The 288358-nt window shown below is 40.3% G+C and overlaps 4 protein-coding genes and 1 long non-coding RNA gene across 5 annotated transcripts; 1 reads left to right on the forward strand and 4 right to left on the reverse strand.

Moving 5' to 3' along the window:
• Positions 1-30211: 30211 nt before the first annotated feature.
• LOC134200282 (uncharacterized) lies at positions 30212-32449 on the reverse strand. The gene is made up of 3 exons (XR_009975107.1): positions 32292-32449; positions 32003-32113; positions 30212-30391 (listed from the first exon to the last, which is right to left on the reverse strand). It is a non-coding gene; the product is annotated as an uncharacterized LOC134200282 (long non-coding RNA).
• A 2442-nt stretch (positions 32450-34891) lies between these two features.
• Positions 34892-151287, reverse strand: LOC101738471 (neuroligin-4, X-linked). Its single transcript, XM_012688920.4, has 11 exons — positions 151031-151287; positions 67007-67480; positions 63320-63537; positions 48182-48334; positions 46802-47002; positions 45979-46477; positions 44278-44368; positions 40907-41080; positions 40351-40502; positions 39066-39184; positions 34892-38716 (listed from the first exon to the last, which is right to left on the reverse strand). Exons 2-11 carry the CDS (start codon positions 67315-67317, stop codon positions 37710-37712), a joined length of 2925 nt encoding a protein of 974 aa, XP_012544374.1. The 5' UTR covers positions 67318-67480; positions 151031-151287; the 3' UTR covers positions 34892-37709.
• On the reverse strand, positions 135917-141643 carry LOC134200249 (uncharacterized). The gene is made up of 2 exons (XM_062672784.1): positions 138827-141643; positions 135917-138481 (listed from the first exon to the last, which is right to left on the reverse strand). The coding sequence occupies exons 1-2, from the start codon at positions 141267-141269 to the stop codon at positions 136083-136085; spliced, it is 4842 nt and encodes a 1613-aa protein (XP_062528768.1). The 5' UTR covers positions 141270-141643; the 3' UTR covers positions 135917-136082.
• A 31457-nt stretch (positions 151288-182744) lies between the features above and the next one.
• Positions 182745-185594, forward strand: LOC119629623 (uncharacterized). Its single transcript, XM_038016122.2, has 2 exons — positions 182745-183512; positions 185110-185594. The coding sequence occupies exons 1-2, from the start codon at positions 183121-183123 to the stop codon at positions 185249-185251; spliced, it is 534 nt and encodes a 177-aa protein (XP_037872050.1). The 5' UTR covers positions 182745-183120; the 3' UTR covers positions 185252-185594.
• Positions 185595-275075: 89481 nt separating this feature from the next.
• Positions 275076-283278, reverse strand: LOC100134929 (carboxypeptidase inhibitor). Its single transcript, NM_001113274.1, has 3 exons — positions 283194-283278; positions 281841-281990; positions 275076-275226 (listed from the first exon to the last, which is right to left on the reverse strand). The coding sequence occupies exons 1-3, from the start codon at positions 283252-283254 to the stop codon at positions 275096-275098; spliced, it is 342 nt and encodes a 113-aa protein (NP_001106745.1). The 5' UTR covers positions 283255-283278; the 3' UTR covers positions 275076-275095.
• Between the last annotated feature and the right edge of the window lie 5080 nt (positions 283279-288358).

Consider the following 288358-nt stretch of genomic DNA (forward strand, 5'->3'; position numbering starts at 1 on the left):
TGGACGAGCTCACAGCACACCTGTTGCTAAGTAGTTACTGGAGCCCATAGACATCTACAACGTAAATGGGCCACCTACCTTGAGATATAAGTTCTAAGGTCTTAGTATAGTTACAACGGCTGCCCCACCCTTCAAACCGAAACGCATTACTGCTTCACGGCTGAAATAGGCAGGGTGGTGGTACCTATCCGCGCGAACTCACAAGAGGTCCTACCACCAGTAAGAAATTTATAAGTAAGTATTTCCAACGGAACATACCTTAATCTCTGTGAAATGTAACTCAGTAAATGCTGCATGCAAAAGCTTTTAATAATTAATACGTCAGAAAACTGAAACAATTAAAACGATAAATGCCCCATTAAATAAACATGAATCAGCCTGTATATAGATTAAAAGCTGGCCCTTGGGAGCTTTGTGTGAAGACGCCTTGACTCAAAATAATGAGTTCCATTGTTTAGGACTCACCCTTTATTACTTGATATCTCAACGAAGCTTTACTATCAAATATTCATAAAATACTTAGCTTTTGTATTTCACATAATTTAGAAATTAATTTCGAAACATAATTGAAAACAATTTAAATCTAAGATGAATTTAAACTACAAACATTTCCAATCAATCACCTTTGAAGATTTGTTTGGTATTGGTTACTGGAAACTAAAAATATTACAAAGTTAATACCTACCTTGAAAGATGGAGTTGAAGTCGAATGTAATGTATTATTATAGAACATAAAGCATCTCACTTGTTATGGAAGTAGCTTATTTTCAAAGTAAAACGCATCAAATACCTACTTCTTGTTACAATTGTATGTACACTTATGTTAGATTTATAAAAATACGGAAGTTTTTTTTTTTTATTGCTTAGGTGGGTGGACGAGCTCACAGCCCACCTGATGTTAAGTGTTTACTGGAGCCCATAGACATCCACAACGTAAATGCGCCACCCACCTTGAGATATAAGCTCTAAGGTCTCAAGTTTAGTTACTTACTTTAGAAGTATTTAGAAGATGAATCATTATAAAGGACTGCGAGTCAAATTTGCTAATTCGTAAAAGAAAATTCATTATTTTCATTATGGAAGCTTCATAAGCAGCTTAGGAAGTGATGTAGAGGTAGGTATCAAATAATGCATATAAAATTACTGTAATGAAACTCTATAGTTTTAAAATATTTTTATTCACGCTGAGCGACAAATAAATAGTGTTGTGATAAATATAGGTTTTTATCACGACATCGTCTTACTTTTATTTATAACGACACGTTGTTGTATCCACGAGCACCACTAGGTACTTAATATTAGGCCAAAAGCTTTAAGCTCTTTCTCCTTTGTGCGTCGTGCTCCTCAGTGCTGAGGATCGTGACCTTTATGGAGTACATACTTAAAGGTTTTCTTGGGAAAATTACTAAATTAATTAAAGCTCTTTCTACATATCTAAAACTGTAACCTAGAGCCCGCCTGATCGTGAACTTATTTAAGCATTACATAAAGTTAAATAAGTTATTCTGAGAAATACAAGGTCGTCACAAAAAGCAAATCCACGCAGGCCCTCTGAGATAAATTTCAAGTTGACTAAGCATTTTAAGCCCTAAACGTCTTGAGTTGTGTTAACAGCAGTTTAAGATTAGCACAATTCAGCAGTTTCAATTTTAAACCGCTAACTACGAAGGTAATGTAGAAAGTGTCATTTAATGAAAAATGAGCCCTATTTTAATTGAACCTTTTGAAGCTGAGCTTTGGATATTTGAGGAGTCAAGCCCCAAAAAACACCAGCGTTACACTTTAGTTCACTACCATTTGCACATGACCTTGCCACTATCTTATACTTTTGTGTACATGTGAAATACGCATACACAAAACATTATATTATATTATTAGCTTTTGCCCGCGACTTCGTCCGCGTGGAATAGTTCACAAATAATGCTTTATTTTAGAACAAATTTGGTTAGCATAAAAAACGTTATAGTGAGCCAACCTTAACATATAGATATATGCTGTCACGGACTTTTTGTAGATCTTTTAATTATTTTTTTTTTTCTTCCGACCTATGCTGATAGCCTTGAGGGGCTATTTCAGCTTCGCCCTAACGTTAGTAGGTGAGCTCGCGGGGCTCAACCGGAGAGTTGCTAACACTGACCCTAGCAAGAGCAGTGCTTCGCAGAATCTACCACCGGATCGGAAACGCGACCCACTGAGAAGATCCGGCGAGAAACTCAGTGGGCTGTGTCTATGGGTTAGTTCACTCGTCGAGCCCTTCGTCGCAAGCGACGGGTTCGACGAGGACGGTGACCGGTGCTTGTGGTGCCTAAAAGCACCGTTAATGGATCAGGAGGATCCGTAATGACGTGCTTTGGGCGACGTCGACGGTTTACCATTCGGTCTACTGGGTCGGGTATGTAATTTCCAGCGGCTACGATGAGAGAGTTCTCATGTCGTGCCGCCTTCTCAAAATGGCGCAGCGATGCCGACTGCAGATACTTACTAACTGAATCGAGCTCCAGGTCATCGTGGAGATCCACGTTCCTAAGGAACCAAGGCGCTCCGACGGCTATCCTGCAGAATCGGGATTGAATAACCTGAAGGGATTTCATGTGGGTGCGGGCTGCGTGAGCGAACACTACGCTTGCATACGTCATGACGGGGCGCATACAAGTTTTGTAGAGAGTTACCTTATTGCGGAGGGACAGTTTGCTTCGACTACAAAGCATTGGATAGAGTCGTCCTAGGATAAACGCGGCGCGGTCGCGTACCGTTTTTATGTGGGGATGGAATGTCATCCTCTGTCGAGGGTGACGCCTAGATATTTCACCTTCGAGACCCATGGTATGGGCTGGCCAAAGAGAGTGATGGGACTAACGGCGGAGGTGTTTGCGCGTCTACTACGGAGTGGGATGCTCGAAGTGATGTTCGGAGGGCGACCCCTTTTGAAGAGCACCGCTGCGCTTTTCGTGGGGTTGATGTCGATTCGCCACTTCCGGAACCACTGTCCCATGGTGGCTACTGCGATCTGGAGTCGCCGATGAAGCAGCGACATCTTCCTACACGAGTAGTAGATAGCCGTGTCATCGGCGAAGAGCGCTAGATGGGTCTCCGGAGACCGGGGTATATCATTGATATACAAACTAAATAATAACGGGGAGAGCGCGGAGCCTTGCGGGACTCCGGCAGTCAGTTGACGGGGACGAGAACGAGTTCCCTCTACTCGATATCGAAACGAACGGTTCGACAAGAAGTCTCGTATGATGAGCACGAGTTTGTCTGGCACTCCCATGTTGTACAGTTTAAAAATTAAACCGTTGTGCCAGACTTTGTCGAACGCCTTCGCGATGTCGAAGAAGAGGGTGCCGGTCGGGATTTGTTTACGCCTATTTAGTCCTATCAGGATGTGCTCCGTGAGGCGGTGCACTTGTTGTACGCACGAGTGTTTAGAGCGGAATCCGAACTGTTCGTCTATGAGAATTTTGTTTGCGGTAACAAAATCCCAGAGGCGTTTCCTAAGGAGACGTTCGTAAATTTTTCCTATCGTCGGGAGAAGACTAATCGGTCGGTAACTAGAAGTTTCGTTAGACGGTTTGCCCGGCTTATGTATACCGATAACGTCCGCTTCTTTCCACACCGCGGGAAAGATGCAGTGCGTCATAGCGGCATTTAAAATTGTAGCCAACATTGCTATCAGTTGGACTGGCAAAAGTTTTAGCGCGCGGTTGCGGATGCCGTCGGAGCCGGGTGCCTTCCTAGGTTGGATATTGTGGATCGCGTCTCTAACTTCGTCAGTGGTAATGGGGGGTAACGCGTCCGAGGGCGGCAGGGAAGCTCTGCGCTCGACCTCCCTGTCGACTAACTCGGTGTGTTCGGGGTCCGCGTGTTGAGTGCTGGTGGTGCACTGCTCTTGCAGTGCATCAGCCATCAGCTCAGCCTTGTCATCGTCATCGAATGCCGGTGGTTGGCCTGAAGGGCGTACGAGGGGAGGCATAGTAGCGGTAGTTTCGGATTTGAGAGTCCTAGCTAGTCGCCAGTATGCTTGATGGGATCTTTTAAAGGGGAACAATTCTGTCATATATTATTTTAGCGAAACTTTAACCATTTCTGCAGCGCACGCAGCAGAAGCTCTCAAAAGGAAAAAAAAAACCCGATTTTGAAACATTCTTAATTGGTCCTCCGCTTGTATTGGTCTTAGCATTATGTTATATAGCCTATAGCCTTCCTCAATAAATGGGCTATTTAACACTGAAATAATTTTTCAAATCGGACCAGTAGTTCTTGAGATTAACGCGTTCAAACAAACAAACTCTTCAGCTTTATAATATTAGTATATATCTATTATTATATAGAAAATAAAATACTTGAGTAAAACAACACCACTACCTTGCACAATTGGGACAAAGAAAATCAAGAGTAATTTGTAATTTCTGAGTTCTTGTTTCTGCACCGAATTTAAATTTTCGTATCTCTTATTAATAAATCCAAAATCGCTTAAAAAATTCCACCCGAAAATGAATCGTGCAAATCAATAAAAACGTGACATTCTTGAGAGAGATTCCTTGAGCGATTTAACACACTAAACTCACTCGAAGGAGTATTTCGACTGAATCAGATAAAACCGCATAAATTCAAAAAGCAATAGCACCGTAAAAAATAGTTTGGACATACGCCAAAACAGAATGAACGTTCGTACCACAATCATAGCAAATCGCACGGCTATACTTCAGACATTTCTATGGAGTCCGGCCTAGGATGAGTGCTCTAGAATACGTTTATTGCAGAGGGTACATTCGGTTGAGAAAATATCCGCGGGGAATCTACCATTTACTAAATAGATGTTGTTACCTTCTTCATATTTTCATACATTACATACAAACTTACTGGTGGTAGGACATCTTGTGAGTCCGCCCGGGTGGGTACCATCACCCTGCCTATTTCTGCCGTGAAGCAGTAATGCGTTTCGGTTGGAAAGGTGGGGCAGCCGTTGTAACTATACTGAGATCTTAGAACTTATATCTCAAGGTGGGTAGTGCATTTATGTTGTGGATGTCTATGGGCTCCACCAACCACTTAACACCAGGTGGACTGTGAGATCGTCCACCCTTCTAAGCAACAATTAAAAAAAAAAAACTTTTGGAATTGATAAGATTTCTTGACCACTTCTGCTACTGTAATACAGCGATTTTTATATCGATTTAGATATAATTGTGAAATAAAATGTAACTCATAAAGTTTTTAAGTTTTATTTGACTAATATAGTACGGGGTCACATGAGCCCCTACCGCCATCCAGCCTATTTCTGCCCCGAAGCATTCCAATATTCCAACATTAGAATAGCTGTATTTACAGTTAATTAATGAAAGCTTCGATTCCAACGGCGTCCTTACCTTAACCCAATTTTTTTCCTACTTATGCTGATAGCCTTGAGAGGCTTTATCAGCTTTACCGTAGCGTGTAGGTGAGATCTCGGGACTCAAGCCAGAGGTATTGCTAACATTGGCCCTAGCAACAGCAGTGCTTCGCAGAATCTACCACCGGATCGGAAACGCGACCCACTGAGAAGATCCGGCGAGAAATTCAGTGGGCTGTGTCTATGGATTAGTTTTTCCGCCGAACCCTTCGTTGAAAGCGATGGGTTCGACGAGAACGGTGACCGGTGCTTGAGGTACCTAAAAGCAATAGATCGGGAGGATCCGCAATAACGTGTTTAGGGCTTAACCCGATACTGACTCTTCGCTATACACCAGGGAACACAACAACAACAAAAAATGTGTGTGTGTGCAAGTCACACACGGTAGAAGTGAAACTTATAACAAATAAAAATAATCGCAAGGGTCAACCACTCTACAGTGCAATGGAGCAGTCTCACCCTGAGGGAACCGCCTGCATGATCACGGTATCCCTACGCCAGGTAAGAATGTTTTAGCAAGAGAAATAATACGAGAACGTCTATCAACTGTGTAACATCTCGTCACTGCGATTCAGGAATTATTGAATTTATGTGCAGCGACATCTGTTGTTAACAAATTAAATTGAAATAAAAGTATCTTAGGGCGCTCCGAGAGCCACGACAGCGTGCACGGACGTCAAAAACACACTGAACTAGTCGGGGACGCGAGACCGTGTGGAGCGCTTCGTGATTTGTCGGCGCCGTTCGGAGCCACTTGGGCAAGCCAATCGCGGCACACTTATTTTTTCGTTTCGTTTCATTTCGTTTCATCGAGTTTGAAATCACAACAATTCTAAAGAAGTTTCACTTCAAAAATCCACATGTTCCAATTGGTGTATCTATACAAAACTTACTCTATGACAATTCCAACTGAATATGGATACGAGGAGCGCGGTTACTGCGGAACAAGATCACGTATGCAACTACATAAACTACGATTGTTTTACGATCCTATTTACCATACCCTTTACGGCCGGTGAGGATCGTTTTGTGCTATTGAATCGCAAATTTATCACTTTCGCACAGATATCGGTGGTAGGCGAGAGTCGAAGTAAGATAGCGTGAGAGCTTCATACAATAATTGATTGGTACGGATTCACGTGTACATTTATCGACTTTGGACGTGCTCTAAGGGTTAGGTTAAACTCATGAAGTGACAGCTCTAAATATCACAGTAGAACTGTAGCTGTAAGCAACGTGCTTGGTAGTGAAGGCGCCGCAGTAAAGCTATGCAATAGTTCTCTTCCTAATATACGTCACTTTTTATTTATTGCATAGGTGGTTGGACGAACTCACGGTCCACCTGATGTTAAGTGGTTACTAGAGCCCATAGACATCTACAACGTAAATGCTGCCACCTATTTTGAGATATAAGTTCTAAGATCTCAGTATAGTTACAACCACCCTTCAAATCGCATCACTCCTTCACGGCAGAAATAGGCAGGGTGGTGGTACCTACTCGCGCGGACTCACAAGAGGTCCTACCACTAGTAGTTATGCAAATTATAATTTTGCGTGTTTGATTTTACTTTTTTTTTTTTTTTTTGGAAGTTAATCGTGAACATTTCGGCTGTCCAATTTCAAAACCTAGTATCTGACAAATTTAAAAAAAGTGTGTTTTTGCATTTTTCGACCTTGTAGACCATTCTCCACATATTAGGATAGCAAAAACCCCCAAAAATTTGTAAAAAACGAAGTTACACAAAGTCGGAAACCTAGTATCTACAGTAAAGGTTTTCAAAATGCAAAAATTACAAGATTAGAACATAGTATATAACATCAACCATTTTAAAAACCTAATAAGTGCTTGTAGTTACTTGGATTTAAAATGGTTCATGCAGATACTAAGTCAATGAAATTGTTGAAATAAACGTCAAAACTCTCGCGAAACTTTAGTAAGTGAGAAAATCGTTGCACGTCGTTCGTGTTTTTGTCTATAAAATGAGTAAAAATCAGTTTTGTAGGTCGAAATTGATCTTGAATGCTTTAAAAGAACAAAATGGTAAAATGTAAGTACGCTTCAGTGTGATTTATTATTGTCAAGGTTTTTTGTTTTCCAAAATTGCAACCTACTACGACACATAAAGCAAATGAAGGTGCAAATATTCCAGAGGATGTTAAAACTGCATACGGGGATCACAAAGCTAAAGCAAGTAAAGCAATACAAAAGTATCAAGAAGATGCCTCCTTAGAAAATACTTCCTCTGTGAGATACTATTCGATGGATTTACAAAAAGTTATGTTGTTACCCGACATGCCTAAAGTCAAGGAATCGTTTTTCTTGAGTAGAATGATAACTTTCAACTTGACATTTGCACCAATCAGAAAGAAAACTAATGTTAATAATATTTGTATTCTATGGCATGAAGCCTATTCTGGACGAGATGCTCATGACATTGTTAATGCAATTGCAGCAATGATCGAAAAAGAAAGAGATTTGAATCATTTGACATTGTGATGTGATAATTGCACAGCTCAAAATAAAAATTGGATCCTCTTTACATCACTTGTTACTATAGTAATATCTACTATAGTAATAATCTCTGAGTTTTTCAATTTAGAAAGTTTGACTTTGTAATACCTACCTAACTAAAGATCACACACGTATGTTAGCTGATGGAGTTCATGGCAATATGGAGAGGCAGATTAAAAACAAAAGATGCTGTGTACGATTTTGAAGACTATAAGAATGTAATTTTGGGTTGCAGATCGCATATTGAAGTTATCGAATTCCAAAAATCGTATGAGTGGGTAAAAAAGAAACGCATACTGCGACGCAATGATGACCTTGTTCCCATTAATAATTTGTTGCTTAGTTCTTTGGTTGAAGTAATATTTGTAAATGGGTGCCGTAATATGTTTTATAGGAATGATTTTGAATCTCCGTATTCCGAGTTGGATTTTCTTATTAAAAAACACTATCCCTTGATCATGCCAACCTTAAAAAATATTCCAAGAGGCATTAACGAAAATAAAAAGGAAGGCATAGTAACAACTTTATTTAGCTTATGCCAATGAACAGAAGTTTTGGAGAAGAAGTTTTGGCTAAGTGTACCGATTAATAATAATCCAGTTAATTTAGTTTCTAGTGGACAATTATTAATAACCGAATAATTTATTTTTATTTGATTGTTTTCAAATATTTTGAGTGATTATTTTTTGATTTTTTACTGTAAACAAATAGTGTTTGGTTTCCGATTATGTGTTTTTTTTTTTCTTTTTCATTAAAACTGCTTATTTCTGCCCATATTTATGTTGTTTTATTCTGTTTTTTCTTACTATGTTTATAAAATTGCATTTAGTTCCTACTCAGTAAATTCAGACCTAAATGAAAACAAAGCAAGTGATCTTACTAAGTCTATTAATTTGCGTTTATCCCCACTCATTATATTTTAGAACTAGATGAAAACAAAGCAAGTGATCTTACTAGGTTTTGAAATTGTCACACTCAAAAAGTTTGATCTAAGAGAACAATCTTTTTATTAGTAACTGCTCCTCTACGCACATCTTTTGTGATAGACGCATGAAATCTACTTTTTTATAAAGCCTGTTATGTACCTCAAATTTTGCAATCACTCTCAAGAAGGTACGACTAATATTATTGAAACGGCACGCTGTCAAAGATATGAAATTGTTTTTCGGCTCTCCTGTAAAATTTAGTTTTATGCAGATACTGGGTTTTGATATTTCACAGCCGATTTGTTAAGTACATATTTCATTAGAAAAATTGGTACCTGCCTGCGGGATTCGAACACCGGTGCATCGCTAGATACGAATGCACCGGACGTCTTATCCTTTAGGCCACGACGACTTTACACTTGATATCTTAGTTTTACGTGACGGATTACGATGCATGTTTCGGTAAATATGACTTTTGTATTGTTTCAATTCCCTAGACTGTTCTGACTGGATGGTGCATTAGTTAGCGGCCCTGAGTTTTGCGCAGAGGGTCGTAAGTTCGATTCCCACATCGGGCAAACATTTTCCGATGAACATGTTTGTTTGCTCTCTGTCTATGTGTTTTATTATCTATATCTGTATATATTGAAAAATGTATTAGTATGATTATTAGTCTCTAGTACCCATAACACAGGAAATCCTAAATGGAGGCTGGATGACCGTGCGTGATTTGTTCAGAGTTATTTATTTATTTACAGATATATAAGTGAATTGATAAGAAATCTTCAATTTAATTGTTTTTATCAATGAATTGAGTGACTAGCTCGATGATTTATAGCAGCCATACTGGTGAAAATTGGTTTTTGTGAATTTTATATCGATATTGGAAACGATTGTCGCGAATTTCAATGTTTCGATCCTAAAAAGCTCGTAAATATTTGATGACAACTTGTTAAATATGAAGGGATCTGTACACTACCGCGAATACTCGCGAATGCGTGCGAACAGTTCTTTGGAAATAAGAACGTTTTGTAAGAGAGAGAAAGAGAATCATTCTGTCACATTACAAACATAGTCTTTCAGTTTGCATTGTGAAACATTTAGACTTAACAAAATATGGATTTCATTATAATATAATAGTCATATTATTATATTATTTAACAAATCCAAAGCGGCAAGTAGAGATTGTAATTTAAAAATAAATTGGAATTAAGTTGAAGTCTTGCCACAGTAACGGTAGTCATAATAATAGTGAAAAATTTTAAAACCTAAATTTTTATTATTTACTAATTAAAAAAAAAGCTTACAAAATGTTTATAATTTCATCATCATGCTTTCCTATTACCCTCTGCTGGGGTGTAGGGCTCGAATCAAATTTTTCCATTTGTATCGGTCTTGGGCAGTCTGTTCTAGCTCCTCCCACGTCATGCCCAAGACCCCTAGCTCCTGCTCTACTGAGCGACGCCAAGTTGTTCTGGGGCGGCATCTCTTCCTTTTACCAGACACTTTCCAGGTCAGTGCTCTCTTTGATAGGTGTGTATCGGGCTTTCTCAGAGTGTGACCAATCCAATGCCACTTCCGCGTAAGGATCTCCTTCTCCATTGGTGTCTGCTTAGTGATCCTCCACAGCACTTTGTTAGTGATCTTCTCAGGCCAAAAGATTTTCAAAATCTGACGCAGGCACTTATTCACAAACACTTGAAGTTTTTTGATCAAGTCCTTGCGAACAAACCAACTTTCGCAAACTTGGTTTGTTCGCAACAAAATGTTTTTAATTTATTTTATAAAATTTTAATTTATAACATTTTTAACAATTCAAGTATATGAACCAAAGATTTTCAACTGGCACCACCCACTGAGTTTCTCGCTGGATATTCTCAGTGGGTCGCGATTCCGATCCGACGGTAGATTCTGCGAAGCACTGCTTTTGCTAGGGCTAATGTAAGCCAATTCTCTCAGGTTGAGCCCATGAGCTCACCTATCCGTAATGAAAAGTTAGGGAATATTATAATTCTTGAATCGAAAGCGCGTAAGTTCAAATTACGAGACCAAAACTATGAAAACGAATCGACTACCTAGCACGTGTACACACGTACCTAGCCTTCATTCCAGCAAAGAACCAAAGGGAAGCGGGGGTGACTGAAAATCAGCGCTATTCGATTTATCGACCTTAAACAGCATTAGCTGAGCCACCTCCTTTTGCCTTTTTCTATTTTTTCCTATTCTTTTATTTTATTTAATGTGAAAGGCAATAAATGATTTTATTATTATTTACTAGTTGACCCGGCAGATTTCGTAGTGCCTCAATCGATAAATAAAATACCTAAACTTTTGTAAACTTTTGTCCAACGGGAGACACAAACCAAAGGAAAAACAAAATTGTTTGTTTTTATATAATTCCGAGCTTTTTTTATATTTTCTCACCTTTTAAACCTTCCCTGGACTTCCACGAATAATTCAAGACCAAAATTAGCCAAATCGGTCCAGCCGTTCTCGAGTTTAAGCGAGACTAACGAACAGCAATTCATTTTTATATATATAGATAGATTATTATTACTTTATATTAAACGCATACACGAGCGCGGATATTTTGATATTCGATTTCAGTGCGAATGTACATTCGCCTTCACATTCAATAATTTTACGATATTTTTACGAGTAGTTCCGCTGTATATGTATCAAAAATTATTGTTGTTTATAGAAACATATGAAATAGTAAAACATTTTATTTTTAGCGTAAGCTATGTGTCAACAGATATTTTATTAAAAGTTTAATGATTGCGTTTATTTATTATCGAGCATTAATGAAGTTGGTAGGCAGCGGCTTGGTTGTGCCTCTGTCATTGCTGACGTCCATGGGCGACGTTAACCACTCATCCTCAGGTGAGCCGTATGCTCGTCTAACTACTAGAGCAATGAGTGTTAATAAGTGTATTGTCCAAAAACGTTTAAAGCATATCTGATAGTAAGTGATTACAGTTAAACTTTGTGGTGCATTCCCACATTGCGATTTGACTTGATTTTTATTGTTTCCCTGTTGATAATCCTGGTAGCCCTGAGCAGGATATCAAGACAAGGCAAGGTCATCGGTCCTTGTTGTGTGTGGAAATTTTCAAGTTATTCGATAGTCTTTTTTTTTTTTATTGCCCTTGTAGGCAGACGAGCATACGGCCCACCTGATGGTGAGTGGTTACCGTCGCCCATGGACTTCAGCAATGCCAGGGGCAGAGCCAAGCCGCTGCCTATCGCTTAATACTGTCCACAAGCCTCTTTTAAAGAAGGACATGTCATAGCGCTCGGGAAACACCGTGGAGGGGAGCTCATTCCATAGCCGGATGGTACGTGGCAGAAAAGACCTCTGGAAACGCACTGTCGATGCCCGCAGTGGCTCCAGGTAGTATGGATGAACTCTACTCCGGTGGCGGGCGGTGCGATGGTAAAAACGAGATGCCGGTATCATCTCGAACAATTCCTCAGAGCACTCCCCATGGAACATTCGGTACAAAATACAGAGGGAACCGAAGTCCCTCCGCAGACCCAAAGGTTCCAAACGATCCGCGAGAATGGGATTATCGACGATTCGAACGGCCCTCCTCTGTATGGAGTCAAATGGAAGAAGCTGGTATTTGGGAGCCCCGGCCCAGAGATGGGAGCAGTACTCCACGCGAGGCCGGACTTGTGCTTTATAAAGCAAAAGTCTTTGTCCAGGCGTGAAATACCGCTTCGCTCTGTTGAGGACTCCCAGCATTTTGGACGCCAACTTGGCTTTGCCTTCCAAATGACTCCGAAATTGGACATCACTCGAAATGTCGACCCCAAGTATCCCGATGCTCGCGGAAGGTTGCAGGGATACTCCTTGGAATTGCGGCGCCATGACAAAGGGGTCCTTCTTCGCAGTGAACGCGCAAACTTGTGTCTTCAACGGGTTGAATTGAACTAAGTTCGATTCACCCCACTCGGAGACTCGCCCCAGAGAGTTCTCCACTTCAGACACAAGTTTTGATCGTCTCTCTTGCACCACGCTCCGAGAAAGACTCTGATGGCCGATATATCGCGCATCCCCCGTGCTGTCATCCGCATAGCAATGCATGCCATCAATAGACAGCATGTCATTGATATACAGGATGAAAAGCGTGGGGGAGACCACCGAACCTTGTGGAACGCCAGCATTAATGGTCATGGTATCAGAACAATCACCGTCTACAACGACCGTGATGCTCCGCCCATCCAGAAAGCTAGCGATCCACTTGCAGAGACCCTCGGGGATTCCGTAAGATGGTAGCTTCGACAGAAGCGCCCTATGCCAGACCCTGTCGAAGGCCTTCGCGATATCAAGGCTCACAGCAAGAGCCTCGCCCTTGCTCTCCAAGGCTTCAGCCCACCTGTGAGTAAGGTATACAAGAAGATCGCCAGCTGAACGACCGTGACGGAAACCGTACTGTCGGTCACTGATCAGCTGGCGATCTTCAAGATACTTCAGGAGTTGTGTGTTTATTATTCGCTCCATCACCTTGGAAAGCAAGGAAGTTATCGCGATAGGCCTATAGCTCGATGGGTCCGACCGGTCACCCTTCTTGGGGATAGGGTGGACGTGGGCGGTCTTCCATGAAGACGGAACCCTGTTAGTGCAATAAGAGAGGCGATACAAACGCGTTAGCGCAGGCGTCAGCTCAGGGGCGCACTTTTTCAGAACCACTGCGGGGATGCCGTCTGGCCCACTCGACTTATGGACGTCCAGGAGTCGGAGCTCCCGCCTGACTGCACACTGTGTGAAGCAGATTTCCGGCAGGGAGCTATCACACCGGGGGATGTTCGGTGGTGTGGCACCCCTGTCGTCCACAGTCGAGTTCGAGGCGAAGAGTTTGACCAGAAGGTCAGCCTTCTCTTTCGCACTGTGGGCCAGAGTGTCATCGGACTTGCGCAGTGGTGGGAGACTAGACCTGCAAAAGTTTCCTTCTGCAGCTTTGGCGAGCGACCAAAAAGCACGGCTCCCAGAGGGATAGCTCTTTAGTCGCTCGCCAACTCTAGCAACGTGCTCCGACTTCGCCTTGGCAATTACCTTCTTGTAGGACCTGGAGGCGGCGTTATATTTCCGCCTTTCCTCTGAGATGTTAGGATCCCGACGCCTCCTGGCATCATCCCATGCCACGTATGCGGACCGCTTGAGGTGTGCAGCATCCCTGCTGGCATTGTTATACCAGGGTCTGCTGCGACCCCCAACGGGCACTTCAGAAGAGGGAACAAACAATTCCATCCCCTGGAGCACCACGTCTTTAAGACGGTCCGATCAGACGTCAGGATCAGCAGAGGAAAAGCAGAACCGCCCCCATGGGTAGGATGCGTAAAATTCACGCAATCCATCCCAATCTGCTGACATATACCGCCAAACTCTTCGATACACGGTCGTCGTTCGACGACCAGGACGAGAGAGTGGTACGGCAGCACGGATAAGGCAGTGATCGGATGATCCAAGCGGAGCGTCGACCACCACACTGTATCCGGCCGGATCCGTGGTCAGCAGAAGGTCCAACAGAGAAGGCTCGTGCCCCTCGATATCTGGGACACGGGTGGGCTGTGTCACCAGCTGGGAGAAGCCGTAGGCCAAGGCGAAATCGTAGGCAGTCCGACCCGGGAGGTCAGTGGTTCTGGACCCCAACCACTCTTGGTGGTGAGCGTTAAAATCTCCAAGAACCACCACCTCCGCAGATGGGTACTGCTCAAGCACGCGGTTAGTCCCCTCTTGCACATGCTCTATCAGAGCTGCACCTGCATCACTGCTGTGGGACCTGTACAGGCACGCGTAGATTCGGCTACGGCCCACGTGATCTACGCGCAGCCACAAGAGGGACAGGTCCCGTTGTTCGAGGCCTCGTAGACGGCGACAACAAACATCAGCCCGGACGAATACACACACCCCGGCTTTACGCAGGAAGTTGTGCTCCAATACGTAGCCGGGGTATTCAAGGTAAGAGGTATCATCCGGAGCAGATATCTGTGTCTCCGTCAGAAACAGTAGGGCAGGCTGCGCCGTCTCAAGGTGGTGGTGTACGGCGTCAAGGTTGCTATGTAGGCCCCTGACATTGCTGAAATCCACATTAAATGTGGAATAGGGGATCGCCGATATAGCCCTTTTTCTTTTTCTTATTTTCATTTTGTTTTTTGGAGAGTGGGATAAGGTGAGGTAGGATGTTCGGAGTGAAAACATGACAACACCTGAATAAAGCGCGGAACATAGTGTGCGGTCGATTACGGGTTCCGTGAGAGTCCGACGCAGGGCATGGAAGGGCCCCCAGTCCACCCTGCGTACGATCGCCGGGATCCACTCCGGTCTCCGAGTCCGGCACGACGACCGCACGACAGGATTTTGCACCGGTTGGCGGGACAGCTTCCCGGGGCGGAGTTTAGTAGTGACACCCGGGTTCAGGTCCCCTACTGACCGGCGGGCGGCGGCGAACACCGTTTCACTGGGTCTCCCTATACCCCTGTCAAACAATCACGTCCCGCAAGCTCGCGCGCACGTCTGATCCGCATGTTCCAGGTGTCATCAAGATTCACCCCCAACAAGGAAGAGGAAAGGAAAGGAATAAAACTGGCTCTCCAACCCACACACCGGAACACAGCTAGGCTATTTGGCGGCGGACTCTAGTTGGAGGGTGGTCGCCAGCCAGTCGGACTAGTCCTACCACCGATTATGTTTTCGGCTCCCGTTTAGCACCACCCAGGGGTCACTTGTAGGGAATCGCGGGTTAAACCTACGGAAGCGGGAAGCGATCGACCCCCAAGAGTTCAAAGAGTTCAAAATTACGTTGAAAGATTCCGTCATAGTTCCTTACTGGTGGTAGGAACTCTAGGGAGTCCGCACGGGTAGGTACCACCACCCTGCCTATTTCTGCCGTGAAGCAGTAATGCGTTTCGGTTTGAAGGGTGGGGTAGCCGTTGTAACTATACTTGAGACCTTAGAACTTATATCTCAAGGTGGGTGGCGCATTTACGTCGTAGATGTCTATGGGCTCCAGTAACCACCTAACACCAGGTGGGCTGTGAGCTCGTCCACCCATCTAAGCAATAAAAAACAAAGTTAAATAGATATTGTATTTGAAAATTTAAAAAAAAATACATTTCGTCAACAGCAAATTACTGTAACAACAGACAGCACTGATTGTTAATTTGTTTTATACTCGGAATTGCTTTCATTTAATAAACACTTCGGAGCTATTTACGACCGGCCTAAATCCAACAACGAACTTATCCATTACGTGATTAGGGTTCCTTTAAAATTGAGATCAAAGTAATGTCAAGAAAATTGATTTAGGCGTTCTTTGATAGATGGCGTTGTACATATTTTTTAATTACGCTTCGAAATGTAAAAAAATGTGAATCACATCATTTACCTGCCTGGCTACAATCTATATATTAATACGTGAAGCAAAAACTTTGTATCCCTTTTTACGAAAATTGCGCGGACGGAGGAGTATGAAATTTTCCATACTTATAGAGAATATAGAGAAGAAGTGCACAATGCTAATATTTTTTTTAAATAATGCATAAAATATACATTAAATCAATAAAGAAAACATTACACACACTACATACTATGTATTTGACGCACACACGCATGCATACTATTTATTGTCAAACTTTTGTTCTTGGCGTCTGTGGTCAAATTGAGAATAGATTAAATATTGTTTGCCTTTGTTAATATTTTTTATAGTGTAGTCTTGGCGAAATTTGTGATTATAGAAGTATAAAATACAATCATAATAGTGTACAAACTTACAATTAATTATAGTCGAATTTCGACTACTGCGGGACCTCTAGTAACATCAATTCAGCACGTAATAGCAAATTAATTTAGTTAATTTACACTTAATTACGTCATATAATTGACTGTGAATATCATGGTTCGGCCTGATGTTTTATTTCCCTTTTGTTTATTTATCTATTTACCTATTATAGTAACTTCAAGAGATTACAAATTTCACCGGCCTAGTAGGTGTGCTCACGGATCTCTAACCTGACGAATTTGCTATCACTAGTCCTAGCAAGAGTAGTGCTTCGCTGAATCTAACACCGGATCGGAAACGGGACCCACTGAGAAAATCCGGTAAGAAACTCAGTGGGGTTCATTTCCGTCGAAATTTGCGAAGCTTTAAGGCATTTTGAGTGACCCAGTCTTTAAATCTCAATAGTGTTGTCAACATAGTTATAAGTCATTAAATTAACCAATTGTATTGGATTGATTCCGATAGATAAGGAGTGATGTTATCTCAATACAACTGAGTTTCGTGTCCTAAGGCGTTATTAACTTGCAGCGTCTGTTACTGTTTATCCGGGATCCGGTAGTGACTAAGTGCCAGGTGCCTCGTGAGCTCGCTTGTCATTATACTAGAGGATTTCAAAACTGAACTGAATACAGACACTACTGATATGTTATGATGAATACTTTTTTTTTTTTTTTTTTTTTTTATGATTGAGATATTACTGGTGGCCCGGAGGCCTTTCCAGCTTCACCAGGACAGGTGGGCGAGCAAAGGCTCAGCCAAGACGGGTGGGATTTGCTAACAACTGCCCGAGCGCCTCCGAAGGAGACCTAACAACTCAAGAGCAGTTGCTTCGCGAATGAATCTACTACCGGATCGGAATCGCGACCCACTGAGAAGATCCGGCGAGAAACTCAGCGGGCTGATGCATGGGTTAGGCTGCACGTCGACCTCTTTGTCGAGTTCGACGAGTACGGTTACCGGGGCTCCTCAGCCTGCTCCTAGTGTTAGAGCTGAAGGTATCTAATGCAAGAGTTATTGGATCTGATGGATCCGTAAGGACGTGTCTAGGGCGACGACGGTGACTTGCTCCTGCGTGATCAGGATTCGGGGAGTAGTCAGCGGCGGCAACGATAAGGCGATTATCATGACGCATAGCCTTATCGAAGTAACGTTCCGACACTGACTTCATGTGTTTGCGGATCGATTCGAGGCCCAGGTCGTCGTGTAGGTCGACGTTCCTCACGAACCACGGAGCCCCGACGGCTAACCTGCAAAAGCGGGATTGTAGGGATTGGAGGGTGTCTATGTGTGTGCGGGCCGCGTGAGCGAACACCACACTCGCGTAAGTCATGACGGGCCTTATGCAAGTTTTGTAAAGTGTCACCTTGTTCCGAAGGGACATTTTACTCCGCTTACAGATCATGGGATAGAGTCTGCCGAGAATAAATGCGGCACGATCGCGGACTGTTTTTATATGCGGGCGGAATGTCATGGATGCATCCAGGGTGACTCCCAGGTACTTGACCTTCCTAGCCCAAGGTATAGGTAGGCCGAAGAGGGTGATCGGGGGTGTGATATTTCTCCTCCTAATGCGGGAGGAAATAAGCGGTGAGTTTCCCCTTTGAAATAACACTGCTGTGCTTTTCGCTGGGTTGATGTCTATGCGCCATTTTCGGAACCACTGTCCGAGGGTTAACGCTGCATTCTGGAGCTTACTCGCGATTAGGGACTTGTTTCTACTTGAGTAGTAAACGGTTGTGTCGTCAGCGAATAAGGCTAGCTGGGTCGGCGGCGACCGGGGAATATCGTTAATAAATAAACTAAATAGGAGCGGAGAGAGAACGGAGCCTTGCGGGACTCCAGCCGTGAGTGGTCGCGGGGAGGAGCGGGTTCCCTCTACTCGATATCGAAAAGAGCGGTTAGACAAGAAGTCTCGTATGATGAGCACGAGACTGTCCGGTACGCCCATGTTGAAAAGTTTGAAAATCAAACCGTTGTGCCAGACTTTGTCGAACGCTTTTGCGACGTCGAAGAAGAGGGCTCCCGTGTAGATCGGTTTTGGTCGGTTAAGTCCTACAAGAATGTGCTCCGTGAGGCGGTGCACCTGTTGTACGCATGAGTGATTTGCACGGAATCCGAATTGTTCATCGATGAGAATGCCCTTTGCTGAGACGAAGTCTTTGAGGCGTTTGTAGAGCAGACGCTCATACAGTTTGCCCAGAGACATGAGGAGGCTAATCGGGCGGTAACTCGTCGGATTATTTTTTGGTTTACCGGGTTTATGTATGCCGATAACGTCCGCTTCTTTCCACACCGCGGGAAAGATACAGTTCGCCATAGCGGCATTGAAAATAGATGCCAACATCACGATGAGTTGGATGGGTAGAAGTTTAATAACGCGGTTAGATATACCGTCGGAACCGGGAGCCTTGCGAGGACGTAGGTCTTTGATCAGGTCTTTAACTTCCATTGGGGTGACGGGTGGTAACGCATCCGAGGGTGGCAAGGAGGCTCTGCGTTCTACCTCACTGTCTACTAATTCTACATGAACAGGGTCCACGGATTGAGTGCTGGGCGTGCACTGGGTTTGCAATGTATCGGCCAGCAGCTCTGCTTTTTCGTCATCATCGAACGCCGCGAGTCGGCCTGAGGGGCCTACGAGGGGGGGCATAGTTACTACCGTATCCGATTTGAGAGTACGAGCTAAGCGGTAGTAAGACCTTTGGGAGGGCGCGAGTCCTTCTAAGAAATCAGACCATCTGGCATCTCGGACTTCGGCGATGCGAGACTTTACGTCGCGTTGTAGGGCACGCATTCGAATACGATTTTCCGCGGTAGGATACCTGTCGTAGGCGCGTATCGAGGCGTTCTTAGCTCTAAGGAGTTCCCTAATATCGTCGGACAATTTGAAGCGGTGAAGGAAGTCCTCCGCTACAACTTGTTTCGATGACCTATCTAATGTCGAGGTGATGTGTGACGTTAAGATGTCTATGGCTTCAGCGGTATCCTGAGGAGACGGGGTAGAGTCCGGGCTAAACGGGAGCGATGGTGGATCAGATTCAGCCAGGCTGATGTCCAGCGTGTGCCAATCCACCACAGTCCTCGTGACGGGAACGGAATCGGGAGAGCGACCGAGCTTCATAACGACGGGACGGTGGTCTGAATCTAACTCTGAAACTACTTCGATCGAGTGTAAGCGCAGAGTTACGTTTTTTAATAACGCTATGTCGAGTATATCCGGCCGATGCGCGATATTTAGCGGGTAGTGAGTCGGGGTTAGCGGAGCGATGATATCGAAGGCGAGATCATCGACTAACGCGTCGAGCCGCCTGCCATTAGGGGTTGTGGTGTGAGAGTTCCACCTGATGTGTTTACAATTTAGGTCGCCCGCCAGAATGACAGAGCTTCCCATGCTGAGCAGCGCCTCGATATCACTGCTTAGAACAATCTTATCCGGTGGAAGATAAACGGACGCGATAACGATCGGCGCGTGTCCCGTCAGTGAGATTCGGCACACTGATGCTTCGATGTTAACGAGCGCGGGGGGATCGAGCGGGATGCAGTGCAAGGCTCTTCTGTAGTAGATGACGGTACCACCACCACGAGCAGTGAGCCTGTCGTTCCTAACCATGTTATAGTTCGCGATTTTAGGGTCGCGGCGCGCGGGCTTAAGTAGAGTCTCCTGTACTAAAAATATGTCAATTTGATGGTCACGCAAAAAATCACAAACCTGATCACGTTGATTTGCGAGACCGTATGCGTTAAAAAATCCTATCGTTACGGATAGGGGTTTCAACCTACTTTTGTACGCCATTGATTACCGGCGGAGTGAGGGGAGGACGTACGTATTTAACGACGCGTATACGTCGGCGTATTCTTGCACAACGGCGATGAAGTGCTGTGCAGTGGAGGCGGCGCGGATGGCGTCACCTAAAGCGTTAACGCGCTCAAAGTTAATCGATTGAAAGAAGTCGATCGCTAGAGCGAGATTGTCGGACGCTGTCGGAGGGCAATTCGCGGGGGAGGGGCGTATCGCGGGGGCGGGACGAGTCGCGGGGGCGGGACGAATCGCGGAGGAGGGAGTTGTAGCCGTGTTCGTGTACGGCAGCGGTTTCACCCAGGCCGAACCACTGGGCACCGGCGCCGGAACGAACGCTGGCTTAGCCTGCGACACAGAGGGTGCCGAGGCTTTGATGTCTGGGTGAGAAGCTCGGAGGCGGTTTTGGCGGGCGACGCGGCGATTTATTTTCGGGGCTCGGGGGCATCCGCGGTAATTTGCGGGGTGACCCTGTGTTCGACACAGGACGCAGCTAGGCGGTTCCGTCGCGGTTTTTTGATCGCGAGTGCATAGGGCCGTAGCGTGATCGCCTAAACACTTGACGCATCGGGGGCGCGCGTGACAGTTACGGGAAGAGTGCCCGTACAGTTGACAGTTATGGCACTGGCTAGGAGTGCCTTTTTTATGGGGGGCTTCGACGGCGATACCGGAGAGCCTACAGACGGTCCGTATGTTAAAAATTTGCTTACCCTCGGGGGTAGGCTGGAGGGCGACTAGAACCATATTATATGGCTCCCTACCGCGGCCGGTGTGCATGCGGTGCACTGAATTTACTGGTAGGCCTTGTTCCAGAAGGTCGGCCTTGACGAGTTCGGCATCCAACTCTTTAGGGATGCCACGTATGACGGCACGAAGTTCGCGCTCCTCCTGGAGCGTATACGTATGGAAACTTATACGCTCCTTACGGAGGTAATAAGAGAGGGCCCTATGGTCGTCGGGTGTTTGAACCTTAATTTGAATGCCGTTCGCGAGGTTACGGGCATTCGTGAAATTAATATTTTTGGCCTTAAGGGCCAGGGAAACTCGTTCCCAGGCTGCCTTCTCTTGAAGGATTACCGGGGGAGGGGTTTGGATTTTCTTTTGTACTACCGGACGCGGCGACGGTGTAGCACGGGCAGGGGGAGCAACGGGGGTCGGTGGACGGAGGCGCGACGCGTTCGTGGCTCTGCTTACTTTGGCGGCCGCGGGAGCTCGGGCTTCCGCAGCGCGCCTCTTACCTTTTTGGACTACTGTGAATCCATCAGTCGAGGGGGCGGGGGAAGGATCGACCTCCATGTCCGACTCCGAGTCGGATGAAGAGGAGGACGCGGGCGACTCGCAGGCGGGCGTTTTAGAGGGCGCGGGGTTGACGGTCGCGACGGAGGCCACGGACAATCGCTCGGGGGCAGAGGACGGCGCGGGCGCGACGGAGGCCGCGGATGAACGCGTGGACGCGACGTGTGCTGCGGATGAGTGCAGGGCTGGAACCGAGACCGCAGCGATCGACGCGGGAGCTTTGCTCGCGAGTATTGGAGACACGGGAGCGGCGGGCGCGACGGAGACCGCTTCTGAGTTCGCGGCGTGATTGGCCTTAAATTCAAAAAATTCGGCCGATAATGTCGGGTACCTCAGACGGAGGAATTCCGCGAACAGATCGATCGTGGAGTCCATTGTAACTATCACGTGCCCAGGGGGGGCTACCCCGGGACTTTAAACACACTCGCCTTACGGCGAGGCCCCAATATTGTAATAATCACGATTAATTACGGCACACAACCGTCCGCTTACAAACGGGCCACTAAGTTGCCGAACGAATTCCAGGAATTTAGGGGTCCGCCCGTTCACAAACGGCGGTGCGACGCAATTAGCACAGGTAGTAACTTCCGAGAAAACACTTGGACGCCAGATGTGCCACGAACCGAGGTCGGGCGATCGAACGAACAATGAGCACGTCAGCACGCGGCGAGTGCTTGGATCGGAATCGATGATGAATACTAACCTTATTGTAGCACTATTTATTATAGAACACAAGAAATCTGGTAAAAATTTCAATGCCGCAAGCTTTCACTGAAACTTTAACTTTTTTTATGAAATTCAATACTCGTTTTTTAACCTACTTCAAAAAAGGAGGAATTTTCTCAATTCGACTGTATTCTTTTATGTTTGTTACCTCATAGCTTTTGACTGGGTGAATCGATTTTGATGATTCTTTTCTTTTTTATTAGAAAACTGACGCTTCCCGGATGATCTCATTTCAATTTAGTCCAGTTCTGATAATGGTATCCATGAGAAAACCATATTATAAGTCTTAAATTTGTATTAAGTACATGTGCGACAAATACATGAATAACTCAATAACTCAATATCACGCCAACCGATTTCGATGATTGTTTTTAGTGTATATTCATTCTTTTGATTTCTATTTGAAGTCAATTTTTGTTAAAGCAAGTCTATTTACAATTATTACACTTGTAGTCGTTTTATATATAACCAGAGGTCCCGCAGTAGTCGAAATTCGACTATAATTAATTGGAATTGTAAGTTTCTACACTATTATGATTGTATTTTGTACTTCTATAATCACAAATTTCGCCAAGGCTACAACACTATAAAATATATTAATAAAGACAAACAATATTTAATCTATTCTCAATTTGACAACAGACTTCAAGAACAAAAGTTTGACAATAAATAGTATGCATGCGTGTGTGCGTCAAATACATGGTATGTAGTGTGTGTAATGTATTCTTTATTGATTTAATGTATCTTTTATGCATTATTTTAAAAAAATATTAGCATTGTGCACTTCTTCTCTATATTCTGTATAAGTGTAGAAAATTTCATACTCCCTCGTCCGCGCAATTTTCGTAAAAAGGGATACAAAGTTTTTCCTTCACGTATTAATATAATATAGATAAACAGTGAGAATTCACAAAATAGGTGAACAAATTCGTTGCGAAATATTCTCACGGGGTGCTGATACGAAGAATTAATTAGCATACGGAATTCTTATTACAATACACGAGTGTTACGCTTCACTGAATTTCAGACTAACTTCTGCTTTTAGGAACTTCTTTGTATTAAATTATCAGCTTCATACACATTGAATTTGAATTGAATTGCTTGCTGTTCAAAACTTTGTACATTCAAGGAATCATAATTATATATTTCTATTTCAAGTACATGGAAAATAATTTCGACTTGGGCTAAGAAAAACATAGACTTCTCTGTCGTACGTAGGTCGTAACTTTAATTTGTTTTAGTGTAGGAAAGAGAGGAATTGATTGAAAGATTTCATATTAAATTGGAAAGCCCGCTGTGAACGTGTTAACGTACTTGCTGAACTTAAAAATGCCAAATGGTGCTTACACCCTTACAGCACAAATAGGATAAAAAATTCTTGTAATTATAATAATTAGTAGCAATAATATAAATGATATAATATAATAAAAATATATAATAATATAAATTATAATGTTGTTTTATAGTAAAGGATGAAGAAATTTATGGAGAACGTTGATTACCTATTAAATTAAATTGAAATAAATGTTGTAAAGTTTTTATGAGTTATTTAAAATCCGTTGCATCTTACTAGCTACTATATTAAAACTTATGGTTCAATCAAACATTAAGGTTGGCCAAATTTTGTTCTAGAACATTATATCCCTTCATTTCTAATTCTCAATTCCTAGTATGTGTCTATTTTAATTTTTAGAACTAAATATTAGATAGTACCTATATGTGCATATAACATGTTTATTCAGTAAATTTGGTACGTAGCAATTTATTTTGGCTTTTTCTTCGCGTAAGTTGAAAGCATGTCGCTGTAAAAAGTTAATAAAGCTCAGTTTAGAAGTGGGTGGTCAAGCTCCTTTGCTTAAAAGCTTTCGATGGGACGCTACTGTCCATTAGCTAGGACTGTACTAATAAAAGAAGTTCTGCGAAATTTTTATAAGGCCTAATGGACCAGAAGGTTATTTAACTACACATTATTGTAGATAAATGGAAAACATGTTTTAATTTTTTTTTTATATCCTTTTGTGTGATTGGGTACAATTGTCCAATCTAGTAGGTACGAGTAATTATTGTTTAAAATTTCTTGGACGGTAAAACATCGATTTGGACTTGTATTCACAAGTTTTTTTTTTTATTGCTAGATTGGTGGACGAGCTCACAGCCCACCTGGTGTTAAGTGGTTACTGGAGCCCATAGACATTTACGACGTAAATGTGCCACCCACCTTGAGATATAAGTTCTAAGGTCTCAAGTATACGACCACAGCCTCTTCGAACTACTACTGCCAATGCCCTATCACCAAACATGTCGTAACAAACACATGAGCCAAACCTGGGTCTTTGGTACAGCAGTCAACAGCCCTAGACACAAGACCAACGTGGAGATCAATAAAGCTTAAAAGATCTACACGGCTGGCTATCAATAAATAATAATAAATAAATATTTACTAACAATCACGCCACGTTAACTGGTTCCGTGATAAGTTCGTAAAGAACTTGTGTTACAGGTACCAGATAACGGATATAAAGGTAAGATTTTTATTATACAAATACATATATTTAATATACATTCATAACAATGGAAAAGACATTTATATTTATCATGCAAATATCTTCCCTTGGCGGGATTCGAATCCGCGACCCCCTTGTGTAGTGACCATGTCACTTACCACTACACCAGACGGCCTATCAATATCTGACTTATACCAAAAATCAGCCAAGAGTAAGTACATAATCCAGAATCATAGATTTCAAAATGGGCAACGACCTTTATGTTGTCGTAGCATCTTATCTGCCAATCTTAGCTAATAAAATTTCTAGCCAGCCAGTCGTACACAATTGGGCATGGCTAATGGCCGCTCTAATGTTACGTCCTATCTGTCCTTTGGCTAATGCTATCGAAGTAACTGTACCGGAAATTACAGGCGCTCCAAATGAAGCGTGCGTTGATACGAAATATAATTTTTGTATAAAAGATTTCGATGTTATAAACGAAATATTTTCGTTCCCTTTCCAAAACTTCTTTGGGTTTTGTTTAGCTTTATGTCGATTATATGATCTCATCTTGTATATATTAGTATTTATGAGTGTGGTACGTTCGAAAAACATTTAATCCGACCACGAATCGAGCTTAAGTCGTTGCTGTACCAAACATGGTAATGGGGTATTTGCTTTGAAATACGTAATGTTTTTGGAATAACTTTAAAAATAGTTTATTCGTTAATTGAGATGCCCGTATTGAGAAAATTAATCGTCGGGATACCACTATTTACGAGTATATGAAGATTAGTATTAAGTGTCTCTTTAATGCTATTGTGATTAACTAGATTGACAACCCTACTTGACAAGTCAGTACTCCATGGATATAGCAACTATGCATCAGGTATTTTGTCTTTACGATGGCTATAGATGTTTGGGTTGAGATGATTAGAAGATGCTATCCCAACACTGTTGGCCATGCAAACGATGTTTGGGGAATACGCTTAGATTGAAGGGCTCGGAAGCGATGACTTTTATATCCCCTTTTCCCTACGATATTTTATGGCCTCAGGTGTTGGAGCTGTATTATTGACTATGGGTTTTGTTTTTATATTTTTTTTATTGCTTAGATGAGTGGACGAGCTCACAGCCCACCTGGTGTTAAGTGGTTACTGGAGCCCATAGACATCTACAACGTAAATGCGCCACCCACCTTGAGATATAAGTTCTAAGGTCTCAGTATAGTTACAACGGCTACCCCACCCTTCAAACCGAAACGCATTACTGCTTCACGGCAGAAATAGGCAGGGCGGTGGTACCTACCCGTGCGAACTCACAAGAGGTCCTACCACCAGTGATAAACAATGATTTGAACCTATTAAATGGCATACAAAATACCTCAAAGAGTTGAAGTATCGAAATGCTCATTCACCCTGTTTTCAAGTACGAAGGTAGGATAAGATGACCCGTAATGGCTGGTAACTGCGTTTCGTGTCTATTAATATTAATATTAATTCTCTGGCTGGTTAAAATATTGCCAATAGCAATATGCCAATACATGTTATCTATCTGCCACTATCTATCAAATAATCTTTAATAGGGACGTCGCTTACGACACATTAAAATAACATCATGCCACCCTCATATAGTTCTTAATATAGAACTTAATATAGAAGCATTATATATATTTAAAATAGAAACAGAAGCCTAATTATTAGTGCAGATTATGTGAAATAGTAATACTTAAACAAGTTAAAAACAATTACATTATGTGCTTTAAGGAATGCAGGCCACGTTAGACACATGTTGAGTACTCAAATGAGTCGTTGGTGCAGCAGTTTCACCGCTGCAATAGGGCTGCCACTACGTTCAATGAAACATTTTAAAGTTACCACGAAACACAAGGCAAAAGACAAGCACTAAAATCAACAGACAAAAACAAGATTTATTAAAATCTATTTGAAAAATTCGTTATACAGGGAAGGGCAGATGGTACAAGACCGCGTGGGCGGTCACAAATGCGGAGGTCCGACCAAATTTTATACTGCAGTGAGAAGTCCCCTAAATGAGTGCAGTAGAATGGTCTCGAGCAAGGAGCAATGGTGGGACATCGTGAGACGCACCAAGTCTGCCCTCTCCAACACTACAAGACGATAACGACCACTCTGTCAAAATTGACAAGAAAAAAAGAGAGAAAAAAAGGGAATTTTTGTGGTTTAGTCTCACGGTTTTTATTGTCACTATATAACATATTTTTGAAGTCGTCGTGGCCCAAAGGATAAGACGTCCGGTGCATTCGTATCTAGCGATGCACCGATGCTCGAATCCCGCAGGCGGGCACCAATTTTTCTAATGAAATACGTACTTATCAAATGTTCACGGTTGACTTCCACGATGAAGGAATAACATCGTGTAATAAAAATCAAACCCGGAAAATTATAATTTGCGTAATTATTGATGGCAGGACCTCTTGTGAGTCCACGCGGGTAGGTACCACCACCCTACCTATTTTTGCCGTGAAGTAGTAATGCATTTCGGTTTGAAGGGGGGGGCAGCCGTTGTAACTATACCGAGACCTTAGAACTTATATCTCAAGGTAGGTGGCGGCATTTACGTTGTAGATATCTATGGGCTCCAGTAACCGCTTAACACCAGGTGGGCCGTGAGCTCGAAGAAAATAATTTATACTATAAAAAAATATTATGTTCGAACAAGCAATATTTCTCTTAAATCATTTGACGATGTCCTCCCAGCAAACACGAGCTTCGCACGGAATAATTATTTATAATGACTCCTCGATGATTTATTGTTACGGAGGAATACAAGCAACGCTGTTCTAAATTTTGCACGTATATTTTATTATTCTTGCGGAGCTTTGTAAGTATTAAGTCTTTTTTTTTAATATATTTCTTCTGTCGTTCTTGTCATTTAGGGTTAGCATACAGTGCCTTAGAAATGCATTTTATTTTTTGTTTTTAGGCGCTTTTGATACTTCCAATTTCGAACAAACAGGCTATTCACAAAAAGTTACCGGAGATTCATAAGCTCGTCTTTTTTTTTTATTGCCCTTGTAGGCAGACGAGCACACGGCCGGCCACCTGATGGTGAGTGGTCACCGTCGCCCATGGACTTCAGCAATGCCAGGGACAGAACCAAGCCGCTGCCTACCGCTTAATTTTTTTTTTATTTTTTTTTATTGCCTTTGTAGGCAGACGAGCTCACGGCCCACCTGATGGTAAGTGGTTACCGTCGCCCATGGACTTCAGCAATGCCAGGAGCAGAGCCAAGCCGCTGACTACTGAAAATACTCTCCACAAGCCTCGTTTGAAGAAGGACATGTCATAGCGCTCGGGAAACACCGTGGAGGGGAGCTCATTCCATAGCCCGATGGTACGTGGCAAAAAAGACCTCTGGAAACGCACTGTGGATGACCGCAGTGGCTCCAGGTAGTATGGATGAACTCTACTCCGGTGGCGGGCGGTGCGATGGTAAAAACGAGATGTCGGTATCATAACAATCCTCTGAGCACCATATGAAGACCGAAGCTTATTTTAGATTACCGAATATTTAATAAAATTCTTAGTTCATAGTGGTTTACTAACGCTTATATGGTGAGTAACTAAACCATAGTTATAATAAGCAATGTTATATTGTAGAAAATAAATCTTGGTCATCAAAATCGAGGCTTTAAGAATTTTATCGACGCGATGCTATGGCCCAAATTACATTTTAACCAATAACAGTTAATACCTTCGATAAATCTCTTGTTATGAGTGACATAGAATTAATTACATTTTATGATTGCACTTAGATTGAATTTGGAAATGGACAATAGCCGTATCGTACGTATCACGAAATCGTAAAAAAAAATCAAACTCAAACTGAATCGCCCTAACGACATGTACAAGAGAAACTTGCTTATTATTTATTATAAACAAATTCCAAGCAAGACCATTCGGATCGTTGGCCAATTGAGGAACAAAACCAGCTCATAAGAGAATCTCATAGAAGATTGTTCCTTTGACACTGCTAACTTGTAGCGTGTTAACAATAATGTCAGCAAATCTGACATTACCCTGTACTTCGATATAAGATCTTACCTTCCCTATCCTTAACTTGAAGGTACATTTATTTATTTATTTATTTATGTATTTTTTAAAGATATTCAATAATTATAATGTAAACAAAAAAAAACCTCTTTTTCCAGTCTATCTTAAAGTACATTAGTATACGTAGTGAACTCAGTTGACCTTTGGCTTCGGACATCAGAGTTCTGCATCCATTGCCTTGCCATACTAATGTTAGGAGGAGTGTTTGCATTGACGGTCTCGCAACAAACTTTAAAATGAAGGAATATTTTCCCATTTAGTACCAAACACAATCACTGCCTTGCCACACTAATGTTAGGAGGAGTGTTTGCACTGACGGTTTCGCAACAGACTTTAAATAGAAGGAATAATTTCCCATTTAGTACCAAACACAATCACTTTTTTACAAATTTCCTAAATTCAACCTTTGCTTAGATCTTCGATCATAATGCGTTCAAAATTTTCCCGCGACACTTCTTGAGATTGACAGTTTTGGTATATCAGAATATCTTTCCGAAATTTTGTTCCTATTAGTGTTATTAGTCCTATTAGCTTAGTGTTCGAACTTTCGAATATTTTTTATTTATTTATTGCTTAGATGGGTGGACGAGCTCACAGCCCACCTGGGGTTAAGTGGTTAGTGGAGCCCATAGACATCCACAACGTAAATGCGCCACTCACCTTGAGATATAAGTTCTAAGGTCTCACGTATAGTTACAACGTCTGCCCCACCCTTCAAACCGAAACGCATTACTGCTTCACGGCAAAAATAGGCAGGGTGGTGGTACCCATCCGCGCGGACTCACAAGAGGTCCTACCACCAGTAAAAGAGGTCCTACCACCAGTAATAATAAAAATAATAACGAAATAAAAAAAAATAACGGAGTATTAATCTAGTTCAGCCCTAAGCAATGTTGCGCACGTTGCCGATGGTGGAGGGTCCTCGAAATGCCCGGAGCCCAAGTAATTTAGGTCGGCAGGTCACTTAAGCTTGTATCTTGTAATTTTAATTTGATTAGACTTCAATTTTTCTTCATTTTCAGCTTCCGAAGGCTCCTTATTTGTGAATAAAAATATATTGTAAAACGTTACGTATCACAAGTGTAAATAAAAAAAAATACAATTGACATCATAAAAATGTAACAGTAATTTTTTTTTTTTAAATATTAACTGTTACTTCAGATAAAACTTATTTAATAGAGCAATCAAACCAAAGGTAGTTTTTGTCAATTATTTTATTGATATCGATAATCCCATTGTCAGCTTCAAAAGTTTTGAAGAATGTACTCAAATAGTACTAATACCAAAAGTACACACGTTTTTTTAGAAGAAGTAATATTAATATTTTTTTTGTTGTTATATTAGTGAGTATGCTAAGCTGAGTATTTCATAAGCTGCATCTGTTGAAATAATTTGTATTATTATATAATAATATGACATTCTATATATTTTTATTATAATATATTAGTAGCAGTATCATAATTAATGTATAGAGATAAATGCTGTTATTGATCAGTAAAAATCCTTGCACATGCATAGATTTTAGTCGATAGAAATATGGATTTAGATATATGTATGTATATAATAATGTTATGGGATCGTAAGGCCAAAACTAGTGGATTTTAACGCTAAAACCTTTATTGCTGAAAACCACTCGTAACATCGCAATGATAACGGATAGCTGACATTTTCACCCTTTTTTTCAAAACAATTCTAGTGTGGCCCGTGTGAACAGAGTCAAAAAACTGTACAAATAACAATGAAAATTATACCTAAAAAATACCGATCTTCCCACATAAATATATATCCCATTCATTGAAGCTCAGGATAAATTGCGTCGGAGAAGTAATTTCTACCTCTTCCTAGTGCCATAGAAATAATAAGCGTGAATCAGCCGTTTTGTAATATTGGCCACTTAATAAGTACCTAATTTATGTACTGGCTGGCAAGAAAATTCAAATGATTTTTATTTAAAAAAATGGAACTCTATTTTCATATTTAGTTCTTTGTTTATTGCTAGCGGACAGTTAGTGTGTGATGCGTAGAGAGAAGATGCATGTGACTAGGAGATATATGGAAATGGTAGTGCAAGGTAGACGAGGAAGAGGTCGATCGAAGAAGATATGGATGGAGTGTGTGAATGACGATATGAGAGAGAGAGTAGTGAGTGTGGAGATGACGGCTGATAGAAGAGAATGGAAGAGAAAAATTAGCTGTGCCGACCCCACCTAGTGAGATAAGGTGGAGAAAAAAAAAAGAAAGGCCTTTGTTTATTGATTAGTGTTTTGCTTTTACTACATCTGTATCTTTTTCATTCACATGAACACGACAAAATTTACTATCAATCATGGAACACGAGTCTGTCGCGGTAGCAATGCCTCACAAACGGCTTGGAACATTAATGACGTGTACCGAGTGAGCGCTATAAATGAACGCACGACTGGTTTGAACGCTTCGAGCATGCAATTTTGATCTAAAACCGTAGAGAGTGGCTTGGCTCTGCCCCTGGCATTCCTGAAGTCCATGGGCAACAGTAACCACTCACTATTAGGTGGACCGTAAGTTATTTGCCTACAATGGGCAAAAAAAAGAAAAGAAAAAAAAAGCCAACCCCATAGTACAGTTGCTCGAAAATAAAGTTAACAACGTCTAATTAAAAACGATAAAAATGAATAATTAATCGCTGAGTTAGAAGTACCTTTCAATGTTTGCAACAGAACAATAATGGTCCGTTTGCATCAAATTGGCCAGGTTAAAAAACTTGATAAATCGGTGCCAAACGAACTGAATGATAGTCAGCGCAACGAACGCGTTAGGCTATGCAAAGGATTTTAAACCGTATTATCACTTGCGATGAAAAAATGATTTTCTTCCTAAATCATAAGTAGTCATCATATTCGTTAGACCCTGTTTCAGGATCTAAGCAATGCTCCAAACGAAAACTTACCGTAAAAAAGTCGTGGTTACTGTTCAGTAGTCTAGTGCCGGTATAATTCACTACAGCTTCTTACCTAAATGGTACCAGCATTACTGCGGATGTGTATTGTGAGGGACTAAGCACAATAATGGAGAGGCTCGGTAATCTCCGATCAGCTTTGGAAAATCGGTTGTCCTCGCCGCTCCTGTACGACAACGCCCGATCTCATACGGCACAATAGACAGTAACGAAGGTTAATATTAAAGATCGAAATCTCATTATTGCATGAAAGGCCTCCGAGCCACCAGTAATACTTCAATCATTAAAAAAAACAATAGACAATATCTAAGCTACTCGAAAGATGAAAAGAAAAAAATCATTACCAGAGTCGCAGTACAAATTGTTGGCTTTAGTATAATTGACTGTTTCAAGAAAGGCATTTAAAACTTTCCATTACGCTGGCAGAAATAGACTGATACCATAGGTGCATATTTTGATTGATATAAATATATTTTTTCATAAATAAATGACTCAAACTTCAGTGGTCGTTTTGTCAGTAAAAACCTAAATATCAAAAATCCTAAAATTAATTCGGTTCAAAAAAGGTCCAAGAATTAAGGTTGATTCTTTATGTTAAAAATGCTTTCTTGGAATATTTAAACGAGGTCATACTTCCACTCAGAACTTATACCGTATAATCCATCTACAAAAACGAGTATTTTTCAAAAACAAAAAACAATTTTCTTCGCGTAAAATTTCCTTGAAAACTCCCCGCTACATCTGATGTGTTATGAAAGAAGCCATATTTCAGTAACAACGAGTGCTCCGACCGCTTATTACGCAAAAACTGTTCGAGAGTAATGCAGGCGCCATATTTTACGGGTCTTAAAAACTTCATCGTCGCTAACACCTGTAAACTGTTAGCGATTAGTCGAAGGCCGGGTTCTGTATATGGTATCTTTTTATAGTACTCGAATCGTAATTTATTAGTAATTTTGTATAGTAAATTACTAGTCATCTATTTGTATTAAAATCAGAATTTATAACAAGCAAACACAAATTGCACTACTTAATAAATGATTAGTAGAAGACACAAATACTAAATACGCTAATACAAATAAGGATCAGTTATGATCAATTGCTTGGAAAATATTTAGAGACGTTTGCATTGTTAGACGTTATAAACAATACTAAACTAACACAGATAAATCCAGGAATAAGAGATTATTAGTTTTTACAAAAGTTACAGGTCTTCAAGAATTTCGAATTTTGGCATCTTGGCTTCTAAGAACTACTGCTATTGCTTCCGTGCTTATTTTACCATCTGACCAGAAAACTAAAACTTTAATTTTCAAAGTATGCAATAGCATTTCTGAGATCTATGAGCCCCAGGTTATGTATTCTTGGGTTCTCAATAGTTTTCCAAATAAAATGATCACCAAGATTTCAAGATGAATTGAATAGAATACCTACATAAAAATTTGTTTAAAACATATCAAAACACATTTTCAAGTCTCCTAAAGTGTCTGGGATGTAAACCATGAAAAAGATGTTGCAGATAACTTTGTCAAAGGTGTCTCGTTTTATAGTGTGAACACTGTAGTCCTTTTGAACTTAAAAGCTTTGGAGTGCCTTTCAAAAGGAAATGGCAGGTCTTTCAGATATTTTTATATTTTATGGTAGCTATGCTATGATGTGAGCCTAATGGAAATAGCTGTTAATTTTACAGAAGCACCTTCTCAGAACTTCTTCAACAGAGCGATTATAAAATAGTCAACTCCTTTTTATCCTGCATCCTGCAGTGTCTAAATGTTAATATCCCTGTTGGTGGTGGTTTTTGTGGATGCTGTTTTAACTAATATTAAGTTATTATTCTACTAATTCGTTATTGGATGTAAGATTTCATGACATATCCAAAGCTAGGACAGAGCACGTTATTCGCCTATTTCTAATCCGAGGTATGGTGCTTTTCAGTTTTCATGATAGAATATCTGTCCGACTTAAAATATACATCGAAAGTACAGTTTAAGGTCCATGTACAGGCTATTAAGCCTAGTATTAACTAGGTACGCCCAGAGTCATTTGTCACAGACAGCAATGTATAAATCTATTAGCTATTATAACACGTTTTTATCCTTTCGTTACTCAGCCAACAGTATTCCCTACTTTGTTAAAGAGTTTTTATTCGGACATTTGAGACTGTGTAAGACCACTATATTTTTGTCTGAGATAGAAATGGAATGTGAAGTGATTTTGCGTTTGATTTAAACATTCTTCTTTTAAAGTACATTCTCATTATTACAATTAAACGGATTGTTTGTTCAGACAAATCTGTCAATCCGTTTATCCATAATAAGTTTTACTAGATTGATTATTGTTATTAAATAAAATTACAGGCTGAACGTACTTGTATATGTACACGCAAATGCTGCTTAAAAATTGAAGCTGGCGAAGAGAACTATTTGCGTCTATATTAATAATCGGTACATACTTCTTTCTATTCGTACACTCTTGACAAAGTGGTCGTAGTCATGCACCAGTCGGATATACGACCTGCTCATGACTCTCGTGGGAAATTAGTGCAGTGGTTTCCCGTTGCTTTCTGCACCAGCATTTTAGGGGGTATTTGATCCCTAAGGTTTCTGACGCCTCTTCCATACAGGTTGCCCTGACAGGTGTGTATGGTTATACCGCCATTGCTCGGTTGCCATTGCCCCGTTGGTTTTCTAGCAGGGAGCACCACGGCAACCTGTTGTTCGCCGCCGCCATCCGGCGCATGCAACTGGGGTTGACAATAGGGCCGGTGAAGGTAGCATTCCGATCTCCCCTTAAGAAAGAAACAAAATCGGTACATACTAGGGCACTCAGTATGACAGCACTGAATCTGTCAATTCGAAATATCTGTAATAAATATGCAGTTGTGCATTTTTTATCTTCATGACTGTTTAAGGTATATCTTACGTTCCGAAAGAACACAAATAAATAAATCAAAACAATGTATTTAAGGAGTTTATTTCGTCTTTACCAAATCTCGATAATTGTCATAAGATTCCTTAATAACGCTTACTATAAACATATATAATTTTATTTAACTAAAGATAATAAAGTTACAAGAATGATAAAATAATATACGTTGTAATGGTAATATACGAGGAAATAAATAGTGGTGTGAGAGGCAGAAGTATTTTTATGTTGACATGTTTATTCGTGCTGTTTTAATTGTATGGTTAGTTTAATAGTGGTTTTGAAACGTTAAATCCCGTACAGTAAAACAGCTTTTATTAACATTAATAATTAACCAGTTTCTTCTTTATCATTATTTTTCTTTTGAACAAAGTTACGGTACTATTATGTTCGCATGTCAAGAGTTTGTCTTGGTCTATAGTATTTTCAGTTGGAGTGAAAATTTTTCATGAGTGCTCATAGTCGATAATGTACATATTTACATTATATATATATAGACTGAGTTGTTTGCTCATCTCTCGGTATCATAGTGTTGGCATAGTGACATTTAAAGTAAGCTTTCGAACCTTGACTTTAACTGTTAACGAAAACACCATCTGAAGCGTAGAGCTCAAAATCCCACCCAACCAGCAATCGAGTAAAAAAAGAGGTGAGAGATGGAATCGCGATCACGTAGATCGTAAAATTGTAACACGCTGTTATCAAGGCTGACGTTTGTTCTCGATTATTCCATTTTTTTCATTTCCTTTCTATACGCCCTTCTAAAGCCGCACGTGGAAGCAAAATCGAATATTCTGCGAAGTAAGGGAACGTTAAATATTTTATTCATTTTCCACAAGTAATTAGGACGTGATTGAATTGGCATTCTAGTGAACTTGAAGAGGAAAATTTTGTGTCAGACGTTGAAAAGGTTGACTTTGAGAATTTATTCCTTCGACCAATGTCAGAAGAGTCGATAGATCATTAATTCAGTTCAAAGAATGTTATTAATTTTTCTCTCTCTGCTAAATATTACGTAAGAAGTTTGATTTTAATTTTTTTTTAATACTTCTGCCTATCACGTTAAATACCGAAACAGGATAATTAACCTTAGCGTTCATTACACAGTCTTCGTTACACTAATTAGTTTTATTTACACTTATAAGGGCCAAATAGACCATCAATCAGACCGTAAATTGTTTGGGAATTCATTATTAGACTCGAAACCTGATTTATCTGGCTCATTTTTCAAAGTACAAGAGCCTGCTTCCTATCATAGAAATTCAATACAAACTTGAGAAAAAATATCGAATTCACTAATTTATATGGAAAGGTAATTTATAGGTTGTGACTCAATTGGCCAAAAATGACTTAACGAACTCAAATGAAAATTTGCCCATTGATACTTTATTATCTGAATAAACACAATATAAGATAATGCTTTTTATCGTGACAAATTACGTGACCCACGCTGCGCTTGTTCACGATTTTACGTACCCATGGATCCTCAAACCCACTGGTAGTTTATGTACCAGTGAAACAAGTAGCTGTATATCCCAATAAATCCAATGTGTTTCACTTGAATTAAATGTCCAAAGTATAAAAATGTTGATGCATCTTTTTCCTGGATGATACACATACATATTTTATAGTTTAGCTTCTTGATTTTTAAAATTCTCCTTTTGAATAATTATGCCAAAAATAAGAGATCTATAAGGGGTACCTTAGTTAAAAATAGAATAAGATATTTGGAAGTAATTGATACTTCAACACGTGTTCACGATGTGGCGTCTTCAAACGTAGTATCTATTAAATTAGTTGGTGCTTTTGGTAGCACTAGGATGAGTGAGTGAGTGTTACTGTGAGTTTACCAGATATATATTTGTTTCGGTTACTTTGTATTCGGCTTATGTCGTTAGTGGCCACAAAAATTGTAAAATTCGTGGATTTAAATAAATAAATGTATGCTTTAAAATGCTTTCAGTGCCGTGTATGTTTGTATGTTTTGGTAAAAATTTCATCGTAGATCAGACCCACAAGTTAAAGATTGGCATCAAAACCTACGACTAAGCAAAGTATTATACAAAATTTTCATGTTTTTTTTGTTTTTATTTTAAGGGGAAAAACAGATTGAGGGAATACGTTTGCGATATTTTAGCCAAAATAAACCTATGCTTATTATTGATTTTAAGGTTTGCCTTTGTTCGAGAACTTTTCTGTTATTTCAACAAACGTTTTATTATTAAATAATCATTTACATAAAATATATTTAATTTCACAATTTCATTACGATGCTTTTTCTACCTAAATATTAAATGCAATGTAGATTTCCTATTTAATAATTATGTCATCCATTTTGAACGGATATAACATTACTATGAATTAATCGATTACTATTTACATTATTCATGAAACAATTTACATTACAAGTCATGCAATTTATTACACTTCTCAGAGAATGTTTGTGAGTTTTATATTTCAATATATTTTTGCTATTAAGAAAGTAAAGATTCGCTATTGTTCTTTCTATTAATTATATACGTTTATTATTTTAAATTCATATTTGAATTTATGTGTCGTTTCCAGGTACGCCCAACTATGTACACACTGATTGCAGAGGACCCGCTTAGAAATACGACACAAATATTTAACATCATAATATTGAATTAAAATATTACAAACCTGACATTTCGATCAAATTTAATTACATTAAAGATAATACAAATAATTAAGACTTTACACGTATATATCCACAGTTCACTTTACACATTTGTCAAATTGATATTTACAACCATGCTTTGTCCGTAATCAGCGCACTCAAGTGTCCTTTACACATAATTGTAAATATCTTCCATATCTCATACGTTCATTTCTGACATCGCTGCCTGAGGTACTCTTGGCTTTTGGGAGAAGTGCTGGGCTTGGGGCGAGGATGGAGGTACACCGTTCCCAGCACTCTGTGACTGTCCAGTCTGTGCTTGAACATCGGGTAAATTATTAGCACTAAATGTGGCATTCTTAGGTAGCGTCATGCAGTTTGACGCGTTACAAATCTGATTAGGTTGTTGGTAACTGAACCCCACTTTCCTGGGTAATGTCGTGCATTGACCTCGATTCGATGGAGGACTCGATTTTTGCGTCAGATTGGACATTTGTATTCCCGTGTGACAAACGTTCGGGCAATTTGTGCCCGTAAAATGGGGCACCCTATTCGTCATGGCTATGATAGCGTTTTTGTCCTGATGGTCGATGTCCACGATCGTACTCGAGCTCTGAGAATGTCCCACAAAATAATGAGGGTGCTTTGAAGATACACTATCGAAAGTCGAATTATGATTCCTCTTTTGCTGTTGTTGCAACGCCTTGACCTGCAATCTCGTTTTATCTCTTTGGTAATAAACTCCAGCGAATATTAAAACGTTCAGGATGAGTAGGGAACAACCGATCGCTATCGTAACACTTAACGCTGTGGAGTAGGCCGTGTAACCAGCTACTTCCAAGTTCGAGACGTCCTGAGTGTGCGTGTTGTTCGGAACTTGGCTCTGTGTGACCGCCGAGCCCGGACGAGCGGACATAACGCTGATACATGTAGTGACGTAAGTGTCCATTGTAGTGGACGGAACGTCCAATGTTACGTTGTAAATCGGTTTGCGGTAGAGCTCGAGCGTCGGATCGAAGTAGTTTGCCCGGGTGAGGGGATCGGGCCGCACTAAACCGTCGTACAGCTCGGGGTCGTTGTGGTTCCTGAAAAGGTTGTGTTTGGCGACCACGTCCTTCATCCCCGCTCTGTGGATTTCCGGGATTAGACGCAGCCAAACCGACAGCTGGTGGGCACGGTAATGGTTTTTCATCCGAGGCTTCATTCCTGCAACGGAATTTATCGTGAAAAGGGTTTACCCGTTGTGGAATGTGACCAAATTGTGTTGTTGGCATGGAGAATGAAAAAGGCCGCAGTAATTAACTTTAAAATTGATATTACTTTGGGACGCGAGTTGAATGAGATTAAATTTTGTCTTTTGTTGATTACGTATGGGCATGATGACAAAATTTACAGTAGCTTTTTACGAGATAATCCAATCTACATGGAGGATCTTCTGCCTTTAATGGATGCTACATTAACTGTGTAAATATCTGACAGAGCGTTTTTTGTTGGGTTAAACATTATTATGCTTATAATAATATTTTATCTACGAGTAACTTATGCAAACACTTACCGATTTCCAAGTATTTTTGATGTAAGGTATCGTATTCGTCCCAAACTATACTTTTATATTTGTTCCTTTCTCTTGATATTGGAAGTATAGATTCCATGCGTTGGGCTTCATTGGGATTGCTAAAAGTATTCATTACAGTTATACTGAGACCTTAGAACTTATATATCAAGGTGGGTGGCGCATTTACATTGTAAATGTCAATGGGCTCCGGTAACCACTTAACACCAGGTGGGCTGTGAGCTCGTCCACACATCTAAGCAATACAAAATAAATAAGTAAAAACACGGCTTTAAGACCAAATAGGTACCTATTTATGAGATTCGGGCATGTAGTGCTACCGCATATCTCTATAGGAATGTACTTGGTGACTTATCGTTTAAGTCACGACCGTCTCATGTCCACAGTGTTACAGACCAGTGATTACGCAAATTTATACTTTGTGTCATAGTTTATTTGTTTATTACATAGAAATTCGACATGCATAGCAAATATGTAATAGAAGACATTTGTGAATTATTGTTTGGTAATTGTAATGTACTATGGAACTGATAGGCGTATTGTAGATTATTCAAGATTTACTTTGTGAAGTTTATGGACTTGGGTAAATAATGAAAGGAAGCGCATGAACTGAGCTAGGTTATCTAAATAATCTTAAAGTAATGGGTCATAAACTATGAAAACACACAGCATCTTTGTAAACAGTCTCATGGGCAATCGTGTCATAATGGTGCCAGTACAGAGAATAAAAGCGAAATCAAATCACAAAAGTGTTTTTAATCTATTATAGAACTGGTGCTAAAGCGGAAGCATTTGTTGCTTTCTGTTTGGAGAATCAGGAAAGGGCAGCTGTGCATATTGAAGACAACATTAACGGTTAATAATGAATTCACATTGTAGTAGTATCTATAGGATTTTCCGATTGAGTTCTTTTTTTTTTTGCTTAGATGGGTGGACGAACTCACAGCCCACCTGGTGTTAAGTGGTTACTGGAGCCCATAGAAATCTACAACGTACATGCGCCACCCACCTTGAGATATACGTTCTAAGATCTCAGTATAGTTACAACGGCTGCCCCACCCTTCAAACCGAAACGCATTACTGCTTCACGGCAGAAATAGGCAGGGCGGTGGTACCTACCCGCGCGGACTCACAAGAGGTCCTACCACTAGTTTATCGGTTTTGTTTATACAAAAGACTATATACTACAAATTAAGTATTAAAATTTAGTTTTCCAAGCACGTTGGGTTCTCTCGGTACCCTTCTAACTATATCATAAATTTCTTACCCACTCCGTCCGAAGTTAGCAATATATTGTATAAAGGACTCCGATAGTGCAACTTCGGACTTCGTATAGTTCTTTGGAAAGTGTCCAAGGCCTTCAACCAGTGGAGCTCCGAAGAGATACGGCAGTTCTTCTCCATGGACTGATCCCATTCTCTAAAGAAAGGTTTTGGTTACAAGTTGAGAATTTGATTAATCAATTAGTCGTGCCACGTTCACTAGTGAACAAAGAAGCCCCATAGACATAATCATCTCATAGACATGTAATCACTTGAAAATATTTTAATAAACAAATTAGTATGATCTACGCCGACAAATAGAAACGATATGTGTCGATTGTCGATAGCTATATTAACTACATGTGATATACCTTTTGCAAAAATCGTTTTTAGATGGATTTGGATGGATCAGTGTAAACTCTTGGTCCTTTTCATAAAATGGTTAAATACTTTAAAAGTAATTATATTTTGAGGTGTTTTATTTGAAAGTGCTTTTCTAAAAACCTTTATTGTGTCCAAAACCTGGTCCACCTCATCTTTTGTTTTCAGTTTATTTCTTACCTGTGGATAATCTCCGTCTTTAGTTTGATAGTCGAAGACGTAAAAGAATGTGTTCGGTCCAGAGTCAGGGGAGCTCTTGGCTACACTAAGGAAATCACCAGTTTGGACCAGCGGAGCCACATACTGGGCGTCTGATATCGCCAAAACAGCTGCATCTCTTGTATTGATTGGGTGCTGAGGGCAAATAATATTATATGAATATTTTGATTACTGTAGATGGACAAAATTTAACCTCATTGAAGTGAAAACTTCTTTAGAATCGTTGTGATTTCAAACCGGATGCAACGGAAAAAACGACAGGTAAGAGACACAAATACAAAGAATGAGACAGAAATATACATACTATTTAATGCAGCGCCATCTGTGAGATTTTTTTAATACTAACGTGTGTATGAAAGCTCTTGTAGTGAATTTTAATTTAGGATTATACGTGAAATTAAAATATCAATTCACAGAGGGCGCTACCTTACAATTATTTACTAATGACAAAATTTTACATATACTTAAGACGTTTAGGATAATTGTATTTTAATTTTGGAAGGTTTCACTTCTACCACGTGTGAATTGCACACATTTTGTTTTTTGGTATTTTACTATAGCGAGAGGCCGTAAGCCTTTAAACCCAAGGGCATGAACTTCTTGCCATAAAAACAGGTTAGATTGTGGTACCCATCCGTGCGAATACCTTACCATACCTTGCATATAGACAAAGTAATCGAAACGACAGTCTAACTAAAGGTCAGGTCATGCTACGTGGGCTTAGATCTACGAGCACTAGAAATGTACTGCTCATAAAAGTTTGTTTGTATGTGGGGATTTTTAGAACGACTGGACTGATTCCAAAAACTGTTTTCACAAACAAAAGACTGTCTTCTCCCTACGTAACAAACTAGACCACTTAATTTTGATAAAGTTTTCTTTTGGTATAATAAAATAAAAATTTGCATTTAAAAGTATGTCAGGATTTTTAACGAATATATTAGGTATAATATGTTAGTATGTTTTTAAAGGTAATATTTCTTTCAATATAAAAAAATAGTTTAAGACATAACTGAATTCAGAATGTTAGTTTCGTGCATACTTTTATGGGTAATTGAAGAAAATGTTAAAGTTTATACTTATACCACTACAAAAAAAATATTACTTACTATATTTTATATTAAGTGGTTATCGGAGTCCATAGACATCTACAACGTAAATGCCGCGACCTACCTCAAGATATAGGTTCTAAGGTCTTTTTTTTGTATCAAAAGAAAGATATATTTAAATTATTAATGGGCAATATGGACTTCGTATGGTCTATAAAAAAAAAAAAAACAGTTAATAATAGGTACACGTTTAATTCTTTGATGAAATTCACGATTGTAATAGACCACGAAGACGAAATGATAGCTGCTTATCCATCTATGAACAGATTGGTAAAGGGCTCTAGTCCTGTGATAGGTCCTGAGTTATTCTTATTGAGGATGCGCCTAGTTTAGCTCATAAAAGATTACAACGATACAGGAATTGCATAGTATCATAAATTTAAATTCATGAAATTCAACCAGTTCATTTTAAAAACAGGGAGAAGTACAGGTATTCTGTCTATTTCTGGTGCGATAACCATGATTTGATCTCATGGAAATTTCCATCTTATGCCTCATGGTGAGTATCCGAGTTTGAGCCCTAGTTTTGATATTCATACACAAACATATCTATAATAATGATATAATATTTAAAATTATTATTATTAAGTATTCAACTAAAAATATATTAATGAAATAATATCAAAATTTATTATTATTAAATATTAATTTTTTTAGGTGTTAAGTAAAAAACGTCCAAGATGAGCTATTGTCAGACACAGATAAGTGCATAGTATATCCAAAGAAAGTTCTTGTATGCCGAATAATACCAGATGCCGAATTCTAAAATTCTTCAAACTAGTGAACTTCAACCGAAAACTTGTCCCATAAATTATTCTCTAGACCCCCTCTGTTCCTGGTTGGAACTCCAAAACAATAGGAATTTGGCACGATTTAGTTCGTAAAGGCCAAAAGCCAAGCGGCGTCCGCCAACTGCCAACTCATCATGAGCGTATTTCGTTCAAGATCTCAGGGCAGTACCGTTTTATATCAGAAATGGGTCGACGCGGACTTTATTAAATCCTTCTGCCTTTTGTTTGGGAATTCTTGTCTCGAGTTTTCAGCTGTGTTCGAGGTGACAATTTTCCAGTGAGCACTCAATGGTTTTAAGGATTAACCTCTTATAGTTCATTAGGTGTTCTTTATTACATGTTTAATACTGTATTTTAATACTGTACACATATAGATATACTTTTTGTGAAGGTAAGATGCTACAATTCACCTTAAGACACGGGATTAAGCTCTTAACAGTATTGTAAACCGCAGTTCCATCCTTCATACCGAAAGATATAATAGCTTCGTAGAATATACCTTACAACCAATTGGCCAACGCGGTATGCTAGTATAATACTCATGTTACGACGCTGCGCATTATCCGCTGATTCCCTTAAAATAATTTGGGGTCCTCACGGGAATAGAGACGGTGGTGCTATTGACTACGCTGGCAATAGATTACGTTGCACATGGATTATATCATTTTTATCACTTCAGCTATGAAATTGGAATTGATACGACTCGATTCATTGGTTAACCACCTTTACCACGTAATGGTTATAACTATAAGAGGAATGTGTTCTAGTCTATCTATTAATGTATCTTTGAACCCACAGACGTCTACTCTTGGATTTATACCGCCTTTGATTGGTCCTGCGTTGCGTATCCCCAGAGGATTCAATACTTATCTGTCTATCTATCTATTATCTAAAATAAATAATCTACTGCAATTTAATCTTCAATAATATATAAATTTGACATTTAATTTAACTCTGAAATTCAGGACAAGACAAGCGAGATATGTCGGAGTGAGCTAAATCATTTTGATTGTGCGGGGAACGGTTTAAGACATTTGATAATCTGCTTCATTAACGCCGACATTTCAAAAGCTAAGCCTTCATAGTATACTCATAGTTAACGTAGATAACATTTTTATAGCGATTTTTGCGAAGTTGGTATTTCCAAATTAGATTAATAGATATTTTTGACAAATAATTACTTACTTACTAGTGGTAGGACCTCTTGTGAGTCCGTGCGGGTAGGTACCACCGCCTCGCCTATTTCTGCCGTGAAGCAGACAGAACTGATATCTCAAGGTAGGTGGCGCATTTACGTTGTAGATGTCTATGGGCCCCAGTAACCACTTAACACAAGGTGAGCTGTGAGCTCGTCCACCCATCTAAGCAATAAATAAAAAAAACCTACCTACATTAAAAATATTTAATAAATAAATATAACTTTTCTACTCACCTGTACTGTTCTCTCCCAATCAGTATATTCGTTTACAATCGTGAAAAATATTTCACTCAAATGATATGTATAAGCGTTTCTTACGTAAGTCCTGCAACAAAAGGACATTTAAAAATAATATTAACATTAATTCTTACTTTTTTAAGTGGAGAATTAAGGATTATTTAATATAATATAAATATATAATCTATCTCTATATATAAAAATGAATTGCTGTTCGTTAGTCTGACTAAAACTCGAGAACGGCTGGACCGATTTGGCTAATTTTGGTCTTGAATTATTTGTGGAAGTCCAGAGAAGGTTTAAAAGGTAGATAAATATGAAAATGCTCGGAATTAAATTAAAATAAAAAAAATGTTTTTCCTTTGATGTGTCCCCCGTCAGACCGACTCCTTTTGTTTGTTTTAAGTTTTATTTTATACAAAGCTTTAGGTTTTTTATTTATCGATTGAGGCACTACGAAGTCTGCCGGGTCAGCTAGTAATATAATATAAGTATAAATCAACGTTCCACACTTAACGACCCCGAGCTTGTTTTTTTTTTTCATAACCTGTGCGCTTTTCTATACATCTGTAAGAATAGAACTACCAGTAGAGATACGACATGCTCATCTGATACAATGGGATACGGGAAGAAGGGTTTTGGACTATACAGCCTAGGACAATATTCGTTACAAGAAACGCGTTCGCGATTGACTGCGATTTTAATTTGAAATTTATAAACATAGATACACTATCAAATAGAAATAGTGTCTTCAAATAACAACAGTGAAATACTTTATAGCCAACAAAATAGGCCATTACGTTTATCTATAGAGATTTCAGTGGGAGCTCCTCTTGAATTTCCAGCTGTAGCCAATGAATTTTATCTTTTGTTAAGAAAAAAATTTCTCTACTAAAAATGTTTTAGCCTCATGAACACGAACTTGTTTGCGAAGGGAAAAATATGTTTTTCCTTTTCTTTACATGTTTTTATGTGTCTTTATATGTTATTTTCTTTATATGTTTTTCCTTTTAATAAAGATATCTAATTGGTACTTGTGATGACGTAGCATTTTGACAATTTTGAAAGACGACAATTAAATCTTCCCGAACATATTATAATATTGTTTATTAATAGATTTACATAGAAATTGAGGCTAAAATTACATCTTTATTACATAATTACACATATAATCTGATTAATGAATTACTGTTTACGAAGAAAGAAATATTTGTACATACTTGTCGACTTTTCTGAACTCTGTAAATGTCGGTGAAGTGAAGCGTTTGTAAATATTTAGTGCAGCACAATTGGAAAAATAATATTTTACAAGTATATTAACATACATAATAATATGTATAGACGCGCGAATATGACAGAAACGGACAGAGATTGCTTTTTCAAAAAAGTTACTGTTGTCTGAAAAAATAACCTCAGATATTCTGTAAACTGGTATTAACATTACACATTTTTAATATTTCTAAAACTAATAAATGTTGAGCTATCTTTCATGATAAATAAGATCACTAGAAAAATAAATTTAAAAATGGATTTCTAGTTATGCAGTGAACTCATTACATAGGGTAATCCTTTATTCGTGGCGGTATTGTGCCATCCAATATATCCGAATGGCGATCTACCTTTCATTACGTACCATTCGTATGAGGTCCTGGCCCCATTTCGTTCGAACATCAATTTGCTGAATAAACATCTACCCACCTTATTATTCTGTCCCGCCTTTCACCCTCGAAGCCGTTTTGAATGTCCTGAGCGGAGAATTTCCACAGTGCCTCACTGGTCACAACGCCGAATAGAAGATCGTATTTATTTTGGCCACCTCTGATTCCAAATATCCTATCGCCACTCCGTTTGTCAGCTTTGAAATTATTCACTCCTGACACGCTGGTGAACCCTTGAAGGTCGTTTGGTATGAAATAAGTTAAGAGTTCTTTAGCGTAATCTGTTTTGACGACCACACCGTCAACTGATGGCCCAAAGGCAGTTAAATAGCTCGGTGTATTGATTGCTTCTGACATCAACTCTTCTAGTGGAACTTCTCTTAGACAGTCCACTATTAGCTCATGATCTTTGACTATGTCTTCAGGTAGAGTGCAGTTGGATTGCTTCGCTAATTGGACGGCATAGCTGACTGGGTCTTCTACTAACGCCCATGAGCTCAACGCTGACCCCGACAGAAGGATCGCTCGATGAAACAAACCTGCCAAATATTAAATATTAGTTTCACCGATCTGTATTAGTTGTTTCGAATAGTCTATCACGGCCAAAGGTTATTCCATTTTCAATTATAACTTGAGATTGAAATTTCGAACATTTCCAAAAGGAATCGGCAAGAAAAGCAATTGACTTGTGTTTTTCAATTACCCAAAATGTAAAGCAAACTAAAAACTTTGCAATAATTTAGGTTTCGTGGAATTTTCCGCTTAAACGTCAAAAGTTTACGAAGACTTAAATTATTAGTCGATCTTTTATTTTATTGGAGAATCTCAGTTCTTTCTTTATTTTGTTACAAATTTCATGTTACCTTGCATGACAGTTGGAGATATCATCAAGAAATTGATACAAGCCGCTCCTGAGCCATGTCCAAGCATGGTTACATTGCCAGCATCCCCTCCAAAAAGCGCGATGTTCTGTTGAACCCAGTGCAAGGCTGCTATTTGGTCCATTAGTCCGTAGTTTGCCACTCTGGCTTTAAGGTGTGGTATAGGATTGGCGTTCAGAAATCCTATATGAAAAAATAAAAATGTGTGCGTGTACTAGTGTACACACGTAAGAAGTGAAACTTGTTTATGGCCTTATTTTTCGAAAAATGATCTACATGCAACTTTCTAGAAATTGGTTAAATAAAGTTAAATTAGATAAAGTTTAAACAAAAGGATTTTATTATCATAGACATGAATACAAAAAAGTTAAATTAGATAAAGTTTAAACAAAAGGATTTTATTATCATAGACATGAATACAAAACAGATGGCGCGTAACGGAAAAATGTGACGCGTAACCGAAAAATGTGACGGTAAATTTTTTTCCAACGCCGATAAGGAAGTTTCACTTCAATAAGTAATTATAATAATTCGGATAGTGTCTTCAATAGTCAGCTCAATAATCAGTTCTTCAGAGTAATTTTCGTAAATTATACAGTACAAAACACACAAAGAACCGAAGTGCCTCTGTAACCTCAGAGGCTTCAAACGATCCAAGAGATCGGGTCTACCGACTATTTGAACGACCCGCTTCTTCCTATGTCATTTTACTGTAGGGTAATGCTGCAGATGTTCAATCGATTTTTATTCTGCAGAAGAGGGTTATTGAGGTGATTTATGACATGAACCTGAATGAAACCTTGAGAGGTGAGCGTAAGGAAATTAAAATCGAAACTTTAAGTGTCACACAAAAAAATTGATATTTTAATGTAAGAAAAAATATTCAGGTTTTTTTTTTTAAATATTGTGATGTGATTTTAGAAGACAATTTGTAACTACACTGAGAGTTTAGAACTTGTCTCTCAAGGTGGGTGGCGCGTCTACGTTGTAGATGTCTATGGGCTCCAGTAACCACTTAACACCAGGTGGGCTGTGAGCTCGTCCACCTATCTAAGCAAAAAAAAAAGACATAATACAAAATGAGTATTTATTATAAATAAAAAACTCAATTGCTTAATTTGGTTCTCAGAGCTATTTTGTCGAAGAAATGAGGGGTCTATCTTGTGAATATTGATGTAATCGACAATTTGATTATAATTTGAATGAAATGCGGATACTAACAGAAGAAGAAAGAAAACAATAATGTTTAAGTAAAGAAAAAATCTATGACTCATATGATTCGTTTTGTAAAAAAACGCTACTTCATAAATGTATTTTTGAGAAAAATATTACTAAATTATCCAAAAGTATTATTATACTTACCAAGGATACCGAGCCTGTAATTGATGGTGATAACAACTAATCCAGCGTAGCTAGCCAACACGGAGCCATCGTAAACATTACCGGAATTCCATTCGAAAGACTCCCCGTGAATGAAAACGATTACTGGGTACTTGGCTTGGAGCGTTGGCCCAACTAAAACAAAATCAATAATGTAATTTTACGTTGTTGGTCCAACGTTAACGAACACTTGACCTTATCGTTGGAAGTGATAATATTTGGTTAATCTTGAGAGCTTAAAGGACACCAAAAGTTATTATTAGCTGTTTTCATGGACAAGCATACCGCCAAGATAATTGTTTGGTAATTGGTAATTGATCGGCATTGAAATGTAAAATTTCAAGCCAAGGCAATATATATTACTGGTAGAACCTCTTATGAGTCCTAAGCAATAACAAAAATAATTTTATTAGTTTGTAGGGGGATCCGTGCGATGATCTTGCCGGTTAATTCTAACTGCGATTTCTCATAACATTAAATCTGACGTCATAGTGTAATTATGTTCATATTAGGTGTTGGCTTCGTTAAAAAGCAAATGGAACTTAAACCGTCTCCTCATCTAGGCCTCTCAAATATTAACGTTAAAAATTAAAATGTTTAAAATAAATGTACCTAAATATCAGTCACCTTAGTTCATATACAAGTGACACGTATATTGCGAGATAAAGGCAAACTTTGGATCGAGTCCAGCGGAAATGAAATATGTTTTTCTCATTGAATAAACAAACTGCAAATATTGTTCCGCGAATTTGCTTTGTAACTTTCAAATAAATACGTAGTTGTGTTGACAAACGATTAAGGTTTTGTTGTGGATCCAAAATAAGTTTTCCCGAACTGTTGACCGATTTATTTAGCAGTTATATTTGTAGGCAAAGGATGGCAATTTTTTTTTGATAATAATGAATATTAAACAAACAATACTTGAATCCAAATTCATATAAATTTAATTTATAATAATAGGTAATTTTTGCGAGTACTAGTCAAGATATATTCATCATCATCATCACCATCATCAGCCTTTATCTGCCCACTGCTGAACATAGGTCTTCCCTAATGCCTTCTACATAATCCGGTCCTCCGCCTTCCGCATCCAACGACTTCCTGCCGTGCGCACTAAGTCGTCGGTACACCTGGTTGAAGGACGCCCCACGCTCCTGGTACCCATCCGTGGCCTCCATTCGAGGACTTTCCTCCCCCACCTGGCGTCGCTGGCTCGACAGATGTGACCGGCCCATTGCCACTTTAGCCTGCTAACTTTGAGAGCTATGTCGTCGGCTTTGGTTCTCCGTCGAATTTATTCGTTCCGGATTTTGTCCCTTAGGGAGATACCGAGCATAGCTCTCTCCATCGCCCGCTGTGCGACTCTTAACTTATGGGCCAGCCAAGATATATTACGTATACCATTTTTGACCAGTTTTGCGTAGGAAGTACTTTACGGTAGGCTCTAGAATTATATGTAGGACTTTTCATATATTTTACTGTTGCCCTGCCGCGTATTTTAGGTTTAGGTCGTCTTTTTACATTAAAATTAACCATCATATTGGTTTAATTTAATAAAAATTAAACATAAAATAGAGAAGTAGTCGTTTACATGTCTATATGTATATATAAGAACGCTGATATTCAGTAACCTCTGTTTCCTTCTGGTTATAATAATATGGGATTTATATCGGGGTATATACTGTATATCTGCTGTGTATAAAAGTAAATATAACAAGAGAAAAAAACCGAAACAGAATTCAAAGAAATTTTGAATTTGAATAATAACAAAATAACATTTGAAAAAAAATGGACAAAAACAAATGAAGTCAGTCCAATTTTTCCCTTTCTTTCAAGCACACACTCTCAATCTAATCCTAAAGGGAATAAACAAAATAAACCAACAAATGAAATACGAAAATCTGGAACAAATCTCAGCGAAGACGTAGTACAAATATTTGCTGTACATATTACTCTTGGCGCAGAGGTGCATGACACTGTCGTGGTCTCGGATGATTTGTCGTTTGAATTTTGCAGATTTTCGTACGAAATTCCCGCTGTTAGAATCCAATGTAGGTGTGGAATTGAAAGGTGGATTATCTGGGTTTCCCATTTGCGAATATTTCTTCTTTGGCAGCCGATTTTGAGTTGGCAGCTTAAATTCAGTTCGAAAAAATAGCGTTAGATTTCAAATATAATTTTAGGATTTCAATTATGTGAGATATCAAACCAATTCCTAAACGCATTCGATAGCTGTAATTCTAAAATGTAGCTATCTCGCTCTTTACTCAACTTCCGTCTTGTCTTTTTCCTAAGTGTTCGGTTAAGTGTGCGCTCATATATTAAATAATACTTACTCAAAGGATCATAAAATGTATATATATTACAAGTCCTAAGTGTTGAATCAGAATGTGTATCAGCTGTAAATGAGATTTAGTGTGGGACTCATTTAAATGTTTTGGTATTATAATTTTCTTATGTTAGTTACTAGTGGAATGTGATCAAGAGTATTTTTCCAGATTTAAGAGTAATGTTTTCGTTCGTACTGAAGCCCATAGCCATCTGCAACGTAAATGCGCCACCCGCCTTGAAATATAAGTTCTACGGTCTCAGTATAGTTACAACGGCTACCCCACCCTTCAAAACGAAACGCATTGCTGCTTCACGGCAGAAATATGCGGGGTGGTGGTAGCTACCCGTGCGGACTCACAAGAGGTCCTGCCACCAGTATGCAAAATTGTAATCTTAAACCGTAATCTTACATTCTGAGAACTAAGAGATCAAGTATCCACACGTTTAAGTTTTTTTCATTATCTCCTTAAAGCGAAAGTCAAGGCTTATCAAACAGGATAGAATTAAAATAGTTCTATACTAAAGTTAGCTGCTACAAAAAATTCGCGTGTCCCCTGTACGTTATATCAGCGAATGTTCTGGAATCATTTTTGAATTTTTTAAACTTATCGTGCCGTTTCATATTATAATTACTTGTATTATGAAAATTTTAAACCTTAACTAACAACAGTCACGGAGGTATGGAGCACCGTCTAAGGTTTTCTATGGTTAAAATTTTTGTTTTCGTTTTTACTTGTACAAGAATAGACTCAAAGCCCAGAAGCGTGTTTAATTGGTTTGAAACTGGACTAAATCTAATATAGTTTATAATCATAAAATAATAATTCTTCTTCTTCTTCTTAGTCGTACACTCTTGATAGAGTCGTCGTGGTCATTCATCAGTCAAATCCTGCGATGCCGATGCTCTCGCGATGCGACGCCATGTAGTACGATGTTTCGCAGAGTGAGAGGAATCTTTTTTATTGGAGTGACTCACAGATTTTATGAGTTCGGTCCATCGTGTTGGGAGATCGTCTACGAGATCTTTTGTCCTCGACTTTCTTTTGCACCACCGACCACTCAATGAAGTACTCATTACGAGGGCTAAAATAGTAATAACTGGGAACAAATCACGCACCGTCATCCAGTCCCATTTTAAGATTATGGGTATCAGAGACTGATAAACATACTTATATACGTTTAAATATAGATAATATACATATATAGATAATAAACATCAAAGACAAAGAGCAAACAAACCTGTTTATCACACAATGTTTGCCCGATGTGGGAATCGAACCCACGACCCTCGTCACAGCAGTCAGGGGCGTTACCTACTACACCACCGAGTCAGCCAGTTTGATCTGTCAGTTTGACATATTAAATAACATAATCACGTAAATACCTACTATTGGTATGAGCAATCTAAAATTTGGACCTTTTGTATACTTCTGATAATATTACAATAATATCACGATATAGTGTTGATATCACGATGAAGATAGAAGATCTGGGTTTCAGAACTTTTAAATAAGGCGATTACTAAGCTCACCAATTATTAGATATTTATAAAGTGCATTGCTTTAACAATTTATTTACCTATATAAAGACATTCATGGAGCATACACCTATGTCAACTATATTGTGGTTGATACTTTAAATGAAACTAAGCAATTGCGTTAGTATTTTAAATAGTACAATTGTCTCATCATTTACATGTTGCTAGTCTGTTTAACGGTTGGCTGTTAGTTTTCAAAGATAAGAGCGCCTATTATTGTTTGTTGATCTATGATTAAGGTAATGCATTAATTAACGGTTTCTATCACAATGAAATAGCATCGTAAGATCACACTTTACAAAATCATAAATTAGCGTTATTAGTGCGATTAAGAATTGTTTGAGATAAAAACCCACCCCCGTTTAGGGTTGGAGATGAGGCGGTAGCCATCATACAATGCAAGATATTGGACAGATGCCTGAATCTCGCTTACGACATTTTCAAGATAGGCTTGCATATATACAAGTTCCGAACAACAACATTCGGACCGTCGGTCTACCGAGCAATATCACCCGCTCGATGGAAGATCTTTCCCTCTGTCCTATATCTCTACAGGAGATGAGTCAATCCCTACTGTTGCGTTGATTACCAGTACATTTTAAGATTTGATTTTTTCAAAACCCCTTCACGGTGTACTCCAAGTGCTATCAAATGTAAAGGTTAAGATATCTGAACCATGAGCAGTGGTTAAATGGTGTCTTTAGAATTATTAGTATCTATGAGCATCAGTCACGATAACACATCAGGTGGGTCGCAGGTCGACGACCAGACATAACAAAAAGTATGGAAATCTGTGGCCATCATAAGATACCCTTTGGTATGTAGCCCCTGGTGTAGATACCACCATCCCAACTATTCCTGCCACGAAGTAATATGAAACTTAGGTAACAATTCCTGCTATCTTAACTTTTTTAAAACGAAGGAAAAAACACATCTCTGTATTATTGTACAAGTTGAGAATGACGTTGTAAATAGTGGTTTATCGCCACACTTCGGAGCTTTTATAGAAAGTCGTTTCGAGATAACGATTTTTATAGCCTCGTCGAGTTTATTAAAAACATTGCCAGCTTCTAAATGCGTATAATAAAGTAATTGAAATTGAAGTTTTAATTTTAATTGGATTGCTCTGCAAAATTTTACTTTTCATGAATGTATCAGATAAAATGAAAATAATCAAGATTATTGCGCAGAGAGCAATATGCTTAAAAGGTAAAAATTGGGTAATAGGTAAAAAAAACAGAGAAATTCATAGAGTCTATCGTGCTATTGTAACTCAGACAAGAAGATACAGTTGTGCAATTCTCTACTTTCAAATAATTCATTGAAGGCTTATTTTTGATTATATAGGAATAAAACCACATAGCAGTTCGCCCGATCCTGCGGACAGAATGGAAAGCAGTCGACGTCGCCCAAAACACATCATTTCGGATCCTCCAGATCCATTAACGGTGTTTTTAGGTACCGGTCACCGTTTTCGTCGAACCCGTCGCTTTCGACGAGTAAATTACTCCACAAACACAGCCCACTGAGTTTCTCGCCGGATCTTCTCAGTGGGTCGCGTTTCCGATCCGGTGGTGGATTCTGCGAAGCACGGCTCTTCCTAGTGTTCGTGTTAGCAACGTCGTCAGGTTGAGCTCAAGGCTCAAGCTTAGGTAGGAAAAAAATTCAGGTTTTTTTCAATGAGGTTTGTAGGTTACTTTACGATTGGAAATCCATAGATATTTACCTCATCATCATTTGAACTCATCAATCTATTGATAAAAATGTCAATTTAATAGCCAAAATGATGGCACAACTAAGAGTCTTACTATTGTTCTATGTTTTATTACTATTCATGAATAAATACATCAGAACAGACGAGATTCCACCGTAAAACATTTTTTATTGAGTCTGCGAGTCTGCAAAAGGCACAACAAAATAAGGTTGACTCGGTGTTATTTATCTATTTCCTAGTTGGATGCGCGAACTCACACCTCGCCGTCCGACAAAGGCTTTGAAATGGCTCCGAACCGGTAACAGTGTCGATCTATTCAAAGAATGAATGCGTCTGATACTGCCTTTGTCGGGATAAGCACTGAAATGTTTGAATTAGCCATTTCATTTCATTTGTTTGTCTGTGTTTTTGTCGTTTTCTCTTGTTCCACTATTATAGCTTTAGGGTGTTTTAAGCACTTTAAGTTCTGAAGTCCATATTATTTAAACGTTTCTCATTCAAATTAACAGTTTCAGGAAATATTCATATACTAGACACTTAGATTCTTAGCAGTATCTAAAGTCATTAGACTCTAATCAGGACTTGAACCTGAAAGTCGTTATAAATATTGAAATATAAGACGTGAGTTAATTATTATTTTTGGATAATGCCATCCCGCTCTTTAAGCCGGAACGCGAGACTGTTTTGCGGCAGAAATAAGCAGGACTGTGGAATCTAAAAGTGGAGGCAGAATTCAAAACTAAAAAAATCGGGTTTCATCACACCTTATTTTGACTGAGTCGGTAGTACAGTAGCTATTGCTCCTGACTGTTGCAACTATAGTAGAATTATTTTGTCCGTGCAGTTTGGGTTATAAAAAATCGGAGCGGTGAAGCGAGTATTTCGCTCTCTCTTCCACTCACGAGCCTTATGGACGGGCATAGTGATGCGCATTATTGTTGTCGATAAGCGTTATCGTTAGTGTATTTAGTTTTGTAATTTTTTGGGTTAGTGATAAAAATGAAAGAAAAAATGACTAATCGAACACTAACACCACATATCGCCACAGCAAGTTAACGAGAACGGCAGAAATTAACACTTTGTAACTTTTCGGTATCTATTCTTATTTCAGTGAAAACTGTAACACATTGTTGATAACAACACGTGCAAATATTATTTTTAATAAAATCTGCTGTTTTGGTACAAAACAAAGGAGTAGCCATTGTGTCACTAAAGAAATTCAGAGAACGAATGCATAAAAACACATTTCTCTTCGACATAATGTATTATAGTTTGCAGGTAAGTACAAATGACTCATAATATAACAATGTGTCACCACCCTTAGTATACCGCCCTGCCGCTGTGTACCTACCTGCCTTTGATGACTCTTTTGTTTTTTATCGATAAAGGCGTTGCGCCCGCGCAACATGCTCACCGCCCTAGCCGGGCTATGTTTTATGACCCAAACTGCACGGACAAAATAATTCTACTATAGGGTCGTGGGTTCAATTCCCACATCGCGAAAACATTCGTGTGATGAAAATGTTTTTTGGCTCTTTGACTGAGTGTTTATTATCTATGTATGTATATATTTAAATGTATATAACTATTACTGTCAGTCTCTGTGACCCACAACACAGGAAATTCTAATTTGGGACCGGAAAACCGTGCGTAATATGTTCCCAGTTAAATTATGTATACATATTATCATTATTATGTTTGTCATGTTCATCAAGTTTTACTGGGTACGTATTTACTTACAGAATTATACCATGCTAGAAGTGTTGAAAACTGACATAGTCACATCAGTAGATACGAGTATATCGGGCTACTTTCTCATTAGGCCCCAAACACCGTGTAACGACTCCTAGACTAAGCCATGATTTTTATTAAATTCCTATAAGAAAGGAGAAAAGAATTTTCCTCTATAAACATCCAAAGATTTTAAAGATATTACATTGAAATTGTCGTCATTCAGAAGATCTCCATTGACGGGAAATATTAAAATGTAACCAAGCGTTGTGCCAGAATGAAGGCCCTTTGTATGATCGTGATAAAAATCTAACGCCTCCTGGCTTCTGGGGCAGTGGAATCAGTCCTTACAAAACCGAGTGAATTTCATTGTCGCATTTAATTTTGTGGCTCCTTTTATTTATTTTTAATATCAACCAGTTTTAAGGTACAATAATACGTTTATATTTTCATTACCTAGGAGAACATTCGTGATTTAAGATCGGTTTCTTGGAACACGGCTATCATAACATACAAGTATAAATTTATTGAAACCTGTGTGAAACAGTACTACTATATTATTCATTATGCCCTATTACCACTAATAATTAATTGAAAATAATATCATACGATAGAAATTATAATTAGTTACTATTAATATCATAGTAACTATACTGAGACCTTAGAACTGATATCTCAAGGTAGGTGGCGCATTTACGTCGTAGATACCTATGGGCTCCAGTAACCACTTAACACCAGGTGAGCTGTGAGCTCGTCTACCCATCTTAGCATTAAAAAATAAAAATAAAACATATATTACTAAGTAGATAATACAGAAATGGGTGTAAAAAGGGAAGACTAAAAATAGCGCTAGTGACGGAGAAAATTACGAGTGAAAGGTCATATGGTATAAGCATGCTATGCGGAGAGAGGATGATCATGTGGCCAAAAAGAATGGGTATGAAAGTAAACAGTAACGTCAGAAGGGCGTCTCCTAATAAGATCTTATATAGATTATGTTACAGAGGATATGCGAGAAAAGGGAGTGAGTGCAGAGATGACGTTTGATAAATGGAAAATTAGGACATGTTGAGCTGACCTCACATAGTGGAACCAGGGCAAAAACAACAAGCAATATTAGAAAGTATAATAATATTGTATATAACATCATGTGTATGTATGTTAAGTTGGAGTTCGACCTTTCCATCGTAAAACAGTCAATGCCGAATATCTGGCGACAGTTCATTAACCGGACCCAAATAAGGCTTCAGCAGCCTTGAAGAACTAATCCCTTCCAAAAGTTCTGCCGTGGAAGGACACGTGACCCCACCATGTATATTTTCCCAAAAAAGCCTCATGAGGCCACGACCCTCAGCATTGAGAATTATTGACGCAAAGAGGAGATCAGAGACTAAAAATGATTTTTATTGCCGTTGATAAGATAATGAGATCACAAGTTACGGAGTGTTAATTGATTCTTAGACCCTATTGATATCACGACAAGAATATGCACAACCACATTAAAAAAATAAAATACTAACAATCACGCCACGTTAACTGGTCCCGTGATAAGTTCGTAAAGAACTTGTGTTACAGGTACCAGATAACGGATATAAATGTAAGATTTTTATTATACACATACATATATTTAATAAACATCCATAACCCTGGAAAAGACATTTTTTATATTTATCATACAAATATCTTCCCTTGGCGGGATTCGAAACCGCGACCCCCTTGTGTAGTGACCATGTCACTTACCACTACACCAGACGCCCGTTAAATTAAGTTTCGTTGATACTGTGATAAGTAACTGTATTTCCATTATCATCCGAGACTATATTATTACTTTACGGCACCAAAATGCAAGATAATAGAACTTTTGGAAATTGTTTCGCAATACGCCGAAACTATAATTATAGAAATTATACGTCTCGCAAGTTTGAATTTTATTACATGATTGTCTATTTATGCTTTGATAGTTGAACGTGCTCACGTGGGAACGTGCTTACCTGATGTTAAGCGTTTTAGTCCATAAATAGTTTTTTGTAATCTTCAAATTAGAACTGTTTCGCAGCAAAATAGGCAGGAAGTCGGTATTCAAAATGCAATACGCCCTAATAACTTCAGTGGTTTTGATTTTTATATTACGTTCGCGGAAGTCGCTCGGAAGCTACGTATCTATTTTCAAGTAAATTTGCTAATAGCGGGATTTGAATGGCGGAATAGTCACGACATTGGATACGAGTAATGAGCATTGTAAAATAATTATATATTACTAGTGGTCCCGGAGCAGTCGAAATTCGACTATAATTAATTGAAATGATAAGTTTGAATTACATCATTAAGGTTCTATTATCAAAGACTATTATAGTTCTTTATTTACAGATTTCGTCAAAACCACACCATAGACAAATAATATTAAAGATAAACAATATTACATTTTCTCAATTTGACCACAGACTTAATGTAATAACTAAAGTTTGACAATAAACGAAGAGTATCTATTATAAGTTTGTGTGTCAAATACATGGTAGTGTGTGTAATTTTTTTTTAATTGATACTGTATTATTAATGAATAATTAAAAAAAAATGTATTTGTAAAAAGGGATACAAAGTTTTTGCTTCACGTATTAATATATAGATTAAATAATCCAGTTGTCATAACCGTTAGATAAGGACAACTTAAAAAGTTATTGATGTTATGACGTTATTATGGTATTTTAAAAAGAAATATCATGAAAAATAGTTAGATACCTATTTATGTTAAACAAAAACTATTACTAAGATTTCAAACGGTATGGTACATGGTATCATCGAATTTTAACCTATAGGATACGGACGCTTGAAATAATTCAAAGAGGTCTGTCTGTACGTACTGTACGTTCTATGACATTGTATGAGAAAAAGTTTATTATTAAAATTTTACTAATGCAAAAAATTCCAATGAATACCTTACATACTGCCAATCTCCTCATACATACTCAATCGCGCCTCATTGGACTGCCTGTGACGTAATCGCTAAGTAATTGTCTTCGTATTGAATCTTGCGACTTACCTCCAGTTTACACAAGGGGAATATACAAATTTTCCTAAATAAATACTGTGCTCACAGATAGCCTTAATGAAAAAAACACTGCAGGTTCAATATACCAAACGGAATGGACACTAAAAACCAATCCAAAACCAATTTCGCGAAATTGCGACTCTGCGGAGTACTGAAAAAACCTGTCAAAAGCAGTTGCTGTCGCTTCATATATTGCCGACAATGAACTATTAATATAGTAGGATTGATCGGGTAAGCAATTGTGGTTTTTTTCTACATAATCTGATGGTCTAGAGAGACCATATCAGCGTCACCGAGCTAGTAGGTGAGCTCACGGGGCTCAAACCTGATGACGTTGCTAACATGAACCCTAGCAAGAGCCTTGCTTCCCAGAATCTACCACTGGATCAGAAAGCGACCCACTGAGCAGATCCGGCGAGAAACTCAGTAGGCTAACCCTTATTTTCGCTGTTGATGACGAGAAGCAGAGTTTCGGTTTGAAAGGTAAGGCAGCCGTTGTACTGCAAAAATTGAGACTTAGAACTCATGTCCCAATAGATCAGGTTATTGTGGTCATTAATTTTCATTTTTGGTAGGACGTAATGTATTCTCGAATGGGTACTATCCTAGGGTATTTGTGCAGTGAAACAGTGATGGGTTCCAGTTTGAACAGGGATCTTCGGGTCTCAAACGAACAGCTGTTTTACAAAATATTTAGTTTTTGACCTGGTCTATGGACTCTGGTAACCACTTAATACTATATTTATCTCGATCACAGCCTATTTACAATAAAAGGTCAGTTCTAAAAAAGGTTTGGTACAAAATCGGTATTCAATTATTTAACACTTTCAGCTTACACTAACAGAACCGGTTCCGTGAAACTATTTCGAAAAAAAACAAAAAAAAGACGTGAAAATGTCACCAATATTTTTTCACAAAACAATAACCTCGACATTCGACGCTTGAATTCGAATGTATTGGATCACGCGAGTTCAATGACCCCTTACACGTTGTCAGGGGTGGAGTACGAATCAAGGTTATGTCTAGTATATTTCAGCTTTTTAGAATTTTCTTTATGTTTGATTTGTAATTGTAAGTTTTAAGTCGAATTCAGTTATGTCGGTGGCAGGCACGATTGTATCTTTTTTTTTAAACTTTCTGTTAGACCTTAATGTGTTGATTTAAATCTTTACGGAAACGGTATGTAGCTCATGCAGCTGAGATATTTTAAAGTAAATGCCATGTACAGAATGTCCCTAGTATATGAGGCCGTCAGCGTAAAAGTGGCCTAACCCACAATTTTTCATATTCGTGCTTATAAATTGCAATTTATTTAAAACATAATAAATTTCCATGCAAAAACGGCTTATCCCTAGTTTCACACATAGATAACAGATGGCTTTGTAAACATTATTTATGCGCGAATTGTTTTTTGCTACGAAGCCATGTAAAAGAAAATTCATACCTCATTATCTACATCTAACTATGGTAAGCCTAGGTCACTTTTACGGTTGGCAGTCTCATATATAGTACAGTGGAGGATTACTTTTTGGGTGATATAGTCTATCACACCATGCCGTTTTTAGTTTCACTTCAACGACGAACCTCCTGTGCACACAAAACTTATCTCTCTCTATTGCTGCTCTATGAATTAATCTACAAGATAGCTCTTCATATAGTACGTTTTGGTCATTTTAACTGTGTTCTTTTAATAATACATATTTCCTGATATACAATGATGTATTATCTTATTGTGTCTTACTCTAAGGATAGTGTTTCCAAGTAGAAATAAATAAATGTGTTGACCCGAACTTAAAGCAAAGTTTTTCAACCCTTACTTACCCTACCAGTCCAATCTTCTTTAAATTGCGCAATTGTTCTAAAAGACAAAACATCACAAATTGAACAAGAGAGAGAGAAAAAGGTTTTTGTCAACAACATTACATAAGGAAAAGTCGAAATGGGTCAGAACCCCTACCACAATAACAAACTTGAAACGACAAACGATTTATTTATTTGTAAACTATCTAAAAATAATAAAAGTTTGACTACGTCCTTTTGATGGGATATTTGTACTTTTATTGAGGCATTAGCTCTGGGGCATATTCAAAGAAAACAATATTGAGTGATTATACTACTGTTTTGTTGTCTCCTACAAATTCCTAAAAGCTTGTTATTCTTTCTAAATATATTTTTTCTGATATAACAGAGCTATTATCACTTCTGGCAAAGCAAAAGGACGTTAAAGTTTTTCTTTTTATCTTAATATATATCTTATTATTTTACCTTCGTCTCTACCAAGCTATTATTTGAAATTTCATGCCCCTTGATGTCCCAATGCCCTTTATTTCCCAATATTTAGAGTTTAACTTTGAAAATTATCACCTATTGTTTTGTAATATGACATAAAATCATAGGAATCGGGATAATGCCAACCAAATCTATATAAATTACTGTTACTTCTTCTTTATCATAGATTCCTGAGAGCAGTACTGTCCATAAATGAGTTTCTTTCTAAATTTATATTTCTCAACCACCCAATTCCTATCTTAAGTATTGGTTAACCCGTTCGCTGGGTATTATCATTGTCCATTTTCTTTCCGCAAAGCCAACCTACACTCCAATATGAATTAAAGTCGTTGTGTTAATGCAACGGAGACCTGGTATTTCAAAGTATACAGCGTCATTCAAGCAGTAACTTTCATGTTTTTTGGTTATAGGTTAATTAGTACTTAGTACATGCATGGTACTCTTTGACAATTCTTGAAACTCGGTCTACTTTCTGTTCTTATTCTTCTGTTGAAATGTTCTTAATAAGTTAAAATAGAAACAGTTATTATATCTTTGTATGCGCTACAATAACGTGAAAAACAAATATACAAATAAAAAAAACCCGTTTTTTTTTTTAAATAAACTTATGAAATTCAAATATTTTTATCATTACTATTCAGAAACGATGTTCCGCATGCCAAAAGTAGGGGATACGTTTTCGTACGTGACATACATCCAACGCTCAGCATTTGGTCTCCATTCGGGTTGGGTATTAAGATGACATAACGAATACATATGGACGCTAAATAAGTGAAATAGGAAATAACACGATTAATTAAGATTATATTTTATTAGAATGTACATAATCACGAAAAATACAAAATAACGAGGAAAATTATATTATTTCAGTATGAAATAGAAGAATTAACTTTTGTCATTTTAGTCCATTTGTTTTGAATAAAGCGGGTTACAAGTTTAGATGGTTATCAAAATTACAATGCCAACAAAACTATTCCTACTAGACTTTGGGGTACTCCCCGTACAATAAATACATTCAAAGAGAGACAAGTATATTTTCAAGTTCCAATATATCGATAAAATGATAAAGTCACGTAATAGAGAACAATATCCAGGAAAATAGTGCTGCTATTTCTTTTCAGTAACATAAAACGCAGTTAAACATTAGTTTCTCGCTGTTTTGTCTCAAAGAGTCGCGTTATTGATCTGGTGGTAGATTCTGCAAAGCACTGTTCTGTTAGGGCTAGTGTTAGTGAATTCGCTAGGCTGAGCCTCGTGAGGCTAGCCTAAAAGACTAAGGTATTGGAAGGCCTTCATTCCAGTAGGAGTCAAACATTCAAAATCTCTGCGTAGGTAGGCAGCTATCTATATATTAATACGTGAAGCAAAAACTTTGTATCCCTTTTTACGAAAATTGCGCGGACGGAGGATTATGAAATTTTCCACACTTATAGAGAATATAGAGAAGAAGTGCATAATTATATATTTATATATAATTATATATAATTTTTTTTTTTAAATAATGCATAAAAGATACATTAAATCAATAAAGATAACATTACACACACTACAGACCATGTATTTGACGCACACATGCATGCATACTATTTATTGTCAAACTTTTGTTCTTGACGTCTGTTGTCAAATTGAGAATAGATTAAATATTGTTTGTCTTTGTTAATATTTTATATAGTGTTGTCTTGGCGAAATTTGTGATTATAGAAGTATAAAATACAATCATAATAGTGTACAAATTTACAATTCCAATTAATTATAGTCGAATTTCGACTACTGCGGGACCTCTAGCAATAATATAATGTGCTTTTGGTACAAGATCGTTTTCTATTAAAAGAAGAAGAAAAAAAAACAACACAAAAACACACCTACCAAATTATGTCAAAAAAAATATACGTAGGCGAATATTCGAAGGGATCTATGAAAACGTGTGTTAGAATGTTTCTACACACAGCCCACACTTCGATCGCTGCAATATGAGTATACGATCGTGTCCCGTCATCCCGAACACTTTGTTTGAAACCGCGCCAGAAATAATATGAACCCGAAGACATTCTTAGGGGATCGTGACTTGAATTTAAATCCCACTAAGAACATGTATGCTTAGAGATGAATATAAAAAGTATCGTCATGCTACGAAGATATTTCATTTGCTGGGGGTTATTTTACTGGCGTAAACGGATAGAGGTGTTTCTGTTTTCCCGTTTACAGGACCCTAAAGATACCAAAATGTTAGCATCTTTATCCACTTTAAAAATAGCTTTGCTGACCGAAACCTATAAATTTCTCACCGAAAATGATAATATCGGTATTGCTAATGTACACGAGCGCATAACATGCAGTACCAACGTCACTCACACATGAATAGCTCACATTTTGATAAATAACTTGCCCAATATTATCACGTAAGATCTTCAGGTGTGCTGGTTTAAGAGTAAGGGGGGGTTGCACGTTTGTGTCACTGTTGTAATTACTTACCTTGAACTGGTGTATAGATGTTCATATATAGACAGTCTTCACTCTGATTCTTAAGCCGAGGAAGCAATCTCCTTAAGTATTCCAGACGTCCCTTAGGCATTCTCTCTAAAGCTAAGGTCTCGTTCGAAATATCCGGCAGTCTCTGTGGGCAGACTGGTCCCATTTGGTCCACCATTTTCACCTCATCCCATGGTGCTGGAGCTCGTGTTGGCGCAAATCTTTAAGCAAACGAGTCAATTAGTCACAACAAAACCTACCAGAGGATTTTTTAAGAGAATAGTCTGGATCGCATTGGTCAGAAGGTAGGCATATCCAACACTGATCTTGAAAAGCTATATAGATTAGATATGTCCGTTATGTTTTCATTGTCCTAAATGAGTAGACAAACTCGCGACTAACCGGGTGTTGAGTTGCGTAAGAACGTCAGTGCTGCCACAAGCTTTGGAACATGAAAATTGCACAGCGGCTGTCATACCGAAAAAGGCAAGAAGGCGGTATTTCATAGCGTAGACTCCTATTAGCTCAACAATATACATACACATTTTTAAAATATATGTAGAATCGTCTTATTTCTACTCTTTACAAACCCTCTAATTTATGTCTAGTGTGAAGTGAGGTCATGAGTCCTCAACCTTAAGTTCCACTAATATCTACTGCAGATAACTTTTTTTTTTGCATAGACGATTGAACATGCTTATGGCCTGCAAGCGTTAAGAAGTTACAGGAGCACCATAGAAATCAAAACGTGAATACCGTCATCTAGATTGAGATGGGATGTCTATGTATCAGTATTACAGCTTAGTGGTTGTCTAGAAGAGATTGGTTAGCAAGATGGCTCTTTATATCCGCCATTGCTTGCTTATTCTAGAATATGTAATATAATAATATGTATTATTGTTTAGTATTTTCGGGCTCAATTAATATTTAGGGAAATTTCCGCAAAACAACATTTTGTTAATTACACTCCCGTTTCGTCTGTACCAAAAACGTCCTGCCGGGCATCAATTAAAAAAAATCCTTAATTGGATTTCGCCGTAACCAATAAAATTTTAAAAGCCACTAATTAAATCACCCTCCCGAAAAAATGGTTTATGTGGTTAAATTAACAGACAGCCTTCTCTCAAATAAATTTGTGGCCTATAAATAATACAAATAACATATTCGTGCACTACACAGCTCAAATAGTTTATTTTCCTTTGAGAAAATATATCATCAACCCATAATATACATTTAGCCAATTTAGCATGTGTTGCTTTAAGTAAATTTGGCTAAGATAACTATAGTGTTGTTAAAAGCCAGAGGCACATACGTCAATATAGTCTGTTCTGCTATTAATCCGAAGATACGGGTATGCAATATCGGTTTCTTCCACCTATACCTATTTTCTATATCTCACTCTCTCACTCTCTTCATTTGTTCTCCTATATCAAACAAATAAAAAAATCAAACCTCCCACATTCAATAGGCCCATGCTAAAATTATTGCCTGCGTTATGAGTATTAACAATTCGAACTCTAAATACAAAATATAAAATAAACTGATTTCGACTCGGCAATTAACCTGATTCCTGTAGCATAGGGGTCAGGAACACTAATCACTGTATAAATGGAGCTAGTTGTATTTTACAACTTTGCTCTAAAAGTGAAGTCAACTTGATTGGGCTCATCTGTAAAACTTTAAAAAAAACTGGCTAATTCAATTAAAATAACAAATAGCTTTTCGCTTCGAATATCCAAAAAGCTAACGACTCATTAATGGCACTACATTACTCATAATTATTTTATCATCTTCAACGGTCGACTGCTTTTAATGCCTGACCGAAAATTGAAAGAAAACAGTGGCTGAAATTCTAAAAAAAGTATCCAACCGCCTTCAATTAATTACGTCACAATTTATATAAATTGTGAGCTGGTTAATTGAGCGAATTTTGATCTTCAACTGCCCACAGTTATACAGTAGATAGTAGTGGTTTGTAACACGGAATAGATAAATAAGGTTGGAATGGTAATGTAGGCGGGGCAAGCGTGCCGCTGTTATGATAGAACAAACATAACTCGACCGATTCTTTCATTCACCGCATTTAGTGCGCTTCGGACTACTTGGCGAACAGATCTCCGCTTTATAGTGCCGTGTTGTGCAATTATAACTTGTAAAACAAAAAATCAGACCTCAAGTATAGAGCGAGGAGGTATATCTTTCGATCGGCAAGTCCAAATTACCATTTAATTACAATATTATTTGTCTAAAACATAAAAATATACTGAGCATTATGAAATTCCAAACATTAACAATATTATTGCAGCAAGTTATAAATAGCATACATTGCGCGATGTGTACTCGCCCAATGAACGCAATGACCAAGTCAGCTTCCAATGTACTACATGCATTGCGTTCTCTACACTTCAATCTTTGAAATTTCGGCCTTTGCCCTGATTGGCCGTGCAGTTTGTCGATAGTGAGGTGACCATGTGGTAAAATCATCGACAGAATTCTCGACTATATTTACATTTGACATGGATAATTTTTGCATTATTTTATATTTAATTAATGATACCTAGTATATTCTTAGTGAGACGTATTTTGAGTAAAATAAATATGTATGATTATTATTATTATTATTGAATTATTATCTTTGAATTAAAGTGAAGGTATAATATAAAGGGACATGTAGACCTCTAATTTACGGGTATTTACTATATTGTCTAAGACGTATTAAAATCTAAGTAAAATGCTATTTGACTTATGCAGTAAATTAAAAATTTTAGGTTTCCTAAAGAACCTAACGCCAGGGAACAATGGATTGACGTGACAGGTAGAGGAAACTGGAGACAAAGACGAGTACTATTTGCTCTAAACATTTTTCTGAAAATGATTTTATCATAAAAAAAATCAGAATACACTTAGTTTTGAAAAATTCATTCGCAATTAATAGCAAGCGCCAACTGCTTAACAAATACGTTTTATTCCAGCGACAGTGACTATTTGTAATTAATAAAAGTAAAATAGTTTTTTTTTCAATATTTATTTCATGTTTCATTTTCTCCATTCATTCATCAGATAATTTATCGATAAAGAATATCGATTTTATCAAGCACTAGCGTGTATGAACATTTTTATTGCCTTTTTGCGTGTGTGAGTGTGTATGCCTACGGGTGTTTTGTGCTAGTTTGCGAACGAATATCTGTCCTAAGATTTATGTGTGGGTGCTTTTGTTGTGTGCGAAATACTTGTAATCACAGTGTGTGTATGTGTAGAAATTAAAATAGTGGGGATGAAGCGGCGACACTGGTTCTAATACAAAATTAGAGCAAAGGCCTTTCCAACCTTATTTATCTATTCCGTGGTTTGTAATAACATAAGAAAAGTGATAATGTTTATGTCATGGAGTCTTTGTTTTTTGGGTGGCCATAGCGTGGCCATAGTATCTATGGATTGAGGCCAGTATAAAGTAAGTTCACATATAAATAAATAAAACTCCTTGGGATCAGGATAATTGGTATTTAGAAGAGCTTGTGAAGGACAAGCTGATAGGGGAGGAAGTCGAGATATACTACCAGCAGATAGAAGTTGCCGGAGTCATAAACCCTCTCCTTTGGTATTGAGCCTTACAGCCTTATCAGTGCAGAATCCTTTGGTCCTGATGTTTAGGTATGTAGTTAATTATAGCAGCAAATTCTCATCACATACCTGTTAGAACCCGTGGGTGGTGTGGCATATGGCACCCCGAGGTACGCCTCGACAGGTTTCAAGTACTTGTGCTGATCCATAGGTAAAATTACCCCTTGGAGTTTTCCGTAGCGAGTGCCGATTACTCTGGTCCTCAGCATCGAATTACGGCTGTTAAATCCGTTGCACATACTATTTTGGGTTAAGAGCAATACCAGCAATATCAGCAGATTGACTTTATCTTGGATTGATAATTGTTTAGTTATTCTGATTTGAGTAACGTATTGTTTAATTGAATTACAAATGTGCAATGGCAGTCTTTCGTTGGCCATTTTCTATAATTATCACCTTTGAAGACCCATTATTTTATTTGGTCTGCTGTCGGATGCGGTTTCGTTGCCATGAGTTTTATTTACAGTATTATAATATGTGTTGGCTTCATTTTGTAGTCTCTATGATGTTTTTGGCACTGTTTTCTTCAATGGCATCGTGAGTCTGAAACAAAAAAATTGTTTGGGTAAATACTTATTTATACAAAAAAATTTATAACGTTCACAAAAGTAGCCTTATCATATCAGCAAATCAGCAAGTTGTTTTAGTAGCACATTGCAGTTCAAGACTTAAAAAAATTGAAACGACTCCCTACAGCAGTGTAGTGTTGAAACCATATTTAAAGAAGCATATGTTAAACTGCTTAAGAAATACCATGGGATTCAATACTTGAGCTTATGGAAGCTTATGGCAGAAAAAATATTGGGAAATACACTATAAATGAACACCACGGTATCTAGCAGTAGGCTTGAAATCTCCTATATTCAATTCCATTTCAAATGTTTCTTTTTTTTATTATTGCTTAGATGGGTGGACGAGCTCACAGCCCACCTGATGTTCAGTGGTTACTGGAGCCCATAGACATCTACAACGTAAATGCGCCACCTACCTTGAGACATAAGTTCTAAGGTCTCAGTATAGTTACAACGGCATAGTTTCTAGAGTGGCTTCGTCTTCAGGAATCAAATGCTTCGTGACAGTTATATTTATCCTAACTGACAAAACCCCTACCACAAGCCTCTCCCTAGATACGTATTTAATCATGAATATGTAAGTAGTATTTAGTAAAAAAAGCATTACAAAATCAAAAGAATAAAAAAGAGCATCCCAATTCTACAGCAATCTCATCAATACCTAAGAGCACTCAAGTATCCACTCCAAAGAAAATATTTTCCCTAACTTCGTTCGAAAAACAATTACGCGACGTTCTGTTTCCTTACAATTAGACTGACGATAGCACTTTTGTAGTAAAATCAATTAGCCTAATTGTATTTAGACGAATTTTGGACAATTGCTGATAAACGTAAGTGAATGAATAAGTTTGAGTGGTAATCTTTTTTAGTGTCAGTGGGAAACAAACAAATGAGAATTTGGCGGTATAATGCTTTTTATTTATACGGTGTATTGAGAGCCCACATTCTTATATACAGTTATGCTAGACAAATAGACTCCAGTAATTCCACCCTTAATAATTCAGATTCTACCAGTTCCTAGACAACTAGAGTCCAGTAATTCCATCCTTTAGTAATTCAGGTTCTATACCAGTTCCGTGAATAGTTAAATCGGGACAAGCTAATTCTAATTTAAAGATGGTTATGCATAATTAGGTCTATTGGAATATGATAACTCATACTCTCCTCCAGTCGTGAGTATAAATTTTTGTATTATTACGGTAGCGAAAATTAGGTGAATAATTATGATTATAAACTAAATAATAGGTTGGGGAAAAGTCTTTAAAATAAAAGCGGCCGGAATTAATCAACAGAATGGGTGTGGTTTTTTATCATGATAACGTTAGATCTCACACATCTTTAACCACTCAGCAAAAATTGAAAGAGCTTGGCTGGAAGGTGTTAATGCATCAGCCATATAGTTCTGAACTTGCACCTTCAAATTTCTACCTGTTTCGGTCTCTTCAGAATTCTTTAGGTAGTGTTAAGTTAACATCACGAGAGGATTTATTTCTAATTGTCTCTACGATTCGCCAAAATCGGTAGAAGAAAAACGAAGAAAAGAAAGAAGAAGAAAAAGAAAATTGTATTTTATAATATATTCATATATCTGTGTAATAATATTATAAAAAAAAAAAAAAATGTGTGCGTGTACTAGTGTACACACGTAAGAAGTGAAACTTATTTATGGCCTTATTTTTCGAAAAATGATCTACATGCAACTTTCTAGAAATTGGTTAAATAAAGTTAAATTAGATAAAGTTTAAACAAAAGGATTTTATTATCATAGACATGAATACAAAAAAGTTAAATTAGATAAAGTTTAAACAAAAGGATTTTATTATCATAGACATGAATACAAAACAGATGGCGCGTAACGGAAAAATGTGACGCGTAACCGAAAAACGTGACGGTAAATTTTTTTCCAACGCCGATAAGGAAGTTTCACTTCAAAATTATTTCCAAAGAAAAAACAATTATACAACAATGGTTAAAGACCATTAACTCTTTCTTAATTTATTCAGTCCTGTAATACAAATACCTGACGGTTTTCATGACGACGGACCACGCGAACGAATTCTGACTCGGGATAATATTTTACTACGAGAAACATGAAACTTTCGCTTGAACTCGTAAAAAAAAAAAAAACGAAGAACAATTCATTATATTTTATTCACGGGGCCTTGATTAAATCATCCCGAACGGGCTTCGGACTAAATATTGACTTACGCGCAATATGAAACGTAATCTTTACGGCTCACGACTTCCACGATTATTATTTTGAACCTGGAGATTTTATAATCGTACTAAAAACCGGATAACCTTTACTGTGTGGAAGTCGTTTACGCGAATTTGTAATAAGGCTGTGGAAATAAAAAGGTTTTATTAGCTTACACTGGCCGACGCAAAAGCGGTTTCATACCAATCAGTTCCCTTTCCATTAACAATGTAAATCCATTGCTCTCGGTTGGGCCAAACCTGGAAGCCACTTCTGAACCCATTTTACGTTACATAACTTAAGTATTACGTGCGTATATCGACTTAGAAAGTTTGAAACAGCAATTTATAACATTGCGAGCGTACAAAAAAAGTTTAATAACATTTTATTAACTTCTTAGATTAAACACATTCTCTTATCTGTTTGATATGTTTTATGTCCTTTTTATTATTTCTTAGGTGGGTGGACGAGCTCACTGTCCACCTAGTGTTAAGTGTGAGTGTAAGTGTTAAGCAGTCACCGGGACCCATAGACATCTACAACGTAAATGCCGCCACTTACCTTGAGATATAACTTCTAACGTCTCAAGTATATTTACAATGGCTGCCCCACCCTTCAAACCGAAATGCATTACTGCTTCACGGCAGAAATAGGCGGCGTGGTGGTACCTACCCGCGCGGTCTCACAAGAGGTCCTACCACCAGTAATCACGCAAATTATAATTTTGCGTCAATCGTGATAATTTGTTGAGTACGTATTTAATTAGAAAAATTGGTATCCGCCTGCAGGATTCGAACACCGGTGCATCGCTCAACACGAATGCACCGGATGTCTTATCCCTTAGGCCACGACGACTCTATTGAATTGCATAGATACGACGAGAGCTTATAACATGATTGTTAAGCGAAAGACACATATATCGGTACCAATCCATACTAAAAAAATTATACAAGGTTACGAAATACAGTCTTCTAAAATTCTGTCTTCTAGTTCCTTTGACCAGAAAATTAACCTTGAAAATGATTGAAAACCAAAGTGCAAAATTAATTCACAACATTCGCATTGTGTGTGTTTCAGAATTAAAAACCAGCTCGTATAAAGGATTAGCTTGCCTGCGTAACATGAAAAGGGTTTAGATCTAAACTCGCTCCCGGTCATGTTGTACACGGAGTTAAACTAAGATTACCACAAAAAATTCATTGTTTTTCGTTTCGCCCGACAAGAATAGCCAGGTCATTTCCTTTTGGGTCGGCATGTTTCATAATTTAATATGAATAAATACAGCCTTGCTGTTTTTATGTAGATTTTTTGTTGTTGTACAAAATAATACATTTGTTTTGCGTTGCGCAACGTAGATAATGAAAGTGGTTTTTGTTTTAAGCGTATTAAAGAAGTGATTGTGGAAGTAATTTGTCGCTTACTATTGGTAGGGCATGTTGTGAGACTGTATGAGTAGGTACCACTATTACGCCTACTTCTGCCGCGATGCAGTCATTCCGATTTGAATGGCGAGACAGACATTATAAAAAACATTGAGTCCTCATATCTCCAGATGAGTGACGGCATTCACAATGTGATGCATATGTTTCCCTTCAATAAAATGGAATGTGAGCTTGTTCATATAATAAGACTAATAAAAACCACATCCTTCGATCACACCCTTCTTCAAACAAGGCTTGCAGAGAGTACTTAACGGTAAGCGACGGCTTAGCCCTGCCCCTGGCGTTGCGGATGTCCATGGGCGACGGTAACCACTCACCATCAGATAGGCCATATGCTTGTCTGCCTATAAGAGCAATAAAAATAATAATTCAATAACCAAGTATGACGACTACTTTAAACATAGCGTAATACATAGCGGAGTACTTAATGGTAGGCAGCAGCTTGGCTCTGCCCCTGGCATTACTGACGTTCATGAGCGACGGTGACCACTTTTCATCAGGTGGGCCGTATGCTCGTTTGCCTACAAAGCCAAAAAAAAAGAAAAAAGAATACACACTCAAGCGCACAATAATATTTATGTATTATACTATTCTATTTTTCTACTTTTTACCGTCGCACAATCTCCAAGACCGACTCCAATATAGAGAAACTCCTAAGCACAAACTTTTTGCGATCCATATCGATATCTCGGAGATATTAAATTACATCTGCAACGATGCAAAAAAAGAACTCGAAAAAGGGGATCGCTTTGATTCTCAAGAGGCGTTAGAAACATGACAGATGGCTCATTCAATATTCGTTCCCGGCTGCTAGTAATAAATCGATAAAATCTACATTGCGTTCGACGGGGCAGACGATCATGCCTGAATAATGGTGTCTAATCAGACACGTTTGTGTATTAGAGGATCGATGGTGAAGTATGGGGTTCCTGTGAAAGGCGTGGGGCGGCGTGGTAGGCCGCGTTCTGCGTAAACCCTATCCCGCCGCCTCAATAGCTCCGACTGGGTTCCCGCCCGGTCCGGGATAGGGCGTCGGCTGTGAGCGGCAGTTTTTAGTAAGGTTCGACTGCCACATACCCCCCTGCCGTGCGGGTGGGGATCCGGCGATTTTCTCCTGTGGGAAAAAAAATGGGGTCCCTGTGGGGTCCGGGCACGGTTTGGGCTTCGGGACAACTCCCTCTACCCAGATTTGAGCTCCCGATCCAGTCTAGGTGCTTTTAGACCCTTCAATAACTGATTACAGTTCTAGTCCAAAGATACAACCCACTGAGTTTCTCACCAGATTTTCTCAGTGGGTCGTGGGTCGCTGTTTCGATCCGGTGGTAGATTCTGCGAAGCACTGCTCTTGCTAGGGCCAGTGTTAGCAAATTCACCAGATTAGAGCTTCGTGACTAAGCATGGCGCTACCAGTTCATGCATAGTTGGAATAGCCCCTTAGACTACGAACGGGTAGGTAGGAAAAATAATTATATCTATCTATCTATATATATAAAAATGAATTACTGGTCGTTAGTCTCGCTAAAACTCGAGAACCGCTGGACCGATTTGGCTAATTTTGGTCTTGAATATGAAAATGCTCGGAATCAAATAAAAATAACAATTTTGTTTTTCCTTTGAGGTGTCCCCCCCCCCCCGTCCCCCGTCGGATGGATTCTTTTTGTTTGTTTTAAGTTTATTTTATACAAAAGTTTAGATCTTTTATTTATCGATTGAGACACTAAGAAGTCTGCCGGGTCAGCTAGTTAACAATATAACTATATCAAACAATGCACTAGTTCAAAGCTCTCTGCCACCAATTATGCTTTTATTTACCAATGTGAACTTATATGCAGTTTTTAACGTTGACAACATTCTAAATTAAATGTTTCCAAGACATCTTTTACACGTATGTTTTGATATCTGAAACATTTAAAAGACAGGGATAACTTAAATCTAAGCCAGTTTGTAAAAAATATATTTTAAGTATTGTTTCGATTGGGAATTCAACTAAATATCGAGTCGATATCAACCCTGCCCAACCCCATAATATGTATATATCGATGCTTGAAAGGCAAAAGTGACTAAGCGACAATAACTGCTTTGTACATAAATGATAGGCAATAACCTCGATGCGCAAAAAACATATATTTCTGGGTCTATTAAAATCATTTCAATCCTACAGCTAGATTCGTTAAAATATAATTTTTTTCAAGTATTTCAACTTTAAATTAGTCTACTGTATAGTTCTCGCATTGTCGCTTAGACACGTTTGCTTTTCAAGCGTCGATATATATATATAGCCTTTTATGCAAGCAAATATTTCTGATTGTCAATATTTTGAAGGTACATTGAAGAACATCTCAAAACAAAACACATTATTTTTGTAATAACATACGGTAAGTTTACAAGGGAACGCGGAAGGCGCTTACCATATCCGTTTTCCATAAATTATTCATAGTGCCGTGTAGATTGCACGTTTTTTATTGTCAATAGGTTTTTTTTCTGTTGGGACTTAATTCTACATATTATTATGATCGACTCGGCTTTTTTGTTGATCATTTTAAATTATTGACCGAAGGTAGATGTTGCGAGGTCACACTTCTATATTTTTCAGTTTTTTTTTTTATTGCCTATATGTGTGGACGATCTCACAGCCCACCTGGCTTTAAGTGGTTACTGGAGCCCATAGACATCTACAGCGGAAATGCGCCACACACTTTGAGATATAAGTTCTAAGATCTCAGTATAGTTACAACGGCTGCCCCACCCTTCAAACCGAAACGCATTGCTGCTTTACGGCAGAAATAGGCAGGGTGGTGGTACCTACCCGTGCGGACTCTCAAGAGGTCCTACCACCAGTGGAGTCAGTCAGTTGGTTCAGTTAAGCATGATTACATTATATTTACCGTTGCTGAATTTCAATTTTAAGCTGAGTACTGAGTAGTAACACTGATAACTAAAACGGAAGTACCGGTGTTACGGTAAATGTACACTCTTGGGAAATGTACACTTTTACCGTAAATGTGCACATTTGCCAAAAAGTTAGGTATATGTGAACTGAATATAATGTGTACATTTCCCGGCAAATGTGTACTCTTGGCTTCACGTTTTGGTAAATGTATCCCTTACCTTCGTGTTTTAAGAAAAGTTGGAATACAAATAGATTAAAAATGTTGTAGCAGTAAAAAAAGTATTTATTTAAATAAACATAATACAAAAGGCTTTAATAAAGAAAATTATTTTAATTAAAAACGTAAATGACAAACAAAACATACTTTTTTTTGCATATTATGTAATATGCCGCAATATTTACTTTTACCGTAACATAGGTATTATTCCTATAAGTCTTCTTTTTTTGTCTCAAAGTGAAAGACTTCTCATTTCGTAGATCGGAGAATATGCTTACGGCCCAGCTGGTGTATGGTAATTACACATGTAAGATTTGTTGGAAAATAATTAAAATGAAATTTATCATGTTAATATTTAAGACAATTTTCGAATTGCCAAATAGCAACACTGTTGGTGGGAGCAATGGCAGTAGTGGGGACGGGACATAATAAAAAGGCGGTAGTCTGAAAAACCGACAGAAAAAGCGGTATATTCTGTAGTGAGCAGATATCTAAAGATTGTACTAGTGGAGTTACAAATAAAGCAATACAGAATCAAGTGAGCTATTGCAATATGTGTATTTATTTCATAGTTGTTGGAAGCTAAGTCAACATCTCCGAAGTGGGATTCGAACCCCCCCCCCCATTAATAATCCATAGATACCACAATCTGAATGCTGTCAATGACCTTGAGATCGTCATCATAATTATCCTGCCCTTCTCCCTGGGGTCGGCGCAACATGTTTTCTCCTTCCATACTCTTCTATCATATACCATTTCTTCGCTCACTCCCCTCTTACCCATATCGTCTTTCACGCAATCCATCCATTTCACTGACCTTGAGATATAAGTTCGAAATCTTGCTTAGCGACTGTTCCATCAATCCGGTACGAATGACATCTTCACGACCAGATAGTATAATGGCATCTCATCGTACAGCCATGCCTAACCAGTAAACACGAGAGGAGACCAGATCAACTTTATACATAAAATGATCAATCGGGTGTGCCTTTGAACAATAATTTTAAGACCATGTAGTTACTGGTCACACACACAGATGGTGTTGATTTTTTTAAGGGATTTTATGACCTGGTAACTAAGACCTTTAGGTCAAGTCTTATTTTAATTTGAATGATAACTTTTTTATATGAAACATGATATTATTAAATGAAATGAAGTTGATTATTATGAAACATGGCATGAAATGAAATTGAAACGAAATAAAATGAGATAAGATGATATGGGCTGAAGTATAATCTCAGTAAAATGGTGGTTATTTATTGAGACTTTTTCAGTGGACTTTTTGCAGGACCCGAGAAGTTAAGTTCAGCGGCTTTGTTTCATTTTCCCACATTCGTGCACTTCCACAATCATTAGTTAATAAAACGTAACAGTTAATAAGCCATCGCTATTACACATTTAAACCTGAAGAAACCCAAAAAGACAAAATAAAACAAATCACACAACTTCACTCCTCGCGTTTCCGCCAAAAAGTCGATGGTGTTAACACAGATTATAATTGGTAATGCTCAATCAATTTAATTAGGCGTGTAAAAGCCACGGATATCAGAGTCGGTGCTTTTAATATCGTGACATTTACTAAGCAAAAACACATAACAATTTTTGTACCTTACAAAGTTTTGAAAAAAGCTAAAAAAAAAGAAACTGATGCTCAAAGCATTACTCTTTCACAAAAAGCTCAGTTTTACACAAAATAATTCGTTCTGTTCCCGTTTTCTTTGATGTTAGAATTTTTTGTGGAAACAAATTTTGTTTGATAGAAAGTAAAAAAAATAGGTCTCCGTACAATTTATGCCTTCGTGATTTCAGTAGTTATCACGGTATAAGACTGGTAAACTATTCGGAACGTCAAAAAATATTCAGTTTTGATTGTCTCGTTATTCTTCTATTATAGTTGGGTATTACTATGATGGGGCCATGATCGGTTTTCTTTAAGATTTTAGTTTAGGATATTCGGTATTTGGTGCTAGTTCTTATCTCATAAATAACCATTAAGTAAGTCATCGTGGCCTAAAAAGGCTTTTTTTTATTGCTTAGATAGTTGGACGAGCTCACAGCCCACCTGGTGTTAAGTGGTTACTGGAGTTCATAAATATGTACAACGTAAATGCGCCACCCACCTTGAGATATAAGTTCTAAGGTCTCAGTATAGTTACAACCGCTGCCCCACCCTTCAAACCGAAACGCATTACTGCTTCACGGACGTGCGGACTCACAAGTGCTCCTACCACCAATAAATGATGAGTAAGTGATGAGATTTAGATAACACTCATCATTATGTGAAACTGTGAACTGTGAACTCACTGAAACCCACCACCTACTCAATGGAGTTTCCCTCATATATTTCTAAAGTTAACAGTTCGGTTTGTGTATATATAGACATCATTGGAGCGCTATTTCACGTCTGCGGCATGACATGAAGACCCCCCACCATTCACACCCTCGATCCAGTTCACGCATTAGTCAACTACGGCCGAAGCCTTAAACACGTCCTCGTAAAATCTTTAGATTCGCTGTCAGTGACCTTGTGACGCTAGCTCCAGTAACCACCTAATAAGGTGGGCTGTGAGCTCGTCCACTCAACTAAGCAATAAAAAAAATCATCAGTTAAAAGATATAAAATACTTAAAAGTTTTCGGAGGACATTGACAATGAAAGACCAAATCTCTGAGGCACGTCTGAATTCAATGAGCTTCAGCCTTTTGTAAGCGCAAAAATTCGACTGCAACTAATTTCTCGAATGGAACCAACCGTAATAAAACTGAAATTAAATTTGTTAAAATGGCTGTGGTTCCAAAGTTTGCTGTTTGAAATCAAAGAACCATTAGTTGCCGAGGCGTAGCGAGTGCTGAAAATTTTAAAATGAAAAGTAATATGATCGTGCGACTCGACACAAAAGCAAACGTACAAGGCGCTGTCGTAAAATTTAATTCCAGTTTTATTGAAGGAGAGATTCTGTAATAAACTTAATATTGCCCCGGAGGTGGCTCCGAAGGGAAAGCTGTGAAATTCACCAATCAATTGTCGGGAATCGCTCGTTTCACGCCATAATTTCCAAGGCACTCTCTGGTAAGTAGACTTTATTAGATGACATTGTTCATATTATACGGACTGGAAGGGAACCGTTCTCGGATACGCGGGCAATGTAGTGCTGATAATTCATGACGTGATAGCGTTCAAAAATTACAATGGATAAATTACATTCTGCCTCTATAGCAAATTGCAAAACGCAAGATATTGCAAATGAAGATCTCAATATTTTCTGGTCTCGCATGGCGTTTGCTAGCTGCCTTGCGATTTGCATTGCTGGTCATGGAAAATGAAAAATAGAACAATTTATGTTGTAGGTATGTCTACGACGTTTCCCACGTAGCCGAAGATAAATAGAGCTGGTGCAGGGTAGTCCAGGAGAAAGCTATTCATAAAGACCTCGACCCTCAGCATTGAGGATTATAGACGCAAGGAGAAGGAGGAGTTTGTTGAGTTGTATCTAATAAATATCACTGTAAGCTTTTGTTAATGTTAGATTTTGGCTTCGGGAACAACCAAACTAACATTTTATGAATCCATCCTAGAAACTTTCAATATACTATATTTCTTTAGTAAGCAGTACTTGGATAATACTATATGTAGCGATATTAGCGCTTCGTAATACTGAAATAATTTCTTCGAATGTTCATCTTTTGTTCCACATGTTATGATGGTCAGTGATTAATGAAGCTCGTAGAGATCACATCGTGACCCACATTGAGATATTGGGTCAAAGACTCAAAGAGTAAATATCCTAAATTTAACCCTCAGCGCATAATTTCTAGATGCCTATACCTCGGAGTGTGAAGTGAAGGTATGTTTGAAATAACAAGCCTTTTATTTGGTTCTGAGCCGAACTCCTGTTAGATCCTTTGGGGCTGAATTAGTTTGACCATTACATTGAGCATTGTGCAACGGAATAAGATCACCTTGTGTTTTTTATTAATTTTCTTATTGCGTAAACGAGGGAAAGAACACGATATAAAGTGGTTACTAAGTCTAAGTCCATAGGAATCACAATGTGAAAACTGTTTTGGGATATGACATCACAATCTCTATTGTATAGTTCAACGGATGACCCAATCAGGGTGTTAGTTACCTACCCTGGCACTCGTACCCTACCGGCCATGCCCTACCACCAGTAACATTGCTGTCAAAGATGTTTGGCGTCTGAAGTCTGGATGTACTGGGATTCGTCTCTTCTTCTAGCTTAGGATCCGTGAACACGGATCACATATTTATTAATACTAGTTGTCGCCCGGTAGTCGAAATTCGGCTATAATTAATTTAAATTATAAGTTTGAACATTATTAAGGGTCTATTGTCAAACACACAAATATACCTCTATAATAACAAATTTTGCCAAGGCTACAGTACAGGTAAATAATATTGAAGACAAACAATATCAACCTATTCTGAATTTGACAACAGACTTGAACAATACACAAAAGAGTTTATATGAGAGTGTGTATCAAATACATGGTAGTGTGTGTAATGTCTTTTTTATTGATTTTATGTATTTTTATATATAATTTAAAAAATATTAGCATTCTGCACTCCTTCTCTATATTCTCTATAAGTTTGGGAAATTTCATACTCCTTCGTCCACGCAATTCTCGTAAAAAGGAGTACAAAGTTTTTCTTTACGTATTAATATCTCAATATATAGAAGTTACGTGTCACGATGTTTGTCCGCGATGGATGTCTAAACTACTAAACCGATTTTCACTTTTTTTTAAAATATAATGTGTTTTGTTTCAACTTAGGAAATAAGATGGTTTTTATTTCGATTAATGGTCGCAATATTTATTAATTAACAATAAAATGATTTCATATGTTGATTGTTGTTATTAATTGTAAGTTTCATGAGTATAAAACAGATGGCGCCTTAAATCTGTTTTTACAGACATTAAATTTGTAATACTGTCTGACATTAATATCTCATAGATGGCGCTGTGTTAAAAATACCAAAGTTTCACATAAGCTACAATTTAATGAGATAAACACCAAGTGTTGCTGAGGCTAAAGTATAAGTGAAATTTATTTCGTAGTAAACGCAATACAGTGAAATCCAATTGTTCTTGCTTTGTAAATTTTTGGTATAAGCATAACCGACCACGTGTTATTTGGAAATAAAAACCTTATCCACAGCAACGTGTGGCCGGGTCTGCTAGTATAAATATATAATTTATAACGTATTAAAAAGGACACAACAGGAAAATTTTGGTACTAAATTTCGTTAACAATAACACGTATAATTTTTTTTTATCTTGTATCGAAAAATCATAAAACGTTGAACGCGGGGAGGCCATATCTAACCCTTTGTTCGAGCGATTCGCATATACGTCGCGGGTTACGGAGATATACGGGTAATTGGGCAGAAGTACAGTCGCTCGCAAAAGTGTTTATTAAATTTTTTGTTAACCATCATTTTATTTGTAAAATTTATGTAATCGATGTAATTAGGTCGGATTTAAAGATGATTTGTGTTGGAAACTGGTATCACGTTCGGCTAATAGAGATATAGATGGATGAACAAAGTCAGGACCCCTCTTGTGCTTAGTGTTATCGAAGCCAATAGACTCCCTCCACTTACCTTGAGACATGAGGCCCAATTCGCAGTTGCGGATTATAAGGGCTATCTTATTCTCCAAAGCGGAATGCATTGCTGTTTCGCGGCAGTAAGAGGCAGGTTTATATCTACCTTCTATCTTTCAGGTCATAGATGTCCATTCTTGGACATAGGCCACCCCCAAGCTACGCTATAATATCCGGTCCTACATATTCATCCAGCGGATCGCTGTCAATAGGACATCGGTCCACCTTGTGCGAAGACATTGTGGTGATGATACCTCTCCGTGCTTAATTTATATAGTAATAGTAATACTTCACGTAGATAAATAGACAGTTAATTTTTCGACATTGAAGAAACTAAAAAGTTTTTGCTAAAGAATGACCACACGAGATCCCCTCGTACGTCACTCGTAGAGGCCCCGATAACTTAGAGAAGCTGATGATAGTTGATCAGGTTGACTGGAAGAAGATCACGCGGACGCTCACCTACCCGCTGGTCTGATCTGGTAAAGACGCTCACAGGCCTGTCAATAACCGAGGCTGTAAAGACCGCCGTGGACAGGAAGACGTGGGGAAGCATTGTGCATCGGGTGGTCAACGTTTCAAATTAGACACGATCTTCAGCAATAAAGAGACCGATTCAGAAGAAGTAGTTTTCTCTCGGACTGTATCTAAAATAAACCGAGATGGGTATGATGTATGAAAATAGGTTATTTAAATATTATTCGTGAGACGTAGTCCTTCTGAATGAAGTACATACATTTATTTATTTTCAAAAACAATAACCAAATAATCAAATATACTTTCAATTTTAGTATTATTTCACTATGTATACTTTAAATCAACATGCTTTTTGGAAAATTTACAGGTAATGTAAATGTATTATATGTTAATAATATAACCTAATATATAATAGGGCTTAAAGTATGAAATTGCCGTTCTATTGTAATAGGTACTTCGAATTGACATAGACCTTCATGGTTTGAGATTTTTGAGTGAAACTTTTTTCAGATTGTACCTATGAGGTTCTTCTTTTAAAAAATGTGCAAAATTTGATTATCGACTTTCATTTTTTTTTATTCAGCTTAGACAAGAAATATGGATACTTCAAATATTCGAGTGATTTTTTTATACAAGTTCCGACGCGGAACTAATGCTGCAGAAACAGCTCGCAATATGAATCGATCTTCACCATTATTGCTCCATGATAACGCGAGACCTCATACAGCACGAGAAACCATTTTAACTCTACAGGAACTGCAATTAGAAACCATTCGTCACCATCCGTATTCGCCAGACCTTGCTTCAACGGACTACCATTTTTTTTGTGATTTGGACAATTTTCTACGTGATAAAAAGTTTTCTTCCCAGGAGGCAGTACAAAATGCTTTCACAAAGTTTGTAGAATCTAGATTATCAGAGTTCTATCGCAAAGTGATAAATGACCTTCCTATTAGATGTCAGCAATGTATAGATAATAATGATAGATATTTTGAATAAATAATTATGTTAAATGAAAAAAAAAACGAATTTAAATTTTTCAGTACAAATCGGCAATTTCATACTTTAACTCTTAATAATATAATATAGTCAACGGTGGTTCTGTGATCACTTACGATTTTCCAAAAATGATCCGAAGATTAAGCATAAACCACGAGATAGTATTAAATGTTTTACACCGGACAATTGTGTATCAGTAAAAAGCAATCAATTTAGAAATAATATTCACGAACTGACTCGGTAAGCCCATCGGGTAAACGTTCATTGAATGAACAGGTTTTTCACTTTTTGCTGGGTGTTTATTATCTATATCAATACTAATATATAAATCTACAGTGGTTTGTACGGATGTTCCGTTATAACTACTGAACCATACAACCGATTGATTTAAAACTTGGTATCCTTGTAGCAAATACATGTACTTAATGGATAGGCTAATATTTATATGAGTGTTGGACTCCCTACACCAGTTGCGGGGGCGGTAATCATGAGAATGTTTGTGGGGGTGAGAAATAATAATGTTAATTTTAAATTCCCAGCGAAGCGGGCGGGTACAGCTAGTATGTAATATTTATTAATTATTCATGAGAAATCGTGACCGATTACCACACACAAAGACTAAAAAATAATAATGAAAAGCTTAGACTACCATCGGCATAGTGCTCTTCAAGCAGCATAAGAAAAAGCATATTTCCCTATAAATATTCAAAAGCACAAATTCCAAATTATTAAAGGCTAATTTTAACATTACGCGAACATGTTTATACCCTGTTTCAAATATTCAAAAGCCGACGAAATTGTGAATTACCGCCCCCGGGGAGAAGGCCTTTAATTCGGCTTCAACTAGTGTCAAAAGCGGTCAAGCTAGCGTTACGGCTCCATTAATGTGAAATTACGCATGAAATGTGATGGGCTCCCGAAAAATGACGTCACGCGTCTAGTTTACACACCCAGGGATCTGTTTTAGTTTTGAGGTAGTTAGATATTTAAGAGACTCTGTTAAATCGTAGGTAATTTTGTAATATTACGAAAATTTGTTAATGTGTGTGTCATTTTCAGGGTTGCTTTGTTTACTATCTTTATTTTTTTATTACCTTGATAGGTGGACGACGAGCTCACAGCCTACCTGGTGTTAAGTGGTTACTGGAGTCGATAGACGTCTACAACGTAAACGCGCCACCCACCTTGAGATGTAAGTTCCAAGGTCTCAAGTACAGTTACAACGGCTGCCCTACCCTTCAAAACCCTTAAAAAAATACTAACTGTATAAAAATAGGCAAAGGGAAAACAACACACTATCTTTTTTCTTCTTTTTGTTATTTTGACAATATTATTGTGCATACATATATATGAGAACAGTCTTTTCATCTTTTTTTTACAAGAGAAATATCGATAGAACAAATTTAAACCTTGAGCTGTCAGTAGCTAAGGTCGAATTTCAATTATTAGGCCAATGTTAGTTGCTAATACTGTGTTGTAGTAATCAAACTGATACAAAAGATGTACTGACCGCAGCCAGTTTTTTCCAGTGTTTTTGCAAAAAAAGGCAATGTAACACAACGCAAATCAGCTTAGTGAGGTCAATGTTTTTATATTCCGGGGAGGAGTGCATTCTGATTAAATTTTCATAAAAATATTTTTAGTTCCTCATGAAATATCATAATATATCATCAAACTCATAGTTTATACCCTTTTAACACTGATAAAATAGTGAAAAGTATTAATGAATATAGATTTAATTTTATATTGGAAAAAATAGTTTAGTTCATTTTTATAGAGTGAACAAATTAAAGTTAGTTCAAAAGCATCATACAGATGCGCTTTCATATAAAACTACAAGGACTTTTACTGGTGGTAGGACCTGTTGTGAGTCCGCGCGGGTGGGTACCACCACCCTGCCTATTTCTGCCGCGAAGCAGTAATGCGTTTCGGTTTGAAGGGTGCGGCAGCCGTTGTAACTTACTTGAGACCTTAGAACTTATATCTCAAGGTGGGTGGCGCATTTACGTTGTGGATGTCTATGGGCTCCAGTAACCACTTAACACCAGGTGGGCTGTGAGCTCGTCCACCCACCTAAGTAATAAAAAAAAAAAGGACGAAAAGTCCGTTTAACTCAAAAGCTCAATTCGCTAGATGCACGCGAAAGTAAATTAAATATTATTTTGGTTAATTTAAAATTCATTACGATTCGCATAATAAGGCCGAAGGGCCATTAGTACGGGCTCGTTAAGGTCGAAGGTTTAATTACTAAGCGCCATTGTAATCGGAATCGCTTTGGGAAACGATGTAAATGATATCACGAAATGTGATTTTCAATTCGATTGTAAGGTAAATTAGATTAGAGTAATTCCAATTGAAATAATTTGAATAATCGATAACGATAAGCACGCTATTCAGTTGTTATTAATTTGACTAGCCAACGCGTAAAGACTTTGGCAGATTGAATAATTTTATGTAAAAATCATAAGATTTATGAAACTCACTCGATACTGCAGTAGGTAGCCTGACTGTTGCGCCGCCATTCGTAGGTTCGATTCTCACATCGGGCAAACAATCGTGGGATGAACAGGTCTTTTGGCCGTGTAATTATTTAAAACCTATATACCACAAGTATGTCCGTATATTCGTCAGGTCAGGTGACCATGCATGACTTGCTCCGGGTATTTATTAATTCAACAAATAATAAATTAAAAACTAAATTGAAACGGAGCAGATCATCGAGACTGATCTCATTTCTTAAGATATGTCTACCAAATATCTTAAATTTTGTCTACCACATATCTTAAATTTTGTCTATAGTCTCTGATGAGTGTTTGAGGACTAACAAAATCGTGGGACTATACTTCGTTCGCTCGTACTTTGGCTAAAGTATTTCGTTCAGTTACTAAAATCTTTCGAAGTATTCGTCCTTACTTGAGTGTACAGTGTAAATATATTTCTAATTTTGTAAATCATTAGGCAGGATGTCTGTGCACGATTTGTAAACAAAAATAGGTTTTGCCGCTAGTAAAAATCCAAATTACTGTTTTAAATATTGAAACTTGAATAATGACAATTATCGTAGCTGCGTCATCTTAAAATAGCTTTTTGCCTTAAATATAATGTTAATGTTTATGAGATGCTGATGATAATATATTTACTAATAACTATTTACAGTCTAATGAAAAGCATGCAATTGACAAAATACCGCTTCAAACATTATAAGTGATTTCAGTTAAAAAAATAAAAATAGCACTCTGATTTACTTCGGTAATGGTTGTAATCATTGCTAACCTGAGGTAACTTAAGGCTTTTTAATAAAATCGATCATTATCGTTGAAATATTCAAAGAAATTGCGATGGCTATTTTGATATATTTTTCTAATCAAACCTCGCTTACGACGCTACGAAACATTGTACCGGATTCGTTTTTGACAAATGTGTTTCTTTCTGTATTTGCATTTTTACAAGACGATTAAGATCGTGAAATATGTGCTTATTTTATTAATTGTTTTGCGTTTAGTAATTTAAATTGAAACAATTATTTTCGAAAAAAAAAAAAGAAATACATTGTATTTCTCTTTTCTCTGACATTTCTAAATTCAAACCTCAAGATCACCAATAAAAAGCTGATTTGGAATTCATACTTTATTATGAACGCAAAGGGAATTTACAAATAAATATATAATGTATATAAAGAACGCAAATACATATATATGTATGACATATCATATCTATCATAACATATGTATTTTTACATATATTAACACTGAAATTTATGATTTAGAAAAAAAAGGTAATCAAATAGGAATTGCTCCTATAAAATTCGTTGAAAAAACAGTATGTTTTATAGTCACTTAGTCTTGTAGTGAGTGTATTCCAAGCATTGCAAACGAATGCTTTGGACTGTATACAATAATTTTAAAAGCTTCTTGTATGCACAATTATCCTTAATTCTAGATTCTCTGATGACCCTAAGGACTATAAATCATCCTTAATATTGTTACAAAAGATGAATATGAAAATCATACTACCTTATATTACTACAGCGAATCAAACAGAAATTTTCTCTTAATGCTACACATACATGTAAATAAATCTAATCATAAATTTATTCACAACAGAATGTATACTTCAGAAAATTTCATAACGAACTTTCAGAAGCTCCGAAAGCTGCTTTCAATTGTACAAAATTTTCAATGAAAAGGAAAATCGAAACGCATTGTAAGCGTAACTACGTAACTTTACAATTGAGTTTAGGTACGTACTTTCAACACAAAAGACGCGAATATTGTTTTGACGCGTCAATAATAATGTGACTCGAGATCTTCTCACAAGTTATACTCTAAAGAATAACTTATTTACTGTACTAGAGAGAAGAGTTTGAATATATAATCCATGTGTTGTTGTTTTTACTTTCAAAGACAAATGATGATCTTATGGCACATCATCCCATAGACACAGCCCACTGAGTTTCTCGCCGGATCTTCTCAGTGAGTCGCGTTTCCGATCCGGTGGTAGATTCTGCGTAGCACCGCTCTTGCTAAGGGCAGTGTTAGCATCACTCCCCGTTTCAGCCCCGTGAGCTCATCTTCACGTCAAAGAGATGAAATAGCCTCTCAAGACTATCAGCATAGGCAGGAAAAATAAAATAGCACATCTGATGAAGTAAGTTTAGGCTTGTTCTTCAGTAATACTGGCATCATAGCACAGACACTGCTTACCGCTGAGGACTTCTTAGGAGGGTGTGCTATTTAAAGATTATTGCCCTTACACATCCTGAAAGATGATACTGAAGATTAAATTTCCAATAACTATAACGCCGTTTTTCTTATAGGAACATATGAATGCTTTCCGATAGGAATATATAAAGATTCCACACATGAAAATCCAAAAAAATTTCTACTAGTGCAATAGGCGGGAATCAAAAAGTTAAGAAATATATCTAGAGAATAATCTAGAGAACTAGAGGACGAATGCAAGAATCTCGAGCCCACTGATTTTCTCGCCGGGTTTTTTCAGTGGGTCGCGATTCCGATCCGGTGGTAGTGCGGAGATGCTTAACGACGAAGGGAAGATCTTCCACCGAGCGCGTGGCATTGCTCGGTAGACCGACGGTCCGAATGTTGGTGTTTGGAACTTGTATTTATGCAAGCTTATCTTGAAAATGTCGTAAGTGACATTCAGGCATCTGTCAAATATCTTGTGTCGTATGATGGGTACCGCCACAGTAGATTCTGCGAATCACTGCTTTTGCTACTGTTGGCAAATACTCACAGGTTGAGCCCGTGAGCTCACCTACCCATCCGGGCGTAACTAGAATAGCCTCTTAGACCAGCGAATACGTAGGGGGGAAAAAGCAATAATGTTTCCTTTGTAAGAACAGCTCGTGAGTCGAGATCGCGCATCCTTATCATTTCTACCAGGTATATAAAATTTTAAACAAAAACGAAAAAGGCAATAAAGAGAAGTTACTAAAATTTTACAACAACCACTCATCAGACAGACGACTGAAGCAAATGACTGGCATAATTTAAAAATAAAAGGGACGCTGTGGGTGTTCCCGGAAACCCGGATTGTTCAAGTCTTAGGTAATATCCGGGGCAAAAAACTCCTTTGGCCGTTCGTTGTCAAGCGAGAGAAATCTGCAAAGTAATGCCCCCTCAATGGCAGAAACGGGTCAAGATGTACAAACAATATAGGGTTGCTACTTAAAACAAACATAAATACGTTTTAAACGATTTTTTATTTATTTTTACTGTTATCGCATCACTATCTGCCTGACTTTAGAAATATGAAAGATCTACTCGTTAGGGGTAATAATACACCTTTTAATCTTTGTCCTTAAAATTACAAAAAAAATGCATTCGATGTTTAATACACGATGTTCTTTTAACGTGAAAGTCATTTTTTAACATATGTGTTTGGTATTTCAATAAAAAAATACCGGTCTGCGATATTTGAACCCTGGTATACCGTCCCGGTACCACCAGCGTCTTATCCTTTAGGCCACTATGAGTACACAATTTCAGGCAGCGACTTAGCTATCCCTGGTATTGAGTGCCTCTTAGGTTCTCAATCAACGCTGATCACTTATTATAGGTATTCCGTGTCATTGTTGCCTTACAAGATCGATGAAGATCATAAGGCCGAAGTCTCAAACGAGTACTCAATGGCTTCAAATCGAAATTCATGATAAAGCACAGTTTGCCCGGTCGCTAATAAAATTTGTATTAAAATTAACCATAAGATTTCGTTACTGTCTTAAAAATTAATTTTCTCTAGTATAATATATCTAATAAAACTATTAAAAGTGAGAACCTAAAGCGTCCTATTTTTTCCGCAAATCCGTCGTGCGATTCAATTTGAAAGGTTTGGCATCTATCATGCAATTGAGACTTCGATTTTATATCTCGATGTAAATGTTAGTATTGACCACGTGATGTCTATGAACTCAACTCATCCACGTGAATGAAGAACATTACTCGTCATATATATATATATATATATATATTTTATATTAGTACCAATGCAGACTCACCATACCATCATGATGTTAAAACTACTCATATTACGGAAAAAAATAATTAAAACTAGTCAAACTCCTAAATAATTGTTTCAAATGAGGTCTACCTAAATAACTGAAGCTCTATAATTACTTAAAAAAATGTTAGAGATACAACACCAGATCCCACATAATATACTAAATATATTTTGAACAGCGCCCAACCACTCATTCGCAATACTCCAATTCATGCTTCAATTAATTTACTCTTGTCTGGAAAAATGTGATGGCCTTCGGAAAAAGCCAGAAGATCATAATAATATGTACTTTCAATATTATTTACGAAAGACAACTCGCAAGGATCGTGTAGTCACCGATGCCGTTGCCAAATATCCATTTCGTATATTTTATTGGAATATAAATGGTGTGATAGACAGCCCGACGTTTTATGAGAATCGTGAGCTGTAAATATCAATGAAGATTTTGTTGTTTGTGTTCAATACTCACTCACAGTGCTAGAAAAATATAGACAAGAACATTTATTTGCGAGAAAAAGTTACATATTGAAGTCGTCGTGGCCTAAAGGTTAAGACGTTCGGTGCATTCGTATCTAGCGATGCACCGGTGTTCGAATCCTGAAGGGGGGAACCAATTTTTCGAATGAAATACGTACTTAACAAATGTTCACGATTGACTTCCACGGTGAAGGAATAACATCGTGTAATAGAAATCAAACCCGCAAAATTATAATTTGCGTAATTACTGGTGGTAGGACCTCTTGTGAGTCCGCACGGGTAGGTACCACCGCCCGGCCTATTTCTGCCGTGAAGCAGTAATGCGTTTCAGTTTGAAGGGTAGGGCAGCCGTTGTTACTACACTGAGACCTTAGAACTTATATCTCAAGGTGGGTGGCGCATTTACGTTGTAAATGTCTATGGGCTCCAGTAACCACTTAACACCAGGTGGGCTGTGAGCTCGTCCACCCAGATAAGCAATAAAAAAAAACATATACCACATATTAGAAAATTCTTCTTTCTAGTCGTACACTCTTGACAGAGTGGTCGTGGTCATGCATCAGTCGAATCCTGCGATACCGATGCTCTCACGATACGACGCCATGTAGCACGCTGTTTCGCTGAGTGAGAGCAATCATTTATGTTGTAGTGAGTCACAGATTTTATGAGATTGGTCCATCGTGTTGGAGATCGTCCGCGAGATCTTTTGCCCTCGACTTTCCCTTGCACCACCGAACGCTCAATGGAGTCCTCATTACGAGTGATGTGGTCGAAGAACTTGAGGATTCGTATTGGAACTGTTAACGATAGTCTCGCCAATAGAAAATAAAGTGATTGGTTTGAATTGACCAGTAAATTTACAATACAGTAATACAATTATCAAACTTTTTTTTTGTGGATGGTCGAATTATACTATTGATACCACGATGCGTATTCCTTCACACATCCAATAGGCATAAACAGTATTAGTGACTGTGCATACCCAAATAAAAAATAAAAGCATTTGTTTTAAATAATTTCATACAAATACATGGCTATTAACCGTGTCAATAGGACGACTTTTGTCTTATTTTGAGAAAATATAGAAATATTTTTATTACTTGGGCTGTGGTTTGGCTGTGCCTCTGACATAGTTTATCTTCATGAGTCATGGTAAACAGTCAATATTGAGAGCAATAAAGCATATTCATTTCTATATATTACCATACATTTGAGGCGGCTAACACATTTATTTTACACACTGAACTTGAATAGGCTGCAAAAAAGAACTTAAAACTTTATGTTCAAAGGTATCAAATAAATTCTTAAGCACTATAAAAAAAGGTTTTACAAAAAGAAGAGTATTTTTTTTCTAATAAAATTCTACACAACAGGAAACTACCTATTAAATCTCAACAGACAACCGAGTTGTAGACAATTAAAGCTAATAAACTCGTTTATATATCTGGCAACCCTATTAAAGAAGAACTTTTATGGCTACGGCCCCATTTTAAGCTGGGCGCTTTTTGTCGAATGAAAATTTTTATAATCCCTTTTCCTTAACGGTCTGGCACTAAAATGCTTAGCGTAATTGAGCGATGCTTAGGATCAAATGACACCAAGTAAGTCGTTTGAATTCAATGGCGTTCTTAAGAATCGGTGAAAAAATTGTCAGTAAACGAAAACTGGAAATTACATGACAACCAAATGCTTGGTTTAGACCAGCGATCGGGGAAGCGGGGTAAATTACCCCAAATGGGGTAAAATTAAATTTTGGGGGGTAAAAATGAAACTTTTGTGAGTAAAAAGTATATAAGTATATTGAAGTGAAACTTCTTTAGAATCGTTGTGATTTTCAAACTTGATGAATCTCACTCCCGAAAAAAATCATTTAAATTAAAAAAGCTTTTTTATGGGGGCTATATTATATAAAATTTAAACTAGTTTTTTCGTCTAATAATACAAGAAAAATATCATATGAATTATAAAATAACAAGAAATTATCATTTACTTATATTTTCTGTGGGGGTGATTTTTTTCCTCAACTGTATATTACATATTATTATATTATTATTACCATTATGTATTACTAGGTATTACATCGATAAATTGAATAAATGATGTTTAAATTAAATTTTTAGTTATTATTTATTTATTTATTTATTCAACTTAATGCACATAAGTACAATGGCGGACTTAATGCCTGAGGCATTCTCTACCAGTCAACCAAGGGTGGTGTAGAGAATCCTGTGGTAGGTGCATAACTTAATGTGAAACAACCAAACTACATTATACAATATACAAACACATACAGGATATATATATATATATTTATCCTCCAAACAATTAGACGTCCTCTGAAGAAAAAAATGCATTTAAACTGGCGTCCACCTGCTTTTGGCGTCCGCATACTGGACGCCACTTTGATGGCCAGTGGGGTTTACGTCCCATTGGTCCTGGCTAGCCGTAGGACAAATATCGATAGAAGCCAAATTATCTCTTAAATGGCTGCAATAATATATTAAGCAGTTCGCGACGAAATCGTAACGCAGGTGTGGCACTGCTGTCGCGCGTATATTGACAGCCGCATATCTCGGGGAGATCCTGACTATGGATCCGCGTATTTGGCGTCCACAACTGCGACGTTGCCAGCTCGTTTGCAACATTGGATCACAATTTATCACACGATATTTAATCAAAACAATATATTCGCCGTAGGTGGTGTACGCGTTGCGTATCATTAGGAGCCCGAGTTTATTTAAACTTTTAAAAAGTCAGAACAAAGAAAAACGCTCAAAGGAGTCTCAAGGCCGATTTTGATGAAAAATGAAACTGCATAATTGGATTTGAAAAATATCTATATTTCTAGCCAGGAACCGAAATCGGTGATTCTGAAAAAAAAAGACACGTCCTGTATTTTTCTTCCTTGTTACCGACACTATCGAATGGTGTAATAATACAAGTGTATCTTTTATTTCAAAATAACGAAGTTCGATTCCTGGCTAGGAATATTGATATTTCGAAAATCCAATGATGTTATAGTAGTTTTCTTCAAAATCGGGCTCGAGACTCGTTTTGTGCTCATAATTTCGGATTTGGCCATCCACTTCCACTTGAAAAATACACCTGTATAAAGTTATTTTATTTTAAACATATAGGCACTACTCGGCTCCCGAGTCGTGCCTATGTGTAGCCAGATCAGCACCCGCTTACCGAGTGTAAATTAAAACACGATGATAAAGCTGCTAAATATGTTCAGTAAATTATTTAAATAAATGAGAAATCGAACACCCAGTAGCTTTATACGGACGACCAATAGCTATATACGGATGCTCAATTGGTATATACGGATGTCCAATTCAAATCTAGTGGGATAGCCAAGAGAAGTCGATTAAAAATATTTCTTTCAACTGCCAATAATTCCCATTTGTCCCGGGAAAATCTGTGTGGACAAATGGGAATAATCCAATATGGTGCAACACGATTGGCAACAGTATTTCCATCATACAGTAGCTTGTAGCCAAACAGTACTGCCTCACATACTGCCGTATTTTTATAATTAAAGTAGCCAGGTTATTGGGCGTCCATATATAGCTATTAGGCGTCCGTATATAGCTATTAGGCGTCCGTATATAGCTATTAGGCGTCCGTATATACCTATTAGGCGTCCGTATATACTTAGTCTAGCCGTAAATACTGTTACAATTAAAAATAATAAAAAATATTACATTTGAATTTGGAATCTGTCATTTTTATATGATTGCTCATTGAGTTTTCTCATTTTGGCGCCAATACATTGTACAATATTTTGCGATATTAAAATGGAGTGGGATGATAAAGAGAACCGAATCGCTGTGATTGCATTACACAAAGTACGTATGGAGCCAAATGCAATTTTTAAAACTCTCTATACGCTTGGTATTAGTAAAATGTTTGTGTACCGGGCTATGAATAGATGCAATGAGACCTCCTCTGCTTGTGACAGAAAAAGATTTGACTGTCCACGTAGTGCTCGTACGAAAAAGGTGGTCAAAGCAGTAAGGGAAAGAATTCGAAAAAATCCTGTCCGAAAGCAAAATATTTTATCTCGGGAGACGAAGACAGCACCTAAAACCATGTCGCGTATTTTAAAAGATGACTTAGGACTTGCAGCCTATAAGAGACGTACTAGTCATTTCTTAACTGATAATTTAAAAGAGAATAGGGTAGTAAAATCGAAACAACTACTGAAGCGGTACGCAAAGGGAGGTCATATAAAAATTTTGTTTACGGATGAGAAAACTTTTTACAATTGAGCAACATTTTAACAAACAAAATGACCGTATTTATGCTCAAAGCTCTAAGGAAGCTTCCCAATTAGTCGAGTGCAACGTAGGCACTATCCGACTTCAGTGATGGCTTGGTGGGATATTAGCTATGAAGGAGTGACTGAGCCATACTTTTGTGAAAAAGGTATCAAAACATTGGCACAAGTGTATCAAGATACCATTCTTGAGAAGGTAGTGAAGCCCCTTAACAACACCATGTTCAATAGTCAAGAATGGTCCTTCCAGCAAGACTCGGAGCCAGGTCATAAAGCTCAGTCTACGCAGTCTTGGTTGGAAACGAACGTTTCGGACTTCATCAGAGCTGAAGACTAGCCGTCGTCTAGACCCGATCTTAATCCGCTGGATTATGATTTATGGTCAGTTTTAGAGAGTACAGCTTGCTCTAAACGCCTTGATAATTTGGAGTCCCTAAAACAATCCGTAGGATTGGCAGTGCAAAATGTTCCCATGGAAAGAGTGCGTGCTTTTATTGATAACTGGCCTCAATGTTTAAAGGACTGTATTGCAGCCAATGGAGACTACTTCGAATAAGCTTTTTATACTTTAAATTGTTTTATATTTATGTATTAAACTAACACACTGTCAAAGTAATAAATGTTATTTGCCATAGATTTTTTTTTGTTTTCCTTTGTAACAGTATTTATGGCCAGACTATTTTTTTTTATTTTTTTTTTATTGCTTTGATGTGTGGACGAGCTCACAGCCCACCTGGTGTTAAGTGGTTACTGAAGCCCATAGACATCTACAACGTAAATGCGCCACACACCTTGAGATATAGTTCTAAGGTCTCAGTATAGTCACAACGGCTGCCCCACCCTTCAAACCGAAACGCATTACTGCTTCACGGCAGAAATAGGCGGGGCGGTGGTACCTACCCGTGCGGACTCACAAGAGGTCCTACCACCAGTAATTACGCAAATTATAATTTTGCGTGTTTGATTTTTATTGCACGATGTTATTCCTTCACCGTGGAAGTCAATCGTGAACATTTGTTGAGTACGTATTTCAAACTAAACTACAAGACTAAGTATACCTAATATTGGTTCAGGCCATAGTAGGATACAATGCCAATTTTACCATACTTATATTTATATTAAACCCACAAATGAAGTTATTACATACCTACTTGTTTTAAATTTATGAAAAAATAGACTAGACAAACATGTACATAATTATTATATGCTTGTTATTCTAGCTACTACATGCGATTTTTCATGTAAAAATCTCAGAGACAGGAGCTTAATTTTCTTTATCTTATTATAAACTATTTGTGTACTTAGCTTCCTCAAAATCCATTGTTACTAATACGTGTAGATAGATAAATTATATAAAATTATCGGGCATCCGTATATGTATAGATTTGACGAAATTGGTATAAATGTACAGACAAGCGATTGTCAAAGAAAGAGAAAGTAAACATAAAACTGGCAACGCCGCACTTACAAATGTCGTCCATCCTATGAGGACGCTAAATAGTCGATTCCATAGGTAAATCACGATCAATATATCCAGGACGCCTATAATTTATGACCATGGTTCGGGGTTCAAAAATGTTGCGGCACGAACGCAAGAAGAATATCGCGAAAAATAAAATTATCGGAAAATGACGTATCTCACGGAGCTGGAAATCGAAAAACTAAGCAATATTCATTAAGACATGTTAAAAAAAGCAATGGGAACTGGAGGACGTCGTAATGATGCACGACGTGCAGACGCCAAAAAGATTGTAGGATGTAAATATATATATATATATATAATCACACAAACAACGTACACAATTTTATATCATGATAATAATATAAAATTTACACATATATCTATATATAATCTCTATCATATACTCACATACATATTCATATACACACTTAAACAAAAATATAACAAAGAAATAGAACCACACATACATACATATATCGTACAAGAAAATAGTATATTGCACAGAACACAAATTGCAGGTCAAATTGTTAAGTTTTTAAGTTTTTAAGTTTCTCCAGAAAAAGTTGGCGTACCTTTATTTTGAAAGTTAGGCGATCAGTGATCATCCTAACATTAAGAGGAAGTGAATTCCAAAGTTGAACAGATTGAACTACGAAAGACGAACGGACCAAACTAGAGTGGTGCGTGGGACAGTGAAGGAGTAAATTATTAGAGGAACGCAAGTCCTTATCGTGCGAAGAATGTAAATATTTAAAGTACTGAGTCAGATAGGAGGGAGGAGTTGGGCATGTTAGTATAGAATGAAGCGCAGTAAGAGCATGTAGATTGCGGCGCTCGCGTATAGGAAGTAAATTTATTTCGGAGCGGTAAGTAGACACGTGGTCATACTTGCGAAGATTAAAAATGAAACGAATGCAGTTGTTGAGAAGGCGGTCGAGTTTGTTCAAAAGGTCTGCATTCAGGTCAAGATAGCATACATCGCCATAGTCAATTATGGGCAGGATTAAAGCTTGAACAAGCATCAACTTTATCTTGAAAGGGAGAAAGTTCTTGAAGCGATAAAGGGCACGCAGAGATCCAGTAACCTTTCGACTAACATTCAACACCTGTACCGCCCAGTCAAGTCTAGAATCCATATACAGTCCAAGGTTTTTGACTGATGGGCTCAGAGGTATAATTGCTCCATTATAAGTTACGGGTGGGAGTGAGCTAAAATCTAATCGTCCCAACAAACGGGGACTACCAATAATAATCGCCTGACATTTGGTTGGATTGACCGTCAAACCAAACCTACCAGACCAATCGCATATAGCCTCTAGATCCCCATTCACTCTGCGAACCGCTTCAGACACACAGTCCACAGTAGCCTGCGAGTACAGCTGTAGGTCGTCAGCGTACAGGTGATACGAACACTGAAGGGACTGAGTTATGAGATTGATAAAGAGAGAGAAAAGCAAAGGGGAAAGAATTCCGCCTTGAGGGACACCAGTATCTAGATCACGCCATGAAGACGAAGACTCATCAATGCGGACCGATTGCTGGCGCCCTCGAAGATATGATGTAAACCATTTCAGCACCTCAGGCGAAATCATAAGATAGGACAGGATAGATAAAAGGATTTCGTGACTGACGGTATTAAAGGCATTAGAGAAGTCGACCAAAGCCAACAATGTGACTTTAGTATCCTCCATTCCAGCCCTAATATCGCCTGTCACTTTGAGGAGAGCGGAGACGGTGCTGTGGCCCGGTCTGAAGCCAGACTGTAGGGAGTTTATTAAACCATTCTTATGAACAAACTGGGACAGTTGGTTATGTACACAGGCCTCCAACACCTTGGACAGAAAAGGGAGAATCGATATGGGACGGAAATGAGTAGGAAGAGTCGGATTAGAGACTTTGGGTAAGGGAATCACAAATGCTTTGCGCCACTGTACGGGAAAAGTACCAGAGGACAAAGATGAATTGATTAAATGTTGTAACGATGGAAGAAGACAATCGAGAATCAGAACTATCATCTGGCGGCTCACTCCGTCGTGACCCACAGCATTGGATCTTATAGAGAGGATTATCTTTTTGATCTCACCCATAGATACCGTGGAAAATTTAAAGGGGTCGATATTTGGAGGGGATAGTCCTTCCAGAAACTCCACAGTACGGCGCGTTGACTGGTAATCCAACGGGATACTTGTAGTAAAGTGCGCATTGATATCATCCAGTCCAATTGCCGACTGAAAGCTGTATTGACGTTGTTTGCCAATACCTAGATACCTAGTTATAGATAATACCTAGTTATTGTTTTCTTTTCAAAATTATCATGGGGGCTATAATATGAAAGATGGTAAAAAGGAGCGATTTAGTTTTTTTTTTGTTCTTCGCCATGGGGTAATATCAACTCACACAAAACTATTTTGGGGCAATAATTAAAAAAAATTCCCCGACCGCTGGTTTAGACAAAAGTGGTTAAGTGAATGCGTGGAAATAATAAAATTCACTTAGTTGTTATTTGTTTTGTGTAGGCTATTCTCCGTAAAGACTGGACAGCTTCGTAATTATTTTTTTTATTGCCTTTGTAGGCAGACGAGCGTACGGCTTACCTGATGGTAAGTGGTTATCGTCGCCCATGGACTAGCAATGCCAGGAGCAGAGCCAAGTCGCTGCTTACTGCTTAATACTCTCCACAAGCCTCGTTTGAAGAAGGACATGTCATAGCGCTCGGGAAACACCGTGGAGGGGAGCTCATTCCATTGCCGGATGGTACGTGGCAAAAAAGACCTTTGGAAACGCACTGTGGATGACCGCAGTGGCTCCAGGTAGTATGGATGAACTCTACTCCGGTGGCGGGCGGTGCGATGGTAAAAACGAGACGTTGGTATCATCTCGAACAATTCCTCAGAGCACTCCCCATGGAAAATGCGGTACAAAATACAGAGGGAACCGAAGTCCCTCCGCAGACCCAGAGGCTCCAAGCGATCCGTGAGAATGGGATGAGAATGTATTTAGCTTCCAGACATTGATTCACATGAGTTGAAGCGAATATAAAAATTCAGTAAGCAATTTTTTACTGGTGGTAGCACATCTTGGGAGTCTGCACGGGTAGGTACCAGCGTCCACCACCCTACCTATTTCTGCCGTGAAGAAGTAACATTTTTCGACTTGAAGGGTGGGGCAGCCCTTGTACTGTAAAAATTGAGACCTTAGAACTTATATCCCAAGGTGGGTGGCGCATTTACGTTGCAGATGTCTAGGAGCTCCAGCTACAACTTAACATCCGTTGGGACGTGAGCTCGTCCACCCACCTATGCAATAAAAAAAAATAAAATAAAAAAAATCACCTACACATTCTTGGTACATTTTGGGCATGTAGTCTATGTATAAATGTATCTTACTAAAGGGACACTTTCGTTGTGATGAAAGCATTGAAGTTTAGATCTTGAGATCTTTCTTAGATTTAAGTGTTAAAAGCGTGATTTATATAGCAAGGTATGCTGACTGAGCAAAACTAGATAAATAGTAAACCTGACCAGCAGTACCAAATCGAGGACGTCCCGTTTTTTCCGAAGTCAATTGAAACAAAGCCAACATTTAATTACTTAGTTACTCGAAGCTAATATCATATCCAAACATTCACAAACATTTGTAAAACATAACCATTAACATTAAGCCGAACAGCTGGAGCCTGAACCCACACGTGTCTTATTTAAATAATAATGTCGCTCTAATTAAATCAGATTTCCGGATATTCCTTATAAAATCACTTAATACGAATTACATGAAGTCCCAACATTCACAATTACCGATTCAAACTTGAGCATTTCTGGAAGACTTAATTGAAATTTAACACACGTACACGTACCTAATGTTACACTTGTAACTTATTACGGATAATGGTACAGTAGGAAGTTACGAAGCATACTGTTGCTAGCACGCGCTGTAGGAAAATTTCCCACAAAATTTTACGAGTTCTAGAGACAAAGTTCGTTAAAGATATTCTCATACGATTCTGTTAGATGCTTAATTATTTGCCTGTCGTATATCGGAATTTTTGATTTGAGCATCAACGTCAAATATCGATAAATATAGATTTTTTTTGGGAAATAAAATGTACATTGAAAGAAGAGTAAGCTAAACATTCGAAATGAAAAAATCGGTACCACTAAAGTAGGGTACATAGTAAAATATAATCTATATATATAAAACTGAATTGCTGTTCGTTAGTCTCGCTAAAACTCGAGAACGGCTGGAGCGATTTGGCTAATTTTGGTCTTGAATTATTCGTGGAAGTCCAGAGAAGGTTTAAAAGGTGAATAAATATGAAAATGCTCGGAATTAAATAAAAATAACAATTTTATGTTCCCTTTGAAGTGTCCCTCTTCAGACGGATTCCTTTTGTTTGTTTTAAGTTTATTTCATACAAAAGTTTAGATCTTTTATTTCTCGATTAAGGAACTACGAAGTCTGCCGGATCAGCTAGTATTATATAAAGATCATGGTGTCTAAAATCTAACCTGTCTAAAATCTATTTTCTATAGTAAAGCACACGATAGCCAAGTTTCTTCTACTTTTCGTGGTAATTAAGTCAAAATAATATTAAAGGCTACAAAAAGCAATGATATGTGAAAAACTCTGTTTATTGCTAGTGCTGATTCCAATCTAGAAAATAAAGCAATATCTTCTACATTTAAATATTAATTTCAAATGTACAGGGTTAATTAAACCGCTAAAAGCAATATCCGGTATAGTTTTTGGTCGGATATATTACGGTTGGTTGTTAGCTGGTGTCTCTTCATTCATAATAAATTCCGGAGGGTGATAAGACTTAAATTGTAAATGTTGCGTACATTAATTCAAGCAAATTTCCGGCCAATTAATGAATTCGTCTCTATTGAATTTAGGTATTTGGTAACTAAGGGTGTCTACGGTCTGGTTTTTAATATAAATTCTGTTTTTTGCTTTAGGTACCGATATGCATCCACCCTAGTCCAAACTTGGCATAAGATTGGATCGAGCGTTTGTAAATTTCTCTACAATTCGTGGATTGTAGGTCCTATTTCCTTTAACGGACGTCTGTGGTCTGATGACGACGATGACATGGCGACTTACTGTATTTTGATATATCTATGCCTCAAATGAAAGTTTATTAAATTGATTAGGTTAGATTATCTTTCATTGACTATGGATCTGTAAGAGCTTTTAATTAGCTTAATTTTCTTCTAGTGTCAATTGAATCGAAACACTGCCTCGTGGCAGAAGTCGGCGCAATGGTGATGATACTTACTTACTTACCCGTACGAACTAACAATGTGGTCTACAACCAGTGATCACATAAATCTATAAAATTTGCGGGTTTTGTCATACCTCTCAAAAAATCGCCTAATAATGTTCGGATATAAATATACAACTCTAAAACTAACTGAAACATGAAATATTTGAGAATCAGTAATTTGGATACCCCACAAATCATGTCGCTTCAGTTATATCTATATATATAAAAATGAAACCCGTTTTCCGTTGTCACGACATAACATGAAAACGGCTTGACCGATTTGGCTAATTTTGATCTTGAATTATTTGTGGAAGTCCAGAGAAGGTTTAAGAGGTATAAAAATATGAAAATTCTCGGAATTAAATAAAAATAACAATTTTGTTTTCCCTTTGACGTGTCCCCGTCGGACGGATTCCTTTTGTTTGTTTTAAGTTTATTCTATATAAAAGTTTAGGTCTTTTATTTATCGATTGAGGCACTGCGAAGTCTGCCGGGTCAGCTAGTTATATCAAATAAATACACGCCCTGAATAAATTTTAGTAACTCAGTACACATCGGAGACCTACGAATATCCGAAAACAGATGGAACGGTGGCGTGACTGAGAAAAACCCAATAAAAATACACATAAAACGTTACGTGTTGTCTCGTATCAATCACAATTTTTGTCACGAAACTCCCGCGGAGCTCTCCGATTCGAACAAAAGTCTCCCTTCCTTAATTTCAAGCTATTTCAGTAGACGGCCTTGCTCGTAAAAACTTGAACTTCGAGATGTGTGGACGGATTCAGGCGGGTGTCGAGATCGTATATAAAAAAAAAAACTTGCATTTAAAGTTTTGATAACATTAATTTCATTGCATAATCAGACAAGATCTTGACTACAATTGTGTAAAATTGCCTGAGTCCGCAGCTGATGCGATTACGTTGTACAACTTTCAAGACCTCACATATATATTTTATGGGAGCTGAAGAGCTAACAACCCACCTGATTTTATGTGCTTACCGGAGCCCTTAGACGTCTACAACGGACCCACCTTGATTAATGGGTTCCAAGTCTCAGTTTTACAGTACAACGACTGTCCCACCTTTCAAACCCAATGCATTACTGCTACTTTATTACTGGTGGTAGGAACTCTTGTGAGTTCGCACGGGTAGGTACCCTGCCTATTTCTGCCGTGAAGCAGTAATGCATTTCGGTTTGAAGGGTGAGGCAGCCGTTGTAACTATCCTGGAGACCTTAGAACTTATATCTCAAGGTGAGTGGCGCATTTACATTGTAGATGTCTATGGGCTTCAGTAACCACTTAACACCAGGTGGGGTGTAAGTTCGTCCACCCATCTAAGCAATAAAAATTTAAAAAAAACACGGGGTAAACGTATAGAATAGAAAATATAAAACGGATATTTTAACATTTACTGATGTTAGGGCGTCTAATAAGACTGTACAAATAGGTACCACATTATTTCTAATTCAGCCGTGTAGTAATCATGCATTTCGGTTTAAAAGTCTCTATTAAATACAGTGGAGGCTTCAAAATCTTGTGTCGTCTTTTGTCGAAGGTAACCCTGGACGCCAATTCCACGTAAGTTGGTTTACCACTCACAATTAAGAAACAGGTAACTCATTTATCAGACTTGCCAATTTGGTTATTTCCCACGCAATAAAAACCGTAATACGTCCCAGATTGAACATTTTGTGTTTCCGTCTAGGACAGTAAAATTCTTCGTTCGCATAAAAACAGTCTTAGATCCATATCGGACGGCGCTGTGTTTACGGTACTGCTAAACTTTATTGGGACTATTTTAACTTTTCGGGGCCAATTTTCGTGAACTACCCGCCTTCAGGATGGTAGCTACCTAGCTTTTAAGAAAGTTCTTTTGTCCGCTAGTTTATCTTCTAATTTTCTTTTTGTTTGATAGCACGATATCGTTGGTGAATTCTGATTGAGTTTTATGAAAGTTTCTAAATGGTGAACCAGTTTTTTTTTTTTGGATTCGGCCAACCCTCGTTTTTGACAGCTATGGTAGTGAATGGCCTTAGAACTAGAATATGGGCCAAAAAATTCAAGGCAAGGTCAAATGTTTAACGAAATACTTATAGTATAAGCACGAATGACCTGTGCATACGGAATAAAATCATGTAATAAAAATGTACCTCGCAAATTTTATAAATTTTCGTAATCACTGGTAGTGGCGTCGTTATATTATAAGTTCGAACTTATTCGTACCTCTGTTCTGCCTATTTGAAGAGCTAGACAACCATACAATACAACATAGACTTGGACCTCTCACTTGCCTCGTGCTCAACCTTGGTGAGTAGTGACATATATCTGGAGATAGCTATGAGCCCTGGTTATAGCTTACTGGAGACGTGTTGTGAGCTTTCTCACCAATCTACGCAAATATGGTGATTAGAAAACTTGAATATCACAAAAATAAAACGGACTCATAACAACATCATTCATCCGCGGCGTCTTTTCTAAGCACTCTTTTTATTCCAACAAATTTTATTTTCCGTATAACTGTCAGAGATTTAGTCATTTTTTCCCAGGTCAAAACCTTCGGGTAGGTATTGCGCCTTGTCCTCGCTCTCTCGAGAAGCCCACAAGAATTCTTGCTCAAAATACCTTTATCTAACACATCATTTTTCAACGCGAAAACCTCGACGTAAATGTCCCGTTTATATTTTACCACTACCCACAATCGGGTACTAAGGCGCACTTTCTCATCTCGACTAGAACTCGATTCGAACGTTTCATCCTGCTCCTATAGCTTCAAAAAAAACTATTTTTGTAGACCGATCTCCCTTTTGTATGCTCATTTTAGAAGTCTTGATCTTAACAAATAACGCGGTTAAAACGTCCATAAGTGCTTTTTTAATAGGTACTCTGGTCTAACATCTCAAAGATAAGGTAATTAAACTACCAGATGAAAGCAGTTGTATTTTATTAATAACCAACTGTCCCTTTCAACGTAAAATCATAGCATAAGTTATGGATCCAAAAAAAAAACACAATCCTGTAAGTCGAGACCATGTAGTACAAGACCATTACAAGGCCCATTTTCCGTTGCCGAACCTGAACCGCCGCAATTTTGAATGAAAAACCGCCCGAGGCCTTTACATTGGCTAATTTATAGCTTAATTTATCAAAACAACGACTGAAAGTATGAACAACAAACAGATTTCTAAGCAATTCCTTCGGAAAGGGTTTTTTCGACGTGTTTTTATCGTCATGCTGCTGTACACTCGATTTGGGGTATAGCTACTGAGATTGATTTAATGGTGAAGGCCTTTGTTGTGAAAGCGAGACCTTAGAGCTATTTTCTACCACTTTCTGCGTTATTGGTATAAATTGGTATTTTGAAGTGTCGTCGTGGCGTAACGGATAAGACGTCCGATGCATTCGTGTTGAGTGATGCACCAGTGTTCGAATGTCAGGCGGGTACCAATTTTTCTAATGAAATACGTACTCAACAAATGTTCACGATTGATTTCCACGGTGAAGGAATAACATCGTGTAATAAAAATGAAACCCGCAAAATTATAATTTGCGTAATTACTGGTGGTAGGACCTCTTGTGAGTCCGCGCGGGTGGGTACCATCACCCTGTCTATTTCTGCGTTTCGGTTTGAAGGGTGGGGCAGCCGTTGTAACTATACTAAGACCTTAGAACTTATATCTCAAGGTGGGTGGCGCGTTTACGTTGTGGATGTCTATGGGCTCCAGTAACCACTTAAAACCAGTGGGCTGTGAGCTCGTCCATCCATCTAAGCAATAGAAAAAAATAATACTAATTATTATTACTAGTTCGGTCGACCCCTATAATATTGACTCGCTTGATGCAAATGTAAAGTGTCTAAGATTCGATCATGAACAGCCTGGTGAAAAACATCTCGTGACACTTAATTCAATAAAACTCATTCGCAAGACGTCACCTAATCGTGATTTGAAATGAGTTTTACAGCCCCTCATCAGTTTTGACATAGAGTTGAAAATAGCATAACAAAATCACTTTTTTTTTTTATTTTTTTTTTATTGCTCTTGTAGGCAGACGAGCATACGGCCCACCTGATGGTGAGTGGTTACCGTCGCCCATGGACTTCAGCAATGCCAGGGGCAGAGCCAAGCCGCTGCCTACCGCTTAATACTCTCCACAAGCCTCGTTTGAAGAAGGACATGTCATAGCGCTCGGGAAACACCGTGGAGGGGAGCTCATTCCATAGCCGGATGGTACGTGGCAAAAAAGACCTCTGGAAACGCACTGTGGATGACCGCAGTGGCTCCAGGTAGTATGGATGAACTCTACTCCGGTGGCGGGCGGTGCGATGGTAAAAACGAGATGCCGGTATCATCTCGAACAATTCCTCAGAGCACTCCCCATGGAACATACGGTACAGAATACAGAGGGAACCGAAGTCCCTCCGCAGACCCAGAGGCTCCAAACGATCACGATTTGACGGTGCATTTGTGGCTGTATCTATTTTGCGGTTATTAATTGAGCTAGTTAATAATAGAAATCCAATTAAAGGATTTCTGGCCTAAAATCTTGAGATATAAATGTAACAATTCTATCTGGAAGATTATTTTTTTAACTATTAATACATTGGGTATTTTAGGCCGAAGTCTTTGAAAACATTAAAATATGTTAATTTGGTATAATAGATGTATCCGAATAAGCTTATGTATGTAAGCTTCCTTGCTCAAGTCAGTAACGATTGTGAAGAAAAGTTCCAATTAGTTTTATAAATAGAATAAGGAAATATATAACTGGGAACAAATCGCCCACGGTTATCCGGTCCCAAATTAGGATTCCCTGTGTTGTGAGTAATAATGGCTAAAACAGCTATGACGCAGTTGAGCAAAGTTTGGAAAGATCGTAGTATTTCGAATAGGACCAAAATACATCTTGTGCACTCACTGGTCTTTCCAATCGCTCTCTATGGAGCAGAAACATGGACAATAAAAGCAGCTGACCGAAACAGAGTTGATGCTTTTGTAATGTGGTGTTGGCGCCGCCTATTAAGGATTCCATGGACAGCCCACCGCACGAACATCTCGGTCCTACAACAGCTTAAAATGGAGAATGCTCAACGCCTGTCTTCCACCTGTCTGCAACGCATAATGCGCTACTTTGGCCACGTTGCCCGCAGAGGTGTAGATAGCTTGGAACGTCTGATGGTCCCTGGAAAAGTAGAAGGAAAACGTCCAAGAGGCCGGAGCCCCAAACGTTGGTCCGACCAGATCTCCGAGCAAACCAGCGGACCACTTAGCGCTGCACTACACCAGGCAACTGACCGGAACCGATGGAGGCAGGCAGTCGACCAGCTGAAACGGAGACACGATCCTCAGTAATGAGGAAGCGATAGAGAAGAAGTATTGTGGGTACCAGTGACTTACATAAATATATACGTTTATATACTTAGTCTGGTCATAAATACTATTACAATTAAAAATAAACAGAATATTACATTTGAATTTGGAATCTGTTATTTTTATATGATTGCTCATTGAGTTCTCATTTTGGCGCCAATCCATTGTACAATATTTTGCGATATTAAAATGGAGCGGGGTGATAAAGAGAACCGAATCGCTGTGATTGCATTACATAAAGTAGGTATGGAGCCAAATGCAATTTTTAAATCTTTCCATACGCTTGGTATTAGTAAAATGTTTGTGTACCGGACTATTAATAGGTGCAATGAGACCTCCTCCGTTTGTGACAGAAAAAGATCTGGCCGTCCACGTAGTGTTCGTACGAAAAAGGTGGTCAAAGCAGTAAGGGAAAGAATTCGAAGAAATCCTGTCCCAAAGCAAAAGATTTTATCTCGGGAGATGAAGATAGCACCTAGAACCATGTCGCGTGTTTTAAAAGATGACTTAGGACTTGCAGCCTATAAAAGACGTACTGGTCATTTCTTAACTGATAATTTAAAAGAGAATAGGGTAGTAAAATCGAAACAACTACTGAAGCGGTACGCAAAGGGAGGTCATAGAAAATTTTTGTTTACGGATGAGAATTTTTTTACAATTGAGCAACATTTTAACAAACAAAATGACCGTATTTATGCTCAAAGCTCTAAGGAAGCTTTCCAATTAGTCGACAGAGTGCAACGTGGGCAGTGTCTGACTTCAGTAATGGTTTGGTGGGGTATTAGCTATGAAGGAGTGACTGAGCCATACTTTTGTAAAAAAGGTATCAAAACATCGGCACAAGTGTATCAAGATACCGTTCTTGAGAAGGCAGTGAAACCCCTTAACAACACCATGTTCAATAATCAAGAATGGTCCTTCCAGCAAGACTCGGCGCCAGGTCATAAAGCTCGGTCTACGCAGTCTTGGTTGGAAACGAACATTTCGAACTTCATCAGAGCTGAAGACTGGCCGTCGTCTAGTCCCGATCTTAATCCGCTGAATTATGATTTATGGTCAGTTTTAGAGAGTACGGCCATGATAATTTGGAGTCCTTAAAACAATCCGTACGATTGGCAGTGAAAAAATTTCCCATGGAAAGAGTGCGTGCTTCTATTGATAATTGGCCTCAACGTTTAAAGGACTGTATTGCAGCCAATGGAGACCACTTCGAATAAGCTTTTTATACTTTAAATTGTTTTATATTTATGTATTAAACTATCACACTGTAAAAGTAATAAATGTTATTTGCAATAGATTTTTTTTGTTTTTCCTTTTTCTCAGTATTTATGGCAAGACTAGGTATACACATATAATATATATGTCGGAGAAGCCACAATTATTAACACCATCGTCAAACATCGTAGGGGCAAATAGGGTGATCGAGCTAAGAGAAATATTGAGTACAACAATCACGTTTGTTGTCTTAAAACAATTTACAATTAATCTTCTCTTGACGTTCGCAAACGAAAACGAATGACAGTTCTTAGGACGGAGGCACCGCTCTTCAAGAAGGCTGGTTGGTAAGTGTGATGGCGTCTACGCGCTAGCGCTCCATGGGCTAGGCTCTGTCGTAGCATGAAGTTAGCCAAGCTCCGACGATACCGCAATCGTGCTGCCATCTCTCGGGAATCGTGTTGCGTTTCGTTTACCTACCAAACTAATGACCGTCTCCGACATGTAGATAATAAATACGCAGACAAAGAGCGAATAAGCCTGTTCATCACACGAATGTTTGTCAAATATGGTAATCGAAACCACCAGCCTTGGTGCAACAGTCAGGGGCGTTAATTATTCCACTACCGAGTTAGTCAAGTTTATTATTGCCTTTGTCGGCAGTCGACCATGCTGCTAACCTGATAGTGGTTACCGTTATGAACCAATTTAACAGCCCATTTTGTGTATGTTAATACTTTGCTCGATTATTTGATTATTTAAAAGAGCATTCGATCTCTTACATATATTTTAGAATACACAGATATACAAATATGTATAGCTCTAAATGTATATTTATGGACAAACGACCTCACCGCCCACCTAATGCATATTTATTGGATACGGAAACCATAAACATAATAACGTGAACGTCATCACTTATCTTCATGGGATTAAATTCTCAAATATATTCTTCAACAGCTATCCCACCTCTCAATACAAATATACATATAATATAACGGAGCATGACTTTTTAAACAATGAAAATTTGACAATTTTGAGTGTATTAATTTGTTTTGGTATTTTATAATTGTTGGTAATTTATTTTGTAATTTTGATAACGATTAATCGTCTTGCATTCGAGTAAATGGTAGTTTTAATTTAGATCGGGTAACACTGAATTTAATGGCGTCTGTCATGGCGACCGAATGTCAAGTCATTCCATTCTCCTATTCTCGGCAGCAGCACGTAGTATTAGTCCCGTTTGCTCTAAATCTATACTAACTATTGTAATCCCTGATTGCTTAAGAAATTTAACAGTTTGTATATTAAAAATAGTGAAAAGGATACACTACAGTGTACATATTTCTTGAAGTTCAACGCCCACCAAACATTCCTGTTCTGACGAGCGAAGAACCATATGCGACGGGCAGTTTTCCCGATACCCCAATATTTACATAGTAGATAGTTGATAGTCAGTTGTGGCTTTTCCAAGCACGTACAGTTTATTTACGTAACCTTTAGAATGACGTCACTCCCGATAATCCTCTCCGATAGTGCTGAGAGCCAAACTAAGTAGACTAAATCCTCGTTAGTAGCTTGAGAGTGATCTTAGGTCGATGCCCCAGGGTCCCGTATTGACGTGGTTTAATATTGTTACCAGATATTTCGATATCTGAAACAGGATTGTTCTTTTTTTTGGATCCGAGATATGTTTTTCTTTTTGGCAAGGTTTTTGTTGTATTAACACAGATACTTAAAAAAATTTGGAGTACAACCTTATAAATGCTACCCACCAGTGTTACCACAAACTGTTACAATATTACCACCAACAATACTACAGAGTTTTGAGACTCATGATTTGAAATTAGGTATGAAATTGTAACGTACTTTTAATGTATTTAATTTTGATGGGATCGTTTTAAAAATCAAGTCTCTTTGAATTTGTAAAAGCTATACCTGAATTTATCCAAACTACTTTAATATCCAGGACCTTATCATAATCATGCTCTTGCCCTTCTCCCAGTCACCTAGGGTCGGCGCAACATGCTTTCTCCTTCCATTCACCTCTATCATATATAATTTCTACGCTCACTCGATTCTTACACATATCGTCTTTCACGCATTCGTCTTTCTAGGGCCTTACACTGTTGTATATTATTCATTTATCTAACATCATCGATAAAATTAGGTTAATAAATTATTGTATTTGTTCGACAAAATTCTTCGATTTTGCTTTGTCAACGTTTCACAAATCCATCTGGGTTTTTCGGATCTCCAGTCAAAAAACAAAAGACAAAATCGACCGCAAAAACATTCCGTTTTGATTGGTATTGACAGATCACGATTCTTTCCCTCAAATAAAATGCCGCTTCAACTTTATCGGGAAAATAAAAGGTTTATTTGGAAGCCATCAAGGCAAGGAGTTCGCTGGAAAGCTTTCTCAAAAAATCGCGTGTTTTTTTTTCTTTCGAATTCAATATAATTGGTAAATATTTGAAATGAAACACCGGTAATATCCGTTAATTTTTGGATTACGTTCTGTTGCGTCATCTTCTTGACCGTGTAAATCAAATATGAACACAACACGTTTGACTGACGTGCCTGATGCTAAATGGTTATCAGAGCCTGTAGATACGTGAGTACCGCGCATTTAGATTGAGATTTAAATTTATTTAATACATCAGAAACTCACGTCTGCTTCGGGTTAAAAGTAAATGTTTTTTATAATTTTTATTGCTTACGTTGTTAGACGAAGCTCACGTTCACTAGCTGAGTGCTTAACAAAGCCTATAGACGTCATTATTATTGACTACCTAGAACCACTGCGTCCGTCCACAGTGCGAGTCCAGAGATTTTATTTGCCACGTACCATCCGGCTTTGGAATGGGCGCTACGGTGTTTTCCGAGCGCTTTGCCATGTCCTTCTTCAAACGAGGCTTTAGGAAAGTACTTAACGCTAGGCAGCGGCCTAGCTCTGCCCTTGGCATTGCTGACGTCCATCGGCAACGGTAACCACTCACCATTAGGTGGGTCATATGCTCGACTGCCTATAAAAGCAATAAAAAAATATTAAATTCTACCACCTACCCACCTTGAGAGTCCTGAGACACGTGTTAGAACACATTTATTTAAGACGCTTGTAATTTCCCGCACAGACAAAACACGCGAACGCTATGTAGAATATAATCTAGTCCCTATCAGAAGTAAAATGAACCTGATCCACGCAGTCCTGGAGTCCTGCCAATGAGCCCAAATTAATTCCCGTTTAACATAAAGTTTTTGTCCGCTCGCATTAGGTAAAGGTACTTTTTTTGTATGTATTCGTAACCTAATATAAATTTCATTGCACCTACCACTATTTACTCTGCACTACCTTTGGTTGAGTGGTAGAGAATGCCTTAGGCATTAAGTCCGCCAATGTAAATTTTACATGAAGTGTAATAAATAAATAAATAAAGGTACTAAATGAAATCGTTACCGGTAGCTATACAGGGTGTTGAGAAACCGTCGTTGATGCCGAAATGGGAATAGTCTATTAGCCTTCAGTGGTTAGAAGAAATTATTCATTTAGTAAATAAACCAATGCTTTTAAGTAGCATCGTGTTTTATGAACGCTGACTGTTTATATAGGTAGGTAGGATAGCTCTGTGGGATTTACCAGAGTATAGACAGAAACGTTCTCCGAGGAATATACTGTAATGCCATTGCCACTAGCTTTTGCTGATGTTAGGGCAGTTAGCCATCTTTTATTTTTTCCACCTCTCCTCCTCTTCGTTGAGGAGGGGGCTGAACGACATGCTGGCCCCCCAGCCCGGTGGTCGGCCTGCCGCTTCGCCGCATCACAAAGTACACAGTGCGGAACGGCGGTGCAGGTGGCAGCCTTGTGCCCGGACTGACCGCAACGGAAACACAATCCGCTGCGGTCGACAGTCGACGGGCATTTAGCGAGGCCATGCCCAGTACCGAAGCACCGGAGGCATCGCCAAGGTCTTGCCTCCTGTAGTTGCACCTGAGCCATGATCCAGCCTACGCGCAGCCTTCCAGGCGTGTTGGCAGGCTTCCCACTTGGAGGTGTGGCTAGGAGAATGGCCGCCTGCACGGGGCACCGCGCCCATGCGGTGCGGGCTCCGGAGTAAGTGCTCCGGAGTTCCCCCACCTTAACGTGGGCCAGGGCACAGTTCCCCTGTGATGCAATGGCGGCGGCCACTTCGTCCTGGGTCGCGCATTCATCGAGGCCCGTCAATTTGACTTCCGCCATTTTGACGGGGCGTTCGATGCGCACTATCTCTGGGTCCGGCAAAATCTCCCGGAGCCGCGCCACCAGTCTGTCCGCGGCTGCGCCAGATTGGGCGCCTGGACATTCCAGTAGCCGGGCCCCGTTAGCGGTGTGCTGAACCTTGAGCCCGCCCTCCACGCCTATGGCGTCGACATCAACGGCACCACGCGCTCGGCTCATTACCTCCATATAGGTAATGCCCTTTTCCTTTGCAGCCGGCAGTAGCTCCAAGACCACTGCCGCTGACCGCGGAGCGCGCGGTTTGCCGTTTCGACGCCTCTTGTTTTTTCCTTGAGCTGCCGCTCGACCCTCTTGATGGGGAGCAGCAGCCGCTGGGGCGGGCTGGGGGCGTGCCGCAGCCGGCACCCTTTTTTTATTCTTATTGCCCCGCTTCACCACCTCAGTCCAGGCCACATCCATACTGGATGGAGCTGGAGGCAGCGGGTGGGGCTGGGGTGGCGGTACCGGCTTAGCAGCATTCACGTTCCCCTTTTTTTTCGTGCGGCTCCTACCGGGCCTCACCTTAACGGCCTGGCGCGTGTTAGCGGCCGTAGGCTGTGGTCTTGCGGGCTGGACAGGCGTTTGCCATCCAGCGGGTCCATGCACAGTGGCCCTTGATAATTGGGCCCTTTCAAGCTTAGCGAGCCCAGCGGACTGGGGCTTCGCTTGGGCGGCGGCTTTTCGCTCATGGGCGAGCGGCGGTCTTGCACGCTCCACCGCTGAGCTGCGTGCCTCCAAGATGGCGAACCGCCGCTTCAGCTCCGCCACCTCCGCGCCATCGGGTGGAGTCAGGTTATGGAGCTCCGCAATAAGCTCATCCACCCGCATGTGCAGCGCGGTGACTTCGGCACGCAGCTCCAAATTTTCGGCAAGCAGCCCTGCGTTCTGTGCCTGCAGCTGCTCAACCGTGTTTTTTGCCCTGCGGCAAGCGGCTCTGGTCTGCACCGATCCGGTCGCGACCAGTCCGTTTCGGGTTGACTTGCTATTGGCGAGCGACGCCGTAGCATTTGCCGGCCCTTCCTCGATCGCCAAGAACTTCGCGGCCATGGGCTCTCCTTCGGAGGAGTCGAGCGGGGCGGGACTCGTCGGCCGCTTGACCGTCTTCCGCTTCCGTTGAATCCTCCCTGCTTCTTTCTCCCCTTTTCCGGCGCTGCCTAAATTTAACAGCCGCGGCGAATCTCGACCACTCGACACGCAACCCCTCGCGGAGCTTCGTGTCGAGCGCAGTGAGACCGCGCTGTCGCAGCGCTCCAAGAGCACGATCGGGACCCTCTCCCTTACGCGGCTCGTGCTACCGCCTTCCTCGTCGTGGCAGTTGGTGCCCCCCCCCCCAGAATACGAAGGGCAGCGTGCATCCGATTGCTCGGATGCACGGAGGGATTCTCCTCCCGCAGAGCGGGAGGTACCCTCCTGGGGTAATATCTTTTTACAACTGTCCATTACATTTGATTTTTTCTTTTTTTATTTAACCAGGGGTGAAGTCCCCTGGGATCGGGTGATGCCCTCGGGACTGGACTCCCTCCAGCCATTCATCCCCTCACCGGGCATCAAGGCTTGGGATTGGGGTATTTTTTATAGAGGTTTGCGTCCTCGCAGCCCCATGCCTTGCGGCAGCGGCCCCCGTCCCCCACCCAGTGGGGATTACGGGATGGCCGGCAGCCCACCGAGTGCACAGAGCAACTCGGCAGACCACCGCCCGACGCTCGAAACGAGCAACCACGAAGCCACGCCGGTGAACCGGTACCCCCCATATCTGGGGGGCGTTCCCCTGTAGCCGAAGCCGGGGACATGGCAACCAGCGGCCAGCAGTTGCTGGCTGACTTCCACGACAACGGGGCACAGAGTGCCACCGCTCACGGCAGGCCGGCGAACCAGTGCCTTCGAAAGCTGCGCCCTCCAGAAGGAGCACTCTTCACTTAATGAAGAGTGTGGAGGGCGCAGTCCTTCCGCTCCTCCTAGTGCTGGTTTGGTCCGCGTCATCCGATCTCTTTCGTTGCAAAGCCTAACTACATTATCCTAACTTAAGCCTTAACCTAATCCTAAACCTAGGACCTTAGCCTACATCTAAACCTAACCCTATACCTAGGACCTAAAACCTAAGAATCCTTGCAACGAAAAAGATCGGACGATACCTCTGGGAATGTCGCCCAGAGGATCCCGTTATCCGCCACCTACGGACGCGCAGAAAAAAAGGTGCAGAGGCGCTGACCGCGACGAGGATGACACAGCGGAACACACATTGGCGCGTTGCTCTGGTTTCGACGAGCAACGCGCCGCCCTCGTCGCGGTCATAGGAGAGGACCTCTCGCTGCCGCGCGTCGTGGCTACGATGCTCGGCAGCGACGCGTCCTGGAAGGCGATGCTCGACTTCTGCGAGTCCACCATCTCGCAGAAGGAGGCGGCGGAGCGAGAGAGGGAGAGCTCTTCCCTTTCCGCACCGATCCGTCGCCGTCGAGCCGGGGGCCGGAGGCGGGAATACGCCCGTACGTCCCGGCCCCTGTAGGTGGCGGCCTCCCCCCGGTGAAGGTCAAGGGGCGACCTGAGGGGGTGAGGCCGCGCGGCGCGCTACCAGCACTCTAGCGCGCTGCCGTGGAGTGAATAGAGCGACCGGTCGACGGTGTATCGCGTCCCGACCCGGCAGGCTGGTTCTGGTCCAGCGGGGTATTCCGGGACACCAGCGGCACCGTCTGGGCGGCCCGACGGGCTGCCGTACCGAGACGGCCGACGTTTCAGAGCCTTCGATTCGCCTCGAAGGCTCCGTCGGCTGGGCGTCCTTGGGTTGAGCCGCGCCGTCTGGTTGTAGTGTTGACCGCGGTAGCCCCCCTACCTCATCCGGGTTCTGACCTCGGCGGGGATCGGACGTCGGGTGTAAGAGTGCAGGGGAGTCGTTTAGTGGGTGGGTCCTAAAATCCTTGGGCCCGCGGTCTGCTCACAACACCATGCAGATCGTTGAGTCTCACATACTCCGCGCGCCCCTTTTGCGCGGGGACCTCGTAGGAGGTTCGGCCCTATACCCGAAAAAAAAAAAAAAAAAAAGGTGCCAGCTGCAAATGGAGTAGCAGGCGAGCTAGTTCCCGCCGCGGCTGTCGAGCCGGAGGGCGGGACGGACGAAGGAGCGATGGACGTAACCCCTCAATAATGGGGCACGTCCATCGCTTCCTCCAGGCCAATCTGAACCACTCCGCCAGGGCGCAGGATCTCCTCGTCCACACCATGGCGGAGTGGTCAATTGATGTCGCTGTCGCCGCGGAGCCGTACTTCGTCCCTGCTGATCAGGATTCCTGGATCGGGGACATCGACGGCTCCGTGGCAATCATAATCAGACAGGCTGCGGCGTTACCCCCCCTGGTGATGGTGGCCAGGGGATCCGGTTACGTCGCGGCCAGGGTCGATGAAACCGTCGTGATCGGGGTGTACTTCTCTCCGAACAGACATCTCGCTGAGTTCGAGCGGTTCTTGGGCGGGCTCGAGGCGTTGGTTAATCGCCTCGGGTCTCGCCCGGTGATTTTAGCGGGAGACCTCAATGCCAAATGGGTAGCTTGGGGTTCCCCCCGCCCGAACTCGCGCGGCAGGATGCTCTCGGAGTGGGCGATCGCGGCCGGTCTCTGTCTCTTGAACAGGGGTTCGGTCGCGACTTGCGTGCGATGGATCGGCGAATCTCACGTGGATGTGACTTTCGCATCTCCTTCCATCGCACGCCGCACCCGTGGCTGGCGTGTCCTTGAGGGGGCGGAGACGCTCTCGGATCATCGATACGTCCGATTTGAGCTCTCTGCCTCTTCTCGCTCTGCGTCAGCTATGGTCGCCCGTGGTGAGGAGGAGCTCCCGCGTAGTACGCCTCGATCATTCCCCAGGTGGGCACTGAAGCGCCTGAATAAGGAGCTCCTGGTGGAGGCGGCTGCAGTGGCTGCGTGGGCACCCGTGCCCGCGAGCCCTGTGGATGTGGAGTCGGAGGCTGACTGGTTCCGGGGAACGATGTGTCGGACTTGCGATGCAGCGATGCCCCGGGTAGGTGGCCACGCTCCGCGTGGTCACCCAATATCGCGCAACTCCGTGAGGAGTGCGTGCGGGCGCGCCGCCGGAGCGCTCGCCACCGCCGCCGCCGTCTTCGCGATGACGACTTTGCGGAGGCGGCGGACCGGCTGCACGCCGACTGCCGTCAAAAGCAAGAGGCGTTGCGGCTGGCCATCGGTGAGGCCAAATCTCAGGGCATGCAGACGCTCCTGGAGACGCTCGATCAGGATCCCTGGGGGCGCCCATACAAAACTGTCCGCAAGAAATTGCGGCCGTGGGCTCCCCCGATGACCGAGCGACTCCAGCCTCGGCAGCTGCGGGAAATAGTTTCTGCGCTGTTCCCGCAGGGAGAGGGGACTTTTCGGCCCCCTTTCATGGGCACGCTACCACGTCACGATGGTGGTGATGCCCCTGCCGACGTGCCCCCTCCGAAGATTTCGGGGGCAGAGATCCGTGCGGCCGTGTCAAAGATGAGGAGGAAGGACGCGGCCCCCGGCCCTGATGGTATTCACGGCCGGGTCTGGGTTTTGGTCTTCGGTGCTCTGGGGGACCGGCTTGTGCGACTTTTCGAAGCTTGCCTTGAGTCGGGACGGTTTTCGACCCAGTGGAAGACGGGCAGACTCGTCCTTTTGAGGAAGGAGGGGCGCCCGGCGGACTCACCCGCGGGGTACCGCCCCATTGTGTTGCTGGACGAGGCGGGAAAATTGTTGGAGCGAGTTGTCGCCGCCCGCATCGTCCGGCACCTGACTGGGACGGGTCCCGATCTATCGGCGGAGCAGTACGGCTTCAGAGAGGGCCGCTCTACCATCGACGCGATTATGCGCGTGCGTGCCCTCTCTGATGAAGCTGTCGCCCGGGGTGGGGTGGCTCTGGCAGTGTCCCTGGACATTGCCAATGCTTTCAACACCTTACCCTGGTCAGTGATCGCGGGGGCGCTTGAATATCACTGCGTCCCTGCGTACCTCCGCCGGCTGATCGGATCCTATCTTGAGGACAGGTCGGTCGTATGCACCGGACACGGGGGTGCGGTGCTCCGCTTTCCGGTCGAGCGCGGTGTTCCACAGGGGTCGGTCCTTGGCCCTCTTCTGTGGAATATCGGCTACGACTGGGTCCTGCGGGGTGCCCTTCACAGCCCTCTCCCGGGCCTACGCGTTGTGTGTTACGCGGATGACACGTTAGTCATGGCTCGGGGGAAAGACTACCATGAGTCAGCCCGTCTTGCCTGCGCAGGGGTGGCATTCGTCGTCGGTAATATTCGGAGGTTGGGCCTCGAGGTGGCGCTCGAAAAATCCCAGGCCCTGCTGTTTCACAGGGCTGGAAGAGAGCCGCCGCCCGGGGCCCACCTGGTGATTGGAGGCGTCCGCGTCGAGGTTGGGGTAACCGGGTTGCGGTACCTCGGCCTCGAATTGGACGGTCGTTGGAACTTCCGCGCTCACTTCGAGAAGTTAGGCCCTCGGCTGATGGCGACGGCTGGCTCGCTGAGCCGGCTCTTGCCAAAAGTTGGGGGGCCCGACGTAGTAGTACGTCGTCTCTACGTGGGGGTGGTGCGGTCCATGGCACTATATGGGGCCCCCGTGTGGTGCCGCGCCCTGACTCGCAGGAACATCGCGGCCCTTTTTTTTTTTTTTTTTTTTTTTTTCGGGTAGAGGGCCGAACCTCCTACGAGGTCCCCGCGCAAAAGGGGCGCGCGGGGTATGTGAGACTCAACGATCTGCATGGTGTTGTGAGCAGACCGCGGGCCCAAGGATTTTAGGACCCACCCACTAAACGACTCCCCTGCACTCTTACACCCGACGTCCGATCCCCTCCGAGGTCAGAACCCGGATGAGGTAGGGGGGCTACCGCGGTCAACACTACAACCAGACGGCGCGGCTCACCCCAAGGACGCCCAGCCGACGGAGCCTTCGAGGCGAATCGAAGGCTCTGAAACGTCGGCCGTCTCGGTACGGCAGCCCGTCGGGCCGCCCAGACGGTGCCGCTGGTGTCCCGGAATACCCCGCTGGACCAGAACCAGCCTGCCGGGTCGGGACGCGATACACCGTCGACCGGTCGCTCTATTCATTCCACGGCAGCGCGCTAGAGTGCTGGTAGCGCGCCGCGCGGCCTCACCCCCTCAGGTCGCCCCTTGACCTTCACCGGGGGGAGGCCGCCACCTACAGGGGCCGGGACGTACGGGCGTATTCCCGCCTCCGGCCCCCGGCTCGACGGCGACGGATCGGTGCGGAAAGGGAAGAGCTCTCCCTCTCTCGCTCCGCCGCCTCCTTCTGCGAGATGGTGGACTCGCAGAAGTCGAGCATCGCCTTCCAGGACGCGTCACTGCCGAGCATCGTAGCCACGACGCGCGGCAGCGAGAGGTCCTCTCCTATGACCGCAACGAGGGCGGCGCGTTGCTCGTCAAATCCAGAGCAACGCGCCAGCGTGTGTTCCGCTGTGTCTTCCTCGTCGCGGTCCGCGCAGTGGTGGCACTGTGCCGTCGGTTCCCTTCCGGCTATCTTATGCAAGTACCGGCCGAAACATCCGTGGCCGGTAAGCATTTGCGTCAGCCGGAAGGTGAGGCATCCGCGGTCGCGGCCCACCCAGTCCGCGAGAACCGGGCGGACCGCCTCGACGGTACGGAGGCCGGCCGACGGGTCCGCCAAGCGGCGAGACCACGCCTCCAGCACGGACCGCCGAGATTGGAGCCTCCGCGCTCGAACTACTCCTTCGCCGGGGCGCCCTTCCCCCCTAGAGCGAAGGTCGCTACGCCACCGGTAATCGGCAGCGAGCGCCTCCGCCTCCAGGTCCCAGGGTGGCGCCCCGGCGAGCAAGCACGCCGCCTCGAAGGAGACGGTGCGGTATCCTCGGATCGCCCTGACCGCGATCGCGCGCTGCGGACGTCGCAGCGCCGCGACGTTCTTGCGGATCAGGGCGTGGCACCATACGGGAGCCCCGTACAGTGCCATCGACCGCACCACCCCCACGTATAGGCAGCGCGCCGCCTCATCGGGACCCCCGACGTTAGGAAGAAGCCGGCTCAAAGAGCCGGCCGTCGCGATCAGCCGAGGGCCCAATTTCTTAAAGTGAGCGCGGAAGCTCCAACGACCATCCAGTTCGAGGCCGAGGTACCTGAGACCGGTCACCCCGACCCCGATGCGAACGCCTCCGATCACGAGGTGGGCATCCGCAGGCGGCGCGCGTCCCGGCCCGTGAAATAAGAGGGCCTGGGTTTTTTCGAGCGCCACCTCGAGCCCCAACCGTCGGATCCTTGCGACGACGCTTGCCACACCTGCGCAAGCCAGACGGGCAGACTCCCGGTAGTCCCCTCCCGGGGCTACGACCAGCGTGTCGTCAGCATAGCAGACGACACTTAGCCCGGGGAGGGAACCCCATAGGGCGCCCCGCAGGACCCAGTCGTAGCCGATGTTCCATAGCAAGGGGCCCAGGACAGACCCCTGCGGAACACCGCGCTCGACGGGGAAGCGGTAGACCGCCCCACCGTGTCCGACGCATACGATCGACCTGTCCTCGAGATAGGAGCTGATCAGCCGGCGGAGGTACGCGGGGACGCCGTGATACTCCAGCGCCCCCGCGATCACCGACCAGGGCAGGGTGTTGAATGCGTTCCTTATGTCCAAGGACACCGCCATTGCCACCCCGCCCCGGGTGACGGCCTCATCAGAGAGGGCACGCACGCGCAAAATCGCGTCGATCGTTGAGCGGCCCTCTCTGAAGCCGTACTGCTCCGTCGAAAGATCGGGACCCGTCTCGGTCAGGTGCCGGACGATGCGGGCCGAACATCGCGGCCCTGCGACGCCCGCAGCGTGCAATCGCGGTCAGGGCGATCCGTGGATACCGCACCGTCTCCTTCGAGGCGGCGTGCGTTCTCGCCGGGACGCCTCCCTGGGACCTGGAGGCGGAGGCGCTCGCCGCCGATTATGCGTGGCGATGTGACCTTCGCGACAGGGGGGAACCACGTTCCGGAGAAGGAGCGATTAGAGCGCGGAGGCTCCAATCTCGGCGGTCTGTGCTGGAGGCGTGGTCTCGCCGCTTGGCGAACCCGTCGGCCGGTCTCCGGACCGTCGAGGCGGTGCGCCCGGTCCTCGCGGAATGGGCGAACCGTGACCAAGGGCGTCTCACCTTCCGGTTGACGCAGATGCTTACCGGCCATGGGTGTTTTGGCCGGTGCCTGCATCGCATCGCCCGGAGGGAACCGACGATGGAGTGTCACCACTGTGACTGCGACGAGGACACGGTCGAGCATACGCTCGCATATTGCCCCGCATGGCTGGAGCAACGCCGTGTCCTTGTCTCGCAAATAGGACCGGACTTATCGCTGCCGACCGTCGTGGCCACGATGCTCGGCAGCGATGAGTCCTGGAAGGCGATGCTCGACTTCTGCGAGTACACCATCTCGCAGAAGGAGGCGGCGGAACGAGAGAGGGAGAGCTCATCCCTCTCCGCACCTATCCGTCGCCGCCGAGCCGGGGGCCGGAGAAGGGCCTTTGCCCGACTCCGGCCCCTGTATATGGCGGCTTCCCCCCGGTGAAGGTCAAGGGGCGACCTGAGGGGGAGAGGCCGCGCGGCGCGCTACCAGCACTCTAGCGCGCTGCCAAGGAGTTACGAAAGAGCGACCGGTTGGCGGTGTATCGCGTCCCGACCCGGCAGGCTGGTTCTGGTCCAGCGGGGTATTCCGGGACACCAGCGGCACTGTCTGGGCGGCCTGACGGGCTGCCGTACCGAGACGGCCGACGTTTCAGAGCCTTCGATTCGCCTCGAAGGCTCCGTCGGCTGGGCGTCCTTGGGGTGAGCCGCGCCGTCTGGTTGTAGTGTTGACCGCGGTAACCCCCCTACCTCATCTGGGTTCTGACCTCGGAGAGGATCGGACGTCGGGTGTAAGAGTGCAGGGGAGTCGTTTAGTGGGTGGGTCCTAAAATCCTTGGGCCCGCGATCTGCAGATCGTTGAGTCTCACATACCCCGCGCGCCCCGTATGCGCGGGGACCTCGTAGGAGGTTCGGCCCCCGGCCCGGAAAAAAAAAAAAAAAAAAAAAAGGGCAGTTAGCCATTATTAAAGAAAAGTTTAGACTTTGACTACATATCTCAAAATAGATGTGTGTGTCTTAGACGTGACAAAGTTAATACCGCCTCTAAAAACCCTTAATTCTGAGTTTATTCACCTATTAACGCAGTAAGAACAGATTTTCATAAGGAAACAATGACGCAATAATAAGGTGAATGTAATAATTTTTCCGCATTTCTATATTCGTTAAGGTTCATGACCTAAGGCGGTGCCTCCGGTTCCGACAACGACATATATTTCACATATTTGTATACAACATGACATATTTCATTAAAAGCGGACACAGTTCAAGTAATTATAGATAGACCATGTTTGGCACGCCGGAATGGGTCGTGGTCAAGCCATTATTTGTTAAACCACACCTCTTGTTTACAGTTTTCAGCACGATTTTATTACGTTAATTAGCCTTTTTCGATCAACAGTAGTTAAATATTATAATTGCTATGGATGGGCGGGGAAATTCATGACCCATAATAAACATAACTTTGAGTTACGAATTTGAAGTTTCAATTGTGTTCTTTAGTGTTATAAAAAGTAGTTCGCCTGTGGACGCTTGGCAAGCTATTTGGATAGCAGTGGGTCTCTCCATTTATTTTATTTTTTATTGCTTAAATGGTTGCACGAGCTCACAGCTCACCTGGTGTTAAGTGGTTATTAGAACCTATAGACATCTATAACGTAAATGCCACCACCCACCTTGAGATATAAGTTCTAAGGTCTCAGTATAGTTACAACGGTTGCCTCACCCTTCAAACCGAAACGCATTACTGCTACACAGCAGAAATAGACAGGGTAGTGGTGCCTACCCGTGCAGATTTACAAGAGGTCCTACCACCAGTAAATACGCAAATTATAATTTTGCGGGTTTGATTTTTACTACACGATATTATTCCTTCACCGTGGAAGTCAATCGTGAACATTTGTTAGATACGTATTTCGTTATAAAAATTGGTACCCGCCTGCGGGATTCGAACACCGGTGCATCGATAAATAAGAATGCACTGGATGTCTTATCCTTTGGGCCACAACGACTTAAAGACAAGTAAATCTAACATTACAATGAATCGAAACTTGTAGCCACTTCACGTAGTCATTACAAATTTTGGGATCGCATTAGATCTTGACGAATACAGACTCCGATTGCATAGTCCACTAGCTCGTTTGTTTTTAGATTATAAAAATATTACCAGGTCCTAACCAGACCTAGCCAGGTCCTAACTTGATCGTGGTATCCAAGTCGCGGTCCTAAAATTGGCTCAAGCAGTTTCCTTGCTTTATTTTGTGTCTTTTTCCCTCAATGGTTCGGTCTTGAATTCATCGGTCCGTGTTACACCATATCGGTAGAAGGACGAAGAAATCTTAACTTAAATGAAACCACCAACATAAAACTTACTGGTGGTAGGACCACTTGTGAGTCCGCGCGGATAGGTACCACCGCCCTGCTTATTTCTGCCGTGAAGCAGTAATGCGTTTCGGTTTGAAGGGTGGGGTAGCCGTTGTAACTATACTGAGACTTTAGAACTTGTATCTCAAGGTGGGTGGCGCGTCTACGTTGTAGATGTATATGGGCTCCAGTAACCACTTAACATCAGGTGGGCTGTAAGCTCATCCAGCCATCTAAGCAATAAAAAAAAAAAAAACACTACGAGGTAACATGTAGGGACACAACTTTTAGGACGACTATGAGAAGAACAAGTTAATAAACTGTATGTCCCAACAAAACAGATTTTCAAAGCAACAAAGGAAAACGACAATTCAGCGACAGAACTTAACGACTGTGTCATTAACAGGGGCCGTGTTTTTCGTCAATTTTCCGTGTGTGCTGCCACGCACAATGGCGGTTATTAAAAATCGTGAGGCACGTAACTTTGTTGTTGTCACGTGGGCTAAGTGGAATCCATTAGCGACGAAATGTGGCCCGGCCAATGTCGACTTAAGTTATAAATAGTGGGCGTTTTTTTTTTTTTTTTTAATTAAAAAGAAAACCTTCATAGAAATACAATTCCATTTGAACGAGAAACAAGAATAGTATGTACAGGATTATGTTGCGTTGATATTTTACTGAGACTAGATAGGCTATGACAACAGATACACTAAGCGATGTGTTTACATATTTTATATAATTTTCCTAACGAGGGCTTAAAATAAAATAGGTTCTTAAGAAGAAAACTCGCCAAATACATAGATATCATACGTGCTAGCTTGCTAGAGCAGATTCGAAATTATCTACTTAAAACTAGATGCTTTTGAAAAAACTGATGGTAAGACATTTTCTGAGCCCACATGAGTGGATATCACTACCCTGCCTATTTCTGCTGTGAAGCAGTAATGGGTTTCTGTTTGAAGGGTGGGACAGCTATTATACTTTATTAACTAAGACTCAGAATATATGCCTCAAAACGAGCTGCAGTGTTGCCGTAGCTGATGTCCACTCCGGTAGTTGATGTCCCGTAATCACTTAACATCAAATAGGCCATGATCTCCTCGACCCATAGTACAAAAAAAAAAAAAAATTAATTGTCTGGTACGGAGTGTGCCACGTGGGGGTGCGTTCTGGTGGTCGCCCGAGATCGCAAGACTCCGCGAGGAGTGCGTGAGGGCGCGCCGCCGGAGCGCACGTCACCGCCGCCGCCGTCGTCGCGACGCTACGTTCGCGGAGACGGCGGCCCGGCTGCACGCTGACTGTCGTCAAAAGCAGACGGCGTTGCAGCTGGCCATCGGCAAGGCCAAGAAGCAGAGCATGAAGACTCTCCTGGAGTCGCTCGACGAAGATCCCTGGGGGCGCCCATACAAGATGGTTCGCAGGAAACTGCAGCCGTGGGCGCTCCCGGTGACCGAGCGGCTCCAGCCTCGGCAGCTGCGGGAAATAGTTTCCGCGTTTTTCCCGCCGGCAGCGGGGGGGGACTTTGAGCCCCCCCAGATGGACGCCACGTGGGGCATGCCGCCGCGTCGCCCGAGCGTTCCCGCTGCCGAGGAGCCCCCTCCCCCTATCACGGGGGCGGAGATCCATGCGGCCGTGTCGAGAATGAGAGCGAAGGACGCGGCCCCCGGCCCTGACGGCGTTCACGGCCGGGTCTGGAGCTTGGCCTTCGAGGCCCTAGGGGACCGGCTCGGGGGGCTTTTCGAAGCGTGCCTCGAGTCGGGACGGTTCCCGTCGAAATGGAAGACGGGGCGCCACCCTGGGACCTGGAGGCGGAGGCGCTCGCTGCCGATTACCGGTGGCGTAGCGACCTTCGCTCTAGGGGGGAAGGGCGCCCCGGCGAAGGAGTAGTTCGAGCGCGGAGGCTCCAATCTCGGCGGTCCGTGCTGGAGGCGTGGTCTCGCCGCTTGGCGGACCCGTCGGCCGGCCTCCGTACCGTCGAGGCGGTCCGCCCGGTTCTCGCGGACTGGGTAGGCCGCGACCGCGGATGCCTCACCTTCCGGCTGACGCAAATGTTGACCGGCCATGGTTGTTTTGGCCGGTACTTGCACAAGATAGCCGGAAGGGAACCGACGGCGCAGTGCCACCACTGCGCGGACCGCGACGAGGATGACACAGCGGAACACACATTGGCGCGTTGCTCTGGTTTCGACGAGCAACGCGCCGCCCTCGTCGCGGTCATAGGAGAGGACCTCTCGCTGCCGCGCGTCGTGGCTACGATGCTCGGCAGCGACGCGTCCTGGAAGGCGATGCTCGACTTCTGCGAGTCCACCATCTCGCAGAAGGAGGCGGCGGAGCGAGAGGGAGAGCTCTTCCCTTTCCGCACCGATCCGTCGCCGTCGAGCCGGGGGCCGGAGGCAGGAATACGCCCGTACGTCCCGGCCCCTGTAGGTAGCGGCCTCCCCCCGGTGAAGGTCAAGGGGCGACCTGAGGGGGTGAGGCCGCGCGGCGCGCTACCAGCACTCTAGCGCGCTGCCGTGGAGTGAAGAGAGCGACCGGTCGACGGTGTATCGCGTCCCGACCCGGCAGGCTGGTTCTGGTCCAGCGGGGTATTCCGGGACACCAGCGGCACCGTCTGGGCGGCCCGAAGGGCTGCCGTACCGAGACGGCCGACGTTTCAGAGCCTTCGATTCGCCTCGAAGGCTCCGTCGGCTGGGCGTCCTTGGGGTGAGCCGCGCCGTCTGGTTGTAGTGTTGACCGCGGTAGCCCCCCTACCTCATCCGGGTTCTGACCTCGGAGGGGATCGGACGTCGGGTGTAAGAGTGCAGGGGAGTCGTTTAGTGGGTGGGTCCTAAAATCCTTGGGCCCGCGGTCTGCTCACAACACCATGCAGACCGTTGAGTCTCACATACCCCGCGCGCCCCTTTTGCGCGGGGACCTCGCAGAAGGTTCGGCTCTCTATCCGAAAAAAAAAAAAAAAAAAAAAAATGGTACGGAGTGTGTCCAACAACAGTGAACAACAGTGATGTTGTACATAAGTAGATTTTTCGTATTTGAAGCTCAATAGTCAGCACTTTTTCTATAAATATTTCTATTATTCCTCGAAATTAATTTAAACGGTCCATCGAATCAAAATAATACATTGCTCTCAATCACACTATAAGTCTAACTTGTTATCTATTAAAGTTTGAGGAGCTAAAGAGCTTAGCTAGTCTCCTAAAGAACCCTAAACTTGACTCCGAGACGCGTGCAACTTAATGCATTGGTAATATTATATCACGAATCAAAACTGATATTGTAAATTCAATAGACAGCTCTATCTCATTGCTTTTTTTCAATATTTTCCAATAAGCGACAAACAAATTTGAGTAGTCCAAGTGATGACATTGTGTAAACGTGCCCATATAAGATAAGACAAGAACATTGGATCGTCTTATCGTGAAAATTAAAATACAGTAAAACAAACCACCAGACTTCAAGATACCACAAGTTCGTTCTGTATGAAGCGATGTAAAGTCTAGATAGATATATTGTTTATAGAAAAATACACGGTTGTTAGCACAATATGCAAATGTCCACGAATAACATTTTTTTTTTTTTTTTTTTTTTTTTTTTTTTTTTTTTTTTTTTTTTTTTTTATGATTGAAAGTTTACTGGTGGCCCGAAGGCCTTTCCAGTTTCACCAGGACAGGTGGGCAAGCAAAGGCTCAGCCAAGAGGGGTGGGATTTGCTAACAACTGCCCGAGCGCCTCCGAAGGAGACCTAACAACTCAAGAGCAATTGTTTCGCGAATGAATCTACTACCGGATCGGAATCGCGACCCGCTGAGAAGATCCGGCGAGAAACTCAGCGGGCTGATGCATGGGTTAGGTTGCACGTCGACCTCTTTGTCGAGTTCGACGAGTACGGTTACCGGGGTCCCTAAGCCTGCCCCTAGTATTAGAGCTGAAGGCATCTAATGCAAAGGTTATTGGATCTGATGGATCCGTAAGGACGTGTCTAGGGCGTCGACGGTGACTGGCTCCTGCATGATCAGGATTCGGGGAGTAGTCAGCGGCGGCAACGATAAGGCGATTATCATGACGCATAGCCTTATCGAAGTATCGTTCCGCCGCTGACTTCATGTATTTCCGAATTGATTCGAGGCCCAGGTCGTCGTGTAGGTCAACGTTCCTCACGAACCACGGAGCCCCGACAGCTAACCTGCAAAAGCGGGATTGTAGGGATTGGAGGGTGTCTATGTGTGTGCGGGCCGCGTGAGCGAACACCACACTCGCGTAAGTCATGACGGGCCTTATGCAAGTTTTGTAAAGTGTCACCTTGTTCCGAAGGGACATTTTACTCCGCTTACAGATCATGGGGTAGAGTCTACCGAGAATAAACGCGGCACGGTCACGGACTGATTTTATATGCGGGCGGAATGTCATCGATGCATCCAGGGTAACGCCCAGGTACTTGACCTTCCTGGCCCAGGGTATGGGTTGTCTAAAGAGAGTAATCGGGGGTGTGAGATTCCTCCTCCTAATCCGGGAGGAAATCCGTGTGGAGCTTCCCCTCTGAAATAGCACCGCAGTACTTTTCGCTGGGTTGATGTCTATGCGCCATTTTCGGAACCACTGTCCTAGGGCTAGGGCTGCGCTCTGAAGCTTCTTCGCGATTAGGGACTTATTTCTACTAGAATAGTAAACAGTCGTGTCGTCGGCGAATAAAGCTAAATGGGTCGGCGGCGACCGGGGAATATCGTTGACGAATAAGCTAAATAGGAGGGGTGAGAGGACAGAGCCTTGCGGGACTCCAGCTGTGAGAGGTCGTGGGGAGGAGCGGGTTCCCTCGACTCGATATCGAAAAGAGCGGTTCGACAAGAAGTCCCGTATGATGAGCACGAGACTATCCGGCACGCCCATGTTGAATAGTTTGAAAATCAAACCATTGTGCCAGACTTTGTCGAACGCTTTTGCGACGTCGAAGAAGAGAGCTCCCGTGTATAACGGTTTTGGTCGATTAAGCCCCACAAGAATGTGCTCCGTGAGGCGGTGCACCTGTTGAACGCATGAGTGATTTGTACGGAATCCGAATTGTTCATCGATAAGAATGCCCTTGGATGAGACGAAGTCTCTGAGGCGTTTGTAGAGCAGACGCTCATACAGTTTGCCTAGAGACATGAGGAGGCTAATCGGGCGGTAGCTCGTCGGATGATTTTTTGGTTTACCGGGTTTATGTATGCCGATAACGTCCGCTTCTTTCCACACCGCGGGAAAGATACAGTTCGCCATAGCGGCATTGAAAATAGATGCCAACATCACGATGAGTTGGACGGGTAGAAGTTTAATAACGCGGTTAGATATACAGTCGGAACCGGGAGCCTTGCGAGGACGTAGGTCTTTGATCAAGTCTTTAACTTCTATCGGGGTGACGGGTGGTAACGCATCCGATGGTGGCAAGGAGGCTCTGCGTTCTACCTCACTGTCTACTAATTCTACATGAACAGGGTCCACGGATTGAGTGCTGGGCGTGCACTGGGTTTGCAATGTATCGGCCAGCAGCTCTGCTTTTTCGTCATCATCGAACGCCGCGAGTCGGCCTGAGGGGCCTACGAGGGGGGGCATAGTTACTACCGTATCCGATTTGAGAGTACGAGCTAAGCGGTAGTAAGACCTTTGGGAGGGCGCGAGTCCTTCTAAGAAATCAGACCATCTGGCATCTCGGACTTCGGCGATGCGAGACTTTACGTCGCGTTGTAGGGCACGCATTCGAATACGATTTTCCGCGGTAGGATACCTGTCATAGGCGCGTATCGAGGCGTTCTTAGCTCTAAGGAGTTCCCTAATATCGTCGGACAATTTGAAGCGGTGAAGGAAGTCCTCCGCTACAACTTGTTTCGATGACCTATCTAATGTCGAGGTGATGTGTGACGTTAAGATGTCTATGGCTTCAGCGGTATCCTGAGGAGACGGGATAGAGTCCGGGTTAAACGGGAGCGATGGTGGATCAGATTCAGCCAGGCTGATGCCCAGCGTGTGCCAATCCACCACAGTCCTCGTGACGGGAACGGAATCGGGAGCGCGACCGAGCTTCATAACGACGGGACGGTGGTCTGAATCTAACTCTGAAACTACTTCGATCGAGTGTAAGCGCAGAGTTACGTTTTTTAATAACGCTATGTCGAGTATATCCGGGCGATGCGCGATATTTAGCGGGTAGTGAGTCGGGGTTAGCGGAGCGACGATATCGAAGGCGAGATCATCGACTAACGCGTCAAGCCGCCTGCCATTCGGGGTTGTGGTGTGTGAGTTCCACCTGATGTGTTTACAATTTAGGTCGCCCGCCAGAATGACAGAGCTCCCCATACCGAGCAGCGCCTCGATATCACTGCTTAGAACGATCTTATCCGGTGGAAGATAAACGGACGCGATAACGATCGGCGCGTGTCCCGTCAGTGAGATTCGGCACACTGATGCTTCGATATTAGCGAGCGCGGGAGGATCGAGCGGGACGCAATGCAAGGCTCTTCTATAGTAAATGACGGTACCACCACCACGGGCAGAGAGCCTGTCGTTCCTGACCATGTTATAGTTCGCGATTTTAGGGTCACGGCGCGCGGGCTTAAGTAGGGTCTCCTGCACTAAAAAGATATCAATTTGGTGGTCACGCAAAAAGTCAGAAACCTGATCACGTTGATTTGCGAGACCGTAAGCGTTAAAAAATCCTATCGTTACGGATAGGGGCTTTATTCTACTTATATACGCCATTGATTACCGGCGGAGTGAGGGGAGGACGTACGTATTTAATGACGCGTATACGTCGGCGTATTCCTGCACAACGGCGATAAAGTGTTGTGCAGTGGAGGCAGCGCGAATGGCGTCGCCCAAAGCGTTAACGCGCTCAAAGTTGATCGACTGAAAGAAGTCGATCGCTAAAGCGAGATTGTCGGACGCGGTCGGAGGGCAAGTCGCGGGAGAGGGACGAGTCGCGGGGGCGGGACGAATCGCGGAGGAGGGAGTTGTAGCCGTGTTCGTGTACGGCAGCGGTTTTGCCCAGGCCGAGACACTGGGCACCGCCGCCGGAACGAACGCTGGCTTAGCCTGCGACGCAGAGGGTGCCGAGGCTTTGATGTCTGGGCCGGAAGCTCGGAGGCGGTTTTGGCGGGCGACGCGGCGATTTATTTTAGGGGCTCGGGGGCAACCACGGTAATTCGCGGGGTGACCCTGTGTTCGACACAGGACGCAGCTAGGCGGTTCCGTCGCGGTTTTTTGGTCGCGAGCGCAGAGGGCCGTGGCGTGATCGCCCAAACACTTAACACATCGGGGGCGCGCGTGACAGTTACGGGAAGAGTGCCCGTACAATTGACAGTTATGGCACTGGCTAGGAGTGCCTTTTTTATGGGGGGCTTCGACAGCGATACCAGAGAGCCTACAGACGGTCTGTGTGTTAAAGATTTTCTTACCCTCGGGGGTAGGCTGGAGAGCGACTAGAACCATATTATATGGCTCCCTACCGCGACCGGTGTGCATACGGTGCACAGAATTCACTGGTAGGCCTTGTTCTAACAGGTCGGCTTTTACGAGCTCTACATCTAACTCTTTAGGGATTCCGCGTATTACAACGCGGAGTTCGCGCTCCTCCTGGAGCGTATACGTATGGAAACTTATACGCTCCTTACGGAGGTAAGAAGAGAGGGCCCTATGGTCGTCGGGTGTTTGAACCTTAATTTGAATGCCGTTCGCGAGGTTACGGGCATTCGTGAAATTTATATTTTTGGCCTTAAGGGCCAGGCAAACTCGATCCCAAGCTGCCTTCTCCTGAAGGATAACCGGGGGAGGGGTCTGGGTTTTATTTTGTGCCACCGGACGCGGCGACGGAGTGGCACGGGCTGGGGGCGCAACGGGAGTCTGAGGGCGGGGGCGCGACGCGTTCACGGCTTTGCTAATTTTAGCGGCCGCGGGAGCTCGAGACTCCGCGGCACGCTTCTTACCCTTCTGTACCAGGGTGAATCCATCCGTCGATGAGGCGGGGGCGAGGTCGACCTCCATGTCCGAGTCAGAGTCGGAGCACGAGGAGGCGGGTGCAGGCGACCTACGAGCAAGTGTAGGTGTTTTAGAGGGCGCGACGGAGGCCGCGGATGATCGCTCAGCTGAAACGATGGTCACGGCGGACGACGCAGCAGCTTTTCTCGCCAGTATAGGCGACACGGGAGCGGCAGGCACGACAGAGGCTGCGGTGCTCAATGCAGAAGCTCTGCACGCAGGTACAGGCGACGCAGGAGCAGCGAGCGCGGCGGAGCCCTCGAGAGGGCTCGCAGTGTGATTGGCTTTGAAGGCCAAAAACTCCGAGGCGAGCTGTGGGTGGCGAAGTCGGAGGAATTCCGCGAATACAGCGTCCATGATCGCTGAGTACCCAGGTGGGGCGGCCCCGGGTCTTGAAAACACTCGCCTTGCGGCGAGGCCCCAACTTCTCGGACCTGAGCGGTTCTATTGAACACAGGTGGCAATGCGGCGCGATTACTACAGGACAAAGAAAAAGCACAACAAAACAGAAATTACGAAAAGAAACAAAACAAATAAATACTTGCAGGAAACCACTTTGTCGGCAGATGTACCACGAGCACAGAAACAACAAAAGGAAACAAAACAAATAAAAACTTCCAGAAAGAGCACTTAGTCGGCAGATGTACCACGAACACAGGCCGCGCGAACAATGGCCGGGCTAACAAAAGCCGGGCGAACAAAGACCGGGCGATCGAGTGGACGATGAGCACGTCCGCACGTGACGGGTGCCTCTATCGGAATGACGAATAACATCTCAATGGTCCGTGACTATCAAAATTGTGAAGTATTCAAAACGTTGAAAATAATATTATAATGATAATAAAAATCGCGAAATTCAAACGCAAAAGTAGCCTTAATTATGTTTGTGAAGCCGAAGAAAGTACAATACAACACACATAATGTATAGCTAAGATCAAAGATTTCGATTTGTCATCTAAGATTTGTTTTTCTTCTTCTCCATCGTTCCCTCACTGCTGAGGATTGCGACCACATGTGACTTTCCTCCACATTTTTCTATTATGGGTGTCATGGACCGCATGGTCTAGACTATCAATCACTAACCGCTTCTTTAACCAGATCTGACCATCTGACTAGTGTTCTGTCCACGACGCGCTTGCCTTCTATGCGACCCAAAATTATGAGCTTCTCTAATTCATATCTGAGAGACCGCATGATGTGTCTGAAAAAGCTCATAACACGTTCCCGGCAGATGGCAGAGAACCTTTTTCGGATGTTTAACTCCATTTGTTGTTTGTTTGATTTGTTTTGTTTTGTCCATATTTTTTTTAGCGTGTTTAAATTAAATTTTTTTTTTATTTTATTTTTTTATTGCTTTGATGTGTGGACGAGCTCACAGCCCACCTGGTGTTAAGTGGTTACTGGAGCCCATAGACACCTACAACGTAAATGCGCCACACACCTTGAGATATAGTTCTAAGGTCTCAGTATAGTCACAACGGCTGCCCCACCCTTCAAACCGAAACGCATTACTGCTTCACGGCAGAAATAGGCGGGGCGGTGGTACCTACCCGTGCGGACTCACAAGAGGTCCTACCACTCAAAACCGGAGCTGTCTCTTGTGACTTAAACATAAGTATCAAAAGGTTTAGCTAGTAAAATAAATCGCGCGGGGAGCCGGCGTCACGTCACGTACCTACAAACTAGTAACAGCCAATTCAATGTGGATCTCCAGAACCTACAAAACTGTTATATTTTTAGAGTTAACCATTGGTTTTAGAAAAAACTTATAAATGATATTATTATTGAAATTTAAATAAATGTATTGCTTTGAACAGCTCAGAAATGGTAGAGATTTGAAGCGTATCTAGTCTAGTGGATATTATTTCTCCGTGCTTGTTTTGATTAAGACAACTAACTGGGGTGGGCTTAAAATTTCCTCGTAATGAAATTTCGATTCCAAACTTCAGTGGATGAAAATATTTACGTTGTGCGCTCTGCTGATCACTAATTGTAGATAGATACGAATTAAACAAATAGTATAACAGACGAACGAGCCCATGGCTCATCTCGTTGTTAAGCGGATACCGCAAATAACAAAACGATAAGGCCACACCAGACCGACGCTCTTCATAGGATATTGAACGTTAACTGTACTAAAATAAGATTGGAAATAAATACAATCCCGATACCTTGGGCTCAAAATCAATTAACAATCGTTACATAACTATTCAGTAGACTTATATGATAGATTAGATTGGAAATGTGAAGTGCTTTATCGTACCAACGATCAATCCACAGCATGATAATATATGTTAAAACTAGGTCTTCTTTTTCTCCACCTTATCCCACTGGGTGAAGTCGGCACAGTTAATTTTTCTCTTCCATTCTCTTCTGTCATCCGTTATCTCAACACTTACTCCTATCTTTCTCATATCGTCATTCACACACTCCATCCATGTTTTCTTCGGTCGACCTCTTCCCCCTCTACCTTGCACTACCGATATGTTAATGTTAGGTAGTAGAATTTTAACCATTGAATGAGCACTTGCTTCAAAATCTCTTGGCCTACCTAGTATGGGTGATTACGGCTACCTCTGAGTATTTACTATGTATGAACTAGTGGTCAACTATCTACTTTAAGAAAAGCCGAAACTCTCTATAAGCTTGTGCAACTGCTTCAACTTTGGACCTAAAAAGTTCCATTCGTATCTCACTTTGATAAACAAACAAAATGGCTGCCTTCATGGTTATGTAACAATAGTACATTTAGGATTTCTATAGTATGGAGCACATTCATTTGCACTATTGAAGGTTAAGAAAATAAAAGGGAACGAACACAATTATAAAATAAAAGTAAAATGGATGGTGCTATCACTAAAGCCGAGCTCTTCCAGATAAATGTCTAATAGCTGTTTGTTAAACTTATAAAAACTTAGATATAGAGAAAACAAATTCAACTCAAACTGTTTTTCATAGAAGGTCTCAGAAAATCTCAGAATTTATTTGAAGAATGTAATTGAATTTTTTAAATGTAAATAACAGAAATAGTTTCACAGATGCTCAACGAAAACTTCGCACAAGAGTTTTCGTTGCTTTAAATGAATATACTTTTGTACTAAGGAAAAAAATATATGATATTGATAACAAGCTCGTCAGCAATGACAGAAATTTAATTTTTTGGTGTATTTTTGATGTAATTCTACAGAATTCATAACGTACTCATTTTTCAGTTGTAAGAAATCATGCAGACTTAAATCTGTTGAAACTTCGCCTTTAGTCAGTATTCAGAACTGTAGACCTGTTTCTAGATACTAGTGGTCCCGTAGCAGTCAAAATTGGACTATAATTAATTGAAATTATAGGTTTGAACATTATAATACTTCTATAATCACAGTTTTGGCCAAGACTACACTATAGACAAATATTATTAAACATAAACAATATTAACCTTTTCTCAATTTGACCACAGACTTTAAGCAATAGCAAAAGTTTGACAGTAAACAAAGAGCGTATATTTTATATGTATGTGTGTCAAATACATGGTAGTGTGTGTAATGTTTTTTTTATTGATTTAGTGTATTATTAATGCATAATTTAAAAAAAAACATTAGCTAGCTCCTTCTCTATATTTTTATAAGCATGGGAAGCTTCATATTCCTCCATCGGCGCAATTATCGTAAAAAGGGCTACAAAGTTTTTGCTTCACGTATTAATATACAGATACTCATTACATATACATACATGGCGATTTGAGAAATTCAGTAGTGTGTGCAATGTAGGTACATGGAGAAGAGCAAGCCTTAAATTTCTTGCCGATTCTCATCAGCGGTGAAACTACATTCCGGATCTTAAATGAAAAATTTAAATACTTCGAACAGACTTTGAATATAAACATCATTATGAGAAGAGACAAGGAAAGTCCCTAAAAAACTGAACTGAATAGAAAACCACTGAACCGTTTTTAATGCGAGTTCTCCCCGTGCTTCCTGGGATTTAGTGTCATCAAACATCACGCTACATTGGGCTCGATTCGACCAGAAATTAATTTATCGGCTCGAAAAATATGCTTCCTTATTTCCTTCGAAGTAATAATTAAGATTCCGTTTCAATTTTATCGCCTCAGAAGCTGTATTTAATGAATGCAGTGTATTTATCACATATAACTTGAATTATTCCTACTTCTAAAAATCAGTATTTTTGAACGTAGCCTGGTTTGTATTTGATGGCAATTATAAGCAACCTTTTAAAAATAATTTAGTTTTTCATTTTTTAATTGCTTTGATAAGTGGATGAGCTCACCGCCCACCTAATCTTAAGTGGTTACTGCAGCCAAGTTACAACGGCTGCCCCACCCTTCAAACCGAAACGCATTACTGCTTCACGGCAGAAACAGGCAGGGCGGTGGTACCTACCCGTGCGGACTCAAGAGGTCCTACCATCAGTAATTACGCAAATTATAATTTTGCGGCTTTCATTTTTATTACACGATTCCTTAAGCGTGGAAGTCAATCGTGAACATTAATTTGTCAAGTGCGTATTTCATTAGAAAAATTAGTACCCGCCTGCGGGATTCGAACATCGTTGCATTGCTACCTACGAATGCACCGGACGTCTTATCCTTTAGGCCACGACGACTTAATAAAATTTTATTGTTAAATGTATACAAGCTTACTGTCTCCAGTACCCTGTGACTGTGTCACTAGAGCTGTCGGTGTCAGTGGACCTATGATGCATGCCGAACAGTTGTTACGGTTACAAATAATATTTTAAATTTTGAAAATTTTTTGAATCGATATCAGATATAATGGATGTGGATTTTTTTCTAATGCTATAGAACGTATCAATGGTTTGGTAAGTCTATCGTGAGCTTGTATGAGTATCAATCAACCACACCACCACCATTATACAATATGCAAGTGTAGAAATATTTCGACTGGATATTTAATCTGAAGAACAGTAGCAGAAATTGAAGCTTTAATAATTATAAAAAAGGATTGAATACCTTCTATTCTGATACAGACATCGGGTCCAGCCTTTTTGTTTGGCTAATGACCGCAATGTGCGTTTAAAGGTTTTTTTTTAAATGTTATGCCGCTAATGAACCAAGCGCCGCAAGTTTTTTGCGTGGTCGACCTTTTGGGAACATTATTTCGGCTTTTTGCGGTAAATTGGGGGTGAAGCAATTTGATATGCGGGCGTGATGTTGATTGGGGTCGCAAATGTTGTGTTGCAGTAGTCGAGCGTGTTAGGGGATGTGCAGCGCTCATAATAATGAAGCTTTAACGAACGTACATAATTTATATTTAATCTTTGCGGCTTTTGTAAGTTTTTTAGTTTGATGAGATAAGATTTATCTTGGAGGCTGCAGAATTGAGATGAGATGAAGATTCCTGAATTGGGTCCAAAACCCATTCATCACCATCATCCTATAGACGTCCACTGCTGAACTTGGCCCCTCCATGACGAAGCTACCGACAAGTGTGCTATAATTCTCGAAGAAGGCTGCTGCCCATTGTCGCTAGAATCCCTTACTCGTCTTTTACGATACACAACCGAGGAGCTATTACCTCTCGAGGCCAAAACTACAGGGTCAAATCAATATCGGGAATTAAATCAATATGAAAATAGTAAAACTTGATTGAATATCCTAAAAGACAGTCACTTATATAGCGCCAAGAATTAAAAAAACTAGTAACTTTTTATCAATATAGTACACTTTCTAGCTTAAGTCAGCTGCATAATATCGACGAATAGTCTATGTTTCTGTTTCAAGATGAACTATACGATCATAATTTCCCTATGAGGTCTAAGTATAATTTAATGGAAAGTTGAAGTACAACTCATCTGCCGTAAATAATCAAATTCAATTAGTAATAATTAAGCAATGAATCTATTAAGAAAAACAATTACAATTGCAATTAAATTTACCGTTCTTTCTCATCTCACATCTCAGTTTATTCCTTGTCCAAATAATACGACTGAAACTAAATAAGTAAGTGAAAGAAACATAAATATTCATTTGTACATAACGTTAATTCGGTGTTAAATAGATTGAATCGACTTCCCTCTGGAACTTCGCCAGGGGCTTTTAACGGCGAATGAATTCCTAAGAATAATTTGGAATGACGGAGCAGTCGCTCTCAAGACAATATTCTGATTAAACGTAATTGATAAGTGGAAGCTATTGTTTTTGTAGACAGGAGTAAATGTATTGGTTTATGGGAAAATTTTCGAAGTCGTCGTGGCCTAAAGGATAAGACGTCTGGAGCATTCGTATGTAGCGATGCACCGGTGTTCGAATCCCGCAGGCGGGTACCAATTTTGCTGATGAAATACGTACTTGACAAATGTTCACGATTGACTTCCACGGTGAAGGAATAACATCGGGTAATAAAAATCAAACCCGCAAAATTATAAATTGCGTACTTACTGGTGGTAAGACCTCTTGTGAGTCCGTACGGGTAGGTACCATCACCCTGCCTATTTCTGCCGTGAAGCAGTAATGCGTTTCGGTTTGAAGGGCGGGGCGGCCGTTGTAACTATACTGAGAACTTAGAACTTATATCTCAAGGTGGGTGGCACATTTACGTTGTAAGTGTCTATGGGCTCCAATAACCACTTAACTTAAGGTAGGTTCTGAGGTCGTCCACCCATCTAAGCAATAAAAAAAAAGTTAAAATTGTTAAAACTATCATCTCATTATTGCAGAAATAAATATTTGTTTTCGAAGCTAAGCACATCTAACATGAAGGTCACGACCTTCAGGATCGAGGAGAATGGTGCAAGCCGGAGAAGAAAGAAGAAGTTCAGCATAAATTATTGTCGCTTTAGCGGAAAAGTGTTACATAAATACCGCGCGGCGATTCTTGAAATCACTCTTTTTTAATACGCTTTTATTAGCTTCAGACGTATGTATGTTAGTATGTAACGGAATCTTTGAACATGATTTTGATCCCCTTCAAAACGTCGGGTTAACTCGAACTTTTGCAAACTTATTAAGGACCGATGACAATTCAATATTTAAAAAAATAGATTGAAATAATTGAAATTCAACTAAAAAATGAGAAATATATAATAGTTTAAAACCTAAAAAAATACGCTTTTATAGAAAATCTAACTAAAAAATAGAAAATAAATTTTAATAAATTTGAATTAAAAATAGTGTAAGAAAAAAATATTTTATTGTAAAAAAGCGTGGGGTGCATGGTATCAGTAGTTGTAAATATAATGTATAGTGAGGGGTAGATCTCAGGGGTATTTAAAACTATGGGTTAGTCACCAATATCGAATTTCGAATTTTAATCTTCCTTTATCACAAACAATTTTCAATTTTAAACAATAATTACATTTAGACGCGGGCGCACGCTATTCACACTCAAAACGGAAGCGCCCGGAACATAGATTATACACTGTTGAAAAGATTGACATAGATGCTAACTATGTATAGCGAGCGGGCATACGGCCGCGAGAGTGACGTACCGGTCGGTTTGCTACATACTCCCCCTCTAGTCCTGGAGGACGCCCTCGCTCCTGGACTAGCATCTCATTACTACTGGGCTGAGGGACAGGCGCAAGACCAACCATACCACCAGCTGCGGGAGAAAGACGTGGAGCTTCAGCACATGGTTCAGCATGCCGTGTCGTCATATGCCCTGGAACTCGAGAATCTGTTTTAACATTATTTGGGGGACGACCACGTTTCTTTTTAGGCATCACCGGCCGCGGAAGAGCATCACTCTGATTCTCACGGTATAGAGTGAGATCGTTCACATGATATTTCCCTAAAACTTCATCAGGTTTGTCAACATGCGCGACGTGGTAAGTAGTAGGGCTGACCTTTTTAACGATGCGATACGGACCATCGCGTTTTGGAACAAACTTAGAAGTAAGGCCATTAGCGCTCTTACTGAGGACATGTGATTTGATGAGAACCATGTCACCTTCGTTGAATGTTTCAATGGGCCGTCTCGAACGATCAGCATACCCTTTAGCTTTATCTTGAAGTGTCTCTACACGTTCGCGCACCGCTGAAAAGGAGTTAACAAATTTCCTGAGATAGGGAGTTATTTGGGGAACAAAGTTATCTTTGTCTAGAACAGCACGAAGGTCATGGGTGACTTCTGTGGGGGACCTCATCTCTCTGCCAAATGACAAGTAAGCAGGTGACATACCTGTGGTGCGACATTTAGCGTTATTAAGAGCGAATCGAATCACTGGTAACATGTTTGGCCAGGAAGTGTGGTCACATTCCACGAGTTGTGCTAATAAAGTCTTAAGATCTCTGTTTTTACGTTCGGCGGGGTTTGCTTCTGGGTGATAGAGAGGGATAAGGTTTTGCTTTATCCCCAGGATGGACATGCATTGACGCATGACTGCCGAAATAAATTGTACGCCATTATCAGAAACTAGTCGGCGTGGAAGACCGAACCTCATAAAATACTCCTCTATGAGGACATGTGCACACGCCTCAGCAGTAGCTTCCTTCAATGGGAAAAGTTCTGTCCACCTCGTAGCAGTATCTTCTATTAGCAAGATCCAACGCTCCCCCTGTTTTCCAGGTGGTAACGGGCCGAAAAGATCAACTGCCAAGACTTCGTTGCGCTGGTTCATCACCGGCGTCTGCAATAGACCTGGAGGCTTGGTATTAGCAGCCTTATAGCGTTGACAATGGATACATGCCTTTACATAGTCGGTTATGATTCTTCTCATTCCTGTGAAGTAGAACAGACGTGAGACTTGTTGGTAAGTCCGGTCAATTCCTGCATGTCCAGCGGTAGGGGCATCGTGAAGCTCTTTGAGAACGTCGGTCACTTGATGGGCAGGAATGACTAATTGTGGGGCCTCGGCATCAGAATCCGGATTAAGTCGATATAAAACACCTTGTTCCATTAGAAATCCTCTTTCTGACCATCTTTTAGCAGCAAGTTCATCCACTCCTTCCAGTTCTGTGACGATCTTCTGTATTTCCGGATCAGTCAACTGGTCTTGACGTAACTGGGTAGGTGACTTGGTGGGCAGGTCGCAAATGACAGAACAGATGCCGCAGTTATTTTGTGTTTCGTTGGAACAGATCGGTCTACTTAACGTGTCAGCGACAACGTTAGCTTTTCCTGGGGTGTACTCGAATCTGATGTCAAATTCTTGGAGTTTAAGCGCCCAACGGACCAACCTACCAGCAGGAGACTTTAAAGAAAGCAACCAACGCAAGGGTTGGTGGTCACTGCCTATAATAATTGGTTGGCCGTCGAGGTATGGCCTGAAACGCTCCACGGCCCAGACTACAGCAAGCGCTTCCCGTTCTGTAGTAGAGTAGTTGCGCTCCGCTGCGGTGAGTAGACGGCTAGCATACTCGATAGGTCTTTCGTCCTTGCCTTCCCCTTGAGCTAAAACTGCGCCAAGTGCATAGTTGCTCGCATCGGTACGCAGTACTAAGGGTTGTTTAAAATTCGCTTGAACAAGTACGGGCGCCGTGGTCAGCAGACGCTTCAATTCTTTGAATGCCTGTGTTTGTTCAGGTCCCCAGCTCCATGTGTAATTCTTCTTGGTTAGTCGAGTAAGCGGTTCTGCTATCTTTGAAAAGTTTGGAATAAACTTCCTGAACCAAGAGCATGTTTGGAGAAAAGTTCTTAAATGTTTTAGGTTAGATGGTTCCAGCATATTAAGGACAGCACTGACCTTCTCAGGGTCAGGAGACACACCGTCTGGAGTGATGACGTGGCCCAGATAACGGACCCTTTCTTTGGCAAAAGTGCACTTCTCTCTGTTTACGTGAAGTTTAAATTCAGACAGACGTCTAAAAACAGCTTCCAGGTCTTGTAGGTGTTGCTGGAATCCTTCTGAAATAATTAACAAATCGTCTAGATAAGCAAGTACTGTAACATCCTTCAAAGCAGCACAGGAGCGTAGACGATCAATAAGCCTTTGGAAAGTCGCCGGCGCATTCTTCAAGCCGAACGGCATTCTTTTAAAACGGTAAGTGCCTAGGGGGCAGACAAAAGCTGTTTTGTCTCTGTCTGCTTCTCGGACCATAACTTGCCAATATGAAGAACGAAGGTCTATTGTGGTCATGTAACAATTCTTCTTCGTACTCTGGAGAAGATCATCAATGCGTGGGAGTGGGTAAGTATCCGATTTGGTTACTTCATTTAAGCGCCTGTAATCCACGCAAAATCTTACATTACCATTGGACTTCGGTATCATCAATGCAGGAGAGCACCAGGCGGATTCGCACTCTTCAATGATGTCATCTGCCAGCATCTTCTCTATTTCATTCTTCATCGTCTCCTTCTTGGAAGGGTTAAGGCGATAGGGCGGCACAGCTATCGGGGGGTGATCTCCAGTGTCTATGCAATGTTCTATGAATGGTGTCGGACCTCCCCCTGCTGTAAAAATACTTTCATGCCGAATAAGGAACTCAGATAATGCTTGGCGCTCAGCTGATTGCAAGTGCATACCTTCATCATCCCGAAGCATGTTAGTAGAAGCTATGCACACACCACGAGACATAGGTTCAAAAAGTAATTTATAATGCACCTTAGCATCAGTACTAAAATACCATTCATGACGATGAAAATCAATGATAACTTTGGCAGCATTAATAAAATCAATACCCAGTAAAGTTTCATTATCATTAGAATCAGGGAAGATTATAAATGGAATATCAATCACTATGTGTTCTAACCTCACTGGTAATATGGTTGTCAATACATCCATATTCCGAACATGCCCATCAGCAAGTTTGACTCGCCTAGTGGAGGGAGTAAGAGGGTGACCTTTATGCAGAAGGAGAGCATACAGCGTGTGACCAGCAATACAATGCTTAGCTGTTGTATCTATAAGTGCAGTACCCTGTTTACCGAGAACTTGAATTTTGAAAATAGGCCGTAAATGCAAATACCTATCATCACTCTCACGGTCGTACACGGACGCTATAACACTTCCCTCACATGTACAATAATTAAAATTCAAACAATTATCAATTTCCACACATTCGTTAATTTTTCCAAAATTACACTTACTGCCTTTTGTGTCACAGTCATGGTTAGTTGAAAATTTTAAATTATTACAATTTGGTTCAATTATTTGATTATAAGGTAAAATTGAGTTCTTACATTTAGGTCTAGTTCCCTGGTTATAACAAATATTTAAATTTTTACACTTTGTCCGAACATCCTGATTATATAAAACATGAGGATCACAAAAGGTTGGCACCTCATTATTACTAGTGCAATTACAGTTAATATTCTTTGACACAGAATCATTACAGGCATGAAAATAAGATTTTCTGGAAGTAGGGCCTCTGTTAATGGTAGCATAATTAATATTTGCATCCCGGTTACAAAAATTTTGACATTCAAAATTACTCAGAAAATTATTTTTGTCATGCTGCTTAACATCATACATTGCATTCTGAACAGGTAAATTAGAACTAATTGTGTTAGTATTATTAACATTACACTGAACACTATAAACCGCATTATTGTCATTTTGCACACCCTCGGAAAAGTTAGATTGACTTTGCTCACCTCGGTTGTTTAACTTACGGCACTGTTCCCGTGCATGTCCAAACCGTTTGCAGTAGGAGCACACTGGACGCTGTTTCTTCGTGGTCACGAATTGCTCTGCAGAACCTGGCACAGCAGCGGCAGGCGTGGCAACGGTAGGCTGGGCGACAGCGACAGGCACAGCGGTGGCGGGCACGACGGCCGCGGCGGAGTTTGGAAAGCGCGCGCGCGGCGCCGGGGCACTCACACGAGCGGCGCACGGTTCAGGCCGACTCGCAGCCTGGGCCGGCTGGGCACGGATCGAACGCACACCACTAGTGGACGACACTGGTCTCGATTGAGTCTCCTCTATCGAATCTTCTATATTCCGAGCATGGTTTAATAATGAATTGAAAGATGTGATTTCTTCACGGCGCAATCTTGTGCGTATTCTATTATGAAGCAACCCGTATATCATATCAAGTTGTACTTTTTCAGTAATATCATCCCGCGGTAGCTTTGCCATAAGCGCACGAATACGAGCAACAAACTTGTCTGTGTTTTCTTTATCCTGCGGGGAAGCAAATATTTCCAAATATATTCTATGTGGTGGAAGGCGGGTGCCATATGCATATATTAAATTTTCTTTGGCTTCGTTCCAAGTGGAGATGTGATGCTTTAATCCTAGCCACCACGTAGCTGCGTCAGCAGACAAAAGCATGGCTAGGCCTCGTATGATGTTAGCGTCAGATACTTGAACGCATTCTGTATAACTTTCAATTGCATCTATAAAGGCCTCAACAGATTCACCAGGTGCACCGCTGAAAGAAGCTCTGCAACGCGCCAAGGTACCATCTACGTTCACTGGGGGCATCGGCGGAGGTGCCGGAGTCGACGATCTTTGTTCCATCACGTACGACATAATGTTCTTAAATGTTTCGGCCTGCGAACGTTGCAGCGAGGCCATCAACGCTGAAACATCATCCAGGTTGAACGTAGAATTGTTGCTACGTGATTCGGCGTGGGGGCGATCATGGGGGCTATCATGCTCCTCGTGATTTTCGTTGGCATTTGCATCTGCAGCAGGAATAGCGTCGTCTTCGCGACGTTGCTGGCGATCTTGATTTCTAGTTAAAGGCATTCTTTACAATTAAGCACCAACAGCATACAATAGTTAGCAAATTTTTCACAAAAGCGTGCGCGCCATTTTGTTAGTCCAAGCAAGAAAAAAATTAGGAAACGTTGGGCAGCCAGATATAGTGAGGGGTAGATCTCAGGGGTATTTAAAACTATGGGTTAGTCACCAATATCGAATTTCGAATTTTAATCTTCCTTTATCACAAACAATTTTCAATTTTAAACAATAATTACATTTAGACGCGGGCGCACGCTATTCACACTCAAAACGGAAGCGCCCGGAACATAGATTATACACTGTTGAAAAGATTGACATAGATGCTAACTATGTATAGCGAGCGGGCATACGGCCGCGAGAGTGACGTACCGGTCGGTTTGCTACAAATGTTTTTTTAAACTATTATTTATTAGTAATGTTTTCGAATTACGTGTTACATGACAATTATCTGTCTTTGATTTAGCAGTTTTTGTATATCCAGTATGACATGGAGCCTTGATTTACCAAAAAACACCTGATTACATTTGGCTTTTTTATCTTTTCGAAACCCTTCAAATTGTGAGCAATTTCGCTCCAAAAACGACCACAACATGCCAAATGTAGGCGCTGTTCATTGAAATCAATAGCAGAATGTTGTGTCGGTCTGGTCTCGAGCGAATTGAAATATTAGTCAGCTTTTAACTAGAACGGCCAATTGCATTGTGGTACAATTACGTTGGACGCTGATGACAAGCATTGAAACCTAAATAGTCGTTACTAAATTTAATGCAGCTTAAAATTAAACGGCTGGTGACATATTCGGTATAAGGATGGGCGAGGAAGGGTTTTTATTAACAAACACTTTTTACAGTCTAGTGTTAATGTGTTGTAAGAAAAAAATGTCACTGACACTAATAAATCGAAAACATAAATGAGTTCGTTTTGTTAAAGCAATTTAAGATAGAAAAGAAGAATTCGAGAAAAGTTCACAAACAGCAATTATTCTTGATAGCCAAGCTGTGACACCTTCAGCAAACCTAAATCAAAGATTACATGACATTTGATCGAGGAACTGTCCTATCAGGGAAAAACTAGTCGGTAAATCTTAATCTTGGCAATCGAACTAAATCTCGCTCTATTTAAAAAAGTTTTATCAGCTGTACTCCTTCCGTTTGAGGGAGTGTTCAGGGTAACTTAGATATTGGATTTGTATTTCAAAATGGAGGGCAAAAATTATGAGCATTATCATTACTTTATGACCATAAAGGCAAATATTTGAATTGTTTCAGCAAGACGTTAAATTAGTCACGAGGTCGTATTATTGGCACAATCAGCCATTCATTCATTCTGCCTATTTCTGCCGTGAATCAGTAATGCATTACCCTTGCTACGAGATCAGTAATTACGCAAATTAAAATTTTTGCTGGTTTGATTTTTTTATTACACGGTGCTATTCTTCTTCGTGGAAGGCATTCATTTATATTTTTTATGTATATGTTTCATTAAAAAAAATGGTACCTGCCTGCGTGATTCAAACACCGACACAGTCACATGGCTTGATAAGAATACACGGGTGTTTTAATCTTTAGGGCATAGCGCCTTCAAAATGGACATTAGAAAATTAAATACAGAATATCAAGTTTCTTATGCATGAAGTAATTTATGCATGAAGAAATTAGTTATAATTATATCGAAAGTCTACAAATTTCAAAAACATAATCCATAAAACCCGAATAACAAATACAACGGAAACCTGAACAATTATAAAGTCCTCGAATATAGCCAGAAAATATCGTTTACAAGGGCGGAATCGGGCCAAAGTCAATCGTGAATAATTGAAAGTCGATCGTCCATAGCTCGGACCCGTTTAAAATTACTTAAGCTTTGACTGCCTATTGTCCCGGGTACTGCCCAGATGAGGACCCAACAAAGGGTCTTTCTGACCCAATTAGACACTTCTCCCATTACAAGGACACTGGTTCTGGGTTAGTTTGTGATATTTTCAGCCCTAAATTAGTTTGCTGACTGAAATTATAAACGTTAATGTATTTTGTAAGAGCCCATGGTATAGTAGGACAAATGTTTAGTTATGTAGCTTTTGTAGGTCAGCGTAGGTATATTTCTTTTAAAAATTAGCGGGTTCTTCATTTCTAGTACTATCATAAATTAATTTTCAGAAAATATCACTTTATTAAGGATGTGATGAAACTTGTTTTCTTGGAAATTTTACTTTGTATTTCAGATCAAATACCAAAAATTACCAAAATGGTATGAAATTTAATTCAATTCTCCTTAACCAGGTGTAACAGAAAATATCCGTCCTATTATTAAGAAATCCATCCTGTTTATAATTTATTTAGCTATTAGGAGATAAGTGAATGCGATCTGATCATCTATATTTCCACAATCCAAACATAGTATAGTAATATTTTTATTTACTTAAACAATTCTTTCCCTAATAACGACTACATGTAAAACACTACTTCTATTCAAAGTTCCGACAGTGATTTTAGGCAAAGTATCATAAGTTATAAGCCAAGATGGAGTTTTTCTTTTATGTTACATCATAACAGTAAAACGATATTTACATTGAGGAAAATATTGATGTATACATATCCAATATAAGTATTAGGCGTGCTTTTAAGAGAGTGTTTAATTTGTAAAATATAATATATGTTGAAATTAAGGCCATGCTAAACATTGGAAACCTAATAAACCCACCTAAAAAAAATAAGAAACATTGATATATTTTATGACTGATTCAGAATAGTACAGAATATCGCCTTTTAGATTATCAATAATTTTGGTATCTTTAACCGTAAGCTTTAGGTCTACTGAGTGATTTTGATTCTCTCTGAATTTAAGCCATAGAATCCGTTTATCACCTGCTCCAAAATTATCTCTATCGGTGTTTTTGAACGCCTTAGTGAATTTCTCATACCAGGTTTGAAATAGCCAGTGCTAGAGGTTTCACTGTACCCCAATTGCCAAATCTATGCGCTCGTCAACATTTTCTATCACATGCTAGAATCAAATTGGTACAGCACATTAATAGCAATTTAATTTAATTCACTGACCAAGTTTCAGTCCATCTAAGATTGGATTAAACAACTACACCCCGTTTGATTTATAAATTAACTCATGCTTCATTTTGTCGTTATTTAATTTTACATTACAATATCAATACCGTAATGTAGTAGAATGGTTTCCAAAATGAGCAAAGTTTACAGTAACATGAATTTACAAAACATTTGCATTTCATTACACAAATATTTGATTATTTTCAATTGAGCTGTGATGTGCGTTGCCATTAATGTTGAATTTAGATATTGAGTCTAGTTAAATGTTCTTTAGCAGATAGAATACAATTCCACTGGGAAAAATTCTATCAACGTTTTATTCATACATCTTATTTTATTCTATGTCGCATACATTGAAATCATCGTCTTGCCTAACCATTCTTTTCCGTCCGTACCAATTATACTTTTTTTAGTTTTAGGGTAAGGTAGCAATACTTACTTACTAACTATTCTAGCGCACTGACCCGAAGTTTTTGTCACCGACATTAGTAAACTGGTAGTAGGACCTCTTGTGAGTCCGCGCGGGTAGGTACCACCACCCCGCCTATTTCTGCCGTGAAGCAGTAATGCGTTTCGGTTTGAAAGGTGGGGCAGCCATTGTAACTATACTGAGACCTTAAAACTTATATCTCAAGGTGGGTGGCGCATTTACGTTCTAGATGTGTATGGGCTCCAGTAATCACTTAACACCAGATGGGGTGTGAGCTTGTCCACCCATCTCAGCAATAAAAAAATATATATGAGAGAGATTCGAAGATTCAAAACTATTACTAGTTAATTTCGAAATATGAAAGAGAAGCTTTAGTCTTAGTAAGAGAAGGAAAAAGACGCATAAGTTTTTGGGCCCGGTCCAAAAGGAAGTCGGAAGTTGCCGAAGGAGAAAATACCGGGAGATTAAAGAACTTCTCGTTCCGTTAAACATGTATAATTGGAAGACTAAAACTGAGGTACTTTGTTGAGAATGGGGTTGGTCGTGGGTTGTCTTCGTCGGTCGAGACTTCAAGCTCATTCCCTAAGACAATGGGCATTCAAATTTACGTTTTGTCCTAACCTTACAAGATGACTCTCCGTGTTTATGTTAAACGCTTATGTTAGAAGAGGACCAAATACCTGTTAATTTTCTGATAGATTTTCGTTCTAGAACAAGGTTTAGAAAAAAATTCAGACGAGCACCTTTAAACAAATGTATAACTAAATGCCGCTTTCTAAATAGGTTACAGTCTGTGTTTAAGTATTTACGTAGCCATAGGAAATGATTTGTAAGAGTCATACAATAAACGTAGACGAACTAGTGTGGCACGCGAGTTATTATAAGCACGCACGGCCTTTGAAAAAGCTAGGGAAGCTCTGAAGCTTTTATATCTAAACATATTTTCACATTTTGCCTCAAACTAAAGCGGTTGTTTTAAGGCTAAAAATATTCATGTAACATAGACAAGGTTTATGTTAAATAGAAAATATCACAGTCCATCTGGTAATTATGAGTAAAGCCTCAGGTAAAGCCTCAATAATATTATAGCGGCTATAATACCTCTCAAATTGGAATTCCATAAATTTGACTGGTTTAACTTATTTTGGATGCTAAAATTCCGTTAATCTTGAAAATCGTTTGTGAAAATTAGCTACTTACGTATTTCGTTATAAAAGTGGTACTTATCTGCTGAAATCTGGGTACAATGGCAAGGGTATAAACACATCAAACATCTCAACTGTCTATTAGGCCACAGTAAAATGATACTATGAAAATCAAGTTTAATAATACTATTGTTATTCAGGAGAAGGTTTGACGTTTCACTTATTACTTAGGTACTCGGATCTAGCCTATCATGTTACCGAGGACTTTCGCTTTGTTAAGGAATTCGCTTTTCTCGCTGACAAGGGGTATCGCGTTTCTATCCGATCCGTCTGTCTATTTGGTATGTTTCTATTAGGATAGAAATAAACTAAGTGTTCTTGGAGATAGCTTATTGGATTATGATGTTCTTTTTATTGGCAAAGTTGATCGATATTTAAAGAAGACTATTCGTTTACCACTACACTACACGTTTTGATTGTGACGGGCAAAGTAGAAAGAAAGAGACCCCACGGCCAATCAGCCGCTGGTGTGATCAAATGACCACCCTAACTGGGCTGCCAGTCGCAACCGCCATTTGAGAAACTGAGGACCGGACGAGGTAGGAACAGCTCACGAAACAGGCCTCGGTTAAGCTTTAGGGACACGACCTTCAGTAATGAAGAAAGCGACGAAGAAGAAGATTCGTTTACCAGCTTGGCCGTAGTTTTGTTTTATAAGTGTCTTTAACGATAGCTAATAAGCTGTGGTATTTAACCATTGTCATGCAAAATGTAAGGGAACGAACAGGTTACGAATTTGTCTTTGCCTACCTTCGTTTTATGGGTATCTGTAACTCAAGTTCTGGTAGTCAGTGAGCTTGACTGCCACCACAAAAATGAACAATGCTTTGAAGTAAAGCCGTTCTTTAACTAAAGCTACTGGCCTCGCCAGTATAAGCTAATGGTCATGTACTAGAGGTTGTGAGGTAATCAGGCTAAACAGAATTGGAATTATATCTATTAAAATCTACAATCTAATATATAGTTTTCAAAATAGCTATATTTGTCTCACTCAGATGACATTTATTTGTGAAATTATTTTTTATCATTTTCGTCGATGAACACTGAACGCATTTTACGAACAATATGCATCGCTGAGTAAGAGCTCACCAGTTAGCGTATAAAAACAGGCGCATAAATCTCATTTTAATTAAATCCATTTTTCCTAAACCAGTGGAAGTGAAGTCTTACTACATCTACTCGGGTTCAGCGTCCGTTAAAGACACGATTTAGCGCAATGAATATTGTCTTAAAATTTGGTTTATCTTAAGCTCTACTTTGAACTTTATTTCGTAAATGATATTACGTTTATTTTTTTAATTAAATATGGGCTTGAACTGTAGTTGATTCTTAAGTCGTCGTGGCCTAACGTATAAGACGTCCAGTGCATTCGTGTTGAGCGATGCACCGGTGTTCGAATCTCAGGCAGGTAACAATTTTTTTAATGAAATACGTACTCAACAAATGTTCACGATTGTTTTTCAAGGTGAAGGAATAACATCGTGTAATAAAAATGAAACCCGCAAAATTATAATTTGCGTAATTGCTGGTGGTAGGACCTCTTGTGAGTCCGCGTGGGTGGATACCACCACCCTGCTTATTTCGGCCATGAAGCAGTAATGCGTTTCGGCTTGAAGGATGGGGCAGCCGTTGTAACTATACTTGAGACCTTAGAACTTATATCTCAAGGTGGGTTACGCATTTACGTTGTGGATGTCTATGGGCTCCAGTAACCACTTAACACCAGGTGGGCTGTGAGCTCGTCCACCCATCTAAGCACTAAAAAAAATAATCTAAAAAAATACCGATACATAAAAGGCCAATTTGTCGGTCAAACTCTGGTCGCATGTATGGTTTGAAATACCTTGACTGGTGTTTACTCTGTTACCTACCATATTCCATTGGGATTTGAAGCAACCAAACACTTCAAACGGTTGGTCTACTAAAGTCGACGTGTGCGTGTCAGAGTTTAAATCCAGACGGCATGCTCTAACTTATCTTGGAAAATACACATGCACGTTCCAGGTATGACTTTAAAATAACGTTAAAAAGAGAAGCGTAAGTAGTTTATTTGCTTACGCAATAATATTAGTAGCTGGATAAATGCGATACGCATGAATTGTTATCTAAATTCTAATCTTCTTTTTCTCCACCTTATCCCACTAGGTGGGGTCGGCACAGCTAATTTTTCTCTTCCATTCTCTTCTATCAGCCGTCATCTCAACACTCACTCCTCTTCTCTCATATCGTCATTCACACACTCCATCCATGTCTTCTTCGGTCGACCTCTTCCCCCTCTACCTTGCACTACCATTTCCATACATCTCCTAGTCACATGCATCTTCTCTCTACGCATCACATGTCCATACCACGCTAACCGTCCGCTCCTTAATTTGTTGTTTACCGGGGCCACTTTCACACTTCCTCTGATATACTCATTCTTTATCTTATCAATTCTTGTTACTCCACACATCCATCTCAACATTCGCATCTCTACCGCATGCACTCCTCTTTCATGCTTAACTTTCGTCGCCCAACACTCAGATCCATACAGCAGCATCTAAATTCTAATGTACCGTAAAAACCTCCCATTCATCACATTTCTATCAATCGATCTAACATTGTCTCTGATTAAGACGATTTTCCTCAAAGGGCAAGTATTTTTCCTTGTACATGGCTAATTAGCTAGAAATTATTCGTTGTTTCTTTGTCTATTTTAAGTTAATATCTTTCAATTCAAAAGTTATTCATTATTAAATATGAATGCCAAATTGCTAACATACCAAAACAGCGACCAATAAATATACATAGATTATCCTAATTTTTTTTACTGTCAGTGAAAGTAACAACGTAAAGTACTATCATGCTGAAATGAACAAAATCAGAGGCGTGTTTACTCATTTGCTCAATAAATAGAAATAAAACTAAGCCGATAATTACCAATATTATTTTATGTCTCGTTTGAATCAGGATATAATAACTAACCTGTATGAACTGTTATGTTTGACAAGCAGACATACAGAGCATAGAGGAAAGCCTCCAATACCGTACAGCCTTTTCACTCGAGTGATATCTAAGACACAAAATCCGGACACTTAAGTCGATTGAGCTATAGAACAGTTTTATATTTTAGGTATTTCCGCAGATAGATATAAATATTTTATTGCCTTTGTAGGCAAACGAGCATACGGACCACCTGATGGTAAGTGGTCACCGTCGCTCATGGACGTCAGCAATGCCAGGGACAGAGCCAAGCCGCCGCCTACCATTAAGTACTCTCCGCAAGCCTCGTTTGAAGAAGGACATGTCATAGCGCTCAGGAAGCACCGTGGAATATATCGTCTTTTCGCATTAAAAGTGTACAATTTCCAAAAATGTTCGAAATTGATTTAATATTCGGAATCATTTGGTATCACCAGTATTTTTTTCATAAATACTGTCGAAAGAGCGTAGTTTAGTTTTAGTTTTTTTTTTTAGTTTACCTTTATTTTGACTATTATTAACAAAATTAATACATAATTTTATCTTACTTTAAAAGACAGATAATGTAACTGGTAAAAACTAAAAAATAAATGTTGCAAAGATGGTTAATATTAAAAATATCAGATGTTACACCCCCTAAAACACTACTGTAATATTTAGTAAGTTTTCAGATTATACAGTTTTAATTCGAGAAGACGATAATATATGGAACACATAAGGAAGTTTGTCACGGCTATTTTATAGAAATATCTTAGCTTGTACATATTTGCTGGCCCAGTGGGCAGTAGTCGAGAAGGTACGATATTAACGACCTTTGCCCTTTGGAAAGATGAAGTTAGATCTAATGGAAGGATACTAACCACTTTGAGAAATAAATTGATATTAGGTCTTGAACCTAATCATAAGTTTTGACTAATTTAGCCACCAGGAAATCACGCGTTAAGGTTGGAGATAGCTGCTATCCCTGGCATTGCTGAAGTCCATGGGCGACGGTAACCACTCACCATCAGGTGGGCGGTATGCTCGTCTGCCTACAAGGGCAATAAAAAAAAATGCGACTGATTTTGTCCAAATTCTTGTATTTGTTTGAAATTAGGCCAGTTTTTGTACAGTTCATAATTTAACTTCCTAACTAGGTGTGTACCTATGATCACGCTGTGATCTTTGCGGGTTCTGGTGATCTCTTGCTGCCAGGAACGTAAGCTGGTCTTCCTATTTAAAGCAACTTATAAAGGTAGGCTGAAATATTTCGTGAACAATTTCAACAGGAACATTTCTATCACTCCAGTCTTTGCGTAGCTAATGGTAACTGATCTTAGTTGTAAAGATAGGTACCCGAATAAATAAATACTATGACCGTCGCGATTTTTAGACGCGATCATAAATACTACAGTAAAGATTTTTTTGCTTTTTACAATTCAGTCTAAAAAGATCACAATGTGGTGGAAATGGCCTATATTTCTGCAATTAAACGGTTAATGGGCCTTTATTAGGAGGTTTATGTGTGTTAGTCCCAGTCAAGGCTCGGGAACAGTTCGTCAAGCGTTTTATTAGTTTATTGACACACAAGTTTCTACTAGGATTTGTTCGTTTAACTTTTAATTATGATCTATCTTAATTTTGTAGCGCTATTATTGCGATGAGGTACTCATTCTTCTCACTCCTATATCCTTATTGTAATTAACGTACCTTTCTAGATATTCAGACTTAATTTGTGATTTAAACACACTGTTATAATGATTTTAAACCCTTTTAAATTAATTACTTCATTTCATCATAAGTCTGTCTAATATTTATGATATGGCAATATTTAATGAATATCAGACTATTTAAACAAATTATGAATCATTATCATATACTCTACCTGTGTAATGTAGGTAATTGGGTTATTAATATTTAAAAAATATAAATTAATATTTATTTAGCAATGACTTTGAAGCGTTTTAAAACTTGGAATCGCTTATAATTTTTCTGAATTATTTTTCGATACATGAATATAAATGGATATGAAAAAAATTCATTCATTCTCCCAGTTTGAAAGTACCAGGCGACCATGAAAGGAAAGGGGTATAACTCGCTCACGTACAACGTTAACAGGGTAATGTTACTCACTTTTCGTCAACGACTCCTCCGGGGACTCGTCCTAGCTACGAGAAATATTTCACCGGCACCACACACACAGGTTTACTACAATGTTTCATGTAACAAGCACATAAAAAACTGAACGTGTGAAACACCACGCGTCAATCCGATTTATAAGGCCAGCGTCAACGTCACAAAATAAAGTCTTGCATTATCCAAAAAAAAAAAATATATATCAAGTTACGAAAATTTTGAGATTTTAACGCGTCAGTCCGAGGCTGACTGGCGTTTGGAGCACACTGAAATGAGTAAGCCCGGCCGTCTTTCCAACTATCTCCGTCTCGTTCGCACTCGCACAGTATTCTCGCTGTGTACTGTGCGTCTCGCTTTGGCGACCTGAAAGAGAGCGTGGCGAGAGTACTCGTAATACGTATAGGTCAATATGAAACCTTCTCGGGCGCTGGAGGCTGCAATTAGGGTGTCAATTTATTTCGTTGAAATACGAAGTATTTTCCCGATGACGGCATTTTATTTACAAAAAAAAAATGGCAGCTCAAGTATTTGTACGGAACATTTAAAAAAAAGGAGAAAAAACAGGTTGGAAAATAATTACGTTTGTTTTTTAATAGCAAAAAACATTCAGGTAATTTCATTGAAATCTGAACCCAATACACTTACGAGACACTACAAGCTTGTATATTTTTTTCTCTTCATACAACTACTTTGTCTACATTTTTGCGGAAATCATTGCGACCGTCCCCCGTCGGCTTCAGACCGGCGACGCCGCGCATGCGCCCCTCGCTTCGGCTCCCACATCGGCTCGACACACACCCCTGAAAATTAATTATTTCAAACTCCATACAAACGACTGGCAGATATTAATCACTTCATTGATTAAGCTTAATGAATAATTGATCAGAAAAAGAATACGTTATTTTTGTGTTCGCCATTCATTTGCATCTTGGCGAAGAGTAGAACTGATTATTTCAAAATTTGTTTTAAAAATAGTCAACCCTTTCGTATAGAACAAGTATCCGAGGTAAAAGAACGAAGTTCCTTATGGGACGATGCGGAGGGGTACGCTAACCGGGAAAAAACGTAAGATTTTTATTATTTATGTGTAGTCTTAGTATGGCTATACAGTGTGTAATGTATAGTCTACGTGATGACCGTTATTATTATTATTATTATTCATATAAATAGCTGTTTCTTTGTATATTATTATTATATATTTTTTATAAATCATTGCGAATAAAATAAAGTTGATAACTTTGTGAAGTGGTTTTTATTTTATTTTTATCAATAAAAAAATCATTATAAAAATGTATACCCGAATAATTATTTTCTTTATACCTCGAATAGAACTTAAAATTAATATTTTTATAATAAGAAACTTCGTTCCTATCAGGTATCCCACCACACCACACATCTTTTTTAATTATGAAGATGAGTTAGGTCCTAAGGTTTAGTGGTAAGGCATATTTTCAATTCGCACAGGTAAAAACAATTTTATTTGGGAGGATTTAGCGGGAAAGTCCGTCCTGTGCCGAAGAGTATGAAGGTTTGCAATTGAGATTTCAACTTCATATCTTAAGGTGAACAGTGTTGATTATTATAGTATCTCTTAGTTACGCTTATAAACATTAAGTTTTTCTTTGTAAACGACATTAATGAGTTTTAAATATACTTGTACGATAATAAAAAGTATCTTCTTCTGCTACCGTGAGCTATAGCAAAATCAATTCTAGCTTATTCCCGTTAAAATTGACATCTAATTGACTCCTATTTATCAATTACTAGAACATCACAATGTTGAAACAAAACAATTAGATTAACGTAGCATCATAACAATCATTCGATTGTTTCAATTTAATTTTATGATAATGAAAACCTTTTTGTTGATTGCCGAAGTGGATAACACGACGCTGTGTTTAAGTGAATTGATAATTATGTTTGTATTAATCAGTTTCGCGGCGTAGGCATTTAATTTGTTTAAATCTCGTTAAAATGATTGAATCGCGATGACAGAGTCGCTGGTTTGAATTTGAACCTGAGATATTTGTGTGATTTTTGATTATGATCTCAAATGAAGCGTAGCGATCTTGCATAATACAGTCCAAGCACTTCAGATGAGGAGACATGGTCTCAGGGTCCTTTATCAGAACGACTATAGGTGGTTATCTATATATATATAAAAATGACACGCTAAAACTCGAGAACGGCTGGACCGATTTGGCTAATTTTGGTATTGAATTATTTGTGGAAGTTCAGAGAAGGTTTATTTAGGTAAATAAATATGAAAATACTCTGAATTATTATAAATAAAAATAATAGTTTTGTTTTTACTTTGATGTGTCCCGTCGGATGGATTCCTTTTGTTTGTTTTAAGTTTATTTTATACAAAAGTTTATCGATTGAGCCACTACGAAGTCTGCCGGGTCAGCTAGTTAGTTATAAAAAATTAAATTCGATTTTAAAAACCTGAGCTATAATTATTTGAGAATCCGTAGCGCGATCCAATGAAGGTCCTAAGAGGATTTTATCTTTAAGATCTTTGCTTCCGAGTGCGAACCCTAATTTATCAATGTACACCTTAATTTACTTTTGACTAAGCAAAATAGGGTGTGCAGTAATTTCTGGGTTCTTTCGTTCGTGATAAAAAGGTGTTTTTAATCAGGCCCCGACGTTCGGATGTTTTCCCGATCTAAATGCGTCGTCCTCCAAAGTATTTAGGGAAAATCGTTTGAATTACGAGCAAATTGGGAAAAGTTCCGTTTATTTAAGGTGTTTTGAACGGACTTGGTACATGATTTAGGAATTCAAGGCCACGAAGCATTCTACTTATAATTTAACAATGGGTCAGTTCAATCTTAAATATACATTTTTTTTGGCTTAGATGGGTGCACGATCTCACAGGCCAACTGGTGTTATGTGGTTACTGGAGCCCATAGACATCTACGACGTAAATGCGCCTCCCACCTTGAGATGTAAGTTCTAAGATCTCAAGTATAGTCACAACGGCTGCCCCTCCCTTCAAACCGAAACGCATTACTGCTTCACGGCAGAAATAGGCAGAGTGGTGGTACCTACCCGCGCGGACACACAAGAGGCCCTACTACCAGTAATTATGCAAATCATAATTTTACGAGTTCCATTTTTATTACACGATGTTATTCCTTCACCGTGGAAGTCAATCATGAGCATTTATAACTAGTCAGGTCATAAATTCTGTCACATGTTTAATGTAAAGTAATTGAAACAAGTTTATTCATTATGTAACCATTCATATACCAAAATGAACTTAACAAAACATAGATTCTTATGACACTAAAGTTTATTCAAAATGACCTCCGTGATTTTGAATACAGGCCTTCAATCTGCGCGGCCAGTCGTCTATCGCAGCACGAACGAGGTCCATGTCAATATCGGCGGCTGCCTTAATCAAGGATGTCTTGAGTGACTCCAAATTGGGATGAGGCTTTGAGCACGCCTTTTCCTCCAAGTGTTGCCATATCTTGTAATCTAACGGATTAAAATCTGGACTGGAGGAGGGCCAGTCTTCGGCCGGATGAAGTCGATTTCACACGCCGCCAGCCAGTCTTGTGTGCTCTTCGCTCTATGAGCTGGCGCCGAATCTTGTTGGAATACCCAGTGCCTGTTATTGAACATGGTATGAGAAACAGGTTCCACAAGGTTTGTCAGGACTGTATTTTGGTACACAACTGCATTCGTTTTTACACCTTTCTCACAAAAATGTACCTCTGTTAAGCCCCAATAAGAAACTTCCAACCATACCATTAGCGAGGATGGAAAATGACCTCGTTGGACACGCGGAATACGGTTGCTCGCTTCTTCACTACTGTGTGCGTAACCTTATCATTTTGTTTATTGTAGCTCTCTTTTACGGTAAAAATTTTTTCATCCGAAAAAAGAATTTCCCGATATTTTTTTCCCGCGTACCGCTTCAACAAAGCGCGGCATCTCTTCAGTCTCAGGTCCATTAGACGAGCATTCAAACGATGTCCTGTTTTTCTTCGATATGCCCGAAGCCCTAAGTCTTCATTTAACACCCTTTTCACCGTGGTTCTGCTTAACCCCATCTGAAGGGCCAACAGTTTCTGCTTACGTTTGGGATTTCTTCGAATTCGCGCCTTCACAGCTTTTATCACTGCTGGAGTCCTAACAGACCGAGGGCGACCACTTCTTGACCTGTCATCTACACTAGAGTCTTCATTGTATCGTTTGATGGTACGATAAACGAATCTTTTGGTTATATTCAAAATTTTCAGTATGTTAAAAATTTGAATTGACGCGTAACCGCAACGATGCAACGCAATAACTGCAACACGGTCTTATTTAAGCGTCCACTCCATATTTAAAAATGAGTAAAATTCTAAAAGTATACATTTTTATTTTCATGAACAATTCGAAATTCGAATTCAAGAAACTTTTTTGTGGCCAGCATTCTAAAAGAAAAGTTTTTACTGTGTGACAATACTTATGACCTGACTAGTTATATAACTACTTTTCATTTTAGCGTTCGGTGGTTAAGTAAAAGTTTTCGTACTCAAAGATATATTATATACAAATAATCAGACTAAAAACAATCATCAATTATTTTCAAATAAACCTTTCGCAGTCCATCAAAATTCAACCGGAATAAAATTGGATTCATTAATGAGGACGTCTTGTGTTATATAGGTATTAAAAAGTATTGTGTTGATTTGTTATTTGTTTGATGTACAAATTCCGTTCTTTTATAATAAAAATGCCTGAATTTCCAACGTTTAAAATTTATCTTTGAACATTACCCGTCATCTCGATTATGCAAACAAATCGATCAACGTCAACCATGTGTGTAATTAAAACAAAATCTTTTGTCGTGATTGAGTGATTACTCCGCGATTATGTCGTGTGCGCTTCATCTATCATGTTAGGACTGTTCCCTTTCGAAGGGATGATTGATTCGGTCCTTTTGATGTTTTCCAAACGTTTAAGGGATCGACGGGGCAGTTTTGAAACGTTTTCATAATTTTGCATAATTTTTTTTGTGTTCATTCAAATTTGACTAGTACATTCTGATAGCTTCCTCTTGGTACTCTGCATTTTTTTTTATTGCCCGTGTTGGCCGAGCATACGGCACACCTGATGGTGAGTGGTTACCGTCGCTCATGGACATCAGCAATGCCAGGGGCAGAGCCAAGCCACGGCCAACTGTTTTATACTCTCCTTCAGTTTTTATTACATTAATGAGTGAAAGGACTCACAGCCGACCTGGTTAAGTAGACACTGAGGTCTATAAGGACTATAACGTAAATGACACCACGCGGCTTGAAATAGTACTCTCAATTGTATTTTATAATAGCTATTCCAATCTTCAAAGCGAAACGAGTGACCACTTTTGAACAGGATCGCAGTTGTTTTTTGTTTTTTGTTTTCCTACCTAAGCTGATAGCCCTAGCGGCTATTTCAGCGTAACCCTAACTTTAGTAGGTGAGCTCACGGGGCTCAAACCTGACGATGTTGCTAACACGAACCCTAGCAAGAGTCGTGCTTCGCAGAATCTACCACCGGATCGGAAACGCGACCCACTGAGAAGATCCGGCGAGAAACTCAGTGGGCTGTGTCTGAGAGTTAATTTACTCGTCGAGCCCTTCGTCGCAAGCGACGGGTTCGACGAGAACGGTGACCGGTGCTTGAAGTACCTAAAAGCACCGTTAGTGGATCGGGAGGATCCGAGATGACGTGTTTTGGGCGACGTCGACTGCTTTCCATTCTGTCCGCAGGATCGGGAATGTAGTTACCGGCGGCCACGATGAGAGGGTTCTCGTGTCGTGCCGCTTTATCGAAGTGGCGCATGGACGCCGACTGCAGATACTTACTGATGGACTCTAAGTCCAGGTCGTCATGGAGGTCGACGTTCCTGACGAACCACGGGGCTCCGACGGCTATCCTGCAAAAACGGGATTGAATGATTTGAAAGGATTTTAAGTGTATGCGGGCCGCGTGAGCGAACACTACACTTGCATAGGTCATGACGGGGTGTATGCAAGTTTTGTAGAGTGTCACCTTATTTCTAAGGGACATTTTACTTCGCCTACATATCATCGGGTAGAGACGTCCTAGAATGAAGGCGGCACGGTCGCGTACCGTCTTAATGTGGGGGCGGAATGTCATCCTACTGTCGAGGGTGACGCCTAAGTATTTGACCTTCGGGGCCCACGGTATGGGCTGGTCGAACATCGTGATTGGGCGAACGGCGGGGGCGGGGGTGTTGACGCGCCTAGTCGGGAGAGGGATGCTCAGCGTGGTGTTCGGAGGGCGACCCCTTTTGAAGAGCACCGCTGTGCTTTTCGTGGGGTTGATGTCGATGCGCCACTTCCGGAACCACTGTCCCATGGTGGTAGCTGCGGTCTGAAGTCGTCGATGAAGCAACGCCTTCTTCCTACACGAGTAGTAGATGGCGGTGTCATCGGCGAAGAGCGCCAGATGGGTCTCCGGAGACCGGGGTATATCATTGATATACAAACTGAATAGTAACGGGGAGAGGGCGGAGCCTTGCGGGACTCCGGCTGTGACGTGACGGGGCCGGGAACGCGTTCCCTCGACTCGATATCGGAACGAACGGTTCGACAAGTAGTCTCGTATGATGAGGGATCGCAGTTCATACCTCTGTAGACCTTATAATACCGTTACGCTGATTAACGCCATCTATCGTCGAATAGCAGAAACGAATATAAAAAAAAACTAGTAAAATCGAGAACGCTCGAGAAGTGCAACGCTATCTATTATCAAATAGCAGAAACACATATCGAAACTACTCGACCTGTCAGGCATGTTCTCGATAATTCTAGGGATGTCGTATCGAGTATAAAATCATTGCAGAGATGACACGAAGTTAGTTAGTAAGCGGTTCTACTCGAAGCGAAACAGCGAACGGGTCCTCTTGTGAGTCCGCGCGGGTAGGTACCACCACCCGCCTATTTCAGCTGTGTAGCAGTACTGCGTTTCGGCTTGAAGGGTGGGGCAGCCGTTGTAACTATACTTGAGACCTTAGAACTTATATCTCAAGGTGGGTGGCGGCATTTACGTTATAGATGTCTATGGGCTTCGGTAACCACTTAACACCAGGTGGGCTTCAATGTATTATTCACAGTATTTTATACTTATTGCGTAGCAGACGATGAGTAGTGCTACAAGCTTCGTGGACTTACGAACACCATTTAAGAGTTGATCAAAAAAGTAATGTACCGCTAAAGAGAAGAGCCGAAACGTAAGCCCAGTTTTGTTGAACAAACAGGGCCGACCCACTTCGCACTGCACCTAGTTTAGTTCTGTGAATGACACCATATCTGCCTTCAAACGTGAATGCCTTAGTGTGAAATAGCAATTTTAATGTTGACGCAGTCTAGTGACGTAACGGTCTTTTAACCATTTTAGAATAGGTTCAAGAACAGTATCGCAACTATTGTTTCAAAGTAGCCCTGTGATTTAGTGTGGCCTTGATTGAATCTGAAAAATTTTGACTGATTTTAGCATTTAATTTTTTCATAGTGTTAGGAATTACAAATGGGTATGGTATGACGTACTACGCAATTGATTTTATGTTTGAAATTAGAAGGACAAAACCGATCACCAAAACAAATACACAAAATAATTCAAAAAAATACAACAAAAAAAAATTTATCAACTTACCATTATAATATTACAAAAAACCAAACAGAGGAACACAATATTTTTTCGAAACAAAAAGGAATTTCTTCGACCAGGCGCTCCCGTAGGAACTGTTACGTCACCGACGACAGAAATCGGGATAATCTTTCGTCGTAAATCCGGGGTATACACAAAAAAAAAACGCTAGACATTTTTTTCCCTCCCGCTATTTATAATATTATATTCCAAACGCCGGTCCTTCCATACTAATTTCCGAGTTAAATGGACCTATCGATTTCGTTCGGGCTATCCTCCTTCAACTGTGGTTTTTGACAATAGAATTTGTATATTGGACATTTATTTCTGCTCTTACGGGAATTCGAAAATTAGACCGTGAAGCTGGCGCCTAAGGCTGACTTTGGCGTGCATTCGCGGAGTGCTATCTATGTTTTCCAATAACCACTTGACACCACTCTTAATTGTTTCTTTAGCGTAATAAAACTTGTTGGATGTCCTAAACGACTAAAAGTTGTATTGTAAAACTGAGACTTAGAATTCGTGTCTCAAGATGGGTGGCAGTATTTACGTTGTTGATGTCTATGGGCTCCGGTAATCACTTAACACCAGGTGGGCTGTGAGTTCGTCCATCCAACTATGCAAAAAAAAATGTCTTCTATGATCGAACATTCACAATTGAACATAGTTATTGTGAGTGAAAATAAATTTCAACATCCTAAGCTGATGGTAACAAAAGTTACACAAAATGCTGACAAAGTACTATGACGTCATAATAATCCTTCGACCTCCGAAAACAATATTCATACTTCCACTATGCAAGGCGTCACTATGTACAGAGCAAATAAACGCCCTACATTTGGGCCTTTGATGTTTATTCTTAATGTTGCGAAGGAAACGAGAGCTGGAATAATCGGATTAAGATGGAACGAAGGTTTTATGTATAAATATGAAATTAATCTATATATATAAAAATGAATTGCTGTTCGTTAGTTTTTTTTATTGAAGTGAAAACTTCTTTAGAATCGTTGTGATTTCAAACCGGATGCAACGGAAAAAACGACAGGTAAGAGACACAAATACAAAAATGTGTAGGATGAAGCCAGCAAAGAATGAGACAGAAATATACATACTATTTATTTAATACAGCGCCATCTGTGAGATTTTTTAATACTAACGTGTGTATGAAAGCTCTTGTAGTGAATTTTAATTTAGGATTATATGTGAAATTAAAATATCAATTCACAGAGGGCGCTACCTTACAATTATTTACTAATGACAAAATTTTACATATACTTAAGACGTTTAGGATAATTGTATTTTAATTTTGGAAGGTTTCACTTCTACCACGTGTGAATTGCACACATTTTGTTTTTTATTTTTTATTGCTTAGGTGTGTGGACGAGCTCACAGTCCAACTGATGTTAAGTGGTTACTGGAGCCCATAGACATCTGCAACGTAAATGCGCCACCCACCTTGAGATATAAAGTTCTAAGGTCTTAAGTTTAGTTACAACGGCTGCTCCACCCTTCACACCCAAACGCTTACTGCTTCACGGCAGAAACAGGTTGGTTCGTTAGTCTAGCTAAAACTCGGGAACGGCTGGACCGATTTGACTAATTTTGGTTTTGAATTATTTGTGGAAGTCCAGAAAAGGTTTAAAAGGTAGATAAATATGAAAGTGCTCGGAATTAAATAAAAATAACAATTTTGTTTTCCCTTTGATGTGTTCCGGACAAATTCCTTTTATTTGTTTTAAGTTTATTTTATACAAAAGCTTAGGTCTTTTATTTATCGATTGAGGCACTATGAAGTCTGCCGGGTCAGCTAGTATTTTATAAAAATTCCAACATTATGACAGTTACAGAGAAAAACATTTTGAAAGATTTAAGTATAAACAAATATTAAACTTTTAAGTTATAAAACAACGTTCTTTTCTAGGTAATGCTTTTCCTTGTTGTTAGTTCAAATTGGTTTCTTTTTAATTAGCTTCTAAGGTAACTGCCGAAGTTTGTTGTTAAAGACGAAATTATATAGGTAACATTAACGTCATTATTACTTTAAAAACTTTAAATTATAGCACATGACTTTTTATGCGGAGAAATAAACGTAAAGTTGACGTAATTATCTTTTTAATAACCTTTTATTAGCTTCAGACGTATGTATGTATGTTTGTAACGGAATCTTTGAACATGATTTTGACCCCCTTCAAAGTGTCGGATTAACTCGAAATTAGGTATACTTATTAAGGACCGATGACAATTCAATATTTAAAAAAAATGAAAAAATTGAAATTCAACTACAAAATGAAACATAATTAATAGTTTAAAAAAAACTAACAAAATACGCTTTTATAGATAATCCAACTAAAAAATAGGTGGTAGGGTGCTTTTCAGGATATTATCAAAATAGCCTTTCTACTCATATCTGTTCATAAAACATTTATAACTACTTATACCATGCACCCCACGCTTTTTTACAATAAAATCATTTTTTCTTACACTATTTTTAATTCAAATTTATTAAAAAATTTTGCTATTTTTTAGTTGGATTTTCTATAAAAGCTTATTTTGTTAGTTTTTTTTAAACTATTATTTATTGTAACTGACTTCAATTCCCTTTTCTTTTCTTTCAAAGTACTTTTTTATTGCTCTTGTAAGCAGACGAGCATACAGCTTACCTGATGGTGAGTGGTTACCGTCGCCCATGGACTTCAGCAATGCCAGGGGCAGAGCCAAGCCGCTACCGCTTAATACTCTCCACAAGCCTCGTTTGTAGAAGGGCATGTCATAGCGTTCGGGAAACACTGTGTAGGGGAGCTCATTCCAAAGCCGGATGGTACGTGGTAAAAATATCTAATAGCAAAGAATTATATATTGATATTGTTTCCATAGAAATTTAATAATAATTAAAATCGTTTCACTAGTTTGTTTTTAAATAGAAAAAACTTGAAACAATATGATAGATTCTGAAATATTGTATTTTATTTTGTGATGCGGTTAATTTCTAAACCAAAGAAAGAGGTCGGTTTTCAATTTTCTAAATTATGTTATGTTACATATATGTCGGAGACGGTCATTAGTTTGGTGGCTAAACGAAACGCAGCACTATTCCCGAGAGATGGCAGCACGATTGCGGTATCTTCGAAACTCGGCTAGCTTCGTGCTACGACAGAGCCTAGTCAATGGAGGCGCGTAGACGCCATCACACTTACCAACCAGCCTTCTTGAAGAGCAGCCTCTTGCCTCCGTTCTAAGAACTGTCATTCGTTTTCGTTTGCGAACGTCAAGAGAAGATTTCTAAATTGTTCTAAGACAACAAACGTGGTGTACTCAATATTTCTCTTAGATCGATCACCCTATTCGCCCCTACGATGTCTGACGATGGTGTTAATAATTTTGGCTTCTCCGACATATACATAAACCCACAGCTTGAAGAGTACGAATTACTGTAAATACGCCCGTAGTGATTACTTATAAAATTATTTTAATACATGTTCAAATATCATACCTCGTATCTTTTATCTTATTTTAATAAAAGAAAAATCATTGTAACCCAAAATGTCTTAAGCAAAAGAAAACAATATTGCTTTATTTTTGAATAGAATAAGCCTCGTTTTTTCTTGGCTTAATCCTGTTGCGGTTGTATCGTGATTCGAAGCTTTTCTTCTAAGCTGACTGGTTCGTACTTAATACTTTTAAAATCCTACGCTATTCTGTTGTGATAATTTCTATTTTTGTGGCGATTCAACATTAAGATTTGTTAGTATACAATTTTTCCATTATTTTGCTATTTAAGCTGCTAAAGTACTATTTATCTCGACCTTAATGACTTTACAATCGCAAAATATTTCTCAAATACTTTATCATTTAATGTACGCTTTTTATATGTACAAAGAAAGCTTTATTGGTAAAATTAAAAACAGGAAATTCGTTAAAATAAGCGCGTGAATTGAACAGCGAATCGCTTAAGTGCGATGTTAGACATTATATCCAAGTGCTAGTTATATTTAGGTTGTGTTATATTTGGAACCGAAGCACATGCATATTTTTCCGCAGAAATAGACCGGATGATAGTACTTACTTCCAATTTTAATGTATGGTCAATTGTTCCATGCATCGTCTACAAAAGCTCATAGTAACAATTTTAATATAAACTATCTGACCCGGCAGACTTCGTAGTACCTCAATCGATAAATGAAAGACCTCAACTTTTATATAAAATAAACTTAAAACAAACAAAAGGAATCCGTCCGACGGATGTGTCCCCATCAAAGGAAAAATAAAATTGTTATTTTTATTTAATTCCGAGCATTTTCATATTTACCTACCTTTTAAACCTTCTCTGGACTTTCACAAATAATTCAAGACCAAAATTAGCCAAATCGGTCCAGCCGTTCTCGAGTTTTAGCGAGACTAACGAACAGCAATTCATTTTTATATAATCTAATATATAAAATTCTCGTGTCACAGTTTTCGTTTCCATACTCCTCCGAAACGGCTTGACCGATTTTGATGAAATTTTTTGTGCTTATCCGGTATCTATGAGAATCGGCCAACATCTACTTTTCATCCCCCTAAATGTTAGGGGTAGTCCACCCCTAAATTTTTTAATTTATTTTTTAGACAAAATTTTTAATTTCTATTTTTTTATGATACAACATACAAAAATACATACAATCCTCAATTTTCACCCTTCTACGATCAACCCTTATTTTTTATTTGCTAATTAAAAACTTTAAATTTTTTTGCGAGAATTTTGTTTTTATTTTGTCATGACGTAGAATAATAAAATTCATATTACTCTGAAATTTTCACCCCTCTACGATCAACCCCTATTTTTTATTTGTTTTGTTTTTGGCAAGATTTTCATTTTTATTTTTATTTTGTCATGAATTAAAATAAAAAATCTGATGTTACTCTCAATTTTTCATCCCTCTATGATCAACCCCTTTTTTATTTGTTAATTATAAACTTTAATTTTTTTGTCAAGTTTTTTATTTTGTTTTGTCATTACTAAAAATAAAAGTAAATCATATTACTGTCAATTTTCACTCTTATACGATCAACCCCTATTTTTCCATCCCGATTAATATTTTTTTTATTCTATGCACAAATCCGCAATAAGGTTGCAAGATGGCAATCAAATATTATAATTGTAGTACGATAAATTCTTATTCAGAGTTTATAATTTCAAGTTCCTTTAATTATGTTTTTTTTTAAATTGAATTTGATCTCCCGCCCTCGCTGGTCGACTACTGATCAACTATCAATCGATCAGCTATCCCCGCCAGGTGTCACCACTCATCCAGCAAACATCACGTAGTTAGTGGGGATGAGGACGAAGCCGGTCTCCTGTCTTACTATTTTTTAAGAGATTTTATGACCTGGTAATTGAGACCTTTAAGTCATGTCTTATTTTAATTGATATTAATCATATTTTTATGAAAAATGATACTATGGAGTGAAATGAAATGAAGATGATTAATTTGAGACACTAATCAACTGGGACGAAATTAAATGAAATGAATTGAGATGATATGGGATGAAATATACCTAATCTTAGTAAAATGGTGGTCATTACTAAGATTTTTTAAGTGGAATTTTTTTTTTTTATTGCTTGCATGTATGGACGAGCTCACAGCCCACCTGATGTTAAGTGGTTACTGGAGCCCATAGACATCTACGACGTAAATGCGCCACCCACCTCGAGATATAAGTTCTAATTAGGGTCTTAGTATAGTTACAACGGCTACTCCACCCTTCGAACCGAAACGCATTACTGCTTCACGGCGGAAATAGGCGAGGTGGTGGTACCTACCCATGCGGACTCCCAAGAGGTCCTACCACCAGTGATTACGCAAATTATCATTTTACGGGTTTGATTTTTATTACACGATGTTATTTCTTCACCATGGAAGTCAATCGTAAACATTTGTTGAGTACGTATTTCATTAGAAAAATTGGTACCCGCCTGAGATTCGAACACCGGTGTATCGCTTCATACGAATGCACCGAACGTCTTATCCTTTAGGCCACGACGACTTTCAAAACTTTTTTGAGGATCCCGAGAAGTTACGTCCAGCGGCTTTGTTTCATTTTCCCACATTTGTGCACTTTCACAGGTATTAAACAGTTAATAAACGACCATTATTACACATTTAAGCCCGAAGAAACACTAAATAGACAAAATAAAACAAATCACACAACTTCACTCCTCGCGTTCCCGCCAAAATGGGGACATTTTGTCTTACTTACTCACTATACATCATAGATTATACACTTAATATATTTGAGAGCTATACAATACTATACATTTTTCAACCATGTTTTTTTTGTTTTATTTGTGTAATAGTATGTTCAGTAGGTCTGAGAATCGGCTACTATCTATTTTTCATACCCCTAAGTGAAAAGGGTTGTTCACCCCAAACATTTATTTTTTATTTTCATTTTTTGGATATATTTTTTTTGTTTATAATGAGGTATTATGAGGTTAAATGAGGTTTTTTTTCTACAGTAAAATTTCCCTAGAAATCTTATTTAAGGCAACACAACGTTTGCCGGGTCAGCTAGTAATATATAGATATAGATTTTTAAATTGAAATCGGCATTCAGTCTCTGTTGAAAGCAAAGTCATGAAGCCTTTCTCAACTCAATATATCGTTCGGTATATTTCTGTTTCCTTAAATAAGTTTCGGTTTTGTTTGTTTAGGACTTCGTGTATCAGTTCTCTTCGGTACTCTAGTAATGGGACCCCTGAGACCTTTCAGGGTTGAGGTGTTTTTACGGTTTTAAAGGCAAAGATCACTCCAATCTTTTTTTGTTATGTTCACAAGTGTAATATCCAATGAATTTTATTATTACGAGTAATTTTACGAGTTGGGCTAAAAGACAAAAAGCAATGGCGGCGAATGGCCTTGCTTCTGGTAAGCCTGATGTCCATAATCTAAACGGCGGTGAATATCCATTATCAGCAGGGCTGTATGTCTCATTCGAAAACAATAAAACAAAATAACAATATCTCAATCACTTCTACACATACAAAGACCAGGCTTTCAAAGTCGAAAACGAAAAATGCATTCCAACTGGTTGCAAGCTAAGCAAACATTAACTGTGCAATAACCGTATAAATATATAATTATATTAAATGTAAATGGACTTCTTGTGAGTGCGTAAGAGTAGATACCACCAGCCCGCCTATTTCTGCCGTGAAGCAGTAATGCGTTTCGGCTTGAAGGGTGGGGCAGCCGTTGTAACTATACTGAGACCTTAGAACTTATACCTCAAGGTAGGTGGTGGCATTGAAATTGTAGATGTCTATGGGCTCCAGTAAACACTTAACACCAGGTGGGCCATGAGCTAGTCCACCCGCCTAAGCAATAAAAATAAAAATAAAAACCAACGTACAACCAAATAAATTAATTAGATTAGCATAATCAATGGTGGCATAACTGTGAGTTGAAACATCGGACACAAATACCACCTTGCATGAAGTAGGTGCATGAGGTTATAACTGCTATTTGTATTTTACCCTTCCGACTGAAACGCATGATTGCTTTGTAGTAGAAATATACAGTACATACATTGAGCTGTAGATGAAATAAATTTAATCTTTGATGCTTTTAAACAAGAAAACTGGCACTCTTTTAAGCAGCAACTAAGTGCACTTGGCCCATAGTAAGTAAATAAGATAAAAAGTATGCTGGTACGCTTTTACCACACGAACGAACTCAACGATCAAGGAATAACATCGGTTTTTTTTATTATTATTTGAGATTCAGAAGATCATGTGGTGAAGGTCGCATTGGGCATGCCAGAACAAAAGAAAGGTAGAGGCCGCCCGCCATCGACCTGGTGGTCAAACATCGAAGGAGACCTTAAGAAAGCCCAATTGCCAAAACCGACAACCCAGAGCAGATCAGCCTGGCCCCGTAGAGCCGACCCTAGATAACGGGAATAGGGACGGTTAGTAGCAGTAGTAGTAGTATTTGAAATTCTTCAGTTTATTCAATTTTAAGAGCCATGTTGGGAACCTAGAGCTGTATTTAATGTCTTGGGTACTTCGGCCAAACAAATGATTAAAGCTTTCTGGTTTGAAGATAGCAGCTGTCAGTGATCAAGACAATAACCTTATTTGAATTCATTGAATTGAGGTAATTATCTTAGTCAACGGCGCTATCGTTTTGATGTCTACAATTTCCTTTATACCAAAAGCCTTTGAAGATTCTGCAACCAACTTACCATACATGTTTTGTTTTGCATTAGAATTTATAAACTAATGTATATGTCGAAGCAGAACTAGATGGTGGCTCTTGGGTGTGGAGCGCTAAATTGCAAAAAATTCACAACAGGCCGACAGAAGGCCGGTCCAGTGGCCGCCAACAATACAGCCGTCAAATATCTAGGTAACTACTCTATATATATATATACTCATCAATATATCTATCTACGATTGGAAAAAAATATAAAAATAAAAACTTAAGTAGCACACCCATTACGTTTGGATTCTTAGCTAAGACTAATTATAACCATTTGAAGAAGAGAACACAACTTAAGAGTTAAATCTACCCTCAATACGTACGCATTAAAACCAGCACAAATCGAGAACCGGCTTGTCGCCGACAAATTCGGGAATCAAATCTTTCATTAAACTCGAAAACAAAGTTTAACAACTCGGAATAATTTGTTTGTAAATTACTTTCTACAGCAAACAGTAGGGGTGTGAACTGATGAACGAAATGATTCAAATCCTTAAATCTAACTTCGTTTTCGCAGAGTGAAACAATATCGAAATTAAATGAACTACCAGGTCAGATGTCTGCGCCGTTCTTCAAACAGAAACGCATTACCGCTTCTCTGCAGAAATAGAAAGGGTGGTGGTACCTACCCATGCGGGTCCATAAGACGCCCTACCACCAATAATTACTAATTACAATGTTTGCCGGTTTGATTTCCATTACACAATGCTATTTCTTCGTCAAGGATGTATTTAGTCAATATGGATTAGGTATCATTAGTAAAATTGGTATCGGCCTGCAGGATTCGAATACCGGCACAGTCGTATCGCTCAAAACGAATGCACCGGGCGTCTTATGCTTTAGGCCACGACGAATGCCACGATGAAAAGTATTAACCGACTATCTTGACTAACGTTGACAGAAATAGCTAAAAAGGTGGTATAGATATTGTAAGAAAAGATTTTTCTTCATAATTTTTCGGAAATGTTCGTATTTATCGTGCTCTCCAGTATCCATCTTAGAGCTGTAATACGGCGATTCAAATATTCGTTATAGTTTTAACCATATTTTCAGATTACTTACAAAAAGGTTGTATAGCCATGCCGAAACCTCGAAAACGGTTAAAAAATCCAGTCCAATTTTTTATATGGCTGGCAATACACCACAGGTAATTAAGCATTTACTCAGTTTTGTTATTCAGTGATTTTTACTATGGACCCTTTCGTAAACGCCTTTATGGAATGAAAGTGGATTAGGATAAAAAGAAGAGACCGAATATAAAAATCGCTATATAACCAATGATCTTTGGACAGATCTACTAAAATCCTTGGTCGTTTTCTTGCAGCCCTAGAAGGGACCTTTTGTATTGGTATAATATTGCAATGCCTTAGTGTTTATTACACAGTCGAGTGGTCCTCAGGGGAGTAATGCCGAGCGTAATCGGAAGGTTTCAGGAAGCAAACATAGAATCGGACCGATGGAAACTTGTTGGCTTTCATATCAGAATGGCGATTTGTTTTTTTTTTTCGATTACCGTTTTCGTTCCTGCGAAAGGGTTGAATGTGGTGATGTGATTGGATTTGTTAATCTTAAATATTATTTGGTTATCCAGTTTACCATGTGGTAACATTTCCTAAGGTTTTTATATGCAAACGAGCCAGCTATCCGCAAGAAACCATCTTGGTTTCTGTAACTTATGGACGCAATGCTAAAGGAACTTTTAAGCCTTTCAAACTTTGTTGGAAGAAGAACACATCGTAACACTCGAGCAAAACAACGCATGTTCCGTGATAAAAATGATGTTCTACGAGCAATTTACATCAAGCAGCGTCTATCCTCTATCGTTCAGGGTCGTATTCTCACTTTCTTCGGACATGTCGCGACGGGGTGACGACTCAGTGGAGTGCCTTGTGAGGGTATGATTGAGGCCAGGGTATGATCGAGGGTAAAAGACCACGCGGCAGATTACCGTTACGATGGACCGACCTAATAAAGGCAGCTCTAAATGGTCCCGTCAAGGAGTGCACAAGAAAGGCCGTGGTATGCGAGGAAGGAAAATCGTGGCCTAAAGGATAAGACGCATTCGTATCTAGCGATGCAACGGTTTTCGGATCCTGCAGGCGGCTACCAATTTTTCTAGTGAAATACGTACTTAACAAATAAATTTTCACGATTTACTTCCACGGTGAAGGAATAACATCGTGTAATAAAAATCAAACCCGCAAAATTACTTGCGTAATTACTGGTGGTAGGATGTCTTGTGAATCCGCACGGGTAGGTACTAACTACCCTTCCTATTTCTGCCGTGAAGCAGTAATGTGTTTCGCTTTGAAGGGGGGGCAGCCGTACTGTAAAAACTGAGACCTTAGAACTTATATCTCATAGTATGTGGCGGTATTTACGTTGTAGATGTTTATGGGCTCTGGTAACCACTTAACATCAGGTGGGCAGTAAGCTCGTTAGCCAACTAAGCAAAAATAATGAATGGCGACATCTTGTGAAGCGTGCCATCATCCGACCTGTTGACCACGACCACTCTGCTAAAAGTACAAATGACTAAGAAGAACATGCAATTAAAGCATTGTAATAGTCACGCATTGATTCGAAACCTGATCGATATTTGGCTAAAACAGTATGCAAAAATCAAAGTAGGTATTTTGAACAGACTAAATTATGAACGTGAATTTTAGGGGCGAAAATGATTTATTTTGGTGTATTACAAGAACCACGGTTAAATTTTTTTGTTCATTATTTGGGTATCGGAGCTCATAGGTATCATAAAGCTGATGCCGCCATCTTGAGACACTAAGCGAAAGTTTTGGTGGATATTTGATAGCCACCTGTCTGGTTTTGCCACAAATCAATCTTAATTATCAACTTTGAAGATGTGGTTATCGGTTTAGATGTTCATTCGAGCTTGATATTATTATAATTACTGTCAAGATGATTATAATTTAACATAATTTGGTACGATACAATATTCTTAGAAACGATCCGAGCGCTGTATATTGAATTACCGTATTTTTTTAATATTGATTATGATTTGTAGCTGTATATAAAGTCTAGTTACAATTTCATATTAAAGTTTTGATATTAAATGAAGAAATTATACCTTGTATTTCTACGAAAATTTCAAACCAATTTAATCCACTTATAAATACTTCAAATAACTATTGATTTTCAATTATGGTCGGACCCTTTAATTTGTTTGCTTGTAAACCAAACTGCCTCATATGAAAATGGAGTAGGAGACATTTTTTCAATAGTCTTTAGAATTTTGAATTACCAGACGAGTTCCTGGCTCATTTTATGAGGAAGGGCAACAGACCATAGGCGAAAAAATATCTGTTTCCGTCTGCCTTAAGCTGGATTATGCGCGGCAAAAGTATGGACCCGGCTTTTTACTTTCCCAGTACAAAATAGCAGTTAATCATTGTATATTTATATTTTAGTCACTTACTAGTTTTCGATTTATGACTATCATCTTTAATGTAAATACCGACGAATATCCCAATTCGGTGTAGTATTTTAAGGGTTGTTAAAATATTCATAGAAAAATATACTGACTTGATACAGTCTTGTTTAAAATATGCACTGATTGTAGCAATTATTCCTTTAAACTTGAACTTTATTAAGAGTGGAAATGTTTTTGTTACAGTATTCTTGCAAATAGCTGCGTAATCTTTAAATATAGTTACATACATGTATAATGTAGGACAAGACTGAGAGCATAGATCTTATATTTGGGCCGTGTCATCCCAAATACTTCCATTTGACTCCATACAAAGGAAGGCGGTTCGGATTTTCGATAATCTCGTTCTCACGGATCGTTTGGGGCCTTTGGGTCTACGGAATGGGGGTTGATTGCTTCCCGCTTCCGTAGGTTTAACCCGCGATTCCCTACAAGTGACCCCTGGGTGGTGCAAAACGGGAGCCGAATACATAATCGGTGGTAGGACTTGTCCGACTGGCTGGCGACCACCCTCCAACTAGAGTCCGCCGCCAAATAGCCTAGCTGTGTTCCGGCGTGTGGGTTGGAGAGCCAGTGTTATTCCTTCCCTTTCCTCTTCCTTGTTTGGGGTGAATCTTGGCGATACCTGGAACATGCGGAGCAGACGTGCGTGTGAGCTCGCGGGACGTGATTGTTTGACGGGGGTATAGGGAGACCCAGTGAAACGGTGTTCGCCGCCGCCCGCCGGTCAGTTGGGGACCTGAACCCGGGTGTCACTACTAAACTCCGCCCCGGGAAGCTGTCCCGCCAACCGGTGAAAAATCCTGTCGTGCGGTCGTCGTGCCGGAGTCGGAGACCGGAGTGGATCCCGGCGATCGCACGCAGGGTGGACTGGGGGCCCTTCCATGCCCTGCGTCAGTCGCCCACGCAACCCGTGGTCGAGCACGTACTGTGCTCCGCGCTTTATTCAGGTATTGTCACGATTTCGCCTCGAACATCCTACCCCACCCAATCCCACTCTCCAAATAAAATTAAAAAATAATAATAATGAAAGTTCGAAAAAGGAAAAGGGTTTTGTCGGCGATTCCCCATTCCACATTTAATGTGGATTTCAGCAATGTAAGGGGTCTACATAGCAACCTCGACGCCGTACACCACCATCTTGAGACGGCGCAGCCTGCCCTCCTTTTTCTGACGGAGACGCAGATATCCGCTCCGGATGATACTTCGTACCTTGAATACCCCGGCTACGTATTGGAGCACAACTTCCTGCGTAAAGCCGGGGTGTGTGTATTCGTCCGGGCAGATGTCTGTTGTCGCCGTCTACGAAGCCTCGAACAACGGGACCTGTCCCTCTTGTGGCTGCGCGTAGATCACGGGGGTTGTACCCGAGTCTACGCGTGCCTGTACAGGTCCCACAGCAGTGATGCAGGTTCAGCTCTGATAGAGCATGTGCAAGAGGGGACTAACCGCGTGCTTGAGCAGTACCCATCTGCGGAGGTGGTGGTTCTTGGAGACTTTAACGCTCACCACCAAGAGTGGTTGGGGTCCAGAACCACTGACCTCCCGGGTCGGGCTGCCTACGATTTCGCCTTGGCCTACGGCCTCTCCCAGCTGGTGACACAGCCCACCCGTGTCCCAGATATTGAGGGGCACGAGCCTTCTCTGTTGGACCTTCTGCTGACCACCGATCCAGCCGGATACAGTGTGGTGGTCGACGCTCCACTTGGATCGTCTGATCACTGCCTTATCCGTGCTGCCACACCACTCTCTCGTCCTAGTCGTCGAACGACGACCAGGTATCGAAGAGTTTGGCAGTATTTGTCAGCAGATTGGGATGGATTGCGTGAGTTTTACGCATCCTACCCATGGGGGCGGTTCTGCTTTTCCTCTGCTGATCCTGACGTCTGTGCGGACCGTCTTAAAGACGTGGTGCTCCAGGGGATGGAATTGTTTATCCCCTCCTCTGAAGTGCCCGTTGGGGGTCGCAGCAGACCCTGGTATAACAATGCCAGCAGGGATGCTGCACACCTCAAGCGGTCCGCATACGTTGCATGGGATGATGCTAGGAGACGTCGGGATCCTAACATCTCAGAGGAAAGGCGGAAATATAACGCCGCTTCCAGGTCCTACAAGAAGGTTATTGCCAGGGCGAAATCGGAGCACGTTGCTAGAATTGGCGAGCGACTGAAGAGCTATCCCTCTGGGAGCCGTGCTTTTTGGTCGCTCGCCAAAGCTGCAGAAGGTAACTTTTGCAGGTCTAGTCTCCCACCACTACGCAAGTCCGATGACAGTCTGGCCCATAGTGCGAAAGAGAAGGCTGACCTTCTGGTCAAACTCTTCGCCTCGAACTCGACTGTGGACGACGGGGGTGCCACACCACCGAACATCCTCCGGTGTGATAGTTCCCTGCCGGAGATCTGCTTTACACAGTGTGCAGTCAGGCGGGAACTCCGACTCCTGGACGTCCATAAGTCGAGCGGGCCAGACGGCATCCCTGCAGTGGTTCTGAAAACGTGCGCCCCTGAGCTGACACCTGCGCTAACGCGTTTGTATCGCCTCTCTTATTGCACTAACAGGGTTCCGTCTTCATGGAAGACTGCCCACGTCCACCCTATCCCCAAGAAGGGTGACCGGTCGGACCCATCGAGCTATAGGCCTATCGCGATAACTTCCTTGCTTTCCAAGGTGATGGAGCGAATAATTAATATACAACTCCTGAAGTATCTGGAGGATCGCCAGCTGATCAGTGACCGACAGTACGGTTTCCGTCACGGTCGCTCAGCTGGCGATCTTCTTGTATACCTTACTCACAGGTGGGCTGAAGCCTTGGAGAGCAAGGGCGAGGCTCTTGCTGTGAGCCTTGATATCGCGAAGGCCTTCGACAGGGTCTGGCATAGGGCACTTCTGTCGAAGCTACCATCTTACGGAATCCCCGAGGGTCTCTGCAAGTGGATCGCTAGCTTTTTGGATGGGCGGAGCATCACGGTCGTTGTAGACGGTGACTGTTCTGATACCATGACCATTAACGCTGGCGTTCCACAAGGTTCGGTGCTCTCCCCCACGCTTTTCATCCTGTATATCAATGACATGCTGTCTATTGATGGCATGCATTGCTATGCGGATGACAGCACGGGGGATGCGCGATATATCGGCCATCAGAGTCTCTCTCGGAGCGTGGTGCAAGAGAGACGATCAAAACTTGTGTCTGAAGTGGAGAACTCTGGGGCGAGTCTCCAAATGGGGTGAATTGAACTTGGTTCAATTCAACCCGTTAAAGACACAAGTTTGCGCGTTCACTGCGAAGAAGGACCCCTTTGTCGTGGCGCCGCAATTCCAAGGAGTATCCCTGCAACCTTCCGAGAGTATTGGGATACTTGGGGTCGATATTTCGAGCGATGTCCAGTTTCGGAGTCATTTGGAAGGCAAAGCCAAGTTGGCGTCCAAAATGCTGGGAGTCCTCAACAGAGCGAAGCGGTACTTCACGCCTGGACAAAGGCTTTTGCTTTATAAAGCACAAGTCCGGCCTCGCGTGGAGTACTGCTCCCATCTCTGGGCCGGGGCTCCCAAATACCAGCTTCTTCCATTTGACTCCATACAGAGAAGGGCCGTTCGGATTGTCGATAATCCCGGTCTCACGGATCGTTTGGAACCTCTGGGTCTGCGGAGGGACTTCGGTTCCCTCTGTATTTTGTACCGTATGTTCCATGGGGAGTGCTCTGAGGAATTGTTCGAGATGATACCGGCATCTCGTTTTTACCATCGCACCGCCCGCTACCGGAGTAGAGTTCATCCATACTACCTGGAGCCACTGCGGTCATCCACAGTGCGTTTCCAAAGGTCTTTTTTGCCACGTACCATCCGGCTATGGAATGAGCTCCCCTCCACGGTGTTTCCCGAGCGCTATGACATGTCCTTCTTCAAACGAGGCTTGTGGAGAGTATTAAGCGGTAGGCAGCGGCTTGGCTCTGCCCCTGGCATTGCTGAAGTCCATGGGCGACGGTAACCACTCACCATCAGGTGGGCCGTATGCTCGTCTGCCTACAAGGGCAATAAAAAAAAAAAAAAAAAAAAAAAACGGAAGGACTTCAGCTCTTTCTGTGTTTTGTACCGTGCGTTCCATTGGAAGTGCTTTGAGAAATTCTTCGACACGATCTCTTCACTTCGTTTTTGCCATGTACTTCCCACCATTAGAGCAGAGTTTATCCATACTACCTGAAGCCACAGCGATCATCCATAGTGCGTTTCCAGAGATATTATTTGCCATGTGGAATTTCCGCGGTGTTTCCCAAGCGCTATGAAAAGTCCTTCTTAAAACTATGTAGCAGTAACGTCGTAACTCCTCAGCAGTAGACAGGTATTTGGCTCTGCCCCTGGCATTGTTCGCGTCCACGAGCAACAGATTAATAACGATTAGTAATGATTAATAACCTATATCCCTTAGATAGGCCGTACGCTCGTCTACTGCAATGACAAAAAAATATCTAAACATATTTATGTCATTGAATTCCCTCTAAGCACCTGAGGTGTGCATTAAAATCCTAGGAGCAAATAAAATTACAATTAGATCTGAAGGTGCCGATAGGATTGTAGCTTTCTTTTTTTTGGCAAGGCCTCAGGATATTATAGCTTATATTGGATAATAATATTCATTTTGACTTTCAGTACACGACCATTTTAAATTTATTGCCTAGGTGTTAACGATCTTAAGTTCCACCTAGTGTGTGTGGTTCACCCTTTAGATCGGTAGGCACGACTGTTTCGCGGCAGACATAAGAAATGTCGTACCTTGCCTTGAATGTATAGTAATTTTACCTTACCGAAATGGTATGCTACTTAAAATTCTCAGGTGAATCCCTTGTGGGGTGTTACCTTTACACCACACAATCATGTTTCTGCCAACTTTTGGTTGTTGTACGCATAACCTAACTTAAAACCCTCACGATTACCCACTCGAGCGCGTACTTGTACTAACAAAATTCAATTCCACGCTCCCGTTATCTCAGGTGAGCTTCAAGGGATTTTGTGTACCAGAATTTCATATCACAGGTGAATAACACAACAAATGGTGCTTCAGATTGCACAGTTTATTTCATCTTAGTCGTCAGTGCTCATCATATTTACACTCGGCTGTGGTGTTGTGTGGTTTCTGTTACAGCGAGTAGTGTTGACCCAGATAATTAAATAACGTGGGCCGATATTAAAGGTTAAAAGCAGCATTCTCATTTAAAATTTAATCCGTGAATGTATCTATTATCTAGAGACATGAAATATTTTATTTGTTAGCCCAATTACTGGGCTTATAATTCCTTAATTTTGAGTATCTAATAACATTGCGAACGTTACGATGAATGTGTGGAGTAATGAGAATGGATAGAATACGGAATGAATATTTTAGAGGTAGTCTGTAAGTAGCACCTGTGACAGAGAAGTTGATAAGTGCGCGTTTGGTATGGACATGTGATGAGACGAAATGAATGAATGAATGAGGTTGGTAAGAGAGTGCTAATTAATGTGGAAGGCTATAGAGAAAGAGGTAGACCTGAGAAGAAATGGATGTATTGCGTGAACGATATGTGTAAGAGGGGAGTGAGCAAAGAAATGATATATAATAGAGGAGTATGGAAGGAGAAAACATGTCGCCCCGAACCAAGGTGACTGGGAGAAGGGCAGGAGAATGATTCATTTCATTGCGTCCATTTTTGTTGCGAAAATCATGTGTGTCACATGACGCTATGAGGTTCCGGACTACTCAGCGCTTTGCTCAAAAAAGCGGTCTTTGTTAATTAGAAACAATGGAATCCACCACACGGCCTGTAACATATCATAGCGTCATCAATGAAACTCCTATATATATTTAATTTATAAACTTATTGACATTTTGTTGTATCACGTAAATACAATGACGGGGTCGTTGATGTATGTTAGAAAGGAGTTCATCTAGTGACAAGGCGGAAATATGGGAGACTTGGTAAGTTTTGGGATTGTTATGAGGGGTATTACTAGCTTTCATGTTTCATGTAACAAATTAATGTTAAATTACATTATTCTGAATCTTTGACTTAGGTTTCGGAACTGTCAAACGTGGCAAGGTTGGATGAATCTTCATCAATTGACAATGATGTCGCATCGCTGATACGTATCTATTATAACTATTGACAGTATAAAAAATTAAGGCTTAGCACTAAGGATTCGAATAGGAAACGGCGAAGATTATAGAAAATCGCCAGAACTCGCACCGCGCGTAGCTCACCTCGTAAAGCCCGTCCGAATGCGAAAGGGCGCGAATTTCGCGTTGATAGAATTCTTTATACCACAATCGAGCTTAGTTCGTATTACTTATATTGTTATTACGTCATTCTGTATAATCGCCGGGCTATTCTTCAAGTTTTCCTTTCATTAGATTAAGAACGGCTCGTGTTCTAAATAAATGATTGAGCTTCGTGTAAAATTTGGTAAGGATTTTTGTTGTTGGGCGAACCAGTTCAATCCACCTGGTGCTAAGCTACTGGAGTACGTCATAAATGGTATCGCCTGCCTTCATCGACAGTTGACGTATGAAGTGGAATGTGGAAAATCCTGAAAGTATTAAATCACAGTACTGAAGGATATCATTTGATTAAAATGCCGTAATGGAGATTTTACGATGAAGCACAAGTGTATAGGAGGATAGTCAACATATAAAATATGCTTCGACCTTCTGTCTGGAGCTGAACATTGCTGTACATACAGACACCGGTTAGAACACCAAAATGAAGCATCATTTCTACTTAGTTAATTAAAAAGCTTAGCTATCACAAATAACAGCTGCTCAATACCAAGTATAGTCAACCTCGCTTACTTTCATCGGAGATATTTCGATAACTTTTTTTATTTATAGCTTAGTTGGTTGGACGAGCTCACAGCCTACCTGGTGTTAAGTGGTTACTGGCGACCATAGACATCTACAATTTATTTTGAAAATTTCTTACAAATCTTCTCGACGTAGCAACCATTTTAATTAAATGAATTTTATTTACAAATGTGCCTCCTGCAACCCTAGAGGGAGACATTGATTGATGTATCGAGTTGTTAGCATCGAGCTCGATCAAGATATGTTTGTCGCGTGTGAGTTTTTAACACGTTGTACGCAGAGGATGACAGATGTAAGATGCTGTTTTTGTAAACTCGTACGATTGATGTGTTTCGAATCTATTTTTCTTTTTACGTAAGAATTTTGTGTGTTAAAGCAGTTGATTTGCTCATGAGAGGTTTGTTTACGATTTAAGACTTTCTAAATATCGTGAATTTAGTTCGTTATTCTTCAAAATGAACGAATCATGTGATGGCTTTGATGTCTTGTGGAACTATATATCATACATAGTTCTATATATCATGTATATCATACATCGTTAATGGTCCAAACAAAAGTGCTCCGTAAAGGTCACGACCCTCAGAACTGAGGAACACGATGCAAGGATATATCCAGTCATATTTAAAATAATATTAAGAATATATTTATTTTTTTACTTTTTTAATTTTTTTTACTTTTATTAATTTTTACTGGTGGTAGGACCTCTTGTGAGTCCGCGTAGATAGGTACCACCACGCCTATTTCTGCCGTGAAGCAGCCGTTGTAACTATACTGAGATCTTAGAACTTATATCTCAAGGTGGGTGGCGCATTTACGTTGTAGATGTCTATGGGCTCCAGTAACCACTTTACGCCAGGTGGGCTGTGAGCTCGTCCAACCATCTAATTAATAAAAAAAAATTTTTAGCTACGATGCCCTTTTTATCATCAGTGTTTTTGACGACGTAACACACAACCAAGCTCGTCACTGGCTGTTTTACCAATGGAGGCAAAGAATCCAATTACAATATATAATGAGATATTAATATAGTTCATATACAGCACACAACACAATGAATAAAAATATTTCTCGCGTAATTTGTTACGCCGATACCTCATTAAATATACGGGTTTCAGCAATCACGGGCCATCAAACCGAAAACGCACCGAGATAAGCAAAAATAAATCTTGAATGAGTGGGAGACCTCACCTTTTTACCTTGTAGGGGAATAAATACGCAACAAGACACATAATGAGCGTCGTGATAACACGAGCTCCCATTCTCAAACGAAAATGTCGGTTAGGCCGGAACACGGTGTTGGGAAGAGCGGTTTGGAAATAATAATATAAAACTAGTACTCGAAAAGTACTGTAGAAAAATAAATAATAGTTTAAAAAAAGCGTGGGGTGCTTTTCAGGAGATTATTAAAATAACCCTTCTTCTTATATCAGTTCATAAAATATTTATAACTACTGATACCGTGCACCTCACGCTTTTTTACAATAAAATCATTTTTTCTTACACTATTTTTAATTCAAGTTTATTAAAATTTTTTTTCTATTTTTTAGTTGGATTTTCTATAAAAGCGTATTTTGTTAGTTTTTTAAACTATTATTTATTTTTAATTTTTTAGTTGAATTTCAATTTTCAATTTGTTTTTTTTTTTAAATTCATTTGTCATCGGTCCTTAATAAGTATGCCAAATTTCGAATTAACCCGACGTTTTGAAGGGGGTCAAAGTCATGTTCAAAAATTCCGTTACATACTAACATACATACGTCTGAAGCTAATAAAAGAGTATTAAGTAGAATGTATTCAGACATTACAAAACATTATCACATCAGGTCGTAGCCTCAAATCTATTTGGATAACGATTCATATTTCAATTGAATGTGAAACGTAAAAAATTCGCAGCAGAAAAAGACGTGCTTTATGTAAGGCAAAGGGGGAGACTGAAATACAGCGCTGTTCGATCCATCCACTTTGAACAGCATCAGGTGAGCTATATCCTATCGGCTTTTGTCTTTTATTTACTTCCATGTAATAACATAAATCTGTATGATAGGTTTTTTTAATTACCTACCTATTTAACACCGTCTAACAAGCCGATACTTTTAAAACGTAGTGACCATGATAGTGTCAATAAGCGTGTACCAGATGGCCAACAGTTCACAAGCCTGGTCGTTAATGAGATTATTTATGACTGCTATATTGATATTTTGGGCCAGACAATCTTAAGTTAATAATATGTCTACTATAAATGAATTGATGGGTTCACCTAACTTAAGTTGATTTCCCGAGCCACTGACATTATAAAACCATTGTGGTTGTTGAACTATCTAAATAAATATTCCACATTAATCGCTTTCGCTTATGTTAGCATGCCACGCCCTTTACCGACGTAAGACGCGGCAGCTTTTCTCCTTTTCTTTGGATATAATCGAATCCCTTTGTTGTTACAAAAAAATCTTTCCGATTTCAACCTTAGAGGCTGCGAGTTGAAAACTTTGGTTTGTTTACGTAATTTGAGTGTCGCCGTTTTGTGTTTGATAAAAATATTGCGTAAAATTTATCGGTAGGTTTTTGTAGAGCAAAGTACGCGACCAGATATCATTACATAAATAATCCTAAATAAACTATTTAATAGGAATATCAATAAATATCATTAGTGTTTTTGTGTAGTTAATGAATTAGATGTAAACTCACTAAACAAAACTTCGCAATTCGAACATTGTTCAAAACGCGAGGACAAGACGTTGGACAAGTCGTTCGTAGTTTATATTAAATGGGTACAATATTATACGTATATACTTATCATAATTATAATTTAGCAATCACCCATGAGAATACATCATCATTGTAATCGATCATCATGCTCGTCGCTTATTTTGGCCCCAAGTGACGTCATTTGTCAGGTTACGGTTAATTCCGTTTTGTAAAATTTTGCAGTGAAATAAATGAGATTTCCTGATTCATATTGCGTGGTGTAATGTGATGCATCGTATCATTTTCGTACTAAGCATAGCCAGAAGATCTTGATATATGTACCTCTGGACGTCCACGGAATTCGGAGCATATAGAGTTACTATTAAAAAGAAATGGCACAGTGATACTGAGACACCGCTGGTAGTTGATGTAGCTAGTCATCTACTTTTCTCGTTATTTCGACTCTCTAATCTCATATATCTTGAGACTCATCGTAATATTATGGCGTGCTATATCAGTCTACCCAAAATACAATTAAGATTTTTACAGAGTTCTTAACAATAAACGAGTTATGTTTTACTATATGATCTTTGACCAGCAAGGCAGAGCTGCCAAGGATTATTTCAAAACATGTTTGAAGATGGAAACATTATTAGAAAACATCCTTTAATATGTAACTATACTGAGATTTTAAAATGTAACTATACTAACTGGTAACTATACTGAGACCTTAGAACTTATATGTCAAGGTGGGTGGCGCATTTACGTTGTAGATGTCTCTGGGCTGCGGTAACCACGTAACACCAGGTGGGCTGTGAGTTCTTCAACCCATCTAAGCAATAAAAAAAAAGTCATTGCAATTATCCGGTACGTCCAATATTTTCCACTTAATACTTCCTAAATGCAATGCAAAACATTGACTAAACAACACAAAAGACACATTTACATAGCTAATCTACGTTTTACAACATCAGATTAACATTTCGGAATACGGCTTCGCGATTGCCTCTCATAAATACCTCAACTTAGACGAAGGCTTTGTAATTTAATATACTCGACTTACGATGTTAAAAGTGTCGTAATTTTAGAGGACTTTGGTGCCAAAATTTCAGAGTTAATGGTCTTTTTGGAGTGATAGCTCAGATCAAATAGTCTACAGACATAACAGGAATGCTGCTGTGAGTCTTGAAACATGACATGAGACACGCTCAAGGTATTCTTCACTATAGAACAGAAGGCAGGATTGTGGTATCTTCGACAGTCTGAAATAAACTCAACACTCCCTAACTATGTATAGTATAGTCATATCTATAAAATACGTTAATTTACTAAAACCACCCGCATGCTAGATGACATCTTTGGCGTTTAAAAGAGCTTATTTCAGAATAACATCGTGTAATAAAAATGAAACCCGCAAAATTATAATTTGCGTAATTACTGGTGGTAGGACCTCTTGTGAGTCCGCGCGGGTGAGTACCACCACCCTGCCTATTTCTGCCGTGAAGCAGTAATGCGTTTCGGTTTGAAGGGTGGGGCAGCCGTTGTAACTATACTTGAGACTTTAGAACTTATATCTCAAGGTGGGTGGCGCATTTACGTCGTAAATGTCTATGGCCTCCAGTAACTACTTAACACCAGGTGGGCTGTGAGCTCGTCCACCCATCTAGCAATAAAAAAAAAGATACATGTCCTGAAATGCTAATGTCTTTACAGAGTTCTAATGCAAGATACAAATGTCATCTCAGAGCATAATGTACTCCAATAATAACCGATTCTCGAGGCTAAGAGATCCTCTTTATAAGCAGCTTACATGATTAATTTTCGTCAAGGCCGCTCAGTCAGAAGCATCTTTGACTGCGTTAAGTGATTTTCAACCGTATACTTTGAGTTGTAAATCAACATTTAAGTGCCGATTGTTTTTAAAACTTTTCAGTTAGGTACGGGAGCATTCGCAATGTTACTGTCGCGTGCTTAGTTTAGTTCAGTCTGTGTCGAGTCGTAGAATAATAAAGAGGTTGCTAACTGTCGTATCTTTTTAATAATTATCACCCTACATAATACACATGCTTTATTTGAGGGTCATAATCTTGAACAGCTGATGGTGACAGGAAAGGTAGATGGCAAACGTCCCAGAGGACGCAGTCCTACGAGATGGTCGGACCAAATACGATCTTCTTTGGACATCAACTTCCACAATGCCCTTCACAAAGCTAAGGATCGTAGAAGATGGAGGGAAATCGTACGGGAGAAACTGAGTCACGACCCTCAGTAATGAGGAAAACGACGCGAGGAGGAGGAGGATTTGAGAGCTATACAATACTATACATTTTTCAGCCATGTTTTTTTGGTTTTATTTGTGTATCACTAGTATGTTCAGTAGGTCTGAGAATCGGCTACTATCTATTTTTCATACCCCTAAGTGATAAAGGCTGTCCACCCCAAACATTTATTTTTTATTTTTATTTTTTGGATATATATATTTTTTGTTATTATGAGGTATTATGTGGTTAAATGAGGGTTTTTTTTCTACACTAGAATTTCCCTAGAAATCTTATTTAACGCAACACAACGTTTGCCGGGTCAGCTAGTTATAATATATAAGCACAGACTCAACAAGCTACAAGCGGTAGACAAAATGAAATATGTTCTTGATCTCTCTTTTTGAAACAAAATAAATTGTGTTATCGAGCAACACTTCCGGCCTCACATAATAAATTATTTACGAACTTAGGAAATATATAGAACTTATTATTCTTATAATATAATTAGTAATTTCATAATCAAGTAAATAGTTCATTCATATTTCTTTATACTTATAATATTTTATTGGGGCCTTCCGCTTGACAGCTTCCGGCGCAATAAGTCTTAATGTTATTTGTTACATAATTCGATATTATTAAATAATAATTGTACGTAAATAATCAGCAGAATAATTAAGATGAACAATGTTTAATATTACCTACTCAGTTTGTATTAAAATAGGTCAAGATGATTGTATAAATACCGACGGTTAGCATATCTCTATTTGCATTCGTATTCTACCCACCGTAACGTGTACTAAAGAGAATATACTATTTCGTGTGGATGTAAATTGTCTCAATTGTCGCCGCCACCCTGAGGATCCGTTTATACTTCAGAAGCGGGATTATGCCAGGCCCATGCATTGACGGATTTGAGACCGCTGAGAAACACAGGCGATATAAAATGCGACGTGTCACCCAAACCGATGCGGAGGTTATTCCAACGTTCCGGCCGGATGAAAAATCTAGCAACGTCAAGGGATGGCTGCACAAGATCGACCAGTTGGATCACGTATATGGATGGGACAACAAAGACTGCCAGTTCATCATGCAGATATGTCTTCGTGGGTCGGCTAGGGATTGTGCGATACACCACCGCAACTATACTACACATCCGCGAATGGCTACCACATGGAGAAGAGAAGGTGCTGTTGCTCCAGTTGCAAGAGGGACCGACTTTCAACCAAAGAAATGTTACGCCTGCCGAAGAGAAGGTCATGAAACAAAGAACTGCAAAGAGCCGCGCTGCGAGGTGTGCCATCGCCCGGGACACACGTCGGTCAGCTGATGGTATGCGGCCAGCTCTTCACACCCAAAAGTGAGTAATATCTTATTTACAACATACAGCGTATGCATAGATTTGCAAAAAAAATAATGTTAATTAATGGCTCTAGTCTCATTGCATACATAGACATGGGCAGCAAATTAAATATTCTGTGTGGCATATGCTGATAAGTTAAAAAATTAAAGATTGTCTTCCGTGGTTACAATGAGAGGTTTTGGAGGCTCATACTCGTCGACCTCTTTAGGAACATCCCCGTGAATGTTCATATAGACAACATTATTGTGGCTTTGTGGAAATAACGAATTACGACATCGCTGATATAGATTTAATAATCGGAGAATCAATGATTAATATCAATATCACAAAATTCTGTTAAATTCGTGGGTAGTAGTGAAACTTTTAATAGTACTCTTAGTGAAATAAAATTAGACAGACTTGTCCGATGTATTTAGGACACAGCTGTATAATATCACAGTAAAGTGCTGCTTTGGTACAAGTTTACCTCAATATTAACACTAATGAAACATTTCTTATGAATTCTGTATATTTTGAGCTGGGCTGTATGTCCTATGTACTTTTGGGTGGACTTGTAAGGTCGAAAGATTGCTTTTTAAAAATAATTAATATCTGAGACAAAATCATTGAATGGAAACATAATTGATTAATAAGCACGCGTGGAAATTATTACTAATAAAAATGAGTCTACAAAGTAGTATGAACGTTATGATACTTGACCAATCTACTGACTCAGAATTGCAAGTAACTGATAAAACAAAATCAAACTATTTCAGGATAGAGGCTGCATCAGTTAACAATAAAAGCTGTGTGATGTACGAAAAATAAAAGCTGTTATATACAAAAAATAAAAGCTGTGTGATGTACAAAAAAATAAAAGCTGTGCTATATACAACAAATAAAAGCTGTGTTATATACAACAAATAAAAGCTGTGTGATATACAACAAATAAAAGCTGTGTGATATACAACAAATAAAAGCTGTGTGATATACAACAAATAAAAGCTGTGTGATATACAACAAATAAAAGCTGTGTGATATACAACAAATAAAAGCTGTGTGATATACAACAAATAAAAGCTGTGTGATATACAACAAATAAAAGCTGTGTGATATACAACAAATAAAAGCTGTGTGATATACAACAAATAAAAGCTGTGTGATGTACAACAAATAAAAGGTGTATGATGTACAACAAATAAAAGGTGTATGATTTACAACAAATAAAAGGTGTATGATTTACAACAAATAAAAGGTGTATGATGTACAACAAATAAAAGGTGTATGATGTACAACAAATAAAAGGTGTATGATGTACAACAAATAAAAGGTGTATGATGTACAACAAATAAAAGGTGTATGATGTACAACAAATAAAAGGTGTATGATGTACAACAAATAAAAGGTGTATGATGTACAACAAATAAAAGGTGTATGATGTACAACAAATAAAAGGTGTATGATGTACAACAAATAAAAGGTGTATGATGTACAACAAATAAAAGGTGTATGATGTACAACAAATAAAAGGTGTATGATGTACAACAAATAAAAGGTGTGTCGTATGAATTAGATAATACAAGATATAATTACTGCTTAAACATGTCAATTTCAGGTGCCATACACCAGCGACAAACCAGGCGCCAATAGCAGCGCTGATCGCCGTGGGACACGGCATATACAGGATGGCCGAATGTTATCGAGCAACACTTCCGGCCTCACATAATAAATTATTTACGAACTTAGGAAATATATAGAACTTATTATTCTTATAATATAATTAGTAATTTCATAATCAAGTAAATAGTTCATTCATATTTCTTTATACTTATAATATTTTATTGGCGCCTTCCGCTTGACAGCTTCCGGCGCAATAAGTCTTAATGTTATTTGTTACATAATTCGATATTATTAAATAATAATTGTACGTAAATAATCAGCAGAATAATTAAGATGAACAATGTTTAATATTACCTACTCAGTTTGTATTAAAATAGGTCAAGATGATTGTATAAATACCGACGGTTAGCATATCTCTATTTGCATTCGTATTCTACCCACCGTAACGTGTACTAAAGAGAATATACTATTTCGTGTGGATGTAAATTGTCTCAATTGTCGCCGCCACCCTGAGGATCCGTTTATAATTGGTTAAATTCAATGTATTTTTTTTGTCTTCTTATTTATCTATTATTATTGTCTATTATTATCCTTGCAATTGGTGAAATGCTTAAATAAAACTGATGTTTATTTAAATATTGTATTACTAAGATATTGTATTGATTTCATAGATCTGTGGAAAGAACAGATTCTCAATCTCGCCGAATTTATGTTTAATAGCTCCTATAAGTTTGGTTTATGTTTTTATGTCTAAATTGCAAGTACTTGTTGCATAGCATTATTGAAAAACCATCATTCGTCGTCCCGTATTAAACAATCTATCTCCTAACAAAGTTGCCTGGATGTGATTACTTTAAGCATCAGATTCATTGTGTTTGTTACTATAACCTAATATTTGGTTTATGTTTCACACGTTAATTTTCATTACTAGTGGTATAATGCTTGAATGCTTCTGTGTGGAGTTTTTTTTTAAATTTTCATTCTATTGTTAGGTTAAAAGAATTTTCACTGTTCGTCGGGACCCAAAGAAGACCTCGTAAAGTGAAAATTGCCATAGCCTTAAGAAATAAGGTCGAAGTTATTCCCATTGATTCGGAACAGATGATGGCTATGATAGACGAAATATATGTATGGAATATATATAGGTATGTGGAATATGCTGAAATGCCAATAAGTACTTATGTACTTCTCAATTTATTTAAAAACATAAACGCACGTGATGCCTTAACTAATCATTATTCGTCACTACCTCCACTTTTAAATAGCATTGACAGCTCTAATCATCGTCAGCAAGTGACATGTAATATTTGTAATACTTACAAATCTATTAAAAAAAAGTACTTTTTTGATAATATTATTCCACATATTAGGTGTACATATGAATAAACTAGTTTATTATATAAGTTACTCCATTGACGGTCAATTATTGAGTCACATTGGGCGATGTTTTTTAAGTGCTGTTAAAATAATTTATTAAAGAGACCACACTCGAGGTTTTAGAGCATAATTTGAACGTATTTGGTCGTAATACTTTTATCGGCATACACAGGCAACTTTGTGTTCCCGTAACCAAGAGCCACGAAAACGAAGAGCTTCCACGATGATGGAAGAGCTTTGTGTAAATAAAATCCGAAATCACAAAGTACATAAATTTGCGTTATTACTGATAAGAGGGCGTGTAGAGGAATACAGAATGAATAATAATATGTTAGAGGAAGTCTGAAAGGGGCACTTGTGACAGAGAAGTTGAGAAGTGCGCGCTTAGGATGATATGGACATGTGATGAGAGGAAATGACGATGAGCTTGGTAAGGGAGTGCTAACTATGAATGTGGAAGGATATAGAGGAAGAAGTAGTCGGAGAAGAAGTCGTCGTGGCCTAAAAGATAAGACGTCCGGTGCATTCGTATCTAGAGATGCAACGGTGTTCGAATCCCGCCGGCGTGTACCAATTTTTCTAATGAAATACTTGCTCAACAAATGTTCACGATTGACTTCCATGGTGAAGGAATAACATCGTGTAATAAATATCAAACCCGCAAAATTATAATTTGCGTAACTACTGGTGGTATGTCCTCTTGTGAGTCCGCGTTGGTAGGTACCACCACCCTGCTTATTTCTGCCGTGAAGCAGTAATGCGTTTCGGTTTGAAGGGTGGGGCAGCCGTTCTAAAACTACGAGTATACTTGAGACCTTAGAGCTTATATATATATATATATATATATATATATACGTTGTAGATGTCTATGGGCTCCAGTAACCACTTAACACCAGGTAGACTGTGAGCTCGGCTGATTATCTAAAGCTATAAACAGAAGAGAGATTTAAACACCGCTATAATATTAGTATTATTTAAGCGAGAATCTAAGTCATTTTTGATTAGTTTTTTTTTACACACATACCATTTAAAAACATGCCATATCTAAATTATATACTGTCTTTGAACCAAAAGACAAACTCCGACTTACGAACAAGAAAGGCAATTTATTTTTCATGCAAATGTAACTAACATTATGAGAATATAGTTGAAACTTAACGATCGTGCCATAATATTCAGCGAACATGTACAAAGCTGATTTAGAGCTTTGTTGGAGTACTGGTGGACGACAGGCTTTTATTTCAATGCATTCAGACTTGACCTGGATATCTTAGAGTGAACTTTCTTATTCACACTTTAATACCTCTGAACTTGTGCAACCGCTTCATATCAGATACCAGACAAGCTCACGATAGTCTAGTATTATGTGAATCTCCAAGCTCATTGACACCACAGCCTGAATATCGTTATCCACCTCGAGATATGGGGCCAGAGGATCATCCACGTGCCCCAATTTCATTCAAGATACTTCCTTGCTTCGGTTTCATGAAAACTGGGAGCCGTGACCAGTTCCTTGCAACAAGAGTTCGCTGTGGATCATTCGAGGCCATTTGTTCCTATGTGCCACTGAATGTAGAGCCTCCTGAATTGTGGTGTCGAGAGTAGGGCGGACCTGGTCATTCCAACGCCTCGAGTTTGTATCCCGTGATCTTTTCTATCCAGTTTGCCAGTGATCTTAACTGTGTTATCATGGAGATACTGAAATATGACATGTGTTAATTCCATTATTTTCTTTTCCACAATAGCACCTAAAATATGAATCCTAATATTTAACGTTCTTTGTTTCCGATAACGGACTGTACATGTCGTTCAATGATGGAGTATTCTCATCAATAACGACAGCACTACGTTCCGATCATGGAAATGTTCGTACACTTTTGTTACGTGAAGATATTAATTGATGCAGCAACTCATGTCTAATGTGCCAGATACCACTGTTAGGAAAACGGATCTTTATTCAAGAAGAAAATTTAATGACGTTCTGCCGTTTTTTTTAAGAATTAAATCTCCTTTCGGTGATTAAATCTTATACAAGTGTAGCCTCTATATTGTTATGATTTATGACATAAATCTTAAAAGAGGTTGTTAATCCCTGCTAATATATAAATGTGAATGTAAGTTTGTTTGTTACGCTTTCACGCGAAAACTACTCAACCGATCATCATGAAACTTTGTACACATATTTTTGGAGGTATTAGAAGTAACATAGGATACTTTTTATTAAGAAAAAAAAAAATTTACGAAAAATATTTTCTACGAAAATGAAGTGGCGGTAAAATTCTGCGTTATGCCAAAGTAACTATTCCACGCGGACGGAGTCGCGGGCAAAAGCTAGTATGTTATAAAGGTAACATAAATGGAAATAATATGAATATTGAAAGATTAGGAACATTAGAAATATTAAAACATTTTTTGATTATTGAAATATAAAAAACATAAAAACTGGTGAAGCAATAGCTTTAAATGTTTTTTTCTCTTTGTAGATCAACTCAGTTTGTGCTATAGTTTTACTGAACTAAACTTTATTTTGATGTGAATAAAATAATACATTATACATGTATATGTACGTCTCATTTTAGTGTAGTTTTTTCGTTACCTATATCAAATTTCAAATCGCAACCGAGCTAAAGAAGAAATGTTCACGATTGACTTCCACGGTGAAGGAATAACATCGTGTAATAAAAATCAAACCCGCAAAATTATAATTTGCGTAATTACTGGTGGTAGGACCTCTTGTGAGTCCGCGCGGGTGGGTACCAGCGCCCTGCCTATTTCTGCCGTGAAGCAGTAATGCGTTTCGGTTTGAAGGGTGGGGTAGCCGTTGTAACTAAAACATGAGACCTTAGAACTTATATCTCAAGGTGGGTGGCGCTTTACGTTGTAGATGTCTATGGGCTCCAGTAACCAACCACTTAACACCAGGTGGGCTGTGAGCTCCACGTCCACTCATCTAGGCAATAAAAAAAAAAAAAGCGAGCTAAGAAAATTTGACTTCGAAACCAAGAAGTTGTTTAAAATGCTGCCGGAGCGCAACTGAAATGCCTGAATCAAATTAGTCTTCTCATTTAGTTAGCTAGAGATTATTCAAATTATACGACTTCTGGTTCGTGACGTGTGCGAAGACTAGGAACAGAACACTCTTTATAAATTTCATGTAATATTTTCCCTTTTTGTTATTTACTAATTAAATGCGTTGACGAGATCACGTCCCACTTAAGTGGTCATTGGAGCCAATAGACATCAACGGAAATAATTTTTAAGGTCTCCATTTTTAAAGCACAACGGCTGCCCCACCCTTCGAACCGAAACGCATTACTGCTTCACATCAAACAAGGTAGATACTTTGCGGGCTCACAAGACGTCCTACCACCAGTAATTACGCGTATTATAATTTTTGCGCTCTTGATTTTTATTATACTGTGGAAGTCAACCGTGAGTATTTGTTAAGGACGGATTTTGATTAGCAAAATTAGTACCTGCTAACGGGATTCAAACACCGGCACGTTTGCATCGCATGATACGAATGGGCCAGGCGACTTTTAAGGCACGACGACTTAAATGTTTTTATTAATTATAATTTAACTTTTTAAAAACTACTAATACAATGAATACCAATTACACTATTAGTATATAAAAAGTCACTTGATTTTCTAAAAAAAGCTCATGTCAGCGTAAATTTCGCTTTTTGTACACATACTAATAGTACAATTGGTATTAATTTTATTAGTAGTTTTTAAAATATTTCATGGTTATATTTGGATAAAGTATAGGAAAAATATTATAATATGCATCTGCAAAAAATGTGATGACCATTTCAAAAAAATCTCGATCTCAATATCTGGTTTAAGTGTAATGAATTATCGCGTAACACACTCGTTGATTCATCTACCATTCTCGGTTTTTGAAGTTTGTAAAACTTATTACTGTAATAGTAATGGTTAAGGAAGAACCGAGCCAGTTTTCTTCAGTGGAATTTTCCAATTTCTCATTTCACCGTTCTGTCTTGTTAGACACTATAACTTCAAATCGAATGCCCATTGAATTTCAACGTGAACGATTTTGCTCTCATAAATATATATATATATATAAATAAATATAAATATTTTACTAACAATCACGCCACGTTAACTGGTCCCGTGATAAGTTCGTAAAGAACTTGTGTTACAGGTACCAGATATCGGGAATAAATGTAAGATTTTTATTATACACATACATATAATTAATATACATCCATAACCCTGGAAAAGACATTTATATTTATCATACAAATATCTTCCCTTGGCGGGATTCGAACCCGCGACCCCCTAGTGTAGTGACCATGTCACTTACCACTACACCAGACGGACGTTAACGATACGAGAACACTTTCAAGGCGGACAGACGTATCTCATGATAATCCGAACAGTCATGAATATGTGTGGTCTTAAAATATGTCTTACTATCATCAGTACCATTTGATAATCGAAAATAAGCATCAAAGCGTTTCATATCAAAGTAAGTCTTCACAGGAGCTTTCAAATTACCATGACTTTACCACTGATTCGGAATTAAATTTCACTACTTAGAATAACCTCTAATTAGCTCTTTTCTAAACCTAATACCCGAAATTTGCTAAAACATCATTAAATAAGTACATATAACTTCATAAGATCTAATTATGGTAATATAGAGCTTTTGTGTTTTTTTTTTATTGCTTATATGGATGGACGAGCTCACAGCCCACCTAGTGTTAAGTGGTTACTGGAGCCCATAGACATCTACAACGTAAATGCGCCACCCACCTCGAGATATAAGTTCTAAGGTCTCAGTATAGTTACAACGGCTGCCCCACCCTTCGAACCGAAACGCACTACTGCTTCACGGCAGAAATAGGCAGGGTGGTGGTACCTACCCGTGCGGACTCCCAAGAGGTTCTACCACCAGTGTAAATGTGCGCTAATGAAGTAAGTTCTGACGCACATTTGTCTCTTTGAAAGACATCTTAAATCGATTCATGTATTTAAGATCATATACACGATTAAGGTTTATTTGCAGTTGAATAGTACGTAATGTCATTATCCGACAGAGCTCTCGACTAATGCTATAAGCAGTTCTACGCTAATGCAACGGGGCTCGTTCCAGTAACAGTTCAATCCAGCTAATGTTGCTCATAAAGGTTTTGCGCTTATTAGTTTTTACGTAACGTTTGGTGATTAGGCTGTGAATTCTTACGTCGACTAAATTGGCAGCTTATTACTTAGCCCAGAGTCATTGAGCGAGCAAATAGAACACGTTTGATGTATAGAGCTAATTACATTTAAGAAAAATAAAATCTTTTTTGTAACATTTTGAAATTGCTCTTTGAGGAATATTCCGTAGCTTTCATGTAACAGCGTTGGAAAAATAATTACAAAGCCAGATGTGTGTGTGTGTTTAAGAAACGCTATTTTCTACTTATCTTCGGCTGCCAAGGGTACAAAGATATTACCAAAACTGCACATTTTATTGTTCTATATTTTCTTTAAAGTATCGATACGTCTAAATGTAAGTCTCTATCTACTAAACTAACAAAATCGTCAAGAATAAAAACAAGTGTGCCTCCATAAATATCTGGGACGATGTTCGACAAAACGGAACTGTGCTTTCTGAAAGCTCAACAAATCACCGCTTGAAGCGGCCAAGTGCAAATTTTAATAACTTATACCTTGGCGAAGACTTTCAAGTTTTGCCTACACTGTGTTTGCTGGTTCTTTTGATTTTTTATCATTCGCAATACCGTTGTGAATTTCAAATATGTCAAATATTCGAAAATACTTATAAGCATGTATAGTACGATAGTTAACATTCTGATGAAAAACTTTTCTGAAAATCATTCTGATCAAAAACCTAGTGACGTCACGAGATAACATCTTAAGTTTTTTGCGTGAAAGCTCCAAATGCGTAGATGTATTGTAGAACACATCGAGGTCAAGTGAAATATGTTCTTGTGAAAAATTACTCGACAAAAACGAGTGCCGACGGAAATGACAAGAGTTTAGATAGCTACTTGGTTCGGCTTTGAGTGTAAGTATGTGTCAATATCTGAACGTGACCATAATAATATTTTCAAAACCCATATACCTATATCGATACATACAAATCTGTGAATCTGTCAAGAATCGCCCATCTTCCAATCTCTTCTGTCTGATAGACTGGTGGTAGAACCTCTTGTGAGTCCGCACAGGTAGGTACCACCACCCCGCCTATTTCTGCCGTGAAGCAGTAATGCGTTTCGGCTTGAAGGGTGGGGCAGCCGTTGTAGCTATACTGAGACATTAGAACTTATATCTCAAGGTGGGTGGCGCATTTACGTAGTAGATGTCTATGGACTCCAGTAGCCACTTAACATCAGGTGGGCTGTGAGCTCGTCCACCCATCTAAGCAATAAAAAAAATCTGATGCATTGGATTTTTAAAACCAACAAAAAAGATGCCGAGCACATTAACTATATAACCCGTCTGTCACCACAAATGGAAGCTGCTTAAAGAGGTACACTCAATCAATCTAAAGGCCAGATTGGTAAAAACGATAGTAGCATGTAGTAAATTGTAATACCAAAGAGAAACCAAAAATAACTAATCTCGACAAAGCAGAAATAAATTCTCGAAATTTCTTGGATTTTTTTGTCCATTCAGTTCGTGGAGTATTCGCTTTAGCACAAAGATATTAGGACCACAAATGGAAGCTGCTTAAAGAGGTGCACCCAATCAATCTAAAGCCAAGATTTGTATAAACAATAGCAGCATGTAGTAAATTATAATACCAAAGAGAAACCAACAATAACTAATCTCGACAAAGCAGAAATAAATTCTCGAAATTTCGTTGGATTTTTTTGTCCGTTCAGTTCGTGGAGTATTCGCTTTAGCACAAAGATATTAGGTCGAACGACATTTGGCGCTCATCCAGAACGCAATCTTGTATTGTTCTCTTTTAACACTGCAAAATAGCAAAGCATTACCGATTTAGCTGTATGCCGTCGAATATGGGCCGAAGATGCATCTTGCTATTGGAAAAAGTTAAATGGAAATTTGTATTTTGATGAACCGTTCCATGACAAGGAATTTAGGTGCTCGTTTTTTATTATAAAACAATTGTAATAAAATGTAAACGTAACTTGTGAATGTTATTCAATTTTTTGTCATATATACAGACAGGGCTAACAGAATAACGTATTTAATCTTGTTTCTAAAAACTTCCTCACATAAAAAATATACCTATCATGACAATAGCAAATATTTTCTGAGAATCTATATAAGAATTAAAGTAAATAGAAAATTCAGCAATCTAGGCGGAGGTGAAGGTCCTTAATAAAAGAAATCGTTTACAGAACCACCCACGTGACTACCTTTTGAAAATCTATTACCTTTGGGCAATACGAAAATGTATTTGATCTATGAGAAATTTATAGCATTTAACGTTTTGGATAAATAAAATGGTGCCTATTTATGACTAAGAAGCAATTATGCGTTTCGTTATCAAGGACAAGATTGGCCTCCAATAACATCCACTAACAGCAGGTAGGTCATTAGTTGACTTCATTTTGACCACAAAAAATACAGAATAGCTATAAATACAGTATAGGCCTATTTTAAGTATAATTCGTAGGCGAGCGTATACGAGGAAAATGTAACATTTTCACGGTCCATGGTTAAACTTACTTGGGATAAACTATTTCCTTTGAAAGACGAATTTTATTGTAGTATTTCTGGTAGCAAAATAGTTTATGCTGGATACGCAAGAAAATCCGCTTGACTATTCAATATTTTTTGATCGTTTAGAGATTATATTTAGGATATATCTACATGGCTGCGCAATGAATCTATTGAACTTCCTAGAACTGGTAATTGTAATTATTCTTGGAGTGTAATTCTAAATTAAGTGGAAAAAAATATTTTCTAACAAATAAAATCTCAAAACATGATTATACAGAAAAAATGTTTTCTGCAACCTTCAAATATACATAAGCATAGGACTCTTTTAATCATCGCCAATAGATAGCAGTTATTGCTAGGCCTGCTATCTACCCCTGAGTTTAAGTAAGAAAGTTAAGAAGCCTCTTTTAAAGAATTATGTCGTGATAATGAAATATATTGGAGAAATGTGCTACTTTACACTTACACCACGTGAATAATGTTCTTTTTATTGCTCTATCGAACTGGGCAAGCTCACGACTGAACTTATCTTAATACGTTCCATATCGGCCGGCGAGGGTACTTTTAGCTGGCGTGGACGAAGAACGGATGAAGAAAACGATGTCCCTCTCGCTAGTGCTGACCAATTATTTCAGGCATTTGTAAGAATTCGACACTGACTACCACATAGTATAAATTGTATACAGCATGTTTTCACAAAGTTATAGAATTTTAATCTACCGTAGTGCTAGTGGGTCGAGAAAATCCTGCCATGGACTGGTGATAATCAGTGGTAACATTGTGATTGGGGGCGCATTTCGACCCGCCGCAGCACCCGATTAAGGTTTATTAGTTTACTTGCCGCAGCCAATGTGAAGTAACGGCCAGAGTATATAGACATCAGAAAGTGAATCTTACCCACCCTAAAACTTATAGTCGAAATCTCAGTTGTATTTTATAGCGACTGCTCCACCCTTCAAACCGGAAAACATAATGCGAAATTTTGGGAAAAAATCGATCGATAATTTAAAAATAATTATCCTTAGTTTGTTGAATGACCGCTATATGTTTTTTTTATTGCCCTTGTAGGCAGACGAGCATACCGTCCACCTGATGGTGAGTAGTTACCGTCGCCCATGAACTTCAACAATGCCAGGGGCAGAGCCAATCCGCTACCTACCGCTAAAATCCCAGTCTATGTCCCATTTAATTAGTTTTTAAAATTTTCTGTTTTTGGTTCCTGATGACTAATTGGGAATTCGGTGTCATCTCCCAAAGTGAGCTGCAACATTCACATTAAACTCTGGAATAATAATAAAACAATCTCTCGAATAAGTAATCGATTTACAAACGAAAGCCCAAACTCCAGCAGTAACCACAAACGGGTAGCGCAAACAAATCATCGTTCTAGCATACGTCGATCGAAGTTAATAGCAATAGTTTCCGTCGGCGATACATCAAAAGATCGGTCCAATTCTCCGCCTGATTCGAAAAGTTTCTTACACAGAACTATTCGAGCGTCGATTTCACAGTGATTCTATATCTTTCGACTTCTACCACGGGTCTGGTTATCCATTCGATTTTTGAAACTCAAAACGTGTGAAATCATAACATTGTTATTATCATTAACAAATTCTTTATATAGCAGCAAAAAGGCTAGTGCAAAAAAAATGTAATGACAGAAATTGGCTTTTTTTCGGTACTAATTTCATTAAAAAAAAATTAATATCAATATATTTCGAGAACGCATAGTAAGCGCATTCCGGGTTACAAATGGGTAAAGATGTTACAAGTTTGATTAACTCATAGTTTCTTCTTCGATTAGTGTTTCACAACAGCCTGCTCTTGACATAATCGATAATCAACTTAAACGAGTACCCTAATACTGGGGTTTTGTCATGCGAGCCTATTCGATATTTGCGGTGGTAGATTTTTTTTTTTTTTTTTTTTTTTATTGCTTAGATGGATGGACGAGTTCACAGCCCTCCTGGTGTTAAGTGGTTACTGGAGCCCATAGACATCCACAACGTAAATGCGCCACCCACCTCGAGATATAAGTTCTAAGGTCTCAGTATAGTTACAACGGCTACCCCACCCTTCGAACCGAAACGCATTACTGCTTCACGGCGGAAATAGGCGGGGTGGTGGTACCTACCCGTGCGGACTCACAAGAGGTCCTACCACCAGTGATTACGCAAATTATAATTTTGCGGGTTTGGTTTTTATTACACGATGTTATTCCTTCACCGTGGAAGTCAATCGTGAACATTTGTTGAGTACGTATTTCATTAGAAAAATTGGTACCCGCCTGCGGGATTCGAACACCGGTGCATCGCTATACGAATGCACCGGACGTCTTATCCTTTAGGCCACGACGACGATTCAGCGAAGCACTGCTCTTGCTAAAGCCAGTGTTAGCAACACTCCGGTTTGAACCCCGTGAGCTCACCTACACGTCAAGGTGAAGTTGAAATAGCCTCTCAAGGTTATCAGCATAGGTAGGAGAAAAAAAAAAATCAATATTTAGATCGCGATATGTGACGATAAAGCATATTTTAAAACAAGCTTCACTCGTTTCTTCTTTTATTGCCCGTTTAGGCAGACGAGCATACGGCTCACCCGATGGTGAGTATTACCGTCGCTTATGGACGTCAGCAATGCCAGCGGCAGAGCCAAGCCACTGCCGCTTAATACCGCTTCGTGTGTTATGTAAATAATAATATGTTCAGTTAAGTGTAAGTTATATTGTACACATAGCATTTTTCTAATTTGTTTTCTAAAGTGATTGAGGAGATAAGTAAGGGAAGTGATCTTAATACGTTATTAAGATTTTAAAACAAAAAGTTTTTTTTTTATTGCCGATGTAGGCAGGCGATGACCATAAAGCCCACCTGGTGGTGAGTGGTTATAGCGCTCGGGAAATACCTTGAAGTAAATCTCATTCCAAACCCGGATGGTGCGTGGCAAAAAATATCTCTGGAAAGGCACTGTAGATGAACGCAGTGGCTCCAGGTAGCGTGGATGATCTTTACTCTGATTGCAGGCGGTGCGGTAAAAACGAGATAATGGAATCATCGCAAATAATTCCTCAGAGCACTCCCGTGGTGTGTGAACTAGTGAAGCAAGTATGAACGCCGGGCTATTTCCTTGGCATTTTACGTCGAAACTGAGAATAGTATTCTTTAATAAGTGTAACTTGTTTCGTGTTCTGTCAATGTAGAACTTTATGTTTTATTCTATTATCATAGACAACAATGCAAAAAAACGCGACAGTACAATCGTTCGATACTCGATCTATCACGCATTTCCGACGACGATTCGAAGCCATTAGCTTTTGCAGTAGCTATTAAAATCCATTTTACTGTCACCCGTGCGGTTTTATTGGGGGGGACGTAAAGGCTCCCCCCGCCTCGTGAGGCAACGCGATTCTGAAGCAAGTTCGACGATGGAATTGCTCGTAAAACACGATGTCACGTGTGTAGGGTGACTATAGGGGAAAATAAATTAAGACTAGAGGTCCCGCAGTAGTCGAAATTCGACTATAATTAATTGGAATTGTAAGTTTGTACACTATTATGATTGTATTTTATACTTCTATAATCACAAATTTCGCCAAGACTACACTATAAAAATCATTAACAAAGACAAAAAATATTTAATCTATTCTCGATTTGACAACAGACGTCAAGAACAAAAGTTTGACAATAAATAGTATGAATGCGTGTGTGCGTCAAATACATGGTATGTAGTGTGTGTAATGTTTTCTTTATTGATTTAATGTATCTTTTATGCATTATTAAAAAAAAAAATTAGCATTGTGCACTTCTTTTCTATATTCTCTATAAGTGTGGAAAATTTCATACTCCTCCGTCCGCGCAATTTTCGTAAAAAGGGATACAAAGATTTTGCTTCACGTATTAATATATAGATAAATCAACAGTTTAGTTAGATTGATTTAAATTACTTTGTTATATTGATGAATACATATTGTTATCATTCCGATAGAGGCACCCGTCACGTGCGGACGTGCTCATCGTCCACTCGATCGCCCGGTCTTTGTTCGCCCGGCTTTTGTTAGCCCGGCCATTGTTCGCGCGGCCTGTGTTTGTGGTACATCTGCCGACTAAGTGCTCTTTCTGGAAGTTTTTATTTGTTTTGTTTCCTTTTGTTGTTTCTGTGTTCGTGGTACATCTGCCGACAAAGTGGTTTCCTGCAAGTATTTATTTGTTTTATTTCTTTTCGTAATTTCTGTTTTGTTGTGCTTTTTCTTTGTCCTGTAGTAATCGCGCCGCATTGCCACCTGTGTTCAATAGAACCGCTCAGGTCCGAGAAGTTGGGGCCTCGCCGCAAGGCGAGTGTTTTCAAGACCCGGGGCCGCCCCACCTGGGTACTCAGCGATCATGGACGCTGTATTCGCGGAATTCCTCCGACTTCGCCACCCACAGCTCGCCTCGGAGTTTTTGGCCTTCAAGGCCAATCACACTGCGAGCCCTCTCGAGGACTCCGCCGCGCTCGCTGCTCCTGCGTCGCCTGTACCTGCGTGCAGAGCTTCTGCATTGAGCACCGCAGCCTCTGTCGTGCCTGCCGCTCCCGTGTCGCCTATACTGGCGAGAAAAGCTGCTGCGTCGTCCGCCGTGACCATCGTTTCAGCTGAGCGATCATCCGCGGCCTCCGTCGCGCCCTCTAAAACACCTACACTTGCTCGTAGGTCGCCTGCACCCGCCTCCTCGTGCTCCGACTCTGACTCGGACATGGAGGTCGACCTCGCCCCCGCCTCATCGACGGATGGATTCACCCTGGTACAGAAGGGTAAGAAGCGTGCCGCGGAGTCTCGAGCTCCCGCGGCCGCTAAAATTAGCAAAGCCGTGAACGCGTCGCGCCCCCGCCCTCAGACTCCCGTTGCGCCCCCAGCCCGTGCCACTCCGTCGCCGCGTCCGGTGGCACAAAATAAAACCCAGACCCCTCCCCCGGTTATCCTTCAGAAGAAGGCAGCTTGGGATCGAGTTTGCCTGGCCCTTAAGGCCAAAAATATAAATTTCACGAATGCCCGTAACCTCGCGAACGGCATTCAAATTAAGGTTCAAACACCCGACGACCATAGGGCCCTCTCTTCTTACCTCCGTAAGGAGCGTATAAGTTTCCATACGTATACGCTCCAGGAGGAGCGCGAACTCCGCGTTGTAATACGCGGAATCCCTAAAGAGTTAGATGTAGAGCTCGTAAAAGCCGACCTGTTAGAACAAGGCCTACCAGTGAATTCTGTGCACCGTATGCACACCGGTCGCGGTAGGGAGCCATATAATATGGTTCTAGTCGCTCTCCAGCCTACCCCCGAGGGTAAGAAAATCTTTAACACACAGACCGTCTGTAGGCTCTCTGGTATCGCTGTCGAAGCCCCCCATAAAAAAGGCACTCCTAGCCAGTGCCATAACTGTCAATTGTACGGGCACTCTTCCCGTAACTGTCACGCGCGCCCCCGATGTGTTAAGTGTTTGGGCGATCACGCCACGGCCCTCTGCGCTCGCGACCAAAAAACCGCGACGGAACCGCCTAGCTGCGTCCTGTGTCGAACACAGGGTCACCCCGCGAATTACCGTGGTTGCCCCCGAGCCCCTAAAATAAATCGCCGCGTCGCCCGCCAAAACCGCCTCCGAGCTTCCGGCCCAGACATCAAAGCCTCGGCACCCTCTGCGTCGCAGGCTAAGCCAGCGTTCGTTCCGGCGGCGGTGCCCAGTGTCTCGGCCTGGGCAAAACCGCTGCCGTACACGAACACGGCTACAACTCCCTCCTCCGCGATTCGTCCCGCCCCCGCGACTCGTCCCTCTCCCGCGACTTGCCCTCCGACCGCGTCCGACAATCTCGCTTTAGCGATCGACTTCTTTCAGTCGATCAACTTTGAGCGCGTTAACGCTTTGGGCGACGCCATTCGCGCTGCCTCCACTGCACAACACTTTATCGCCGTTGTGCAGGAATACGCGGACGTATACGCGTCATTAAATACGTACGTCCTCCCCTCACTCCGCCGGTAATCAATGGCGTATATAAGTAGAATAAAGCCCCTATCCGTAACGATAGGATTTTTTAACGCTTACGGTCTCGCAAATCAACGTGATCAGGTTTCTGACTTTTTGCGTGACCACCAAATTGATATCTTTTTAGTGCAGGAGACCCTACTTAAGCCCGCGCGCCGTGACCCTAAAATCGCGAACTATAACATGGTCAGGAACGACAGGCTCTCTGCCCGTGGTGGTGGTACCGTCATTTACTATAGAAGAGCCCTGCATTGCGTCCCGCTCGATCCTCCCGCGCTCGCTAATATCGAAGCATCAGTGTGCCGAATCTCACTGACGGGACATGCGCCGATCGTTATCGCGTCCGTTTATCTTCCACCGGATAAGATCGTTCTAAGCAGTGATATCGAGGCGCTGCTCGGTATGGGGAGCTCTGTCATTCTGGCGGGCGACCTAAATTGTAAACACATCAGGTGGAACTCACACACCACAACCCCGAATGGCAGGCGGCTTGACGCGTTAGTCGATGATCTCGCCTTCGATATCGTCGCTCCGCTAACCCCGACTCACTACCCGCTAAATATCGCGCATCGCCCGGATATACTCGACATAGCGTTATTAAAAAACGTAACTCTGCGCTTACACTCGATCGAAGTAGTTTCAGAGTTAGATTCAGACCACCGTCCCGTCGTTATGAAGCTCGGTCGCGCTCCCGATTCCGTTCCCGTCACGAGGACTGTGGTGGATTGGCACACGCTGGGCATCAGCCTGGCTGAATCTGATCCACCATCGCTCCCGTTTAGCCCGGACTCTACCCCGTCTCCTCAGGATACCGCTGAAGCCATAGACATCTTAACGTCACACATCACCTCGACATTAGATAGGTCATCGAAACAAGTTGTAGCGGAGGACTTCCTTCACCGCTTCAAATTGTCCGACGATATTAGGGAACTTCTTAGAGCTAAGAATGCCTCGATACGCGCCTACGACAGGTATCCTACCGCGGAAAATCGTATTCGAATGCGTGCCCTACAACGCGACGTAAAGTCTCGCATCGCCGAAGTCCGAGATGCCAGATGGTCTGATTTCTTAGAAGGACTCGCGCCCTCCCAAAGGTCTTACTACCGCTTAGCTCGTACTCTCAAATCGGATACGGTAGTAACTATGCCCCCCCTCGTAGGCCCCTCAGGCCGACTCGCGGCGTTCGATGATGACGAAAAAGCAGAGCTGCTGGCCGATACATTGCAAACCCAGTGCACGCCCAGCACTCAATCCGTGGACCCTGTTCATGTAGAATTAGTAGACAGTGAGGTAGAACGCAGAGCCTCCTTGCCACCCTCTGATGCGTTACCACCCGTCACCCCGATGGAAGTTAAAGACTTGATCAAAGACCTACGTCCTCGCAAGGCTCCTGGTTCCGACGGTATATCCAACCGCGTTATTAAACTTCTACCCGTCCAACTCATCGTGATGTTGGCATCTATTTTCAATGCCGCTATGGCGAACTGTATCTTTCCCGCGGTGTGGAAAGAAGCGGACGTTATCGGCATACATAAACCCGGTAAACCAAAAAATGATCCGACGAGCTACCGCCCGATTAGCCTCCTCATGTCTCTAGGCAAACTGTATGAGCGTCTGCTCTACAAACGCCTCAGAGACTTCGTCTCATCCAAGGGCATTCTTATCGATGAACAATTCGGATTCCGTACAAATCACTCATGCGTTCAACAGGTGCACCGCCTCACGGAGCACATTCTTGTGGGGCTTAATCGACCAAAACCGTTATACACGGGAGCTCTCTTCTTCGACGTCGCAAAAGCGTTCGACAAAGTCTGGCACAATGGTTTGATTTTCAAACTATTCAACATGGGCGTGCCGGATAGTCTCGTGCTCATCATACGGGACTTCTTGTCGAACCGCTCTTTTCGATATCGAGTCGAGGGAACCCGCTCCTCCCCACGACCTCTCACAGCTGGAGTCCCGCAAGGCTCTGTCCTCTCACCCCTCCTATTTAGCTTATTCGTCAACGATATTCCCCGGTCGCCGCCGACCCATTTAGCTTTATTCGCCGACGACACGACTGTTTACTATTCTAGTAGAAATAAGTCCCTAATCGCGAAGAAGCTTCAGAGCGCAGCCCTAGCCCTAGGACAGTGGTTCCGAAAATGGCGCATAGACATCAACCCAGCGAAAAGTACTGCGGTGCTATTTCAGAGGGGAAGCTCCACACGGATTTCCTCCCGGATTAGGAGGAGGAATCTCACACCCCCGATTACTCTCTTTAGACAACCCATACCCTGGGCCAGGAAGGTCAAGTACCTGGGCGTTACCCTGGATGCATCGATGACATTCCGCCCGCATATAAAATCAGTCCGTGACCGTGCCGCGTTTATTCTCGGTAGACTCTACCCCATGATCTGTAAGCGGAGTAAAATGTCCCTTCGGAACAAGGTGACACTTTACAAAACTTGCATAAGGCCCGTCATGACTTACGCGAGTGTGGTGTTCGCTCACGCGGCCCGCACACACATAGACACCCTCCAATCCCTACAATCCCGCTTTTGCAGGTTAGCTGTCGGGGCTCCGTGGTTCGTGAGGAACGTTGACCTACACGACGACCTGGGCCTCGAATCAATTCGGAAATACATGAAGTCAGCGTCGGAACGATACTTCGATAAGGCTATGCGTCATGATAATCGCCTTATCGTTGCCGCCGCTGACTACTCCCCGAATCCTGATCATGCAGGAGCCAGTCACCGTCGACGCCCTAGACACGTCCTTACGGATCCATCAGATCCAATAACCTTTGCATTAGATGCCTTCAGCTCTAATACTAGGGGCAGGCTTAGGGACCCCGGTAACCGTACTCGTCGAACTCGACAAAGAGGTCGACGTGCAACCTAACCCATGCATCAGCCCGCTGAGTTTCTCGCCGGATCTTCTCAGCGGGTCGCGATTCCGATCCGGTAGTAGATTCATTCGCGAAACAATTGCTCTTGAGTTGTTAGGTCTCCTTCGGAGGCGCTCGGGCAGTTGTTAGCAAATCCCACCCCTCTTGGCTGAGCCTTTGCTCGCCCACCTGTCCTGGTGAAACTGGAAAGGCCTTCGGGCCACCAGTAAACTTTCAATCATAAAAAAAAAAAAAAAAAAAAAAAAAAAAAAAAAAAAAAAAAAAAAAACATATTGTTAGAAGAATATCTCCCTAAAATAATCTGGCTTTATAACTAAGACCCGCTGAAAAGATGTAGTGGTGCAAGAGATAATAAACAAGAGACAATGCAAAATTATAATACTAACGGCGATTTCAAAGATAGAGCAAAATGAAGGAGAAAAATAATTAAAGCTAACCCGACCACCGTGTGGAATGAATAGTTAGGGACAGCAAGAGGAAAGGAATGGAATGGAAGGAGAATAGATTTGTGTTTGATGACGGCATCTTTACAAATAATACTTTACTGGTCGTAGGATCTCTTGTGAGTCCGCGCGGGTAGGTACCACCACTGCCTATTTCTGCCGTGAAGCAGTAATGCGATTCGGTTTGAAGGGTGGGGCAGTCGTTCTAACTATACTTGAGACCTTAGAACTGATATCTCAAGGTGGGTGACGCATTTACGTCGTAGACGTCTATGGTCTCCAGTAACGACTTAACACCAGGTGGGCTGTGAGCTCGTCCACCCATCTAACTAATAAAAAATAAAAATAAAAGAGAATAAGAGACAATGCAAACTAACTAACGGTGATGTCGAAGATAAAGCGAAGCTGAGGAAAAAAATAAAGAAAACTGACCCCCCTACCATGTGGAATGAATAGTTATTAAAGGAATATAATGGAAGGAGAATGGATTTGTGTTTGATGATGGCGTCTTTACAAATAAATAGTAAAAAGTCTGTCAGTTAACGGTAGTAAAAGTGGATGTAAACTGATATCAACCCAGTCCAGAACTTGTGATAAAAGTCTTGGCACAAATAAATACCAAACTTTAATTTCAATTCTTTAAGATAGGGTGTGTGGACACTAAAAATTGTCATAAGAATCCAGTATTTATATTACTAATACCACTGTTAGAAAGTAGAATTGTAGATATGCCGGTTGCTATTGAAAGTCGTCCCGGGAAACAAACAAACCCTTGTCACCGCACTATTAAGTTCCCTTAACTCTCATTACAGCTGAAACTATTTTTATGATGCAATCTATAAAGCGATATTAGGAACGTGTAAAAAACTATCGTAAAAGCGTCACCGGATACTACCTCGTTATCTAAGAGTTTAAGTTATGGGCGCATTAAACTTGTATTAGTATGTGTGAAAAACGTTAAATTTCCAAGTATTTCTATCGGTTCAAGTTTTACCACTTAGGGTTCGCGTTTTATCTCATACGAGCTTATAATGTTTTCATTTTCGTTGTCCTCTTAGAGTGCTAAGGATTTTTATATTGATATCCTTGTTTCTTTGTATAATTAAACACCAACAAGTCGGTGTAAGGTTCGTGTATCAAAAACATCTAACCCGCAGCCTGTATAGGGTGAATTGTATTCAAATTACAAAAGGTCACATATCGCTGTTATATAATATTCTGATAGGGCATTTTGTGTCCGCACGGGTAGGTACCACCACACTGTCTATTTCTGCTGAGAAGCAGTAATGCGTTCCAATTTGAACGGTGGGGCAGCCGTTGGATCTGTGACTTAGAAGTCATGTCACAAGATGGAAGGCGAATATACGTTATTGATGAGTATGAGTTAGTAGCCACGTAACATCAGTTAGAGAGTGAGTTCATTTACCCTTCACGTTAAACGTCCGTCTGGTGTAGTGGTAAGTGACATGGTCACTACACTAGGGGGTCGCGGGTTCGAATCCCGCCAAGGGAAGATATTTGTATGATAAATATAAACGTTTTTTCCAGGGTTATGGATGTATATTAAATATATGTATGTGTATAATAAAAATCTTACATTTATATCCGTTATCTGGTACCTGTAACACAAGTTCTTTACGAACTTATCACGGGACCAGTTAACGTGGCGTGATTGTTAGTAAAATATTTATATTTATTACTTTTCATATTACTTTTTACTTTTCAAAGCAATAATAATAATAAATTGTTCTAAAAATAATTATTTTTTAGCAAATCTAACAGTAATAAAATCATTTATGAAAATAATGTTAGTACAATATTCAAGACAATTAAATGTTTAAGCAGACTTGCAAGCTAGATTAACATACTTATACCAGATAGATTAAATTTAAATTAACCTGCGACTTGGCTCTGCTCCTGTCATTGCTGTCGTCCATGAGCCTTGGTGATTACTCACCATCAGCTGAAACGTGTGCTCGTCTGCATAATAGTTAAAAAAAAAAAAAAAAAATTGGAAGTTGTAACTAAATAATTCTGGTATTGTTAAAAAGTCATGGGTAAAAAAGTATCTTCACTGAAATTAGGCTTGTCTGACAATATCACCCGAGATTATTACTCGTAACGTATTGTACCTAGTAGTCATTCATTATCAGAGTCCATAGACATCATAAGGCGAATATCGCGATCAATAAAAACTCAGGAAACAATATAAATTATATGATCTACTGTATATCCCAACCCTCAATCCGAATCATATGACTATTACGCGCGAGAATTTAGTATAACAGCCTGGCCACGGGACATTCGCCGATGCGAATATTCGCGCGGTGCGAACGGCGAAGCGTCTAGCGACTAAAACAAGCGCATAGAAATGTACCTAACAAGCCACGCGCACCGGCGACCGGCGAAGCGACCGGCGAAATGTACCGAGCGAATCGCGCGATGCGGCGGGCGAGCAAAACAAATGCATGAATACGGACGGCGCGAGCCACGGAGTCGAGCGGTAGTCGCGGCGAATAGTGCAGTGATTAAATGAGTTTAGTTGTTTTCGCCGCGAAAAATTAACGCCGAAATTTTTATATTTTTTATTTATTTTTTATTTTATATTTTTAAAGTCGTCGTGGCCTAACGGACGTCCGGTGCAATCGTGTTGAGCGATGCACCGGTGTTCGAATATCAGGCGGGTACCAATTTTTGTAATGAAATACGTACTCAACAACACTCAACGTTCACGATTGATTTCCACGGTGAAGGAATAACATCGTGTGATAAAAATGAAATCTTCAAAATAATAATTTGCGTAATTACTGGTGGTAGGACCTCTTGTGAGTCTACACGGGTGGGTACTACCACCCTGCCTATTTCTGCCTTGAAGTAGTAATGCGTTTCGGTTTGAAGGGTGAGGCAGCCATTATAACTATACTTGAGACCTTAGAACTTATATCTCAAGGTGGGTGGCGCATTTACGTTGTGGATGTCTATGGGCTCCAGTAACCACTTAACACAAGGTGGGCTGTGAGCTCGTCCACCCATCTAAGCAATAAAAAAATAAAATAGCTGAAATACTAGCTAGACCAGCTATTTGGAAGTCTAGCCACCCAAAGTATTTCTCGTACTTCTTGTGGAATTCTCCATCTATAGGTATACTCCGATTCTTATTCAAATCATGTACTTCACAATCTTTTCCAAATAATAGGTCCTGAACCAAAAAACTATTAATTTGTAAGCAATATCGAGATAATTTCGATATAGACATTTCGCTGTCGGACTTCCTTACTAGTCGCGGCGGCGAACGTGTGTACCCGTGGCCTGCAAACGGTGCTGCGCGAATGGTCGCCTCGCCCACCGCTTCGCTGTTCGCACCGCCGATCCCCGTGGCCAGGCCGTAACAGCCTGGCCACGGGACATTCGCCGATACGAATATTCGCGCGGTGCGAACGGCGAAGCGTCTAGCGACTAAAATAAGCGCATAGAAATGTACCTAACAAGCCACGCGCACCGGCGACCGGCGAAGCGACCGGCGAAATGTACCGAGCGAATCGCGCGATGCGGCGGGCGAGCAAAACAAATGCATGAATACGGACGGCGCGAGCCACGGAGTCGAGCGGTAGTCGCGGCGAATAGTACAGTGATTAAATGAGTTTAGTTGTTTTCGCCGCGAAAAATTAACGCCGAAATTTTTATATTTTTTATTTATTTTTTATTTTATATTTTTAAAGTCGTCGTGGCCTAACGGACGTCCGGTGCAATCGTGTTGAGCGATGCACCGGTGTTCGAATATCAGGCGGGTACCAATTTTTGTAATGAAATACGTACCCAACAAATGTTCACGATTGATTTCCACGGTGAAGGAATAACATCGTGTAATAAAAATGAAATCCTCAAAATTATAATTTGCGTAATTACTGGTGGTAGGACCTCTTGTGAGTCCACACGGGTGGGTACTACCACCCTGCCTATTTCTGCCGTGAAGTAGTAATGCGTTTCGGTTTGAAGGGTGAGGCAGCCATTTTAACTATACTTGAGACCTTAGAACTTATATCTCAAGGTGGGTGGCGCGTTTACGTTGTGGATGTCTATGGGCTCCAATAACCACTTAACAAGGTGGGCTGTGAGCTCGTCCACCCATGTAAGCAATAAAAAAAAATATAGCTGAAATACTAGCTAGACCAGTTATTTGGAAGTCTAGCCACCCAAAGTATTTCTCGTACTTCTTGTGGAATTCTCCATCTATAGGTATACTCCGATTCTTATTCAAATCATGTACTTTACAATCTTTTCCAAATAATAGGTCCTGAACCAAAAAACTATTAATTTGTAAGCAATATCGAGATAATTTCGATATAGACATTTCGCTGTCGGACTTCCTTACTAGTCGCGGCGGCGAACGTGAGTACCCGTGGCCTGCAAACGGTGCTGCGCGAATGGTCGCCTCGTCCACCGCTTCGCTGTTCGCACCGCCGATCCCCGTGGCCAGGCCGTAAAGTTGGTAACCATCACTGCAGATTCGCAATACGTTCTACCATTTAAGTACATAAATAAATTCGGTAAACAAAGAAAATACTACAAAAATAGCTCCTTATGCTGCCACAAAATTGTCTGTCCGTGTCAGAAGAATGCTTCAAACATGTCATTCTGTTTTCTAGTCACGTTTTTGTACACAATGAAACAAAATAGATCATAACACATACAGATAGGTGAAGCTTTACGCAAATAGTACAGACCTTTTTATTCAAGAGTTTTACAATCACGGCCTGTTCGGAATAAATTCGAATTTTAGGTAAGGGCAATATTGTTTTATGATAATTTAATTTGGAAGATAAATCATGAAGAGTGATAGAAACCAAAATATGAATACTGTATTATTATAATGTAATTAAATTTTAAAATGCTAATGTCGATCAATATACGTCTAGGTTGATAGATAATATGTGGATATTTAAAGATATTAGGTATATATTAAAATATTTAATCATAGATAAGTTTTAGGTAGAGTCCGGAATTGCTAAGTTTCTTGTGGAGTAAGCACGAGTAAGTAGTAGTAAGGAGTAAGTACTTTCCACACAAATATTACCACAATTAAAAATAAAAACGTGTGGCACTCGGGAACTGCCGCGGTAAAGCTATTGCATAGCATTTTTTATCAACTTATGCAATTATAATTAGACAATGACAATTTAATATTAAAACAATAATAAAACAAGATCACGCTATATTGAACATTAATAAAAGCAAAACGTTAACTGTCCCCTTCACACTCATAAGCTAGACCGCGCGAGAGAGAGATGTGCAGACTTTTCATGATGCGCATGCAGTGTGACGTCACGCCACGCGCTTATTCACAAACGCCACACAAGCGCAACGTGTGAATGTGTTGAACGCGAGCTACATGGTAGGCGGAGTGAGGGTGTAAGGTTTTTTTCGTTACAGAATTTCATGATTCGGTCGCCGCGCTCAAGGCCCGCGATAAAAGCTATGCAATAGCTTAAAAAAGCAAAGTTCTTGCTTCTTAGCTACTGTGCAATACAAATCAAAACAAGTCCCGAATAATAATATACAAAATAAGTTGCACGACAAATCCTTTTACATGTAAAACATAGCGATATTATTGTGTAAAATCGGATGCGTTATTCATATTGGACAATCAGCTTACCCTTTCAAAGCGTTAGATAAATTCGACCATTCTCAAATCACCACTGTAGGATTCGAAAATAAACCTCAATTTTTGAGATCTGTTAAAAACGAAAAAACATGCTTTTTTTGCTTAGATGGGTGGACGAGCTCACAGCCCACCTGGTGTTTTAAATGGTTACTGGAGCCCATAGACATCTACGACGTAAATGCGTCACTCACCTTAAGATATAAGTTCTAAGGTCACAAGTATAGTTAAAACGGCTGGCCCGCCCTTCAAACCGAAACGAATTACTGCTTCACGGCAGAAATAGGCAGGGTGGTGGTACCTACCCGCGCGGACTCACAAGAGGTCCTACCACCAGTAGACTTAAGTAAAAGCGAATAAAGTTAAATTTGCAATGTCAACACATCAGATTACGTTCATAACATATTATTCAGCGCATTGTTCGTGTGATAAGATAATATTGTAGAAACTTCTAGCTGCTGTCGACGACTGCACAATGAGGAGTTTCGTTATAAATCACGCGAGTTTAGCGGGAGGGAGTCGACTGGGCGTGGCGTCTGTTCACACCGTGATGTAATTAGATAAATAATAGTTTAAAAAAATTATCAAAATACGCTTTTATAGAAAATCCAATTAAAAAATAGAAAATAAATTTGAATTAAGAATAGTGTAAGAAAAAATGATTTCATTGTAAAAAAGCGTGGGGTGTCACCGAACCAATCTGACAGATTAAAACAAATAATAGTTTAAAAAAACTAACAAAATACGCTATTATAGAAAATCCAACTAAAAAATAGAAAATAAATTTTAATAAATTTGAATTAAGAATAGTGTAAGAAAAAAATATTTTATTGTAAAAAAACGTGAGGTGATTTTCAGGATATTATCAAAATAAGCCTTCTACTCATATCTGTTCGTAAAATATTTATAACTGCTGATACCATGCACCCCACGCTTTTTTTACAATAAAATCATTTTTTCTTACACTATTTTTAATTCAAATTTATTAAATATTATTTTCTATTTTTTAGTTGGATTTTCTATAAAAGCGTATTTTATTAGTTTTTTTAATAACTCATTTATTTTTCATTTTTTAGTTGAATTTCAATTTTTTCATATTTTTTTTATATTGAATTGTCATCGGTCCTTAATAAGTATACCAAATTTCGAGTTAATCCGACGTTTTGAAGTGGGTGAAAATCATGTTCAAAGATTCCGTTACAAACATACATACTAACATACATAAGTCTGAAGCTAATAAAAGCGTATTAAAAATGGTTTTGATCGAACGGTAATGCACGGAAAATTTTCAAAATTTGATAGTAACAGAAAAATTAGATACAAAGTCACTGCTTATTTCTCTTCTAGCCGACCCGTGAGAACGTTATCAGAAACCCAATTAGAACGAATGAATGACAATAGAAGCTTAGTTAGCTATAGAGGATTACATACCTATTATAGTAACGTAATATTATTTTTACATACCAACTGAAATAAATGAAGGCACATATATGAAGTCGTCGTGGCCTAAGGGATAAGACGTCCGGTGCATTCGTGTTGAAGCGATGCATCGGTGTTCGAATCCCGCAGGCGGGTACCAATTTTTCTAATGAAATACGTACTCAACAAATGTTCACTATTGACTTCCACGGTGAAGGAATAACATCGTGTAATAAAAATCAAACCCGCAAAATTATAATTTGCGTAATTACTGGTGGTAGGACCTCTTGTGAGTCCGCACGGGTGGGTACTACCGCCCCGCCTATTTCTGCCGTGAAGCAGTAATGCGTTTCGGTTTGAAGGGCGAGGCAGCCGTTGTAACTACACTGAGACCTTAGAACTTATATTTCAAGGTGTGTGGCGCATTTACGTTGTAGATGTCTATGGGTTCCAGTAACCACTTAACACCAGGTGGGCTGCGAGCTCGTCCACACAACTAGGCAATAAAAAAAAAAAAAAAAAGTTTAGTAATATCTAGTAGTGTAGTAATAATAATATATATATATATTTAAATATGATGTACATAATAATTAAACAAATTTAATATCAATACAATTATAATAGAGTAGAGATTAAAGGTTGGTTATAGATAAATTATCTTGACTTGACTACTATAGTAAATATACAAGTAGAATAACGCCCGCTATAGATTTTTAAGATTTCAAAATAGACTTCACAAAATAGTATTTGTTTGCATAAGAGAGACAACATCAAAAAATCCCAAATTGGGATGTTATGAATGGATAAATGTTATGGATGGGACTAAAGTACCTCTTAAATACTTTAAATGGCCAGACAATTTCACTTCATATTAAAATCGTCTAGTAATCTTTTTTTTTTTATGATTGAAGGATTACTGGTGGCCCGGAGGCCTTTCCAGTTTCACCAGGACAGGTGGGCGAGCAAAGGCTCAGCCAGGAGGGGTGGGATTTGCTAACAGCTGCCCGAGCGCCTCCGAAGGAGACCTAACAACTCAAGAGTAGCTGCTTCGCGAATGAATCTACTACCGGATCGGAATCGCGACCCGCTGAGAAGATCCGGCGAGAAACTCAGCGAGCTGATTCATGGGTTAGGTTGCACGGCGAACTCATTGTCGAGTTCGACGAGTACGGTTACCGAGGTCCCTAAGCCTGCTCCTAGAGCTGAAGGCGTCTAGTGTAAAGGTTATTGGATCTGATGGATCCGTAAGGACGTGTCTAGGGCGTCGACGGTGACTGGCTCCTGCATGATCAGGATTCGGGGAGTAGTCAGCGGCGGCTACGATAAGGCGATTATCATGACGCATAGTCTTATCGAAGTACCGTTCCGACGCTGACTTCATGTATTTCTGTATAGATTCGAGGCCCAGGTCGTCATGTAGGTCAACGTTCCTCACGAACCACGGAGCTCCGACGGCTAACCTGCAAAAGCGGGATTGTAGAGATTGAAGGGTGTCTATGTGTGTGCGGGCCGTGTGAGCGAACACCACACTCGCGTAAGTCATGACGGGCCTTATGCAAGTTTTGTAAAGTGTCACCTTGTTCCGAAGGGACATTTTACTCCGCTTACAGATCATGGGGTAGAGTCTACCGAGAATAAACGCGGCACGGTCACGGACTGATTTTATATGCGGGCGGAATGTCATCGATGCATCCAGGGTAACGCCCAGGTACTTGACCTTCCTGGCCCAGGGTATGGAACACTAGTAATCTTCTAATTAAGCCACATATACGACTAACATGTCTCCTGTAGTATTACATTACGGTGTAAATAACGTTCCGGTTTAGTCTATGATCTAACACAATCCTTTTATCCGAGAGCTCTGATCCTTGTCCGCGGATATATCCGTGATTTAACTTCGTTACAATCGTAACACAGAGGAATAGTTTAGAGTTTCATATTATATAGTTATACGTATTCGAGATGAAAATTGGAGTGTCTGTTTGTAATATTGAAATAATCGCTTTTTACTACATGCATATGAATATATATATATACTGTACATACACCAAAATAAATTTTTTTTACAATTTTTGTCTGTCTGTCTGTTTGTTCCGGCTAATCTCTGGAACGGCTGGACCAATTTTGAGGAGACTTTTACTGATAGGTAGCTGATGATATAAGTAGTAACTTAGGCAACTTACGCGGTACGACAATTGCCGCGGGTAGCATCGCGGGACTCAACTATCAATAATAAAAATTATAAAATTTAATATTTCCGAAGCGAAGCGAGGGCGTATGGCTAGTTTTAAATAAGATCATACAATATATTTTCTGTAAAATCTGTACAGAAAACTAAGCTTAGTGTAGCGAAGCTGTTTCACTTGACGACAGACATAGATAAGATCGCTTTATTTCTCGTTAACGTTCAGTAATTGAAAGAAAACTGATAAAAGATGGTTTTATTAGAAAAAAAAAAACTGAAGTATTCAATTACAGATACAATTAAATCGTCACCTGAAATTTTATGTCAGATAAATATTTTAAATTATATAAAACTTGATTTCGTGGTGTATACACTCTGATTGATAGGTATAGAATAAAATAGAAGTTTATTGAATGTCATCATTCATCATCATTATTTTGCCTTTCTCCCAGTTACCTGGGGTCGGCGCAACATGCTTTCTCCTTCCATACTCTTCTATCATATACCATTTCTTCGCTCACTCCCCTCTTACCCATATCGTCTTTCACGCAATTTATCTATTTCTTTTTAGGTCTAGCTCTTCTTCTATATCCTTTCACATTAATTAGTTAACACTCTCTTAACAACCTCATTTTTATTTCGTCTCATCACATGTCCATACCATCCCAAACGCGCACTTCTCAGCTTCTCTGTCACAGGTGCCACTTTCAGGCTTCCATTTTCAGAAGTTTATTGATTGTATCAGTTATTAAAAGTGAGATTACTATGATATTATTTTGTATGTTAATATATTATTATTATTATTATTATACTTTAAACAACAACTCGGAAATGAAATTAAAACAAATGTACATAATAACAGATAAAATAATTTATCAATTGAAAACTACGCAGCTAGAAATTTCTAAGCCGTTAATTCTTTTTAGTAAATATAATAAATTATACAATGATTTTTACAAATAACTACTTGTCCTCCGAGCATCAAAAAATTTCACTCAATGGCACATGTCAAAGAAAATATGCTTATCGCAGCATGATCCCAAATGATGTTACTCTCGAACAGACATATTTTTTCATATTTCTCCCCATTGGGCCATATTTCACGGGAAAATGGATCATCCATACAGCACCACTGGATACATCCGTGTGCTAGGACAATTTGTATCTCGATACATCGACCTAGATCGTACTGGAAATAATGTTATCAGTAATTAGTTTTCAAACGTTGATTGAAGACTAGGTAATCTTGCCTTATGCGAATCGATGATGATCGGTGCCCTATAATGACGTGATCCAAAACCACATTATCGATAATAATACTTCTTACTATCAGCGCTCAAATATAAATTTTATAGGTGAGCTATATTAAATTTAGTAACTTAGTAGTAACACATGTCCAGTTTCAAATATGAAATCTCGATTTTCATAGTCAGACCTGTGCGGATAAGCGCGCACATTATATTTCATACAGATACATTTTCAATTGGAGTCATTCATTTTTTAATCATTTCGTATACTGCCATCATCAAGGCATCGCTTACTCGCTTATGAGCATTTGTACCATATCATCTATCAGTTAGTTTAAGCGTATCAATAAATAGTCTCCCAAGTCATCAGAGTCAAAAGGGAATCCTGGACACACCGCACTAGACCTACTGATTTCACTAGGTCACAAACCTGACTGACAGTTTAAGCCCAATCTAGGAACATTACATCCCACACACATCCATTCGGTTACATACAGTGATTTATTCCGTCGGAGTTACCACAATATGTCACACGGGCCCGTCCAAATGACGAGCCTTCAGTACAGGCGGTCGTTACGACCTCGTTTCACATGAATCAGCCGATTGAGAACTAATGAACTGAGTTATAGGGATCATTTTTGAGCGTCGCTGTCTTTAATATTTTTAAGGCCATTTTAAAACCAATCTTAGACAGGTTACAGTAGCTCTTTCTGATAAATAGTGTCAATATAAAATATCTTTTGTGATCGCCTGAATAATGGTTTAAATATTTTATAGCCTTTTTTATAGTGAAGAAATATTTGAAATGCTCAGTGATTCCAATTGCTCACATTATTTCTTTAAGTTTAAGATTCTCTTGAAAATTTTATGCCTGTGATCCTGATGGAGCGTGGAAGCATGATGATGTATTAAATATTAAAACAAGATGCGGAACGTAGACGATACAAGCAAAATAAAATTTTGGTAGTGCGGTGCAATTCTAATTCAGAAGTACACAGTAAAAAGCATGCCAGTGCTTCATCTGAGATAACCAAATCCTCGAACTTCAATAAAGGGTTTTGGAGGGTTTTTTGAAATCAGAAAATTGTGAAATTTTATAATGATGTTGTATTTATGATGAAACTGATGCAGATGGATGTGAAAAATAAATAATGAAGGCGTTAAAAATGTGAATGAAAATATAAAAAAATTACAGCTCTTTGGTAGAGATTAATAGATTTAGTGAAGAATGCGTCTCAAGTATACAGACTATGTTAAATTGAGGTTAAAGCAGAGAGAAAAATGCATATCCAGCAATCTGTTCTAGCATGAACTCAGTTTGGTTTCCTACCTATGCTAGTGACCTCGAGGGGTTATTCTAGCTTCACCAGACTTAATGAACTTAGAGCCTCCCACTTCGTATACAGGAAAGATTGAGAAGATTTGCTTATAATATCAGTTTTAATCAAATAAAATAAAAATCATTCCAATATTATTGTTATGTAGGTATCAATCATATTTTGTTTTCAGTACTATTTACAAAACAATCCTTCCCAAACCAATCGCTGTAAAGTACTAACTATAAAATTTTAAACCATATCCTTTTGACAGCTTCTCAATTTGCCAGAATTGTATTTTGATTCAACTCTTCGAGTTTTCAAAACAAAGATTTCCATCAGACCATGTACTTTAACAGTGTATTTTATGTGTTTACTTTGCGATAAAAATAGATTAAGTTGAAAGCATCGTAAAAAGTGAACTCGACGACGTTTTAAGGCTTATTGGCATTTCTTATTAGTTTTTGGATCGATACTTTGTCTGGTAAATATTCTTTGGATATAGCTCTTTATATTGGAACTTTGAAGAGTAGTGAGGTCGCATTTTCTAAAACCATCTTGTCCTCTTAGTTTTCATTTCTCCAAAGAACCAATAATCGACAAAGTAATCTCTAAATATATGCCGGTATTCTTGTTGGTTTATTTATTTATTCACTGGTGGTAGGATCTCTTGGGAGTCCGCACGGGTAGGTACCACCACCCCGCCTATTTCCGCCGTGAAGCAGTAATGCGTTTCGGTTCGAAGGGTAGGGTAGCCGTTGTAACTATACTGAGACCTTAGAACTTATATCTCGAGGTGGGTGGCGCATTTACGTTGCAGATGTCTATGAGCTCCAGTAACCACTTAACATCAGGTGGGCTGTGAGCTCGTCCATCAATCTAAGCAATAAAAAAATAATTAAAAAAAATATTTATGAAACTTTTACTAGCACATTGCTAACTTACTTCTGCTGCAGCAGTGATTTCTGTGGAACAATTCAAACTAATTACAATTAAACGGTGGTGATTAAGTTTATTTGTTTTAAAATCTGCGTTCCAAATTTAAACCGGAGGTTGGAATCCACATCAAAATTTGTCATTCAGCCCCCATTTTCAACTCGAAGCAATCAATTAGTGGGGCCTAAATAATACTATCATTGCCACCCACGTCTGATTCACTGCCAAACGAATCTAGTCTTTGTTCGGACGTAATAAAATGGATCCGTTCTAAAACAAAATATTTAATATTTCTAAAGTGACAGCGCCAAAACTGGCAACATCCAAATTGTTGTGCAAAAGTTTAATTTATGCGGTAAGTTCGTGATAAAATTGTTTTTAGACACACTGCCGGTGGGTTTCGCTTGCTTTTTCGGAGTGTGAGATAGCTGTATGGTATAAATTGATTACATTGATACGCTAATAAATTTACACGACTAGTAAATGATTTCAACAAACATAGAATCAATAGCGATGTCAATTAAAATAATGGGAACAGTAGATCTTGGCATCTACCTAGTATGAACCAATTTATTCTTCAAGTTACCTTTCGGCTAGTCGGTTTAGGTATAAAACAATTCTTCTACAAAGTGTCTTTCAACAGACCTCAAATCTGAGAGGAATTGAACAGTTAATATGATTCCTAAGCCCTAATAAGATCTGTAGTCACCTTAGTTGTCCAAATGTAAAAATCGTATGTCAAAAGCGAAACAATTACATTCAGTAAACTCGCTAAAGCTACACTCTGTCAAGTTTCATTATTTATCAGGTTTATTGTTTAAAGATTATTCGTATTGTCTTCTCTTTCCGATTTCTTTATTTTCAGTCTTTCATGAGTATGACTACCCATAGGATTGAATATGTAATCATCAATATAAGCTACTGCTAATTCTATTTCGGTAATATTAGCACTGTGCTTCAGAACTAGGTTTAGGAGTTTACTTTTGGAGCAACTCCAAGATATGCGTTAAAGGAGGTGTCGCTGAAAAATTTCTGAAGGTTTTTTTTGTAAATGTGAATATGAAATCGATGTCACAGTTCATGACTGAAACTTGAGACGTTATGTCGGAGTCTTAACTATATAGTCATAACGACTTTTACCAAACAGAAACGCACGAGAGATTCTCTACAATTTCTAATTAGGGTTCTTAATAATGGTCAGGTGGACACGTGCAAACTTGCATGTTATAATCACTGATTCTTTGTTTGGTAATTCTGCAGAAATAATTTAAAAAAAATTAATGCTATTCAAGCAAGCACACATTCAGTCACGAACGCTTTAATGAATCAAAATTCCAGGTTTATGTTTTCTTAGAAGCATCTAAGTCGTTATCCATTTACTTATAAATAATTTTTGTAGTATTTGAAACCAACTAAATTCGGGAATTCAAAATGAAAATCATAAACCCAACTCACAAGTACAGTCTAGTTCTGAGAAGGCTAATTGCTTAACTTAGCAACGAGTTAGGCAGGTGCCGTGATTTGTTCGCTGTTTCCACAATAATTGGGTAATGTACACTTGAATTGTAGTTGATATTTCCCCCTGGAAATTTAAATACGAAGAGAGCTCGTTTGAATTAAATAATTGAAAATATTTCTGTATTTTACAGTTTGTTAACTCTTCTTTTAGTATCGTTATATTATTATTTTCTATATTTAAAATACTTTGTGATAGCGTGAGGTTTGGCAGACCTCAAAAATACTAGTCGTTCGTTCTGTGTGAAAGGAAACGTAAGGGAAAAATATATATTTTTTAAAGAAGGTGGCTGGAGCCATAGATGATGAACAAGGTTCCTCGATGGTAGTTGTTGAGTTTTTGATAAAAAAAAATCGTTCACGATGATGACCATGTAGAGACGCATTATTTCGATGCAAAATCCAAGAGTCTATTTCCACAAATCTGGTATATTTCGTCGAATTTACTCTCTTGAATGCTGCATAGTGCTCAAATAATTTTCTTTACTTACCGTTTGTTCTTTCGGCAAAAATTCCGCATACACAACACCGCCATAGTCAACAATAGCAGTCAGTTGCAGATGTTGATAACTATCAGAGTGAGAAAAAATTTTCATCACACCTCGACCGCTTTTGAACTCTTTGCACCACTCATAATCAAGCATTTTTGAATATATCAATTCACTATAAGCCTTCTGCAGCATTTTCAGTGAATCACAATGAAATTCTCCGAAACGAATGAAACCCCATTATGAAATTGAAATTCGAAATGAATATGAAATTCGAAATAATGGAATTCACACTAGATACGATATAACTAAAAATACATGTATTTAATCTAAATAACAGATGCAACTCAAACTCCGCGCCGAAATGAAAAACAGGCTTACCAATCTAACAGTAAAAAAAAATATAAAAAAAAGAGTTTGAAGCCATCAACAATTTTTTATTTTTTATTGCTTAATATCATACATTCCCGATATTTTTTTAGCTGAATGTATACCAATATTATATATGTGAACGCTTGTGTTTGTGAATATTTGTGGCGTATGTATACCAGTATAATAATATGTGTAATTGACAAAAGAATGGTTAATATAGACCGGAAACTCAAAACGACTTAACAACAAGTGAGCTCGCCTCCATCGTTTATACTTCGACACGCAGAATAACATTTTTTCTTTATACAAGTATAGCTTTTTGCAGCTCCAAAAACATATTTTGTTTATACCCAACAAGTATTTTTCATTTAAAATATCCATCACCATTTTAACATTGAAAGTTTAAAAAAATCTAACAGGCTTCGAACACTCATCATCATTATCCTGCCCTTCTCCCAGTTACCTGGGGTCGGCGCAACATGTTTTCTCCTTTCATACTCTTCTATCATATACCATTTCTTCGCTCACTCCCCTCTTACCCATATCGTCTTTCACGCAATCCATCCATTTCTTCTTAGGTCTACCTCTTCCTCTATATCCTTCCAAATCCATAGTTAACATTTTCTTACCAACCTCATTTTCATTTCGTCTCATCATAATATTATGTCCATACTATCCCAAACGCGTACTTCGAACCTAACACTAAACACTATTATTCCTGCTAGTCAAACGAACTCAAAGAAAAATAGAGGCCAGAGTTCCTCACGGTTTTCAAAGTTGGTAAATTTGCGGAAATTACTTCCGACGTTGAAACGCGAGTCGAACTTTTGTAATTAATGCTCGAAGGTTGAATCGCGGTGATGGATGCCTGTTAAGTATGTTACATCATCGAGCGCTCTCGTATTCGAGTAGATGTATCTTAGTATAAACATAAAAAGCGGAAAATAACCATTGTGAAAACGACGAAAAGTCGCAAACATCGCAAACTTTTTACTGGTGGTAGGACCTCTTGTGAGTCCCCATGGGTAGGTACCACCACCCCGTCTATTTCTGCCGTGAAGTAGTAATGCGTTACGGCTTGAAGGGTGGGGCAGCCGTTGTAACTATACTTGAGACCTTAGAACTTATATCTCAAGGTGGGTGACGCATTTACGTTGTAGATGTCTATGGACTCCAGTAACCACTTAACACCAAGTGGGCTGTGAGCTCGTCAACCCACCTAAGCAATTAAAAAAAAAACCATCCAATCCTCCAAGGTCTTTAACTCACGTTATTTTCATGTGTCTCCGTTGAGAGAAATACGAGTATGGGATAAAAACAAGGGAACTTCATTACTGAAAATCTGTAATTAGCATAATGGCAGTCGCGATATAACCAACCAATAAAGGGAGATGCCGAAAATTAATATATTTTAAAAGATTTGTGTTATATATGATGTGTATATAAAATATGATTTAACGACTACTTTAAGCTTTCTCTCTCTCTCACTCACTCTTTCTCTCCCTCTCTCTCTCTTTCTCGCTAGATATTCATCCCACATGGTAGTGGGGTCAGTTTTAAGTTTACTTTAAGCTATACTGAGAAAAAACTTATTAATATTTATCTTAACTTATTAAAATTTCATTTTTCACAGTGGGCCTTTTACTAGTGAAAGGCCTCAATGTGAGCCCAAATTAATAGATACCAATATCCTACCTTTTTTTGCCACCAATCCATCATATTCTTCGGTATGGTATATTATTCTCATTTCTAAATATCCAAACAGCATAGCGTTCCTAATAAAAACGAGACTAAACTATGGGTATAGTCTAGTATGTTCATACCAATATGTGAACAATATGTAGGAGTTTCTCTTTGATAAAAGTTGCTGCGGTTACCACGCGCCGAAGGTTTCGTCTGATTAAAGCCGGGATCGGTTCTGATGGATCAAATACCTCATACTTGAAGTTTTCAGTAGGAAAACTGTATGAGTTTATGTTCAATTTCGTTTTTTTTTAGTTTTCTACCGAAGCTGGTAGGTATCATGTACCTGTTTCTGATGGTAAAGCTTATTTTGCAGGTATCTTTAAGTTCTACTCACTCTTATTACATGTACTGATTTAAAAAAAAGTTAACATTCTATGATGCATATATATTTTTAAAAGAAGTAAGCATTGAGTTTGTTGTCGATATTTCTCATTGGTGGAACTGCATACCGAACGTATTTAGATTTTCGTAACGCGTTTTTCAAATTTAAGATTTAATTGAAAAATACGTCTTTTATTTGTTGATTGGTTATGGTCACGGTCAGGTCAAGCATTCGCTGTAAGATATGGAATGGCTATTCGGTGAGATTTCGATCTCAAGCCTCGAGGATTATTCTCAAGCCACTTAACATCAGGTGGGTCGAGAACTCACTCACGCATCTATGCCATAAAAAGCTATTTTAATTAATTCGATAAAATAAACCTCCTAAAATTAAGCTCCTTCAAATCATTGGAATCAAAATACGTATTTATATTTATTTATCAGAAAAATACGGGCTTTGCCAGTGTTAAATTATGCAGAGTTCAATCTGCTTATTTTCAATTTTTGTTTATTCAAAACTAGAGAGGGCGAACCCTCGTAAATGTCAGTCGCCTGTCAAATTATTTATTAGTTAACAAGTTAGCTGTCATTTGATAACGGGTTCGAGCACCCGTTGGGATGATAATTACTTCGTTGCTCTTTATCGCACCTACTAGCCGACGAAGAACAGTTCTTTTTATAATTTTGTATTACATGTATCTCTATCAGATGACAGGTGCAAAACTGCAATATACAGACGAACGAATTGGTTTTCTCTTAACCCATAGACACAGCCGACTGAGTTTCTCGCCGGATCTTCTCAGTGGGTCGCGTTTCCGATCCGGTGGTAGATTCTGCGAAGCACTGCTCTTGCTAGGGTCAGTGTTAGCATCACTCCGGTTTGAGCCCCGTGAGCTCACCTACTAGTTAAGGTTATGCTGAAATAGCCTCTTAAGGCTTAAAAAAAAGATTTTTTGATAGCAGCTATCTCAGAGTCCGGAGATGTATATAATAACTTGAACACACGCGCGTATGGGTTTTCTTATTCTTCATCAGTTAGAGACTCGTTCCGTTCCCTTTCATCTCGCTTCTCTCCACTGTTGTTGAACGTGGTGGCAGCTTTGCCTAAATTAAGACGTAATACAACAGACAGTCCCCCTTCAATTCGTGCAGCAAGAGTTAGAATAACAAACTTCCCCTCTACTTATTTGCAATTTGAGTTATTTAAACAATTACTTTCAATATTTTAGCAATTCTTTACAAATTTCTGACCGTAACTTTAAAGCTTTTGATGAAAACTTTAGTGAATAAATTAAAAATTTTAACAAAAATTTAATTTAAGAAAGCGTAACGAGATACATTCGTGTAAACTTTTTAAAAGTTCATTTATTTCGGAGCTTTATTAAAAAGTTCACAGACGAGCTGCATAAAACTACACTTTAAAGTCCCTTCGCCGGTCATAATAATATTTTGTTTGGAAAATTCAATGAGCTTCTACGAGTTCTATTCTAAGAGAGCTTTTTAGCAAGAAACAAAAAAAAAACATGCGATTTTTAATGTTGCAACATAAATTTGTACCATTTGTAAAAGTTACAAAAACATACAATTATAAACATTTTATTAAAAATAAACAATTAAAAAAAAGCTCAGATAGATTGCATAATATGACACATTTTCTCACATTTTAATTCATCATAAAAGTGGTTATTTATTTTAGACCATACCAGACGTGAATCTGATTACAATATGTTCCACAATCAACAACCAGGGTTAGAAGTGATTGGCGCTACTGTGATAGAACCTATAAATTCAAGAAATCAAATCAAATCGTGTAGGCTAAAATCACACGCGTCAATGGTGAAAGATACCATAATATCTAGATAAAACAGAGTCACGGGTATATTAACATCAACACAATTCAAATCCCACCCACAATTTCAATTCCGACCTCGCAAAACTGTCTTTTGTAAGGAAACTAAGTTATATGCCGTATTTTCTCTTTGTGAGAAACTCAGTGGTCGCCGTGTAAGTCAGAGCGAGGTCGCCGGGGCATGTACAAGCTAAATGTTCGTAAATGGAGTTTATTGTGACTTAGACGTGGATGCTACATTAGAACTAGGATTTCTGATTGCTAATTTGATTGTAAATGGACAGATGAGTCCATGGTCGGTCGTCTTAGTGTTTGGTCATGGATTTAGTGTTTATTTGTTACCGGTTTCCTTAGATCGCAGTACTTTTTTTTTATTGCTTAGATGGGTGGATGAGCTCACAGCCCACCTGGTGTTAAGTGGTTACTGAAGCCCATAGACATCCACAACGTAAATGCGCCACCCACCTTGAGATATAAGTTCTAAGGTCTCAAGTATGGTTACAACGGCTGCCCCACCCTTCGAACCGAAACGCATTACTGCTTCACGGCAGAAATAGGCAGGGTGGTGATACCCCCCCGCGCGGACTCACAAGAGGTCCTACCACCAATAATTACGCAAATTATAATTTTGCGGGTTTGATTTTTATTACACGATGTTATTCCTTCACCGTGAAAGTCAATCGTGAAAATTTGTTGAGTACGTATTTCATTAGAAAAATTGGTACCCGCCTGAGATTCGAACACCGGTGCATCGCTCAACACGAATGCACCAGACGTCTTATCCGGTAGGCCACGACGACTTCAAAACCTATCTAGATATATAACAACAGATAATACAAAATTGATATTGATAACAATATTATAAATTATATTCTGCCAGTTTTACTTCATCAGCACGGATGGCGAGCAAAGCCGCTAGAAAGTTTTACTAACATTCGCCATCCGTACGTTAGAAGATTGCCTGTCATACGGTGCAAACATTTCATTGATATCGGGTCCTAAAAAGGCTTTTTATATCATCTTCTAACCTGCATCCCAAGTCTCCACACAGCGCTAATACGTTCACTGATTAGTAAGATCAAAATAGTTCTTGAAAAGGTTTCCCAGTGCTCAAAGTATGTTACGTCTATGGAGGCAGGATTAAGTCGTATATTTCACCTTTATTGTGCTAGAATCTGTTCCTTTTCATTGTTATTATAGAGCTGTGAAGGAGTGTATTAAATTTGCAAGTAAAACCTTTTTTTAAGAAGAGATTGCAAGTGGACTGGAAGTCTTCTCAGTTTAAACAGAACGGGTTGGCGAGTGTGGGCTCATCGAGAAAGTGTTAGATGATGTCATCGTAACTACGTAAGTTATGTACTTAACACATGGTCACAAATGACTTCAACGATTTAGGAATAATATTGTGTAATAAAAATCAAGCTGAAACAAATAGAGACCTAGACCTCAAGTCTTAACCTAGATGGACGTATTCGCTTGTGATTTCTATGATCTCTGGGGTAGTCTCGAAGTCTTTGAGCCAAAACTGTGATCTGTGGTGAGTTATTAGCTTTTTTTTTTTATTGCTTAGATGGGTGGACGAGCTCACAGCCCACCCGGTGCCAAGTGGTTACTGGAGCCCATAGACATCCACAACGCAAATGCGCCACCCACCCTGAGATACAAGTTCTAAAGTCTCAAGTATAGTTACTACGGCTGCCCCACCCTTCAAACCGAAACGCATCTCCGTATTAGCGGGAAATTTTTACACAAAATGTATAAAAATCAAACACACTATTCCATAAATATTTATACGTTTTAGGTGTATGTATACAATATTATACCTAGTCAGGTCATAAATTCTGTCACATGTTTAATGTAAAATAATTGAAACAAGTTTATTCATTATGTAACCATTCATATACCAAAATGAACTTAACAAAACATAGATTCTTGTGACACTAAAGTTTATTCAAAATGACCTCGTGATTTTGAATACAGGCCTGGAATCTGCACGACCAGTCGTCTATCGCAGCACGAACGAGGTCCATGTCAATATCGGCGGCTGCCTTAATCAAGGATGTCTTGAGTGACTCCAAATTGGGATGAGGCTTTGAGCATGCCTTTTCCTCCAAGTGTTGCCATATCTTGTAATCTAACGGATTCAAATCTGGACTGGAGGAGGGCCAGTCTTCGTGCCGGATGAAGTCGATTTCACGCGCCGCCAGCCAGTCTTGTGTGCTCTTCGCTCTATGAGCTGGCGCCGAATCTTGTTGGAATACCCAGTGCCTGTTATTGAACATGGTATGCGAAACAGATTCCACAAGGTTCGCCAGGACTGTATTTTGATACACAACTGTATTCGTTTTTACACCTTTCCCACAAAAATGTACCTCTGTTAAGCCCCAATAAGAAACTCCCAACCATACCATAAGCGAGGATGGAAAATGACCTCGTTGGACACGCGGAATACGGTTGCTCGCTTCTTCACTACTGTGTGCGTACACCTTATCATTTTGTTTGTTGTAGCTCTCTTCTACGGTAAAAATTTTTTCATCCGAAAAAAGAATTTCCCGATATTTTTTTGCCGCGTACCGCTTCAACAAAGCGCGGCATCTCTTCAGTCTCAGGTCCATTAGACGAGCATTCAAACGATGTCTTGTTTTTCTTCGATATGCCCGAAGCCCTAAATCTTCATTTAACACCCTTTTCACCGTGGTTCTGCTTAACCCCATCTAAAGGGCCAACAGTTTCTGCTTACGTTTGGGATTTCTTTGAATTCGCGCCTTCACAGCTTTTATCACTGCTGGAGTCCTAACAGACCGAGGGCGACCACTTCTTGACCAGTCATCTACACTAGAGTCTTCATTGTATCGTTTGATGGTACGATAAACTAAATCTTTTGGTTATATTCAAATTTTTCAGTATGTTAAAAATTTGAATTGGCGCGTAACCGCAACGATGCAACGCAATAACTGCAACACGGTCTTCTTTAAGCGTCCACTCCATATTTAAAAATGAGTAAAATTCTAAAAGTATACATTTTTATTTTCATGAACAATTCGAAATTCGAATTCAATAAACTTTTTTGTGGCCGGCATTCTAAAAGAAAAGTTTTTACTGTGTGACAATACTTATGACCTGACTAGTTAATATTATCAAAAGGCAAAAACAACGCTAGGCTCGTGCTGATACTAAATATATTCAAATTACAATTTTATGTATATCCTTAAATCTTGTCGACTGACGTCAGGTGACACCTGCGCGTTCGGGAATTCCGATTGCGCCCGATTACACCTGAGTGCTACTTAATGTGTCAATGGTGCACGCTAAAGATCTAAAATAAAAATGCATCTACCAATTAGATTTGAACAACTGTACAATCGTAAAGCTTGAAACGTGAACACCGGGCGTCTTATATTTTAAGCCACGGCCACTACGAACTGGAATGTCTGGACGATCTCACAGCACACCCATAGAGCCCACCCTTAGACACCATTACCTAAGCACTACAACCTTGAAACCCAAAAATTTACATAACGGTAATCCTATACTACACTTGATAGCTTTGCGCCATTTAAGATCAAGTCAGCTTGTTTAAAAATACTCAACTAGATTAATCTACGCTCAGGAACGAGAAGACAATTAATTCATTAATAAATAACATTCTATTTTTAAAATTTGAAATACGAAAAAAGTCCGTAGCGATATTGATATATCCACTTCAGCTTTGTCTCTAAATATAACGATCTTCATGTCCTTAGACCCATTGGACCATTTATGATCTTCCGGCCATTGTGATGGCTAGAATGGTGAAACTCTCATGCTACGACACTAGTTTTTGTGGTAGGAATTGAATGGTAGGGAATAGAGCTGTTACAAAACTAGTTCAACCAGATCATAAAGATCGCCTCACCATAATATCTTGTGAGAATTAACGCCACAAATCTCCGTATAAATGGGGACAGGCGTTGTATTACACACATTCGCTAACGTACATTTAAAACAACTGTCTCGGCCGGCGCATATCGGAATTTATCGCCACACTCGACAATTATTGTACACTTTCCATGTAACATTTTCAAATTGCTGTAAAACATGGGCGGGAGTGTTCTCAATTGGTTGTTTCGGTGATTTTTTCATTGATGTTTCTCGTTGATTTTGCGGGCAGATGAGCAAGTTACTAAAGCCCAGCTGACACTTTGTCGATGTCTGTCTGGTGATCTACTGGCTTCTGTGTCTTCGGTAGTCAAAGAAACTTCAGCTAGATTATTTATTACCTTTAGAAAAAAAAACAATTAGTACTATCACTATGAAATTTAATTATTTAAAATTCAAATCATGAATAAAGTCAATGGTGACATTTGCATATCCGGTACGGCTTATCTTCTGGAATATATGATTGTGATGTCAATGCCTTTCAATCAACTGGATCAAATAAATTTTTGTTATTGCTTACATGAGTGGATGAGCTCAATGGTTATTGCAGCCCATAGACAACAACAATGTAAAAGTCGCCACCCATCCACAGACATAAGTTCTAAGCCACAGTTTTATAATAAGCAGACTAATGGTTATACCCCGGTGCGGTCTCACAAAGAACTCTACTATCAGTATCGCTGCTATTTCAAAAGCATTAATTCTCGAGTACTGCCCAAAACTCTACCCTATAAAGTCTTAAGACAGCGCTACCAAGACACAGCCTGAATTATAATCTTGTCTAAGAGCACCCCACATGGGCCATTATTGAATTTGGAGTGTATCCAAGCACCCTATTTGTGTCAGCCAAATGCGCCTGCTAGATTTACATCTTACCATGGTTTATCCAATTAATAATCCTATTAATTTATACGTAGTATGTATAATATTAATGAAATAAATATAAAAGCAGGGAATTCAAGGTGAATGATACCGTATCAGGTACAGTAGGTACTTACACAATACAACTCCATTTTAATACGCTTTTATTAGCTTCAGACGTATGTATGTATGTTTGTAACGGAATATTTAAACATGATTTTGACCCCCTTCAAAACGTCGGATTAAGTCGATATTAGGTATACTTATTAAAGACCGATGACAATTCTATATTTAAAAGAAAATAAAAAAAATTAAATTAAACTAAAAACTGAAAAATAAATAATAGTTTAAAAAAACTATTATTTATTTTATTTATATTTTTTATACTATTTCTAATTCAAATTTATTAAAATTTATTTTCTATTTTTTAGTTGGATTTTCTATAAATCGTATCTTGTTAGTTTTTTTAAACTATTATTTATTTAGTTTAAAATTTGTGGTAGTTGGGTTTGGGGACGAGAAATTGTAAAATGTTATTTGACTGGAACCAATTTCCCTAAATAGGCACGTACTCTTTAGAGCATCTGGGTCTAGGGACCGACATCAGTTCTTTCTATGCTTTGCTGTATGAGGAGCAGGGGCGAGCGATTAAGTTAGGCTGGCTGAAGATTCGCGAGCTTCTCCAGCATTGTGTTCAATTCCTCACAGCACACGTCTGCAGTAATGCTGGTTGTTCATGACGATGGTGAAGAAGAAACCACGCATGACAGCTAATTTTAATAGTTTTATTTAATTACTTGCAAAATACATTATATTGACAAATGTTGACGCGTGTCACCCGGCTGGTTGACGAACACGAATCTCAGGCCGCTGGTACATCTTCCTTCCGCTGCCTTCCCCCGTCCCCTCTCTCACCCTGAACGTAGTGAACACTGGTGTCATTTGGTAAAAAGCGGTGGTGAACTGGCACTAGCTCATCAAACAGTGATCATGACTTTTTTAGAAGTAAGTTTTAATTTGAGTCATTGCCTGACTGTCGAACCAGGGTCTACACGACGGACCTCGTATGCCATAATTACTCGTATTTTTTCCATGTCCATATTGATCAAAAACATTCAAATGTCGCGAAAACACTACTAATAAACAAATTAAATTATTAATATACATTTTTATTGTCCTTGTAGGCAGACGAGCATACGGCCCGTATACGGCCAGCCGTTGTAACTATACTGAGGCCTTAGAACTTATACCTTAGAACTTATATCTCAAGGTGGGTGGCGCATTTGCGTTGTAGATGTCTATGAACTCCAGTAACCACTTAAAACCAGATGGTCTGTGAGCTCGTCCACCCATCAAAGCAATAAAATATATATAAAAAAACGAAATCTTTATAGATTATGGTCGAATTACAATCGAAATTTGCGCTAACACAAGCTATACTGATTTCGCTGATGCTACAACGCGCATTACAGTCAGTCATTAGTTTCTTTGAACATTTGCGTAGCTTGCCAAAATGTAGTTACGGAGATTGATAGAAAACTTCATCAACTTTTTGCCGATCCTAACAACTAATTTATTAAATTACAAAAGTTTTACAAGATAACTGATGTGATTAAAAACTTTTTTTTACACTACGTTAAGTCTTGTTTAGAAAATTTCTCTTTTTTATTTTCCTACCTATGCCGATAGCCTTGAGAGGCTATACCAGCTTCTCTTTGACGTGTAGGTGAGCTCACGGGGCTCAATCCGAGCGTGTTGCTAGCATTGACCCTAGCAAGAGCAGTGCTTCGCAGAATCTACCACCGGATCCGCGACCCACTGAGACGATCCAACGAGAAACTCAGTGGGCTCTGTCTATGGGTGAATTCACTCGTCGAGCCCTTCGTCGCAAGCGACGGGTTCGACGAGAACGATGACCAAATTTCCCAGTGATCAACTCGAATATATTGAGTATAAGACTGACAAAGTTGGCTTTGTGTTCTCTATATTCGAGATCGCTTTTAGCGATAAGACCGCCTATTGTAAAAATGTATCTGCTTTTTTTTTGATTGTTTTTTGAATGAAAATTTGTTTTTTGGTGTGCAATAAAGTCTATTCTCTCTCTCTCTCTCTCTCTCTCTCTCTGTATTTAATAGAAAACTACTGACATTTACAAATAATTATGATAAGCAATAAGAATGTATACACAGAATACAGTAGATAATTCTTTATGATAAACCAATATAAACATAAATGCAAAATATTAAATACAAATGTACAACGGGCGGTGTTATCGCTAAAAACGATCTCTTCCAGACAAGCTTTACTGATGGTAGGACCTCTTGTGAGTCACACGGGTAGGTACAACCACCCTGCCTATTTCTGCCGTGAAGCAGTAACGAGTTTCGGTTTGAAGAGTGAGGTAGCCGTTGTACTATTAAAAGTGAGACCTTACAACTCAAGTCTTAAATGATTGGACGAGCTCACAGCCCACCTGATGTTAAGTGGTTACTGGAGCCCATAGACATCTACAACGTAAATGCGCCACCCACCTTGAGATATGAGTTCTAAGGTCTCAGTATATTTACAACGGCTGCCCCACCCTTCAAACCGAAACGCATTACTGCTTCCAGCTACCAGTCTTTAGGTGGGTTGCGGCATTTACTTTGTAGATGGGCTCCGGTAACCACTTAACACCAGGTGGGCCGTGAGCTCGTCCATCCATCTAAGCAATAAAAAATAAAAAGTTATAAAATTATTTCAGAAAGGAGATAAGTAAGTTATTCCAACGCGAAATCTTTTTTAACGAAAAAAGTGATTATACAACGAAATATAATTCTTAAAACAACATTGTCATGTTTGGTATTAAAAAAAACGGGAGCGACATCAGCAGCGGCTCAGTCACCCGAGACATTGTACACAAATGATTGATTACACGCTACCTATAATGTACCAGTTTATGTTTTGTACAGCAACTCAACTTATAGGTAAATGTACTGTACAATCGCCAAGAGAACAAAATGTAGTACCTAAGGCATAGTCTGCCTCAAGACGATGTATGAATGGTATGTATTGAATAAAACTTCTTATCCCAATATCAGTATTACTGTTACGCGCTGAGGTTCGGGATAAATAAAAATTCTACCGAATTAAAAGTTAACACTGTATTCAACATTTGGAACACATAAAACACTCACTCACAACACTTTAAAATTCTCAATTCGATTCTTCCGCTTCGTTTCAGGTGATGCGTTCGCTGTTTCGCTTCGAGTAGTTCCGATAAATGAGTGATTGCGTGCCATCCCTGCAACGCTTTTATAGTCGATACCTCATCCCTAGAATTATCGAGAATATTCCACACAACTCTAGTATTGTTTCCGCGATCTGACAATAGATGGCGTTGTAGCTCTCGAGCGTTCTAGGTGCTACTAGATCTTTCGATATTATTTCGACTAATCGGCGATAGATAGCGTTACTCTTACCGGCGTAACATTACGTTATGGTGACATCCAATTATATTATGCTTCGTTGCGTATTTTCTATCGAGACTTAATACTTTCATTATAATCTGAGGTATTATTTTAGGCGGTACTGTCATGCTCTTTTACCATCGCACCCACCAGTCAAAGAGTTAGCCCCGCACCCTGGAGTTACATCCATCCACAGGGCTCTGAGTCTGGAATTGGCTATCTTCCTATGCTATAGCTATATCTTTAATTAAAAGAGGTCTAAAGAAAATCCTCACAGGTAGACATTGGTTTAGCTGTGTCGTCCACGAGCGACACACTCTTAAGTTAGTCATGTGATCTTTTGCTTTCGAAGGCAAAAAGTCTTCCAGGAATGTTTTAGAGAGAAACAAAACTTTAACGCTAGTTTTGGTGTTGTTACCTTAAAGTAGGTAACATTAAACTTAATTCCCAGATAATTACCTAATCGCCCGTGTGTCTAGGATTCAGCTACGCTATCTCAGGGTTGGAGTCAATATCGCTTAAGAATATCTTGTATACCTATTATATATCCATCATACAGCGACTAACTCTTTTAGAATCGATAAATGCGGATGGAGAATGGGAGAATTGAAAGATATTGCTATTTTAATACTGAGCGTTATCTGCACTATGCTTAAGGTAATTTTTCAGTGACCTCATCATTTTGAGCGCTGTAAAATCACGATCATTTAAAACAAAACGAATTTTTTGGAAACAAAGATATCGTGTTGCTGTTTTGGAAACCAGAAAAAACGACTGGAGTAATGGAACTAGCTAAGTAGAGATAAATAGTTTTTGTTATGAGTCAAGGTAGTTGGATGTTTGTATATTTTGTTTCAGCTACGTATAGACGAAAACACTTCAAGTTTGATCTAGTTTAGTTTGGTTTTGTAGATAGCTTCTTCTTCTTCTTCTTCTTCCAGTGCCTCTTCAATCCTGAAGGTTGTCCGTTAGCTTCCTATATTCATTTTTATCAGCAGCCGGCCGGAACAGCTGTTCGACGGAGGCAATACCGGTCCACTCCCGGATATTTCAGAGCCATGACTTCTTTCTTCGCCCAGAACGTCTCTTTCCGTCCACTTTGCCGGAGTGCAATACGTCATGTACTTACCACCACTTCAACATCACTTAGGCCTTAGGGTTTCAAAGTGGTAGTATATAGCTGTATTACCTACTTTCAGATGCGCGATGTTTTAAAGCAGAAATAGGCAGTATGATGGTACCCACTACTGTTAACAGTTTATCTAATGAACACTGCTTGCTTTAGGTTAAGTTAATTATAAAATATTATTTAGTCAAAAAAGACGAATGAAAACACAAGTAAAGTGCTTAATCAAATATTGAATTATTAAATTCCAGAATTTTGAAAATAGCCAGATAATGAAATAAAAATGTGTGCGTGTACTAGTGTACACACGTAAGAAGTGAAACTTCTTTATGGCCTTATTTTTCGAAAAATGATCTACATGCAACTTTCTAGAAATTGGTTAAATAAAGTTAAATTAGATAAAGTTTAAACAAAAGGATTTTATTATCATAGACATGAATACAAAAAAGATGGCGCGTAACGGAAAAATGTGACGCGTAACCGAAAAATGTGACGGTAAATTTTTTTCCAACGCCGATAAAGAAGTTTCACTTCAAAAAGTTCGAAATTAAATTTCATACAACCAAACAATGGTTTCTGAAGCGCCCCGAATACTCGTCTGGGTTTCAGTCCCTTACGACGAGATATTAAATCCTTTGTCAAGGATTCCCGGACGTCGAATAATGCAACTGTTAGATCTGGGAGAAGACAAAAATTATTTAGAGACAAGACTCCCAGACATTAGACTTTTGCTTCGAGGCGAAATTTACTCATGCAAGGAATGTTGCTTTTCCCTTTTAAGCGGTATGTGTAATATTGGCAAACTTTAGCTAACAGAATTTGAAAAAAAAAATGCACAGTATTATTTTTCACTATATTTTGTTTTAAATTTTAAAAAAAATTCAGGTCTGCAGAGCATATTTTGAGCATTATGGTATTACGTTTTTGTATCGCTTAGATGGGTGGACGAGCTCACAGCCCACCTGATTGTTAAATTTTTATATTCCATGAAGGTTAGTTAAACGACCTATTAGGCGTAACATTCAAATAAATGTATATTTTTAAGTGTTTTATCAGACGACTTTAATATATAAATACCGTCGTCCACTTAGAGTGGTGCTCGTTATCTCTATGGACAAATAAATGTAAATGTAAATAATTGGTCGAAAATTTCGATCACAAATTTAAAATAGTTTCCATTAAAGTTTATTTACATTTGATTTGGTTTGTCTTCCATTTTGTTCGTTAACTTGAGTGTTTCAAATATTTAATGCTCGATGATATCAAAAGCAGTCAGCTTTGCTTGCACAAGCTGTGCGACCGATTTCACTGCAATTTTTTCGTTAGAAAATACAAATCATTTTTTTTTTATTGCTTAGAGGGGTGGACGAGCTCACAGCCCACCTGGTGTTAAGTGGTTACTGGAGCCCATAGACATCTACAACGTAAATGCGCCACCCATCTTGAAATATAAGTTCTAATGTCTCAGTATAGTTATACCTTTTTCAGCCGTGAAACAGTAATGCGTTTTGGTTTTGTGGGGTAGCCTTTATAACTATACTGAGACCTCTTATCTCAAGGTGGGTTACGACGGCATTTACGTTGTAGCTATCTATAGGCTCCGGTAACCACTTAACACCAGGTGGGCTGCGAGCTCATCTACCGTATGCATGATCCAATTAAAATGCAATAAAAAAAATAGAAATTCCAAACTTTAAATTGAAAAAAACAAACACAAAGAATATTACATACAGCTATTTGAGACAAATATTTTAACAGTCCTCTAGTCTGCACATTCAGTATTTACACAGACCGAAGGAGGTCGAGTTTGAATTATTTTAATATATCTACATTTTACTATAACATATCGAAATTAATGAGAGCTGCGCAGTGTTTTGCTATTAGTACATTTTCTGTATCTGTAGATGAACAAATGTCATTAGCAGTGTTACGCGCTGGGGCTTGAAATAAATAAAAAAATTACGGAAGTACAAATTAAAACTGTATTAACACTTAAAACACATAAACACTTTAAAATTCTCATTTCACTTCTTCCGCTTCGCTTCAGGTGTTCTGTTCGCAGTTTCGCTTCGAGTAGATCCGATTACGAACTGCCTTCGTGTCTCTTCGTGTTTTCATTGCTTAGATGGTTGGACGAGTTCAAGGCCCACCTGATGTTAAGTGGTCAATGGAGCCTATAGATATCTACAACGTAAATGCCGCCGCCTACCTTGAGACATGACTTCTAAGGTCTCAGTTTTAGCCCCACCCTTCACACTCCGAAACGCATTACCGCTTCACGGCAGAAATAGGCAGGGCGGACTCACAAGACATGCTGCCACCAGTAATCTCGCTAAAACTTACAATTTTGACCTCACGTTTCAAGGTCGGTGGTATTCGATTAGTGGTGTCTACCGGTCATCAATTAATCCACAGACACAGAGTTTCTCGCCGGATCTTCTCATTGGGTCGCGTTTCCGATCTGGTAGTAGCTTCTGTAAAGCACGGCTCTTGCTAGGGTTCGTGTTAGAAAGGTCGTCAGGTTTGAGCCCTGTGAACTCACCTACTAGTTAAGGTTACGCTGAAATAGCCTCTCAAGGCTATCAGTTTAGGTAGGGAAAAAAAAAAGTAGTGTCTGTTGGCTTTAGCGACCGCTGGGTACAAGCTGTGGGTGTCACCCGCGGTACGACAATAACCGCAGGTAACATTGCGGGACTCAGCTATCAATAATAAAATTTAAGGTTTCCGAAGCGAAGCGAGAGCAGGTCGTATTAGTATTTAACTATTATTTAAATAAAATGCCTACATTTTCAATATCGTTTACAAACCAAATAAGCAAGTTCAGTTTTGTTCATTTTTCGTAATGAAAACACTATCGGAATCGAGGTGGAAAAAAACATAACCAAACGAGACAGCGCAAAACTAAAAATACTAGTTAAAAGCGTAGTTTTAGCTGGGAGAATGTTTGCTCGGCCCACTTTATTAGGCCTCGGAATCAGTTTGGCCACAAGGCCCGATTTAAGGCGAGTGCAGATTTAAATCGCTTGTAATCGATTCAAATTTACAATTATACAACAGGTAGGACATAAACAGAAAACGCAGACGGGTAGGCACGACCTTCCTGCTATTAAGATATTCCTACCAAAGCAGTCACGTATTCAAAATTGATAGGTGTTTATATTTTCAAATTGATTGGACGTTATATGTGGTTCAAAATACGTTTAAGGTTTTGGTACATAGATACAGGTAGAGCCAATATAACCGACCCAGAGGGCTGGTGGTCGTGGCGCTGACGGTGATGGGAGGGATTTGCTCCGCACTAAGCGCTTCACTTTTCCCCCTTTGCCTTTTCATGAGTTCTGTCTCATGCGAGTTTTGGACGTTGGTTGTTGAGCGACGGGAGGTTTTAGTCGGTTCGACTCCGACATGCCCCGCCCACCATGCCCAGTGGAGAACGGAAGTCCGGTGATTTCCTCCTGACAAAAAAATGTGTGGTGTCGTGGGACACCGGATAGGAACGAAGTTCCTTACTATAAAAATATTAATTTTAAGTTCTATTCAAGGTATAAAGAAAATAATTATTAGGGTACACATTTTTTTATTATGATTTTTTTATTGATAAACATAAAAATAATCGCAAGGGTCAACCACTCCGCAGTGCATGATCACGGTATCCCCTACGCCAGGTAAGTATGATTTAGTAAGAGAAATACGAGAACGTCTATCAACTACGTAACGTATCGTCACCGCGATTCAGGAATTGTTGAGTTTACGTGCAGCGACATCTGTTGATAACAAACTAAATAGAAAAAATCTTACGCTACGGACGTTTTTTCCCGGTTAGGATACCGCTCTGCATCGTCCCATAAGGAACTTCGTTCCAAAAAAGAGCCAATAAAAACGCGTTTATTAAAACCAAGCGATAACGATTATTCGTTTGACAGCGCATTTCACGCGAGTGGAGCAGTAGTTTTCGTGGGCACACGCTTGCGCTTGCAAGAGGGAGTTTCCACGCGGTGGCGGTTGTTTATTCAGAACTTTTTCCGCCAGGTGTGCCGGCCCGTTCTGCAATGTGATGACGTCACCGTGCAAGTGGAAACAACGATAGCGACTTATTTAGAGCTGTTGAAGATTGTACAGACGTAAATCAATTTTGAAGGTCACCTCTGTATTGACAGGACGATGTTAGTGTAGAAGACTTTTTTGCAAAGTCCATGCTGAATTTTATATACAATTACCGATCGTTAATTAGCAATTAGCAATGGATTGACAACCAATAGCGACCGGGCTTTACTGTGGAAATAAAAAATTATATATGTCCTCTATACGTTCCTAACACTTGTACACGAGAGATTAATGCAACGGGAGGGTGCAACCCTCAGTAATGAGGAGAACGACACATGGAGGAGGAAGGAAGATGCGTTCCTGAGCAAGTGTGATGAAGCCCGGTTCATGTGTGGCCCTGATCGAAACGTTTCAGATAGATAGGTAACGAGCGTGTAATTCCAACACATTGTTATTTTTCATATTTTTACACACAGCCGAGCGTGAATCAGGTAAAATGAGTATATCTGAATCGCAATTTATGTGAAATTCCTCGTGCCAGATATGGAGAAGATGGTCCTCGTAAGATCTGATAAAATAGATGGCTCGAACATAGCCACATCAAAGCGAGAAAGTTCCATATTGTGAGAAGCCAAATATTTGTCGGGTTAGTATGTGTCAAAAATCAACATGACGTATTGCTATTTTTAATCGCCTTGTTGGTGATTCATAGCCTTCATAGATTCATAGCCTTATTGTCTGAGACAGTCTCCTCGTTAAGTTTTTTGGAATACGAGATGTACTTTTTTTGTAAGTGAGCATGTTTTCGTTACTTATAATACAGTTTAAAATCCTAGATATCTTGGGCCGCTGAATGGGCAGTGTTCGTCTTTGTTCTTCATTTAGGTAATACTTATTATTAATTTAATTAATCCTTATTTACTTTTTGCGAAAAATATTTACGATTTCTCAGGGCCTATAAGTACAGTGTTAACCAGACAAGATAACAGTAACAGCCGAAGTAATCGCTTCCCTATCAGTGCAAATATAAAAAAAATCTATGTAAGAATCTAAAAAAAAAGGCTAGAATCATTAATTAGTTCTGGTCTCACAGAAAATCGCGTGTTTTTTATACCTAGTGACACTTGAGAGAAATGTAATATTTCTCTGGTCGAAAAAATGTCAAATTGATTTATATCCGTGGGTGTCGAGTACTATACTTTGCTCAGAGCTCAGCCTACCTGAGGAAAATATAGCAGAGAAGGGCATTGACGCGTCTATAATTAATCTTCGTCAATTAAAATGGTTCAATATGAAAATTTTCGATTTGGTTTTTTTGTTTATTCCCAATGGAACAAGCAGTTCATACCTACTGATTCAGTTTACATATTGTTGTTTACAAACATATTTAGGCTAATGGAGACAAAAATAAACAAAAAAGCTAATTACTAATCTTGAGATATAGGGTTGAATTTTTGATTAGCGATGGCACGGAATAACGCCTTCCCTACACATTGGAAAAATTTCTGCTGCTAAGCGCTCATGGTGGTAGTATCCACTCTTAGAAGCTTCCTACTCTATGACCAGTACTTAGGACTTTAAGAAAATAGAGTAAAAATATGGTTTTAAGTAGAAAAAAAATACTACCATCAGCTGATTGTGGGTAATTAGTACCTAGTTTTTGCTAGCTTCAAGAAGCATCAACATCTCTTGATAAATAGCTGATATGAATACTTTCATAAGATCATTTGACTGCCATATGGGTACTATATATTGAAACACACCTTTGAGGCACTAATTTTTGTACGTATTTACACAAATAATCGGAAACAAATCGCATATGGTCACCCGGCCCCGATAGGGACTCTTTATTCAACGCGATATAACTTAATTATATACTAAACAAATAAATTTAAAAATAATATACAAAGATGTTTACTTACATCTATATCCACATGCATTACATACATAACCATCACTGTTGACATTTTATTACAAACGGGGAAATTAAATGAAATTAATGAAATCTAAAAACTGGGTTGTAAAGTGCATACCGAGTCGAAACGATTGGGCATAATGTTGTCTGTTGTTACTGTGAATCAGACTTTTGTGTACCTTTTGTTGGATAGGGCAGCCGCTTACAGTAGATTAGAACAAGGATTCTCAAACAATTTTTGGTAAGAAACTCGTTTTCCAAAATGAACTTATTTATACCTGAAACCTCCAAGGCCAAATAACTTTTGAAACCTCCCTTTTTGGGTTTTTCCTATTAATAAAAATGTTTTTTTATTTAAAATGTTTGCGCTTGGTTAAGTTATCGTGTGTGTATTGAGGAGAATCCTTGGATTAGACTTTACATTAGACTTTGATCTTGAGACATGACAAGGTGGGTAGTGGCATTCGCCCTTAATGATATAGGCACAAGAACCCATTTCTAAATAATTACGCTGTGTGGAGGGAGACGTGCTATATTTAGATTATTGAAATAAAATAAAACAAATAGAATAAGTATATTTAGAAGAATTTCAAAGTTATCATGCAGTCTTCACAAAAGCACAAAAGCACAAGAAAAAAAACGAAATAATCTTGTCTTAACAGATTTGCAAAAAGCTAAAGGTGTCTCTAGCCCAAGAACAAGCAATCTCCCGGGATCTGATGAAGACAAACGATCGCGTCCCGAGATCGCTAATGTTGTAGTCAAATGTCTCCGAAAGATATATAGCGTTTTCATGCATACGTTATCATTAGTATGGGTAATACTTTCTATAAGTGTATGTAGGTTGACGAACAATTGGGAACTATTATTGCTTGTTACATAAATAGGCAAATTATTGATAATTATATTTAAATGACGCTTATTGATTTAATAATTTATACTTTTTCAGATGACATTGTTACTGAGAGGGTAGGATATCCGATGTACTCGTAGCTGGTGATGTGATTTACTGGTGGTAGGACCTCTTTTGAGTCCGCACGGGTACGTACCACTACCCTGCCTATTTTTGTCGTGAAGCAGTAAACCGTTTCGGTTTGAAGGGTAGGGCTGCCGTTGTAACTATATTGAGACCTTAGTACTGATATCTCAAAGTGGGTGGCGGCATTTATATGATCGAGGTCTATGGGCTCCAGTAACCACTTAACACAGGTGGGCTGTGAGTTCACCCTACTAAGCAATAAAAAAAAAGTGACTCTTGGTATTCAAATCTAGCAGACAGGCACCAAGCTTATTAAGAAAATAAGGCCTTATCAGATATTTACGAAATACTTCCACAGATTAGGAAAACAATCATTTGACTGAAATTTAGCAGTCAACATTTATAAATTGTGTTATATAACACATATGTTAATTATAAGAACGGCGTGCTTACGTGCCCTCAATGCGCAAGGAGTTTTGCCGCGAAGATAGTCTATATAAACCATCTTCGAGCGCACGAGCGCCAAATCGACGGATAGGAGTCAAAGTGGTCGCCATGGCCGAAATCGGTCGGATGAATCATCATTATCAAGGCACATTGTAAGATTTTCACGCTGTTATCCTTTCATCGTAAAATTAGTTTTTAATTACAACTTAATTACAATATTATTTATACCCGTTCAGTATTCACAAAAAACGCATCGCATACCTCAAACCGTATCATCGCATTAGCTAAAAGAATCCAGTCACCGGCGACTCAACAATTCACACCGGCTCCACAGGACCGAAAAATGATAGCTGCAATAGAACGACTGTTACCCTCCCAGAAAATATCCTGCGAACCTTCCAACTCGGTAGTTTCCATATAAATAAACGTTCACGAAATACGAGGGGCTCATTCACAACAATACTCCGGAAAAAATCAGTCAGCCGTGCTTAGTGGGAAGTTGTGATTTTTTACGTAGCCACGTGAGAAGGGAATTTTATCGTTCGCTGTGCGGGGGCCGAGACGCGTGACCCGAATACGCACACAGTACAAACAAAGGTAGTCGATTGTTTATTCAAAAAATATGCTGCATCGTTTTTGGGGGGGAAATGTAAATTTTCGGTAGTTTTCGCCGGTATTTATTGCGTGGTTTAAATTTTGGCGCAATCATATTTTAGTTCTTTCTTTCCATTCATCCATCTCTCTGCTTAAATGTGCGCTAATCTATACATATAAATAAAATTGGAGTGGCTGTTTGTAATATTGAAATAATCGCTTTTTACTACATGCATATGAATATATATACTGTACATACACCAAAATAACATTTTTTACAATTTTTGTTTGTCTGTCTCTTTGTCTGTCTGTCTGTTTGTTCTAGCTAATTTCTGGAACGGTTGGACCAATTTTAAGGAGACTTTAGCTGACTTATCATATTATTAACTACCTTACGTTTTTTCTTTTATTTTGGTCTGGACAACATTCTAAGATACCTACCAGCACTCTTTGTATAAAGGTGAGTTTGAATTGAAAAGTAAATTGCATCCAAATCTGTAGCATTCTCAGGCGAGACCACATGCGTCTCCTGCGTTCTCTACTAGGCACAGATACATCATGAATTGTATCATTGGGCGTTTTAATCATACTTTTGGGATCTACCTTTGGTCTTTATGAAACATAATATATACCTAAAGATTCTTCAAGTTTTCCAGCGATTTGCTGACGTTGAATTGGTTAATATGAGTACGGGTACTCTTTGAGCTTTTATAAACGCTTAGTTACAATTGTAGAGGAGAAATAAGCAAAACAAAACATAAAACAATAGGAAGACGTGTCAATGGCTTCATCAAGTGGTATTAAGTGAAAATTTGGAGCTCTGAAATATGAAACATAATTAGATTAAATTTGATGTTATTGTTCAAAGAGTTTATACAATTTAGCACATAATTTACCAAAAGGAAGTCCATTATGTGTAACACGAGGCTTACTTCTCTTCATAGTCTTAAAGCAATATTATTAAATAGCTGCTTTGATGTTCCTTCCTAAGGACTCGTAATTAGAAATTGCCATTGACTCGAGTTTTAGTTCGTCAATGCGAATTGCTTCAGTAGCTAGAGTATTTATTTATATAATTCTGTTACAATTAGTTGAAATAAATAGCTTGGGAACAGTTTGGAAATTTGGTAAAATTTCTCCAGTGATATCTAAGAATGCTAGCGTAGTTCAATAAATAAAATCAAATTTTTAAAATGTTTAATTCTTGGAAAATAACTACATACATTAATTTTTTACTAGTTGTGAACAAGGTTACAATAGCATTTCACTGATATTACGTTCAATATATCTCGATGGGATTGGATTATGCGGAGTACTAAATAATTGTAATAAGAAAAAAAATGTGTGCGTGTACTAGTGTACACACGTAAGAAGTGAAACTTGTTTATGGCCTTATTTTTCGAAAAATGATCTACATGCAACTTTCTAGAAATTGGTTAAATAAAGTTAAATTAGATAAAGTTTAAACAAAAGGATTTTATTATCATAGACATGAATACAAAAAAGTTAAATTAGATAAAGTTTAAACAAAAGGATTTTATTATCATAGACATGAATACAAAAAAGATGGCGCGTAACGGAAAAATGTGACGCGTAACCGAAAAATGTGACGGTAAATTTTTTTCCAACGCCGATAAGGAAGTTTCACTTCAATAAAATATTAATGTGTTATTCTTTGAGACCTTTTATACTAATTGTCCAAAAAACTTTCGTTATAATTGGTTCAATTTATAATGGTTTTAGAGATTAACCTCGACAAACATATAAACAGGCAGACGACAAAAATAAAACTGCTTTGGGATTTCGGTTGAAATCCCCAAATTAAATAATCCCCATTTTTTTGCTAGATAGCCACCGGATCGTCAAGGTGTGTGAGGAATGTAGATTTTAATGACGATTTAGAATTAGAACTGATAAGTATCTGAAGACAGGGTCGGAATACTTCATCGAGAAAGCGGCACGGCGCAACAGTCCTCTAGTCGTAGCCGCCAAAAGATACGACGACTCAGCCGACGTAGCAAGAAACAACTGTCAATAACCTAGACGTGTCATTTCGGATCTTCCGGGTCTACTCTCGGAGTAATCCAAGCACCGGTCACAGTTATCAACAAACAACAAATACAACACACTGAAGTTTTCGCCGGATTTCCAAATGGGATTCGATTCCAATCCGGTAGTAGAAGCACTGCTCTTGCTAAGGCAAATGGGAGCAAATCTTCTCAGGCTGAGCGATCCGTGCGATTACCAATAGCCACGGACAGTTAAAAAAGAAGAGTAAAAGCCAGATTCGGAATCGTAGGTTGGTACTTAATTTGCAACTGTTAATGTGTTTGCATTTAAATATTAACTCCATATTCATCTTTTGTGTTAAAATAATTTTAAAAGCATTGACGGTCTGTGGCAATTAGTTGTAGATATATCGAATAATGTATTTAATTTTCGTGTAAATAATTTATAGCAATCACAGTGTATTCAGCTCAATAATAACATTTCTGCTACAAGAATTCTTATTTAAATTATAATATTAAGAAACTGCCTTACTGTTTGCATATGCACTGCGGACAAAGAATGACGTGTGGACGGAACATAGATAATTCTTTACCTGTGATATTACAGTAACTGGTGTGCGTGGGTACCTTTAGTTCGTCTACTGTGCGTCGTCTTCAGTAATAAAAATTGAGCATGGGCAATTTTAGTTATCCATAGACTTAGGTTTTTTAAATATCGAATTGAATGGTGAATATTAATTTGTTAAGCGGATATTTTCTGTGTTTGCACCATGATGCTTGTGATAAAAGTTTTTTTTTTTTTATTGCTTAGATGGTGGATGAGCTCACAGCCCACCCGGTGTTAAGTGGTTACTGGAGCCCATAGACATTTACGACGTAAATGCGTCACCCACCTTGAGATATAAGTTCTAAGGTCGCAAGTATAATTACAACGGCTGCCCCACCCTTCAACCGAAACGCATTACTGCTTCACGGCAGAAATATGCGGAGCGGTGGTACCTACCCGTGCGGACTCACAAGAGGTCCTACCACCAGTAATGTAACCACCAGTTATTTATGTACAGACACAATCTAATAATGTTACAAACTCTTTTTAGTAAGTAGCACTTGGTCAACAAGCATCCAATCGCCATCAGCTTGCATCATAGCGCAACGTCTTGTCAATAAACTGACTTGTCAGCGTTTTACTCATTAATATTCAACAGATGCGCATTTAAATTACGGATCTTTGTATATTGCTTCTTGTTCAAGATTTGCATACTATGCTTAGCTTTATAATATCTATTGAGATTAATGGAAAAAAAACTTAAAGTAAACAAAGAGATGGGTACCACCGCTCTCCCTTTTTATGTCGCAAAGCAGTAATGGGTTCCGACTGGAAAGGTGAGGCAACCCTTGGACTATATAAGTGAGACATGGAGCTCATGTTTTAAGTTGGGTAGAGCCACTTAATTCTTGATGTCTATAGGTTCCGTTTTCTTTTATTAATCTACCTTGAAGTTGCTAACACTAGCCCTAGCAAGAGCAGTGCTTCGGAGAATCTACCATCGATTCGAAATCGCGACCCACTGACAAGATCCGGCAAGAAACTCAGTGGGGTGTGTGGATACTGTTATGTTGTGTTGTGTGTAAACCTAAGTTAAAGTAACCTAGGGGCTTTGCCAACTTAGCCGGCTAAGTAGGTGAACTCACAGGGCTCTAACCTGAGGACGTTGCTAACACTAGCCCTATCCGGAATGACGTGTTTTTGGGCGAAATCGACTGTTTACCATTCAGTCCGCAGAATTAGGTATGCACTGTGTATACTAGCCATAGTGTGCAATGAAATTTTTTCCAGCGTCGATATATTTGCATAAAAGCGTAGTTTCAAATAATTGAATGACTGTTTGATCTGTACTAACTCTAGTTATTTTGATATGTTTTGTAATTATGAATGGACTTAAAATGACTTGATAGAGCAGTAAAAACATTAATTTTTTTCATAAGACAAAGTGTTTTTTTTTCATGGATGGAATCTAAACATTTACTTTAAAAGTTATTTTTTGAAGATTCTACATAATAATTTTCTATTCCATTAGGCAATTTCATGAATGTATCACAACATGTCTTTTAATTTCACTAATTTTGAGGCTTATTACTATTCGAGGCTGAGGGATAGACGATTTCATATAATATAAATAGAAATATATTATTCGTCTCGTAACTGAGATCATGTTACTATAAGGCTAAAAGGCACTAGTTAAGTCTTACGAATATAATGGAGACTCCATAGACCCCATTGTCAATTTTGCCTAGTAAATTTCTTTTGATACACAAAGAAGCTTAGGATTTATTCCAAAAACACGTTTTTATATGAAAGTTTATATCCAACGCGTAATACCGTTAAGAAACGCTTAAGAACATCCTACACATTATGTTTTTTTTTATTCTCCTTAAGCCGTATGAAATAGAGAGAAATAAAATTTCTCTTATAAAAGAGTGAACAAGTAAAAAGTATAAAAGGGGACGTGATATGAAACGCGTTCTGGCCCTTAGAAAAATTTCTCTTTGCCGCTCTGCGAAGGAAAAACGACGTCAAAGATTAATAAGGTAGGCGACTCAGAGAAATTATTGTTCGAACCCGAACGATGTTCCAAATTTATTTAAGTGAGATAATTGTGTCTTAATTTTAACGTGAAGTTGAAGTTATTACTGGTGGTAGGACGTCTTGTAAGCCCGCACGGGTAGGTACCACCACCCTGCCAATTTCTGCCGTGAAGCAGTAATGCGTTTCGGTTTGAAGGGTGGGGCAGCCGTTGTACTGTTAAAATTGAGACCTTACAACTCATGTCTTAAGGTGGGTGGCGGCATTTACGTTGTAGATGTCTATGGGCTCCGGTAACTACTTAGCACCAGATGGGCCGTGAGCTCGTCCACCCATTTAAACGACAATACGCCCGTTGCACTCGCAACAAACAGTCTAACTCCGGAGTTCGAATCCCATAGGCGGGGGGACGACACTACTTTTTCCACTAATAACCTCTGCTTACGAACGACTTCCGAGATAAGTTTTATTACACAGCTATGAAGAGAAGAAGGTAGCACTTCCCTACCTGTCGCTGCCACAAAGCAGTCGGGCTTTCGCTTTGATATGTGAGACAGTCGTTTTGAAAGACAAAATTAAATTTTGACTACAACTTGTTGTATCTATGCAGGTGTATGATAGCATTTGTGCGTTGTGTCTATGAGATGCAGTAGCACTGGAATGTGTGTGCTCCATGTGTGGACCCACTGCAAAAAAAATTAAAAGTATTTCCGAATGATAGACACAGTTAAATATAGGTTTTTTTTTCTGCAGTTAGGAAAACTGGGAGTACGACAAGTCTAGTCCGATGTTAATTAACCATAGAACCAAAACATCAAAACGTTTCCGATCTCAGAAATACTTACTTACTTAATACTTACAGTTGAAGGAAAAAGGTATATAAAAATGTTTTTTTTTTGAAGTGAAAACTTGTTTAGAATCGTTGTGATTTCAAACCGGATGCAACGGAAAAAACGACTGGTAAGAGACACAAATACAAAGAATGAGACAGAAATATACATACTATTTAATACAGCGCCATCTGTGAGATTTTTTAATACTAACGTGTGTATGAAAGCTCTTGTAGTGAATTTTAATTTAGGATTATACGTGAAATTAAAATATCAATTCACAGAGGGCGCTACCTTACAATTATTTACTAATGACAAAATTTTACATATACTTAAGACGTTTAGGATAATTGTATTTTAATTTTGGAAGGTTTCACTTGTACCACGTGTGAATTGCACACATTTTGTTTTTTTTTTACTGCTTAGATGGGTGGACGAGCTCACAGCCCACCTGGTGTTAAGTGGTTACTGGAGCCCATAGATATCTACAACGTAGACCACCCACCTTGAGATACAAGTTCTAAAGTTTCAGTATAGTTACAACGGCTACCCTACCCTTTAAACCGAAACGCATTACTGCTTCACGGCAGAAATAGGCGGGGCGGTGGTACCTACCCGTGCGGACTCACAAGTGGCCCTATCACCAGTAAAAAGTAGTAGTTTACTGTTCGTTTAAGAAATTGAATTATTAGGACGCACACTTCTATGATATGAATGACATAAGCTTTTAGGGGTTAGATTTTCAAAACAGTCGCCTTATGCACTATTAAAGAAAAAATATCTTTGGAAATTCAAGAAGTACAGAAGATAGCAAAAGAACTTGTGGATGTCGCGATAGAAAACGTGTCAATTGACGATCAACGCGATTTATCTATATATTAATACGTGAAGCAAAAACTTTGTATCCCTTTTTAGGAAAATTACGCTGACGGAGGACTATGAAATTTTCCACACTTATAGAGAATATAGAGAAGAAGTGCACAATGCTAATATTTTTTTTTAAATAATGCATAAAAGATACATTAAATCAATAAAGAAAACATTACACACACTACATACCATGTATTTGACGCACACACGCATGCATACTATTTATTGTCAAACTTTTGTTCTTGACGTCTGTTGTCAAATTGAGATTAAATATTGTTTGTCTTTGTTAATATTTTTTATAGTGTAGTCTTGGCGAAATTTGTGATTATAGAAGTATAACATACAATCATAATAGTGTACAAACTTACAATTCCAATTAATTATAGTCGAATTTCGACTACTGCGGGACCTCTAGTTGTTATTAATTAGGCATGGAGGCTACTACTAGTTATGATCAAGATGAGATTTTTTAGGTAGACACATAGTATCACTATTTAGAATGAAAAGATCACTCAACAACCACCGACACTGTGTAGTTTATTTTTGTCAAAATCTTGATCATATTGTACCGAACCTTTTTGGTTTTCAAAGCGCAAATAGTTAAATCTCAAATGTGTCACGTCTATTGAACTTGTTCTACATTTAGAAGGGTCTTTGTGAGACAGCAAAAACAGTAACGTCCAAAGAGCCCCCAATTCGGGATGAGTTTGTGTGGATCATATTTTTTACGATTCTTAATGACGTTAAGATTGCGTATTTCAACTATGTTTTGCTTCCTTTGGGCTTCGGGTTACGGTACTCATGAGAGGCATTACTGGCTTTCTGTGAAATTTGACGTGACATATAAGTATTTTATTCTATTATCTGCAGTTCCTCGTTAGACGCAAAACTAATTGGCTTGGAGCCCAAACGAAATCTCAAGTCAAACAAATTGTTAGTGTTTTTTTCCCTACCTATTCGGTAGTAGCCTAAGGGACTATTATTCCAACTACGTTCGGACGAGAACAATTTGTGTAACGAATCGAATAAGTACATGCCACTGAATTGTTTCCTGATGAATTAGACGCTGTTTTTCTGCTAAATTAGATGGTAGTTACGATAATATTCAAGTATCCTGGTAGCCTTGAGAGGCTATTTCAGCGTAACCTTAGCTAGTAGGTGAGCTCACGGGGCTCAAACCGGAGTGATACTAACATTGACCCTAGCAAGAGCAGTGCTTCGCAGAATCTACCACTGGATCGGAAACGCGACCCACTGAGAAGATCCGGCGAGAAACTCAGTGGGCTGTGTCGTCGAGCCCTTCGTCGCAAGCGACGGGTTCGACAAGGACGGTGACCGGTGCTTGTGATACCTAAAAGCATCGTTAAAGGAACGGGTGGATCCGTAATGACGTGATCAAATATCGTTATAATTAATTAGTATGACCAATTAATAGTATAACTAATTGATTATAGTTGATCACGAAAACTATTTAAGTCTGCTCGTATAACTTTACTATGCAGTATTTAAAAAGAATTTCTGCTAAGAAATACCTTGGGAATACCCAAAGTGCCATTAAATATTTCCTTTCGAACGCTGTCTCAGATGGTTATTTTTCTGCAACGTATCGAAAAAAACACATTACTCACATACTATTTTTCAAACCAGCATTTTTCTATTATTGTCTTTAAATGCAGACTGGTATACGGCCTGTCAGAAATAGTCAACGACACTTAAAGAATATAATAATCCAGAGACACGGTCGGGCTGCTTTCAATGTCTTCGTACTAGATTTTTTTTTATTGCTTAAATGGGTGGACGATCTCACAGCCCACCTGGTGTTAAGTGGTTACTGGAGCCCATAGACATCTACGACGTAAATGCGCCATCCACCTTGAGATATCAGTTCTAAGGTCTCAAGGACAGTTACAGCGGCTGCCATACCCTTCAAACCAAAACGCATTACTGCTTCACAGCAGAAATAGGCAGGGTGGTGGTACCTGCCCGCGCGGACTCACAAGAAGCCCTACCACCTGTAAAAACTACCTACCACCAGTAAATTCAGCACTAATTATCTCAGTTTTCGGTTCTAGTTTTGAAGTCGTCGTGGCCTTAAGGATAAGACGTCCGGTGCATTCGTATGAAGCGATGCACCGGTGTTCGAATCCCGCAGGCGGGTACCAATTTTTTCAATGAAATACGTACTCAACAAATGTTCACGATTGACTTCCACGGTGAAGGAATAGCATCGTGTAATAAAAATCAAACCCGCAAAATTATAATTTGCGTAATCACTGCTGGTAGGACCTCTTGGGAGTCCGCACTGGTAGGTACCACCTGCCCGCCTATTTCCGCCGTGAAGCAGTAATGCGTTTCGGTTCGAAGGGTGGGGTAGCTGTCGTAACTATACTGAGACCTTAGAACTTATATCTCGAGGTGGGTGGCGCATTTACGTTGTAGATGTCTATGGGCTCCAGTAACCACTTAACATCAGGTGGGCTGTGAGATAGTCCATCCATCTAAGCAATAAAAAAAAAAACATTTTAGTAAGTATGTCATTTACCCAATTTTGGTATTATATTATTAATATTCAAAAAGGAAGCAAGAAAAATTAATATCCGCCTATTCCATGGCCTGTACTCGTGCCTGCTTTAAAATTCCTTCGTCTCACACACATAATGAGCAATTCAAGATTTCCTTTTGCCCTTAAACGTCTGTCGCAATTCAATTTCGCTTTCAACAAATTCTAAGAGTTCTCCCCTTATGTGAGGGAACATGAGAATATAATTTTACTTATTTCATTTATATTTAACACTCGATTCTCTTTTTGCTCATACTTGAATGTAGCTACAGGAAAAATTCCGGGAAAACGGTAGTGAAGCTAGAGCACCAAAAGTTGTAATTTTAAATTTAACTATAGGACCCGCAGTAGTCGAAATTCGACTATAATTAATTGGAATTGTAAGTTTGTACACAATCTATTCTCAATTTGACAACAGATGTCAAGAACAAAAGTTTGACAATAAATAGTATGCATGCGTGTGTGCGTCAAATACATGGTATGTAGTGTGTGTAATGTTTTCTTTATTGATTTAATGTATCTTTTATGCATTATTTAAAAAAAAAAATTAGCATTGTGCACTTCTTCTCTATATTCTCTATAAGTGTGGAAAATTTCATATTCCTCCGTCCGCGCAATTTTCGTAAAAAGGGATACAAAGTTTTTGCTTCACGTATTAATATATAGATATCCATAATCAATGGTCGCAATTCATTCAATTATTGAGCTTATAAATAAAATAAAATCGATGAACAGGTAGACGAGAAATTTGTATGTAAATTATTTTCTTTAAAAAAAAAATACTTTATTTTTTATTGTTTTTTATTAATAGCCTTAATCGTCGAATAGTTGATCTGGAAAAGAAAGAAAATTGGTTGTGAAGCAGAGGAGAAAATGATACTTGACTATTCTCTATACACATACTTTATACATTCTTACTGTATACATATGAGGTGTATACCAATTTCACTAATATTTTCATAGGTTTTCCTAGCATAAAAGTCAGGGAATATTGTATTATTGTTCCTCTACTCGAGCTCTAGGCTCGGTTTACTGAGCTCCCGCCCCGAGACCTTCAGGGAAAGTGTGGCTTTTCCCCTCCTACGAAGACCGTATCCCCCAAGACTTTCGTGATGATGGTGACCGTGTGTATGGCAGCTTGTTTCTGCATGATGTGTGGGTTGATGTTTGCATCTAATTTATCTATGTATTTCTGTAGGCTTTTGGCTATTACTCCGGTTGCTCCTATTACTATTGGTACTATTTCTGTGTTATTATATACCTCAAAAAAAACCATGTATATTATTATATTAGTCTTAAGAATTCTTGTACGTGTTTGTATTTTAAGAGGCTTGAATAAATATTATTATATTATTATTATTACATTATTATTATTATCATACCCCACGTAATTTAAGCCAATTGGAAAATATGCGAGTTAGTCAAAAGACTCTTGCAATGACTTGCCTGTAGCAGAAACTACATTCGAGTTTGTCCGGTCATTTGCAATGTGTAAATTAATCTTGAATACAGGTTCACCGGTCTTTCAACTTCGAAAGTGGTTTATTTGCTTTTCCTTTTGATTTACCTATATAATTATTACAAAATGATATTAGGCAGATTAAAGTATTTTGTTAAGTTAAAAAAAAAATGTTCAGGCTATATTTGTATTAAAGATTTCTTCAATGCAATAAATCACATAAATGACAAACTAATGAGTTCTGTATAGGTATTTAAAGCACTAAAAATAATCGAACAAGGGAATCTAATAAAAACATGTCAATGGAAATACGGTTGATCTGTACCAAAAGATCGTTTGATCCAAGAAGCCTCTTGTAACAATGCAGACACTACGTTCAAACCGGTACAATTACAACGGGACGCTTACAAAATAACTTGCCATATCAAAGTGAAGGACAGTCCAATCAAAACAGCAACTAGCTGGTATTAAGATAAATCGATGCTGACAACGGTCGAGGTGGGACCTGATGAGTACCCTCGTTAGAACTACGTCAAAACTCACAAGTTACATGTCCAATGTTCGGTAGGATACGATTATTTTGACGTTTCAAGACTGCGAGAATTTTCTTGTCCAAATCTCAAGTTATCGCTACTCTCTAGCTTTTATCCTACAGAAATTCTATAGATCAACAATATGAGCAGCCAAATATACGTCAGGATGACCACGAGCGCCCAAAAACTACTAAGAGTAAGGACTCCTTCTTCTATCATAGAACTGGTTACTGTCACAATTAGTATGACGTCTGAATAATTAAAAATATGGCCGATTATATTAAAATTTTATTCAGTCGATGCATTAGTCTTAGGTGTCACTTTGGTAGCTATCGAATATCGCAATACATTGAAAATGTCCTCAAAAAGTACGCGGCGAAGAGACACAATGGAACGTCGTGTCCGGACAGCTGGCCGTGTAGTGATAAGTTACTTATAGCTTAGTGACGGTGAATAGAGCCACTTATAATTCAAGGACAGTTCCAAACTGAACAAGAACAATGGAACGCGTCAAAGGTAACAGCGAAACCTGTTGGCTTGTTCCACGAGAGAGTCAGTTGAAATGTTAGTTTAATGACTTTTGATTTAATATTCTGAAGTACATTAAACTCATCATCGCCTTGTGACCTCAAAATGTACTTTTGTAACAAAAGAACTGTAAACATGTTTGCTATTTTTCTAACGGTTAATGAACTCAGAAAATTATTTATTTATCGCTTGAATTTAGCTTAATGCATAAATGCTTCTATTTTATTGCTCTTATAGACAGAAAAACATACGACCCTGATGGTTAGTAGTAACCATCGCTCATGGACATCAACAATGTCAGTAGCTGAGCCAAGCCGCTGCCTACTGGTAAGTACTCTCCGCAAGCCTCGTTTAAAGAAGGATATGTCATAGCGCTCAGGACCCCCTGCCTATTTCTGCCGTGAAGCAGTAATGCGTTTCGGTTTGAAGGGTGGGGCAGCCGTTGTAACTATAATTGAGACCTTAGAACTTATATCTCAAGATGGGTGGCGCATTTACGTTGTAGATGTCTATGGGCTCCAGTAACCACTTAACACTAGGTGGGCTGTGAGCTCGTCCAATCATCTAAGCAATAAAAAAAAAAAAAAAAAAACACCGTGGAGGGGAGCTCATTCCATAGCCGGATGGTACGTGGCAAAAAAGACCTCTGGAAACGCACTGTCGATGAACGCAGCGGATCCGGATGATATGGATAAACTCTGCTCCGATGGCGGAAGGTACGATAATAAAAAGGAGATGAGGGGATCATCTCAAACAATTCCTCAGAGCACTTCCCATGGAACATACGGTACAAAATACAGAGGGAACCGAAGTCCCTCCGCAGACCCAGAGGTCCCAAACGGATGCTTCATGCCACGATCCATATTTAGATAAGAGACAGAAATGTTATTTGTACTATATTAACGAATGTATATTATTCTTCTAACCAGAACGCGAGAATAGTTCTTTTTAGAAATAAGGTGCTGGTTCCAATGGCCGCTCAAAACACTCGACTATTAGCGAATACACGGATTTTAAATTTACTTCAAAGTAATTTTGTTACCACCATCAAAGTGGCATGATCTCATTACTAGATATCGGTAAACTGACCAACAGTATCGATGGTGGAAGGAGATTTATTGTTCAGTTTTTCAAATCAAATCAAATCTCAAATCTCTAGTGGTCTGCTAGATGTTTTATCATATTAGTTACCGAATATTACATTTACAAGATGTATCCTATCTTCGTTTTAGCTAGCTCGTCGGGTGAGTGACGTAATTCGATTAAAGAGGCTCCGTAGCGCAGTGTAGATATGGGGGCGTGTTTGAAACTATTTAAATTTGAACTGGCAGTAGGTTTTTTTTTAATAAAATGAGGAGTTTGGTTTTCTATATCTATATTGTGTTATAGAGAACATTCCAGAGCCGGCTTTGGGTTCAGCGCAGGGAGTTGTACGACGGTAGAAAACTGATGGCGGAATCATATCCTCTGAACTCCCCACAGCGCGCTCCATGGAAAACATAAATTTTACCATAGACTCAAATAGTCATGTTTTTTAATACAGTATTCACTAGACGATGACCGAGCTTTGTACGGTTTTTTTTTTTTGATAACGCCATCTTGTTGTGTCTTTAAAGCGGTTAGTTGCCCTCAATTAAGAAAAAATAGTATTATTATTCGCCAATAGATGTCGGGAAGAGTTGATTATTGAAAACACGAATAAAACAACATTTTCTGAAAATAAATCGTAGCTAGATCGATTTATTGCCCCAGAAATCTCCTGTATACTGAATTTTATGAAAATCGTTGGAGCCGTTTCCGAGATTCAAATTATATATTATTTATATATTAATACGTGAAGCAAAAACTTTGTATCCCTTTTTACGAAAATTGCGCGCACGGAGGAGTATGAAATTTTCCACACTTATAGAGAATATAGAGAAGAAGTGCACAATGGTAATATTTTTTTAAAATAATGCATAAAAGATACATTAAAACAATAAAGAAAACATTACACACACTACATACCATGTATTTGACGCACACACGCATGCATACTATTTATTGTCAAACTTTTGTTCTTAGCGTCTGTTGTCAAATTGAGAATAGATTAAATATTGTTTGCCCTTTGTTAATATTTTTATAGTTTAGTCTTGGCGAAATTTTTGATTATAGAAGTATAGAATACAATCATAATAGTGTACAAACTTACAATTCCAATTAATTATAGTCGAATTTCGACTACTGCGGGACCTCTAGTATATATTAATATACAAGAATTGCTCGTTTATTTCGTATTAGATTTCATCATAACAGAAAAACAAATAAAAAATATACAAACGTAAACATATTATTTGCTATTTGCAGACGGGTCGTTGGTTCGAAAATATCCGATCAGACGAGAGGCGCACTTGAATCGTATCGATACACCATTCAAGTGTACTGAATTTATGCATCACGCGTTCAATACGACGATAGGTTTTGTATTGCTAGTAACAGATGTTGTTTATAGTTTTAAATCATAGATATTTTTTTATTGCTTAGATCCCCACCCACCTTGAGATATAAGTTCTAAGGTCTCAGTATAGTTACAACGGCTGCCCCACCCGTCAAACCGAAACGCATTACTGCTTCATGGCAGAAATAGGCAAGGTGGTGGTACCTACCCGTGCGGACTCAAAAGGTCCTGCCACCAGTAATTTACACGATGTTATTTCTTCACCGTGAAAGTCAATCGTGAACATTTGTTAAGTACGTATTTCATTAGAAAAGTTGGTACCGGCTTGCGGGATTCGAACACCGGTGCATAGCAAGATACGAATGCAGCGGACGTCTTACCCTTTAGGCCACGACTACTTCAAAATTTTTGTCGTATTTTTTGTCGGAATAGTGATGATAACGTTTGTTTATGAAGCCTGGCCTAATACAATTTACCAATACCAACCAGACTTACACAAAAGGTAGAAAGTCCATGTTATATACTACAAAACAGTTAGGAGTTTGCGTTTTAATGATATTTTCGCAAAATGTTCGGTGAAAGTGAAAAATATGTTGTGTTTTGTTTAAATTTAAGATAGATATGATTCATCATATTATTATTTATGTTTTTTACTTTCGAGTATTACCGAGAATAGATTGAGGTTAGTCATGATATACTGAGAAACTGCGAGAAAGAGAGATAAAATATAAATACCTATACATAGCGGAGTATATCTGATAGTAACTTCTTTTTGTAAATTAATTTCTCTGCTTGTAGGGTTTGTTTACAAGCTTCACTTAAAAACATACGATTCACAATAAGATGCTTCCATATTAAAATGACTTTCTAATATTATGATATAATTGTTTCAGCCACTATAAAAAAAAAGAATCAAGAAATCACTACAATCTGGAATGAAAAGAAAAAAAAACGTTATTACACACATACAAGGAAAGCAAACTAAAAATATTTCGTTTAAAAATATTCTCTTTACAAAGTTCGTGAAGCTTACATTCATATTTTGTGTTCTGGTATTATTTCAAAAGCTCCACAATATAATTGTTCCTGCCGCTCCCGTTAGATTATTGTTTCCTGAATCTAGATGGTATTTGTGGCTGTTCGCACTAGATTTACGTGGAGCGCGTTTGAATGCTTTTTTTTATGATTGGAAGATAACTGTTAGGCCTTTCCAGTTTTACCAGGACAGGTGGGCGAGCAGAGGCTCAGCCAGGAGGGGTGGGATTTGCTAACAGCTGCCCGAGCGCCTCTGTAGGAGACCTAACGACTCAAGAGCAATTGCTTCGCAAATGAATCTACTACCGGATCGGAATCGCGACCTACTGAGAAGATCCGGCGAGAAACTCAGCGGGCTGATGCATGGGTTAGGTTGCACGTCGACCTCTTTGTCGAGTTCGAAGAGTAAGGTTACCGGGGTTCCTTAGCCTGCTCCTGGTGTTAGAGCTGAAGGCGTCTAATGCAAAGGTTATTGGATCTGATGGATCCGTAAGGACGTGTCTAGGGCGACGACGGTGACTGGCTCCTGCGTGATCAGGATTCGGGGAGTAGTCAGTGGCGGCTACGATAAGGCGATTATCATGACGCATAGCCTTATCGAAGTACGACCGTGTTTGAATGTTTTAAAGTACTCAAGAGCCACAAATAAAATATAGAAGTGGCATTGGCTAATTTAATATCCCTGTGTTCAAAGTTGACTTGATTATGCTTATTGTGTGTACTATTTAAGACCTTCATGGACCCGTCATTTTTTTTTTTTTTTTTTTTTTTTTATTGCCCTTGTAGGCAGACGGGCACACGGCCCACCTGATGGTGAGTGGTTACCGTCGCCCATGGACTTCAGCAATGCCAGGGGCAGAGCCAAGCCGCTGCCTACCGCTTAATACTCTCCACAAGCCTCGTTTGAAGAAGGACATGTCATAGCGCTCGGGAAACACCGTGGAGGGGAGCTCATTCCATAACCGGATGGTACGTGGCAAAAAAGATCTCTGGAAACGCACTGTGGATGACCGCAGTGGCTCCAGGTAGTATGGATGAACTCTACTCCGGTGGCGGGCGGTGCGATGGTAAAAACGAGATGCTGGTATCATCTCGAACAATTCCTCAGAGCACTCCCCATGGAACATACGGTACAAAATACAGAGGGAACCGAAGTCCCTCCGCAGACCCAGAGGCTCCAAACGATCCGAGAGAATGGGATTATCGACAATCCGAACGGCCCTCCTCTGTATGGAGTCAAATGGAAGAAGCTGGTATTTGGGAGCCCCAGCCCAGAGATGGGAGCAGTACTCCATGCGAGGCCGGACTTGTGCTTTATAAAGCAAAAGTCTTTGTCCAGGCGTGAAGTACCGCTTCGCTCTGTTGAGGACTCCCAGCATTTTGGACGCCAACTTGGCTTTGCCTTCCAAATGACTCCGAAACTGGACATCGCTCGAAATGTCGACCCCAAGTATCCCGATACTCTCGGAAGGTTGCAGGGATACTCCTTGGAATTGCGGCGCCATGACAAAGGGGTCCTTCTTCGCAGTGAACGCGCAAACTTGTGTCTTTATCGGGTTGAATTGAACCAAGTTCAATTCACCCCATTCGGAGACTCGCCCCAGAGAGTTCTCCACTTCAGACACAAGTTTTGATCGTCTCTCTTGCACCACGCTCCGAGAGAGACTCTGATGGCCGATATATCGCGCATCCCCCGTGCTGTCATCTGCATAGCAATGCATGCCATCAATAGACAGCATGTCATTGATATACAGGATGAAAAGCGTGGGGGAGAGCACCGAACCTTGTGGAACGCCAGCGTTAATGGTCATGGTATCAGAACAGTCACCGTCTACAACGACCGTGATGCTCCGCCCATCCAAAAAGCTAGCGATCCACTTGCAGAGACCCTCGGGGATTCCGTAAGATGGTAACTTCGATAGAAGTGCCCTATGCCAGACCCTGTCGAAGGCCTTCGCGATATCAAGGCTCACAGCAAGAGCCTCGCCCTTGCTTTCCAAGGCTTCAGCCCACCTGTGAGTAAGGTATACAAGAAGATCGCCAGCTGAGCGACCGTGACGGAAACCGTACTGTCGGTCACTGATCAGCTGGCGATCCTCCAGATACTTCAGGAGTTGTATATTAATTATTCGCTCCATCACCTTGGAAAGCAAGGAAGTTATCGCGATAGGCCTATAGCTCGATGGGTCCGACCGGTCACCCTTCTTGGGGATAGGGTGGACGTGGGCAGTCTTCCATGAAGACGGAACCCTGTTAGTGCAATAAGAGAGGCGATACAAACGCGTTAGCGCAGGCGTCAGCTCAGGGGCGCACGTTTTCAGAACCACTGCAGGGATGCCGTCTGGCCCGCTCGACTTATGGACGTCCAGGAGTCGGAGTTCCCGCCTGACTGCACACTGTGTAAAGCAGATCTCGGGCAGGGAACTATCACACCGGAGGATGTTCGGTGGTGTGGCACCCCCGTCGTCCACAGTCGAGTTCGAGGCGAAGAGTTTGACCAGAAGGTCAGCCTTCTCTTTCGCACTATGGGCCAGACTGTCATCGGACTTGCGTAGTGGTGGGAGACTAGACCTGCAAAAGTTTCCTTCTGCAGCTTTGGCGAGCGACCAAAAAGCACGGCTCCCAGAGGGATAGCTCTTCAGTCGCTCGCCAATTCTAGCAACGTGCTCCGACTTCGCCTTGGCAATAACCTTCTTGTAGGACCTGGAAGCGGCGTTATATTTCCGCCTTTCCTCTGAGATGTTAGGGTCCTGACGTCTCCTGGCATTATCCCATGCCACGTATGCGGACCGCTTGAGGTGTGCAGCATCCCTGCTGGCATTGTTATACCAGGGTCTGCTGCGACCCCCAACGGGCACTTCAGAGGAGGGAATAAACAATTCCATCCCCTGGAGCACCACGTCTTTAAGACGGTCCGCACAGACGTCAGGATCAGCAGAGGAAAAGCAGAACCGCCCCCATGGGTAGGATGCGTAAAATTCACGCAATCCATCCCAATCTGCTGACATATACCGCCAAACTCTTCGATACCCGGTCGTCGTTCGACGATCAGGACGAGAGAGTGGAACGGCAGCACGAATAAGGCAGTGATCAGACGATCCAAGCGGAGCGTCGACCACCACACTGTATCCGGCCGGATCTGTGGTCAGCAGAAGGTCCAACAAAGAAGGCTCGTGCCCCTCGATATCTGGGACACGGGTGGGCTGTGTCACCAGCTGGGAGAAGCCGTAGGCCAAGGCGAAATCGTAGGCAGTCCGACCCGGGAGGTCAGTGGTTCTGGACCCCAACCACTCTTGGTGGTGAGCGTTAAAGTCTCCAAGAACCACCACCTCCGCAGATGGGTACTGCTCAAGCACGCGGTTAGTCCCCTCTTGCACATGCTCAAACAGAGCTGAACCTGCATCACTGCTGTGGGACCTGTACAGGCACGCGTAGATTCGGCTACGGCCCCCGTGATCTACGCGCAGCCACAAGAGGGACAGGTCCCGTTGTTCGAGGCCCCGAAGACGGCGACAACAGACATCAGCCCGGACGAATACGCACACCCCGGCTTTACGCAGGAAGTTGTGCTCCAATACGTAGCCGGGGTATTCAAGGTATGAGGTATCATCCGGAGCAGATATCTGCGTCTCCGTTAAAAAAAGCAGGGCAGGCTGCGCCGTCTCAAGGTGGTGGTGTACGGCGTCAAGGTTGCTATGTAGGCCCCTGACATTGCTGAAATCCACATTAAATGTGGAATGGGGAGCCGCCTGTAAAACCCTTTTCTTTTTTTTTCGACTTCATTAAGTTGTTATATTTCGGGAGAGTAGGATTAGGAGAGGTAGGATGTTAGAGGTGAGATCGAGGCAACACCTGAATGAAGCGCGGAACATAGTACGTGCTCGACCACGGGTTGCGTGAGAGACCGACGCAGGGCATGGAAGGGCCCCCAGTCCACTCTGCGTGCGATCGCCGGGATCCACTCCGGTCTCCGACTCCGGCACGACGACCGCACGGCAGAATTTTACACCGGTTGGCGGGACAGCTTCCCGGGGCGGAGTTTAGTAGAGACACCCGGGTTCAGGTCCCCTACTGACCGGCGGGCGGCAGCGGATACCGTTTCACTGGGTCTCCCTATACCCCCGTCAAACAATCACGCCCCGCGAGTTCGCACGCACGTCTGCTCCGCAAGTTCCAGGCGTAACCAAGACTCACCCCCAACAAGGAAGGGGAAAGGGAAGGGATAGAACTGGCTCTCCAACCCACACGCCGGAACACAGCTAGGCTATTTGGCGGCGGACTCTAGTTGGAGGGTGGTCGCCAGCCAGTCGGACTAAGTCCTACCACCGGTTATGTTTTCGGCTCCCGTTTAGCACCACCCAGGGGTCACTTGTAGGGAACTATGAGGGAGCTATGATTGAAAGCACTTCAATGATTACATAGTTCGTGTTTATTTGATTATTTTAACAATTCCCGGTATTTATTTGTCATTTCTGGTGGTAAAACGTATAAGGTGTATACTCCTGAATAATGCTATCCGTTAGAGATAGCTGTTAAAATTTCAATCTTAAATCTTAAATATGGCGTTTACCATTTGCCTTTTCTCCTGTAACTACTTAAAACCAATAAACCAGTGACTGTGTGCCCGCCTACGAAGTATATAAATCCCATCCCGTCAAAAATAATACATTCCTTATTAATGAGATGAATCTGAGAAAATGTTCTTATCGAGAGAAACATTTTTAAAATGCCTTAATTTTGTAGCATTCGCCACTATAATAGGTACAGAAGCTTAAATTCACGTTTTGTAATATGGTGAACTTGAAAATTCTCCAATTACAGATATTGATTTTTTACTGGTGGTAGGACCTCTTGTGAGTCCGCGCGGGTGGGTACCACCGCCCTGCCTATTTCTGCCGTGAAGCAGTAATGCGCTTCGGTTTGAAGGGTGGGGCAGCCGTTGTAACTATACGTGAGACCTTAGAACTTATATCTCAAGGTGGGTGGCGCATTTACGTTGTGGATGTCTATGGGCTCCAGTAACCACTTAACACCAGATGGACTGTGAGCTCGTCCACCCATTTAAGCAATAACAAAAAAAAAATTGATTGGGACAATTTGTGATAACCCAAGTAAGCTGGTATGGTAAGTAATAAATAAGTTTGTATATCATTGTGGTATTTGGTTCGAAATATCTTTACAGATACTAAAGCTAACCTATTCTCAGTTATCTGATCTTCTGACCGTGCTTAAGTAAAAAAAATCGGTTGTCTGTAAAGTCGGTTTACTGACGGTTGTAGAACATGAAAACGTCATTAGAAAATACTGATGGAAAGGTTTTCTTTTTTTCAAAAGAAAATTGTAATTTTATTTGTTTGATAGATATATTGTATGGATATATAGGTAGAGAAGGAGGTAAATGGAAATCACTATTGAATTGATCAAGTTACATTTATTTGTACGCATAAATACAATTATGTCAATTTTTTTTACAATGTGCCTCTTTGTCGCTCGTTGCGCGCTCTCGCTTGCACTTCAAGCCTGTGGAACGCCTCAGAGCGAGGTAACGCCATATGAGTCATGTTTTTTCGTGCGTGCAGGCGGCTCCATCGAATTATAAGACGTTGTCACGTCAAAAAACGCAGTATATCTGGCTCCAGTGCGAACCAAAACGTATTGGAAGAAAACCTTGGGGTTTAATTATTATAAAGTAACTCTGTGTTGTTTCAGTCGAGATTGTTCCAGGAAGTTTCGGCTTTTGAATTTACGAATATAGCCTTTCTAGGTATTCGGAGTGAGCGAGTGATCGATTTAACGTTTAGCAAAAATAGTTGAGATACTACCGAGATTTTAGCGCAAAGTACATAGGCCAAGAAGATAATTTTCATTAACTCGTTGAATGCCATGTAGGTAACAGTGCCCTACATGGCGCAAAAGTCTATAAAAATAATGTCATGTTAAAAAATAGCTATTATAATAAATTTCAATTGTGTGTTATCTATATTTGGGTTTTTGGTTGACAAGGTTGCGGACCACTTTTAATACTCGATTTTAATCCTTCATCGTGGAAGCTATTATTACGTAGTTGTAAAGTACGTATTTCATTAGAAATATTGGTATTTGCCAACGTGATTTAAATACCGGCACAGTGGCATCGCTCGATATGCGTGCATTGGTTGTCTCCAGCCTATAGGCCTTGAGAGTATGTCGGCCGTCTACAGCTAATACTAATCTCTATTATGAGCAATTTGTCTGTTAGATTATCCTGATTCAAAACTAAAGTCTTGTAGTCTTCTTGAAATTCCAATTTATAATGAATAATTTTAAACTGTATGCCCGTATCGGAAGTAGCGTGCTCCCACGGGGGCCGCCGCGAGATTTATAGCCACACTAACATTATCCAACCTGGTCGTATTTTACACAGCAGTTGGGATACCAAGAACTGTTAATTATTATGAACCAGCCGATGCTGGCCACATACCAAACTATTCATATAAGAGGAACTTAAATCTTAGACTCTTATCAGGAGATACGTATTTTTGTAAATGTCTAAATGTCTGGCTACAGTTAATGCACTATATTATATTGAGGTGTATTTTAATTTTAACAGGTTGAACCCTATGCGGCCTACCGGTGGACCTAGCGTACTACACCATTCGGGCCAAGCCAAAATCGGGAAAATAGTAATTTTTATCAACTTGAGATTTGTATTCTATAATTTAGAAAATGCGATAATTTGAACGGAAGATTAGCGAATTTTACCATTTTAGTTTTTAAGATATTTTAAGAGGCAATAATATTGAAAAAAACTACAACTTTCTATCGGATTTGAAAACTACGTCGTTTGGTTCGGCTAAAGGGCTATGCGGCTCAGTTCCATATGCGTTTTGTATGATAGCTGCAATCTGTGGCTTATAGGAAGCGTTTACATTGGAAAAGAGCTATACGTGCTATTTATAACATGCACTCAAGGGAATCCCTGAGGGAGAAATTTAAAGAAATTAAAGTTCTCACTATGCCATCCCAGTACATTTTTGAAAATTTGATGTATGTTCGTAAACATATTGAGGAGTTTCCTAAACAGTCGGACATACATAATAGAAATACTAGGAACAAACACAAGCTTGTTGTGCCGATGAGTAGGTTACATAAGATACGAAATTCATTCGGGTGTTTGTCTGTGCGCCTGTACAACAAAATCCCACATGATGTTCAGAACCTACATATACATAGGTTTAAGAAAACTATTAAAGAACATCTGTGCAATAAAGCTTACTATAAAGTCAATGATTATCTAGAAGATTGCACAAAGTGGGAATGAGTTGCTCGCTCCAGGCATTTCAATATTGTAGTAATTGTTACGTTATAATATTCAGTGTAAAAAATTCATATTTAAAAAAATAATAATATTAAAAAATAAATAAATAATAATTTTATATGTAAAAAAAAAAGACATGCCCGCTGAGTTTCTTGCCAATTCTTCTCAGGACGGAGGCTAGTTCTTGTGAATTGGCGGTAGTTCTTTTGACGTTCAACAAGTATGTACTTTCATTTATGTTGAATAAAATTTTTTTGATTTGATTTGATTTGATTTGAACCCTTATGTGGCTCACGGCTGATTTTCGTGGCCTGATCGGTTCAGTAAGATAGAGTTCACCGGTGAGCACTAAAGCCTGAATGAAAATACTCGATTTATCATTAAGACGATCAACATGTTAAGAACTGCACATAGTTAGATGCACCAGCTTATGTATGTATCTATAGCTATGAGACAATATATTCGGAGTAACCTCACATTAATTGGCTACGAAAACTCCTTCTCTTTTTACTACTGATTCCTGTTTTGCGTTGTGTTAATAACGTGGCAGTATCTATTCCTGTTAATGACATTCTTCTTCTTCAAATTCAGTTAGCATTGATCCTCTACGTACTCCAAATCGGTGACGACCATTACCACGTGGATAATGTGGTGTATACGTACGGATTTCTAACCAAACAAAATGACGATAGTTTTTCACAGATGAAACCATCGTAAATGCGTAAGGTACTGGCACTACAAATATACCTACTCTTATTTTAAAGCAAAAGTGCGTTTCATTTTTCATATGCGGTAGGCAGCGGCTTGACTCTACCCCTGGCATTACTGAAGTCCATGGGCGACAGTAACCACTCACCATCAGGTCATATGCTCGTCTACCTACAAGGGCAATAAAAAAAAAATATACCGACTTTGCGTGGATATAAATAGATCATTATCCTCGTAACACAGCTTTGATTACCAAAGAACACCAAAACTCATGCATTAATTAATTGCTCATCAAAATATTGATAGAAGCTTACTCCTGTTCGCATAAGAACCAACAAACTAACTTCAAGTAAACACAATTAATCAACAAAGTAAATCCGGTAAGCGCTCCGTACAACAAAACTGTAGTGGGAAGGACGGTATTAAAACCGCATTAAATAAACTTGACAAAGAAAATAACTATGATTGAGAGCTGGGAAACAGGGAGTTAGTGCGCTAACTTTGTATCCGAGATCGTGGGTGAAGCTACAAGAATGCACGCCAATATGCTGCTCTATACAATGCTTTTGTGATCACATATTTTCAAAATATTTTATATATCTATTTGTATATCTTTGGTGTTTTAAAATTAGACGAGATATTATATAAATTTATATGATTTTTATGACATGATATTATTATATTAACTAGAGATCCCGCAGTAGTCAAAATTCGACTATAATTAATTGGAATTGTAAGTTTGTTATTATGATTGTATTTTATACTTCTATAATCACAAATTTCGCCAAAACTACACTATAAAAAATATTAACAAAGACAAACAATATTTAATCTATTCTCAATTTGACAACAGACGTCAAGAACAAAAGTTTGACAATAAATAGTATGCATGCGTGTGTGCTTCAAATACATGCTATGTAGTGTGTGTAATGTTTTCTTTATTGATTTAATGTATCTTTTATGCATTATTTTTAAAAAATATTAGCATTGTGCACTTCTTCTCTATATTCTCTATAGGTGTAGAAAATTTCATACTCCTCCGTCCGCGCAATTTTCGTAAAAAAGGGATACAAAGTTTTTGCTTCACGTATTAATATATAGATACTTGATTCCCAAAGTGCAAAGAATACATTTTTTTAAGATAATTACGCAGTTAGATAATTCGTTGCGGGAAGCTAAAAGTTTTACAAGTATGAATTTTTTAAATTTTTGTATTGTATTTCTGGTGGTAGGGCGTTTTTGTGAGTCTGTAAGAGTAGGTACCACCACCCTGGCTATTTCTTCCGCGAAGGAGTAATGCGTTTCCGTTTGAAGGGTGGGCAACTGTTTTTTTTTATTGCCCTTGTAGGCACACGAGCATACGGCCCACCTGCTGGTAAGTGGTTACCGGCGCCCATGGACTTCAGCAATGCCAGGAGCAGAGCCAAGCCGCTGTCTACTTCTGTTGTACTTTAACAGCTGAGACTGGGAACTCATGTCTCGAGGTGGGTGATAGCATTTACATTGTTGATATCTATGAACCTTGGTAAACACTTAGCAATAGCTTGGCCGTGAGCTCGACCATACTCATAGGCAAAAAGAAATAAATAAATAAAATAATTTATTGTTTATATTGTATGTATATCAATAGTTTTAGAATGGCATATAACGCAGCGAACGGTTACAAGTGGATTGCCTGAACCTTTGTTGATGTCTGAAGCGAAGGTGAGTGTTTATCGTCAAATGAATCGTATGTTTATAAACAATAAAAAAACAATCATTTTTTTCCAAAAACAACAACTGCTCTTCTCTTAGATAGGTAGATCTATTATATACTGTAATGTCTACATTATTTGATCCGACTTTTTTATTTTTTATTGCCTAGATATGTGGACGAGCTCACAGCCAACCTGGTGTTAAGTGGTTACTGGAACCCATAGACATCTACAACGTAAATGCGCCACACACCTTGACATATAAGTTCTAAGGTCTCAGTATAGTTACAACGGCTGCCCCACCCTTCAAACCGAAACGCATTACTGCTTCACGGCAGAAATAAGTGGGGTGGTGGTGCCTACCCGTGCGGACTCACAATTTTTTTTTTTTTTTTTTTTTTTTATGATTGAAGGATTACTGGTGGCCCGGAGGCCTTTCCAGTTTCACCAGGACAGGTGGGCGAGCAAAGGCTCAGCCAGGAGGGGTGGGATTTGCTAACAGCTACCCGAGCGCCTCCGAAGGAGACCTAACAACTCAAGAGTAGCTGCTTCGCGAATGAATCTACTACCGGATCGGAATCGCGACCCGCTGAGAAGATCCGGCGAGAAACTCAGCGAGCTGATTCATGGGTTAGGTTGCACGGCGAACTCTTTGTCGAGTTCGACGAGTACGGTTACCGAGGTCCCTAAGCCTGCTCCTAGAGCTGAAGGCGTCTAGTGCAAAGGTTATTGGATCTGATGGATCCGTAAGGACGTGTCTAGGGCGTCGACGGTGATTGGCTCCTGCATGATCAGGATTCGGGGAGTAGTTAGCGGCGGCTACGATAAGGCGATTATCATGACGCATAGCCTTATCGAAGTACCGTTCCGACGCTGACTTCATGTATTTCTGTATAGATTCGAGGCCCAGGTCGTCGTGTAGGTCAACGTTCCTCACGAACCACGGAGCTCCGACGGCTAACCTGCAAAAGCGGGATTGTAGAGATTGAAGGGTGTCTATGTGTGTGCGGGCCGCGTGAGCGAACACCACACTCGCGTAAGTCATGACGGGCCTTATGCAAGTTTTGTAAAGTATCACCTTGTTCCGAAGGGACATTTTACTCCGCTTACAGATCATGGGGTAGAGTCTACCGAGAATAAACGCGGCACGGTCACGGACTGATTTTATATGCGGGCGGAATGTCATCGATGCATCCAGGGTAACGCCCAGGTACTTGACCTTCCTGGCCCAGGGTATGGATTGACTAAAGAGAGTAATCGGGGGTGTGAGATTCCTTCTCCTAATACGGGAGGAAATCCGTGTGGAGCTTCCCCTCTGAAATAGCACCGTAGTACTTTTCGCTGGGTTGATGTCTATGCGCCATTTTCGGAACCACTGTCCTAGGGCTAGGGCTGCGCTCTGAAGCTTCTTCGCGATTAGGGACTTGTTTCTACTGGAATAGTAAACAGTCGTGTCGTCGGCGAATAAAGCTAAATGGGTCGGCGGCGACCGGGGAATATCGTTAACGAATAAGCCAAATAGGAGGGGTGAGAGGACAGAGCCTTGCGGGACTCCAGCTGTAAGAGGTCGTGGGGAGGAGCGGGTTCCCTCGACTCGATATCGAAAAGAGCGGTTCGACAAGAAGTCCCGTATGATGAGCACGAGACTATCCGGCACACCCATGTTGAATAGTTTGAAAATCAAACCGTTGTGCCAGACTTTGTCGAACGCTTTTGCGACGTCGAAGAAGAGAGCTCCCGTGTATAACGGTTTTGGTCGATTAAGCCCTACAAGAATGTGCTCCGTGAGGCGGTGCACCTGTTGAACGCATGAGTGATTTGTACGGAATCCGAATTGTTCATCGATGAGAATGCCCTTGGATGAGACGAAGTCACTGAGGCGTTTGTAGAGCAGACGCTCATACAGTTTGCCTAGAGACATGAGGAGGCTGATCGGGCGGTAGCTCGTCGGATGATTTTTTGGTTTACCGGGTTTATGTATGCCGATAACGTCCGCTTCTTTCCACACCGCGGGAAAGATACAGTTCGCCATAGCGGCATTGAAAATAGATGCCAACATCACGATGAGTTGGACGGGTAGAAGTTTAATAACGCGGTTGGATATACCGTCGGAACCGGGAGCCTTGCGAGGACGTAGGTCTTTGATCAAGTCTTTAACTTCCATCGGGGTGACGGGTGGTAACGCATCCGAGGGTGGCAAGGAGGCTCTGCGTTCTACCTCACTGTCTACTAATTCTACATGAACAGGGTCCACGGATTGAGTGCTGGGCGTACACTGGGTTTGCAATGTATCGGCCAGCAGCTCTGCTTTTTCGTCATCATCGAACGCCGTGAGTCGGCCTGAGGGGCCTACGAGGGGGGGCATAGTTACTACTGTATCCGATTTGAGAGTACGAGCTAAGCGGTAGTAAGACCTTTGGGAGGGCGCGAGTCCTTCTAAGAAATCAGACCATCTAGCATCTCGGACTTCGGCGATGCGAGACTTTACGTCGCGTTGTAGGGCACGCATTCGAATACGATTTTCCGCGGTAGGATACCTGTCGTAGGCACGTATCGAAGCGTTCTTAGCTCTAAGGAGTTCCCTAATATCGTCGGACAATTTGAAGCGGTGAAGGAAGTCCTCCGCTACAACTTGTTTCGATGATCTATCTAATGTCGAGGTGATGTGTGACGTTAAGATGTCTATGGCTTCAGCGGTATCCTGAGGAGACGGGGTAGAGTCCGGGTTAAACGGGAGCGATGGTGGATCAGATTCAGCCAGGCTAATGCCCAGCGTGTGCCAATCAACCACAGTCCTCGTGACGGGAACGGAATCGGGAGCGCGACCGAGCTTCATAACGACGGGACGGTGGTCTGAATCTAACTCTGAAACTACTTCGATCGAGTGTAAGCGCAGAGTTACGTTTTTTAATAACGCTATGTCGAGTATATCCGGGCGATGCGCGATATTTAGCGGGTAGTGAGTCGGTGTTCGCGGAGCGACGATATCGAAGGCGAGATCATCGACTAACGCGTCAAGCCGCCTGCCATTCGGGGTTGTGGTGTGTGAGTTCCACCTGATGTGTTTACAATTTAGGTCGCCCGCCAGAATGACAGAGCTCCCCATGCCGAGCAGCGCCTCGATATCACTGCTTAGAACGATCTTATCCGGTGGAAGATAAACGGACGCGATAACGATCGGCGCGTGTCCCGTCAGTGAGATTCGGCACACTGATGCTTCGATATTAGCGAGCGCGGGAGGATCGAGCGGGACGCAATGCAGGGCTCTTCTATAGTAAGTGACGGTACCACCACCACGAGCAGAGAGCCTGTCGTTCCTGACCATGTTATAGTTCGCGATTTTAGGGTCACGGCGCGCGGGCTTAAGTAGGGTCTCCTGCACTAAAAAGATATCAATTTGATGGTCACGCAAAAAGTCAGAAACCTGATCACGTTGATTTGCGAGACCGTAAGCGTTAAAAAATCCTATCGTTACGGATAGGGGCTTTATTCTACTTATATACGCCATTGATTACCGACGGAGTGAGGGGAGGACGTACGTATTTAATGACGCGTATACGTCGGCGTATTCTTGCACAACGGCGATAAAGTGTTGTGCAGTGGAGGCAGCGCGAATGGCGTCGCCCAAAGCGTTAACGCGCTCAAAGTTGATCGACTGAAAGAAGTCGATCGCTAAAGCGAGATTGTCGGACGCGGTCGGAGGGCAAGTCGCGGGAGAGGGACGAGTCGCGGGGGTGGGACGAATCGCGGAGGAGGGAGTTGTAGCCGTGTTCATGTACGGCAGCGGTTTCGCCCAGGCCGAGACACTGGGCACCGGCGCCGGAACGAACGCTGGCTTAGTCTGCGACACAGAGGGTGCCGAGGCTTTGATGTCTGGGCCGGAAGCTCGGAGGCGGTTTTGGCGGGCGACGCGGCGATTTATTTTCGGGGCTCGGGGGCATCCGCGGTAATTTGCGGGGTGACCCTGTGTTCGACACAGGACGCAGCTAGGCGGTTCCGTCGCGGTTTTTTGATCGCGAGTGCATAGGGCCGTGGCGTGATCGCCTAAGCACTTGACGCATCGGGGGCGCGCGTGACAGTTACGGGAAGAATGCCCGTATAATTGGCAGTTATGGCACTGGCTAGGTGTGCCTTTCTTGTGTGGGGTTTCGACTGCGATTCCGGAAAGGCTACAGACCGTTCGGATGTTAAATATTTGCTTACCCTCGGGGGTAGGCTGGAGGGCGACGAGAACCATATTATATGGCTCCCTTCCGCGGCCTGTGTGCATGCGGTGTACGGAGTTAACCGGTAGGCCTTGTTCGAGAAGGTCGGCCTTGACGAGCTCGGCATCCAACTCTTTAGGGATGCCACGTATAACGGCACGGAGTTCGCGCTCCTCCTGGAGCGTATACGTGTGGAAACTTATACGCTCCTTACGGAGGTAAGAAGAGAGGGCCCTATGGTCGTCGGGTGTTCTAACCTTAATTTGAATGCCGTTCGCGAGGTTACGGGCATTCGTGAAATTGATATTTTTGGCCTTAAGGGCCAGGGAAACTCGTTCCCAAGCTGCCTTCTCTTGAAGGATTACCGGGGGAGGGGTCTGGGTTTTATTTTGTGCCACCGGACGCGGCGACGGAGTGGCACGGGCTGGAGGCGCAACGGGAGTCTGAGGGCGGGGGCGCGACGCGTTCGCGGCTTTGCTAATTTTAGCGGCCGCGGGAGCTCGAGACTCCGCGGCACGCTTCTTACCCTTTTGCACCAGGGTGAATCCATCCGTCGATGAGACGGGGGCAAGGTCGACCTCCATCTCCGAGTCAGAGTCGGAGGACGAGCAGGCGGGCGCAGGTGACCTACAAGTAGGTGTTTTGGAGGGCGCGACGGAGGCTGCGGATGATCGCGCTGCTGGAATGGTGACCACGGCGGACGACGCAGCAGTTTTACTCGCCAGTATAGGCGACGCGGGAACGGCAGGCACGACGGAGGCTGCGGTGCTCGATGCAGAAGCTTTGCACGCATGTACAGGCGACGCAGGAGCAGCGAGCTCGGCGGAGTCCACGAGAGGGCTCGCGGTGTGATCGGCCTTGAAGGCCTGAAACTCGGAAGTGAGCTTTGGGTAGCGAAGCCGGAGAAATTCCGCAAATACAGCGTCCATGATGTCTACGTGCCCAGGTGGGGCTACCCTGGGTCTTAGAAAACACTCGCCTTGCGGCGAGGCCCCAACTTCTCGGACCTGAGCGGTTCTATTGAACACAGGTGGCGATGCGGTACGATTACTACAGGACAAAGAAAAAACACAACAAAACGGAAATAACAAAAAGAAACAAAACAATTAAGCACTTCCAGGAAGACAGTTTGTCGGCAGATGTACCACGAACACAGAAATAACAAAAGGAAACAAAACAAATAAAAACTTCCAGGAAAAACACTTGGTCGGCAGATGTACCACGAACACAGGCCGCGCGAACAATGGCCGGGCTAACAAAAGCCGGGCGAACAAAGGCCGGGCGATCGAGTGGTCGATGAGCACGTCCGCGCGTGACGGGTGCCTCTATCGGAATGCGGACTCACAAGAGGTCCTACCACCAGTACTGGTTTATCTCACACTTATATCAATTACAATGTATTTAAAACTTGTTACTCTTTCTAACTGATTAATGTATTCACAATATTAATTAAAATGTTCAATTCACTGAAATACAGAAACATCCACCTGTCTCATGTTTGATTGGGAAATTAGATAAAGGTCGCACGCACACGCACACGCACGCACACGCCGGGCACACGCACACGGACGCACACGCACACGCACACGGACACGGCCACACACACGCACACGCACACGCACACGCACGCACACGCACACGCGCGCACTCACGCAACCACACACACATACATACATACATACATACATATAATATAATATATACTGGAGCACTGAGTAAATATGACACGTACGATACTAACCATTTCCCATCAAACGACCCATCAGTTCGTCTTTAACCATAAACTTGATGCTGTCTCTAAATTCAGCTTTAAAAAAGTACTAAAGATACTGAATGAGTGACTGGTTTTAAACATTGATGATCTAGAGTAGTTGTACTGTTATGTGTGTCGTTATCTTTGATGTTTTTTTTATTGCCTAGATTGGTGAACGAGCTCACAGCCCACCTGGTGTTAAGTGTTTACTGGAGCCCATAGACATCCACAACGTAAATGTCGCCATTAATCTTGAGATATGGGTCCTAAGGGTCTCAGTATAGTTACAACGGCTGCCCCACCCTGCAAACCGAAACGCATTACTGCTTCACGGCAGAAATAGGCAGGGAGCCCAATCCTGGGTAGCGAGGCCCGTACCGCGCGGGTCCAACGACCCGACAGTCCATTGCACTTTTATTGATCTCTTCCAAAATCTTCTCTTATCATAATAATAAAATAACTGACACCTTTTTTGCGCCTTGCTCATTCAATCGTCTTCGCTATGTTCCTTTTCTCTGTCATTCTTTCTTTGAAGTCATCGTGGTCTAAAGGATAAGGCGTCAGGCTCATTCCTATGTAGCGATCCACCGGTGTCCGAATCCCGCCGGCATGTACCAATTTTTCTAATGAAACACGTATTTATCACGATTGACTTCCACGGTGAAGGAATAACATCGTGTAATAAAGAATCAGCCCGAAAATTTATAATTTGCGTAATTAGTGGTGGTAGGACCTCTTGTGAGTCCGCACCACCACCCTGCCTATTTCTGCCGTGACGCAGTAATGCATTTCGGTTTGAAGGGCGGGGTAGCTGTTGTAAAAGTGAGACCTTACAACTCATTCTCAAAGTGGGTCACGGCATTTACATTATATATGTCTATAAGGTCCCGTAACCACTTAACATCAGGTGGGCCGTAAGCTCGTTCACCCATCTAAGCAATATATAAAAATAATAAAAACTTTTCTCCCTTTCTTACCGTTTCTCTCACTCACATCTTAACGCTCCGTTCCACAATTCTTTTCATATATTCCGTTCGCAGCAATCCTACATGTATTTATTTAAAGGTATATATTATTATATTAGTATTTTAGTTTCTAGTTTCCTCAGAGAATCTTATTTCGTGACCATGTGACCCTGTGGAGTTTGTTCGGGATTGTAACAACTTATTATTATGTTTGTCACATGCTATCTACCTCGAGAATAAGCTCTGCTGTATAAATAGTCTTATTTAGTAGCTCCTTACCATAATCTTTGGTTCTATTTTTAATATTAGAGTTGTAGGACACTTCAACGACATATTCTTAGTGTGTCCTTTGAATCTACCTTAACCTTTAGGTTACACATTTTAATGTGTACTGTGGAAGCGAGTTATCGGGCTCCAATTGTAGCATCCGAAAATGGACTAGACAAAAAAACTAGACTGATTTGTCTGCTGGTAATCTCTTTCTTTTTCATGGTATTCTCCGAACACTAGGCCCAAACAAGACAGGGATTTGATTTAAATTACTAATATCTATGAGCGAAAGTAACAGTCTTTCGGATTTCCCAATAAAAAAATTACAGCAAAGAAATGGGGCTTTGTTTAGTGACGGCTATTTGCAAAAAAATTACCGCAACCCCAAGGATTTGTCTAGATCATCATCTTTGAGCTGACGTAGATATTAATTAGTCTTATCTGCTATGCTGAGTCTCTGAAGCGTAACTATTACTGATGATGAAATACTATCGGAGTAACGCCAAGGTGCAATGGCGTCTTCTTATTGACTTGTTGCAGAATGAGCCGATCTCTTCATTATTTTTTTGATATAGTGGGCGTATGTATGCTGGGTAGTCGTTCAAAGAGATTGCGCAGCACGAAACGAAAACAGTTCCTGGACGTCTAAAAAAAAGGAAAGAAATTACACTGGAATATCTTCTATTGCTAAATTGATACTGATATAACTCCTGTTCATATCATAAGCGCGTGTTTGGAGGCGTGAGCAGTACGCAGTAACCTCGACTCTATCTCTCTGTTATAAATACACGAACTCTTGACACTGAGGCATATTGCTGTCCATCTAATTCTTTGCCCTGTCTTATAATTGCTTATGATACATTTTGGTTCTTATGAATTTAGAGGACCCATGTGGCACAATCCAGGCCAGCTTATCCCAGTGCCAGCCAGTATCCCATAATATTCCGAATTATAATGTCACCATTGGTGGCGAGACTCGCCTTAATGGTTAAGAAAGGCAAAGAAAACGATTCGGGAGTAGCGAAGCGTCTATTTTCCTTTTTAACCTGTTCAATTTCGATCAATAGTGGTTCAAAGTGTGTTGTAAGTAGGTACCACAATCCGATATGTTTCTGCCGTACGCATTGATTTTGTTTGTATTCTAGTTTTAGGCATACGATAACCAGTATTCGAAAGAAATTTCCACATTAACCTCAACACGGGAAATGGCAATAATGTAGGTGTATATAGCTTTAGGTAAATTGCAGGAGACCTCCAAATTTTTGTATGTATTACTTTCATGAAAGAAAAAAAAACTAACTAATCACAGTTTCCAACGTGAATGATGTGTCTGGTGATCTTACAATACAAATAAAGAGGTCTATAATGCGGTAAAACTAAACCAATTTAAGAGCTCTGGGCTGAAATCTAGTTGGTTTTGCATCGTTAACTTTAACTTTAGTCTGTACGAGATAAATTTGGCACATCGTAGACGCAACGACCAAACGGGGCCCACTTTAGGATACTAAAAACAGATTTATTCACTGGTAATTGTCGAAAAAGTTAAATTGCTTTGAGATTTGATATCTTTGGTCGTTCGAAAAGGATCAAATTTCGGGGCACTATGGCTTCGTTTGATGAAGTTTTTAGGGATGACTTTACTAGGTGGTTCTTGGAACACCGTTCTTTAGAATTGTATCTTTGATTGATCCTTTGAAGATTTTGGTTCATATTTCAAAAGCCACTGCCAAAGACAATGTTATTGAAAAAATAACTAAATTAACTTAGTAATCATCTTGAGCTTAGTTTGATATTTTTGTATATTATCAGAGCAGACATCATAACATTTAACTCAAAGCTCCTTTGCAGTATCAATGAGCAGCTTATCAAGTCAAGCTTATCTGTCGTGGTTGGTATTTCTTATTATTGAAGAGACTCTGGGGGCTCACAAGGAGTTCATTGAAACAAAACAAAATTGAAGTTCTAGTAATGAAGTATGCTAAAAATATTGCAAAAGTAGTTCAGTTTAGTTAAGTTCAATTTTTTGTATTTTCAGTTTAGATATTGGATAGAAAGTTCCACTTTCTGTTCCAAAAGATCCAATTCGTATTAGGTAATAGATCTGTAAGCAATGATTAGCCTTATATTATAAGATAGTGCCTGTAAGCAATCATTTATAATTCATTCGGATTTCAAAGAACAAGATACATAACCTTTACTCAAACTCGAGATTTACACAAAAAAATAAATTTACGTGCGATATATGCATGTTGAAGTTATTTTTTATTTTTTTTATTGCTTAGGTGGGTGGACGAACTCACAGCTCACCTGATGTTAAGTGGTTACTGGAGTTCATAGACATCTACAAAGTAAATGCGCCACCTACCTTGAGATATAAGTTCTAAGGTCTCAAGTGTAGTTACAACGACTGCCCCACCCTTCAAACCGAAACGCGTTACTGCTTCACGGCAGAAATAGGCAGGGTGGTGGTACCTACCTGTGCGAACTCACAAGAGGCCCTACCACCAGTAATTACGCAAATTATAACTTTGCGAGTTTGATTTTTATAACACGACGTTTGTTATTCCTTTACCGTGGAAATCAATCGTGAATATTTGCTGAGTACGTATTTGTGTGTTAAAATATATGGTCCAGTGAATGGTGCACATTTTGAAACAGCTTGTACACTGAGCATAGATGCTCTCACAGAAACAAATGAGGCAACAGCTGGGTACAACTTTGTATATATAATATTTAAGCTTAAAATTGAATTTGGTTTACAAATATACATGTATATTATTTTTTAAATTTTTATTTATGACTGCGATGGATGGACGGGCTCACGGTCTATCTGCTGTTAAGTGGTCACCGAAACCCATAGACATCAACCACGTCAATGCCACCGCCCGCCTTGAGATATGAGTTCTGAGTCTCAATTTTTACGGTATGTGGGGCTGCCCATGTCTTCAAACTGAAACGTATTTTTGTTTCACGGCAGAAATAGGCAGTGCATAGGTACAGCCCCCTGAGGCTGGTTCACAAGAGATCCTACGACCAGTAGTTACGTAAATATTTTTTGCGGATTTGATATTTAATTTATTACACGACGTTCTTCCTTTACCGTGGAAGTCATTGGATATTATTTGTTAAGTAAGTATTTCATTAGAAAAAAAGCCGTGCTTGCTTGCGGATTCGAACACCGGCACAGTCGTATTGCTCGATACGATACAATATCGATACGATACGATACGATATCGCTCGATACGACTGTGTGTCTGACCGTCTTATCCTTTAGGCCACAATGACTTCAAGACTATCTAAGACAATCGTAACATAAGCTTATAGAATAACACTGAAAATATTTTGGGACTTCTTCTTTATACCACTAAAGAAAAAAACATTAACTTCGTGCCCATTATCGTTGACAAGCCAGATTTGTTCAAAATGTTTAAGTTAGTAAAAGAATAATCGAAGATAACCGTTTATTGTTACACTAAAATACAACAATCATTCCCTTCGGGACAGTCTGAAGCTTCTTCATATATCAAAGATTGACTGCAGTAGCCTTTCGAGAAACATTCTCCGCCGTGCTTCCGACATCTGGTCTCTTTTACGGACACTGAAAAACAAATAAAAAGTCTTTACTACAATATTCAAATCTATCTTCTATCTATATAATTATATATAAAAATGAATTGATGTTCGTTAGTCTCGCTATAACTCGAGAACGGCTGGACCGATTAGACTAATTTTGGTCTTGAATTATTTTTCGAAGTTCAGAGAAGGTTTAAAAGGCACATAAATATGAAAATGCTTGGAATTAATTGAAAATAACAATTTTGTTTTTCCTTTGACGTGTCCCCCGTCGGACGGATTCCTTTTGTTTTTCTTAAGTTTATTTTATACAAAAGTTTAGGTCTTTTATTTCTCGATTGAGGTATGTCCAAGTATGCCGGGTCAGCTAGTGATTAATAAATTTGTATTTGTTTAGTGGTACACAGTAATTTTCAGGACAATTAAACAAAGTCAATTGTAGTACCCAAAATAAAATTGGAAACGTTAAGTCCCATTGAATTGGCTGCTGACATTCAAAATTATTGAAGTGAAACTTCTAATGCGACTTCCAACAAGGTTGCGTTAAACGTTTAACGCTATCATAGAATAGAAAGAGACAGAGCGAGAGTGAATGCGTGGTACTCGGACGCATACGCGTAGTATACCTGTTACAGCGTCCAACATTTTAATAAAGTAGTTATTTAAAAATATGTATATATTTGTATTTCTATATATAATTTAAATATATATAATCATATTATATAATAGAAATATTGAAGATGTCGCATCTATTATATACAGCATTCCCTATTACAAGAGCAATCTGATTTAAGGATGAAAAATGAAGAAAACCACAATACTACACATCGAAAAAGAAGTTTCTCTTCATTCATGTGCACCAAGTTGCTCGCGCAATTTTTTTATAAATAATTGTTAACATTTAGACACGTTAAAATCGTAAACATTCTCTCTATTAATAAAAATAACATAGGGCATTCAATGTAGTGGAAAAAAGGTCGCGGCGTTAATGAAGCGATTACCATTTATCAACAAGACCTTGATCTTTTTGATGTGCCACTCAGAAATCGTCGCCTAATTCTGATAAATTTATCCAAGCGATTATCCGAGCATCGGAATAACACAGCAATAACAATTGAAAATGATTATTCAAATTTATATTTCGATTACTGGTGGTAGGACCTCTTGTGAGTCCGCGCTGGTAGGTGCCACCGCCCTGCCTATTTCTGTCGTGAAGCAGTAATGCGTTTCGGTTTGAAGGGTGGGACAGCCGTTGTAGCTATACTGAGATCTTAGAACTTATATCTCAAGGTGGGTGGCGCATTTACGTTCTAGATGTCCACGGGCTCCAGTAACCACTTAACACCAGGTGGGCTTTTTTTTTTTTTTTTTTTTTTATTTTTTTTTTTATGATTGAAAGTTTACTGGTGGCCCGAAGGCCTTTCCAGTTTCACCAGGACAGGTGGGCGAGCCAAGGCTCAGCCAAGAGGGGTGGGATTTGCTAACAACTGCCCGAGCGCCTCCGAAGGAGACCTAACAACTCAAGAGCAATTGTTTCGCGAATGAATCTACTACCGGATCGGAATCGCGACCCGCTGAGAAGATCCGGCGAGAAACTCAGCGGGCTGATGCATGGGTTAGGTTGCACGTCGACCTCTTTGTCGAGTTCGACGAGTACGGTTACCGGGGTCCCTAAGCCTGCCCCTAGTATTAGAGCTGAAGGCATCTAATGCAAAGGTTATTGGATCTGATGGATCCGTAAGGACGTGTCTAGGGCGTCGACGGTGACTGGCTCCTGCATGATCAGGATTCGGGGAGTAGTCAGCGGCGGCAACGATAAGGCGATTATCATGACGCATAGCCTTATCGAAGTATCGTTCCGACGCTGACTTCATGTATTTCCGAATTGATTCGAGGCCCAGGTCGTCGTGTAGGTCAACGTTCCTCACGAACCACGGAGCCCCGACAGCTAACCTGCAAAAGCGGGATTGTAGGGATTGGAGGGTGTCTATGTGTGTGCGGGCCGCGTGAGCGAACACCACACTCGCGTAAGTCATGACGGGCCTTATGCAAGTTTTGTAAAGTGTCACCTTGTTCCGAAGGGACATTTTACTCCGCTTACAGATCATGGGGTAGAGTCTACCGAGAATAAACGCGGCACGGTCACGGACTGATTTTATATGCGGGCGGAATGTCATCGATGCATCCAGGGTAACGCCCAGGTACTTGACCTTCCTGGCCCAGGGTATGGGTTGTCTAAAGAGAGTAATCGGGGGTGTGAGATTCCTCCTCCTAATCCGGGAGGAAATCCGTGTGGAGCTTCCCCTCTGAAATAGCACCGCAGTACTTTTCGCTGGGTTGATGTCTATGCGCCATTTTCGGAACCACTGTCCTAGGGCTAGGACTGCGCTCTGAAGCTTCTTCGCGATTAGGGACTTATTTCTACTAGAATAGTAAACAGTCGTGTCGTCGGCGAATAAAGCTAAATGGGTCGGCGGCGACCGGGGAATATCGTTGACGAATAAGCTAAATAGGAGGGGTGAGAGGACAGAGCCTTGCGGGACTCCAGCTGTGAGAGGTCGTGGGGAGGAGTGGGTTCCCTCGACTCGATATCGAAAAGAGCGGTTCGACAAGAAGTCCCGTATGATGAGCACGAGACTATCCGGCACGCCCATGTTGAATAGTTTGAAAATCAAACCATTGTGCCAGACTTTGTCGAACGCTTTTGCGACGTCGAAGAAGAGAGCTCCCGTGTATAACGGTTTTGGTCGATTAAGCCCCACAAGAATGTGCTCCGTGAGGCGGTGCACCTGTTGAACGCATGAGTGATTTGTACGGAATCCGAATTGTTCATCGATAAGAATGCCCTTGGATGAGACGAAGTCTCTGAGGCGTTTGTAGAGCAGACGCTCATACAGTTTGCCTAGAGACATGAGGAGGCTAATCGGGCGGTAGCTCGTCGGATGATTTTTTGGTTTACCGGGTTTATGTATGCCGATAACGTCCGCTTCTTTCCACACCGCGGGAAAGATACAGTTCGCTATAGCGGCATTGAAAATAGATGCCAACATCACGATGAGTTGGACGGGTAGAAGTTTAATAACGCGGTTGGATATACCGTCGGAACCGGGAGCCTTGCGAGGACGTAGGTCTTTGATCAAGTCGGGGTGACGGGTGGTAACGCATCAGAGGGTGGCAAGGAGGCTCTGCGTTCTACCTCACTGTCTACTAATTCTACATGAACAGGGTCCACGGATTGAGTGCTGGGCGTGCACTGGGTTTGCAATGTATCGGCCAGCAGCTCTGCTTTTTCGTCATCATCGAACGCCGCGAGTCGGCCTGAGGGGCCTACGAGGGAGGGCATAGTTACTACCGTATCCGATTTGAGAGTACGAGCTAAGCGGTAGTAAGACCTTTGGGAGGGCGCGAGTCCTTCTAAGAAATCAGACCATCTGGCATCTCGGACTTCGGCGATGCGAGACTTTACGTCGCGTTGTAGGGCACGCATTCGAATACGATTTTCCGCGGTAGGATACCTGTCGTAGGCGCGTATCGAGGCGTTCTTAGCTCTAAGGAGTTCCCTAATATCGTCGGACAATTTGAAGCGGTGAAGGAAGTCCTCCGCTACAACTTGTTTCGATGACTATCTAATGTCGAGGTGATGTGTGACGTTAAGATGTCTATGGCTTCAGCGGTATCCTGAGGAGACGGGATAGAGTCCGGGTTAAACGGGAGCGATGGTGGATCAGATTCAGCCAGGCTGATGCCCAGCGTGTGCCAATCCACCACAGTCCTCGTGACGGGAACGGAATCGGGAGCGCGACCGAGCTTCATAACGACGGGACGGTGGTCTGAATCTAACTCTGAAACTACTTCGATCGAGTGTAAGCGCAGAGTTACGTTTTTTAATAACGCTATGTCGAGTATATCCGGGCGATGCGCGATATTTAGCGGGTAGTGAGTCGGGGTTAGCGGAGCGACGATATCGAAGGCGAGATCATCGACTAACGCGTCAAGCCGCCTGCCATTCGGGGTTGTGGTGTGTGAGTTCCACCTGATGTGTTTACAATTTAGGTCGCCCGCCAGAATGACAGAGCTCCCCATACCGAGCAGCGCCTCGATATCACTGCTTAGAACGATCTTATCCGGTGGAAGATAAACGGACGCGATAACGATCGGCGCGTGTCCCGTCAGTGAGATTCGGCACACTGATGCTTCGATATTAGCGAGCGCGGGAGGATCGAGCGGGACGCAATGCAGGGCTCTTCTATAGTAAATGACGGTACCACCACCACGGGCAGAGAGCCTGTCGTTCCTGACCATGTTATAGTTCGCGATTTTAGGGTCACGGCGCGCGGGCTTAAGTAGGGTCTCCTGCACTAAAAAGATATCAATTTGGTGGTCACGCAAAAAGTCAGAAACCTGATCACGTTGATTTGCGAGACCGTAAGCGTTAAAAAATCCTATCGTTACGGATAGGGGCTTTATTCTACTTATATACGCCATTGATTACCGGCGGAGTGAGGGGAGGACGTACGTTTTTAATGACGCGTATACGTCGGCGTATTCCTGCACAACGGCGAAAAAGTGTTGTGCAGTGGAGGCAGCGCGAATGGCGTCGCCCAAAGCGTTAACGCGCTCAAAGTTGATCGACTGAAAGAAGTCGATCGCTAAAGCGAGATTGTCGGACGCGGTCGGAGGGCAAGTCGCGGGAGAGGGACGAGTCGCGGGGGCGGGACGAATCGCGGAGGAGGGAGTTGTAGCCGTGTTCGTGTACGGCAGCGGTTTTGCCCAGGCCGAGACACTGGGCACCGCCGCCGGAACGAACGCTGGCTTAGCCTGCGACGCAGAGGGTGCCGAGGCTTTGATGTCTGGGCCGGAAGCTCGGAGGCGGTTTTGGCGGGCGACGCGGCGATTTATTTTAGGGGCTCGGGGGCAACCACGGTAATTCGCGGGGTGACCCTGTGTTCGACACAGGACGCAGCTAGGCGGTTCCGTCGCGGTTTTTTGGTCGCGAGCGCAGAGGGCCGTGGCGTGATCGCCCAAACACTTAACACATCGGGGGCGCGCGTGACAGTTACGGGAAGAGTGCCCGTACAATTGACAGTTATGGCACTGGCTAGGAGTGCCTTTTTTATGGGGGGCTTCGACAGCGATACCAGAGAGCCTACAGACGGTCTGTGTGTTAAAGATTTTCTTACCCTCGGGGGTAGGCTGGAGAGCGACTAGAACCATATTATATGGCTCCCTACCGCGACCGGTGTGCATACGGTGCACAGAATTCACTGGTAGGCCTTGTTCTAACAGGTCGGCTTTTACGAGCTCTACATCTAACTCTTTAGGGATTCCGCGTATTACAACGCGGAGTTCGCGCTCCTCCTGGAGCGTATACGTATGGAAACTTATACGCTCCTTACGGAGGTAAGAAGAGAGGGCCCTATGGTCGTCGGGTGTTTGAACCTTAATTTGAATGCCGTTCGCGAGGTTACGGGCATTCGTGAAATTTATATTTTTGGCCTTAAGGGCCAGGCAAACTCGATCCCAAGCTGCCTTCTCCTGAAGGATAACCGGGGGAGGGGTCTGGGTTTTATTTTGTGCCACCGGACGCGGCGACGGAGTGGCACGGGCTGGGGGCGCAACGGGAGTCTGAGGGCGGGGGCGCGACGTGTTCACGGTTTTGCTAATTTTAGCGGCCGCGGGAGCTCGAGACTCCGCGGCACGCTTCTTACCCTTCTGTACCAGGGTGAATCCATCCGTCGATGAGGCGGGGGCGAGGTCGACCTCCATGTCCGAGTCAGAGTCGGAGCACGAGGAGGCGGGTGCAGGCGACCTACGAGCAAGTGTAGGTGTTTTAGAGGGCGCGACGGAGGCCGCGGATGATCGCTCAGCTGAAACGATGGTCACGGCGGACGACGCAGCAGCTTTTCTCGCCAGTATAGGCGACACGGGAGCGGCAGGCACGACAGAGGCTGCGGTGCTCAATGCAGAAGCTCTGCACGCAGGTACAGGCGACGCAGGAGCAGCGAGCGCGGCGGAGTCCTCGAGAGGGCTCGCAGTGTGATTGGCCTTGAAGACCAAAAACTCCGAGGCGAGCTGTGGGTGGCGAAGTCGGAGGAATTCCGCGAATACAGCGTCCATGATCGCTGAGTACCCAGGTGGGGCGGCCCCGGGTCTTGAAAACACTCGCCTTGCGGCGAGGCCCCAACTTCTCGGACCTGAGCGGTTCTATTGAACACAGGTGGCAATGCGGCGCGATTACTACAGGACAAAGAAAAAGCACAACAAAACAGAAATTACGAAAAGAAACAAAACAAATAAATACTTGCAGGAAACCACTTTGTCGGCAGATGTACCACGAACACAGAAACAACAAAAGGAAACAAAACAAATAAAAACTTCCAGAAAGAGCACTTAGTCGGCAGATGTACCACAAACACAGGCCGCGCGAACAATGGCTGGGCTAACAAAAGCCGGGCGAACAAAGACCGGGCGATCGAGTGGACGATGAGCACGTCCGCACGTGACGGGTGCCTCTATCGGAATGGGCCAGGTGGGCTGTGAGCTTGTCCACCCATATAAGCAATAAAAAAAATTTTTTTTTACCAAATCGATATCATGTTGGGCACTAAAATAGTTATTTGAAAGCCAACAAAATTTTACCTCCGTAACAGCATTCGATTCCGTCTTTTTGCTGCTTAGGACAGAGTCCAGTTCTGGCTCTGATATCAGATGGACAGTCCTCAGCCACAGTACACAAACCACCTTCCCTGCGGCACGGATCCTCTTGTTCAATGGAATCTATTTCACAGACTGGAACATTCGAAGTGTTACATACACATTTAAAGAATTCAATCTGAGATCTCTTCTGGTGTATTGGACGCTCGACTCGCACATAAAACTGTTGAAGTTTCAATAAAAGGAGACCAGTAGTGTTCTTAGACAATTATATTCACGGAAAGAGGAAGAAGTAACCATGACAGACATTTTTAAACAAGTGACAATAGAGTAATATAAATCAGTATTATAAAATTACCATAGATTACACCAAAAACATTCATATAGTGAAGCGAAATCTTACGCAAGTAGGATGGTTTTTTTTTTATTGCTCAGATGGGTGCACGAGCTCACAGCCCACCTGGTGTCCTGCCTACTCCTACCGCAAAACGGCGTTGCATCCTGGGTTGAAAGACGAGGCTGCCATTATACTATACAACCTTAAGTCTTCTTAGATAGGTGGCCAAGCCCACCTGCTGTTAAGCGTTTATCGGAGCCCACTGGCATCTCCAAGGAAGACGTCCTCCGTTAATTACGGAAATTGAAAGTTTGGCGCATTTGATTTTAAATGCACGATGCTATTCTTACACCGTGAAAGTGAATAATATGTGTTAAGTACGTATTAGAGAAAGTGGTAGCTGCGGGATTATAACTCAGACACAGCTATCTCTTTTAAACGGAATTTTCTTTCCAATGTGTGTAAAGAAAAAAAAAAATAAGTAATTTTTCTATAATGCCTTTGAAATTTTTTAATTACTCTCTGTCATTGAGATAAAAGACTAGAGAGTAGAGAGAGAGAATTTGTGGAAAATAAAGGCTTTAAATGTTGTTTTCTTAATATTGTACCGAAAACTCTATTAAGTCTTCTATCATTATACATATGTATTTAGCACGTTGAGCGCCATATGAAAAGTCGAGTATTTTCAATTCAAGCCACTGTGCTCACCGGTGAGCCTTACCTTACTGAACCGTTCGGATCGTGAGCGTAACCCGTTAGCCTTTAAAAAATTCTAAGCTATACGGTAAAAGTCGCTAATTTTTATCTTCCGTGAAAATTATCGCATGTTATAAATTTTAGAAGAAAAATCTAGATTTGATAAAAATTACTGATTCCCTGATTCTGAATTGGCAGGAATGGTATAGTACACCAATCGGTGATCCGTAAAACGTACAACGTGCTAAGAAATTAAATGTAATTTGTTTAATGAAAAAAAGGAAAGAAAAAAAAGAAACCCTTACAATCATCTTCACTGTTTCCGTAAACTAAAATGCACATTGCACAAAATAATAAAAACTTCATGATGACGTGTTCGCTTTAGTTTTGAACGCGACCAAATGACACGACTGGCACTGGCGCTTATCTTTTATGTGTCATTATTTACATTTCATAAGACACAGTAAAGTTTTAAAACGGTCACTTCGTTCGTATTGGAAATTGTATGGTTTCAACTGCTTTTCCTTTCGAGGGACGACTGAGAGGAAATCTTTAAGCGGATCGATGTCAGTGCTCGGTAGACTGACTCTCTGAATAAATTAATAACAGGGAAAAAATTGCGCATGATCATTACCCCAAATTAGCCCCCAAATTAGGATTCCCTGTGTTATGGGTACCAGAGACAGACATACATACATAAAGATGTTTAAATTTATATATTTATGGAACACCCAGATAAAAAGCAAGCAAACCAGTTCATCACACAAATGTTTCCCCTATGTCGGGATCGAACCCCCGACCCTCGGCGTAATGATCAAGGGCTATAACTATTGCACCACCGAATCAGTCTGTTGTTGAATCTGAATCTCTGAAACCAATACGGGTAAACCTATCTTGTTAATGTCATTAGCAAAATTCAATCGTGCCTTCAATTTCGTTTGTTCTATGATAGATACCCTAGTACCTACTCGTCCTACCCGCACGAGTAGGTACTACCACCTTGCCTATTTCTGCCGTGAAGCAGTAATGCGTTTCGGTTTGAAGGGTGGGGCAGCCGTTGAAATTATACTTGAGACCTTAGAACTTTGTCTCAAGGTGGGTGGCACATTTATGTTGTAGATGTCTTTGGGCTCCAGTAACCATTTAACAGCAGGTGAGCTGTGAGCTCGTCCACCCATCTAAGCAATAAAAAAAAGTCAAATGATACCGAGAGGTCGAAACTAGTAAACTGGTGGATTTGATGTTGACACGATTGCATTCCTGCGTGGTCGAAGGCTTTTAAAACTACTCTTTTGTTGATTATATATTTAACTTGCATCATCGGTAGCTGCCAGAGAAATGACCCATATAGTAATTAATCACGCCAGACATTTATAAAGATCAAAAAGCCTCAATTCAATTATTATACTCATAAAACTAATTCGTATCGAAAACGGTTCTTACAAATTGAACTACTGCAAACGTGTTGCGCTATGTGCAATAAACATGTTTTTACAGTCGGCTTATCTCTAAATAATGAAAACAACGCATCATTGTCGTAAAAATATATTTTTTCTTATGAAGTGTTTTATTTATTTTAAAGCATTAAATCTACATTTTGTTGTGAATTCATGATAGCCTAGATCATCACTGAATAAGTTACATCTAATATATAAAATTCTCGTGTCACAATGTTCGTTCCCATACTCCTCCGAAATCGCTTGACCGATTCTCATGAAATTTTTTATGCATATTCAGTAAGCCTGAGAATCGGCTACTATCTATTTTTCATACCCCTAAGTGATTAGGGTTGTCCACCCCTAACATATTTTTTTTTATTTGGACTTTTTTTTTGTTATAATGAGGTATTATGTGGTTGAATGAGGTTTTGTTATTTTTATTATATATTCCCTCATCGTTCACAGCACTACATACCTCTTTCACTCATTTACCACATCCTTACACACTTACAATAACTTAGTTTTTTTTTCTACACTAGAAATTCCCTAGAAATCTTATATATGGTAAAACAATGTTTGCTGGGTCAGCTAGTAGTTTATAAGAATTCATTGGCTGAGTTAATATATGTTTTGTTAACTTCATAGTTTGTATTCTGAAAGTCTTACCTTTTACTTCTTTTGCCTAAGCGTATGTAAATTAGCAAACATAGTTGAATCTCATTCTTAATTAAGTCAGAGTTGTTTATTGGAGATCGGAAAAGGACAGGATGGATATGCGCAGGTTCTCTCTTTTTCATCTTAATAACTAAACTGAGGCCTTAGAACTCATATCTCAAGGTGGGTGGCTGCATTTTGTGTTACGTTATCTATGGGCTCCGGTAACCACTTGACACCAGGTGGGCTGTGAGCTCGTCCAGCCATATATGCGATAATAATAATAAAAACTCTTTTTTCGGGCATTATTTTCCGCTATCAACCAAGCCGAAAATGCCAATACAAATCACACCTTCAAACAGTATTCTTATGTCTACGCGACATTAGCGACGCCTTGAAACGTAATAATGATGTGGTTTCAAGGGGTAGGGGTGTCCTCTTTAACATCAGATGGAGCCTCTATATATCAGGATCATCTCAAACAATTCATCAGCCGATGGTTCTACTAATACAAAATTGAGCAAAAGCAAAACGCAACAAGCATTCACATTCCCGTGAACGCCCTCATCTATAGATCATAATATAATTGCGTCGCGTTAGAGTCCCTTATCCGTTTGATTGATGGAGCCCGCATCTTCTTGTATCACCTGGACTGGGTGATTAATGAGCGGGTCTATTGGCTCGGGTGTCAGAGCGAGACGTACTGTGTTTTTGTTCGCACAGTGATGAGAGGAGCGGGAAGCGTTTTTATTCCTTACAAGCGGCCCGCTCCGGCTCCGCTCGGGTCTTTAACAAAAATTTCAACGATAGTTGACGTTGTTTTATTTTTTAAACAAAAGAACACTTGTTGCGACATAGCTACAATAGTAAAACATATGCTTTTTGTAAATAATAATGTGTTCTACAAAGTCGTAGTACATTATTTTATTCTATCATCAATAGCTTTCGCAGGACACGCGTTGTAAAGAATATTTTAGGTAATTTTTTAACACTTATTGGAGTTTTAGTAAGGATCACTCGGGAATAGTGTAGCTTCCAAACAGTGAAAGAATTTTTCAAATCGGTCCAGTAGTTTCGGAGCCTATTCGAAACAAACAAACAAACAAATCTTTCCTCTTTATAATATTAGTATAGATAATATTAGTATAGATAATATTAGTATAGATAATATTAGTATAGATAATATTAGTATAGATAATATTAGTATAGATAATCATTCATCAACGAATCTGAGTGCTCACTTACCCGATCCTGCGGACCGAATGATAAACAGTCGACGTGGCTCTAAGCACGTCATTACGAATTCTCCCGATCCATTAATGGTGCTTTTAGGTACATCAAGCAACGGTCACCGTCCTCGCCGAACCCATCGCCTGCGACGAAGGGCTCGGCGAGTAAATTAGCCCATAGATACAGCCCACTGAGTTTCTCGCCGGATCTTCTCAGTGGGTCGCTTTTCCGATCCGGTGGTCGATTCTGCGAAGCATTGCTCTTGTTAGGACCAGTGTTAGCAACACTTCCGGTTTGAGCCCCGAGAGCTCACCTACACGCTAGGGTAAAGCTGAAATAGCCTATCAAGGCTATCAGCATAGGCAGGAAAAGTGCTCGAAAGGCCTTCAAGGGCTTTTTATATTACACTTTGATTCTTCTCTTTGAGTGATAATGATATACATTTGGAATTTATCACAAAAATAATAACACTGTTTTAATATACATCAGATTCATAACACCGTTGTCATCTTAACTTGAATTTAGTTAGAGAATTGTAAACCAGGAGCATTATTTTCGAAATATCTAGAATGGGAACGTCAATCCCAATTAATTTTACGCATAGTCATTTCAAATGAGTTTATTGGCAACTGTACTTGGATCATTACTGTTCAGGTGTAATGTGAATTACAAAAACCGCTGTCCGCCCTCTCATCACGGAGTAAGCGTCTGTAATGTTCTCCTTATGACACAGATCGGACACAAGCCTACTACAGAACCGACTGTACAACAGATATCAGCTTGCTTTATTACTTAAGTTGTACTGTTAATTATTATTAATACTTCTAAACATCAACGTATCGGAGACACTACAATTATTAACACCATCGTTAGACATCGTAGGGGCGAATAGGGGGATCGAGCTAAGAGAAATATTGAGTACACCAATCACGTTTGTTGGCTTACAACTATTTAGAATTATAGTGGTCCCGCAGTAGTCGAAATTCGACTATAATTAAGTGGAACTGTAAGTTTGTATACTATTATGATTGTATTTTATACTTCTATAATCACAAATTTCGCCATGACTACACTATAAAAAATATTAACAAAGACAAACAATATTTAATCTCAAATTGACAACAGACGTCAAGAACAAAAGCTTGACAATAAATAGTATGCATGCGTGTGTGCCTAAAATACATGGTATGTAGTGTGTGTAATGTTTTCTTTATTGATTGAATGTATCTTTTATGCATTATTTAAAAAAAATATTAGCATTGTGCACTTCCTCTCTATATTCTCTATAAGTGTGGAAATTTTCATACTCCTCCGTCCGTGCAATTTTCGTAAAAAAGGATACAAAGTTTTTGCTTCACGTATTAATATATAGATTCTCTTGACGTTAGCAAACGAAAACGAATGACAGTTCTTAGGACGAAGGAACCGCTCTTCAAGAAGGCTGGTTGGTAAGTGTGTTGGCGTCTACGCGCCTCCATCGACTAGGATCTGTCGTAGCCCGAAGTTAGCCGAGTTCTGACAATACCGCAATCGTGCTGCCATCTCTCGGGAATCGTGATGCGTTTCGTTTAGCTACCAAACTAATGACCGTCCCCGACAAACGTATATATAATATTTACGCAAAAGACTAACTCAGTATAGCTTGGCCTAAATGATAATACGCCGGATGTACTCGCATGAAACAATACCAATATTCTGGCCAACATGGACTTTAAATTGCTAAGTTTCAGAACATTTGTTTCTTAGGAAACACGTACCTACTCAGCACATATTAACTGCGGCTTCCAGGATTTGAGCTCCACCATTGAGCTAATCGAGCCGAAGCGATGGGAAGACGACTTGAAGCAAGTAGCTGGGCCAGGATGGTTACGTACAGCAAAGGACAGAAGCAAATGGAAATCCTTAGAGGAGGCCTTTGTCGAAAGACAAGCTGTTAAGAGGAGAGATAAGCCGAATGCCGAGATATGTTTTAGTATAAGTTAATTTTATAGTTTTCTTACCTCTATTGTTATCATTTTATTTTTAGTTAAATAAGTTAAACTCTAACAGCAATAAAGGCTTATTTATTTATTTATTTATTATTGAGCTAATAGTTTTTCTTCAGGTTAATAGAGTTGCCTAAATCATGACCCAAATCATTGATAGAC

This window comes from Bombyx mori, chromosome 15 (assembly GCF_030269925.1).
Source record: "Bombyx mori chromosome 15, ASM3026992v2".
In the NCBI taxonomy this organism is placed as follows: domain Eukaryota; kingdom Metazoa; phylum Arthropoda; class Insecta; order Lepidoptera; family Bombycidae; genus Bombyx; species Bombyx mori.

What these genes read in the sequence shown, in the direction of transcription:
- LOC101738471 (XM_012688920.4), bottom strand. Translation starts at nt 67,317, where the DNA reads ATGGCCAACGAAAGACTGCCATTGCACATTTGTAATTCAATTAAACAA. An exon ending in ATCTCCAACTGTCATGCAAG is followed by an intron (nt 46,478 to 46,801) that starts GTAACATGAAAT and finishes AATATTTGGCAG; the next exon opens with GTTTGTTTCATCGAGCGATC. An exon ending in ATTGGGAGAGAACAGTACAG is followed by an intron (nt 41,081 to 44,277) that starts GTGAGTAGAAAA and finishes ATTTGCCCTCAG; the next exon opens with CACCCAATCAATACAAGAGA.
- LOC134200249 (XM_062672784.1), bottom strand. Translation starts at nt 141,269, where the DNA reads ATGCCTTTAACTAGAAATCAAGATCGCCAGCAACGTCGCGAAGACGAC. An exon ending in GATGATACCGAAGTCCAATG is followed by an intron (nt 138,482 to 138,826) that starts GTAATGTAAGAT and finishes TAATTATTTCAG; the next exon opens with AAGGATTCCAGCAACACCTA.
- LOC119629623 (XM_038016122.2), top strand. Translation starts at nt 183,121, where the DNA reads ATGCGGAGGTTATTCCAACGTTCCGGCCGGATGAAAAATCTAGCAACG. An exon ending in CCAGCTCTTCACACCCAAAA is followed by an intron (nt 183,513 to 185,109) that starts GTGAGTAATATC and finishes TGTCAATTTCAG; the next exon opens with GTGCCATACACCAGCGACAA.
- LOC100134929 (NM_001113274.1), bottom strand. Translation starts at nt 283,254, where the DNA reads ATGAAGTTTTTATTATTTTGTGCAATGTGCATTTTAGTTTACGGAAAC. An exon ending in CGGAAACAGTGAAGATGATT is followed by an intron (nt 281,991 to 283,193) that starts GTAAGGGTTTCT and finishes CGAATGTTCCAG; the next exon opens with TCTGTGAAATAGATTCCATT. An exon ending in AATCGAATGCTGTTACGGAG is followed by an intron (nt 275,227 to 281,840) that starts GTAAAATTTTGT and finishes TTTGTTTTTCAG; the next exon opens with TGTCCGTAAAAGAGACCAGA.